A 288358-nucleotide genomic window follows, 5' to 3' on the forward strand; every position below is an offset into this window, starting at 1 on the left:
AGATTAATCAGAAACTATTGTCAGAGGCATACTGGAAATTACATTTGACTGCAGCCTATTCTTTTTTCTGTCTAGCACAAGTTTACTATGTTTATTCTATATTTTAGAATAAGTTTAAAAACTATAAAAGCCCCCTCGCACTCTACCTGAAGCTTGGGACATTGCCCTCCCACCCCCGTTTTTCTCTCTTTCTTTGTGTGTTCTCTCTCATTCACAAGAACACAGAAGCAGTCTCTGTACAGCTCCTAAACCCCCCTCCTCAAGAGACATATCTAGAATATCTCTCCCTCCACGCTCATGCTGTGCATTTATGATGTCATTTTCATGACTTAAGAGGGGATTGAAAGGACACATATATCTTATAAGTATTCTGTCTCTGTTTGTGCTGGGGGAGCTCAAACACAGACACAGTTTGTTTATTCTGCTGATGTTCTGAGACAAGGTCATTTAATCTTGTTAATGAAGTTAGCTGCTTGAGACAATGGAGGTTCGACCCCCCCCCCTCCCACTGCTATGTACCGGTTGAGAGAGATAAGGGAAGCTTTAGCACCTTTAGATTTAGACAATGAAGCACATATGCTGCTCACCCACCCCCCCCTTTCTTGTCCAACCGCCTTTTCTTGTGTTGGTTACCACTGACCCTTGTAAAAAAAAAAAAAAAAAAAGGTATAAAACTGGATGTAAGCTAATAAAGAACAGGCAATCTCTTTGGGACTTCTGTGAATCCTTTCTTCCTAAGGGGACTGCCTCCAGATATCTGAAAGGCGACAGAGTGTGTGCAGGGCGGTTTCGGGACCAAGAAACAGACCCTGTTCGTTTCATGCCCTATCAGAAAAAAAAATCACCACTGCCAGGCTAATCTATAAATATTATTAGTATATATGGTCTCTAAAGATATATCTTCATGGATACTTTCTTTTTTTTATTATTTTTTTTTTTAGTTCAATAATTTTTATTGAGTATTTTGAAAAATACAGGGAGCATTTCAAATACATAAAAACAAAATAAAGCTTTGTGTATAAAGAATCTGCAAATATATATTTAACTGTAGAGGACCATAGCAGTAAGAAAAGCTCCAAGTATTGGAACTGCTTGTGAAGACTATATGAGAAAAAGATGAGGGAGAACAGAAATAGAAATTAAAAGAGAAAGGAAAGAAAGAAGAAAAGAGAAGAAAAAGAAGGGAAGACAGGAGTGTCTATGAAGCAGAGCGTACATAGGAATCCAGGAATGACCAGGGTGATTTTTTGCTCTTGTGAGGTTTGGAGTGTAATTTTATTCTCACATGCATAGGATTCAAATCTATGATACATACACAGAGAGTTCCACCAAAAAGTATAGTCTAGTAGCGAAGATGATTTCCAATTTTTCAGAATGTGCATGAGAGCAGTCATAAACATGGTATTGATGAGCTTAGGAGGACAGTTTGATTGTGTGAAACAGGGATGTTGAGAGCGAAGGATTATAATGTTCATAGAGATCTCTTCCGAGCAGTTAGTGATAGATTGTATGGTGTTCCAAATTTGAGTCCAAAAGGAGCGGACCAAAGTACAATGAAAAAACATATGATCAAGAGTTCCCTCCTCTTTCAAACAGTTCCAGCAAACAGAGTCTTGCTTTAAGTTGGCTTTCCACATGCGAAATGGGGTCCATACTGCATTCCACATAATAAAGAACATTGATTGTGAAACTCTAGAAGATAAAAGCGGGCGGTTTGTTGAAGACCAAAAGAGTTCCCAATCAATGTCAGAAAGCGGAGTGGTGAGTATAATATCCCAGTGTTTCATAGATTGAGGTGAAAAAGTGAAGGAATGATCTCTCAAAATATTATAGAAAAAAGATATAGCCTTGCCTTTTAATAGAGTCAATAAAGACCAATGGCGGATAGTATTTTTGGAAGTCATGAAGTCAAAACGTATATGCACAGAAGACAGCACTCCAATGAGTGAGAGCCACTGTGAATAAACAGAAGGCAGCAGGTATGTGGAGCAAAGTATATCAAAAGGAACTGACGCAGTAAGAGTAGACAATTGATGGGCAAACCATATACCTGCCCACTGCCACCGTTTCCATGAGAGGGATTTGCCATGGTTTTGGATTTTGGGATTATTCCAAAGAGACATGAGTGGGCTAACATTAACTGAGATCTCAGCTAATGTATCTAAAAGATGAAGAGCATGCTGCGTTGAACCCAACAAAGAGTACCTTCTCAAATGTCGGTACTGACACCGTTAGTAAGCAGGAGATGTGTAAAGGCGTGCATAAAAAGCACTCCATTTCAAACCAAGCAGGAGGATCTTGGGGATAGGAGTCAGTAACCCAGTAAGCTCCATATTTAGCTAGTGAAGCAATATAATAATGATAGAAATCCGGGAAGTTAAGACCACCGTTAATCTTAGAGGCTTTCAGCTTGGCGAGAGCAATTCGAGGTTTTTTCTTGTTCCAAATGAATTCAGATAGCTTCCTATTTAGCCAATGAAAAAACGACTTCCGGCATAGAAGAGGAAGCATAGAGAGAGTGTAATTAATTTGAGGTGCTAGGGTCATTTTGATGGATGCTATTCTACCCCACCAAGACAAAAAAAGTGGAGACCATCGAGATGTAGTATTTAGAACTAGATTTTTGACTTTAAATATATTAAGATCTTGAGCAAGAACCGGATCCTTATGTATTAAAATCCCCAAGTATTTCACAGCTTCATGTGACCATGAGAAGGGAAAATGAGCCAGATCTGATTGAAGAATGTTATCATTCAGAGGGAAGATCTCTGATTTCTCCCAATTGACAGAGTATCCGGATAGGAGGGAATATTGTTTGACAATATGTATAAGATGAGGAAGAGAGGATAGAGGGTTCCTAAGAAAAATTAAAACATCATCAGCATAGGCTGCTAATTTGAAGTCTCGATCAGAGGAGGGAATACCGTTAATTAAGGGGCTTTGTCTAATAGCAGAAAGAAGAGGCTCCAACACTAAATTAAATAGCAATAGTGAGAGAGGACAGCCCTGTCGAGTGCCTCTTTGAAGGGAAAATTTATTGGATAAAGAGTTGTTAATCAGAATATGAGCTGTGGGTTGGTGATATAATGCTTCTATCCAATTCGTGAAGAATGAGCCAAAATTATACCATTTCAGGACACGGAAAAGAAAAGGCCACTCCACCCGGTCAAAGGCTTTTTCAGCATCAATAGCTAGGCCTATTATAGGGTCTGACATTTTTTTAGTGTGAGCGTTATTATGGTGAAAGAGACGCAGGTTATCTCCTATATATCTTTGTTTAATGAACCCTGTTTGATCTTTATGTATAAGAGATGAAATCACTTTGGTAAGTCTTAATGCAAGTAATTTTGCCATTATCTTGTAATCTAAGTTAAGGAGAGAGATAGGGCGGAAGTTTTTAACCAAGGTGGCGTCTCTGTCAGGTTTAGGAATTACTACAATGGTGGCTTCAGTGAAATTGAATTGTTTGTCCGGAGTGGAATGGAGGAAATCATAATATGTAAGGAGATAAGGGGCTAAGATGGTGCGAAATTGTTTAAAGAATTCGTTAGTAAAGCCGTCCGGGCCGGGGGCTTTCCCAGCAGGTAGGGAAGATATGGCAGCTTCTATTTCTGATATAGTTATCGGGGAATCTAGTTCCAATTTAACAGAATCCGATATGGTCGGATGAGTTAAGGAGGAAAGAAAGGAGTCTATATCTGATTCAGGAGCAGCAAATTCGGATTGGTATAATGAAGCATAAAAATTTTCGAATTGAGAGGAGATTAAAGATCTGGTTTTGACTAATTGACCTGATGGATCTTGATATGTAGTCTTTTGGATTTAATTTTAAGGTATCTGGCCAAAGGGCGACCCATAAGATTATCTCCCATATAATGACCAGAATTGGAAATGAAGATATCACGCCTGGCTGTACATGAAACTAAAGTATTATATTCATATTTAAGTTTTTGGATACGTTGGAGAGTAGCTAGGTCATGTAGGTGATTAGACATATGTTGTAATTCTAATGTTTTAATAGAATTTTCTAAGTCTTTTTCCTTTATCGTGGACTGTTTCTTTTTCCAAGAGGCAATTTTTATCAATTCACCTCTAAGGGTTGCTTTGTATGCTTCCCAGACAATGGAAGGACAGACTTCAGGATCTTTAGAGTTATTTTCAAAAAATTCCGCTGTGAAATAATTTATTTTTTCAACAGTTTCCTCATCTAGGAGTAAAGTGTTGTTTAGCCGCCAAGAGGGGGATTCTTTGCGTGGAGCCGAGATGGAAATATATAAAGAGACGGCAGCATGATCCGTGAGAGAGATTGGATGTATGATAGTATTGGTAAGATCTTGAATAAGAGAAGAGGATAGGAGAAAGAAATCAATTCTCGAGTAGGTATTATGTGGTGGTGAAAAGTGTGTGTATTCTCTGCCTTTCGGGTGAAGTAAGCGCCAAGGATCCACAAGGGAGAAGGCATCATTTAGAGCATGAAGAGCTGTGAAAGACTTGGATTTGGAGGGTTTGCAAGAAGAAGATCTATCAATATATAAGTCTTGGATTTGATTAAAATTTCCTCCCAATATCAGAGAACAAGAACCAAATTCAACCAGCGCCAGCTGAATCTCTTTGAAAAAATCCGGGTGATCTTTAACCGGGCCATATATATTGAGAAAAACCAAAATTCACTGAGTGCACCGCAGCATGTACCAGACACCATCTTCCCTCCGTGTCTGTTTTAAAAGAACGAATAACGGGAGAAAGTTTATCATTGAGAAATATTGAAACACCATTTTTCTTTTGATGAGTTGCAGGGGAATATAAGTGAGTGGAAAATCCCTTTAGTTGGAATTTCGTGGCAGCAGCGGGTGGGAGGTTGGTTTCTTGCAAGAAAACTACATCAGGGTGTTTGTTGGACACATAATTAGCTATCTTTTTTCTTTTAATGGGATGGTTCAGACCATTCACATTAAAGGAGAAAACATGTAAATCAGCCATAGTATATGATATGCAGTGGTGAAACATAGAGTATATCTCCTCTGTCTAGAAAAGATAACTGATATATTTGTAAGGTCAGGCAGACACTCCTGTCTAAGAAGAAAAATAGAAAGAGCATGAAAATAAGAGAAAAGAAGTCAGTAATATCAGCATAATGTATAGTCAGAAAAGAAATAGATCACATTATCATGCATATTTTAAAACATTTTAAGGATGCTCCTGTGAGCACGGAAGAGTAACACATATGGAACAACTAGCAAAATCCACACCTAATCAATAATAGAAAACATGAGATTAATGTGCTTAACTTAGCAGACTATGCAATATATGTATTTCATTACATAGCATGGTGAGATAAGAGCTTCTTGGCACAATCTGGAGTACCAAGTCTGGAATTGATTTGAGCAAGCAGGGACCTCAAAGGAAACTGCACGGTTGATGTCAAGTAGAATTAAACCGCTGGATCCATCACTGGGGTACCGCTAGCCACTATCACAGGCATAGAGTCTATAAATTGTTGTGCAGCTACACTGTCTGTGAAGGTATGTGGTTTCCCATCACTCCATATGCGTAGAGACGCCGGATACACAAGTACAAACCGCACTCCCCGACGGTGAAGTGTGGAACATAGCGGCACCATCACCTTGCGAAGGGTGGATACATGTAAGGAATAGTCATTGAATAGTAGCATTTTTTGACTTTCATATTCAAGTCGACCAGATTTCCGAAAGGCTTGCATGATGAGCTCTTTGTTTTTCCAGTTTATATATCTAGCAATTGCTGCTCGTGAGCGGTTGTTATCCTCCATACGTTAGCCCAAGCGGTGTGCCCACTCGCAAAGAAATCCAGTCACTGGGGTCACCAGGCCAAGCTGCTTTGGGAGCCAAATCTGAAAAAAGTGGTAGAGATCTTGGTCAGCTCGGAGTTCAGGTAGCCCCGCAACTCGTAGATTATTGCGGCGTTGACGGTTCTCCTGATCATCCAATCGTGTTGTCAATGCTGCCACTTGAGTCTGCAAAGCAATCACATTCTCGTGATCCTGCAGTGCTGCATCCTCATCTTCAGACACCCTCTGCTCCACTGCTGCAATACGGCCAGCATGTGCTTCAAAACGATCATTAATACAGTCTACAGCCGACTGTAATTTAAGAAGTTTATCTTCCAGGGCCGCGGTGACCATTTTCGAAATTTCTTGGGCCCATTCACCCCAGTGCGCAGAGGTTAGAGCGGGAGTCGGCGCCGCCGCCATTTTGAGTGCGGAGCAGGCTGATTTATGTTTAGGCGTTTTCGCCGATCTTACCGGCATTCCTGTCTGATGCGCACTTTTAAACGGCTCCACACATACACAACCGTCGAGAAAGGCCCACAGGTGAGGCAGAAACAGTTCGAATAATTTTATTCGTTAGGCAGGCTAAAGAGCTCAGGGACGCTCATGACCCCAGGCCTCTTACTGCTGAGCAGCGCTGGAGAATTCAGGTCTTTTTTTTTTGCCGATTTCGCCGACGCTTTAAGGATTTGAGGATTCTGGCAGCAAAATATACCTGACTATGTAAAAATAATAAAGTATAAATGCACAGTTTTATTTGAATTTAGGTGTGTGTAAGAGGAGCTGTTACACCATTCGTGTGGTCTCCGTGGCGATCAGGCCACACCCAGAGGTGCTGCTCTTGAAGAAAACTCGGTCCAGCAGGGGAATTTGGGGGCGGAGCAGGGCTCCCACGCTACCCGAAGTCACCGGGCCGAAGAGAGGAGCAGCCCCGAAGGCAGGGAGCTGCTTCTGAGGAGAGCGATGAGAGTCTCTGGGCTTCGGGGCGGAGCAACTCTCCCCAGGAACTCCTGCTGGTGGCTGGAGGGGGTCCGGTAAAGGCTGTGCGCCGTTGGCGCTTTAGATTTTTTAAATTCGGGTCCCCCGCTGATCTGGGAGAGGGGCGGAGTAAGGGCTCCCACACTCAACTCTCCCCAGGAACTCCTGCTGGTGGTTGAAGGGGGTCCGGTAAAGGCTGTGCGCCGTTGGCGCTTTAGATTTTTAAATTCGGGTCCCCCGCTGGTCTGGGAGAGGGGCGGAGTAAGGGCTCCCACGCTCAACTCTCTCCAGGAACTCCTGATGGTGTTTTTAATAATTAAATAATTAAATAGATGAAGAAGTGATGATTAAAAGGAGGGAGCTCAACTGTCAGCCAGCCACCATCCAGCCTCCAAGTTCCGGACTATTTATATATGACTATTTATACTACGTGAGTCAATAAAGAAAATTGCACTATCAATCTCAGCATGTCACTCGTCTGTATAGAAGAAAGTTTGTTTTCATGCAGCCGACACTAATGAGGTTTATAAACTTTAGAAAGTATCCATGAAGATATATCTTTAGAGACCATATATACTAATAATATTTATTGAAACACTGGGTCTCTTGACATACTATTTTGAGTTATTAGGCTAATCTATAGCCATTTGCTGCAATATGAGTAAATATCTTCCTATCAGTGCATGAGTGAGGCTTTGTGCATACATTTGACAGAAAGGGAGATAATAATAATTAAAACCAGGATGGACTCTCTGACTCCTATCCCTTAAACCCACACCACAAAAATGTTCTAGTGATCCAATGGGACCCAAACTCCCAGCAACACATAAGAAGTCTCTGATTACCAATGAACCCCAGAACTCTCACACTAGACTTCAGTCTTTCATGGTCTATGTGATCTTCCCTAACAGTTTGTCTAATAACTCTTATTCCTTTCCAAAAGATGGGAGGCAGGAGCAATACCCATTTTCTCCTATTTCCAGCATAACCATTGTGCAAAATGGAGGGGCTCTGGGAATTTGAGTCTAAGCAGAGATCCACTTGGACCGCCAATGACTGTTATTGTGAGATCAGGAGAAGATCTACTTGGGCCACAAGAGACTACTTTTGTGGGATCAGAGAAGGGGCTCAGAGCCTACTTAGGCTTCCAGGGATTTTGGGTGATCTAAGGCAAAGTGCTACACTTCACTTCAGATCACCCTCTGTTTCCACACTGTATCTTCACACCAGCCTTAACTGGTAAAAAATGGGCAGAGCTACAAGAGAAGTAAAGAAAACTTAGATTTTACACACCTTTTTATATTGGGAACAATTTTTAGCTTTTTGCATGTCCACTCTGCTACCTTTTTTGCTGATTTTCCTGCATGAATATTTCTTATTCCATCTGGAGTATTATTAGCACTGGGATATCAAGAGAAAACTCCTGTGCTAAAAGGTAGGGCACATATATGTGAAAGTTGCAAGACCACTACTTCTACATGAATGTGGAAGTTGCTGAGTTGATGCTGCTATTTTTGCATACTCTTATATATATATTTTACAAAAGGTTTTGCATTTAGCAGAACATTTTGTATAATAAAGGGAGAATTGAGCTCTTCCTGCCTTGGACATCTTTTAATTCCAATTTCAATAGCCTAAGTAAAAAGGGCCTTTATGAGTAACAATAGAAGATGTCAAACATATCAATCACTACTCAAAATATTTAGCAGCCCTTGGAGTACAACAGACAGCTATACTTCCCTCCTGCTTTAATTTGGTGCTTTCTCTGTTTTGACAACTATTAACTAGAAAAGAATCAGGAAGGAAATTCAAAATATGAACCCATATTTTTAGTCAGTATATGAGAGTGTATCACTTTTCTTCTTCTATGTGCTGCTTGTCCCTAACCCCAGAAGCCACCACTGCAAAAAAAACCTCTGGGAAGAAAGTGCGGACAAAGACTGCTGTTTTGGGAATGGGGTTTGCAATGAAAACTTCTTGCTTCTTTCTGCTGACTGTGCACAGAACCTCCTCTGCTACTTCCACTGGATGAACACCATAAGCCAGCTTCCTGAAAAAGACTGTAAATGAAAGGAAACATTTGGATTAAAACATAATACCACCTGTGAGTTCAATAAAATGTAGAATTTCTGCATTATATCAGCTTCTTGCAAATCCACACATTACAGATTCTGTATTATACACACATTCTCAATACTGTCAAATAGCTAGCCCCTGCCTAGACTTGCAAGCGGACCTACCAGTGTTTTCCTCTGACCTGTCGGTATGGCTTCCTCAGGAAAGAGGAAGGCCTTTCAGATATAGCAGCCCTAGGCCCCTGCCTAGTCTGCCCAGGCCACACTGAGGTAATTTGTATAAAGAATGGGAGACACAGTCCAAGAATTGTTAAACTCACAGTTCTAGGCTTTATTTGGTAAGTGGTCTGAGTGCCGTCAGCCACAGTCATGAAATTCATAAATAACACAAAAATAATATGGTTCACACAGTTGTCAGAAATGTCCAAAGTTCAAGTATGGCATACAATATAATTTCCCCTGGACTTTATCTGGTTAAAGACAGTCCTCTTCACCAGGGTTCAGGTAAGTGGAAATGCCATGGAAATAAATCCATACAAGAAAAGAAAACTGCAAAACATGGAAGGCAAACACAGTAGCAAAACATAAGAAATAAAGCCACAGTCACCAGCTTGCCTTGTGAGATATAGGGCTAGATTCACAAAGCAAATCGATCTTGTACCAATCAGTTTGCGGCCAGATTTCCCTCCTGCACTATTCACTAACCTCTCCTGGGATCTGCTTCGAATCCGTGCATGCAAATGAGGAGAAACGTATGCAAAATGGACAGGGATGCGATTCACCAACCAAAATTTTAAACCGACTGGGCTGGCCAATCAATCCAAGAAGCGATTGCTGGGGACCAGTTGAAAATGTCTTTCTGACTCTCCAGCTCCATAAAAGCCCTGCTCTGCCCCGATATGTCTCCTGCCTGCTCTCTCCAAATGCCGCCCTGCTCTACCATGATCTGTCTCCTGCCTGCTTGCTCCGAATGTCAACCTGCTCTGCCCCGATTTGTCTCCTACCTGCTCATCTCGAATGCCGCCCTGCTCTGCCTCGATCTGTCTCCTGCCTGCTCTCCCCGAATGCCGCCCTGCTCTGCCCCAATCTGTCTCCTGCCTGCTATCCCTGAATGTCGCCCTGCTCTGCCCTGCTCTGTCTCCTGCCTGCTCGCCCCGAATGCCGCCCTGCTCTGCCCCGATCTGTCTCCTGCCTGCTCAACCCAAATGCCACCCTGCTCTGCCCCAATCGTCATCCTGCTCTTCCCCATCTCTCCTGCCTGCTCCTGCCCTTTCCTGCATTGCGAGCCCATGGTTCTAACCCGCGGGTTTAAAGCGGGTTAAAACCACGGGCTCACTGGTCTACAAAAGTAAAAAAAAAGTTAATACAAAAAAATTTTAAAAACTCGCGGCTCACAGGGGTCTGTAGCAATCCATATAGGCCAGATGAGGGCATTCCTCCGAGCGCCCTCATTTGAATGTTTTCATGCTGTGAATTTGTCGGGCCTGAGAGGATTGGCCATGGATCACCCAGGAAAAACGGGTTAGTGAATCTAGCCCATAGTGTCCAGCTCTCAGCCCCTGCTCGTTCAGAGCTCCGCTTGTTAACAGGGCTTATCAGCAACAGCTGAGCTTTTCTGTGGACATAGCACTGCAGGGTGCTTCAGACAAGATGCTCTTGTTGCAGAGGCTTTATCACAGAAACTTCACAGGTTTACATTTACAGCTTCTCAGCATACAAAACATCAGAGAAGTCACAGAGAAAATGGAGAAGCTTTTTCCTTCTCTGTTTAATCAGGATCACCTGACCCCTGCTTGCAGAGAGTTATCAAGCACACAGAAATACCAAAAACTCAGTCTTGATATTTGAAAGGCAGGTTCTATCCTTTCCTTAGCTTAGGAACTAACCTCCATTATATCCTGTTCACAGCTGGAATCTGAAGTTAAGTCAAAAATATCCATTGCATCTTCTCCTACCCAGCTCTCAGCAGTGGGTCTTTGGTTAGGCAAGTCCTTTGCCATTTCTATGTCCTCCCTGCTTGGAGGTTGAGGAGAGAGACTCCTCCCCTCACCTTCTGGGTCATGCTCCTGTTGGTGCCTCTGCTTTGCTTCTCCTGCCTCTCCTCTACTGTGATTCAGGGCTCTGTTTTTAAACGTATCATAGTCCCACCCCTCTCTCCTAGGAGGGCGTTTGGGCTGAAATTCCCTAGGAAGTGGAACCTGGTTTCTCCTAGGCCAGGGGTAGGCAATTCCAGTCCTCGAGAGCCGGAGCTAGGTCAGGTTTTCAGGATATCCACAATAAATATGCATGAGATGGAGGCAGTGCATGCAAATCCATCGCATACATATTCATTGTGGATATCCTGAAAACCTGACCTGGCTTCAGCTCTCAAGGACTGGAATTGCCTACCCCAGTCCTAGGCTGTTGATACTGTGAATACCTTAAAGGGCCAGGTCTCCACTTCTTAGTAAAAGTCCTGGCAGGTTTTCTGGTATTTACTCTGGTATGGCACTTTCTGCTGAATATCCTTAGGCTCATACCCTTCCTGTTCTACCTCACTGTCTGAGGGATAATCAGCCATTTCAATTTCATTACTTCTAACCTGGTCAGCTCTCCTGATCAGGGACCGTGTACTGCTTTTATTAATCACAGGGACAAAGATGGCCATGGGTTTGTCACAATACAAATAAATACTGCATCACATTTACCTCAGCACACCAGTCTCCCACATCATATCCATTCTCTTCATAGCATTGTAAAAAAGCAATAGGTTCTTACCTAGATAATATTGTTTCCAGTAGATAGAGTACCCTATTGTTCAGCATACTATCCCTATCTATTCTTGCGAGCACACCGCACAAAGATGTCAATCACAGCTTTTGAACACACCCTCCTTCTCCCCAGTTTCTGCTGCATCCTTCAGTTTGTACCAATGCATGCAACAGCTCTAGAGTAAAAGACAGGAGAAGGAGGGACATGAGAACTCCCCATAACCAAGATTCTGATCTGCCCATAAAAAGTCAATAATGAAACTAATTTATAAATGAATGAAAATTGTTATTAAACACTAAAACACATCAAATATAAACAGCTTGAATAGTAGTCGAGCAAGACATAGCACAGGAGTTAACTGTTTGGGTCCGCTGGGAAACAGTGATCATAACGTGATCGAATTTGAGCTGATACTGGGAGTAACGTCGCAAAAGAAATCTACTGTAGGGGCGTTTACTTTTCGAAAGGACGACTATGATAAATTGAAAATTATCTTTTGGACAGTGCTGTGAACAAGTCTGCCTTGTGAACTTCTAAAAGCTAAGGTACTTAGCATTTCACATTCTGCTCTTTTCACTGTTTTTCAGCATTATATCTGCTTAATTTCTCCTCCTCCCTGTTTCTTACTTAAAAAAAATTTAAAAAACACAAAAAAATAAACCCTTCTCTTTCCTTTGTTAAATCTTATTTCCTCTTCCTCTTCATAGGACTAAGGGTAAGACTTATAGTCTCACCCACTCCAGGGACCTCTGTTCATATATAGAGACCCAAGTAATCAGAACTACTCAAATCAAATCACTTCACAATCAATCAAGATGACTTTATTCTATGCAATCACTGTGGTGCTTTAATTCCAAGACACACTATTTGGAGGCTTAAGGCTTGCCCCATCTGTCTTCAGCTTGCTAGTATTAAGGAGGAGCTCTGCAAACTTAAACAGGAATTGAATACAATTAAAGCAGCTTCCCTCACTCCACAAAATCATACCAACTTACCATCTCTACCTCAAAGAATAAAACAGCCCAGGAATAAATGGGTCACAGAAGCCTCAGGAAGACTGCGACATGTAACACAGAAACATTCACCTTCACAAATATTACCTCTACATAATTCCTTCGCTCCACTAGTGTACTGCAATATTCAAGAAAACAAAAGGGAGGTGGGACTGGAACCAATTAAGGTAACTCAAGAGAACAAGCACACCCTAAGCACAAATAAAAAAGCCAAAAACAGAAAACTATTACTGTTGGGAGATTCCATCATCAGAAGCATTAACCTTGGAACACAAGGCGAGGAGACCAAAATAGTGAAATGTCTTCCAGGATCTTCAGCTACCATGAATTCCAGGAAAATACTGACTATAATTAAGGAAGAAACATGGAGGGGCATAATCGAAAGGGATGTCTAAGTCCGTTTATGTCCATCTCGCAACTTGTCCAAAGTTAAAAAGAGCCTAAGACACATTTTCGAAAGATACATCCAACTTTTCTTTACTTTCAAAAATCGTCTAATTATACGTCCTGCCGATCTGATCGTCCAAGCCGCTAAATCGTCCATCTTTATACCACATTTCCGTCCAACTTTCCGTCCAGGTCCAAAACGCCTAGAACAAGCCCTGTTGGATGTGGGAGGAGTCTGAAAAGTGATGGACTGCACACCCAGACATGCCACCTAAATAGTGGATTACCTTACAGGGCACTGCTGTGAACTTCACAAAAAGGGTGCCATGGCTTCTCCTCACTACAGCTCCCTTATAAGTGATGGTGAGCCCCCAAACGACCTCCAGAATCACCTAGACCCACTTATCTACCACCCTAATAGCCCTTATGGCTGCAGGAGCCACTTATATGCCATTAAAAAAGGGGTTTAGGGGTATATAGGGGAGTGCACATGTTTCAGTATCAATGCAGTGATTACAGGGGCTTATGGGCATGGGTCCTCCTCTCTAACCCACCCCCAAGACGACTTAAGCTGCCTCTGGCTGGACAACTAGGCTTTCCTATACCAGGCGGCCAGGTGTTGATGGTCTGGAAGCTGAAATTTAAAGTTTTAAATAAAATTTTTATGGGGGTGAAGGGGGAGTTGGTGAGCACTGGGGTAGTGTGTGGGGGTCTATGTTATGTGTTTGCAGTGCTTATCTTGTGAGTTTAGGTGGGTGTTTGTGACTTAGATCATGTTTGACATGTTCTAAGTCACAACGTCCAAGTTCCGTCTAGGCTCTATTGTTAAACTTTCGGTTATACATGCTGTACGACTAAGTCTATGCCGGCCCACGTCCCACCCAAATTCCGCCTTCGACACGCCTCCCGAAACGTCCCGTTTAGCTTTGGACATTAAGCAGCACTACGAAGGTCTAGGTCATTTAGAAATACAGTCCAAAACCTGGTTTTATTATCGGTGCTTGGACGTTTTTGAGAAATGTTCGTCCTAGTGCCGACTTAGGCCGGTTTTTGGACGTTTTTCTCTTTCAATTATGAGCCCCTATGGATTTTAACACTGATCTTGTTATCCATCTGGGAACAAATGACCTGGCCAGCAACTCCATACCTGCAGCACAGAAAGCTTTTCAGGAGCTTGGTGAGGGCTTGAAACCTTTTGTAAAGACTTTAGCTTTTTCTGAAATACTGCCTGCATATGGAAAGGGAGAGCACACAGTGAAAAACACAGAGGACTTTAATAGATGGCTCAAAGCCTAGTGTCATCAAGAAGGCTTCAGATACATAGGAGGATGGAGAAATACATGGAAGGACAATGGGCTATATATTACTACAGCAGGAAAAAGAAACCTTGCAGAGAAATTTAGACAATATGTTTCTAGGCATTTAAACTAGAAGGTGGGGGTGGTGTATGTATGAAGGACAATTATAGAGACCACCCCCGGCAAAAGAAAAGATGTGATAGTAGTAAAGATTGCAACATAAACAATATCAGCAACTCATATCTTAGCATTGCAACGGAAAATGAAACAAAACAAAAATCTATATGAAAAAGGAGATTACCGCTGAAAAATAGCTGGAAAGCGATGACCACAAATTCTCGCAGTCTAAGCAACAAAGTTCATGATCTGCAAGCCCTGATATTAGAGGCAGATCTATCACAGAGAAATGGTTCAGTGAATCACATGGATGAGATTCAAACATACCGGGATATAATGTTTTTAGGAAGGACAGAGATGGTCAAAAAGGTGGAGGAGTAGCTCTCTATGTAAAGATCAATATCCAAGCAACCAAAATGCAAGGGACCTGCGGAGAGGAAGAAGTGATATGGATCGCTCTGAAAAGAGAAGATGGAACTTCTATCTATGTGGGTGTAGTCTACAGACCTCCGAATCAATCGCAGCAAATTGATAAGGATCTGATTGTGGCTATCCAAAAGTTTGTAAGGAAAGAGGAGGTGCTGCTGTTGGAATATTTCAACCTGCTGGATGCGGACTGGAAAGTTCCGTCTGCGGAATCGGAAAGAAGTAGGGAGATTGTGGATGCTTTTCAAAAGGGTCTGCTCAGACAAATGGTGATAGAACCCACGAGGGAAAAACCAAAATTGGATCTGGTCCTCACAAATGGAGAGAGTATCTCTAATGTTCGAGTGGGTGCTCACCTGGGAAGTAGTGATTATCAAACGGTTTGCTTTGATATAACAGCTAAAGTGGAGAGCGGCTGCACAATACTTAAAGTCCTAGATTTCAAATGTACGGACTTTATTGCAATGGGAGAGTACCTGAAGAAAGAGCTGTTAGGATGGGAGGACATAAGAGAAGTGGAAAGACAGTGGTCTAAGCTGAAAGGAGCGATACAAATGGCTACGGACCATTATATGAAGAAAATAAATAAAAACAAGAGAAAAAGGAAGCCGATATGGTTCTCCAAACTAGTGGCGGAGAAAATAAAGGCGAAAGAGTTGGCGTTCGTGAAATATAAAAAAAACCAAGAAGAGGAGTGCAGAAAAGTCTACCGGGTGAAACTGAAAGAAGCCAAGAGAGAGAAAGCACAGGCGGAAGAACAAATGGCTAAAAATGTAAAAAAGGGAGACAAAAAATTTTTCAGATATATTAATGAAAGGAGAAAGATGAAAAATGGAATTGCTAAACTAAAAGATGCTGGGAACCGATATGTGGAGAGTGATGAGGAAAAAGCAAATGTGCTATACAAATACTTCTATTCTATGTTCACAGAAGAAAATCCTGGAGAAGGACCGAGATTGTCTGGCAAAGTTACACGAGAAAATGGAGTAGATTCTGCGCCATTCACAGAGGAGAGTGTTTATGAGCAACTTGAAAAACTGAAGGTGGACAAAGCGATGGGACCAGACGAGATCCATCCCAGGATACTAAGGGAGCTCAGATAGGTTCTGGCGAGTCCTATTAAAGACTTGTTCAACAAATCTCTGGAGACGGGAGTGGTTCCTGGGGATTGGAGAAGAGCGGATGTGGTCCCTATTCATAAAAGTGGTCACAGTGATGAAGCAGGAAACTACAGGCCGGTGAGCCTCACTTCAGTTGTTGGAAAAATAATGGAAGTGTTGCTGAAAGAAAGGATAGTGTACTTCCTTGAATCTAATGGGTTATGGGATCCAAGGTAACATGGCTTTACAAAAGATAAATCGTGCCAAACAAACCTGATTGAATTTTTTGATTGGGTGACCAGAGAGCTGGATCGAGGACATATGCTAGATATAATTTACTTAGATTTCAGCAAAGCCTTTGATATGGTTCCTCATAGGAGGCTGTTGAACGAAGGGCTGAAGCTAGGACCCAAATTGGTGAACTGGGTTAAAACTGGCTGTCGGACAGACACCAGAGGGTGGTGGTTAATGGAAATCGCTCGGAGGAAGGAAAGGTGAGTAGTGGAGTCCTTCAGGGTTCGGTGCTGGGGCCAATCCTGTTCAATATGTTTATGAATGACATTGCTGAAGGGTTAGAAGGAAAAGTGTGCCTTTTTGCAGATGATACCAAGATTTGTAACAGAGTAGACACTGAAGAAGGAGTGAAAAATATGAAAAAGGATCTGCAAAAGTTAGAGGAATGGTCTAATGCCTGGCAACTAAAATTCAATGCAAAGAAATGCAAAGCAATGCATTTGGGGAATAATAATCAGAAGGAACCGTATATGCCTGGAGTTGGGAAGCTGATATGCACGGACGGGGAGAGGGACCTTGGGGTGATAGTATCTGAAGATCTAAAGGTGAAAAAACAGTGTGACAAGGTGGTGGCTGCTTCCAGAAGGATGCTGGGCTATATAAAGAGAGGCGTAACCTGTAGAAGGAAGAAAGTGCTGATGCCCCTATATAGGTCATTGGTAAGGCCCCACTTGGAGTATTGTGTTCAGTTTTGGAGACTGTATCTGGCGAAGGACGTAAGAAGACTTGAAGCAGTCCAGAGGAGAGTGACGAAAATGATAGGAGGCTTGCGCCAGAAGACGTATGAGAAGAGACTGGAAGCCCTGAATATTTATACCTTAGAGGAAAGGAGGGACAGGAGAGATATGATTCAGACATTCAAATACTTGAAGGGTATTAACATAGAACAGAATCTTTTCCAGAGAAAGGAAAATGGTAAAACCAGAGGACATAATTTGAGGTTGAGGGGTGGTAGATTCAAGAGCAATGTTAGGAAATTCTACTTTATGGAGAGGATGGTAGATGCCTGGAACACGCTCCTAAGAGAGGTGGTGTAGAGGAAAACGGTGATTGAGTTCAAAGTATCGTGGGATGAACACAGAGGATCTAGAATCAGAAAATAATATTAAAAATTGAACTAAGGCCAGTACTGGGCAGACTTGTACGGTCTGTGTCTGTATATGGCCATTTGGGGGAGGATGGGCTGAAGAGGGCTTCAATGGCTGGGAGGGTTTAGATGGGATGGAGTAGGTTTTAACGGAGATTTCGGCAGTTGGAACTCAAGCACAGTACTGGGTAGAGCTTTGTATTCTTGCCCAGAAGTAGCTAAGAAGAAAAAATTTTAAAGAAATTTAATCAGTTTAGGCAGACTGGATGGACCATTCGGATCTTTATCTGCCGTCATCTACTATGTTACTATGAAGAAAATGGTTAAAAGAAGCTAAAAGGATCGGTTGCAAAGGTTAAGACTGTAAACCAGGCGTGGATGGTATTTAAAAAATACCATTGTGGAATCCCAGACCAGATATATTCCACGTATCAGCAAAGGTGGAAAGAAGAGGAAATGAGAGTCGGCATGGTTAAAAAGTGAAGTGAAAGAGGTTATTAGAGCAAAAAAAAATCCTTTAATGAATGGAAAAAGGATCTGAATGACGAAAATAAGAAGAAACACAAGCACTGGCAAGTTAGAAGCAAAGCATTGATAAAGACAGCTAAGAAAGAATATGAAAATAAACTTGCAAAAGAGCCAAAAACCCATAGCAATCTTTTCAGGTACATCAGAAGCAGAAAACCTGTGAGGGAATTTGTGGGACCATTGGATGACCAAGGAGCGAAAGGGATGCTCAGGGAGGATAAGGCCATAGTGGAAAGACTGAATGAACTCTTTGCTTCGGTCTTTACGGAAGAAGATGTAAGAGACCTACCTGAACTGGAAATGGTTTTCAAGGGTGATGATGCGGAGGAACTGAAATAAATCTTGGTGAATCTAGAAATCAACAAGTTAAAAGGTGATAAATCGCCCGGATCGGATGGTATACAATACATCCTAGGGCAGTGGTCTCAAACACGCGGCCCATGGGCCGCATGTGGCCCCACAGGGACTATTTTGCGGCCCATGATTTGTCCTTGCCTAAAGCAGGGGTCCCTAATCTGCTTCCCTTCCCACTGCCCTCCCCCAAGCCACCACAATCAGGGAACAGGCCAGCGCCCGAGGTCTTAGCTCTCCCTGCATATCTTCCCCAGCTCAAAGCCGACCCGACATCAATTCTAACGTCGGGGAGGAAGTTGCGGGCCAGCCAATCGCTGCCTGGCTGGCCCGGAAGTTCCTTCCCGACATTAGAATTAACGTTGGGTGGCGTGAATTGGTCGGCCCTGCGCTGGGGAAGATAAGCAGGGAGAGTTAAGACCTCGGCGCTGGCCTGTTCCCCGATTGTGGCGGCGGCAGCCTGTTCCCTGATTGCGGCGGTGGCAGCCTGTTACCTGATTGCGGCGGTGGTGGCCTGTTCCCCAATAGTGGTGGCTTGGTGAGGGCAGGGAGAAGTAAAGAAAGAAAGGGGGGAAAGGGAGACAGAAAGAAAGAAGGGAAACGGGACACAGACAGAAAGGGGCATGGATAGAGAAAGACAGAAAGAAAGAAAGGGGGCACGGAGAGAGAGAGAAAGACAGACATATAGAAAGAATGGGGGCATGGATAAAGAGAGAAAGAAAGAAGGGGGCAGGGTGAAAGAAATAAAAAGTTGGGGGAGGGAAGGAGACAGATGCCAGACCAGGGGAAAGGAAGGAAGGAGGGAGGGAGAGAAAGGAATGAAAGAGATGTCAGACCATGGAAATAGGGACAGAAGAAGAGAGAGATAGAAGGGAAGGTAAGACATGGAAACGTATATTTTGAAAAGAAAACAGAAAAATTGAATATTAAGTTAATGCCAAAGATGGATGCAAGGCAGAAAGTGAAGACGGAGAGAAAACCAGTCAAAGGACAAGAAGACCCTGGAAACATAGTTAAATGCACAGAAAAATAAAGTCACCAGACAACAAAGGTAGGGAAAATGATTTTATTTTCAATATAGTGACTGAAATGTGTCAGTTTTGAGAAAGGAAAGATATTAAACTTTAAATGTGAGGGCTGCAGAAAAAATAGGGTACTTGGAGAGCCGCAGAAAAAATTTTGTATAAGGTAAAAATTTTGTATAAGGTAAAATTTTGTATAAGGTAAAAAATTTTGTATAAGGTAAAACTCTTTATAGTTTATAAATCTTTCCTTTAATTGTTAAAGGAAAGATTTATCAACTATAAAGACTTTTACCTCATGCAAAGTTGTCATTTCTTTAATAAGACATTAACTATTTTTTCTGCGGCCCTCCAAGTACCTACAAATCCAAAATGTGGCCCCACTAAGGGTTTGAGTTTGAGACCACTGTCCTAGGGTACTAAAAGAACTCAAACATGAAATTGCTGACCTGCTGTTAGTGATCTGTAATCTGTCACTAAAATCGTCTGTATCTATACAATGGCATAATGACTTCAGGCTTACGGCTAACGAAACTCCTGCGTATGCAACCTATGATTTGCCTTGCCTTGGATGAAGCTTGCTCCACTTGATTGGCAGTCTTCATGTTCTCACTGACCATCACCCCTAAGTCAAGAACTGACTTAGGGGTGATCGTCAGTGAGAACATGAAGACTGCCAATCAAGTGGAGCAAGCTTTATCCAAGGCAAGGCAAATCATAGGTTGCATACTGTAGGGGTGTTTCCGTATTTGCACCTGAAGATTAGGCCTCTCTGACCTAATCAAAGCCTGAACCATTGTCTACAAGAAATCTTTCTGCTGCACAAGAAATCTTTCCAGCATGAATTGCAAGAAGAAAGAAGAAACATCTTTACTGTTTCTGCCTGATGCATTATGGGTGTGTACCAGAATGTTATTCTACTCAAGGACATCCATCTGTGCCTTCATAATGGGACTATGTGATTCTGGGGGGAAGTTATCCTGTTCTTATCTGTCTAACGGCCCTGGGTCTACCAGCCTATATGATACTTTACACAGAAAGGCTATTCATCCAAGTTCTGTTTCTGGATTGGTCCGAGGAAGTCATCTGATGAGATCCAAGTGAGAAGGTGCTAATTAATTAATTAGTCTGTGTTGGGATGGGAGGAAGCTCACATCTTACCACAGGTGTTCTGCACGCGACCTTTTCTTTTAATAATTAGACCTGTGAAGTTACCTCAGGAGACTCTCTGCCTCAGAAAGGGTGATTTGGACTCTTATACAGCTCTGAATTCAGCACTAAAAGGAACTTGTCTGCTGATGAATTATAGCCTTACCCAGGACTGACTAACACGTGTGCCTGTTACAAGGAATTTCTTGCATCTCCTGAAGCCAACAAGAAAGTTTTCCATTTCACCTAATTTGTGCCGGAGGCCTGATCAAGGGTGAGCATATAGAATTTACTGTTTTATCAGCTTGGGGTTAGATAAGGATCCAATTGTAATATGGGACAAGGTTTGTAAAGTTACCTTGGTGATACAGTAATCATTTGCTAATCAGGGATTATTATTATTATAAGGAATTGTGTAGTGTGTGTGTAACAATTAGTTTTACTTAGTTGCTAACAAGTGTAGTGTGATAATTATGTACTGAGTTTCATTTGTGTAATCAGATATTTTGTGAACAATATTTAGATATTGCAGCTGGCTTGTGAATTATATTTTTCTATTTTCATAATAAAAATATTTCTCATTAGCCTGGGTTTTGTGTCATATAAATAGACCAAGAAATTTGGACCTGGATCAGAGTTTATGGTTTTCCCTAGACAACATTATCAGAGATGTAATTTGTTATGTAACTGATTAGTATCTACCATAAATCTTCCTACAATACGCAGGAGTTTCGTCAGCCGTAAGCCTAAAGTCATTATGCCATTGTATAGATCCATGGTGAGGCCCCACCTGGAATACTGTGTGCAATTCTGGAGGCCGCATTACCGTAAGGATGTGCTGAGACTGGAGTCGGTCCAGAGAATGGCCACCCGGATGGTCTCGGGACTCAAGGATCTCCCGTACGAGGAACGGCTGGATAAGTTGCAGCTGTACTCATTCGAGGAATGCAGAGAGAGGGGTGACATGATCAAGACATTCAAGTATCTCACGGGCTGCATCGAGGTGGAAGAAGATATCTTCTTTTTCAAGGGTCCCGCGGCAACAAGAGGACATCCGTGGAAAATCAGGGGTGGGAAACTGCACGGGGACACCAGGAAATTCTTTTTCACTGAAAGGGTGGTTGATCACTGGAATAGTCTTCCACTTCAGGTTATTGAGGCCAGCAGCATGCCTGATTTTAAGGCCAAATGGGATAGACACGTGGGATCTATTCACAGAGAAAGGTAGAGGAGGGTCATTGGGGTGGGCAGACTAGATGGGCCGTGGCCCTTATCTGCCGTCTATTTCTATGTTTCTATGTTTATGTTTCTACCTGAAGATTGGAGGGTGGCCAATGTTACGCCAATTTTTAAAAAGAGCTCCAGGGGAGATCCAGAAAATTACAGACCGGTAAGCCTGACTTCGGTGCCAGGCAAAATGGTAGAAACGATTATAAAAAATAAAATTGTGGAACATGTAGACAAACATAATTTAATGAGACGGAGTCAACATGGGTTCAGCCGAGGGAGATCTTGCCTCACAAATTTGCTTGACTTCTTTGAAGGTGTGAATAAACATGTGGATAAAGGTGAACCAGTTGATATAGTGTATCTAGATTTTCAGAAAGCTTTTCATAAAGTTCCTCACGAGAGGCTCCTGAGAAAATTAAAGAGTCATGGGATAGGTGGCAAAGTTCAGTTGTGGATAAGGAATTAGTTATCGGTTAGAAAACAGAGGGTAGGTTTAAATGGTCATTTTTCTCAATGGAAGAGAGTAAACAGTGGAGTGCCACAGTGGGACCGGTGCTATTTAATTTATTTATAAATGATCTGGAAATTGGAACGACAAGTGTGGTGATTAAATTTGCAAATGACACTAAACTGTTCAAAGTTGTTAAAACGCATGCAGATTGTGAAAAATTACAGGTGGACCTTAGGAAATTGGAAGACTGGGCATCCAAGTGGCAGATGAAATTTAATGTGTACAAATACAAAGTGATGCACATTGGGAAGAATAACCTGAATCACAGTTACCGGATGCTAGGGTCCACCATGGGGGTTAGCGCCCAAGAAAAGGATCTGGTTATCATTGCAGACAATACGATGAAACCTTCTGCCCAATATGTGGCGGAAGCCAAAAAAAGCAAACAGGATACTGGGAATTATTAAAAGAGGGATGGTTAACAAAACTAAGAATTTCATAATGCCCCCATATCGTTCCATGGTGCAACCTCATTTGGAGTATTGCGTTCAATTCTGGTCTCCTTATCTCAAGAAAGATATAGTGGCTATAGAAATGGTTCAAAGAAGAGCGACCAAGATGGTAAAGGAGATGGAACTCCTCTTGTATGAGGAAAGACTAAAATGGTTAGGGCTCTTCAGCTTGGAAAAGAGGCAGCTGAGGGAAGATATGATTGAAGTCTACAAAATCCTGAGTGGAGTAGAACGGGTACAAGTGGATCGATTTTTCGATCCGTCAAAAATTACAAAGTCTAGGGGACCCTAAGATCTTCTAAAAATCTGTTATCTGTTCTATCTCTGATGTTTATCAAGACAATGAGGTCTATTATTTTCTCTGTCAGCGCTTCATCTCTTTGGAATAATATTCCGGTTCACTTACAGGAAGAATCAACATTTCTTTTTCTTGATGTTTTCGAGACCTAAATGCCCTTTTTAGGGCTACATAGTTTTATTCTACTTTTAGACACCCTCCCTTTTGTTCTTTCCCTATATGTTCTCTTTCTTACTTGATAAATTGTAGTTCGACCCTTCTTCCCTTTTTTGTTTCTGTTTGTTTTTGTATTGTTTTTAATAATGATTATTGTTTTAAAGGATGTATAGTTATCCCATATATGTTTTTAACATAATGTTCACCGCCTAGAAGGCCGATTGGGCGGTTTATAAAATTTTTAAATAAACTTGAAACTTGAACCTTGATGAAGTTACACGGAAATACTTTTAAAACCAATAGGAGGGGAAAATTTTTCACTCAGAGAATAGTTAAGCTCTGGAAAGCGCTACCAAAGGATGTGGTAAGAGCAGATAGCATAGCTGGTTTTAAGAAAGGTTTGGACAAGTTCCTGGAGGAAAAGTCCATACTCTGTTATTGAGAAAGACATGGGGGAAGCCACTGCTTGCCCTGTATTGCTAGTATGGAATATTACTACTCCTTGAGTTTTGGCCAGGCACTAGGGACCTGGATTGGCCACCATGAGAACAAGCTACTGGGCCTGATGGACCATTGATCTGACCCAGTAAAGCTATTCTTATGTTCTTATGGAAAAGTAGGTAGATTTTGAGAAGAAAGTAGAAAAACTAGAAGAAAGTTGAATGTTAAAAGTTAATGCCAAAGATAGATGTAGGGAAGCAGAAGAGAAAAGCAGCAAATAGATAGGAAGGCCCTGGAAACATAGTTAAGAGCACAGACTCCAGCGTAATCTGAGAAAGTACAACCACACCTTGGAAATGATGATTAGAAAAATGAAATCGCCAGACAACAAAGATAGGGAAATTTATTTTATTTTCAATTTAGTAATTGAAATGTGTCAGTTTTGAGAATTTATATCTGCTGTCTATATTTTGCACTGTTCAGAAAGAAATTAATTTCTTTCTTTTTCTCTGGTGTTGTACTGCATGAAGAGTCTGGCATCTTAGGGTTTAGTTTGTGGTCCTATATTTGCATAGGGGTTATCTGTGTTCTGCATGTGTGCCCAAGGCCAGGTGTCCTGGTAGAAATGAATGTTGAAAAGCGTGGAGGGGCATAATCAAAAAAAGCGTCTAAGTCCCCTTTTGACCTAAGTCCCTAAACGTTCAACCCAGAAGCAGGAAAAGTGTCCATAACCAAAACAAACGTCCATGTTTTGATTATGGCCTTCCTCTGCCTAAACGCCCAATCTCCACTATATCTAAAGGTACACCCACACCACGTCTATACATTTTAGCAATAATGAAACAAAACAATGTCTAAGCCACAAACGTCCAACAGAAGGGCTTTTAGGCGAAGGAGGAGCCAGTCCTTAGCCTAAAAGCTGGATTCTGTAACCGGTGTCTGTCAAAAAGAATACCGGTTACAGAATCCCATCCCTCCCCACAACCATCCAGGCAGGAGGGTGCCCAAGCCCTCCTGCCATGGCAAACCGCGACCCCCCCTCCCGACAACATCGGGGCAAGATGGATATCAAGCCCTCTTGCCTCAGCCAACCGTGGCACCCCCGACATATCGGGGCAAGAGGGAGCTCAAGCCCTCTTGCCTCGGCCAACCGTGGCACTCCCGACATATCGGGGAAAGAGGGAGCCCAAGCCCTCTTTCCCCGCCGACTCCCCGACACCCCGACTCGATCGGGGCAAGAGGGAGTCCAAGCCCTCTTGCCCTGCTGCAGCCGCGACCCCCCCCCCCGACACGATCGGAGCAAGAGGGAGCCCAAGCCCTCTTGCCCTGCTGCAACTGTGACCCCCCCGACTCGATCGGGCCAGGATGGAGCTCAAGCCCTCCTGGCCAAGGCGACCCCCTACCCCCACCTCCCACTACATTACGGGCAGGAGGGATCCCAGGCCCTCCTGCCCTCAATGAACCCCCTCTCCCCAACGTCCGCCCCCCCAGAACCCCCGACCGCCCCCCCGGCTGACCCACAACCCCCCGGCTGACCTCCATGACCCCCCACCCCCACCACCCTTCCCCGTACCTGGTTTGAAGTTGGCCGGACAAACGGGTGCCCAAACCCGCCTGTCCGGCAGGCAGCCACCAGCAGAATGAGGCCGGATTGGCCCAGCCATCTCAAAGGCCCGCCCACAGGTGGGGCCTAAGGTACCTGGGCCAATCAGAATAGGCCCGGGAGCCTTAGGCCCCTCCTGGGGGCGAAGCATGAGGCACATGGGCCTGTGGGCGGGCCTTTGGGATGGCTGGACCAAACCGGCCTCATTCTGCCGGTGGCTGCCTGCCGGACAGGCAGGTTTGGGCACCCATCTGTCCGGCCAACTTCAAACCAGGTACGGGGAAGGGGGGTGAGGGGGTCGGGGAGTCGGCTGGGGGGAGCGGTTGGGAGTTCTGGGGGGGCGGACGTTGGGGGGGGGGGGTTCGTCGAGGGCAGGAGGGCCTGGGATCCCTCCTGCCCGTAATGTAGTGGGGGGTGGGGGTAGGGGGTCGCCTGAGCCAGGTGGGCTTGGGCTCCCTCCTGGTCCAATCGAGTCGGGGGGGTCACGGTTGCAGCAGGGCAAGAGGGCTTGGGCTCCCTCTTGCCCCGATCATGTTGGGGTGTCAGAGAGTCGGCGGGGCAAGAGGGCTTGGGCTCCCTCTTGCCCTGATATGTCGGGGGTGCCGTGGGTGCCTGGGGCAAGAGGGCTTGGGCTCCCTCTTGCTCCGATGTTGTGTGTGGGGGGTGAGTGATGCATCGCAGCAGGAGAGATGCCTCATCTCCCCTACCGCGATGCCATCACTCCTCTAACCGAACTGCCGCGGGTCGCAGCAGTTCGGGTAGAAGAGTGATGGCATCGTGGTAGGGGAGATGAGGCATCTCTCCTGCCGCGATGGTTAGGTTGCCGGGCCGCTGAACTGATGGCTCAGCTCAGCTCAGTGGCCCCTTTTTTGGCACTTAGACCTGGTTTTCTTTCGTCTGTCATACAGGTCTAAGTGCCGACTAAACTGTTTTGGTTATAGGTGTTGTACACCTAGGTGTAGGTCGGCACACCTCCCGCCCACCGCCCGCCCTTTCCCCTCCTCTAAACACACCGCTTTTCTCTCTGTGCGTTTAGAGGCAGGGGAAAGGCCTAAGCTGTTTTTAGATACGTCTAAAAACCAGGCTTTTTGATCGTCCAAGTAGCCATTTAGGATACTTTTTAGACATTTTTTATTATTATTATTAACCCCATATAGTATAGTTTAATTTTGTGGTTAACCATTATGTATTCTTAATAAGATTATATTGTATGTGTATATATGAAAAATTAATGGAAAAAATGGCATTACATTTAGTACTATTATTATGGAGGTGGGAGGTCTAATACCAAAATCTTTTTTTTGAACTGAAATATAACTGGCAACTAGTGTTCCAGCTGAAAAAAAGGTGTCACATGGTCAAACTTATGGTTGTCCAATAGCAACTTCACAGCAGTATTTTGTACCAGCTGAAGCCTTCGGATCTACTTGTCACACATGCCCTGAGGGGAAATATGATTGAAGTCTACAAAATCCTGAGTGGAGTAGAACAAGTACAAGTAGATCGATTTTTCACTCTGTCAAAAATTACAAAGACTAGGGAACACTCAATGAAATTACAGGGAAATACTTTTAAAACCAATAGGAGGGAATATTTTTTCACTCAGAGAAGAGTTAAGCTCTAGAATCCCTTGCCAGAGGTTGTGGTAAGAGCAGATAGCGTAGCTGGTTTTAAGAAAGGTTTGGAATATTTCCTGGAGGAAATGTCTACAGTCTGTTAGTGAGAAAGACATTGGGGAAGCCACTGCTTGCCCTGGATCGGTAGCATGGAATATTGCTACTCCTTGGGTTTTGGCCAGATACTAGTGACCTGGATTGGCCACCGTGAGAATGGGCTACTGGGCTTGATGGACCATTGATCTGACCCAGAAAGGCTAGTCTTATGTTCTTAGTCCAAATTAGTAATCACTAGAGCATGAATAACAATGCACAATGCACCTGTAGTTACCAGATGTTTAATTGACCTAAGTTATTGTAATTGAAAAAAAATCAGGAAATATGATAGTTTAAATACCTACATGGCAATATATGCGCATGAGGTGAGTCTCTTTTAGTTGAAAGGAAACTCCAGAATGAGAGGGCCTAAGATGAAGTTAAGAGGTATAAATGACACCTAGTGGTTGATTGACAGCCATGCTGAATGAAGTTTAGGAGTTAGATGTCTTTTAAAGAATCAGGCCCTTAATGTCCTAGTGGACTAATCCTTTATTATTACTCCACTATCCCACCCTTTATAGCTTCCCCTTCAGAAGGGCAGACCACTCACATTTTGTGGTCCACACCCAGTTCAAAGTTTGCTGAGAAGGGCTTGCCATCATTGTAAAGGAACACTAATGTCCCATAACAAAGTTATTCATCTAGTTCTAGTAGAACAAACAACTTCTTCAAACATATAAACCATTATAAGTTCAAACCAGTCAGTTCTGCTCAAAAACTGTTTTAGAGATGAAGCTCAACCTAAATAGAATTAGTATCTGTTAATTTATAAATATAAAAAATTAAAGATATAAAAATATTGATTTTTTTTTTTATTTTGCAATATCATCCTCCCCCCCCCAAAAAAAAAAAAATCACAGATGATGCTTCCATCACGCACTATGATTTAGGGGTAGATTCTGTATAGGGTGTTTGACTTGGGTGCCAGGAAAGTGCACCTTAAGCGGAAATTCTATAATGGAAAGTATGTACATACTATTATAGAATACTGACTAAGTCTGCAATTTACACGAGCCCATTTAGGCACCTCCACTTATGCCACCAGAAAGGCTGCTGTAAATGCAGGTGCTAAGTTTGCCATATGCATGCATAAATGCAGGTATTCTGTAACCTATGCCTTCATATTCTGGGCACAGCCTTGACCTGCCCATGCTCTTTCACGTTAACACCCCTTTTGAAGATACACATGCTTGAAATTACACACCCAAGTTATAGAATAGCAACTAAGGGTAATAGAATGTGCATCTGCAAATCGTGCCAATTAACTCTGATTATAGCCAATAATTGGCTAAGTCCAATTAATAGCCAATTTTTATTTTAATATGTACACACATATTACTCTGTTCTACAACTGCGTGTGCAACTTTGGGCACCATGCGTCAATTTGTGTACTCTGTTTTTTAATAGACTACAGGAACTGATGTATAAAATATACAAGGGTAAATCAAAAAGTATAGGCAAAATACATTTAATGGTTCTAAAAGAAGTAACTGTGAGCAACTGAACATATCACTTTTCCACATAGTCCCCATATAAGATGACACATTTGTTGTATCATTCAACTAGCTTCTGCATTCCTGCAGAGAATATGTTTTTTGGCTGCTCCCAAAGCCAGGTGAACTCTGCTTCCTTTACTTTATCATGCTGTCTTTTGCTCATTGGTTACAGTGATACACCCATGTCTCGTCGTCAGTGACAATTCTCTCCAGAATACTCGGATTTCCTTCATACTATTTCAGGAACTAGGTTGCTATCTCCACATGCTGTTGCTTGTGCATATCAGTAAGCTGTTTGGGAACCCATCGTGCACAAATTTTCCTGTATCTCAAGTCATCATGCATTATGGCAAATGCAGATCCATAGCTGGCATCCACCCTGTCAATGTGTGTGATGTTCATGGGCGACAAGAACGACCTTCATCGGTTATACCTGTTCTTCCCGCTTTAAACCTTTTTACCAACTCATAAACCTTTTGTTGATTCATGATGCTATTTCCATACTGAGCCAATATCCAACGGTGAATTTCAACAGGTTTCACTCCCTCTGCTCAAAGAAAGCGCACTACTGCACGTTCTTCAATGGTGCAATTTTGCAATGGAGCGTCCATGTTTCTGACCTCATGGCTGCTACACGACTAAAGGCTGAGCACTATTATTGTGAGTGGATGAACTATCTAACAAGCAATGTATGAGTCCATATGTTGCATTTCACTAGCTTTGTTCCAGTTATTGCGTAATTAAATAATTGCCTTTAATTTTTGATTTGCCCTTGTATTTATAATAGTGGTCTTGAGACTTCACATCTATCTTCAGAGTTTTGAAATCTGTGTGCTTATTTTTCACATTATGGAAGCAGATTGGCATCTCTTGTGAAAGCTTATACACTTACTTTTAGAAATGTGTGTGTTTGTGCTATACAAGTACATATGTGTTTTAAAAAATATGCATGTACGAGGGGTGTTCAATAATTTATCTACCTCAGTGGGAAAGAAAAGTTAAAAAAAAAATGTTTTATTGTTCAATGTAGTCCCCTGATAGCTCCATACATTTCATCCACTTTTCTTACAATGGCTTTAACCCCTTTGAAAATAATTCTTGTGTTTGACCTTCAAATCAGGATGTCAGAGCTTCCTTGACGTCTTCATCATTTGAAAACTGCTTTCCATGGAGAGATTTCTTCAAAACTCCGAGCAGGAAATAATCTGAGGGAACCAGGTCAGGACTTTAGGGTGGATGGTTCAGCTACTGAAATTCTTGAATGGCGGCCTGTGATTGTCTTGACATGTGCACTGGCTCATTGTTATGAAGAAGCAACACTCCTGCTGTGAGTTTCTCATCTTTTCTCCTTGATTGATTCCTGCAAAGTGATCATTATGTTGGCATAACTCTCCCTGGTTATGGTTGTCTTGTGTGGCTTGAACACCAGAATCAAAAGTCCTTCATCATCTCAGAAGACAGTTGCCATAACTTTGCCTGCAGACTTTTTCTGTCTTGACTTTTTTGAGGGTGGGAGATGACTTGTGCTTCTACAGAAATGACTCTGTTTTGGACTCAGGATCTCTGTGATAGACCCAAGTCTCATCTCCAGTCACCAAACAATGAAAAAAAATTCACTTGGTTTTCACGGAGCACCTCCAAGTTCTCCTGACAACACTGGAGCCTTATGGCCTTCTCACATGGTGTCAGAATTCTTTGAACCCATCTTGTACTTACCTTGGACTTGCCCAACTTTTCATGAATTATTTTCCAAACTGTACCGGCCAAGATGCCCATTTCTACAGCTATTCAGGAAACCTTAATTTGTCTATCTGACAAAATTAAATCCTCAACTTTCTTGCACATTTCTGTGGAAGTTGCTTTTATAGGCCATCCAGTGTGAGGGTCATCTTCAATGGACTCTCTACTAGAGAATGACACAGGGAAAAAATTTGGCTCCATCCCCATGAGTTCGGTTCCCATCACATCCCTGTGAGCTCGGTCCCTGTCCCTGTTTCCGCGAGCTCGGTCCTCTCCCATCCGCACAAGCCTTGAATAGTTATGATTTTATATTAACTTACTTTATTAAAGTATAAAAAGAAACAATATTTTGTACAATTGTCATTTTATAAACACAAATAATACAGAACAAGGATCACCAAAACCCCTGTCTCCCCTCCCCTTCACAAATATCCCTTCCACTATCGAGAAAACTGAACAAGCCAAATTACTATAGAATGCTACATAGAAAAATCAAGTTAACAAAATACTTCAGTCACACATGGCAGGAATAGTGTTAGGGGAATGCAACTAGGGCAACTGCCCCTTGGTTAGAGAGAGTCCTAAGCCAGCAGGAAGCTAAAGAAGCATGTCCTGGGGTTTGTAGTCCTCAGTTATGTCTAATGCCAGCTCTAATACATATTTCAAATCTGATATATTCTAATCACAAAATAGAAAATAAAATTATTTTTTCTACCTTTTGTTGTCTCATCATTTTATTTTTCAAATCATGTTGGTCTCAGGCACTAGTCTCTGTTTTCTTTTGTCTTCTCTTAACTCATTTGTCAGGGTTTTCTGACCATTAGACATTTCTTCTTTCTCCATGCTCACCATCCATCTTCTATCTCTGTTTATGCATTGTTTCCCATATTCAGCATCTCCCTTTTCTGTCTCCTAAACATCCCTTTCTAGTATTTCCTTTCTGCCCATTCCTTGCCTTCATCTCACCATCCTATGATCCTCTCCCCCTGTGTACAGTATCACTCCTCTATATCTCTATGTCCACCCCCCCCCCATGTCTAGCCATCTTCTTTCTGTATCCATATACCCTCCCATGTCTAGCATTACCTCTCTGTGCCCATATACCACCCCCATGCAGTATTTCCCTTTTTATCCCGGTTCCTTGCTCCCAGCCATGCTTACCATCTTCCCTCTTTTTGTATATCTCACTATTTTCAGCTTCTCCCCTCTCTTACTCCCTTATACCAATGTGTCTCTCACACTCTCTTTTTCCTCCCTCCCTTTGCTATGTTAAATATTTCACTCACTCTTCGTTCATTCCCTTGATTCAGCTTTTCTCTTTCCCTTCCCTTCTCTCTCCTCCTCCCTGCAGGTCCTGCTCCTCTCTTCCCTCCCTCTACCCCCTTTCCCATGGGTCTAACACCTCTGTCCATTCCCTTCAACACCCAGGTGTGAGTCTGGCACCTCTCCCTTCCCTCCAGCTCTAGCGGCTTCCCCCCAGCACCACATGGGCCCGGCACCTCTTTCCCTTCCCCCAATTCCCAGACCAGATCCAGCACCTATCTCTTTCCCTTTAGCTCTAGCCAGTACAGCAGACCATGCAACCCCCTCCCTCTTTCATTGGGGGTGGCCTAAGGTATCTGGCCAATTGATATCTTAGGCCACTCCCAATGCATCCCAGAATGTACTTTCGAATGGGGCCTAAGATTCTGGTTGGCCCAGGTGCCTATGGACCCTCCTCTGGGAGGGCCATTAAGCGCCTGGGCCAATCAGTGCCTAAGGCCCCTCTCCGGTGCATCCCACAATGCACCAGGAAGGGGAAGACCCGCTATTCACGAAATGGAGGCTGGAAGGATACCACCTGCCAGCTAATGATTTAAGGTGGAGTTCCAGGGGGAGGGCCTGGGGGGTGGACCATGATATTTGGGGGTGGGAGGGTTCCCGGCAGGAGGGACTGCTTTGCCTTCTAGAGCAGTGTTTTTCAACCTTTTTTTTTTTTTTTTTTTTTAGTTCATTAGTTTTTATTGAATATTATAAGAAATTTACAGAAGGCAGTTCAAACACACAAAATCTGAATAAGACACAATGGTGTAGAAAAAGTCCATATCTACAATCATTTACATACAACCAGATTAATAAAAAGAATCTAGGGTATGTGTAACTGCTAATAGAAGATATATGAAAGGCAGAAAAGCAGGGAGAGTGAAATAAGAGAGAGGGAAAGAAAGAGGGAGAAAAAGAAAAAAAGAGAGATAGATAGATAGAGATAGAGAGGCAGAAGTGTCTACTGGTTAGAATGAACAAATGAATCTAAGAATGACCAAGGTGATTTATTTCGCACCATGTTTGTGGAGAGTCGAGAAATCATGTTTTTCTCATATGCATAAGATTCAAATTTGTGATACATGCTCAGAGAGTTCCACCAAAAGGTGTAGTCAAGTAGCGAGGATGATTTCCAATTTTTCAGAATATGCATAAGAGCTGTTACAAACATGGCATCAATGAGTTTAGGTGGGCAGTTTGTTTGTGCGAAACAAGGGTGTTGAGAACGAAGAATTACAATGTCCATGGAAATCTCTTCTGAACACTTAGTAATAGATTTTATAGTGTCCCAAATACGAATCCAGAAGGAGTGAACTATAGTGCAATGAAAAAGCATGTGATCGAGAGTTCCAGATTCTTTCAAACAGTTCCAGCAGGTGGAGTCTTGTTTTAGCTTCGCTTTCCACATGCGATATGGGGTCCATACTGCATTCCACATAACGAAGAACATTGATTGCGAGACTCTGGAAGATAGGAGAGGACGGTTTGTGGAGGACCAGAAAAGTTCCCAATCTATATCAGAAAGCGTAGTCTGTAGAATCGAGTCCCATTGGTTCATTGATTGAGGTGAAAAAGTGAAAGAGTGATCCCTTAGAATACTATAAAAAAGAGATATCGCTCTACCCTTCATTAAGGCCAGAGTAGACCAGTGGTGAACAGTGTGGATTGAGGTCATAAAGTCAGGGCGCATATGTACCTTAGATAGTATTCCAGTAAGCATGAGCCATTGGGAATGTATAGAGGATGGAAGTGAATATGCAGAACAAAAAATATCAAAAGGAACGAATGAGGTGGAGGAGATCAATTGATGAGCAAACTTGACACCCGCCCGTTGCCACCTCTTCCATGAGAGGGATCTACCTTTATTTTGAATTTTAGGGTTATTCCAAAGGGACATGAGCGGGCTTTCACTAATAGAGATCTCAGCTGTTGCATCTAGAAGATGAAAAGCATGCTGCGTTGCACTCAACAAGGAATACTTTCTCAAGTGTCTAGGTACTGACACTGTAAGGAAGCAGGAAACGTGCAGTGGTGCACATAAAAAGTGTTCCATTTCAAACCATGCTGGTTGATCTTGAGGATTAGAATCAACGATCCAATAAGCTCCATATTTGGCTAAAGATGCGATATAATAATAATAAAAATCTGGTAAATTTAGTCCGCCATTAATCTTAGAGGCCTTCAGCTTGGCGAGAGCAATACGGGGTTTTTTCTTGTTCCAAATAAATTCAGAGATTTTCATATTGAGCCAATGAAATAATTTTTTCTGGCATAGGAAAGGAAGCATGGAAAGGGTGTAATTAATTTGCGGGGCTAAAGTCATTTTAATGGAGGCTATTCTACCCCACCATGACAAATAAAGTGGGGACCAGCGAGTTGTAGTGTTTGAAACTAAATTTTTGATTTTGGATATGTTCAGATCCTGGGCGTGTACTGGATCTTTATGAATTAGGACCCCTAAATATTTCACAGATCCCTGTGACCATGAAAAGGGAAATTGAGCCAGATCTGAGGAGGAGATATGGTCATTGAGAGGAAAGATCTCTGATTTCTCCCAATTAACAGAATATCCAGAGAGTTGAGAGTATTGAGAAACAATGTTGATAAGATGGGGCAAGGAGACAAGAGGATCTCTGAGAAAGAGAAGGACATCGTCAGCATAGGCTGCTAATTTAATGTCTCGACTGGACGAGGGGATACCCTTAATTAGGGGACATTGTCGGATAGCTGACAAGAGAGGTTCCAACGCTAAGTCAAATAACAATGGTGAAAGGGAACAGCCTTGACGGGTGCCTCTTTGAAGGGGGAATTTGTTGGAGAGAGAGTTGTTAATCAGAATACGAGCTGTGGGTTGTCTATATAGTGTTTCTATCCAATCTGTGAAGAAAGGACCAAAATTGTACCATTTCAGTACTCGGAATAAGAATGGCCACTCCACTCGGTCAAATGCATTCTCAGCATCAATGGCTAGACCAATCACAGGATCCGACAGTGTTTTGGCGTGAGCATTGATATGGTGAAATAAGCGTAAATTATCTCCTATGTATCTTTGTTTGATGAATCCTGTTTGATCTTTGTGTACAAGGGTTCAACCTTTTTACACCTATGGACCGGCAGAAATAAAATATTCTGTGGACCGGCATCGGTCTGTGGACTGGTGGTTGGAGAACACAAGACTAAGTTGTGGGCCAGACCCCGCCCATTTCTACCCAATCTCCACTCCAGACCCCGCCCCCCATAATAGTATTAATTGCACCTTGCACGTCCCGTGCCTCATCTGGAAGCCTTCCCTCCGACATTGCAATGTCAGAGAGAAGGCTTCCGGTTCAGGCGGATGATGCCCGTAGGAGCCACTGCCCGTGGCTTTGTGCACTGAATCAGTTAGAAAGAGGGAGCTGGCTCAAAGATAACGCCACATCGATCGCACCGTGGACTGGTGATTGAAGAACACTGTTTTGGGCCTGATGCACGTGCTGGCCCTGTGGACCGGCACTGGTTGAAGAACACTGTTCTAGAGTATTCTCCAATGACTAAAGCGCAAGACGATGGCCTGCAGCTCCAGTCTGTTGATAGACTCTTTCCTCCAAGAGGGCAACCATCTGCCATGAATGAGATGACCCTCAAAATGAACCCCCCCCCCAGCCTTAAAGACTGGCATCTTCCACTAGGATAACCCAAGATGATTGATATGTGTAAAGTCAAGTCTTTGGACACCAACTCCGGCTGGAGCCACCAACTCAAACTGTGATGCGCCTCCACCATCCATGTTAGCGGCATTTGGAAAGAATCTGTCTATGGTGACCAGAGGGACACTAGCATGTGCTGGAGAGGACATAGATAAGATTTTGCCTAAAGAAGAATCTCTATAGTTGCTATTATCGACACCAGCACCTACAGATCAGTACCAAGCCATAGGAGCTTACCTTGCCAGGATCTCCAATATCTGGTATCTTAACTTCAGTTTGTGTGGCTCTAGAAGATAAACACAGCCTTCTATCATGTTGAAACAGATCCCCATGAACCCTAGAGATAGTGTCGGCTTCAGATGGGTCATCTGCACTGATGATCCAACCCAGATCCTCTAGCAGTTAGGCAACTGTTGCCACTGCTTTCTCATCATTGGCTTTGGATGAAGTTCTGATCAGCCAATTGTCCTAACATGGATGCAGCTGGAACCCTGCCTTGTGCAGGTATGCTGCTGCAACTACTAGCACCTTGGTAAAAGTGTGAGGTGCCATTGACAGACCGAATGGAAGTGCTGAGAATTGGAGATGCCTCTCCAGCACATGGAATCTTAGTAATTTCCTGTGAACTAGAAATAAAGGAATACGCAAGTAAGCATTTGTTAGATCCATGGGAACTAGAAATTCCCCTAGAACTACTGAAGCTATGATCGAACACATGGCCTCCATCTGGAATAGGAATACTTTCAATGCTGCATTGACTGAGCTCAGAATCAGGTTTGATCTCCAGATGTCTGAGTCTTTCCTGGTCACAATAAAGTATATAGAGTGTCTGCCTATGCGTTGATTCCTTGGTCACTACGGATTCTACAGTTGTATATCCATGAGCCGTTTTATCATTGCTCAGACTTTGGCCGCTTTCTCTGGAGGTCAGGTTAGAGAGTCTACAAATAAGTCCAATAGAGGACAAAAGAATTCAAGATTGAAGCTCTCTTGAATGATGTCTGGTCCCCAGGGGTCTGAGCTAATCCTTGCCTAGGACTCCCAGTGAGCTGACAATCTCTCTCCTATTCGTGGGAGTTCTGAAACCAGGCTGACATAATTGGGACTTCCTGGAGGCTGCTGCTGGGTGGGAACCTGAGGTTTGAGCTTGCTTGGAGCCTTGAAAGCCCTGCCATGAGCTGTGGAACAATCTCTGAGCAAAGGACCTCACTAAGAAGTGACAAAAAAACCATGACTTTCCCCACTGAGGCATGTGGTCTACTGTCTGGCAAAGACTTAGGACGATGAACTGCCATACTGGCCATAAGATAATCCAGCCCTTTGCTAAGCAGCATTTGTCCTTTGGAAGGTAGCCTGCACAACGTAGTTTTGGAAGCAGATCAGAAAGACACCTTCCAACTAGTATGTAGAAGGAAAAAACTGAGAAGCTACAGCACAACCCTTTGAGGCAGGAGGCACAGCTGAGAGAGAGAAAAAATGTAGATAATTCCTTTTATATAACTTGCAAAGAGAGATGAATAACTCACTGGTTTAAGACTCATATGCCTTTTGCACTAGAAAATGCTTAAAAAATATACCACATAGTATTTATTTAAAGAGGGAGAGTAATATCTGCCTGAAATAGCAAAAAAAAGAAGACATACTTATTACACTTCTTTCCCAAAGCAAAACTTTGAACTGGAATGAACTGATTCAAGTTGAGAGATAGTCAACCTCACTAATAATAATGGGCCCAATATTGCACCCTCAGCAGTAAGTAGCTTGTAAGTCACTTAAAGCTGTGGACTAAATTAGCCCAGATATTTAATGCTGGGTTATGTCCAGCCTCTGGCACTGAATATCTGGATTAGTGTGGCAACCTAGAAGTTAACTAGATACCAGCAAATATTGAGATCAGTGCCAGTTATCTTGGCAGTTAAAGTTGCACAGCCATTTAGATGGTTAATTCTTTGGCAGTAAGAGGAGATATTCAGTGACAATCTCCAGTTAAGGGCTGCTGAATATCTGGACATGGCCACCTCAGTGGGGTTTAAACTGGATAGGAGCCTTTCCTGCCTGGTTAACCCCAACAATATCTTACATTTCCAGATAGAGGCTTCCCAGTTTCCAGGTTTTGATTGCAGGCGATAAGATCGAATGAATGTTGGATTCACAATGCTGACAGCAACTTCAAACTCTGCAACTTCAGCTCTCAAGCAATCAAAGAATCCTTGTGTTGCATGCTTCGATGCAGCATCTAAGGAGAAATCAAATAAGAATTATATTCTCTGGTCCTGGAAACTAAACAAAAAATAATCAGTAGCACCAGATATTCCAGAATGATTTGTGGCATAAAATGGAGAAGTAATATCTCCAGGCTAATACAGCAATACAGTTCAAGGTAGTAAACAAAACTAACATCATGCTTACTAGAAATGAATGCAGGGTTTGCAGGGCCTCCACATATGCGTGGATTTCAACACAATGACATCATGCACATGCCGACATATATCCACATGCCGTCAATATCCACGCATGCGCAGAAGTCCTCGAGATGCGGCCCCGAGCTTGGGGGCTTTCCAAAACCTGGACAATCTGCCAACAAATGTCTTCCTACTTGGGGCCATGACACCAATAACACTTTATGACATTCATTCCTACCAGAACACCTGGCCTTGGTCATATGTTCAAAACACAGATAAACCCTATGGGGTTCATAATAAAAAAAAAAGTCTAAGTACCCATAATCAAAGCTGACGTATCTAAAACCAGCCTAGGCCTTTCCCCTGCCTCTAAACACACAGAGAGAAAAGAGGCGTTTTTAGAGGAGGGGAAAGGGCAGGCGGTGGGCGGGAGGTGGGCCGACCTACACCTAGGCGTACAACACGTATAACCAAAACATTTGACAGGTTGCCTAATCGGCACTTCTACGTTTTGACTTAGACCAAGTCAAAACAGGTACAAGTGCCGAAAAAGGGGCCGCTGAGCTGATGGCGGCTGGCGCGATCAGCTCATCGGTCCGGCAACCTACCCACCCTCCACCGCAACCATCAAGGCAGGAGAGATGGGTCATCTCCCCTGCCGCAATAGCGATACCACCAAGTGCCGCCAAATGCGGCACTTGGGATCGCTAAAGCGGCAGGAGAGATAACCCATCTCTCCTGCAGCGATCCACCCCTCCAATCAGGTCAGGAGAGAGCCCAAGCCCTCCTGGCCCCGCCAAGTACTATCGGGGCAAGAGGGAGCCCAAGCCCTCTTGCCCCATGGTACCGCAACCTTCCCCGACTCGATGGGGCAAGAGGAAGTCCAAGCCCTCTTGCCCTGCGATTCCCAACCCCCCCGGGCCGAACCCGTTAGTGCCAGGAGGGAGCCCAAGCCCTCCTGGCCCGGTGATCTCCCCCCGCTCCCCCAACACACGATCCGGCCAGGAGGGAGCCCAAGGCCTCCTGGCCTGCAACCCCCTCTAACCCTGACCCCCTACTAAAATATGGGCAGGAAGGATCCCAGGCCCTCCTGCCCTCGACGCAACCACCCCACAATGACCGACCCCCTGAACCCCCGACTGGCCCCCCTCTGACTCGAGACCCCCCGTCAACCACAACCCCCCCAAGGACCGCCCCCGAACCACTGACCGGCCCCCCGTCGACCCCACGATCCCCTACCCCACCCCCTTCCCCGTACCTCAAAAAATGTTGGCCTGATAGACGGGTGCCTAGCCCGTCCATCCGGCAGGCCAACCAGCGCAGGAATGGGTCAGGATTGGCCCAAGCGGCACAAACCCCGCCCAAAGGTGGGGCCTTAGGTGCCTGGGCCAACCAGAGTAGGCCCAGGAGCTTTAGGCTCCTCCTGTGGGCAGGGCCTTAGGCACATGGACACAACCCGTCCCATGTGCTTAAGGCCCCACCCACAGGAGGAGCCTAAGGCTCCAGGGCCTATTCTGGTTGGCCCAGGTGCTTCAGGCCCCACCTGTGGGTGTAGTTTGAGCCGCATGGGCCAATCCGGCCCCATTCCTGGGCTGGCTGGCCTGCCGGATGGGCAGGCTTGGCACCCGTCCATCCGGCTAACATTTTTTGAGGTACGGGGAAGGGGGGTGGAGGTAGGGGGTTGTGGGGTCGATGGGTGGGCCGGTCAGTGGTTCGGGGTCGGTCTTTGGGGGGGTTGCATCGAGGACAGGAGGGCCTGGGACACCTCTTGCCCATATTTTAGTGGGGGGTGGGGGCTAGAGGGGGTCGCGGGCCAGGAGGGCTTGGGCTCCCTCCTGGCTGGATCATGTGGTGGGGGAGGGGGGAGATCGCCAGGCCAGGAGGGTTTGGGCTCCCTCCTGGCCGGATCGTGTGGTGGGGGAGGGGGAGTAATCGCCAGGCCAGGAGGGCTTTTTCTCCCTGCTGGCCCCCACGTATTTGGCCCGGGGGGGTTGGGGATCACAGGGCAAGAGGGCTTGGGCTCCTTCTTGCCCCATCGAGTCGGGGAAGTTCGGGATGCCACGGGGGAAGAGGGCTTGGGCTCCCTCTTGCCCTGATGTCGTCGGTGGGGGTTGGGGATCGCGGGGCAAGAGGGCTTGGGCTCCCTCTTGCCCCAATGTCATGGGGGGGTGGATTCTGTAACCGGTGTTGTTTTTGACAGACACCGGTTACAGAATCCAGCTTTTAGGCAAAGGACTGGCTCCTCCTTCGCCTAAAAGCCCTTGTTTTGGACGTTTGGGGCTTAGGCTTTTCTTTAGTTTGATTATATGGTATAAGTTTAGACATTGTGGTGGTCTGGGCGTTTAAACAGCTGAACATAGAGGCAGGCCATTATAAAAAAAAACCCTCCTTTTGGATGTTTTTTTTGATAATGGACATTTTCCCTGCTTCTACTTTCAACGTTTAAGGCGTTAGGCCAAAAGGGGACTTAGACTTTTTTTTTATTATGCCCCTCTATGCAAATACAGGACCACAAACTAAAAGTCCTAATATACACAAATGAAACCCTAAGATGCCAGACCAGAAAAATAGAAATAAAAATATTTCTTCCTTAACAGTGCAAAATATAGATAGCAGATATAAATTCTGAAAGCTAACTTTTCAATCACTAAATTGAAAATAAAATCACTTTTACTTATATGATGTGATTTTTGCTAAGTCATATGATCCATTTTTTCTGAAAACTCTTGTAATTTTTTGTGTTCTGAGCTACGAAATAGTGCACATAGTCAGTGGTATTGACCATTACTGAAGCCCTTGGATCAGTGGCGTACCTGGCTTGTGTGACACCCATCATTTTTTGGCACCCCCCCTCCCCATGATTTTTAAACATGATTTTTAGTAACAAGCCACACGTCACACATGAGTACCTAGGAAAAGGCAGCATCTTACATACTGCGGTGAGAAGTACAACATCAATACGCCCATTGTAAAACTAAACAAGCCAGACTAGTACAGATCAATCCTGTAATCAATCCTAACAAAAAACCATGTCTTTCGAACACACAGAACACAGAAAACACCTTCGCCTAGTATGGAATGTCATCAGAAACTTACCCCTCCCCCTTTTATAAAACTGTAGTGTGGATTTTAGCCATGGTGGTAACAGCTCTGATGTTCATAGAATTCTGAGCATCAGAGCTGCTACCACCACGGCTGGTGCTAAAAAACGCTCCACAGTTTTGTAAAAGGGGGGATAAAATAGAAATACATAGACAAAGGTTAAATTGAACCAGCAAGAAGCTGGACTCTGCATACAATGCAATACCACAGAAACAGTGACACGTCTCCTAAAGCAATAAATAAATAGAAAATTTTTGTTCTACCTTTGTCTTCTCTGGTTTCTGCTTTCCTCATCTTCTTGTTACTCTCTTCCTTCCATCCACTGTCTGCCATCTCTCTGCCCCTATATGGCATCTTCTCTCCTTCTATGCCCCTTCCAGAAACAGTATGCCTCCCCCTTCCATCTCTCCTTTTACCCCCATTGGTCTGGTATCTATCTCCTCTCCTTCCCCCCTGCTTTGGCATCTCTCTCTCTCTGCTCCCTTCCTCCTGTTTTTCCCTGGTCTTCCTTCTCAATTTATTTCCTGCCTCTGTCTAAATTCTTTTTTACTATTTAGTCCTCAATTTCCCTTTCACTGTGTCTACCTATAGCTTGCCACCTCTTTCCCTCACCCCTTCCAGTAACTAACTCTATCCTCTTCCCTCAATCCTGCATGTGCCCTTTTTTTCTTTCTCTTCCCCACTTCCTTCCAGCATCTGCTCCCCCTTTCCCTCACACTTCCATTCAGCAGCTGTCCGTCCTCTCCCCCATACTTCCATTCAGTGTCTGTTTCCCTCTCTCTACCCCTTCCATCTACTGTTCACCCTCTATCTCACCCCTTCCATTCACTGCCCTCTGTGCTCTTTCTATCCTGTGTGCACCCTTTCTCTCTCTCTTCCATATGGCATCTTCTCTCTTTCTATGCTCCTTCCATAAACTATTTATCCCGTGCCCCTTCTCTCCTTTGTACATGATTGATTTCAACTCTGTCACCTCTCTGTTTTTCTCTCTCTGTCACCACCCCCTCCCCTATGCTCTGGCATCTCTCTCTTCTCCTTTCTTTCCTTCCCACCTCACGGTCTGGCATCATCCCTTCCCTGATTCCCAGCATTTCTCTCCTTTCCTTTTCTTCCATCTCTCTCTCCCCCTCCATGCTCTGACATCTCCTCCTTCCTTTCCCCTTGATCTGGCATACCTTCCTCTTTCCCTCCATGCCCTGGCGTATCTTCTTCCCTCCAAGCCCTGGCATCTCCTTTCATTCCCTCTAGTTGGGTACAGCCACACTCTCCCCAATTCTCTCCCCAATTCTCTCCTCCCTTTTCTCCTTCTGTCACCCAAGGCCTGATGTCCTGAACTTCATCGGGCAGCAGCAGCATTCAAAATTCACTGCTGTTGCCCGCTTCAGGCCTTCCTCTCTGTCGGGTCCTGTCTTCATGAAAACAGGAAGTAGGCAGGACCCGGCAGAGAGGAAGGCCTGAAGCCGGCAACAGCAATGAATTGTAAAAGCTGCTGCTGCCTGAAGAAGGTAATGGAGCACCGAGGCAGACCGAAGCAGACCGCTTCTCTCCCCTCCCAGCCGAACCCCCGCTGACCCTCCTATCTCTCCCCCCTCAGTGAACCTTTCCGACCCTCCCAGCGACAGCAGAAAACCTCCTTCCAGTAGCGTCGGCTGCTTCGCAGCTTTCTCCTGCCGGTGAAGCGTCACTGATGACGTCATCAGTGACGCGGCAGAGGGAGGAGAAAGCTGCGAAGCAGCCGACGTTACTGGAGGGTGGTTTGCTTCTCTCACTGGGAGGGTGGGAGCGCGATAGGGACCGGGCTGGCTGTGCACCCCCCTAAGGCTGCACCTGGGGCAGACCACCCCCCCTTGGTACGCCACTGCCTTGGATGCATTGGAAGTTTTCTGAAGTAAGTTTGTGAGCATTTTGTTTATGAGCAGTTTTTGTGGGCATTTCTTGTGAGCATGTTGGATCATGTGCATTTTCTTTTAATAACACAGAACAGCCAGCAGCATGGATAAGCTTGATATTTGAGTGGGTGAAATGGGATAACCCTTGTGTCATTACAGATTTTAACAGAGGCCATTCTGACGTACAGCCATCTTTGCTACTTTTGAGCATGGAGGTTGTTGCCACGTGTAAGCATCTCTACACTGGGATAGAGCTTTTGTGATGAGATTTTTTTTGTTGAACTGGAAATTTTTGTTTTTTTGACTCATTCCTGTTTGTTTTGTTTAAAGGTCCTGGGTCCCATGCCCTGACGCAGCTTGGAGTAAAACATGGGCTTGCCTTTGGAAGTGGCAGACCATTGACAAGGCAGAGATCAAGTCAAGAACTTTGAATATAAGGTTCTTTTGAACAGAGGACAACATCAAGATAAGTAATGTTCCCTGGTTTTGCAAATATTAATAAGTTTCAGCAGAATCATTACATTTAAGCATGCAATGAATAACTGACTGAAGAACTGATTTAACGTGGGAACTTTATGAGGTGGTTTTTTTGCCTATGAGGTGATTGCCCTTTCTAGTATTGCCTGCAAAGTTACTCTGTCGGCGGCATACGGGAATCTGAGGCATTTTTCCTCTTGACCACAGTGGTTTCTTTAACAGGTAGGAATTTTCCAAGAGATCATCATGGAAATAGTGAGTTCACTGACCTGGGAACAGGATAGTCCACCAATTTGAATTTTGGCGGGAAAGTCAGTTGGTCAGAAATTTGAATTTCATTGTGAAAGTCCATAGAATGGAAAAGTCTCTGGTAGGTTTAAAGATGTTCTCGCAGGGTTTCCACAGCTGGCATTGTGCTTGTTGCAGGTTTCCGGGTCTCGCAGCTCCATGGGAAGAACATCTTTAAACTTACCAGAGACTTTTCTATTCTATGGACTTTCACAACAAAATTCAAATTTTTGACCAACTGACTTTCCCGCTAAAATTCAAATTGGTGGACTGCCCTTTTCCCAATCACGTGAATTCACTATTTCCAAAGTCATACTGCAGACTTCAGAGCATACCATGAAGAAAGCCACAGCATGATGGCTGAAATGTTGGTTTCTACCTGACACACATGCAGCGAGACCCGGAAACCTGCAACAATCACTTACAGGAGCTCATGAACCTACCAGGGCTGCACCAAAGCATCCAGCCCTAGGTTTCCGCATTGTGTTCTTCGACTGAAAAAGTGCCTGGCCTTTGAGTTATCTGCTGAAACCATCAAGTCCAGCTGAGGCTGTCCTCAGACTGAACAATCAGACTGAATGCCTTCTGCAAGAGGGACCATTCTCCCCGGTCCAGAATCTGTGGGCTGAGGAAATCTGACCAAATGCTGTCGACGCCGGCCACGTGGACCACTGAGAGTGACAGAAGAAGAGCTGCTGCTGAACAAAACAGCATGCAAGCTTCCTGGCCTAAGGGAGCACTTCTCGGGCCCCCTTGATGATTTATGTATGCCACCGACGTGGCGTTGTCGAAGAAGACATGAACTACTTTTCATACTAGAATGGGCTGGAGAACAAGTAACACCAGCCAAATTGTGAGTTCCAGATGATTGATCAACAATGTTTCTGACGAGGAGTCTACTGCCCCTGAATGGAACATGCCCCGCAGTGAGCATCCCAACCCAACAGGCTGGCATCCATCATGAGAGCCATCTTTCAGTAATACTGTTGATACAGTCAAAATAAATTTGTAGTAAATTCAAACAAAACTGTTAATGCACTAACTTCTTTTCTTTCAAATCACAATGCATAATACTATAAGGGAGTTCAGATTTCCACCCGGGTTAATAAACTCAGGGTGGTATGGGTCTTCATCATTCCCAGTACAGCATTTTAGATATTTTGGTTTATTTTTCCTAAGGTTTTATCTGTTTCATTTTTAGAAAACCAATAACTTTTCCTAAAGTTCTCTTCATTTCATTTTTAGAAAACCAGTACAATAAATTGTTTATAAATAAATTGATTAATAAGTTGATAATAAGTTCATAACTTAGCTTTGTATTGAATGATTCCCCGTCCCGACGTGTTTCGCTTGACTTTATCAAGGTCGGGGGAACTTAAACTGAAGCTAAGCTTTTCCCATTCAGAATAGCCTGGCATAACTGAGAAGTCAGCCTACGATGAGGAAACCACGCCCAACCCCTGGCACTATTAGGGCTTTTTAGATGCAGTCACTGCACAGGAACTTTAGGAAGCCTGGAATCAGAACCGTTGGAATGTGGCATAGCCCTGGGAATGTCTCTACAAGGAAAAACCTGAGTATCCCTGACAACACCTGTGGGAGGAACAAAGAGTACTACAACCTCATCCCGACGTCCAGCAAAACATGTTCATAGGGAGAGACTTAAGGTGGCACTCAGCAACACCTGAGTAGAGGTCATCCAGACCTATACCCACAAGAAGTTGGTCCTTGAAAAAAAGACATCCACCTAAGGTGAATCCTTGAGGCAGTGGCCCTAGTCCAAAGACAATCCAAAGAGTCTGGTGCGCTGACACTGCACCAGTTGAAAATATACTAAGAACTCGAATGAGATCATAAAGGGAACCCGACCCCTAATCCACACCAACCATCACCATTGGAGGACAGGCATACATCTCCACGGAGGATGCAGAATGAAAGGCACGTGCCATAAAGGAAGCTACCACTGTCGCTTGGCTACCTGAAGATGCCGCTAGAAAAGAATGTTTTGTAATATAAAGTCCACCCTGCGATCCTGAGAGTTCTTAAACTACACTCCCCCATCACTAGGGAGGGCTGCGTGCTGGATAACAAGCCCCACAGTGGAATCTACCTCAGGCTGTTCAAAACTGCCACAAATCAGGATCCAGGTGATAAAGCATAGTCATAGCTTTAGAAGGTCAGAAAGAGCTTACCGGGGTATCACATTGTTCTGAAACCAGACCAAGGAGCTGTGGACTGAATGGAAAAAAGGGCACAGGAGAACGATCCAGGACCAAAGCCTGAGAAATGAAAGGTGGAGAATCCAAATGGAGCTTTCATTTTTTAAAATTTATTTATAATTTCAACATATTTTATAAGAAAAATAAACATCTTGTTACAGAAATACAGTAGGTATAATGTTATTTCATATATAGAAAGAAAGCAAGAATAATATTTAATCCTTTCTTAGACCACCAAAAATTTAGGGGAGTTTAAACCGAAAAACTGAGAAGATAGTTTAAACAATAAGGCAAACAAATTGAGGAACAAGCATAACACTGAATTCTGCTCATTTACTTTTTCACTCAGTCAATTTGAGGCAATTCTTTTTAGTTCCAAAAAAGCCTTGAGCTGCTCTAGGAGGAAAAACACATATTTAACCTGAGTATATTTTTCTATACACTTACATGGGTAAACAAGTGAAAACAAAGCCCCCAGGGATTTAGTTTCTTGTCTTAATGACAAAAACTGTTTTCTTCTTTCTTGTATGGACTTGGTGATGTCCTGATAGGCCCAAATCCTTTTACCGTTGAATAAATCCTTTGAGGATCAAAAGTATTGCTTCATAAATACCTCTAAGTCTTGCTGGAAGACAAAAGATGCCAGGAGTGTTGTTCTTATAGAGGTGTATGAAATAGACTCTTCCAGGATAGCTGATATATTTTGTAAATCAAGTTGATATATTTGGGCATTCTGTCTTTTCAAAGCTTCTTGGGATTGCTTAGTGTTACATGGTAAATAGTACATTTTGTTTAATGGGGTTATACAGTCTGAGGTATACTTTAGTATTTCAACAACATAAAGTTTAAACATATCATAAGACGATATCCCAGAAGACTTAAAGAAATTAAGAATCCTTACATTTAACCGCCGGTTAAAGTTCTCAGTATTCTCAATTTTCTTGTGCAAGGCTGTATTATCTTTAATTACCATATTCCTGAACCCCTAAAGCAGAGGTACCCAATACGTCAATCGCGATTGACCGGTAGATCGGGAAGGCAATGTGAGTCAATCGTTGAGTCCATCTACCGGCCGATCAGCCTTCCTCTCCCTGACATCCCCCACCACCCTCCCTGTAGAAGCGTCGGACCTACCAGCATTCTGCTCCCCGACGTCAATTCTGACATTGGAGAGGAAGTTCTGGGCCAGCCAATCGCTGCCTGGCTGGCCTGGAATTCCTCTCCAACGTCAGAATTGGCGTTGGGGAGCGGAATGTTGGTCAGCGCGATGCTTCTACAGGGAGAGCTTGGGTTGGCGGTGGCTTGGGGACCTGTTCCCCGATTGCGGTGGTGGCAGCAAACCTAGTGGCTTGAGGGCCTGTTCCCTGATGGCAACGGTGGCAAACCTAGTGGCTTGGGGGAGGGCAGGGAGAAAGAAAGAAAGAAAGGGGGCAGGCAGGGAGATACAAATAAGGGGGGCAAGGAGACAAAGAAAGAAGGAAAACAGAAAGAAAGGGGGAACAGGGAGTCAGAAAGGGGGCATGGAGAGAGAAAGAGAAAGAAAGGGAGGCAGGGAGACCGAAAGAAAGAAGGGGGCAGGGAGAAAGAAAAAGTTGGGGGAGAGAATGAGGTCTGGAGGAGAGGAAGCATACAGGTGGCTGAAAAAGGGAAGAAATATTGGATGCACAGTCAGAAGAAGAAAGTGCAACCAGAGACTCATGAAATCACCAGATAACAAAGGTAGGAAAAATGATTTTATTTTCAATTAGTGATCAAAATATGTTCGTTTTGAGAATTTATATCTGCTGTCTATATTTTGCACTATGGCTTCCTTTTACTAAACCGCAATAGCGGTTTTTAGTGCAGGAAGCCTATGAACGTCAAGAGCAGCTCCCTGCGCTAAAAACTGCTATCGTGGTTTAGTAAAATGGAAGGGGGTATATTTGCCTATTTTTGTATGGTTGTTACTGAGGTGACATTGCATAGAGTCATCTGCCTTGACCTCTTTGAAAAAAACCCGGAATATAAATGATAATTTACATTTTCTCTGCGTACAGTGTGCTTTGTGTTTTTTTATTTTTATTTTATTGTTGGTAGATCATTTTGACTTGGTCATTTTAAAAGTATATCGCAAGCCCAAAAAGTGTGGGCACCCCTGCCCTAAAGGGACTGAACTTATGTTTGTATTGTGGTAATAGAATTTTTCATTTCAATATTAAAGTCTTGGAAATATCGTCAATTTTCCCTCCCAGAGCCTTTACCTCCTTTGATGTTTTCTGGGTCGCGGCATCCAGCCCTTGGAGCACCTTCCAAATTGCCTCTAAAGTCACCTCCCTTCTCAAAAGGGCTTTCAGGTGCAACTTTGGCTGCTTTATTCCCCACTTAAACGGCAGCTGTTTCAGCTGGAAAGAGAGGCGCCGCTGAGATTGGTGGCGATAACGAGATCTCAGGTCAAAGTGAGATTAGCTCTCTCTAGTCATACTTGCAGCAGGACTCATTTCGCCAGCTTGTGAGCAGATTACTGGCAGAAAATGCTGAATCAGGAGCTGTCTCAATGGTTGCGAGGGCATCGAGGAGGCAGGTACCCTGACAATTCCTATCCATTTGTGCGGCATTTCTTCAACGTGGAAAAAAGGGAACCGACAGCCCCAAGAGTGATCTTACAGACAAATGGAGCTCTTTCAGAACATCATCCATAAAGAGGCAGACATAAGCCTGCTTAAAAATTGGTGAAGAAAGGTCAGCACCCAAACCCGGATGCTCAGGACGGCTGAGGAGACCAGTCTCATCAAAGGCATCAGCCGGATCCAAAATAAAGACAGTGGCAAGAGACAGAAGAATCATAAAATCTGCATGGCAACCCCTGAAATCGAGGTCTGGCATTGCCAGACAAGAGGGCTCCTGAACAGGAAGCTTCGCCACAGACGCAACAGACTGAAAAAAACCCTGACGCGCCCGCTGGCTATGTCAAACAAGCGGGGTCTGAGGATATGCTATTCAGAGGAGGTGAAAAAAATCTGGTGAAAAGGCCCACTTGGCAACCATGGCAGGGCTCTGTTGAGGTACATGTGTTGGAGTCCCCAGACTACAGAACGGCCTCTGGGCAATATTTTCTTTGGAAGGCACAGACCTAGGCCAGCTCCCCAGCCCCTCCCCCAGTGCACTATAACACGTGGTACACATTCACTGATCCAGCACCAATCCGGCACAATCAATATCAACATTCAACAGGTTAGGGACTGGGGAGCCCATCCCAAACAATTTTGAGTCAAATTGAGGGGGTTTTGAGGCAGAAATAGAAAAAAAAAGATTTATTTTAAAATCCAAGATGGACACCATCACGAATATGCGCTAAAAATGCGGCAAAAATGAAAAGCCAAAAATAAAAAAATAGTGATTTGGGGTCTGAGGAGGTGGGGGATCTGAACCTTACCCACAGAAACTGTGAAAAATGATTTTTAAATAATTTCACAAGCCACTCTCGAAGTTCCCATAGGAAATAATGGAGGTACTCACAGTTTTGTAGTGCCTTTGCCTGTCAACGTTTTTAAAAGCAGCTGAGTGGAGAAAAAGGACTTTCTGACTTAAAATGGAAGATCTTTGGACTGCCGGCCAGATACCTACAACAACCTCCACCCCCACGGATTCTCTGCCACGTGGTTGGGGGTGGGAAAAAGCCTGTGCCTTGAAACCCAGGTGGGTTTTTATTCAGACACACATAGCCTGCATTAGAAACCTGTGACAGGATCCTCGGCCAGCAGACTCCCACAGGAAGGAATCCTGGGTACTTCAAGAATGTGGCACACAGCAGGCTGGCTCCACAGACCCACCAGAGCTTCTCTGTGATGCTGCAGTGCAGCATCGCAGAACTGCATCCTTTTCTTTGACAGAGGACCACCGGGGAGGGGGTTCAAGGCACTAAAGCCACCAAGAAACAAACTTTAATCATAAAATAAAAACAAGAAGCAGAACTACTGCAAAAGACTTCTGCATGGACTGCTTGCAGAAATTGTAACTGGATTTGTTTACTAGCTGTCAGGCTAAGGGGGTAGAGCATAGGCTCAGAAAAGTTGTGGATTTCTGTAACACCTGGATTACGGGTTGAGGTTGAACACCTAGTGCATGGAATCCGGAAGTGACATGACAGTAGTCCTAATTGCCAGGGTGTCCAAGTGCCAATTTTCAAAACCATCTTTCTGGACAACTTGGGAGACGTCCCTGTGCACCCAGATCTAAAGGGGTATGGGCTGGAGGCATGTTCTGGGCAGGCTTTGGGCGGCCTTAGACTTGGACCTCTTGTGGTAATAATTGAACCTTTCCTAAGAGGTCCACTGGACCCCTTCCCAAACTCCCCCAAACCTTCCAAAGCCACAACACATTGAACCCCTCTCCCCTGCCACATTTGAACCCCTCTAAAATCCCCCTGATCACCCAAGCTCTCCAAATGTGGCCTTGGTGGTTCGGTGGTGGACCTAACCCCCCTGATGCCACCGAACACTATCCCAAATGCTGATAATTCCTCCTGCTGCCAATCCCCAAAAGAAAACCCTGGTGGTCTAATGGGCCTCAGGGCCCCCCTCTTCAAAAAACTCCTTATTTATGTAACCCCCTCCTTCTCAGACTGAGGTAAAAGGTATCCCTCTTGAAATAAGATTTGTTTTGTAGTCGTGCACACCGAGGGTTAAATTGATACCTTTCCCCAGGAGAAGGGGTGAATTACATAAACAAAATAATAATATATAATAATATGGTATAACCTTGAAATAAAAATAGTTATTAAACATATAATAAAATAAATATAAAGAAGCACTAAGGATTCAGAATTTAAATTAGAAATAATATTTAATAAACAAATGCTGTAAATCAAATCTAAACAAAGAGATTCTACTTCCCCTCTGTAAAGTTCTTCTTTTTCCTCAGATTTGGGTATTTGAGGCTTTATGTTCTTGCTATGAAGGGGTACCACGTAGGCGCGCTGTTGCTAGCAGACTCTCTCTTGCTGGAACCAACCTACTACTCTGACTTAAACAAACCAATAAGGGAAAACCCTATCCTAATCTAATAACTCCAAATTGCCTAAATATACTTTCTAAGCTAGGAAAAAAATAGATAATTGATGTTCTCTATACATTTTCCCTCCCCAGAATTTCCTATTTCCAAAATCACTCAAATTTCTTATATCTCAAAACACAAATAAAACCCAAAGTCTCAATAAATTTTACAGAAGATATTAAACTTCCAAAACAGTTTATCGAATTTTCTTCACCAATATTCCCTCACACAGAAATCTCACAGACTATTTCTAACACCCAATAGTCTCACAGATAAAACAATTCTTCACATCCGCCAGAAAGAAATATTTCAACCTTAGAAATTACCAGAATCTATGAATCAAACCAACTTCAACCACAACTTACAATTCTTATTCAAAATTCAATAAAATCAAATATAATTACCTTCACAAGAGCCACACAAGCCAAAACACCTCCTCACAGAACCAAGTCACCCTCCCAACTGTCAAATCTCACAGTTAGAATGTTCAGAAAGCTGATGCTGATCTCTGCATGAGGACAGCAGACCTGTGCAAGAGATCAGCAACAGAAAACCTCAAAACTGCACCAATACAAACAATACACAAACCATACTTCTCAAAATAAAAAAACACAGATATTTCCTTCCAGATTCTTTCTGCTTCATTAAACCCTTTAAAAACTTCTTTAAACCCTGGTTTTTTTTCTCAAGTAGCTATTAAATTTTTAACCCTGGTTACATTTGGTATTTAGGCCCCTCCCAGTGCATCCCAGGATGCACCAGGCAGTTTCAGGGTCACTATTTTGAAGAGGCAGACCCTGAGGCAGGAGGAAGTGGGCATCCCTACTGCTGGTCTTCCATGCAAGGTACTGGTGTCTGGGGATGTCAGGGGGTCGGGGTCCTGGCCTATATGGCCAGGTTGGGGGGGGTAGTTTATGAGTTTTCCTTTCTAAAACTGTCTGAGATACATAGTAGCTAAAGTATCCAGTGGCTGTGTTTTCTTTTGCACTGGTGAATTCCTAATTATTTCTGTGATTTCTCATGTTTTGTGTGAGTTCCAGAAGCTAACTCATCTCTCCAGCTTCCACCCTCTTCTCCCTTCTGGCTACTGCTTTAAGCTGAGCTCCTAGGGACTTTCACAGTAGCCAATACTATCAGCTGTGCTCATGCAGTGGGAGGAGACCAAGCAGTGTATTTTTACTTTCCTGTTGTTATTCAGACATCCACTTGGTACCTTTATTTTTTTTTTTTTACAAAAACTCATGGGGCTTTCAAATCCTGATGAGTGCCATAAATCTTTGATTTCCTTTGTAAACACTCAGTCAATAAAATAATTTCTGTATGAGATCTTCCTTACACCTATGTTTCACAGTCACCTGTTGAGTACCATGATCAAGGTCAGTCACACCAGCCACTTATCTGCAACTATATTCCTGTAATTTTCTCAGAAACTGTGAGATTTGGCACTACAAATATCCATAAAGGGTGACAATGGTTGTTTCATCAATGTGTACAAGGATTCCATCAGCCATTTTCATATTTGTCTGTTAGATCTGTGGGAAAATAAATTATAAACTGGAAGGGTGAGTCTGATCTCCATGGATGTGTACAGGCATGTAATTTTGAAAGGTAGTGGTGTAGTAAGAGGGTGTGGCACGGACTGCCCCGGGTGCTGCCTTTGTGCCTTCGTCAGCAGTGCCTCCTCTCTGCTCCCCAGCATATCTCTTTAAATGTTCACTGATGCGAGCAGCATCTTCCACCTGCTAATCTCACTGGCCTTGGTTCCCTTTTGACATCACTTCCTAGTCGTTGAACCAGGACGTGATATCAGAAGAGAGCCAATGTCAGTGTGACCAGTGGATGGAAGATGCTGCTCATGCCAGCAAACATTTCAAGAGGTATGCGGAGGACCAGTGCTAGAGGGGTGAGGGGGGGTGCTCAAGGGGCAGGGAAGAGTGGGGGCCACAAGGTGCTGCAATGTTGGGTGCCACAGCCCCAGGCACCAATTTCCTTAGCTATGCCATTGAAAGGTAGGCTGCTGTTTGCATTGAAAACCCATAATGTAGATGGGTCAAGAAGACTGTGATTGGAAGTCCACAGGTGGTCTCCATTTTGGAAAAGATACTCTTTATCAGGGATCTTAAAGTCCCTTCTTGAGGGCCGCAATCCAGTCGGGTTTTCAGTATTTCCCCAATGAATATGCATTTAAAGCAGTGCATGCACATAGATCTCATGCATATTCATTGGGAAAATCCTGAAAACCCGACTGGATTGCGGCCCTCAAGGAGGGACTTCGAGACCCCTGCTTTATATGGATGTTCAAGGGGATTGTAATTGGACATCCAATTAAAGCCATATCCCATTTTACACTCTTTGACACCAGTTCCGCACCTACTTGATGATGGCAAGACACAAAGACCTTTTGACCTGAAAGGGCAATTTCACCCAGGGAAATACCAAGCTCCAACTTAATTTGTTTTAGCAGGCCTGGATAGCATTTGAGCACAAACTCTAAGAAGAAATGGGTAGGAATATGCCATTATGTAAATGCTATGCTGCACAATAAAAGAGAAGTGGAAGATCTCAAAAGGAAGTGGAGGCAGCTGTACCGTGCTGCTAAAGTTAAGGCTACTGCCAGGCCATAGCAGGGAAAGGATTAGCTTCCTGAACTAGAGCACATGGTACTACAAATAGTAGCTGTAGAGGACTTTGGAGCCCTGGGTGAGAAGCTGAGGAGGATGGAAGCGCAGGTGGTCTTCTCCTCGATCCTCCCAGTGAGAGGCAAGGGGAGAGCCAGGGAGGATCGTATCCAGAGGACAAACGACTGGCTGCACGGATGGTGCAGGGAGATGAACTTCGGATTCCTGAACCATGGAGAGACACTGCAAGGACTACAGGGACCTGGCGGACTTCACCTGACCAGAAGGGGAAAGAACGTCTTTGGACACCGACTAGCCCGCCTACTTCGTAGGGCTTTAAACTAGGTAAGTTGGGGAAGGGTACCCACTCATGTGCTGGCGCAAGTAACCAACTTGGCGAGGTAAGTTACCAATCCATTTCTGAGTCCGAGGTAAGTACACACTGCATTTCCGAGTAAGAGGTAAGTACACACATTGCAAACAGTATTATAGGAGTCCAATTAGCTCAAGCAGGAATATCTACACAGAGACATAGCAAACATAAGGTATGGAGGGCTATGTACGTTAATGCCCACAGTTTGGGCAATAAGATTCTGGAATTAGAGACAGAAATGAGGAACGCCGACCTAGATATGGTGGCGATATCCGAGACTTGGTTCACGGACTCCCATGGGTGGGAGAAACATAGAAACATAGAAACATAGAAGATGACGGCAGAAAAGGGCTACAGCCCATCGAGTCTGCCCACTCTGCTTACCTACCCCCTGTCTATGCCCTAATGACCCAATTTTCTTATCTTGACCCTCGTAGGGATCCCACATGGGTATCCCATTTATTCTTAAAGTCTGGCACGCTGTCTGCCTCGATCACCTGCACTGGAAGCTTGTTCCAATGATCAACCACTCTCTCTGTGAAGAATTACTTTCTGGTGTCGCCATGAAATTTTCCGCCCCTGAGTTTGAGCAGATGCCCTCTTGTGGCCAAGGGTCCCTTGAGAATGAAAATATCATCTTCCACTTCGACACGTCCCGTGAGGTACTTAAATGTTTCGATCATGTCTCCCCTCTCCCTACGTTCCTCGAGAGTGTAGAGCTGCAATTTGTTCAGTCTCTCTTTGTACGAGAGACCCTTGAGCCCCGAGATCATCCTGGTGGCCGTTCACTGAACCGATTCAATTCTACGCACATCTTTACTGTAATGTGGCCTCCAGAATTGCACACAGTACTCCAGATGAGGTTTCACCATGGCCCTGTACAACGGCATTATGACTTCATGCTTTCGGCTGACGAAACTTCTATTGATACAACCCAATATCTGCCTTGCCTTAGATGAAGCCTTCTCCACTTGATTGGCAGTTTTCATGTCTGCACTGATGATTACTCCTAAATCTCGTTCTGCTGAAGTCCTAGTTAAAGTTCTCCGTTCAAGAAGTACGTCCTGCATGGATTTCTGCTTCCGAGGTGCATGACCTTACATTTCTTAGCATTGAAGCCTAGCTGCCAGGTTGAGGACCAACTTTCCAATGTAAGCAGATCCTGCACCATATAATTCTGTAAACTGCATTCGCTTACTATATTACATAGTTTGGCGTCATCGGCGAATAGTGTTATTTTACCTTGAAGCCCTTGAGTCAGATCCCCTATGAATATGTTGAAAAGGAGTGGACCCAGGACCAAGCCCTGCGGCACTCCACTGGTCACCTCCGATGTTTTAGAGAAGGTACCATTAACCACCACCCTCTGAAGTCTACCACTCAGCCAATCATTGACCCATGCAGTTAGTGTCTCTCCTAACCCCATCGATTCCATCTTGCTTAGCAGCCTGCAGTGTGGGACACTGTCAAAAGCTTTACTGAAGTCCAGGTACACGACATCCAAAGACTCTCCCAAGTCCAACTTTCTTGTTACCCAGTCAAAGAAGCTGATGAGATTGGATTGGCAGGACCTACCCTTGGTGAATCCATGCTGACTGGGATCCCGAAGATTCCCTTCATTCAAGATCATGTCCAATTTGCTTTTAATTAGTGTTTCCATGAGTTTGCACACTATTGATGTGAGACTCACCGGTCTATAATTTGCAGCCTCTGCCCTGCAACCCTTTTTATGCAGAGGAACGACATTAGCTAATTTCCAGTCCAGGGGAACTTTCCCCTTAGGGAGAGATTGAATAGCTCAGCCAACGGTTTCACCAGGACATTGCTCAATTCTCTGAGCACTCTTGGGTGCAAATTGTCTGGTCCCATGGCTTTGTTCATCTTGAGTCTTGCCAGTTCACTGTAAACTTCACCTGGTGTGAACTCAAAATTCTGAAATGGGTCTTCTGTGCTTTGTGTTGCCTTCAACTGTAGACCGTGTCCCGGTGCCTCACAGGTGAAGACTGAGCAGAAGTATTCATTCAGTAGTTCGGCTTTATCGGAATCTGCTTCCACGTAACTTCCGTCCGGTCTTCTAAGGTGTACTATCCCGCCTGTGTTCCTTTTTCTGTCACTAATATACCTGAAGAAGGATTTGTCCCCCTTTTTAATGTTTTTTTGCCAGAATTTCTTCCACTCGAAGTTTTGCCTCCCTAACTGCCATTTTGACTGCTGTAGACCTGGTCCTATATTCTACCTTTGCCTCTCTTTTCTCCGTGCGCTTGTAGGAGAGAAATGCTTTTTTCTTTTCCTTAATGAGGTGCGAGATCTCCGCGGTGAACCATTGGGGTTTATTGTTTCTTTGTCGTTTATTTACTGATTTTATGAAGCGGCTAGTTGCTTCATGTATGGTTGATTTCAGTGTTAACCACTTAGCTTCTACATCATCGGTTTTCGCTTGGTCCTGCAGCGTCAGATGGATGAAATCTCCCATGCGTGCGAAGCCTGTGCCCCGGAAATTGAGTACCTTTGTTTTCGTGTTTGATCTAGGGAAGCCTTTCCTAAGGTTGAACTATACTATGTTGTGGTCGCTGGAGGCTAGCGTATCTCCTACTGAGACCTCTGAGACGCTTTCCCCATTGGTGAGTACCAGGTCGAGGATCACCTGGGCCCTAGTGGGCTCTGTTACCATTTATTTGAGACATGCTCCCTTTATGGAGGTTAAGAGCCTCCTGCTACCGCTGGTTGTCGCTGAAAATGAGTTCCAGTCTGGATCAGGCATATTGAAGTCCCCTAGCACTACAGCTTCTCCTCATAGAGTGATATTCTCTATGTCTTCAATTAATTCTGCGTCCATGTCTTCCAGTTGTCTTGGGGGTCTATATACCACACCTAGATACAGGCATTTTTCTCTGCCTCTTGCCAGGTTTACCCAGAGGGACTCCCCGGTGTACTTGACATCTGTGATCCTGGTGGTTTTGATGTCCTCTTTAATGTATAGAGCTACCCCCCCCTCCTAACATGCCCTCTCTGTCCTGACGAAGTAGATTGTAGCCCGGTATAGCTATATCCCACCCATGTGAGTCCGTGAACCAAGTTTCAGATATTGCCACCACATCTAGGTCGGCATTCCTTATTTCAGCCTCCAATTCTAGAATTTTGTTACCTAAACTGTGTGCATTGACATACATGGCCCTCCATATCTTGTGTTTGCTAAGTCCCTGTGAGGCGTATCCTACCCGAGTTGGTGTGACTCCTAAAGAACTGTTTGCAATGTGCTATACCGGGATACAACTTACTTTGGCGGGACAGAAAGAGCAAAATGGGAGGAGGGTTAGCACTATACACTAAAGAGGACATCAAAGTTATCAAAATCGCAGATGTCAAGTACACAGGGGAATCCCTCTGGGTGAATTTAGCTAGGGGGAAGGACAAATGCCTGAATCTTAGTGTAGTATACAGACCTCCAAGACAACAGGAGGACATGGATATAGAATTAGTCGAAGACATTGAGAATATCACTTTGCGTGGAGACACAGTATTGTTAGGAGACTTCAATATGCCTGATGTGGATTGGAACAATCTTTCCACTATGACCAGCGGCAGCAGGAAGCTATTAACCTCTATAAAGGGAGTGAGACTCAGACAAATGATATTAGAGCCCACTAGGGATCGGGCAATACTAGACCTAATACTCACCAATGGAGAAAGTGTCACAGAGGTCTCGGTAGGCGATACGTTGGCCTCCAGGGACCACAGCATGATATGGTTCAACCTCAGGAAAGGTTTCACTAAGTCAATCACATCAACCAAGATCCTCAACTTTAAGGGCACAAACTTCAAAAGCATGGGAGATTTCATCCATCGGGCACTGCAAAACCATGCCGAAATGGATAATGTAGAGGTAATGTGGTCAACTCTGAAATCAACCTTACACGAAGCAACCAATCGCTACATGAAATCAGTAAGTAAACGGCGAAGAAACAATAGACCACAGTGGTTCTCTGTGGAGATCTCAGACCTCATAAAAAAGAAGAAAAGAACGTTCATCATCTACAAACAATCAGGGAAGCGAGAATCCAAAGAAGACTATCTGGCCAAGTCAAAAGCAGTCAAAACGGCAGTCAGGGAGGCAAACTCCGAATGGAGGAGAACCTTGCGAAGAACATCAAGAAGGACGATAAATCCTTCTTCCGGTATATTAGTGACAGAAAAAGAAACACAGATGGGATAGTACGCCTTAGGAAACCCGACGGGAACTATGTAGAATCGGACTTCGACAAAGCCAAACTTTTAAATGAATACTTCTGTTTGGTCTTCACTTGCGAGGCGCCGGGATCCGGCCCTCAGCTGCCAAGGGAAAACTCGGAAGACACGTTTTGAAATTTCGAGTTTACACCCAGCAGTGTCTACGAGGAGCTATCAAGACTCAAGGTGAACAAAGCTATGGGACCGGACAAACTACACCCCAGGGTGCTCAGGGAGTTGAGTGACATCCTGGCGGAACCGTTATCCGCACTCTTCAATCTTTCCATGAGTTCAGGAAGAGTCCCATTGGATTGGAAAATGGCTAACGTCATTCCATTCCACAAAAAGGGATGCAGGACAGAAGCTGAGAATTATAGACTGGTGAGTCTCACATCGATAGTGAGTAAACTTATGGAAACACTAATCAAACGCCAATTGGATACGATCCTGAATGAGGAGAATCTATGAGATTTTGGTTTTACAAAGGGAAGGTCCTGCCAATCAGATCTGATCAGCTTCTTTGACAGGGTAACAAGAAAGCTGGATATAGGGGAGTCCCTGGATGTCGTGTACTTGGACTTCAGCAAAGCGTTTGATAGCGTCCCACACCGCAGGTTATTGAGCAAGATGGGTTCGATGGGACTGGGTGAAACATTAACCGCATGGGTTAGGGACTGGCTTAGAGGTAGACTTCAGAGGGTAGTGGTAAACGGTACCCTCTCCGATACGACGGAGGTGATCAGTGGAATGCCGCAGGGCTCGGGCTTGGGCCCGATCCTATTTAACATCTTCGTAAGAGACTTGGCTGAGGGGCTTCGAGGTAAAATTACATTATTCGCTGATGACGCCAAACTATGCAACATGGTAGGCAACCTCACAACAGATGAAAGCACAGTGCCCAACAAAAAAATCAATGCCCGACAGTATGACGCAGGACCTACTCCTGCTGGAGCATTGGTCAAAGATTTGGCAACTAAGTTTCAATGCCAAAAAATGCAAGGTCATGCACCTTGGCGGCAAAAATCCATGCAGGACTTACACCCTAAATGTGAGATCCGAGCAAGGACTGTAGCAGAACGTGACTTGGGGGTGATCATTAGCGAAGACATGAAGACTGCCAATCAAGTGGAGAAAGCTTCATCCAGGGCTAGACAAATCATGGGCTGTATCCGTAGAAGTTTCGTCAGCCGTAAGCCCGAGGTCATAATGCCGTTGTACAGATCCGTGGTGAGACCCCATCTGGAATACTGTGTACAATTCTGGAGGCCGCATTATCAAAAAGATGTGCAGAGAGTTGAGTCGGTTCAGCGAATGGCCACCAGGATGGTCTCTGGACTCAGTGATCTCCCGTATGAGGAATGACTGGGTAAGTTGCAGCTGTACTCACTCGAGGAACGCAGAGAGAGGGGAGACATGATCGAGATGTTCAAATATGTCACAGGCCATATTGAGGTGGAAGAGGATCTCTTTTTCCTTAAAGGACCCACGGCAACAAGAGGGCATCTGTTGAAAATCAGGGGTGGGAAATTTCATGGCGACACCAGAAAATATTTCTTTACCGAAAGGATGATTGATCGCTGGAATAATCTTCCACAACAGGTAATTGAGGCCAGCTGCGTGCCAGATTTTGAGAAAAGATGGGATTGGCATGTGGGATCTCTTCATGGAGGTAGTTAGGGGGTGGGCCATTAGTGTGGGCAGACTAGATGGGCCGTGGCCCTTTTCTGCCGTCATATTCTATGTTTCTAATTCATGGTGTGGAAGACCTGGATATCGCAGGCCATGGTGCCTGACTATGGTACACATATATTTCATTAACACTGCAGTTATATAGAAACATAAAACATAGAAATAGACGGCAGATAAGGGCCATGGCCCATCCAGTCTGCCCATCCTAATGACCCTCCCCTACCTTTACCCTGTGAATAGATCCCAAGTGTCGATCCCATTTGGCCTTAAAATCAGGCACGCTGCTGACCTTAATCACCTGAAGTGGAAGACTATTCCAGCGATCAACCACCCTTTCACTGAAAAAGAATTTCCTGGTGTCGCCGTGCAGGCCATCACTACCATTACCAGTGTGACTCCTCTCCCCCACCCCCTCCCCCCACCGCCATACACACACACACACATACACACTCTGAAAATGTCCCTGCTTTGGATGTGGAAAGAAGGTTTTATTAGAGCAGTCACTAAGCAAGGAAGGCTGGAATGTTCAGCCTGGTGGGTGTTTACAGAAAGAGCCAGTCCATGTGGGCTGGGTCAGAAAATAGCACTGAAGGGGAAATCCTGGAAACTAAGGGCTAGATTCACAAACCCCCAATTCCGTGTCTGATCCGTGCCCGATTGCATGCAGGCCAACAAATTCACGAAAGACCTACATGCAAATGAGGACAATTGTTAACACGCCCCCAGCCAACTGCACGGATTGCTAGAGCCCCCATACCTTTAATGGAGCAGGAAGGGTGCAGAAGAACGGGACTCAGTGCAGACATGAAGGCCGCCAAACAAGTAGAAAAGGCCTCATCCAAGGCAAGGCGGATGATGGGATGTATCAATAGAAGCTTCGTCAGCCGTAAACCTGAAGTCATAATGCCACTGTACAGAACCATGGTGAGACCTCATCTGGAGTACTGTGTGCAATTCTAGAGGCCACATTACCGTAAAGATGTACTTCGAGCTGAGTCAGTCCAGCGAATGGCCACTAGGATGGTCTCCGGACTCAAGGGTCTCTCATACGAGGAAAGACTGGGCAAGTTGCAGCTCTACTCTCTAGAGGAGCACAGGGAGAGGGGTGACATGATTGAGACATTTAAGTACGTCACAGGTCGTGTCGAGGTGGAAAACGACATATTCTTTCCTAAGGGACCTTCAGTCACAAGGGGGCACCCACTCAAACTCAGAGGAGGGAGATTTGGTGGTGAGGAAGTATTTCTTTACAGAAAGGGTGGTGGATCACTGGAACAAACTACCAGTGCAGGTGATCAAGGCCACTAGCGTGCTCGACTTTAAGAATAAATGGGACATCCACGTGGGATCTCTACATGGGTCGAGCAGCACTCTGACTTAATGGGGTGGGACAGTAGAGTGGGCAGACTTGATGGGCTATAGCCCTTTTCTGCCGTCATCTTTCTATGTTTCTATGTTTCTAAAGAACTTATAGATTCAGTGTGGCTTTCTGAGGAACATGCTGGTTGGTAACCACTGGACATATTTAAGGTAGAAACTAGAGTACCATTAAGTTATTGATTAGAAACTTTGCACTTATTTGAGTATTGTGAGATTTCTTAAGAACCACAACACAGCAGTCCTGCATATCTTTGAGCACCATACCTTCCTCACTCGGACGAGAGGAGCACTTAGTAACCTGTGCAACGAAAGAATCCACTTTAGATTGAACAGCCTCCTGTGCCATAGGATACAGGCAAGACATGGCTCTCGATACCTTGAGAGACCCCCCAGGAGAATCCCACTGCTCTGTGACTAAAACATTAATGTCCAGATGCCAGGGAAATGCAACAGACTGAACCCTCACTCCATTAAGGGAGGAGGGAGTAGCAGGAACTGGCTGGGAGTCTAAATTTAGTTTATGCAAGACTCAGAGATAAGATCCAGCAGGGCCATGGGCTTAAATAAATGTAGAACCGTGGAATCATCCCCAGAATCCAGTGCCATAATAGGATCCAGAGTGCCAATCTGTAGACCAGCCTCCCCAACATATGAGGCGCATCCATGGACAGTAATGGCACAGAGAGACATTTCATCATCTGTATCTCTTGCAAACAGGTTTCCTAAGGGCTGGGCAGTGTTAGACTGCAAGGCAGAAATCCCCTGAGGGGCTGCGCCCTGACATGCTGAGTCTGAAGCACAGGAGGTCTGCGTTTTGGGAGATTGGTTCTCCTGAGAGACTTTCTACATTAAATTGATAAATTCCAAAGAAAAAAACCAAACCAGGGAGTAGTCAACCTGTGATTACTTTAACTTGTGTTTCTTGGGCTCTGCAATTTCCACACTCCTTCATGCAGGATGGTCGCTGTTTCTGGGACCCGAGAAGAGAAACATCTGCTCCAGTGGGCTAGCCTCCCTTTTCACAAGCCAAGAAAGCCCAGGAGATACTAAGTCAGATGCTCTCCCCTCTCCTTCCCATGCAGCATGACACATGGTGCATGGACACTCCTGAGGCACAGAATTTGCGCAATCCTGGCATGTATTGGTGGTAAAAGAGCCCAAGGATTCCATCCCAATAAGTTTTAAGGCAAAATAAAAAATTGATTTGGAGCTGTAGAGAACTTTTGAAAAAAAGATCACAAAAAATTCAAGATGGCTGCCATCAGATTTTTGCTCCAAAATTCACTAAAAACCCCCCCAAACAAAAGTCAAAAACTGGCAAACAGGATTTTTCAGGATGGGGAGCACATGGTAACATGAAGAAACCATGAAAAATTGGAGTTCACCTCATAGGCTGTGATAGCCTTGCTCACTGTGACCTGAGCTGGAAATGTTCTTTTTGATGCCATAATTTTTATTGGTTGTTATGGTTCTCAAAATAATATATCAAAATAGTATATCATACAAGGTTTTTATAACCTTATGTACTTTTTACATGACTATTCTAGAGGAGCATTTCCTAATTTTTTGAATGTTTTTGGCATTATAGATACATAGGGCTCCTTTTACTAAGATGCGCTAGCGTTTTTAGTGTGCGCTAAAGATTAGCATGCGCTAATCACGTGCTCAATGAAAAATACTAATGCAAGCTCTATGGAAGTGTTAGTGTTTAGTGCAAGTGGTATTGTAGCACGCGCTAAAACCGCTAGCACACCTTAGTAAAAGGAGCCCATAGACTTAGCACTTTTTCCATTTTGGGGGTAAAAATGTTTTATATATACATACAGGGGCAAATTCTATAAATGGTGTCCCGATTGTAGGTGGTCTACTGCTGCCTAACCAGCCAATCGGGATGCCCGTTTTTAAAAAAAACATCACGAGGTTAGGGTATCCATATAAGTGGGATTGCATAAAATACACTGCTATCTTCATGAAGTAATCCATAGCCACTTAGGCCCCCTTTTACTAAGTCATGGGAGCGAGTGCCGAGCAGCAAATGCTTCGATAACCATTCAATCCCTATGGGCACTGGAGCATTTAATGTGTTGGCCCATAGTATCAGGGTTAGTAAAAGAGGGGGTTAATTTCTGAATATCAACTTAACTGGCTATGTGTTCAATGCAAACACCCAAACATGGCTTATCCAGGAATAATGCCGGTAGAAGTCAGCAAAGCGCTCGCTGCCACTAGCTAAATATTTTTCTCATAGTTGTTACATTATCTACCTTTTCCAATAAGCTAGATCCCTCTTTATCTCTGAATAAGACATTCTGCCCTTCACCTTCTAGAATGTTATTCATGGAAGTTATTGCCAAATGACTCTTATTAGGATAAGGAAGATATGACAGACCTTTAAATACTTATGTGGCATAAATGCACAGGAGCCAAGTCTCTTTCAATTGAAAGGAAGCTCTGGAATGAGGGGGCATAGGATGAAAGGTGAAAGGGGATAGATTCAGAAGTAACCTCAGAAAATACTTTCATGGAAAGGGTGGTGAATACTTGGAACAGCCTCCCAGTGGAAATGAAAACTGTATCTGAATTCAAAAAAGCTTGGGACAAGTACATAGAATTTCTAAGGGAGAGGAAGGCATAGTAGATGGCATGTATGGGCAGACTGGATCTTATCTGCCTTCATTTTTCTCTCTTTATATGGTTGTACTACCTGATTACTAATTCAACACTGCCATCAGGTGGCTAAACTGAGAAGTCCAGATGTGGTTTTAAGTGGAATGCAGTAAAAATAAATTGTTTTCATCCAATACTTCCAGATGATCGCAAGGTATACGCACTTTAGATGATGTTATTTCTAATGGTAAGCTGCTTGACTTTTCACAATTATAACACAAATATGGTCTTAATAAATCACAAAATTATAAGTGGTTGCAATTGAAGCAGGCCATTCAGGTAGTTTTCCCTGAATGGAAAAATCTTAGTGATCAGTATAGTTTGCCGTTCTTGTGTTTTCAGGTGGACTTTCTGGGTCGCCAGGCTGCTCAGTGGTACAAATTGATATCTGGATTTATGAATAAAAAACCAAAAACGGATCTTAGGGACATTTGGAGCATTGAGATTAAGCATCAATGGCCACAAATTTGGTCTTGGAGGATGAGATGTACAGTGTCTGCATCTATGAGACAAACTTGTTTTTTTCTGTTACATAGAGCATTTTGGACCCCGGTTTACAGAAGTTAGATAGCTCTAAATCTAATAGATGCTGGCACTGTCATCTTGAAGCTGGGACAATAGATCATTTGTTATTCTATTGTCCATTGATTCTTGCTTTTTGGAAATCAATATGTGGTCAAATAAATTGTATGTTAGAAAATCCAGTGGCATTATCCTATGATACTGTGCTGTTTGCCATTGTGCATCTACATCTGACATGGTAGAGACGCTGATAAAAGACCGTATCATCGATCACCTTGACAGACACAAACTATTGAGGACCAGCCAGCACAGCTTCAGCAAAGGAAGATCTTGCTTGACAAACTTACTGCACTTCTTCAAGGGAATAAATAAGCAGGTAGCAAGGGACACACGGTCGACATCATATATCTAGATTTTCAGAAGACGTTCGACAAGGTCCCGCATGAACATCTACTTCGAAAAATTACTAGAGGGTGATATACTCACATGGATTAAAAACTTGTTCATGGATAGGAAACAGAGAATAGGGATAAATGGATAATACTTGGACTGGAAAAGCATCACGAGTGGAGTGCCGCAGGGTTTGATGCTCGGGCCTGTGCTCTTCAACATATTTATAAACGACCTAGAAATTGGCACGACGAGTGAGGTGATTAAATTTGCAGACGATACAAAGTTGTTCAGAGTAGTAAGGACACAGGATTGCCAAGACCTACAACGAGACATAAACACACTCGAGGAATGTGCAGCGAAATGGCAAATGAGGTTCAATGTGGATAAGTGCAAGGTAATGCATGTCGGTAACAGAAATCATATGAACGAATATAGGATGTCCAGTGCTATATTCGGAGAGAGCCCCCAGGAAAGAGACTTGGGAGTACTTGTAGACAAGTCAATGAAACCGTCTGCACAATACATGGCAGTGGCGAATGCTAGGAATGATTAAGAAGGGGATCACAAACAGATCTGAGAAGGTTATCATGCTGCTGTACCAAGCCATGTTATGCCCCCACCTGGAATACTGCGTCCAACACTAATGGCTGTACATGAAAAAGGACATAGTACTACTTGAAAGGGTCCAGAGAAGAGCGACTAAAATGGTTAAGGGACTGGAGGAGTTGCCATACAATGAGAGGCTAGAGAAACTGGGCCTCTTCTCCCTTGAAAAGAGGAGACTGAGAGGGGACATGATCGAAATATTCAAGATATTGAAGGGAATTGGCTTAGTAGAGAAAGAGAGATTGTTCACCCTCTCTGAGGTGAAGAGAACGAGAGGGCACTCACTAAAGTTAGAAGGGGATGGATTCTGTACAAATGTAAGGAAGTTATTCGTCACCCAGAGAGTGATAGAAATCTGGAATGCTCTTCCAGAGGCTGTTATAGGGGAAAGTACCCTTCAGGGATTCAAGAAAAGAACATAAGAAATGCCGCTGCTGGGTCAGACCAGTGGTCCATCCTGCCCAGCAGTCCGCTCTTGTGGCAGACCCTCAAGTCAAAGACCAGTGCTCTAAATGAGTCCTGCGTATGATCCAGTTTAGCAGGAACTTATCCAACTTTGTCTTGAAACCCTGGAGGGTGTTTTCCCCCATAACAGACTCCGGAAGAGCATTCCAGCTTTCCACCACTCTCTGGGTGAAGAAGAGTTTCCTTACGTTTGTACAGAATCTATCCCCTTTCAACTTTAGAGAGTGCCTTCTCGTTCTCCCTATGTTGGAGAGGTTGAACAGTCTGTCTTTCTCTACTAAGTCTATTCTCCAGTATTTTGAACGTTTCGATCAAGTCCCCTCTCAGTCTCCTCTTTTCAAGGGAGATGAGGCCCAGTTTCTCCAATCTCTCACTGTACGGAAACTCTTCCAGCCCCTTAACCATTTTAGTCACTCTTCTCTGGACCCTTTCAAGGTTGGATAAGTTTCTGCTGGAACAGAACATACGCAGTAAGGCTAGACTCAAATACGGCACTGGTCTTTGATCTAAGGGCCGCCGCGTGAGCGACTGCTGGGCACGATGGACTGCTGGTCTGACCCAGCAGTAGCAATTCTTATGTTCTTATAAAATGGTCTGTGTAAATTATAAGCACCGTGGCCTGCAACCCATATATAGTCTGATTATATCTCTTCTGCTGATTGTTTAATTGTGCTTTTTAGCAGCTTGTAGTAGAGGGTTTATTCCCCTAAAGCTCCCTATTGCTTTTGGGTCTTAGCAAATGCTCTTCAATAAAGTTTCCTTCATGATTGTCATCTGTTCTCTATTTCAGGTTGCAAAATTATCCGCTCTGCTATCACAACACAACTAATATCTCTCTAACAATTGGGGGGAAATTCTATAACCAGTGCCTAAATTTAGGCGTTGGTAGATGCCCTGCAGATGCTTAAGTAATTGAAAAATGCAGTCAGAAACGGAAATGTTGAAGTACCTGCTGATGCCTAAAAAATAAAAGGAGGCTAAAATGGCACCTGGAATTGTGACTAGGTAGCCGCTTTAGGCCGCAGAACACCAAAGTAGGTGTGGACAATGCCAGAAGTGGCGTTAGGTGGGCTAAAGCAGCTACCCAGCCGTGAATCACGCCGATAGGTGGCTGAAATGTAGGCCTGAAAAATCCTGGCCTATATTTCAGCCACCTACCTTTGGCACTAGACCACAGCAGCCAATAGTGACAGGGAAATTCCCCCCCACTCCCCCTTTAGCTGAGCGGCAGGGACTCCCCAAAGTCGCAATTCTATAACCGGCACCCAAGTTGGATTGCCTGTCACTAGGGAGCCAGTCTCAGAATTGCAGCTGTGGGAAGTCTCTGCTGCTCAGCTGATAGGAGAGGGGGGAATTCTCCTGCCGCAATCAGCTGAATGGCCAAGGCAGGGAACGCCTGAACCCTACTACAAATTGGATGGCAGGAAGGATGCCCACTCCATCCCGCCGCCACCCCCTGAACCCCTCACGCTGTCCACGGCAGAAGGGATGCCTACTCCCTCCTGCCATCAACCCCCCTAACATCCCCTGCATGAGGGATGCCCAATCCCTCCTACTGGCATCCCCCAAACACTCCCACACTCCGAAACCCACCCAGATCTTCCTGTACCTTTATCTGGAAGACTGGCCGAAGGGATGCCCATTCCCTCTGGCCGGCAGGCCTGCCTCTTCAGAATGGTGGGCCTTTCCCTTCCCAGTGCATCCTGGAATGCACTGGGGAGGGGCCTAAGGCCCCGATTTGCCCAGGTGCCTAAGGCCCCTCCCATAGGAGGGGTGTTTGGCACCTGGGCCAACCGGAGTATTAGGCCTCATTCCCAGTGCATTCTGGGATGCACTGGGAGTGGCCTAAGACTCTTAATTGGCCAGATCTCTAAGGCAACTCCCATGGGAGGGGATGTTGTGAGGGGTGATGACAGAAGGGAGTGGGCATCCCTACTGCCAGGGATGTTGCGGGGGGGTGATAGCAAGAGGGAGTAGGTGTCCTCCTGCTACGGACAGTATTGGGAGGTTCCGGGTGGCAGCAGGAGAGAGTGGGCTTCCCTCCTGCCTGACGACTTGTGGTGGGGTTCAGGCATTCCCTGCTGCAGCTGCTCAGCTGATTGAGGCATGGGAATTCCCCCCTCCCCCATCAGCTGAGTGGAAGGAACTTCCCAAAGCCATGATTCTGTAACTGGCACCCTAGAATGATTGACAGGCAATGCGACTTGGGCATAGTTACAGAACCATGGCTTTGGGGAGTCCCTGCCAATCAGCTGATAGGGGAATTCCCCTGCCGTGATTGGCTGCTGCGGTCTAATGGCAAAGGTAAGCAGCAGGATTTTCTGGGCCTACATTTCAGCTGCCTATCTTGACTGAATAGGCACATTCTGTAACTGGTGCCTTCGAATGATTGACAAGCAATCAGCAGCCGCTTTTAAGGCAGCCACCGACCTGGGCACCAGTTACAGAATCCGGCCTTTAGGTCTTAAAGCCTCTATCTTTTAACAGGGGGGTAACATTTTTCTGTTCTCTGTTTTATTAAACTGCTTCTGGTAATGACTGTAAACTCCAGTAGCAGTTAGTTGTATTTCCTGGGTCACACTTTTTCTGTTGTCCATCTGTTAGGGTGTTTTAAAAGGATCCATTTTTTTAATTGCTATGTGAGAACTTTTTTGTTCCACACTGGCTACTTGGTTTAACACAGCTTGTGATCACCTATTCTTTCTACAGTCATTATGTGTTATTTGCTACATCATTTCCTTTAAGCCCCTCACCATGACAACAGGACTGCTAAACCCCAAACAGTCACAAGGGCATGTTCAGACATGCCTCTTTTTAAAATATATTTGGAACTAAAAGATATTGAGTGCTGTCACATTTTAGATTTTAAAAGCAAACCGTAGCTGGGTCTGTGTAAATTATAAGCATTGTTCTCCGTTTCAGGTAGCTGTAATATCTGCTCTTTTATCACACCACTGCACTATCACAACCCAACACTATCTCTAACAATTAGGTCTTTAAGCCTCTGACTTTTAACTGAGGTAACATTTTCTGTTCTGTTTTATTAGACTGCTTCTAGTAATAACTGTGTATTCTTGTAGCAGTCACTTGCATTTCTGTGGTTCAGACACCCCTGTTTCTGCTGACATAAACAGAAAGTGCATTTCAAAGGCCAGACACTCCTGTTTCCACGGGCATCAGCAGAAAGTGCATTTCCAGGGTCAGTCACCCAATTTCTGTTGATGTTATCAGGAAGCATCAGTGGTTAGTTCCAGTGACTTATACAGGGGGTATTATTGTGGCGGCAAGCAGAGGGTGGAGCTACCACCATTCATTTCCATGGGGTGTGGGTGGAGTGTTGGCAGGGTCTAAACCAGAAGCAAAATCTGATTGGCTACTCCTTATCTCACCTATCAATCATTTTGAGGATGGTGTATCCATTATACTACTCACCTCTTATTTTCTTAATTAAATAAGTCCCTCTGTGGCCTTAAACACTTCCCACCAAGAGGAGCAGCAGAAGCAAAGAGGAAAGCAAGAGAGTCAGCAGGAGAAAGGGAGAAAAGCAGTTTTAAAGCTGTTTTAAAGCAGAGGAGGGAGACAGAAGAGCAGGAGGCTAGGGGCAGGGCGAGAGTTAGCTCCGCCCACCCCCACCGCGTCGGAGAGTCAGCAACCGAACTCCCCCATAAAAGGGGCGGAGCCAACAGCACGCAGCTGTTAGGCGCGCGGCGAAGGCGAGCGGCAAAGGCGCTCGCCTTAGCGAGAGCACCTTTGCGAAGGGCCTCAAGAAGGGCCAAGTCACTACACCCAAGAGCACAGGGAAGGACTGAAAGGTAAAGAAGCGGCAAGCACAAAAGCACAAAAGGTAAGAATAAGCAGGAGCAGAAGGGACGAAGACATTCAAGCAACAGTAAGGTAAGGAAGAGAAAAGACAGCACACACAAGAAGGCATCAAGGCAAGAAGCAGATATAGAAGGAACAACCACACACAAGCAAAAGTTAGGCAAGGTTGTGCAAAGGCAGCAGGCACAGAAGGAACACGTAAACTTAACTGTTTTCTTAAAGTAGTAACCCCGATGGAAGCAGAAGGTAATCAGAAGATGAGCTTTCCAGTGTTCTGCACGGACTGCCATATGTATGACTACCTCCCCTCTGGGAGACAATCATACGTATGCAGTCGGTGTCAGGAGCTGAAAAGCTTGAGGAAAGAAGTCAAGTGACTTGAGGACAAGATACAGGAGCTAGAAGGAATGTACACCACAGAGGACCCTACCAGGGCATTTGAAGACTTCAAGAGTGAGAGACACATCGAGAAGGAAGTCAGGGAACTCGAGGAATTCATTGAGGAAGCATACAGGAGGAGGGTGGAAGAGAACGAACTCCAGAGGAGAGATGAAGTTACACCAACACCAACTTGGAAGGAGGAGCAAGAAGCAGGTGGCCTCATAGAAGACACCCACAAAAGAATACCGCACGAGGGGGAAGAATTGGTTAGTCGATGCCCAGAAGAAGAGAGAGTGAAGCACGCTGAGGACATTGACCTGAGACCGAAACGAAAATTGAAGAAGGGAAAGTCAACGATCCTGGTGGGAGACTCGATACTGAGGCATGTGGACAGCCACATAGCAGGAGGGAGAGAGGATCGACTGGTGACCTGCCTCCCAGGAGCGAGAACCAAGGACATCGTGGACAAAATTGGGATGATCCTGGATGGAGCGGAGACGGAAGAGACCGCAGTAATGATCCACATCGGGACGAATGATGTCAGCAGGAGAGACTACAGAAGAGGCGCGCTGATAGAACAGTTCAAGATTCTGGGAAGGAAGCTGAAGATGAGGGCCCAGAAGATAGTATTCTCAGAGATCCTACCGGTACCGAGGGCAGATGTGAAAAGGCAGGAAGAACTACAATCAATAAATGCGTGGATGAGGAGATGGTGTGAGGAAGAAGGATTCCTCTTTGTGAGAAACTGGACAACGTTCTGGGGCAAGAGCAAGCTCTACAGGAGAGATGGACTGCACCTGAGCATGGCGGGAACAAGACTTCTAGCAAACAACGTCAAGAGAGGAATAGAACAGGCTTTAAACTAAGAGAAAGGGGAAAGCCGACAGTCGACCTAGCGTCGATGATTTGGAAGAAGGTATCCCGTGAAGATACTGAGGGGAAAAAAGGCAGGGAAGAAACAAGAGACAAATTACAGGAGTCAACTAACCCAGAAGAGGAGGTTAGAAAGATTGTAGCAAAAGAGAAGACACCAAAGACCGAAGCACAGGGAAAAGAAATGAAGACGACAAAATGCCAGGATCTAAACTGCATATATACTAATGCAAGGAGTTTGAGAAACAAAATGGGGGAACTAGAAGCCATGGCCAATGCAGAGGACATAGACATCATTGGAATCTCTGAAACGTGGTGGAATGAGGAAAACAAATGGGATACAGCACTGCCGGGGTACAAGCTCTATCGCCAGGACAGGTCAGGTCAGAAAGGAGGAGGAATAGCCCTATACGTAAAAGAAAGCATACAATCGACAAGAATGGACACAGCGGAGATGATCAACAAACTGGAATCGCTTTGGGTTAAAATACCGGGTAGGAAAGGGCATGAAATAAAGATGGGCCTATACTATCGTCCACCCGGGCAAACCGGAGATAGCGATAAATAAATGGATGCCAAGATGAAGCGAGAATGCAAAAGCGGTTACACAGTTGTTATGGGAGATTTCAACTACCCTGGGATAGACTGGAGTCTTGGAAGCTCAAGATGCGCTAGGGAGACAGAATTCCTGGAGGCTATACAAGATTGCTTTATGGAGCAGCTTGTTAGAGAACCGACGAGAGGAAATGCCACTCTGGATTTAATCCTAAATGGACTAAGGGGACCTGCAAAGGAAGTGGAAGTAGTGGGACCGTTGGGAAACAGCGATCATAATATGATCAAGTTCAAGGTTGAAGTAGGCATACCGAACGGAAAGAGAACCATAGCGACATCTTTCAACTTCAGGAAAGGAAACTATGAAGCAATGAGGGAAATGGTAAGGAAGAAACTTAGGAACACTTCCAAAAAATGGCAAACAGTAGAACATGCCTGGTCTTTTTTCAAAGACACGGTGAGCGAGGCACAAAATCTGCACATCCCCAGATTCAGAAAGGGGTGCAAAAAGGGTCGAACAAAAGACCCAGTATGGATGACTAAAATAGTGAAGGAAGCGATAGGCAATAAGAAAAATTCATTCAGGAAATGGAAAAAGTACAAAACTGAAGGGAACCAGAAGGAGCACAGGAAGTATCAAAAAGAATGTCACCGTGTGGTTCGAAAAGCCAAAAGAGAGTATGAAGAGAGGCTAGGGAGGCACGAAATTTCAAACCGTTCTTCAGATATGTTAAAGGGAAACAGCCAGCTAGGGAGGAGGTGGGACCGCTGGACGAAGGAGACAGGAAGGGAGCGGTGAAGGAGGAGAAAGAATTCGCAGAAAGACTCAACATGTTCTTCTCGTCTGTATTTACAAACGAAGACACAACCAACATACCGGAACCTGAACAAATCTTCAATGGAAATCAAGCAGAAAAATTAACATCCATGGAAGTGAGCCTTGATGATGTACACAGGCAGATAGAAAAACTTAAAACTGACAAATCCCCGGGTCCGGACGGAATCCATCCCAGAGTTCTGAAGGAATTAAAGGAGGAGGTAGCGGAACTACTGCAGCAAATTTGCAAACTATCCTTGAAAACAGGCATGATCCCGGAGGATTGGAAGATAGCCAATGTCACGCCCATCTTTAAAAAGGGATCAAGAGGTGACCCGGGAAACTACAGACCAGTGAGTTTGACCTCGGTTCTGGGGAAACTGGAGGAAGCACTGATTAAAGAACACATCGATGAACATTTGGAAAGGAACGAACTTTTGATAACAACCCAACATGGTTTCTGCAGGGGGAGATCGTGCCTAACGAACTTATTGCACTTCTTCGAAGGAATTAACAAACGGATGGACAGAGGAGACCCCATAGACATCATATACCTTGATTTCCAAAAAGCCTTTGACAAGGTGCCTCACGAACGTCTACTCCGGAAACTGAAGAACCATGGAGTGGATGGAGACGTACATAGATGGATCAGAAACTGGTTGGCGGGTAGGAAACAGAAGGTGGGGGTGAAGGGCCACTACTCGGACTGGATGAGGGTCACGAGTGGTGTTCCGCAGGGCTCGGTGCTCGGGCCGCTGCTATTTAATATATTCATAAATGATCTAGAAATGGGCACGAAGTGTGAGATAATAAAATTTGCGGACGATACAAAACTATTTAGTGGAGCTGGGACTAAAGAGGAATGCGAAGAATTGCAAAGGGACTTGAACAAATTGGGGGAATGGGCGGCGAGATGGCAGATGAAGTTCAACGTTGAGAAATGTAAAGTATTGCATGTTGGAAACAGAGACCTGAGGTACAACTATACGATGGGAGGGATATTATTGAATGAGAGTAACCAAGAAAGGGACTTGGGGGTAATGGTGGACATGACAATGAAGTCGACGGCACAGTGCGCAGCAGCCGCTAAGAAAGCAAATAGAATGCTAGGCATAATCAAGAAGGGTATTACAACAAGGACGAAAGAAGTTATCCTGCCATTGTATCGGGCGATGGTGCGCCCGCATCTGGAATACTGCGTCCAATATTGGTCTCCGTACCTTAGGAAGGATATGGCGTTACTCGAGAGGGTTCAGAGGAGAGCGACACGTTTGATAAATGGGATGGAAAACCTCTCATATGCTGAGAGATTGGAGAAACTGGGTCTCTTTTCCCTGGAGAAGAGGAGACTTAGAGGGGATATGATAGAGACTTATAAGATCATGAAGGGCATAGAGAGAGTAGAGAGGGACGGATTCTTCAAACTTTCGAAAAATAAAAGAACAAGAGGACATTTGGAAAAGTTGAAAGGGGACAGATTTAAAACGAATGCTAGGAAGTTCTTCTTTACCCAACGAGTGGTGGACACCTGGAATGCGCTTCCAGAGGGTGTAATAGGGCAGAGTACAGTACAGGGGTTTAAGAAAGGATTGGACAATTTCCTGCTGGAAAAGGGGATTGAGGGATATAAATAGAGGATTACTGCACAGGTCCTGGACCTGTTGGGCCGCCGCGTGAGCGGACTGCTGGGCATGATGGACCTCAGGTCTGACCCAGCAGAGGCATTGCATATGTTCTTATGTTCTATTTTATTATTTTAAAAGTATTCTATTATTTATTTATTTTAACATTTCTTTCCCACTTAACACCTAAATGGATTACAATAAATAATGCATAATTCATCAACAAACATTTCTGAAAATCCAGATTGGTAAGAAAACTTGTATTACCGTATATACTCGAATACAAGTTGAGACCTCCATTTTCCCCCCAAAAAGGAGAAAAATAGTTGACTCGAATATAAAACGGGGGCTTAATATTCAAGTACCCTGCCCTGCCAGGCTCTGCATCCATCCCCCCTCACTCTCTGCCAGGCTCTATACCCAGCCCCCCTCCTTCCCTCACTACCCTGTACTATCTCCCTCCCTCCCGATGCCTTGCAGGCTTCCACCAGGTCTGCTATGGGACCCGGTAGTCCAGGGGTGTGCTGTGATATGAGGGATCCCCTATCTCCTGTCCCAGTTGAATCCAAAAAACCCCAGTGCAACACCTCCCCCCCCCCATCTCCCCTGCACACACCCTGACACTTCGGCAGCCTCACAGTAGGCAGTACAGGACAAATCCCGCCTGCTGAAATTGACAACCACACCTCCCTCCCACATTCCCCATGTACATTTTGGGTCCCTGGTAGCCAGCCAGTGCACGGAGCAGAAATGATCTTCCTACCCTTCCGCTCCTTTCAAGGCTGCTGGTTGATTTGCTGCTGTAAGTATTCACGAGTCGTGAAGGGATTCCTCCTATCCTGTCCACAGCGAGGCCGCTGAGGAGTAGGGAGGCGCGTAGGGGTGTATGCAGGAGATGCGGGGGGCTTTGGATTTGACCAGGATGGGAGACAGGGGGATCTCTTATGTCCGAGCCCACCACTGGACCACCAGATTTTGCAGCAGCCCCGGGGAGGCCTGCAATAGGTCCGGGAGGGGGGTCAGGTAGATGATGGCCCAAATATAAGATGAGATCCCCATTTGTAGGCCATTTTATGGGCCAAAAATTTTGCCTTATATTCGATTCGTCTCTGGTGGTATTCAAAGCCAGACTAAAAATCCACTTATTTGAAGCTGTTTGTTTAAACGCTGACCCAACCAACCTATCTCTCTGTCAATCCCTTAATAGTCCCCTACCACCTTATAGCCCCCTCTGTGTGTCTGTCATAATTAGATTGTAAGCTTTTCTGAGCAGGGACCATCTCTTGCATGTACAATGTACAGCACTATGTGCGTCTGGTAGCGCTATAAAAATAATAATTATTATTGTTGTTACATAAGATCAGCCATGCTGAGTTAGACAAATGGTCCATCTAGCCCAGTCTCCTGTTTCCAACAGAGGCCAATCCATGTCACAGAACCTAGCAGAAACCCAAATAGTAGTAACATTCCATGCTATCAATCCAGGACAAGAACATCAGAATTGCTGCTGCTGGGTCAGACCAGTGCTCCATCATGCACACGTCCACTCACACGTCCATCATCAGTCCACTCACACGTCGGCCCTTAGTTCAAAGACCAGTGCCCTAACTGAGTCTAGCCTTACATTCTGGTTCAGCAGCAAGTTGTCTAACTTTGTCTTGAATCCCTGGAGGCTGTTTTCCCCTATAACTGCCTCCGGAAGAGCGTTTCAGTTTTCTACCACTCTCTGGGTGAAGAAGAACTTCCTTATGTTTGTACGGAATCTATCCCCTTTTAACTTTAGAGAGTGCTCTCTCATTCTCTCTACCTTGGAGAGGGTGAACAACCTGTCTCTATCTACTAAGACTATTCCTTTCATTATTTTAAATGTTTTGATCATGTCCCCTCTCTGCCTCCTCTTTTCAAGGAATAAGAGGCCCAGTTTCTCTAGCCTCTCACAATGTACGGCAATTCCTCCAGCCCCTTAACCATTTTAGTTGCTCTTCTCTGGACCCTTTCGAGTAGTACGTGTCCTTCATGTACGGCGACCAGTGCTGGACGCAGTATTCCCGGTGGAGGCGTATCCTGGCCCGGTACAGCGGCATGATATCCTTCTCCGATCTGTTCGTGATCCCCTTCTTAATCATTCCTAGCATTCTGTTCGCCCTTTTCGCCGCCACCACACATTGCTCGGACGGCTTCATTGACTTGCCAACCAGTACTCCCAAGTCTCTTTCCTGGGGGGTCTCTCTGAGTACTGCATTGGACATCCTGTTTTCGTGTAGAAGATTTTTGTTACCGACATGCATCACCTTATACTTTTCCATGTTAAACCTTATTTGCCTGTCACGGCCCATTTCTCAAGCGTATTTATGTCACGTTGCAGGTCTTCGCAATCCTTCTGTATCTTTACTACTCTGAATAACTTCATATCATCTGCAAATTTAATCACCTCACTCATCATACCAATTTCCAGGTCATTAATAAATATGTTGAAGAGCACGGGTCCAAGCACCGAACCCTGCGGCACTCCACTCGTGATGCTTTTCCAGTCTGAGTATTGTCCATTTACCCCCACTCTCTGTTTTCTATCCGCCAACCAGTTTTTAATCCATGTGAGTATTTCACCCTCGATTCCATAGCTCTCAATTTTTCAAAGTAGTCGTTCATGCGGGACCTTGTCGAACACCTTCTGAAAATCCAGATATACATGGCGACTGGGTCACCCTTATCTCTCTGCCTGTTTACTCCCCCGAAGAAGTGCAACAAGTTCGTCAAGCAAGATCTTCCTTTGCTGAAGCTGTGCTGGCTGGTCCTCATCAGATTGTGTTCGTCTAGGTCAGTGTTCTTCAACCTTTTTATACCTATGGACCAGAAGAAATAAAATAATTATTTTGTGGACCGGTAGTTGAAGAACACTGGGCTAAGTCGTGGGCCAGACCCTGATCATCTTTATCCAATCTCTGCCCCAGATTCTGCCCCCACAGTACTAATTGTAACACTATTTTTTCCATTCATTTTTAATATATACACACAATATAATCTTATTAACACCACACAATGGTTAACCACAAAATTAAACTACACAAAGCACACTGTATGCTTCTCAACATTCAAAACATAACATTATACTTATAAAACGTGTTACCAGAACAGATTACTCCTATGCAAATACCAAAAACTAAAAGTAAAATATACAAACAAATCCTAAGATTCAAGACTCTGCATGCAGTACAACCCCCAGAGAAAAAGAAAAAAATGCATTTCTTCCTGAATAGTGCAAAATACAGACAGATGTAAATTCTCAAAATTGATACAATTCAATCACTAAATTCAAAACTAAAATCATTCCCCCTACCTTTGTTGTCTCCCTTCCTCCATGCTGTGCCTTACCTTCTTAACTGCTCCCGCCTGGCCATTTTATGCTGCCCCTGGTGTTAGCTTAAGGCCTGCTCCTTCTTCCTCACTGACGCAGTGCAGAAAGCTGCAGGCAGCGGCTCCTTGCACATCCCGTGCCTCATCTGGAAGCCTTCCCTCTGACGTTGCGACATCAGAGAGAAGGCTTCCAGTTCAGGCGCAGAACATACGTAGGAGACGCTGCCCATGGCTTTATGCATTGAGTCATAAAGGAAGAGGGAGCCAGCCCAAAGATAACGCTGCATCAATCGCACCACGAACCGGCGGTTGAAGAACACTGTTTTGGGCCTGATGCACATGCTGGCCCTGTGGACCGGCAGAAAATTTCTGTGGACCGGCATGGTCCATGGGCCGGTGGTTGAAGAACACTGTTCTAGTTGATCAATGATGCCGTTCTTTATCAGCACCTCTACCATCTTTCCCGGTTCCGAGGTCAGACTCACCGGTCTGTAGTTTCCCGGATCTCCCCTCAAACCTTTCTTGAAGATCGGCGTAACATTTGCCACTGTCTAGTCTTTCAGAATCCTTCCCGATTTGATCGACAGATTGGTTATTAGTTGGAACAGTTCAGCTATAGCCCCTTTCAGTTCCTTGATTACCCTTGGATGGATGCCATCTGGTCCCGAGGATTTATCATTTTTAAGCCTATCAATCCGCCTGCATACCTCTTCTAGACTGACCGTCAGCCCTGTCAGTTTCCCGTCTTTGTTTCCTGTGTATAGCCTGTCAGCTTCAGGTATGTTGTGTCTATTCTCTTTGGTAAATACAGATGCAAAAAATGTGTTCAGTTTGTCGGCGATGGCTTTGTCCTCCTTTAGCACTCCCTTTATTACATGGTCATCTAATGGCCCCACCACTTCCTTAACAGGTCGTTTCCCCTTAATATCAAAAGAACGGCTTGAAGTTTTTTGCCTCCTTAGCTATATTCTCTTCATAGTCTCTTTAGGACCCTCTTACCACCTTATGGCACCTGCTTTGATGTTGTTGTTTATTTTTCCAGTTTTCGTCCATTTTTGACCTTTTCCATTCCTTAAACGACTTCTTCTTGTCTCTGATCACTTCCTTCACCGCTACAGTGAGCCACGCCGGTTCTTTGTTCTTTTTCCTCTTGGATCCCTTGTTGATACGCGGTATATGTAGATTTTGCGCCTCAGTGACTTTGTCCTTAAAAAGGGACCATGTTTGCTCTAGTGTTTTTACAGTGCTTATCCTCTTCTTAATCTTCTTCCCCTAGAAGTCATCTGACTATAGAAACATAGAATATGATGGCAGAAAAGGGCCTTCGGCCCAACAAGTCTGCCCACTCAAATAACCCTCCCCTCTAAGTTCTTCTTTGAAGTGAACCCACGTGTTGATCCCATTTATTCTTAAAGTCAGTCACGTTACTGGCCTCAAGTACCTGAAGTGGAAGATCATTCCAACAGTCAACCACCCTTTCGGTGAAGAAGTACTTCCTAGTGTCACTATGAAATTTCCCGTCCCTGAGTTTTAGCGGATGCCCTCTTGTCGTCATAGGGCCTGTAAGGAAAAAGATGTCTTCTTCCACCTCAATACGGTCAGTAACGTATTTGAATGTCTCTATCATGTCACCCCTTTCTCTGCGTTCCTCGACAGAATAAAGCTACAACTTACCTAGATGTTCTTCATATGGGATATCCTTGAGCCCTGAGACCATCTTGCTGGCCAATCATTGAATCGATTCCATTCTTAGCACATCCTTCCAATAGTGTGGCCTCCAGATGTGGTCTCACCATGGACCTATACAATGGCATTACCTTCTCGGGTTTCCTGCTGACAAAGCTTCTCCAGATGCAACCCAGCATTTGTCTAGCCTTGGATGAGGCTTTCTCTACTTGATTGGCTGCCTTCATATCTTCACTAATGATTACTCCAGGTCCCGTTCTGGTTAAGGTCTGGTTAAGGTCTCATCATTCAGAGCGTAGGTTCTGCATGGATTTCTGCTACCAAGGTGCATAACTTTACACTTCTAGGCATTAAAATTCAGCTGCCAAATAATAGACCAGTGCTCCAGAAAAAGTATGTCCTATGTCATAGTGTCGGGCATGGTACCTCCGCCCACTATGTTGCATAATTTAGCATCATCGGCAAATAATGCAATTTTACCCCAAAGTCCCTTAGGCAGATCTTGTATGAAGATATTAAATAGGATTGGACCCAGGACCGAGCCCTGTGGTACTCCACTGTGCACTTCCGACTTTTCAGAGGGAGTACCGTTTACCACCACCCTCTGATGTCTGCCACTGAGCCAGTCCTTAACCCATGCAGTTAATATTTCTCCTAGCCCCAACGAACTCATCTTGTTCAAAAGTCTACGGTATGGGATGCTATCAAAAGCCTCGCTGAAGTCCAGATACACTACATCTAGGGACTCTCCTTTGTCTAGATCTTTTGTTACCCAGTCAAAGAAGCTGATCAGGTTGGATTGGCAGGATCTCCCCTTTGTAAATCTATGCTGGTGGGGATCCCTCAGTCTCTCGTCGTCCATAACCATATCTAATTTGTGCTTAATCAATGTTTCCACTATTGACGTGAGACTTACCGGTCTGTAATTTGCAGTCTCTAACCTGCATCCCTTTTTGTGGAGCGGAATGACGTTAGCTGTTTTCCCGTGCTCAGATAAAGATTGAAGAGCGTGGCTAATGGCTCTGCCAGGACATCTCTCAATTCCCTAAGCACTCTGGGGTGCAATTTATCCGGTCCCATGGCTTTATTCACTTTGAGCCTTGATAATTCTTGGTAGATGCTGCTAGTGGAAAATTCAAAGTTCCTAAATGGGTCTTCTGAGCTCTCCCTTGTTTGCAGCTATGGACCGGATCCTGGTGCCTCAAAGGTAAATACTGAGCAGAAGTATTTGTTCAGTAGTTCGGCTTTATCGGAGTCCGATTCTGCAAAGTTGCTGTCGGGTTTCCTCAGACGCACTATCCCATCTGTATTTCTCTTTCTATCACTAACATACCTGAAGAAGGATTTATCCCCTTTTTTAATATTCCTAGCTAAATCTTCTTCCATCCTGAGTTTGGTGTTTCTGACTGATGTTTTGACAGTTCTAGATTTCTCTAGATAATCTTTGTCTTCTGGTCATTGTGATCATTTGTAGGATACAAATGCTCTTTTCTTCTGTTTTATGAGTTCCGAGATCTCCACGGAGAACCATTGAGGTTTGTTATTTCTCTGCCGTTTACTCATGGTTCTTATAAAGAGGTTGGCTGCTTCCTGTAGGGTAGATTTCAGAGCTGACCACATTACCTCCACATGGCGGTATAGAAGAATAAAGTTATTTTTATTATTATTATTACCATGAGTCTCATCTCTTCGTAATTCCCTTTTCGGAAGTTCAGTGCCTTGGCCGTCGTTCTGGATCGAAGTTTTGCCCCTGTGTCCAGGTTGAAGTGGATCATATTGTGATCACTGCTTTCCAGCGTCCCTTCTACTTCTACACCAGTGTAGTTATAGAATTGCTCTTAAATTGATAAGTCACTAGACTTTCTTAAAAAGTAAACTTTTACCATGAGAAACTGCAAAGGCTTTTTTTTTTTTTTTTGATAGCTGTCTTTTTATGAGTATCTTTACCTCTTATTCATGAGGTGTTTGTTGATTACCTGCTGCCATAAGGAAAAAAAAATACTATTTCAAGACTTGAGAGATTAAATACTCACAGGCTGCACGGAAAGGAACTCCTAATTTGCCCTGAATAGTGTTCACTACCACAATATGTCCAGTTCTTCGTGAAATCATGTTGGGAAGAATAGCTGAAATGAGAGGGCAAAACATGATCAGAAAAAAATGTATCTGTAAATCTTTACTATACCTTATAATAGTAGGAGGCCCTTTTACTAAGCTGTAGTAAGGCATCCCACAGTACATTTCAAATATGTGTGCACTACTCATACTAAAAAATCTTTTTTAATTTTTAGCCATGGGAGAGCCAAATGTCTAGGGCAGAAAGTAGGCATTTCTGCATTAATCAGCGCACCTACATTACCACACACTAACTGGTTAGTGCAGCATTAGCACGTGAGCTTTTACACCTACAAAATAAGTGGCAATAAGGATTCATCCACTATATTTTTTGTTAATAGCCACATGTTAATGGCAACATGGAAAATTGGTCACAGCAAAAGTGACAGCGCATAAGAAACACCCACGTAAGGTCATTTTTTGTCCAGCTTTGTAAAAGGACCTCTAAACCTGGTTTAAAAACAGTATGCTCCTGCAGTATTTTATAGCTTGAAAATTCCCAAGAGTAACTTATAAGTATGAGAAAATGAATGCTGACTTGTTGGGGCATAATGAGATATTCAGATTGGTTTGGGGTCCATTGGCATCTTTTATAGATTTGTTATAGTTGCCCTTTATCTTTATTTTCCATTGTATTGCAGTCACACATCCGGTGGGGGAGGGGGGGTAGCGGGAGGCGGGTATATCTTTTGTTTTGGTATAATTCCTGATGGTAATGATGGGTGGGGGAGGGAATTTTTATCTTTTGTATAGATTCTGATTGTTTATAAGTGCTTATTTGATTAATATTATTTGTATGTATATAACTTTTTTAATTATATAATTTGAGTTTCCAAGTTTATTATATAATTTGATTAATCGCCTATCACAATTTCTAGGCGATGTACAATTTCATAAATAATCAAATATGGGGAACAAATCAGACAAACAATAATCATATCGAATTAAAAATAACAAATACAAACATTTCTATACATAATTTAACTTATACATATAATATCAAAGCAGAGGGAAAATTATTAATGGGTTACACTCAATATTAATTTAATAACGTTTAAGGAAAGAACAATAGGAAGGGCAACAGATAAAATTTATAATAATATATAAAGTAGAAAGTAAAAAGAGACCGAGTCTTTGAGATTTATTCACTAAAAGCATCTATAAAAAGGAAACTCTTAAGTTTGGATTTGAATTTATCTAAGTGCTTTTCCCCTCTAATAAATAGTGGGAGGTCATTCCAAGATTGGGGAGCTGTTATTGAAAAAATGGTGTGACGCCTCGTATTGATAACTTTCAGTGAGGGAATGGCCAATAAGTGTTGATCTTGTGATCTTAACTGTCTTGAAGTAAGATGAGGAATTAAAACTCTAAAAATAAAAGCAGGGGTTTTAAATAATAATGATTTAAAAGTAAGCAGGCATATTTTAAATAAGATACGGTGTGCAACTGGGAGCCAATGTGCCTTTTTAAGTAATGGAGAGACGTGATCAAATTTTTTGGCTTTATAAATAATTTTAACGGAGGCATTCTGAATAATTTGCAGACGTCTGATTTCTTTTTGCGGTAGACCTTTAAATAGTGCACCACAATAATCAATTTTGGAAATTACTAACGAATGAATTAAAACATTCAGAAATTTTGCACATAAAAATTTGGCCACTGAACGAATTTGACGGAGTCTGTAGAAAGTAGATTTGACCACATGGCTTATGTGATCATGATAAGTTAGTTTATTATCGAATAGTACTCCAAGAATCCTAATATTGTGTGCCATCTGCAAAGGAGTGCCTTTAATAGAAATGGGAGAAAGAAGTCTATGGCAATCCTTCCATGGAAAGAGCATAACGTTAGTTTTATTGATATTCAAGGCTAGTCTATTGGTATCTAGCCAGTGATGAATTTGATCCAGCTTTCCATTTATTGCTGTTATTTCTTGTAAATTATTGGGATCAATTGGATGTATCAACTGTATGTCATCTGTGTATGCGAATACTGAGAATCTGATAGACTGGAAAAGAGTCATAAGGGGAGCAAGAAAAATGTTGAACATTAAAGGCGAAAGTATTGATCCTTGAGGGATGCCATATGGAAATGAAAAACTATCAGAAGATGAATTATTGAAAAAGACATTAGATGAACGGTTTTCGAAGTAAGACTTGAACCAGAGCAAAACCTGGTCTGTCACACCAATAGATTGAAGTCTGTTTATTAAAAGGGTATGGTCAATTGTGTCAAATGCAGATGAAAGGTCGAGTGAAATTAATAATACAGAAGTATGATGATCTAAATGATACAGAATGGACGTGGTCATATCAATTAAAGAGTGCTCTGTGGAGTGATTTTGCCTAAATCCTGTCTGATTTGGATGTAAGACATTAGTTTTTTCAATGTATTCTGATATTTGATTGAACACAATTTTTTCAGTAACTTTTGCTAGAAAAGGAATGTTAGCAATTGGTCTGTAATTAGTTTTTTCCTCGGGGCCTATTTTTTGGTCTTTTAAGACTGGTCGAATAGTGGATTTTTTTCCAAGCTAGAGGCATAACTCCCTGTTGTAAGCTCATATTAATTAAGGCAAGTATATGCGGGCCAAATATTGAGAAATATTTCTTGAGGATAAAAGGAGGGATGGATTCTGTAAAGGATCCCTTGGGATTGACTGTTTTGATTATTAATTCAAGATCTTTAAGACTTGGAACATTTAGAGGAAAATGAAGAACTGGTTTTTTGATCTGAAACAAGAGTGGTTTGTGAATTTAATGAAAAATTTTTCCTTATGTTATTAACTTTATCTACAAAGCAATCTGCTAATTCCTGTGCAGTTGGAAGTGTTTTAGCATCTTGAAAGAGGTTTTTAGACTTGTTGGTGATTGATTTTAAGATATTGTGTAACATGAACGTGTTTTTAGCTTGAATAATTTGTTTGGAATAATGTGTTGATTTGGCTTGAATTATTTTTTTTTTTATAAAATATTGCATGTTCTTTATATTTTGATAAATTTGAAGGACTTTTGTCTTTCCTCCAATTTCGTTCTAAGGAACGAAGTTGTTTTTTAATTAAGTTAAGTTCAGCGTTGAACCATGGATTAATGTAAATTGTATTGCACTTTTTGTTGGCATTAAAAACTAAATAAAGTTTAAAAAAATCTGTGCTTGTTAGTGATTTTTAAACTTTCCCTATATTTTCCAAGACTTTTGGATGTTTCAATCTCCAAAAGGGGAGTGGCTACTGCTGATACTTGATCAGTAAACATTTTGATTCAGAAAAACGGAGCCCATTTGAGAGAAAGTAGAGTTTTTTGCGCCCATGAAGCTGAACTGAGGCTTTTTCTCCATTTTCTTTTCTGGTTCTTTTGTGCTCTTTTTCCCTCTGTTTCTGCTTTGAATTTAGTGTGTGGTGTATGATTGTGGTATTGTATTTCCTCTCTCTGTGAGTTATTATTTGGCAGCCCTGAGTGGAATTTTAGGGGGTTATATAGATATATTTGTTTATAGAGTATGAGCTTAGTTACTTGTTGATTTCAATTACCCCAACATTGACTGGTTTAATGTTACATCAGGGAGTGCTAGGGAGGTAAAATCCTTAGAAGTCATAAATGACTGCTTCTTGGAGCAACTGGTCCGGGAACTGACAAGAGGAGGAACTATTTTAGATTTGGTTCTTAGTGGAATGTAAGGCATAGTTGTGTTGGGTCCACTTTTAAACAGTGATCATAATGTGATCAAATTTGAGCTGATATCTGGAGTGACATCACAAATGAAATCTGCTATAGAGGCATTTAATTTTGAAGACCCACGTCTACACCCCGGATGGAAAGAATCCCAAAGACACCACCTAATATACTAAATGGAATCTCACTAAAACTCGCATGCCACTGCAAACTGCTACCACTTTTCTTTGACAACAAATATGCACCCACCTGCAAAGAAAGCTATTTCACTTCCTAGTATATTTACACTGGAAATGCTGAAATTTAAACCACCCTATGTCCACTAAGTCTGTATTTGTAAGTCTGCATGTTATGTCTATATTGTAATTGCTGTAATCTAAACCCCTTGGTCCATGCTGTAAATGCTGAAGAGTCTATGTCTCACTAAAGTTGTCCAACCCATACTATGAATATACTCCTATAACCCATTCTGGGCTTCTTTGGGAGGACGGGCTAAATAAATGACTAAATAAATAAAATAAATAAAAAAGAGAGACTATGATAAAATTAGGAAAATAGTTAAAAAGAAGCTGAAAGGATCAATTGCAAAGGTTAGGACTGTAAATCAGTGTGGTTGTTATTTTAAAATACCATCGTGGAAGCCCACACCAGATATATCCCACGTATTAGCAAAGGTGGAAAGAAGAGAAAATGAGAGCCAGCATGGTTAAAAAGTGAACTGAAAGAAGCTATTAGAGCCAAAAAAAATCCTTTAAAGAATGGAAAAAGGATTCAAATGAAGAAAATAAGAAGAGACACAAGTACTGGCAAGTTAGATGCAAAGCATTGATAAAGAAAGCTAAGAAAGAATATGAAGAGAAACTTGCCAAAGAGGCAGAAACTCATAACAATTTCTTTAGGTACATCAGAAGCAGAAAACCAGAGAGGGAATTCATGGGACCACTGGATGATCAAAGAGCAAAAGGAGCACTCAAGAAGGATAAGGCCATAGCGGAGAGACTGAATGAATTTTTTGCTTTGGTCTTTACAGAAGAAGATGTAAGAGATCTACCAGAACTGGAGATGATATTAAAGGGTGATGATGCAGAGGAACTGAAAGAAATCTCTGTGAATCTGGAAGATGTACGAAACCAAATCGACAAGTTAAAAAGTGATAAATCACCTGGACCGGATGGTATACATCCCAGAGTACTAAAGGAACTCAAACATGAAATTGCTGTCGCTAAAATCATTTGTAGTACCTGAAGATTAGAGGGTGGCCAATGTTACGCCAATTTTTATAAAGGGTTCAAGGGGAGATCTGGAAAATTACAGACTGGTAAGCCTGACTTCAGTACTGGGCAAAATGGTGGAAACAATTATAAAAAATAAAATTGTGGAACACGTAGACAAACATGATTTAATGAGACAGAGTCAGCATGAGTTCAGCCGAGCGAGATCTTGTCTCACCAATTTGCTTAACTTCTTTAAGTTAGGGAATTTTTCAAGTACCTTTCTTATTTCTAATCTTAATGTATATTTTCTGTAAACCGCTTAGAACCTAACGGATGTAGCGGTATATAAGAAATAAATTACATTACATTACATTACATTCTTTGAAGGTTTGAATACAAATATGGATAAAGGTGAGCCAGTTGATACAGTGTATCGAGATTTTCAGAAAATTTTTGACAAAGTTCCTCATGAGAGGCTCTGGAAAAAATTAAAGAGTCATGGGATAGGAGGCAAAGTTCAGTTGTGGATTAGGAATTGGTTATTGGATAGAAAACAGAGGGTAGGGTGAAAATGAGGAAAGCCTCACCACAGTGAATGTGGATTTGGACATGATATACTATCAGATAAACAAACTAAAAAGTGATAAATCCCCTGGACTGGATGGAATTCACTCGAGTGTGCTAAAGGAGCTTAAGTTAGAAATCAGAGAACTGTTACAATCCCTAGCTAACTTGTCAATTAGAACCGGACAAATACCAGACGACTGGAGGATAGCAAATGTCATCCCAATCTTCAAAAAAGGATCAAGGGGAGAACCGGGAAACTACAGACCTGTGAGTCTTATGTCGGTTCCTGGGAAGCTGGTTGAAGCACTAATTAAGGATAGCATAGTGCAACACCTGGAAAATCACGACCTGATGAGAGCTAGTCAACACAGTTTCAGGAAGGGGAAGTCATGTTTGACAAATTTGCTTCAATATTTTAAGAAGGTGAACCAACAAATTGATAGCGGAGAACTGGTGGATATAATATACTTGGACTTCCAAAAAGCGTTCAACAAGGTACCACACACAAGGCTTCTGAGGAAACTACAAAGCCATGGAATAGAAGGGGATATACTAAGTTGGATAGGCGAATGGCTGGAGAACAGATTGCAGAGGGTGGGCATAAATGGGAAGTTCTCAGACTGGGAGAAGGTGACAAGCGGCGTGCCCCAGGGCTCGGTTCTTGGGCCCATCTTATTCAATATCTTCATAAATGACCTAGAAGAGGAAACAACAAGTAACATAATCAAGTTTGTAGATGACACAAAACTATGTCGGGCAGTTGGGTCGAAAATGGACAGAGATGCACTTCAAAGAGATTTGAACCAACTAGAGAAATGGGCGGAAAAGTGGCAGGTGAAATTTAATATAGAAAAATGCAAAGTGATGCACCTGGGCAGGAAAAACAAAGAACAAGAATATAAAATGTTAGGTGTAACATTGGGCAAGAGCGAACAAAAAAGGGACCTGGGGGCACTGATAAAAAGGACCCTGAAGCCGTCGGCTCAATGCGCAGCAGCGGCAAAGAAAGCAAACAGGATGTTGGACATGATAAAGAAGGGCATCACGAGTAGATCGGCGGACGTCATAATGCCGCTTTATAGAGCAATGGTCAGACCACACTTGGAATACTGTGTCCAACACTGGTCTCCCTACCTAAAGAAGGATATAACCCTGCTGGAGAGGGTGAAGAGACGAGCCACAAAGCTAATAAAAGGTGTGGAGAATTTGAGCTACAAAGAACACCTCGAAAAACTGGGATTGTTCACCCTCAAGAAGAGAAGGCTACGAGGGGATATGATAGAGACTTTTAAAATACTAAAAGGTTTCGACAAAATAGAGCAAGAAACTTCGTTATTCACATTGTCAAAAGTGACTCGAACAAGAGGTCATGGACTGAAACTGAGGGGCGGCAGACTCAGGACTAATGTCAGGAAGTTCTGCTTCACACAGCGAATGGTGGATGCTTGGAATGCTCTCCCGGAGTTGGTTGTGACAGAGACCACCGTTCTGAGATTCAAGGGCAAGTTGGATGCACACCTTCTTGCAAATCACATTGAGAGATACGGGTGAACAAGGTGTCCATCAGGGAATACCTAGCTTAGCCTCCGCATGTGCGGGTCGCCGGACAAGATGGACCTAAGGTCTGATCCGGTGAAGGCATTTCTTATGTTCTTATGTTCTCAATGGAGGAGAGTAAAAAGTGGAGTGCTACAGGAATCTGTACTGGGACCGGTGCTATTTAATTTATTTATATGTTCAATATTTTTTTATTGATGAAAATTTGAATAAAATACATTTTATAACAAACAGAGTCTTGACCAATAATGAGTGAACAGATCATACAAATCCATCAAAACATACAAAACAAAACACAACAGATGACAGCCCATATTTCAATTTAACAGTAATATGTGAAGGGTGAGAATTAGGTATACCAGTAGGAAAAGTGAAATGAACCTTAAATGGAAGTATCATTATAAGTCACAAAACTTGGTTAAAGGTAATCATATTCTATCATAAGTATCTATATGACCACATTTTTCAGCATAAGTGAATTCAAATTTAGCAATCGTGCAAACATTACTCCACCACAAGTTGTATGAAAGGTTATAGCTATTTTTCCAATTAGTCAGTATAGTTTTGAGTGTAATAAGTAGAAGATATCTAAGGAGTTTACTTAGGTCTTTATTAATTTCCAGCGTCAATCCATGTTGCCCATATACAACAATGGCCAATGATATGTCTTCCTCAATTCCAGTAATGGATCTGATTGTTGTCCATACTTTTTTCCAATAATCTATTATCAGAGGACATTGAAAGATCATGTGGTCTAGGGTGCCCACTTTGGTTTTACAAGACCAACAACAGTTGGAACTGGCCTCTGGTAACTTGGACAATTTGTAAGGTGTCCAAAACACTCTGTTCAACAAAAAAATATGCTGATTGAGAAACAGTAGCTGAGTGCAAGGAATGTGTTGATTCAATCCAAACTTTTTCCCATTCATTCTCCTCAGTATGTTTTCCAGTGTCTTTTATCCAAATGTCTTTAACTGCAGTGGACCCAGCAAATTTCTCCTTAATGATGAATTTGTACCAAGAGACTGCTTTACCCTTGCATCTAAGTTCGATTTGGTCATAAAATGAGGCCAATGTGGGCTTCATCTCTTGGAGTGAAGAAACATTAAGAAGAGCCTTAGCTGAGTGGCATAATTGCAGCCATTTATACTGTTGCAATTCTGGTAGGCCATATATCTCTTGTAGTTATTTGACCAGAATCCATGTTTTATTATCATACAGTTGATGTAATGACCAAATACATGGAGCCTGCCAGGTAGGCCAATTAATTTGTTTCCCTTGAATTAAAATCTTGGGGTTATTCCATACACAAATATGAGTAGTCTCATTCCAACACACTTCTGTTAATCTGTCCAATTCCTGAATTGCCAGTTTGGTAGAACGGGTAGGCTCTCTGCATTTAGTTGAAGCCTTGCTGCTCATGAAGGCAGTTGAACGCAAATCACAGTTGCCTATAGAAGGCTTCTTGAAAAGTAACCAAGGAGATGATTCCGTAACCATTTGATCAGCAAGCCAGAATGATCCGTGCCTCATGATGAATGCTGTATGATAATCGTAAAAGCTGGGGAACCTTACACCACCATTTGATATATCACCTTTCAGTTTTTTCAGGCTTATACGTGGGGTGGAGTTGTTCCATAGAAACTTAGTTAGTAGCGAGTCCATTTTTTTGTATGCCGAAGGCAGTAAATACACAGGTAACATACTAAGGATATGGTTTACTACTGGAGCCACCATCATTTTAATGGTGCTTAGCTTGCCCCACCATATCAATCTTAGTGGCAACCATCTGGAAGTAAGCTTATTAATTGATTCTAAGACATACTCCATATTGTATACGACAGTTGTAGCAATAGTTGTTCCGAAATAGAGTCCCAAGTATTTTAACCTATCACCTGCCCTTTGAAGGCCAAGATCAGCTATATCACCGTATACCTCAGGGTAGTTCAAAGCCATGACTTCCATCTTGTTCAAGTTAAGTTTGTAACCAGAGATGTCGGAATATTTTGATATCGTAAGCAGAATCGGTTTTATAGAGTCTGGGGTCACGTACAGTAACACATCATCAGCATAGGCAGAGACTCGCAGCTCAGTACCACCACAATTGACTCTGATGATTTGGTGATGAGTTCTTAGCACAACAAGCAGGGGTTCCAGAGTGATATTAAACAATAATGGTGATAATGGGTACCCCTGTCTTGTGCCTCTGGAGGGGTGGAACGAGCTAGAGAAAAGGCCATTAATGTGTATCTGTGTACTGGGCGATGAGTAGAGTACTTTGACCATAGATATAAAATCTTGATGGAATCCAAACCATTTCATTGCCACTCAATGCGGTCGAAGGTTTTTTTTCTGCATCTAAGGCCATGGCCACAATAGGAATATCAGAATGGCTGGCATAGTCAATCACATTTGTGAATGTTCTGGTGTTAACACAGGCTAGTCATCCCATCATAAATCCATTTTGTTCTAGCAAGATGATACTCGGTAAGATCTAATATAATCTATTTGCTAGGACTTTCACATATATTTTCGCGTCAGCGTTGATAAACGACAGAGGCCTATAGTTCAATATCTTCTTTGGGTCTTTGTTAGGCTTCAGTAATATGATGATGGTTGCCTCTGTAAATGTCCCAGATACATTGCCCGAGTCTATAAGGTACTCAAAAAAGGAATCTGAGGGATCAATAAAGCATGGAAGCTGAGGGATCTGAGGGATCAATAAAGCATGGAAGCTGAGGGATCAATAAAGCATGGAAGGCATGATAAAACTCTAGGCCGGGCGCTTTTGCCCTAGCCATTGAGGCTATAGCCAGTTGAAATTCATCTCCTTTGAGAATCAGGGATAATGTATCAAAAAAAGCCAGAAAGCAACTTATGAAAATAACTACAAAAACTGACTTCTTGTTAAGTTAATACCCACAGAGAGTGATCAAGAGGTTTTATAAGTGCTCAGAGATGTGGAACTCTACAAGGTAACCTAATCCAAGTTACCCAGCACAAAGAGTTCACCTTCCAGTCATTGCACCATTTTATGATATTGAACACTCTCTGAGACTTGGTGTTAAAGACAGGTTAAATCCTTTGAGAACTGGAAAAACGCTTCTCTCCTAATGCCAGTATACAAGGTGCAAAGGTCACTGGAATAGTAAAATTGGATTACACTTATCTTAAAGCAATATCTTTGGGGGTCCCAAGATAGTGCAATGACTGGAAGGTGAACTCTGTGCTGGGTAACTTGGATTAGGTTACCCTGTAGAGTTCCACATCTCTGAGCACTTATAAAACCTCTTGATCACTCTCTGTGGGTATTAACTTAACAAGAAGTCAGTTTTTGTGGTTATTTTCATAAGTTGAAATTCATCAGCAGACATATCATTGTTTAAAAATAGATTGTCAGCAGCCATCAAAGTAGAATGCGGCAAATCTAAGAACAGTTTCATATCAGACGTGGCCCCAACTTCTGTGGTGTATAAGTGACTGTAGTAAATCTGAAATTGTTCCAGTATATCCTTATGATCAGTTAAAACAAGGTTAAATTCTGTTTTAATGGCAGAGATACCAATTTTATCTCTCCTGCCTTTTATGTAACTAGCTAAGCCATACCCACATTTATTAGCCTCCATATAATAGTTAGCAGAATGAGTAAAGATCTGCTGGGCTGCTGTATTGCTGAGCATAACATTATATTTATATTTTAGGGCTTGTAATTGTTGTAAGATCTGCATATTAGAAATACAATTGCTATGCTGAGCCTTAATTTCTGTTTCTAGACCCAGCAGCTCAGCTTTAACCTGTTTTTTATTGTGGGCAGCATAAGAAATAATAATGCCCCTTATGATTTAAATGCATCCCACAATACTATCCAAGTAGTGACCCCAGGTTTGTTCAGGTCAAATTAGTCCCTAATGGCTTTAGAAATAAGCGCTATGAAGTCTTCATCTTGTAGAAGGCTATTATTAAATCTCCACTGACTGCAAGTCAAAGGCTTTCCTATATTAGAAAATGTTAGCAGACCAACACACTAATTCCTTTGATAGCAGCAGACCGGACATGTTGCACTAACGGTAGGCTAACCAGAAAATAATCAATCCGGGAGTAGGAATTGTGTGGTGCTGAGTAGAAAGTGTAATCCAAATCATCTTCATCCATAATTCTCCACGGAACTGTGGATTTCCTATCTTTAAGGGGATCCAAAACAAGGTTAAAATCACCCCCTAGGATGCATGTCATATCATTATAGTTGTACATTTGATCAGCAATATCATTATAGAAATTAGCATCATCAACATTTGGACCATAGATATTCATGATCATGATTTTGCAACCTGGTATTTCAAGTACCACCAGTATCCATCGGCCTTGTTTATCAGTCAGCTGGGTCAGAATAGTAGTATCAGGTCTATTCCTAATTATCATCATCACTCCATTTTTCCTATCAACATTAAAGATGAAAAAGATAACATTCATACCCTTAATGGTGATGTTTTAAAGCAAATTTTAGACTATTATAAGGCTTTATATTCTTCTGAGCTTTATTCAGATAAAGAACATGATGGTAGAGAATTTTTATATTCAATAAATGAGCTGAAAATTCCCGAGCATATAAAGGAAAAACTTGAAGCGCCTATATTATCTACAGAACTCCAGGCAGCATTGAAGTGTCACAGGGCTGGATTCGCCCCAGGAAGGGATGGATTCACAGTGGAGTTTTTCAAAATTTACTATTACCTCATCTTTTAAATGTATATCAATCACAACTGACAGAGTTCTATATCAGGTACTATGGTGGAATCATTAACCATTGTTTTGCCAAAACCAAACCGAGATCCCATGTTGGTTTCAAACTACAGGCCTATTTAATTAATGTGGATGGGAAAATCCTGGCTAAGTTATTGGCTTTAAGATTAGCCAAGGCTCTCCCTTATATGATTGGTGTGCACCAAACAAGTTTCGTTGCACAAAGACATTCTTCAAATAATACCAGATTGGCATTTCATATGCTAAATTTAGCAAAAACAATGGATGACCGGTCTTTTCTGTTTCTTTGGATGCAGAGAAGGCCTTTTTATCGTGTAGAATGGACTTTCATATATCAAGCATTGGATTGGTTTGGAATAGGATCTGGATTTATTCAAATGATTCAAACCTTGTGTAGTTCCCCTTCTGCCAGATGATATATTAATAATACATTTTCAGAGCGTTTTTGTCTGAAGAGGGGAGTTAGATAAGGATGTCCCTTATCTCCTTTACTTTTTGATATTGTTTTGGAACCCTTGTTGTTGGCCATTCAACAGGCAAAGGAGATACAGAGAATTCTATATGCAGGTCGATATTATAAGGTTTCGGCCTATGCAGATGATATTTTGCTTCATTTGAAGAATCCTGAATCTACCATACCACATTTACTGGAATTGATTAATCGATTTGGCAAATTTTTTGGTTTCAAAATACATTGGAGCAAATAAGAGGTTCTTCCATTAAATGTGCATTTTGTAAAAGGTTTATTTGACCCATTTCCATTTCTTTGGAAGGAAGAGGGTATAAAATATTTGGGTATCATGATTCAAAGAACATTGGAAGATACAATGACAGTAAATGAAAAATCCTTATTATTGAAAGTCAAAGAAATGTGTGAGCATTGGAAACTATTACATCTTTCATGGTGGGGGAGAGTCCAAACCATCAAAATGATGATTTTGCCTGTATGCTACCAAATGAGTATGTTGCCAGTTTATTTCCAAGGGTCCTTTTATAAAAAACTGAATGGGATTCTTACAAAATGTATTTGGTTGGGTAAAACTGCTAGAATAGCCTTAGTATCTTTGCAAAAATCTCAATCGGCAGGAGGGGGGGGGGTAAATTTTCATAGATATCATCAAGCCTTCATATTGTATCAGGGTATGTATTGGATCCTTCCTGAACTCATGGAGAATCTACCGGACTGGCTGATATTAGAGAGTCATCTCATGTCCTCATTATGTCTTAACCATATTTTGGGTATCAAGCTGCCTAGAATATATAAGGAAAATAGTATTCTTTTTTCCACCTAGAATACATAAAAATGTATTAATAATTTAACACCTACTCCAATATAACAATCCACATGTCAATCTCTATGGTTAAACTCCGAAGATACAAATCGGCGAGTCTAAAATCCTTTGGAAACACTGGTTGCAGGTAGGCATATGAACTTTAGATGATGTGATTCAGAATAGGAAAATGGTAAATTTATTACAGCTGCAACAATCATTTGGCATATCAAAGTTTCAAGGATTTAAATGGTTGCAGTTGAAAAAGACCATTCAGAAAGGGCACAACTTAAAAAAAAAATCAGTATAGCTTGCCGGGCCTATGTTTCTAGACAGATTGGCAAGGACACCAGGCCACCATTTGGTATAAAATAATATTGGAATATTTGAATAAAAAACCTAAAACAAGTCTTAAAGACATTTGGAGCATTGAGACAAAGCAGCATATTTCTGCTACTCAATGGCCACGGATTTGGACTTGGAGAATGAGATGTACAGATTCAGCATCTATGAAACAAACTTGTTTTTTCTGTTATATTGAATTTTTTTGGACCCTTGTTCATTTACAAAAGTTGGATAGTTCAAAGTCTAATAGATGCTGGCACTGTCATCTTGGGACACTAGATCATTTGTTGTTTTATTGTCCCATGATACTCAATTTCTGGAAATTGAAATGGGGAAGATTATTAGGATACTTGGTGTTCCTTTGCCATTGACATACACGATGGTTTTATTTGGAATATTATTAAAACCGAAGAATTCAGTTGACAAACATAAAAGCAGACTTCTTTTAATTATGACAGGGGTTGCTATGCAGATGATAACCAGGAATTGGAAAATTTATGACAGGTTAAACCTTTCCTTTTGGTGGTAAAAGTTGTGCTTATATTATAGGTATGAGAGAGTATATGCGGAACAAATGGGAAATAATAAAAAATTCTAAGAAGTCTGGGATCCATTGGAAACATTTATTAAATTGTAGATTGGTTAATTGAAGCAATCCTTAATTTTTTTATTTTTTTAACTTTTCCACACACATCCAACATCCAGATAGGGGGGAAGGGTAGGGAGGGGGAAGGGTGTAAGGTATTTTGTTTTTTATATTTATGCAATTGTAAGTGCTATTAATTGTTCATATCTGTATGTTAATCTGTATGCACTTTTTCTTCAGCTTGGAAAATTAAAAGATTTAAAGATTAAAAAAAAAAAAAATCCAAAGGCCATTCTGCAACAGTTTCAGGACTTTTATAACAATCTTTATACATCTGAACTGGACTCGACATCGGATTTTGATGACTTTTTAAGTGAGTTATCCTATCCCTTCATCTCTCCATCACAGCAACACTTATTGTCCATGGACCTAACTATGCTGGAAATCATCACTTCCATTAAAAATATGAAGAAGAACAAAGCAGCCAGGCCTGATGGCTTGACTCTTGAATTTTACCTTGCTTTTATGAACATATTGGTTCTATACCTACTTCAATTCTTCAATTACCTAATCAACTCTGGACATATTTGTGGAATGTTCACAGAAGCCACGACCATTGTGTTCTTGAAGCATGGTAAAGATCCTCTGTCAACTCAAAACTACAGGCCATTTTCACTAATAAACACTGATGCAAAAATTTACGCCAGGCTACTTGCTACCAGACTACAATCTGTATTGCCTGCTCTAATTACTACTGACCAGAATGGTTTTATGATAGGCAGACTCGCTAGCGACAATTCACGAGTTCTAACCAATGTGATCACTCAGGCTGCCTCATCCTCTTCTCCAATAGTAGCCATTGCTCTGGACCGCATAAAATAGCCCTATTTTTTTCATGCTGAAGTGGTTTGGACTTCCAGACATATTTATCAATATGACCAAAATACTCTATTCTCATTCATCTACGAGAATATACATCAATGGCCATTTTTAAGTACCTTTTCATCCGAGTAAAGACACTCTACAGGGGTGTCCACTCTCTCCCCTATTCTTCAACTTAATATTGGAATCCCTCTCATGACTTTTCGTTCAAATTCCAAAATTTCAGTAGCAAAATTTGGTCAACTAGAAGTAAAATTATCTGCCTACACAGATGATGTTATGCTATACGCATCTCCTGACTCCATTCCTCACATTTTGCATATCATCACTGCTTTCTCCAAGTGTCAGGGTATAAGTTAAACTCATGCAAGACCGAGGCACTACCTCTGAATTGCCCTGATGCTATAAATACCATTTGCAATCTGGGTCTTAAATGCTCTACAGTAGAGAATGACATGGTGGTTGTTACCCATGGGTAGCCGTGGGTAACCCGCCGAAACAGGAAGAGAAAAAATAGTGGTTGCTACGGGGACAAGGCCATTCACTGCCCCGTGGAGCAGTGAATGATCTTGTTTCTACAGTGCAGTAAGCACGGATTGCGCAGTCCAGCATCCCCACCCAATCGCCGCATCCCTCATACTAGGAAGCAGGGAGTGAAAGGGAAAGAGATGCTGGGCCAAGGGGATAAAGAGGGAGAGAAATAAACCCACAGCAGGAAAGAAAGGGAAGGACAGGCAGGTGAGCCAGATGCTGAAAGCATGGGGGGGGGGGGGGAAGAAAGAGAGAAAGAAGCTAGATGGGGTTGCAGAGAAGAGACACATTGGTGTGGAAGAGGAAGATAAGGGAAATCTTGACACAGGAAGGTAACAGAAACAGAAGGGAAATTATGTGCATGGAGCATAGGGACAGAGACATAAAGGGGAAATACATGGGGATGGTATATGGACACAGGGGGGGGGGGAAATGCCAGATACATAGGGGAGATATTAAAAATGGGTAAAACAGGAACACAGAAGCGAGATGGTTTGTGCAGATGGGATCAGATGGTTTGTGGGGACGGGACACGCCACGAAGGTAAGAGGGAGGGAGATGGTCGGACCGTGCGAGGACGGTAGAAAGGAACAGACACTGAAGGGGGTACCGAGAGGGAAGAGTGGTGGTGGAAAGGAATGAAACAGATGCTGAAGGTGGGTGGAGAGAAACAGATGCTGAAGGGAAATGTGGAAGACAGAGTGGGAAGAAGACGCAGAATGGAAATGGGGAACAAAGAGTGGGGAGAAGACGCTGAAAGAAATGGGGAACAGAGAGTGGGGAGAAGATGCTGGAAGGGAAGAAGACAGAGATGCCAGATTATGGGGGAAGCAGAGGGAAGAAAATGGGTGCCAGACCAATTGGGGGGGGGGGGTGAAGGGAGAGGCACAGTAACAGAGCAAATGGAAGACACAGTGGATGGAAGGAATTGAACAAGAGGATGAGGAAAGCAAAAACCAGACAACACAAGTAGAAAAAAAATTTCTATTTTTTTTGCTTTAGGATAAAGTAGTATATTAGTTATGTTGATAAAAATTTATAAACAAAGCCCTGCCAGCTGAACATCTCTTTCTCTAGTTCAGCAGCCAGAACTTTGATTTATAAGGAAGCTAAGGGCTCCTTTTACAAAGGTGCGCTAGCGTTTTTAGCGCAAGCACCGGATTAGTGCGTGCTATAGCGCGCGCTAGCCAAAAAACTACTGCCTGCTCAAGAGGCAGTAATACACAAATACTGGTCTCAGATATGGGACTTCATCTGCCAAATACTTCATTTAAAAGAAAATCTCTCGCTAGCCATAATCCTATTTGGAGACCTGGCAATGAAATCCCTCCTTATGAAAGATCAAGCATTACTACTGAGAACTCTATTCATGATTACTATCAAATCCATATTAACAAATTGGAAACATCCTGCTAAACTTTCATTTTCATCATGGTGGAATTTAGTTTGCACAATTATGCAATACGAGGGAATAATTATCTTAAAATTCATGTAAATATGGGAACCATTGTACACACATTGTAAGGCTCAATTGCTCGATTCTCTCTTACAAATGGTAAACACCAACTCTATAGGTGGTTCTTATTGATTACTGTTTTACAAGTTCACACTAACAATACAATGTGCTATCTGCTATTGCAGCTAGTTAGATCAATCTCCATTAAATCTTGTTTGCCCCAACCGGATAGAGATATCAGTTCTACCTATATGTACCACAATAACTAATGAATGCAATATACCATGCTACCAACTTAATTACATATGTAATTCTAACTTTGGCCTAATGTGCTATTTATATACCTGTTTCCTGTTTGGCTTTTTTAAGTTGAAATTTTATATTCAAACTGGATTTGAAGATTCCTGATGTTTTATCAACCATTTTTAAGAGTGTAATTTTTTAACAACTGAACTATGTATGTTTGTATAGGTAATATAAGGTATATAAATTTTTAAATAAATAAAATATATTTTCCTAGTTTGTATTCATACTGTAAAACCAATAAAAATATTGAACACACACAAAAAAAAAGAAATGTAAATAAGCCAGTGTTTGAGCATATAAATCTTTATGTGTGAGAACTAGAACTTTAAACAATATCCTATAAGAATATGAAAGCCAATGATATTGAAGGAAAAGCGGAGTAACATGATCAAATCTTTTTTAATTATCCAACAATTTCAAAACATTTTGTAATATGTGTAAGCTTCTAATATTAAACTTAGAAATCCTCATGTAAACAATATTACACACAAGTTCATGAATATCTGGGTATAAGGCACCCGCCAGAAGATATGAAGGTTCTGTTGATATTCAGCGTCAGTACCTGGATAACTATCTGGATATGTAAAGACAGCATAAGGCATTGGCTATAGTCTGGACTTTCCCAGCACCATCCATATACAGTCAGCAAAGTGTTTCAGCATGCCACTGGCTGGCCTTGATTCTCAGCACATAACCAAATAGGAGATACTCCTACTTGTATAAATATCAACCTCATTATTTCCTACCACAGGTAGCTGGGATTATATGACACAAAAGAATAATTTTAAAAAGTACCTTTGGTTACTGTTATGGGTCCAAAATAGTTGGCATCCATTATTTTTTTATCTAGTTCCAAAGTAACACTTTGCACAGGACCTTTGATTTTCATGCTTGCATTGCTGATAAGTACATCCACACATCCATAACAGTCCAGGATTTCTTTGGCTGCATTACGAACATTGCTTATATCACTTATATCCAGTAGAACAAGTTTTGGTGTAAATGTCTGGCAGAGAAAAGCAGAAATCTTTATGCTTTATGTTGTCATTTTTCCAATTTATGATTAACTTTTGATTTGCATTTGCATTATTCAGCATAACTGAAAAGCAAACTGTATTATCTCTGTCCTGGATAATAGTTCATAAACCTCAATGTATATGCCAAGTACAGCATGTATTGTGACAGAGAAGTCCTGTAATAGAATGAGAAGAGGGGAAAGGGGGAAGGGGGACAGGAGAGAAAGCAAGAAAATTCCAGCACTTTTCCCTATCACACAAGAAACAAAGAAATTGTGGATTTTCTCTCACTAATTATCATAGTTCTCGGGGGGGGGGGAGGGAGAAAGAGAGTGAGAGAAAAAAGAAAGAAATGCGGCTGACAATTGCACAAAGCCAGCAGTATATTAAGAGAGCTTGATGCACAGAGGAGTGGCAGCATTCATATTGAAAGGGAAGATTTAGGGAAAAACCAGCCCCAAGAAGAAGTGCTGACTGTCCACTTGAGAACAAGCAAACAAAAACAGACTACTGGACACAACACAAAGCATCCCCAATTTCATTGTCAATGGTAGGAACTTGTAAGAAGTTAACATTACATTTAAATACGAACTTACAACAAATATCTTTAATATCTCCAGTCAACTGATACCTGGCAGACTGCCTTTAGTAGCAAGTACAACCATAATATTATCAGATCAGATAACACTCCTGTTTTCAGATGTTCTCCACAAATCATGAAAGCCACAAAAATATGAAACAAGTAAAAACAATATTTCTTAGCTGATGTCTCTCCTGCTGTGCCAAAAGCCATGAATTCACATACTAGGCACATGCAAGAAAAGACACCAAACTCCAAAGTAAAAGAATAATCTGAAAATAACTAAAAATCACAATTTCAAATCATCACTCTTTTATAAATTTATTTTATATGATAATATATGCATACCAAATGCACTTCATGAGAGCCTGTGCAATATAGCAAAAAAGTAATGCCGTGGAGGGGCATAATCAAAAAAGCGTCTAAGTCCCCTTTTGGCCTAAACTTTGAAAGTAGAAGTAGGGAAAATGTCCATTATCAAAAAAAACATCCAAAAGGATTTTTTGATAATGGCCTGACTCTACGTTCAGCTGTTTAAATGCCCAGACCACCACTACGTCTAAACTTACACCATATAATCAACCTAAAAAAAGTCTAAGTCCCAAATGTCCAAAACAAGGGCTTTTAGGCAAAGGAGGAGCCAGTCCTTCACCTAAAAGCTGGGTTCTGTAACTGATGTCTGTCAAAAAGAACGCTGGTTACAGAATCCACTCCCCTACAACAATCAGGGCAGGAGGGGGCCCAAGCCCTTCTGCCCCGTGGCACCCCGAACCCCCGACAACATTGGGGCAAGAGGGAGCCCAAGCCCTCCTGCCCCGCAGCACCCCGAACCCCTGACTAAGATCGGAGCAAGAGGAAGCCCAAGCCCTCTTGCCCTGGCGACTGCCCGAACCCCCGATGAAGATCAGGGCAAGAGGGAACCCAAGCCCTCTTGCCCTGGCGATTCCCCAATCCCCCTCCCCTCCCATTACGATAGGGCCCAAGCCCTCCTGGCCTGGCGAAACCCCCTACCACCACCCCCACTAAAATATGGGCAGGAGGGATCCCAGGCCCTCCTGCCCTCGACATCCCCCCACCAACCCCTTGATCCCCCCACCTCCAATCCCCCCTCCTATCTTTAAATCATTGGCCAGATGGACGGGTGCCAAGCCTGTCCGTCCGGCAGGCCAGCCATCCATTGAATGGCTGTCCTTAGGGACTGATTGGCCCAGGCAGCTCAAATCCCGCCCACAGGTGGGGCTTGAGGCGCCTGGGCCAACCAGAATTGGCCCAGTAGCCTTAGGCCCCCTCCTCTGGGCGGGGCCTTAGGCACATGGGCCAACCGGAATTGGCCCAGTAGCCTTAGGCCCCTAAGGAGGGGCCTAAGGCTACTGGGCCAATTCTGGTTTGCTCAGGCACCTCAAGCCCCACCTGTGGGCGGGATTTGAGCTGCCTGGGCCAATCAAGCCCTAAGGCCAGCCATTTAATGGATGGCTGCCCTGCTGGATGGACGGGCTTGGCACCCGTCCATCCGGCCAACGATTTAAAGGTAGGAGGGGGGATTGGGGGTGGGGGGATCGAGGGGTCAGCGGGGTGGTGTGTCGAGGGCAGAAAGGCCTTTTAGTGGGGGTGGGGGTAGGGGTTTCACCGGGCCAGGAGGGCTTGGGCTCCCTCCTGGCCCTATCGTAATGGGAGGGGGGTTGGGGAATCATCGGGGCAAGAGGGCTTGGGCTCTTCGTCGGGGGTTCGGGCAGTTGCCGGGGCAAAAGGGCTTGGGCTCCCTCTTGCCCTGATCTTAGTCTGGGGTTTGGGGTGCTTCGGATCAGGAGGGCTTGGTCTCCCTCTTGCCCCGATGTTGTCGGGGGTTTGGTGTGCCGCAGTGCAGGAGGGCTTGGGCTCCCTTCTGTCCGATCATAATTGCTGGGGGAGGGCTAATCGCTGCAGGAGAGATGGTTCATCTCTCCTGCCGGCGATGGTGATCGCCCACCCCCCTCCGAACCACAGCACTTCGAGGGTGAGACATTAACAAGCCTCAGAGTATTTCCCCAAGCTCATATCCACCAGTACCCATCTCCCTGTGGGATCCGCAGACATCAATTTGAATGTAGCTGAACACTTTCCATTAACTAAGATGGCCATCCCAGCTTTTTCCCCACTGCAGGAGCAAAAAAACAATCCATCCACCCTCTAGCTTTTTTGCTTCCATGGCATTTAAATGGGTCTCTTGTATATAGTATCTATTCGCTTTTTTTTTTTTTTAGGAGTTAAGTGCTTTTTCCCTCTTATTCAGATGATTGAGATCATTGACATTTAGAGAAAATATTTTCAGAATCATTATGCTGTATTAAAAAAGAAATGGAACCACAAGACATATTCCTTAGTTACATTTATACCTGACAACACCCTTTGATCAATAGGCCCAGTAGCCTTAGGCCTCGCCCACAGGAGGGGCCTAAGTCTACTGGGCCTATTCTGGTTGACCCAGGCACCTAAGGCCCACCTGTGGGTGGGGTATGAGCCACCTGGACCAATCAGGCCTTAAGGCCAGCCATTCAACGGATGGCTGACCTGCCGGATGGACGGGCTGGGAACCTGTCCTTCCGGATAATGAATCTAAGGTATGGGGAGAGGGATCAGGGGTGGGGGGTTGAGGGGTCGGTGAGGTCTTGCAGGTCGATGGGTGGGGGCCGATCGTAGGTTCGGGGGGAATTAGTGGCAGGGGTGCATCGAGGGCAGAAGGGCCTGGGTTCCCTCCTGCCTGTATCTTAGTGGGGGTGGGGGGTAGGGGTTTCGTCTGGGCAGGAGGGCTTGGGCTCCCTTCTGCCCAATCATAATCAGTAGGGGGGGGAGGTTTGGGGTGCCGTGGGGCAAGAGGGCTTGGGCTCCCTCTTGCCCCAATCTTAGTCGGGGGTTGGGCAGTTGCTGGGCCAGGAGGGCTTGGGCTCCCTCCTGGCCTGATCGGATTGGCCGGGTGGGGTTTCAGTGGGGCAGGAGGGCTTGAGCTCCCTCCTGCCCTGATCGTTGTCGGTGGGGGGAGGGGTGGTTCGCTGCAGGAGAGATGGCTCATCTCTCTTGCTGCGATAGCCATAGCCAAGTGCTGCCATCTCTCCTGCCGTGATCATTGCTGTAGGGGGTAGGCAGGTTGCTGGGGCAGCTGAGCTGCAACAATCAGCTCAGTGGCCCCTTTTTGGCACTTATACCTGTTTTGACTTGGTCTAAGTCAAAACGTATAAGTGCCGACTAGGCAACCTGCCTAAAATTTTGGTTAAACCTGTTGCATGCCTAAGTCTAGGTCGGCCCACCTCCCGCCCACCACCCACCCTTTCCCCTCCTCTAAAAATGCCTCTTTTCGCTCTATCCAAGTACCCATTTAGGCCACTTTTGAGACTTTTTTTTATTATGAGCCCCAAAGAGTCTTTTAATAGTTGTACTAGACATGAAATCAAAACAAACATTTATCAGGACTTCCAGTTCAGCTCAGATCTGAGAAGGCCGCCTAGATAAGTAGCTCTTGTGCTGCTCCTCTGTATTATGTCCTGCATTCTGCTTACAGCAGGTTTTTGTGGATGGCAACAACATAAGTGAGTTCTGTAAGATGTCAAAATCTAAACAAAACAAAATTGATATGGTTTTCCTTTTTGCTGGCAGATCCAAAAGTCCCAAGCAAGACTTGCCAACACCTTTCATAATGGCAACGCTGAGGGAGATTTCTGAACCCCTTAATCCCATCCTATTAGTGTTTTTTAAATGCTGACATTATACCCAGATATTCATTGTTGGGCCATGTATGGTGAAAGGCCAGTATTCTCCCCAGAAATTTTTTCCAGCCGGGTGGCATGAAAAAGTAGCCAGGTGGGGCAGGACAGGGAAATTTGGTGGCAGGGAAAATTATATGTACACTATTTTTATTAGTTAATTATTATTAATTATTTTCCAGTGCTCAATATGACTTCCTTTTTTGACACTTAGGCAGTGTTCCAGTAGCATTTAAGCCACCCTTGAAAAAAAGTAATGCAGATCCTCTTATTCTGAATAACTACTGGCAAGTACCAAGCCTTCCATTTCTTTCAAAACTACCGTACTTGAGAGAATGGTATTCAACCAACTTCAAACTCATGTTGAATCAGTTAATGCTTTGCATCCCCGGCAATCTGTTTTTTGTTTAAGATATAGCACAGAGACAGTAGTTCCTGCCTTAGGGCTCCTTATACAAAGCTGTGATAGCAATTCTGCCACAGCAAATGCACTGAAGTCTATGGGAATTGAATGGACTTTGGTGCATTTGCCATGGGAGAATCGCTACTGTGGCTTTGTAAAAGGGGCCCTTACTGATTGAACTCCATAGTCACCTAGACCAGTGTTTCTCAACTTCTTCAAGCCAAGTACCCCCTAAGTCTAACAAATACCAACCGACCACCCCAGTCCAAACTCCGCTCCTGACCCAACCCCAATTATAATAGTACTAATTGTAATGCAATTTCTTCCATTCATTTTTCATGTACACACTATATAATCTTATGAAGTCATAATGGTAACCACAAAATTTTTAAAAAAACAAAACCACAAAGCACACTGTAAGCAAAGAAAATGTTAATTATCATTTATATTTGTTTTATTTTTCAAAGAGGTCAAGGCAGATGACTTTAAAATATGCAATGTCACCTCAGTAACAACTATAGAAAAACAGATAAATATACCCCCTCTTTTATAAAACTGCGATAGCAGTTTCTAGCGTGGGGAGCCGCTGAATGGCCCGTGCTGCTCCCAACGCTCATAGGAACTCAATGAGCATCGGGAACAACACAGGACATTCAGCGCGGCTCCCCATGCTAGAAACTGCTATCGCAGTTTCGTAAAAGGAGGCCATAGTGCAAAACATAGACAGCAGATTATAAATTCTCAAAACGGACACATTTCAATCACTAAACTGAAAATATAATTTTTCCTACCTTTGTTGTCTGGTGATTTAATTAGTTTCTGGTTGGATTTCCTTCTGACTGTGCATCCAACATTTCTTTCTTTCTGCCCCTGTATGCTTCCTCTCCGCTGGACCTCATTTCCTTCCCCAACCAACATCTCTCTCTGTCCCTCCATAAGTCCAACTTTTCTTCCTCTCTCCTCCACCCCTATTGGTGACATATCTCCCTCTCTCTCTTCCTCCTCTGTTATAATCTTGCATCTCTCTGTTCTTCCTTAGGGTCTCTCCCCCTCTGTCTCTTCTGTCTGCACCTCCCATAGTCCAGCATCTTCCTCCTGTCTTTCCCCTTTGGTCTAGGTCTCTCTCTCTTTCTTCTGCTTACAACCCCCCACCAGCATTTGTTCTCCTTTCTTTCAGGTCTTTCTCTGCCTCTCTGCCTCTCTCATTTGTTCCTCCCTTCCTCCCTTCGTAGTTCAGAATCTTTCCATCTCTCTGCAGTCTCTTTTTCTCTCTTTCCTCTTTATACCCCCAAGCCTAACATCTGCCCCCCTCTTTTTTGCCTCCCCTTTGTTTCAGGTTACTCCCTCTCTCTATCTTCCTTCTGCTAACATTTTGAATCCTCCCACTTTTGTTCCAGGTCTTTCTGTTTCTCATACTCTTTGTCTTCCCCCTCCTCAGGGCCTGGCATCTCTCTCTCTCCTTGGTTCAGGGTGTTTCCCCTCTCTGCAGTCTCTTTCTTTCCCTCTACACCCCATCTAGTCCAGGATCTTCCCTGTCTTCCCCCTCCATTTTGGTTCAAGTCTGCTTTCCTGCCCCTCTTCCAGATCCATTTCTGTTCCCCCCACCCCATATCCAGATCCAGCGTCTCTATGACATCCTCATCCTGCTGGGACCCTCGTGATGGACACAGTCTTACTCCAATGGGTGGGGCCTTACCTCTGCTGCTTCCCATACCCAACGAAAGTGGTTGTCTTCCACACTGTGACCGCCACTTGTCAAGGACCAACTGGCGGGAGCCAAACAGACCCCAAAGCAGGTCCCTTGGTTGTGCTGCAAAGGGAGTGTGGGAGAGACGCCCTGAGGGAAGGGAACGCAGCATAAAAGAAAATGCCATCACAGAACTTTTTTTTGTCAAAATGTTACTTACTCCTGTGGGGGAAGCATGTCATTGGAGGAAGACAGCTGGGAGCTCACCTAAATTAGCCAGGTGGAGCACCTGGCTAAAAGATGCTAAGGAGAACATTGGCAAACACATTGACTATCCAGGATTAATTGTCTTGCTGACAGCCCCCAGAGATTATGCAGATCCTGGTCAATATTCAGCCAGAGCCCAGCCAGCATCACATAAAATTTTAAATCCTTTTTTGAGCCTTCTGAGTCTCCTCCCACCCCTGAAATATGTTCCTCCTTCCATTCCCCCTCCCCTTAACCCGTGACAATAAGTATTTCCCACCCACCTCTGGAAAATCCCCCCCCCCAAGTCCCCTCAGTCTCAATAAGTACTGATAGAGAACTGCTCAGGAGAGGAAAATTTTATTGAAGTAGCTTACATAGTGGAGATTGCATTCAAACTTGGGAAAAGGTAAATTTGGGGTAATTTCATTCCGCCCGATAGTCAGTGCTATTTAATTGGCTAGGAATGGTTCCTGGCTGATTAAATAATTGTTTGGTCGGCTAAGCACTAATATTCAGTAGGAGACAGCCATCAATCTCTGCTGAATATTAGTGCTTTAGTAGCTAAAACTTAGCTATATTGTGTGATAGCCACTGATTTTAAGCACTGACCAAGTTTAGTGGTCAAATTGGCTGCCCCAAATAGCTGATCTATCTTTGGTTGCTATAATTTAACTGGCCAGCACTTAAAATCAACTTAGCCAGCTAAGCCTAAGCTGGCCAAAAATAGAACGGATATTCACCGGAAACGGCCAGACATTGAATATCCAGGCACAGGCTAACTGCGACAGTTAGAAGCCCTCCCTCCCATGGTCTCAAGATTGGCCCCATGTCTTTTTTTAAAATTACTCTGCTTATTTAGCAAAATCAGTTTAGACAATAGTTTCGCCTTTAAAGTTGCTTATTTAAATAGGTCCCAATATTCATCCTATGAAAGGCTGTATCTGGCCACCAGCACTGAATTTCTGGTTTAAAGTTCACTGCTGCAGACTTAACTGGCCAGACCGATAATCAGCGGCTGGCTAAGGCCTAATGGTGAAGGTTAAACCTGCTTCTTAGGTGGGTCTATCTGGTCGCATGCCTTACCTGGCTAGTTACTAAATATCAGCTTGGCTGGCTATGTTGCGAGACATAGCCAGTTACTCGGCTAGCTGGTGATCTAGATATTCAGCAGAAGATATCCAGCTATGTCCTGCTGAATATTGGCAGATAGCCAGTTAAGTTTCACTGAATATCAGCTGGATAGTGTTTTAAAGTCTAATTTAATATTTTAGAACACATGTACCAGTGGAGGAAAGCCAATGTTAATTCCCTCCCTCTCCACACCCCAAGGCTGAGCTTTGATTTATAGGCTCTTCAACTAATTAGAAGGCGGATACTGTAGGTTGAGGTAGACTTGGTTTTGTTTGTTTTTCAAAAAGTGCTGTGCCTGATTTATTTTAAGAAAAGAGTTATTTACATTCTAATTTTATATTGCTGGGATATCCATTGCCCCCACATGGAATATTGCCTCCAACACTGGTCGCCCTACATGAAAAAGGACAAAGTACTACTCAAAAGGGTCCAGAGAAGAGCGACAAAAATGGTTAAGGGACTGGGGGAGTTGCCATACAACGAGAGGCTTGAGAAACTTGGCCTCTTCTCTCTTGAGAAGGGAAGACTGAGAGGGGACATGATTGAAACATTCAAGATATTGAAGGGAATTGACTTAGTAGAGAGACTGCGCCAAAAGACGTATAAGAGACTGGAAGCCCTGAATATGTATACCTTAGAGGAAAGGAGGGATGGGGGAGATATGATTCAGACGTTCAAATACTTGAAAGGTATTAACGTAGAATAAAATCTTTTCCAGAGAAAGGAAAATGGTAAAACCAGAGGACATAATTTGAAGGGTGGGAGACTCAAGAGCAATGTAAGGAAATTCTTTATGGAGAGGGTGGTGGATACCTGGAATGCACTCCCAAGAGAGGTAGTGGAGAGGAAAATGGTGACGGAGTTCAAAAAAGCGTGGGATGAACACAGAGGATCTAGAATCAGAAAATAAAAGTAAATATTGAAGAACTAAGGCCAGTACTGGACAGACTTGCACGGTTTGTGTCTGTATATGGCTGTTTGGGGGAGGATGGGCTGGAGAGGGCTTCAATAGCTGGGAGGGTGTAGATGGAATGGAGTGAGTTTTGATAGAGACTTCAGTAGTTGGAACCTAAGAACAGTACCGGGCAGAGCTTTAGATTCTTGCCCAGAAATAGCTAAGGAGAAGAAGAAAAAAAACAACCCAACAAACTTTTAGATTGAATCAGGTTGGGCAGCCTAGATGGACCATTTGGGTCTTTATCTGCCGTCATCTACTATGTTACATGTTACTATGTTTACCTTCTCCAAGGTGAAGAGAACGAGAGGGCACTCACTGCGCTAAAAACCACTATTGCAGTTTAGTAAAAGGGGACCATATTGTAAAATATAGACAGCAGATATAAATTCAGACACATTTTGATCACTAAATTTAAAATAAAATCATTTTTCCTACCTTGTCTGGTGATTTCATGAGTCTGGTTGCACTTTCTTCTTCTGATTGTGCATCCAATCTTTCTTTCAGCCTGTATGCTTCCTCTCCTCCCAGGGCCGCCATCAGGGCAGTACTACCAGTCCTGCATTCAGGGGCCCGGAGCTGACATGGGGCCCGGGCTCCCCAGTGTTCTTCCCAGCGCTTTTCAGCCGGGTGCAACGCCCAGCAAATTTAGATGCCCGCCCGGCTGTCATCTGCCGAATCCTGCTGCCGCCACTGCTTAATGCACAGCCTGAAGAGCTGCCGAAAAACCCGCCAGCCTTTAAACAAAAAAACCCCCCAGCAAGCGACTCGAACTCGGCTTCCCTCCGAAACCAGAAGTTACGTCGGGGGGGGGGGGGGGGGTAGAGAAGAGAAGCTGGCACGGACCATTAGAGCCCTGGAGCATGCGGGAGATAGGCCAGCCACGGAGTGAAGCTTACTTGCTCTTGCTTACTTCGGGCCTTTCTCGCTGCCGGGTCCTGCCTACTTTCTGTTTCCATGAAGGCATGACCCGGCAATGAGAAAGGCCCGAAGTAAGCAAGAGCAGCAAGTTGTAAACTTCGCTCTGTCGCTGCCCTTTGGGAGATAGGTCAGCAACCAAGGGAAACTTGCAACTTGCCTTTGTCTGTAGCGAATCTGTTGAGTGTGTGAGACGGGGGGAATGGGAGGAGTAATGCTGCTGCACCCAATTAGGGGGGAGGGGGAAGAGAAATGCTGCTTCTGCTGTACCCAATTGGGGGAGGGAAGAGAAATGCTGATGATACTGCTGTACCCAGTGGGGGGAGGGGAAAGAGAAATACTGCTGCACCCATTTGGGGAGAGAGAGGGAAGGAGGGAGAAGGAAGATCAGGAAAAGGAGGAAAGAGATGCAAAGACCATGGGAGGGAGGGAAATGAGATACCATACCATGGAGTGGAAGAGAGAGATGTCAGGGCATATGGGGGGGAAGCAGGGCCAGATTAAAGGATAGGCCCAGTAGGCACAGGCATAGGGCCTGAAATACTCAGGGGGGGCCTGCCAGTGCTGTGCTTTGGGGCCCCACCCTTGCTGGATTTGCTGTTAGCAGCAGCAGCCTCATCATCATCCCGGGCGACCCCCAACCCAATCCGACCCTCCTATCTCTCCCTCCTTCCCTCATCAGTGACGTGCCAGAGGGAATCACAGCAGGAGAAAGCCCTGAAGCAGCCTGCTTAGAGTAGAGCAGTGCTGTTTAGAGTCTCGTGATGGGAGGGAGGGAGAGATAGGAGGGTTGTGGGAGGGGGAGAGTAGCAGTCTGCCCCGGGTGTTCGAGCTGGCGTCATGAACTTCTTCGGCTAGCATCAGCATTTACAATTCACTGCTGTTGCCAGCTTCAGGCCTTCCTCTCTGCCGGGTCCTGCCTACTTCTGTTTCCATGAATGCAGGACCCGACAGAGAAGAAGACCCGAAGCTGGCAACAGCAGCGAATTGTGAATGCTGCTGCCTGAAGAAGTTCATGACGCCAGGTCATGGGTGACAGAAGGAGGAAAGGGAGCAGAGGGGGAGAGACTTGCTGCACCCAACTGGAGGGAGAAAGAAGATGAGGGAGGGAATGAAACGAGATGCCAGGGATTGGAGGGAAGGGAGGGAGGAAGAGATGCCAGGGCATGGAGGGAAGGAGGAAAGTATGCCAGACCAAGGGAAAAGGAAGGAGGAGATGTCAGAGCATGGAGGGGGAGGGAGAGATGGAAGAAAAGGAAAGGAGTGAGATGCTAGAGAATCAGAGAAGGGAAGATACCAGACTGTGGGGTGCGAAGGAAAGAAAGGAGAAGAGAGAGTTGCCAGAGCACAGGGGAAAGGGTGGTGACAGAGAGAGAAAAATGGAGAGGTGGCAGAGCTGAAATCAATCATGTACAAAGGAGAAGAGAAGAGGCACAGGATAGACAGTTTATTTAAGGAGCATAAAAAGAGGGAAGATGCCATATGGAACGGGGAGAGGGCGGACAGTGGATGGAAGGGGCTGATGCTGTATGGAAGACAGAGAGGACAGAAGCTGGCTAGAAAGAAGAGTGAAGACAAGATGATTAAAGCAAAAACGACAAAAAGTAGAAAAAATTGTTTTGTTGCTTTACATAGAATCAAGTAGTATTGTATCTATTGATTAAAGTTTATAAATAGGAAATGGAAATAAGGCAGTTTTTTGGGGATTAAACCCCTTTCCTCAGGTCAGGACAGGATACCATAACAGCAGGGGTGCCCAAATGGTCGAGCGCGATCGACCAGTAGATCGCAAAGGCAATGTGAGTCGATCGCGTTGCCTTGGCAATCTTTTTCTTCCTGCCTCCCTTAGCCAGGCCTGGCGCGTAGATGCGCCGGACTCACAAGACTTCACTTCTGACGTCAATTCTGACGTCAGAGAGGAAGTTCTGGGCCAGCCAATCGCTGCCTGGCTGGCCTGGAACTTCCTCTCCGTCGTTAGAATTGACATCAGAGGTGAAGTCTTGTGAGTCTGGCGCTTGTACATTCCTGGCCTGGCTCGTGGAAGCAGGGAGAAATCGGCATGGTGGCTTAGGGGGTAGGGGAAGTGGAGAAATTGGTGTGATGGCTTGGGGGGCAGGGGGAGAGAGAAAGAGAGACAGAAAGAAAAGGGGAGGGGCAGAAAGAAAAAAATATTGGATTTATAGTCAGAAGAAGGAAGTGCAAACAGAGACTCATGAAATCACCTGACAAAAAGGTAGGAAAAATGATTTTATTTTCAGTTTAGTGATCAAAATGTGTCTGTTTAGAGAATTTATATCTGCAATAGCGGTTTTTAGCGCAGGGAGCCTATGAGAATCGAGAGCAGCACAGGGCATTCAGTGCAGCTCCCTGCTCTAAAAACTGCTATTGCGATTTAGTAAAAAGGGAGGGGTATATTTGTCTATTTTTGTATAGTTGTTCCGGAGGTGACATTGCATAGAATCGTCTGACTTGACCTCTTTGAAAACCTGCGGAATATAAATGATAATTAATATTTTCTCTGCATACAGTGTGCTTTGTGGGTTTTTTTTTAATTTTATTGTTGGTAGATCATTTTGACTTAGTCATTTTAAAAGTAGCTCGCAAGCCCAAAAAGTGTGGGCACCCTTGCTGTAGAGCCATTTCTTGTATGACTGGATGAGCTATATTTATCTTTTTTTTTAGTTGTTTAAATTCATGCAGAAATAAATGGCTAGACTGAACCTAATGACTTCATTAACGCCTGTCCCTTTTTTTAACTTCTATACCATTTGAAAGAGGGCAAATACTTCTTAAATTTAGTAAAAATATTCTGGCACAAGTGTCAAACCTTAAAAAAGGAAGTCATATTGAGCATTGGAAAATAATAATAATAATTAACTAATAAAAATAGGGCTCCTTTTACTAAGTTACGATAGTGGCTTTAGTGTATGCCATGTGCGCTAAATGCTAACGCCAGCATTGAGCTGGTGTTATTTTTCCCATGTAGAGCAGGGGTTTGTGCGCGCTAGACATATGTTAGTTTAGAATAGATAGGTATAGATTAGTTTAGTTTAGGTTAGGTTAGGGCCCTGCTGAAAGAGTCCACCTTGACGTGGTTGCAGGCTTACAAATCTTTTGGTCAAAGAGTGCGGTGACAGAGAAAAGTATGTGTGTATTCGGCCCATGGAAGAAGGGGGGGTTGGGGGGAAGGGGTGCGTGGGGGGCCCAATAGGATTGCTCAGTAAGGGGCCCAAAAATTTCTGATGGCAGCCCTGTCACCTCCACACCTCATTCCCTCTCCCAACTTTTTCTTCCTCTCTCCCTGACCTTTCTTTCTTTCTCTCTTCATGCCACCTTTCTTTTTTTCTGTTTCTCTTCTTTCTTTCTGTCTCCTTGCCTGCCCCCTTTATTTCTTTCTCCCTGCCCTTCTTCAAGCCACTGCCACTGCCACTGCCATCGGGGAACAGGACCCAAACTGCTACCAATGGTAACAGGCCCCAAAGCCAACACCGCCCCATGCTCTCCCTGCTTCGGGCCGACCAGCATTCCTCTCCCCGATGTCAATTCTGCCGTCGGAGAGGAAGTTCCATCCAGCCAGGCAGCGATTGGCTGGCCCGAACTTCCTCTCCGACGGTAGAATTGACGTTGGGGAGAGGAAGACTGATCGGCCCAATAGATCGCCAAGGCAAAGTGAGTCCTGGGTGATCGACTCACTTTGCCTTGGCGAGCTACCCGTCGATCACGATCGACCTATTGGGAACCCTTGCCCTACAGGATATCACTACCATGACTCCATATGCCCTCAAAATGAAGAACCAATATGCAGCCCTGGAAGTGGAGGGTGTGAGAATAGGGTTCCACTGTTCCCGCTAAGCTGCGCTGGGGTGCGCTGGCGCACAAAATATTACCTCGCAGCGCACAAGTTTCTCGTCACAGCGCACACAGTGTAGAGCACAGTTCTTCAACCGCCGGTCCGCAAACAAAATCTTGCCGGTCCGCGAAGGATTCGGTCCCCGCCGCAACGAAAGGCCGGCGTCAGCTGACTTGCAACTTCCTGTTGTAGTCGCTGTGCCGGGACTCCTGCCTTCGCCGGGACTCCTGCCTTCCACCGCGTTTGCCTCCTGCCTTGTCTCCGCACCTCCAGACCAGCAGCTGTGTATGCTTTTAACTTCGGCACAGAGCTGCCCCTAATCAATAGTTTAGCGCGGTTTCATAAGGCAGCCTCGGGGCCTTTGCTAGGCCGGCCCACATCGCATCATCGAAGCGGGCCGGCTATCAAAGGCCCCGAGGCTGCCTCATGAAATCGCGCTAAACTATTGATTAGGGGCAGCTCTGTGCCGAAGTTAAAAGCATACAGAGCTGCCGCTGCTGGTCTGAACTCTTGGGCCGCTGAAGGAGGGCAAAAAGCAGCTGTCCTGGAGGTTTCCCTTCCTCTCGCCTTTACAGGTTCCTTTTTTCCACCTTTTTTTTTTTTCCTTCAAACGGCAACGGGCCCCAGCATCGACATCAATCAAGTAAGTTCCACTGTCAATCAAGCGGTTCTGCTCGGCCAAAGCTTCCCCTGTGACATGAGCCACCCTCAGGGGAAAGAAAGTGACCCACAAAGGTGAGGGGAAGGGGGGCAGATGATGGAAGTTGGGGGGGGGGAGAGAGAGAGAGAAGGGGCAGATGATGGAATGGAGGAGATGAGAGAGAGAGAGAAGGGGACAGATGATGGAAGTGAGAAGAAGGGAGAGAGAGCAGAAGGCAGATGGATGTCAGTTGAGAAGGGAGAGCAGATGCTGAATGGAAGTGGGGAAAGAACACATACTGGATGGAAGGAGGAGATAAATAAAGGGGGAAGAAAATAGTAAGATAATGGAGGGGTGAGGGAAAGGGGTGACAAGCTGTGTGTAGACACAGTGAAAAGAGGGAAACGGGACTAAATAGTAAGAAAGAATTTAATTTAGATGGAGGCAGAAAATAGAGAAGGAAGACCAGAGAAGAAAAGGGAAGAGAGAGCAGAGAATGATCAGATCTGAGTGGAGGAAATGAGAAGAGAGATATGCTAAAAACCACAGGGGGGAGGGAAGGATAGAGATGCAGTTATTTTGAAGCTACACTGTTAAGTTAATATGCTGTTGGTAGAGTTGCAGTGGCATCCTAAACATATTTCTGGCAAGCCAACTGTATATGGTGACATTATTAGAAGATGACTGTGTGAAACTTTAGGGAACTTGGATGCCAATCAGTTTTTGGAAGCCAAAGGAAAACATACATTTTTTGTATGCTATACTGTATGTTTGGCTCGTTTCTACTTCAGTTTTGTTCTTGCCTTTTCGTTTTGTCTTCCTTCCACCATCTCTTATCTGCCTTCCTTATCATCCTTTTCAATGTGATTTGGCAGCTCCTGTCAATCATAGGCTGGCTGTGCAAGATTGCTAATTCTAGATGCCTGGGTGACCTAATGCCTGTGCATGTGATTTTCTGTTTTTGTGTTTAAAACATTTTGCTGAAAGCACAACAGTGCAAAAGAGTAAAACAGATTTTATGCTGTTTATTCTAGGAATAAGCAGTGGGCTTTCCTAAGTCCATCTTAATAATGTCATGCAGATTTTTTAAGGAAATTATCCAAATCTTTTTTTAATTACATGTTGAATGAAAAATATTTTCCCAGGTTTGTTTTAAATCTACTACTTAAAAGCTTTATTGCATGCCCCTTTACTCCTAGTATATATTTATTTTTATTTTTTATTTTTTAGTATATATATATTTATCTTTTGGCATGGCCCATCAGTTATAGCATTTGCTACATGATGGGCCATGCCAAAAGATAAATGTAGCATTTGCTACATGAATTGATTTTTTGTCACGTATGGTTAAGGGGCTGGAGGAGTTGCCGTACAGCGAAAGATTAGAGAAACTGGGCCTCTTCTCCCTTGAGCAGAGGAGATTGAGAGGGGACATGATAGAAACATTCAAGGTACTGAAGGGAATAGACTTAGTAGCTAAGGCAGGGAGAACGAGAGGGCACTCTCTAAAGTTGAAAGGGGATAGATTCCATACAAACGTAAGGAAGTTCTGTGGTAGAAAGCAACATATTTATTTGGCTCATAACTTGCTGGCGCCCGATATTTTTAGCTCACAGTGAAAAAAGTTTGCTCACAACACCCGCCCGCTTAGAGGGAACACTGGTTACCAGACATCTGGATTTCTCCAGACATGTCCTCCTTTTGAGGACATGTCTGCGGGTTCGGTCGGCTTTTCAAAACCTGGCACTTTGTCCGGGGTTTGAAAAGCTTTCTTTCACACAGTAGAGCATCTGCACATGTGCAGATATGACATGATGACGTCGCATGCACGCATGTGTAATGTCATTGCAACACATCCGCACATGCGCAGATGTCCTGCCCAATGATAGCAAGCAGCGGGGACAAGGCTGGGGTGGGATTGAGGGTGGGATCAGGGTAGGGATGGGTGGAACTTGCCAGGTTTGGGGGTGAGTCTAGGGATCTGGATTTTCCAGACGGAAAATCTGGTAACTCTATGTTAGAGCATCCCAGAAGAGGAGGAACCAAAGCTTGAAATCTCACAAGTTGTTGGATCAGTGACCACTAGGAGGCAAAAGGAAGTGGTGATTGGTGATTCCCTTCTGAGGTGCCAAAATTTGAGATGTTTTAGAGATCTTTCCAAGACTCAAGCCTAATGACTATTATCTGATGCTGCTCATCCATGTTGGCACAATTGGTACTTCTGCACATATCAAAAGTGATTTCATGGCTCTAGAAAAGAAGGTGAAGCAGATAGGTGTGCAAATGGTGTTCTCATCAGTTCTCCCTATTGATGATAAATACCAAGGCACAGAAACTCGCTTTCTGGAGATAAATACATAGTGGGGCTGAGTGATCAAAACCCCCGGGAAAGTATAAGCCCTCAGATAAGTGAAGCATTAGATATCTCTATACAAATGGGAAAAAGAAGCACTGCCTGCAAAACGGTATATACCAATGCCCATAGTAAGGGAAATAAAGTTTTAGATCAAGAGACTTTGGGCAAGATTCACTAAGCAAACCAATCGTGTACCAATCAGTTTGCGACCAGATTTCCCTCCGTCCCGATTTACTAACCTGTGTCCCGATCATCCTCCGATCCGCACATGCAAATGAGGTGGAACGGCATTCAAATGATGGCAGGCAGCGATTCACAAGCAAAAACCATGCAACATCGACTGAGCTGGCCGATCACAAATAAACGACTGCTGAGGACCAGTTACTCAGGTCCTTTCCGCCTTCTGCCGCCCTGCTTTCTGCCCTGTTTTTCTACTCTCTGCCCCGAACTCCTGCTTTCAGCCCCAATCTTCTGCCTGCCCTGAACCTCCCACCTGCCCCGATCTCCTGCCTGCCCCGACTCTCCCACCTGCCTCGAACTCCTGGAGCCCCGACTCTCCCTCCTGCCCTGAACTCCTGCCTACTCCGATTCTCTCACCCATCCTCGCAGTGCAAGCCCGTGGTTTTAACCCACTGGCTTAAAGTGGGTTAAAACCACAGGCTCACAAAAAAGTTAAAAACAGTTTTAAAGAATTCTCTGCTGAGCTCGAAGGGCCAGCGCATGCGCAGACCATCTACAGATTGGATCTCTATAGAGCAATCTGGGCAGGCAGTTGGAGCCATAATTCTAAGCATCCTCATTTTCATGAGGGCAATTCGTGAATCAGCCCCCCCGGACACAGATCTGATCCGATCTGTGCCCTTAGTGAATCTAGCCCTAAGATAGAAGAGGTTGATTTCAATTTAATGGCAGTCACAGAGACATAGTTTACAGAGGACCATGTCTGGGATATAATTATACTGAGTTATAATCTGTTCAGGAAAGACAGAAAGGGAGGGTGAGTAGCATTATATGTTTTTTTGTTTTTAATATTATGATTTGTTTTTTGTTTTGTTTTTTACATATTTAGGCTCCTGATACAGGCCTCATGGCTGAAACATGGATCATGTTGAGTCATCTTATTCAATAAATTTATTACATTACATTACATTACATTAGTGATTTTTATTCCGCTTGTACCTTGCGGTTCAAAGCGGATTACATAAGAAGAGAACTGGACATTTCCAGGATGGTACATGACAATAGAGAATACAGTTTGAGGATAGAGACTTAATAACAGAATGATAGTAAAGACTTAATAACATCGGAAGATGTTTTGGACGGCAGTGTTTTGGTTTCTTGGGGGATGGGGTGAGGGAGGTTAGGTAGATTGTATATATTTTTTGAACAGCAGTGTTTTGATTTCTTTACGGAATGTCTTGAGGTCTGATGTTGTGGTTAACAATCTGGTGATGGAAGGTTCGAGTTTTGCAGCATGTGTTGCCAGGAGGCTATCATAAAGCTTTTTGCGGTGAGTACCCTTGAGTGGTGGGTATGTGAATGATGTCAGTGTTCTTCTTGTTCTGGTTGGAAGGTTACGGTTTAGGCGGTCATTTAGGTAGGTGGGTGCAGTACCGTTAATTACTTTGAAGAGTAGACAGTATAGTTTGAATTGAATTCTGGCTCGAATCGGTAGCCAGTGTGAGTCTAGGTAGGCATTGGTGATGTGGTCAAATTTTCCGAGTGAGTAAATTAGTCTAAGGGCTGTGTTCTGAACGGTTTGAAGTTTTTTGATCATGTTTGTGGGGCATGGTAGATAAAGGATATTGCAGTAGTCCACGAGACCTAGTACCAGGGATTGTACAATTATCCTGTAGTGTTCTTTGTCAAAGAATTTCCTTATTTTTCTTAAGTTGCGCATTGTGAAGAATGCTTTTTGGGTAGTTTTGTTGATCTGGGTCTGCATAGTGCAGCTTCTGTCTATCAGCACTCCCAAGATTCTGAGTGAGGTCTGGATTGGGTATTTGGTTGCTTTAATTTCTAGGTCTGTTATGGATGGGTTTTTGTCCGTTTCAAGCATTAGGAATTTGGTTTTGTCCGAGTTTAGTTTCAGTTTGTGGTTTGTCATCCATTTTTCTACTTCATCCAGAATTATTTCCAGGTGTCCTGTTGAGGTGTGATCTTGGATTTCAAAGGGGAGGAGAATAGTTATGTCATCTGCGTAGCTGAATGATGTTACATTTAGGTTGTCTAGAGTGGTGCCGAGGGAGGAGATGAAGAGATTGAATAGAATGGGCGATAGTGGTGACCCCTGCGGGACTCCGCATGGATTTGACCATGAGTTAGATTTCGTGTTGTTTGTCTTAACTCTGTACGTTCTTGTTTTAAGGAATCCTTGGAACCAATTGTAAACCACCCCTGAGATCCCGATTGCATCAAGTATCTGGAGTAATATGGTGTGATCGACTAGATCGAAGGCGGCGGAAAGATCCAGTTGGATAATTAGGATCCTGTGTCCTTTACTGAGGTGTTGTCGGGCTATGTCTAGTAGTGTTGCTAGTAGTGTTTCCGTGCTGTGGTGAGATCTAAATCCTGATTGAGAGGAGTGAAGTATATTATGGTCAAATAGGTAGTTGGTGAGGTATTGAGCCACAAGTCCTTCAATCAGTTTGACATATAATGGGATCGAAGCGATAGGTCTGTAGTTGGTAGGAGCGTCTATAGGGCCTTTTTGATCTTTCAGTAGGGGTGTGATTATGATCTCTCCAAGATCTTGTGGGAATTGACCTTCTATGAGAGTGCTTTGAATCCATTGCATGAGGTTGGTTTTGAATTTAAGGGAGGCATTTGTTAGCAGATACGATGGGCAGTAGTTCAAGTCGCATGAGGCGTGGCTGTATTTTTTGTATAGTCGGTTCAAATCAGACCATTGTAGAGTTGGGAATGTGGTCCATGTTCTGTCTGCAGATATGGCTTCTTCCGTTGTGGGGGTTATTATCTCGTAGAGTTTGGTGGTTGAGTTGTTGAGGGTATTTCTGATTGTAGTGATCTTGTGTTTGAAGTGTTCTGCTAGTTGAGAAGCTGTTGGTGGTTTATTGCCTTGAGTGGCAAGGAATGGGTTTGTGTCCGTAAGTTGTTTTACTAAGTTGAAGAGTGTTTTTGTGTCAGAGGTGTTTGTGCCAATTAGTTTAGAGTAGTATGTTTTGCGCTTTTCTTTTAGTTTGATGTTGTATAGTTTGATTTGGGTTCTCCAAGCGGATTTGGTTTGATCATTTTTCTTTTTTTTCCAAGATCTTTCAAGTTGTCTGCAGTGCCTTTTTTGTAGGAGGAGTTCGGAGTCGAACCACTTGTCTGAGGATCTGCAGGTTCTATGTTTGGTTTTTTCAGGGGCTAGCTCGTTCAAGGTTGTTTCACTTAGGATGCGCCAGTGATTTACGAAGTCAGTTGGGTCGATGGGGGCGATTATAGGGTCAACTTTATCCCAGAATGTGGCAGGCTCAATTTTCTGTCTAGATTTGAAGGTTGTTTTTTGTGGCTTGGGTTTTGTGTTATTTTGAGGCCAGTTGATGGTGAAAGTGTATTTGTGGTGGTCTGACCAAAGAGAGGGATGCCAGGTACCATTGGTGATATGAATTTTTGGGGTGTGGAGGTTATGAGACGTGAATGCTGCTATATCAAGTTGGTGGCCTTTTTCGTGCGTGGGTTCAGGATTGAGGATCTGGTAGGATAGGGCGTCGAGGTATGAGAGTATATCGTCTACTTGTTTGGATGTGTGGTCCTCGAGGTGGAGATTGATGTCTCCTAGGAGCAAATTGTATGTGGAGGTTATAGAGTTCTGGAATATGAATTCTTCGAGTTCAAGTTTTGAGGTGTTCCATTTTCCTGGAGTGATGTAGCATAATAGACAGTTCAGGGTGTCTGTGAGTGTGTTTCAATGCAAATTCTCCACTCTTGTAGTTAGAAAGCTCACTCTCAATGGAAGAAAAAGCCTCACCACTCTCACCAGTATTTAGATACACTATTTTCAGTACCATAGACTGTTTTGTCTCTTTATCTCCTCCGCCGTTGCTGTTATTTACACCTCCAAACCAAGCCACTTAGACACAAACGTGAATTATTGGATACCATTTTAGGTGGTACAGGCACTGCAATGGGTGCCCTTAATACAATTGATACAGAGGTACTCTGCAATAAAATGGGACCAAGATCTCAACACACTTCTGATGGGTTTACCTCACAACATATTATTAATGAGGCTTCCTCCAAACTGTCCAATGTAATTGTAGACACATTTGTTCTTATTTCACCTATTATAGAACAAAAAAAATGTGACATTAGCACATGAAGAATATAGGTCGGGCAAGAATATTTCCTGGGCTATGGTCTGTGATCAAGTACAGATCAAGCTTATTACTCTCTTAAAGTTAGGCTACGGGCCACTATCCCTTATCCAGATAGCTAGTATTAAAGTACCTGAATTTGCTTTAGCTCACCTTGATTGGTGGACAGGTGGAGGAGCAAAATAAAAAAATACATTTAAGTCCATTTTGGGCCTAGAATGCTAGTTGTCCAAAGTTGGAAACGTCCAAAGTCCATTCTCAAAAAGTACATCCAAAATATCTTTTTTTTTTTTTTTTGAGAATCGTCTGATTATACGTCCAGGCGTTTGCCGCTGTCGTCTATCTTTATACCCCATTTTCATCCAAAAATTCTTCCAAGTCCAAAACGTCTAGAACAAGACCTTTTAGGCGAAGGAGGGGCCAGTCCGTCACCTAAAAGCAAGATTCTCTAACCGGCATCTGTTATAAACAACACCAGTTAGAGAATCATGGAACCGGTTCCCCCCCTCCCTACAACAATCGTGGCATGAGAGATGCCCAATCTCTTCTGCTGCCACCCGCCACGACCCCCCTCCCCCCGACACATCATGGCAAGAGAGATGCCCAATCTCTCCTGCCGGAACCCCTATGAACCGACATGCTCTTCACCGGCAGGAGGGACTGGGCATTCCTCCTGCCGGACACCCCCCAAACTAGCACGCTCTTCACCGGCAGGAGGGATGCCCAGTCCCTCCTGCCGGACCTCCCCCCCAAAACCAGAATGTTCTTCACCGGCAGGAGGGATGTCCAGTCCCTCCTGCCGGATCCCCCTCACCCCCCTGCTGGACTGCTCAGCCTACCCCCCGACCCCCCACCCTTACCAGGACCCCCCTAACTCCAACCAATAACACTTGAGATGAGACCCCTTATACATAGAATACTAACACTTCAGAAGAAAGATAAAGTTATTCCCTACCTATTGCATTTTCCTCCTCCCCTCCCTTTTCTTTTATTTTCCATCTCAATGTATTTTTTATTTCCCTGTTTCCCCTTTCCTATTGGATTAAGTCAGTTTATTTTAGTAAATAAACCCCAGCAATTTTACCCGATATTGGGGTTTGTTTTTTTCTTATAGCTGTATTTTACTAAAATATTGTGAACCATTTAATTATTCTTTGATAGACGGTATATCAAGTGACAAATAAACTTGGAAACTTGGAGGGAAATGGTGAGGGCCATAATCAGCTGAACGGCTGTGGCAGGGGACCCCTGACATCGGCAGAAGGGATGCCTACTTCCCTCCTGATGGAATCTCCGAACACCCATTCAAAATCCTACAGCAGGAGGGATGCCCACTTCCTCCTTCTGGAACCCCTAAAGCACCCCACCATCACCACTATGATAGACCAGAGGGATGCACACTCCCTCCTGCCTGCAGGCCCTCTGAACCTATGACCCATCCCAACTGCAGATTCATCCTATCATTATCTTAATTGTACAAATGTTACTATGTACTGTTATGATTTTCTTATGCTGTAAAATGAAACACATGTATATCTCCTTACAATGTATGTCCTACAAAATACCATCAACCATTATCTGGATAATGATGATATTCAGCACATCTCTCCAAATAACTGATCAGACAACTTAGGAAAAAAGTATTTCTGTCTCTTTTTTATCTAGTTATTTATCCAGATAGTGGTATCGAATACTGTCACTATCTGGATATTTTCTGTCCTCACCCTCACTCCACTCACTGGACTTCTCCAGTGCTTTGTAGATGAGGTGGTCTGTAAAAGTGGCATTATCTAGGTTGCAGGCCAACTGTGAAAAAGTTATTAAAATTCTCAGTTTATTGTGCAGTGGCAGTAAAAAAAAAAAAAAGCAATAGAATGTTAGGAATTATTTTTTTAATATCTTTATTCATTTTAAAGCCAAAAATAAGTGCAACATATTATACAGACATTTTACACTTTAACAGCACTTAAATTCTATCAAACTATATTTATGACAAATACATATATCATCCCCCCCTTTATACATATCCAACAATTGCACTCTATTAAAAGTATCTCCCCACCCACCCACCCTAGACGTGTATTATCAAAGGGCAAAATCAACAATCACTCCTTACAAAATTTTGTCAATGGCTCCCAAACATCCATAAATTTCCAATAATGTCCCTGTTGTATGGCCATCATTCGCTCCATTTTAAAAGTGTGGCATAGAGATTCCCACCAAAAGGTGTAATTTAACTGATCCCAAAATAAGTTGTATGGCAACCCCTGTCATTATAAAGAGAAAAGTTTGGCTTTTAGCCCTCATTAATATACCAAATAGCACGATTTGTACATTAATGCCACTGGATTTTCTAATATTTTATTCACTTGATCCCAGATGGATCTCCAAAATTTAAGTATCAAGGGAAAATAGTACAGTAAATGATCCAATGTCCTTACATCGAGATGACAGTGTCAGCATCTATTAGACTTGGAACTATCTAATTTCTGTAATCGAACAGGGGTCCAAAATGCTCTATGTAACAAGAAAAACTATTGAGATGCAGTAATCTGATTCTTTATCTCAATGCTCCAAAATGTCATGAAAACCAGCCTTTGTTTTTTTATTCAAAAATTCAGATATTAATTTATACCAATGGGCAGCCTGATGCCCTAGGAAATCTGTCTGGAAGCATAGGATCGGCAAACTATACTGATTTTTAAGATTTCGCCAATCAGGGAACCCCTTCTGAATGGCTTGCTTCAACTGCAACCACTTATAATTTTGAAACTTATCAATACCAAATGTTTGTTGCAGTCGTTAAAATTCAAGCATCTGTCCATCTGATATTACATCATCCAGAGTATGTATGCCTGCCTTCGTCAAATGCTTCCAGATGATCTTAAACCCGCTAATTTGAATCTTGGAGTTCAGCCAAAGGGACTGACACGTGGATTTATGAATCAGAATAGATGTTAAATTATTGATAAATTTTAATGTTTGCCAAGTGTCTAATAAAATTCTATTGTTGTTATACAACCTAGGTAACTTGATACTCAAAATGTGACACAATCTCAATGGAGACAGGAGTTGCCATTCCAATCATAACCAATCTGGAAGATTTTCCATGAGGTATTATTAAAGAAGGAATAGTGAATATACCAAAGAATACAATAATGCACCTGCTTTGATCTGTTTTGTGACTACACCATGAGTGAATTAGCAGCCACTAATGCAGGACTATGGCACATATGGATTGCAGGTAAAGTCAAACCACTTTATGTACACAAAGAAAAATAGCCAGTCCTGTTTCCTCAAAGGCTTGGTACTCCTAGTAAAGTCTATTCAAGCACACCCACAGTTCTAGTACCCTGTCCTTGACATGGCTTCACACTTCAATATATAATAATGTTCTCAAACATAATCACAGTTCTAACAGCCTGCCCCTGTTCCAGCTACAAAGGAATAATTGATCTACCTTGGCTGGTCAGGTACCTCACACATGTTCCCTTGAAGTGTTTACTTACAGTTGGTTTGTTGTTGTTGTTTTTTTACAAACACAGGGTGCAATCATCTGAGCTAGAGTCACTCCTCTTTCCTAGAACTCCCCTCAAGTTCTACAACCAAACCAGAACACCCTAGGAAAATCCTCTCTTAGGGCTTCCCTTTTACCTTCTGCCAGAGAGCTTTTAACTTCCTGCTCTCTGCTTGAGCCCCATCCTACTCTGAAAGGCTAACATATCTATTCTTAAGGTGTCTCCAGTTCAGTGAGAGTGTGTTCTTAAGGAAACTCTGTCTTGCACCACCATTTCCCTCACACAATCTTTAAAATGACATAACTGATTCCGGAACTTGGAGACCTGTTGAATGGCTGGCTAGCAGTTAAGCTCCCTCCTCTAGACATCATTTAATAGACTCCAACAAGAAAATTGTTTCTTTTATCTGAGTATAAATCCTCTAAAAACAACAATAATAATAATGTCATCAATCAAACAGATGCCCTGCCTCCCTCCTCCAGTGCAGGCCCTCCGTGGATGAGGCCAGTAATGGAATCATTCTATTATGAGCCCTGATGTTTCTGGGAGATTGATTGCGAAGAGCAAAGATGATTCTAAATGGAAGGAGAGGGTTGTGAGAAAAGGAGGTGAGCAGTGCTGTGTTTATGAGAGGAAGCGGCTTAGGTCCGGTTCATTCTGACTGCATTGCCCCTGCTCACTTCCGTCACTATTCCGGTTGTATGGAGGAAGTGTTTAAAGTGATCCTCATGCAGCCGTTCAAGCAGGAGGGCTCTGCATCTACTCTCTCAGAGCCCCTGCTTCCCCCAGCCCACCGGGGATCACCGAAAGCCTTCCTGCCTGTGCAGGTTTTGTTCGGGCAGACTCTGCCCATCTCAACGTCAGATTTGTCTTCAGCCCTTGAGGGCCGCCAAAAGTTTTCCCCCCCCCAGCGACTTCCAAGGCAGAGGAAGGAGGAAGTTTCCACCATCTTGTCCCTCCTTCCTCTGCCCGATGCCGTTCAAGCAGGAGGGCTCTGCATCTACTCTCTCAGAGCCCCTGCTTCCTCCAGCCCACCGGGGATCGCCGAAAGCCTTCCTGCCTGTTTAGGTTTGTTCGGGCTGACTCTACCTGTCTCAACATCAGATTCTTCTTCAGCCCTTAAGGGCCGCCAAAAGTTTTCCCCCCCAGCGACCTACAAGGTAGAGGAAGGAGGAAGCTCTCATCCATCCTGCTCCCTCCTCCCTCCACCTCACATCTCTTAAGCAAGCAGGATAATTCAGTTTTACTCCACGAATCCTGATGCTATACTTGACCTTGTTCAAAGTTTTCTTTTAGGACACTATTCAGTGCTTGACCTGTTCAAAGATTTTTATAGGACACTATCTAGTTGCTAAGTGCTTGTCCTGTTCAAAGTTTTTTACAGGACACTATCTAGTTGCTAAGTGCCTGACCTTGCTCAAAGTTTCTTATAGGACACTATCCAGTTGCTAAGTGCCTGACCTTGTTCACAGCTTCTTATAGGACACCATCCAGTTGCTAAGTGCTTTCAATGTAAAGGGACGAGCGCAATATTTAAGCCCTTTATGCTTAGTTCATCCCGGTATGCTAAGTCTGTCTAGTCCTCTCCCTACTTAGTTGTTTAGATCCTCTTCCTGTTTAGAGGCCAAGTTGCCTAGCTCTTCCCCCGATCGAACTTTCCCAATAAAAAAAAATATATACAACCCAAAGGCTCACCAATTTCTCACCATAAAGCCACCCTCGCGGTTCTTTCTCCTCCTACTTTGCTTTTCCCTCAACACTACCCTCTGCGTAATACCTACCTCTCCCAATCTTCTCGATTCCGCGAGTACCAACAATATCTGCCCTGGCCTCAAAATCCCCATGCTGATTCGCATCAGATCACAACCCCCCCAAAAAAACCCCCGAAGAATCAACCACACTTCTTTAAAGTTTGTTTCCCCCGCCAGTCTCCCCAACCTTGCCTCTGACTCGCTCACCCCAGTCCCAACACTTTATTGCAACGCAAGATCCGCTTGCAACAAGATTCAAATTCTGAAGGACCTACTCGAGGATTCTGACCCTGGTTTCCTATGCTTCACGGAATCATGGATTAAAAAAGATGACCTATTTACACAAAATGAACTCTGCTCCCATGGCTACCAAGGTCTCTTCTCACCCAGATCTAACGATAAAGGAGGTGGCCTGGCAATTCTCTACAATCCTTCTTTGATGTTCAGCTCCTCAAAAGGGGTAGCCACACCTCACTAGAATACATGCTAGCTTCTGTCAACGATGAACTTCACCCTCACCCACTGGGCATCCTGCTTCTATATCGCCCACCTACCCCTTGGAACAATTCCTCCGAACTCGTCCTCGAGACCATAACAAATGCCTTCCTCAAGTTTCAAAGATTACTGATCATTGGAGACATCAATCTCCACCTACACAATATCACCAGCAAGGATACGATTGAACTTACTAGCTTCCTCACCTCCCTTGGCCTCCCCCCACCTGCACCATCCCCAACCCATGAAAAGGGGCACACACTAGACCTCATTAGCTTCCTCGATCTTACCGCTCACAAGACATCAGTTGACGACACTCGCTGGGAACATGTCCCCTGGTCTGACCACTTCTTATGGGCTTTCTGTCTCCCCATCTTCATGTCGCACCTTGGGGTTCTACCCCGCACTTCCAACCCCATTACCTTCCGCAAAAAAATCACAAGCGATCTGTTCTGGTCTAAATTTCTCAATCTATCCTCCTCTGCTCCCAAGCCTGCAGATTCAGGTACTAACTGGCATAACTGGGTCACTCTCTCCGAATCCACCTATCATTCCCTCGCCCCTCTCTCCACTAAATCCATCTCCTACCCCCGCAAGGCCCCTTGGTACCTCCCATATCACAGAGAACTAAAACAGAAATGTCGAGCTCTGGAGCGCATATGGAAAAAATCAAAATGTCCCATAGACAGACAGTCCTGGAGAGTCAATATTAAGCTGTACAATGCAGCGCTAAAAAAAGCAAGGAAGAACTTCTTCGGTGACAAAATCTCCAGATCCATCAATCAGAGTAGTACACTATTCAACATCTGGTACTCCCTAACCTCCAAAAGAGACCCCACCATGCTCCCCTCTCCCTCAGCCGATGTTCTAGCAAAATTCTTCAACGGTAAGGTCTCTTTGACCTTGAGATGCTCCTTCCCTCCTTCAGTCTCCTACAACTCCCTGGTGCCCACCGATTCCATTCCCACCCTAATGGTCTCCAACCCTATCCCAGCTGACAGATCCTGGACTACCTTTGAGCACGTATCTGAATCCCTGGTCCTCAATCTCTGCCTCAAAATGAAATCCTGTAACTGTTCCTTGGACCCATTCCCCTCCTACCTATACGAGAATATTCCCGCACAGGCCATTTCTTCTATCACTAATCTCATAAACTCCGCCCTTCATTCGGGCCTTTTCTCCCCAGAAATGGGTCATATTGCCTTGACCCCACTACTGAAAAAATCTGACCTTGACACTTCCATACCATCCAGCTATCACCCAATTGCAAATATCCCTCTCCTAACCAAGATGCTAGAGTCCATCATTTCTACCCAACTCTCATCATACTTAGAGAGATTCTCTATTCTTCTACCCTATCAATATGGCTTTCGTTCCAACTTCAGCACTGAATCCCTACTGTCCTCCCTGATCTCAAAGGTTCAACAACTTCACTCTCGAAACAAGTTCACCGTCCTCCTACAATTTGACCTTTCCGCTGCTTTCGACGTTGTCCACCATGATATTCTTGTTTACCAATTCTCTGAGATAGGCATTAACTCCACAGTCCTAGACTGGTTCTCAAAATTCCTCTGCTTTCGTTCTTACACTGTCAACATGAATGGCACCTCATTCTCCCCCTGGAAACCGAATTGTGGAGTCCCGCAAGGCTCTCCCCTATCTCCTATCCTTTTCAACATTTATATGTCCTTCCTAAAACTCCTCATCTCTTGAAACAATTTACACTTATGCTGACGACATCCTCATCCTCCTCGAGACCGATTCGAACCTCACCAACCTGTCTAAGAACATATCCTCTTGTATAATGAACCTACAATCCTGGACCCACACTGTGCAAATGAAACTGAACGAGTCCAAAACAAGATTTCTTTGGCTCGGCCCAAAACTAGACCAACTACCCACCTCTATCCCACTACCCTCTGGCTCCACTCTGCAGCTTGAGTTCACGAGCAATGTCTTGGGCGTCATCATTGATTCCACATTGTCCTTCAATGACCACCTCCAATCCTTGGTAAAAAAAAATGCTTTTTCAGCCTTCACATGCTGAGGAAAGTTAGAGCCTGCTTCCATCAAAAACATTTTACCCTCCTTGTCCAATCCATCATCCTTTCCAGATTGGACTATTGCAACTCTATCTACTTAAGCCTAACTAAGAAAAACCTTCACCGACTTCAGCGGATTCAGAATGCCGCGGCCAAGCTCATCTTCGCTAAAAGTAAATTTGACCATGTCTCTCCGCTGCTGTCCAAGCTTCACTGGCTTCAATAATCACCAGGGTCCACTTTAAATGCACCTGTTTAGCTTTCAAAATCCTACACGGTATCCTCCCTCCCTTTATCCCTCTTTCTTGGAATTCTTCAAACCCTAATACCACCAGACCCTCCCACAAATTAAAACTGTCCTTCCCCTCGCTAAAAGGCATTTCCCATACAGGAAAGCTAAGACCTCCCTCCTCTTCAAAATCACTGAGCTCTGGAACAACCTTACCTCCCCTCTTAGGAACTTTAGCTCTCTCCAAGTTTTCTGAAAACATCTGAAAACCTGGCTTTTCTTAAAAATGTAAGCCTCTCTCCAACTTTGGTATCCCAAGTCCTCCAAAAACTCTTCATATCTGGCATCCCAAGTCCTCTAAATATTCTTCATACTTTGACCTCTAACCCTTTGTTGTAGTTCCTTCCTATTTCATCTACTGTAAACCGTGCCAAGCTCTACGAACGTGGAGATGATGCGGTATACAAACCTAAGGATTAGATTAGATTAGCTCGGGTTGGCGGCCGATTTGGTTTGGAATCTTACGCCGCTGAATAGAGTCTTTATTTAACTTGTGTCTTCATTGGGCCGGTAGGAACAAGAGCTGTAATCAGAAGAGACTTAAGGGAGGCTTCAGCAGTGCCTGCTTTTCTACACAGTTTGTGGTTATACGTGGTGGTTCTAACTGCCCTCTCCCTTGCGCCACTGACGCTCAGGTTTGAACGTTTCAATGAAACACTCTCCACCAAGTACTGCAGCTCCCTATTTGTATGGATTACGGCAGAACTAATGTTACAAAAAGCAAGCCGACCAGCTTCTGCATTTCTTCAGTAACTCTGCTTACTCTGTGTCAGTACAGATAATGAGAGTCTAGGGCTGCAGACACTAAGCCCGCTCATATTCTTGCTGATCACATTAAAGCTGGATATAGTTGTGTGCAGTTAATGGCAAATGTATGCTAGCAATGTGCTGTGATCTTTTACAGTGCGGTGGAGAGTGAAAGAAATAAAGTTTACAGGAGTTTTCCTTTTGAAAACTGCACACATGGATTTACTACATCTGTTGGGTTATGTGGGTAGCTGTTCCAGAGACATGTTCATCCACCTGTCTCCCCAAGTAGTATCTCTAAATATATTACAATTCCAGTTGTCATAATTATAAAGAAAGATGAAGATAAATATGAATTGGATGTATTTCTTAGACAATTAATTATTTAATTATTAATGTAATAGATTTTTTTTTAGTCTTCTTATATGAGTACATAAAACTAAAATATTTATAAAATATTATTGTATAAGGGGTGATAATTATATTTCATGAACAGGGATATATAATTTATTTCTTAGACTTATGAATTATTCAGATTAGTTTTTTGTAATACGTACATGAATGTTCAGGTTATGTTACTATAAATTTATATGCCAAATGCACTTTTGAGGTAGAACACATATGCATGTACTCTTTGAAATAAATGCACACTTTTTTCAAATATGTATGTCTATTCATTTTTAAGTGTGCAAACACACTTTTTTCAGGAGTACATGTATATTTTCCAAGAGTCCAAGCACACTTTTTTCAAGAGTGCATGTAGATTGTTTTTATTATTTATAGACAAAGATATGAAATATAAGTTAATACAGTTGTTATAATAATTATAAGGGGATTCTTAATATTTGTATTAAATCATTAATAATTAAGAAATAATTTTATATTATATTACATTACATTAGTGATTTCTATTCCGCCAATACCTTGTGGTTCAAGGTGGATTACATCAAAGTTTTCAGAGATTACATAAAAGTTTACAGGAATAGCATAAGAGATGTCATAAGAGTTACATAAGAATTACCAAAGAGTTGTCGATATCTTAAGGTGGTAAGTGTTGGGTAAATAGAGGCATTTTAGCATTAGTTGGGTAGTTAGAAGCATATTAGAGTATATTAAGGGTATAGAGTGGGTAGGTGGGGTTTAGGTAGGAACTGGTCGTATTAGATAGGTTTTATGTATTTTTTGAAGAGTAGGGTTTTAGTACCTTTCTTGAAGGTTTTGTAGTCTGTGGTCGATGACAACAGAATGGTGATTTGTCTGTCCAGTTTAGCTGCTTTGGTGGCTATTAGGTTGTCATATAGTTTTTTTGTTTGACAAAAACAAACTCAAAGACACCACAATACAAGTGAATGGATCGGATTTCCCCCTAGAACAAACTTTAAAAATTTTGGGAGTCACCTTAGACAAACATCTGTCCTTTGAAAAACACACAGACCTCACAGTTAAGAAAAGCATCTCAGTGCTCTGGAAACTCCGCACCATAAAAAAATACTTCGATGACACCTCCTTTCGTCTGTTAGTTCAGACCTCCATTCTCAGCATCCTGGACTACTGCAACATCATCTACCTGGGCTCCACGAAGAAAACCATCAAGAGACTGAAACTGATCCAGAACACCACAGTCCGCCTTATCTTTGGCTTAAATAAATGGGAACACATCACCCCCTTCTACCACAAATTGCATTGGCTGCCACTTGAATCCAGAATCCTATTCAAGTTTGCATGCTTCTGCTACAAAACAGTATTCAGCATATCACCAAGCTACCTCAACCCTCACTTCAATTTAAATTACAACAACAAGAACTCCCGCAGAATTCACTTGTTCGCCTTCCCCTCTCTAAAATCATGTCACTTCAAAAGGTTCCTTGACAAAACTTTCTCCTTCCAGGCAGCCAAACTTAACCCTTGGCTAGCTCGAATTATACTCGAGGCCCCCACCTACCTCGCCTTCAGAAAACAACTCAAATCACACCTATTCCATGAACAGAACCCTTAACACCTTCCACCACCTCCCCCCCACACCTTGTACTGGAACCCCTACCTACTCCTTCTTCTGTACTCTCCGAACTCCAATGACTTCATTGTTTGTAACTTCTGTTTAACTGACTTCCGGTCAGCTAACTCTGTTTAACTGACTTCTTAACTTCCACGACTTCTTCATTTGTAACTTTGTTTAACTGATGTGAACTGTCTAGAACTCTCTGGGTATGGCGGTATACAAAATAAAAGTTATTATTATTATTTTTGGATGGTAGGTGTGTGAAAAGTGAGTGGGTTCTCCTGTGCCTGGATAAGGAGGATTGAATTAGTCAGTTATTCCAGTAGGTTGGGCTTTCTATGTTAATAGCTTTGAACAGTAGGCAGTAGAATTTGAAGTGTACTCTTGCTTGTATTGGGAGCCAGTGAGAGTCATGGTATGCTTCTGTGATATGATCATATTTTTTCAATGAGTAGATGAGTCTTAGGGCTGTATTTTGGATAGTTTGTAATTGTTTTATCATGGTCGCTGTACATGGGAGGTATAGTATGTTGCAGTAGTCCAAGGATAAGGGATTGTACCAAAAGTAGGAATTTTCCTGTCGAAGATTTTTTGGATTTGTCTTAGATTTCTCATGGTCACAAATGATGCTTTTATTACTTTGTGGTTGCATGGTACAGCCTCTGTCAATTAGTACTCCCAGAAGTTTTAGTGTGGGTTGAATAGGGCATGAGATCGAGTTTATTACTAGATTTGTTAAGGTAGGAGTTTTATTGTTTTCTAGGAGGATGAAGTTTGTTTTGTCAGGGTTAAGTTTTAATATGTGCTCTGTCATCCATGTTGCTACTGTTTCGAGTATTCTGTGTATTGTGCTTGTCATGGTGGGTTATGGGTGGTCAAAGGAAAGGAGAATAGTGATGTCATCTGCATAGCTGTATAAGATTATGCCTGGAATGAATTTTCCAGGAAACTAAATTAATTAATTTATATGATTAATAAAATCTAGTTAATATTTAATCTTCTTACATGAATTGATAAAGCTAAATATTTAAGAAATATTACTATTTAAGGGATGCTTGATTATATTTCATGAATGGGGAAAGTATATCTTTTAGAATTGTGATTTTCTCAATTTAGTAAAATTCAAAAATTGATAAATTGTCATATTAAAGGGGTATAGGTTTTTATAGTTTAGAGGAAATAATGAAGTAAGATGCTAGGGGGGAGGCTAGGGGGCTACCAGTCTGATTTATGTCTTCAAGTTATCATAATATGAATAGGGGGTTATGAGTAGGAATAGGGAACGGTTTTCAGGATCTTATAATTAGGGTATTTAAGAGATCAAGGCGGGAGAGTTGTGAAGGAGGAGTTTGGGAAAAATGGGTATTTTATTTCACATATTAAATTAAGAGAAATGAAATATATACAGAGATATTATAAAAATAGGACATATTTGATGAGATTCATGTATCCTGTAAGTAAAGATCTTAATGGAGCTTAAATTATTTTCATTAAATGTTAATGGCCTCAACCATCCTATAAAAAGAAAGAAAACACTATTGTTTCTAAAACAACAGAATGTAGATATGTTTTATCCAGGAGACTCATCTATCGGCTTTAGAATCCCAAAAACTAGAAGGAGACTGGGTAAAACATTGTTTTTTTTTGTTCCAGCAGTGAGGAAAAAGGCAAATGTTGCAATATTGGTAAATAAAAAATGTAATGCTATCTTTAAGATGATTGCTACTGATCCTTCAGGAAGGTGGGTACCTAATTCGAACCAAATGGGATTTTTAAAATCTCTACAACCATTGTTACTACCACTGGCTGCTTCTAATTTAGTTGTGGCAGGGGATTTTAATGCTGCTATAGATCCTTTAATTGACAAAAAATCTAGCAGAGTTATGAAGTCAATAGGATTAGATAATTTGGTACAGAATTGTGATTTGAAAGATATATGGCGAATATTTCATCTTAATGATCGGGAATTTTCTTTATGCTCCCATGTTCATAAATATTTTTCAAGAATAGATTATATATTTGTTTCAATTCATTAGTTCAAGTAACACAAGCCTCCATAGATCCAATTATTTTGTCTGATCATGGTGGGGTGTGAATTAAATTTAAAATAATTGATTCAAATAATAGTAGATCTCTATGGAGATTTGATAATACACTGCTTGCAGAGCCAAATTTTATTGAGGAAGTTCAATCAAAAATAAATTATTATTTTCAAATTAATAATACGGAAGATATCTCCATTGAGACTATATGGGATGCTTTTAAGGCTACCAAGAAAGGTCAAATTATTTCATTTTCAACATATATTAGGAAGCAAGTTAAAAAACAATTTTCCAGTTTGGAACAAGAAATTAAGCTTTTGGAGTCAAAATTGATTGATAAATGGGAATGCTCTACGTTACAGGCTCTTTTAAAAGCTAAAGGTAAATACAATGAGATTTCTTCTAAACTGATAAGACTTCTTTTCTCAACAAGCTTTGTATTATGGAAATTCAAATAAGGCGGGAAGATTATTGGCAAATTATCTAAAAGCAAAAAAAGGAAAACAAAAATAATAGCAGTAAAGGATGAGAACGGTAATACCTATTCTCAAATTGGACCGATTTTAAAAACAATTTTTAAATTTTTATAAAGGCCTGTATTCTTCTGAGCATTATTTAGATAAAGAAAAAGATGTGTTAGATTTTTTAAAATTAATTAAGGGACCAAAAATTCCTGAACATATACAAGAAAGCTTAGAAAAGCCAATATCTCTAAAAGAGTTGCAAGCAGCGTTGAAGTCCCTTAGAGTTGGATCCGCTCCAGGTGGTGATGGTGTCACAGTAGAGTTTTATAAATCATTTCAAAATACCCTATTACCGTATCTGTTAAATTTATATCAGGTTCAACTAACAAATGGTTACATCATAGGTACTATGGCAGAATCTGTTACTATAGTTTTGCCGAAGCCAAATAAAGATCCCACATTGGTTTCAAATTACAGGCCTATTTCTGTAATTAATGTGGATGGCAAACTTCTAGCTAAAACATTGGCTTTACGCTTGGCCAAGGCTCTCCCTTTTATTATTGGTATGCACCAAACAGGATTTGTTGCTCAGAGACATTCCACACCAGATTGGCTTTTCATATATTAAATTTAACAAAAGCCATGAATGATCCAGCCTTTTCTGTATCCTTGGACGCAGAGAAGGCCTTTGATCAGATAGAATAGGCCTTCATGTATCAAGCAATGGAATGGATTGGTATAGGTTCAGGATTTATACAAATGATCCAAACATTATATAGCTCTCCTGTTGCTAGATTATATATTAATAATAACTTCTCAGAGCATTTTAGTCTGCAGAAGGGGGTTAGACAAGGTTATCTTTTGTCTCCTTTGCTTTTTGATATTATATTAGAACCCTTGTTAGCTATTCAGCAGGTGAAGGAGATACAGGGTATTCATTATTTAGATCAGGAATATAAAGTTTCTGCTTATGCAGATGATATATTGCTTCATTTGAGAAATCTGGAATCAACCATTCCAAGCTTACTAGAATTGATAGAAAAATTTGAAAAATTCTCAGCGTATAAGATAAATTGGAGTAAATCAGAAGTTCTTCCACTTAATGTCCATTATACAAAAAGGTTTATTTGAAACATTCCCCTCTCTATGGTAAGAGGACGGAATAAAATATTTAGGCATTTGGATAAAAACCACGTTGGACGAAACAATGAAAGTGAATGTGTAACAGAAATGTGTGAGCAATGGAATCCTTTACATCTTTCTTGGTGGGGGAGAGTTCAAACTATTAAAACGATGATTTTGCCTATGGTTTGTTATCAAATGAGTATGTTACCAGTTTTTTTTCAGGGGTCTTTTTATAAAAAGTTAAATATTCTCACAAAATTTATTTGGCTGGGCAAAAAGGTTAGAATTGCTTTAGTATCTCTACAAAAAACGATTACAGAGGGAGGGGTAAATTTTCCCAACTTTTATAGGCATCATCAATCCTATATTATGCGCCAGGGTATGTATTGGATCCTCCCAGAGCCTGTTGATAATATCCCAGATTGGTTATGGTTGGAATGGCGCCTCATGTTTCCTCTGCGATTATGCCATGTACTTAGTATCAAAATGCCTAGATTATATAAAGAAAATAGATTATTTATAGACATATGGAAAACAATAAGATATGTGAGTAATTTGTCACCTATTCCAATTCACAATTCAACAAATCAAACTATATGACTGAACTCCAAGATTCAAATTGGCAGATTTAAGGTCATCTGGAAGCATTGGATGATTGCAGGAATACGTGTATTAGAAGATGTTATTTCTAATGGTAAATTGCTTGAGTTTTCACAGTTGCAACATAAATATGGCCTTAATAAATCACAACATTTTAGATGGATGCAATTGAAGCAGGCCATTCAGGTGGGGTTCCCTGAATGGAAAAATCTTAATAATCAATATAGTTTAGAGTTCTTATGCTTTCAGGTGGATTTCCTGGGACACCAGGCCACTCAGTGATATAAATTAATATCTGGATTTATGAATAAAAAAAACAAAGATTGGTCTCCAGGACATTTGGAGCATTGAGATTAAGCATCAAATTACTGTGGCTCAATGGCCATAAATTTGGTCTTGGAGGACGAGACGTACAATGTCTGCATCTATGAGACAAACATGGTTTTTCCTGTTACATAGAGCATTCTGGACCCCTGTTCATTTAAAATATTAGATTATTCTATGTCGGACAGATGTTGGTATTGTCATCTTGAAGCAGGGACTTTAGATCATTTAATGTTCTATTCTCCATTTATTATGGCTTTCTGGAAATCAATTTGAGGCCAAATTAATAGTTTGTTAGAAAATTATGTGGCATTATCGTATGATACAGTATTATTTGGCATGTCTATGAGGGCTAAGAGCCAAATATCTTCCAAAAATAATAAACTCTTACATATTTTAACAGGAGTTGCCATACAACAAATAACATGCAATTGGAAAAATTGGAGTAGATTAAACTATAGTTTTTAGTGGAATTCAATGTGTCATATTTATAAAATGAAAAGAACATTAGCTCTTCAGAAAGGAAATTTTAATAAATTTCAAGATGTGTGTGGGCCATTAACAAATTATTACAATGAATAAATATCATTTCCCTGATTAGTACAAATGAAACAATGGGGAGGGGGTGTAATTTTTTGAATTTTCACTACGTGCTTTGAATGAAAGGAAAGTCTTTATTATATGATATATGTGTTATGATATATTGAAGAGTTGGGAGGGAATGGGATAAAATATATTGAGTATGATTAATTATTAGAGATAGGTCATCTCTCCTGCCGCGGGTCACAGCAGTTTGGGTAGAGGAGTGATGGCATCGCGGTAGAGGAGATGAGGCATCTCTCCTGCCGCGATCATTGCTGTAGGGGGTAGGCAGGTTGCTGGGGCCGCTGAGCTGATCGCAGCAGCTCTGATCAGCTCAGCGGCCCTTTTTTCGGCATTCAGACCTGTTTTGACTTTGTCTAAGTCAAAACGTATAAGTGCCGACTAGGCAACCTGCCTAAGGTTTTGGTTATACTTGCTGCACACCTAGGAGTAGGTCGGCCCACCTCCCACACACCACCCGCCCTTTCCCTTCCTCTAAACACGCCTCTTTTCTTTCTGTGCGTTTAGTGGCAGGGGAAAGGCCTAAGCTGGTTTTAGATATGTCTAAAAACCAGCTTTGGTTATGAGTACTTGGACAATCAGGCTTTTTGATCGTCCAAGTAGCCATTTAGGCCACTTTTTAGATGTTTGTTTTTTTTAAATTATTATGAACCCCATAGGGTATGGGAAAATTCTTGAGGAAAAAGTCCATTCCATAAACATTTTTTAGCTAAAGTAGCTGTGTGGAAAATCACAGTGAGTGAGCAACAAGGAAATAATTTAGTATTTGGGATCTGTTGAGAATGGACTATTGACCTAGCTAGGCCACTGTTAGAAACAGTAAACTGGGCTCAGTGGCCCTTATTCAAACTCAAGATTGCATGTCATAAAATCCTTTCTAAGAAAAAAAACAACAGGATATTGAAATGTCTATCTAAGTAAAGTACTCACAACACTTGGGTCTGCAACACTGATTAAAGCATCATGTAAATCTCTTAACTTCTCCAACGTTCTACCACAAAGTACCAGACGAGATCCTTCAGCATGAAACACTCTGGAACATTCTGAATAAGCAAAAAATAACAGAAAGCATTATCACCACAAGGATAACGTACAAGGATTACGTACAAGATAGCTTTACTAACCTTCAAAACACGATTCTTCAAAGCACCTATATTTTTAAACAGATTTCTCATACCTATGCCGCTTCACGAACACTAAGAACAAATGAGCAACACCTTTTGTCCGTCCCTTCATTGAGAGTTATTAACACACGACACTCTAATATTTTCTCCGTCACAGCCCCACAACTTTGGAACTCCCTACCAGCTTGCCTGAGAGAGTAAACATCCATAGATAGATTTAAAGGAAACCAAACAAATTTGTTATTTAAAGATGCTTTTGAAAGGATTTCTTTGCATTTTTTCTTTCCTAATCTAGATCATCCTAAATATCCCCCCTACTTGTGTTTTCACCTTCCACATTCTTCTGTCCTGTAACTACTGTAGTTCTTTCCCCTTTTTACCTTGATCTGTGTATTTGTCTATGTTGTGTTTTTGTTGTTTAATTATGCTGCATGTATTAGTCCCAATTTTAAGTTATTGTACATCACTTAGATATCTGATAATCGATCAAATCAAATTTTTAATAAACTTGAAACTAAAAAAACTAACATTAAATATGTATCAGGTTTAATTAAAGCAAACACATAAAATACCTTACCCGATGGACCAGGAGAGAAAATATTTACATGTAATAAAAAGAAAGCAACTCGTATTATGCAAAGTGGGATCGGACTTTACCTGAAAGTTCCTGGAAATACCGGAAGGAATGCTGGAAGAACAGAAAAGGGCAGTGCAACAGGTTGTCATCCCTAGGAGTTCATTCAAGGGGCTCAGCCTGCTCTTTGGGCGCATCCTCATGACACAGATACCACTACTGTCAGTGCCAGAAGTGGGCAGAGCTTTATGTTGTGGCAGAGAAGGGCCCTAGTAGCAGCACATGTGTCTACAAAAACCAAAACAAACTCCCCACATAATAGCCTCTATCTATGTAGGTGATCTAAGCTGAAAGGAGCAATAAAAATGGCTACGGACCTTTATGTGAAGAAAATAAATAAAAACAAGAGAAAAAGGAAACCGATATGATTTTCCAAACTAGTAGCAGAGAAAATAAAGGCGAAAGAGTTACCGTTCCTATAATACTAAAAGCCCCCAAGAAGAGGAGTACAGAAAGGACTACCGGGTGAAACTGAATGAAGCCAAGAGAGAGATATGTCTGGCGAAAGCGCAGGCGGAAGCGCAATGGCTAAAAATGTAAAAAAAGGAGACAAAATTTTTTTCTGATACATTAGTGAAAGGAGGAAGATGAAAAATGGAATTTCAAAACTAATAGATGCTATGAACCGATATATGGAGAGTGATGAGGAAAAAGCAAATGAGCTAAACAAATACTTCTGCTCTGTGTTCACGGAAGAAAATCCTGGAGAAGGACCGAGATTGTCTGGCAAAGTTACACAAGAAAATGGAGTAGAATCTGCGCTGTTCACGGAGGAAAGTGTTTATGAACAACTTGAAAAACTGAAGGTGGACAAAGCGATGGTACCGAACAGGATCCATCCCAAGATACTGAGGGAGCTCAGAGAGGTTCTGGCAGGTCCTATTAAAGACTTGTTCAACAAATCTCTGGAGACCGGAATGGTTTCTGGGGATTGGAGAAGAGCGGATGTGGTCCCTATTTGCAAAAGTAGTCGCAGAGATGAAGCGGGAAACCACAGGCTGGTAAAATTATGGAAGTGTTGCTGAAAGAAAGGATAGTGAACTTTCTAAAATCTAATGGGTTACAGGATCTGAGGCAACATGGCTTTATTAAATGTAAATCGTGTCAAACGAACCTGATTTAAATTTTTTATTGGGTGACCAGAGAACTGGATCAAGGACATAAGCTAGATGTATATTACTTAGATTTCAGCAAAGCCTTTGATACGGTTCCTCTTACCCCATTGTTGCGCAGCCGGTACCGGGTCCTGAGGCGAGTACCTGGCTGAGCGCAATCGCTGATTCTAGCGTGCCCTCAAAAGATGAAAGCCCTGCTGGGAAAATAATGTCCTGGGAAAATAATAGTCAGAATGGCAAAAGTTCCCCAAACATAATAAGGCTACAGTACAGCCCCTGTTCAAATAAGGAAGGCTTTATTTGGTAATTAAGCCAATGTTCAAACATGTATCCAAAATAAGGAAAAAAAAATCCAAACAGTTCACCTGTTCCGGCTAGTAGCCCTGCAGTTCTACTGGCTGCCGGGTCAGCACATGGCTGGCCACACCCTTTGCCTCTGGGTAAGTCCAGGAATTACCTTACTGGCTTCTTTCAAGTAAAAAAAAAACATCCAAAATTGGTAAGTAATTCACAGTCCATGAAATCACAAACTTGTCCCTGCAAAGCTCACTGTGCCTGCCTAAATATAGTCAGGCTTCCCCTACCAACCCTAGTAAGTTGGTAGGGGTGGGGAATTGCTGAATCCACTATCAAACAGCCTTATAAGCCCCGCAATCCCAACCCTATGGATTTTGTGTGGATTCTGCCCCACAATCCCCACTATATCAATCAGTGGCTTTAACTTTCAAAAACAAAACAAAAATAAAAACACATTACAAAGTCCTTTCCAGGCAGGGTAGCCTTTTCCTGTAATGGTCTTTTAAATTCCGAAACAGCCAGCAAACATACAGTTCCTTCTTCCAAAAACACAGTGTAGTTGAAAGCTTTTCCAAGCGAAAGAAATAAAAGGAAAAACTTAACTCTCAACTGGTTACAGTGCAATGTCCATAGCTTCCTCTGGCCTCAGGCAGTCTGGCTGGTTTACAGGTAAAGATTCCAACTTCATTATCTTGCCTGGCTTCTGGAGCACCTAGCCATGGGTCTGTTTCCTCTGCTGGCTCAGCCCTGTCTCTTCCTGGTTTGCATGCTCCAACTGCCTTTCTCTGTGGGAGCCATGCCCAAGCCTGTATGGGGGATGGGCAGGCTTCAGCTTTCCCTGGGCTTTCTCCTGATCTGCAATTAGTCTCAGCAGGTGTGTGCCTAAAGGGGCTAGAGCCTGTTTCTTAGGCTGTGTCCTACCAGTGACTGGCCTAGGTTTAAAAGAGTTTTTGTTCTCATCAGTGGCGTACCTAGCATATGTGACACCCGGGACCCATCATTTTTTGGCACCCCCCCCCCCATCTGTGCGAAAAACATGACTTTACAAGCCACATGTCACACATGAGTACCTAGGAAAAGGCAGCATCTTACATACTGCAGTGAGCAGTACAACATCAATACACCCATTGTAAAACTAAACAAGCCAGACTAGTACAGATCAATCCTACACCGTCAATCCTAACAGAAAACCAGTCTTTCCAACACATAGAACACACCTTTGTCTAGTATGGAATATGTCATCACAAACTAACCCCTCCCCCTTTTACAAAACTATAGTGTGGATTTTAGCCACGGTGGTAACAGCTCTGACGCTCATAGAATTCTGAGCATCAGAGCTGCTACCACCACAGCTGGTGCTAAAAAATGCTCCACAGTTTTGTAAAAGGGGGATAAAATAGAAATACATAGACAAAGGTTAAATTGAACCAGCAAGAAGCTGGACTCTGCATACAATGCAACACCACAGAAACAGTGACACATGTCTCCTAAAGCAATAAATAAATAGAAAATTTTTGTTCTACCTTTGTCTTCTCTGATTTTTCCTTTCCTCATCTTCCTGTTACTCTCTTCCTTCCATCCACTGTCTCCCTTCTCTCTGCATCTTCTATTTGCTCTGTTACTGTGCCTCTCCCTTTCTCCCTCCTTCCAAATTGGTCTGGCACCCATCTTCTTCCCTCTGCTCCTCACATAGTCTGGCATCTCTGTCTTCTTCCCTGCCAGTGTCTTCTCCCAACTCTCTCTTCCCCATTTCCCTTCAGCGTCTTCTCCCTATTCTCTCTTCCCCATTTTCCTGCAGCATCTTCTCCCTACTCTCTGTTCCTCATTTCCCTTCAGCATCTTCTCCCCACTCTCTGTTCCCCATTTCCATTCAGCATCTTCTTCCCACTCTGTCTTCCCCATGTGCGTTCAGCATCCTTCTCCCCCCTCTGTTTTACCCTGTTTTCCTCTCCACCCCACCTTTTCTTCCTTTCTCCATCCCTGCCCCTTACCTTCGTGGCGCTTTCTCCCCCCCCAGCCCGGACAACAGGCCCGGTCCAACAAACCTCCCTGCCCTGTGGCCGGCGATGTCTAAACTGCCTTCTTACAGCAGCCAGAGCGTTGTAGTTGCATATGGCTGCTGTAAAGGTCATCTCTGATGCAACTTCCGGTTGAGTCAGAGATGACCTTTACGGCAGAAACACGCAGCTTCAATGCTCTAGCTCAGGGGTGCCCACATTTTTTGGGCTTGCAAGCTACTTTTAAAATGGCCAAGTCAAAATGATTTATCAACAATAAAATTTTTTAAAAAACACAAAGCACACTGTACGCTGAGAAAATGTTAATTATCATTCCTATTCTGGGGTTTTTTCAAAGAGGTCAAGGCAGATGACTCTATGCACTGTCACCTCAGTAACAACCATACAAAAATAGAAAAATACTCCCCCTCCCTTTTTACTAAAGCACAATAGCAGTTTTTATCGCAGGGAGCTGCGTTGAATGCCCAGGGCTTCTCTCGACATTCATAGGCTCCCTGCGCTAAAAACCGCTATTGTGTTTTAGTAAAAGGGGGGCCATAGTGCAAAATATAGACAGCAGATATAAATTCAGACACATTTTGATCACTAAATTTAAAATAAAATCATTTTTCCTACCTTGTCTAGTGATTTCATGAGTCTCTGGTTGCACTTTCTTCTTCTGACTGTGAATCCAATCTTTCTTCCCTTCTTTCAGCCTGTATGCTTCCTCTCCTCCAGACCTCCTTCCCTCTCCCAACTTTTTCTTCCTCTCTCCCTGCCCTTTCTTTCTCCCTGCCTCCCTTTCTTTTTTTCTCTCTTTATGCCCCCTTTCTTTTCCTCTGTTTCCCTTCTTTTCCTCTGTTTCCCTTCTTTCCTTCTGTCTCCCTGCCCCCTATCTTTCTTTCTCCCTGCCCTCCCCCAAGCCATTGCTGCTGCCATCGGGGAACAGCCCCCCAAGTCACCGCGTTGGAGGCTACTCCGTTCTCTAAAGCGTCGGAGAGAGACACTGAAGAGACCGGCTCGGAGGAGGGAGCAGCAGCCTGCGCGGTGCATGAGCCACGGGTGGAGGGGGAAGGGGGCGGAGACAGCAGGCGTCGCACGGCCAATCAATGGACAGAACCGCCCCAAACTACATAATAAAACCGAAGCCTTGAATGAGCAGCTACGCGGGTAGGGGCGGTGCCAGAGGATTGGAGGCGGGGCAGCACGCTGCAAAAGTGCAGCTCATGACAGCGCACACGGATGTTGGCGTGGCGGGTGGAGGCGGAGAGGTAACGAGATGACAGGGCGACGCAGAATTGAAAGGAAGAAGGGGAAAGGAAGGCAGATCGGCCCGGTAGAATTTTCCTGACCTGGCCGGCTGTGTACCGCCCCCCTAAGGCTGCACCCGGGGCGGACCTCCCCCCACGCCCCCCCTTGGTACGCTACTGGTTCTCATAATGTCCCAACTCCTCCCAGGGCTCCTGCTCTTGGGGAAACCTCCCCAGAATCTGAGTCCTACTCCATGCTAGTTGGAGAGCTGCTGCACTGATTAGCTCTTTTCAGCTTCAGGGCTAAGTTCCTATGCTTTCTAGCTGGAACAAGACTAGCTGTAGTACTGGGCTTGTGACACCATGTCCAGTAGTACCCCTTATCCCTTCCCTGCTCACCCTGTCCAGCATCCGCTAGCCTGGGCAGCCTCAGGGCTTTTGCTAGGCCGGCTCGCCTTGCATTATAAAAGTGGGCCGGCTGCTTGATGAAACCAGCTGCTTGATGAAACCACAGCTGCTGCTGTGGCTGCTGCTGGTCCGGGGGTGAGAAGAGGCATCCCGGCAGCGGCAGTGTAGTCAGAAGGCAGAAGTCAGCCGGCGTCGGGGTAGGAAATCAGTTGAGGCAGGCACTGCGCGTTACCATGGAAGCACAGAATTTGAAGTGCGCATGCGCGCTAAGAGTTTTAAAAAAGCATAACATCTTGTACAGTTAGATTGTAATTAGGAACTAGAAGAAAAAATAACACAATAGGAGAGATACTAACATATTCTCCTTACAATTAAGCAATCTGTAGTCCACAATTATTATGATCCAAGACTTCAAAAGAGTAACAATATAACAATCAAGAAAAATCAATTTAATCTTGAAGAAAATCTAAGTGACTGAAGTCGCAGGGAGTAATTAACCATGTGTCTCATCTGTTACTTTCATTATTCCACCTTTCTCAAGACGTTTCAAAGCTACAAACTTTGTTAGGTATGTCAGATCAAAGAAAACATATTTATCTGAACCATAATGAATACATTTACAGGGAAACCTAAGGAAAAATTTTTCCCCCCACTGAAATTACTCCAGATTTTAATAATAAGAACAGCTTTCTCCATTTTTGAGTCTCTTTGGTAACATCTGGAAAGATTTGTACTTTCTGACCCAGAAACTCTTTAGTTCTATTTTTAAAGAACATCTTCATTATCCAGTTCTTATCTGGCGCCAATGCAACAGTCACCAACAATGTTGCTGGTATAGCCAATTCACTTATTGAAGTTTCCAATAGTGTAATAGTTCCTGTTGACCCTCATTAGTCAATTGCTGATCCAATTTTCTAACAGGCAAATAGAATACTTGTGTGAATGGTGGAATTAGTTCCTCTGAAACTGAAAAAATCTCCAAGAAATATTTCTTTAACATTTCCCTGTGGGACATAGAGGGAACCCTAGGGAAATTTAGGAACTACAAATTATTGGCATGTGGCTGTTTCCACCTAATGTTAATACTGTCTTTAATCACAACTTCTTGTACTTGTTTGACCCCTGTTATTTCAGCTTCATTTTTTTGAGACATAGTTTTAACTGAAGTCATTTCGAATTGTAATGCATTCAGTTCTTGTTCCTGTTTATCAATTTTCTTTTCCAGCACTTTAATTTGTGGATTCAAGGAGTTTCCCAGTTTAACAACTAATTCCCAGAGAGACTTCATTGTAATTTCAGTAGGTTTTTCAAAAATGAAAGAAGAAATCTCACCTCCCAAGTTTGTAGTTTGTTGGTCTTGTTGTGCCTCCCTCTTCCTCGATGTTCCAGCCTCAGTATCACTCTCCAGACTCAAAAAGTCTTTTGGTGTGTCCGTCACAAAGCTCCCAGATGAACAAGCCTCCTGGGTTACAGGCACTGTCTCGTTGGATACGCCTGGTTCCCGCGGTGAGCTAGTATGCTGCGGTTGGGGGTGAGTGTCTCATGCTTCAGGGCTCAGCGTAACCTCTAACCCAGGGATTTTTGCGGCTTCACTCTGTGCCGCCGAGTCCTGCGGGTGATTCCCTGAAGTCATCGACTCCCTCTGAAGGCGATTCAGGAGCTGCTCGATAGTAAGAGGAGGAGGATTTTCAGAGCACCTCAAGGCTCCAGCGGCACTTCTCCCTCTCCTTTTAGGCATGGGGAAACACTCAGGCAAAGCTGAGAAAATGCGATAAGGTAAAAATTCCAATTTCTACCAAACACTTGAGAGACGCTTCCCAACATTCAGCCACTCGCGGCCATCTTGGATCTAAATTTGTGCACTAAGGGTTTTATTATAGTGGATGGATATGGTCACCACTGTCTAGATATTGTGCATCTTAATACCATCAGTAATGCCCTAACTCAGTTCCTGTATAATTTGTTATATAGGTTACCGCTAGTGGCGTGGTTGGAGCCCCGACCACGCATGCTTGGATCTAGTTCCCACAGAGTGTCAATGAGGTGTGTAGATTTCAGCAAATAAAGTCTTTTCTTCCTTTTGCACATTCAAAAACAAAAACTTTTATTTTCTTTGACAATTCTTTAAACAGGCTAGTGGCTGCAAAACCTGCTAGCCGGGCTTTCAACACAGTCCATACTTCAATATACAGCCCACTGTACAGATCTCCCACAGTTCAGGAATCCATTACTTTTCCAAATCAAAAACAGCCAATTGGTTTCACTGTTTTTGTCCCTGGGCTGCTGCCTTATCTCAGTCCAAGCAGCCTTGGCAAATCGGCTCACATTGGCTTATCTCAGCCCTGCAAGCCACTCCAAGCAGCGCTCCTGCCTGCACTCAATTCACAGACTGCTACTATTCTCCACAGTCTAATTAAAGCACACACTCTTGTGCCTAGCTCCAAAGAGTTCTCTCACCTTACTGCCCTGACTCTCTAGCTGGGGCCAGTAGGTGTGGGAACAAGCTCCACACAAATATAGATAAATGAACCCTGTACACCTCCCGTGTTCCCAATTAAACAATATCTCTGGACAGGGACAAACTTTGGTAGTTATAACAGCCCTGGTTTTAAATCTGGCTTCAATTGTAACACTGCTGGGCTTTTCTCCCCTACACCAAAGCTCATTCAACCAACACACCTGTCCACACATTCAATCTTTGTTTCCAATCCTTTTCAGTTATAGGATCTTTATTGTACTTTTAACCAGGAAGGCTTCTTGTCTAAATAAGGTTTAGTCATCCCATCCTTGCCTTCCACACACATTCTTTCCTCTGGTTCATAATCAAACTCCATAGGATAATCTACAATATTACTCTCAAACTCTTGTTCATTTACCTCCATAGGAGTTACTTCTCTGCCATGTGGTTCCATTTTTCTCAGCCAGCCTGCTTACAGTTCTCCCCAGGAATATCCCCCTCAAAAGCTAACCTGGCTCTGGGCAAATGATTCCTGCTCTGCCTGGGAGTTACAGACGTCAACCTGGAACAAGGCAAAGGCATTGGAAAGAAAGCACAGTTACTTACCGTAACAGGTGTTATCCAGGGACAGCAGGCAGCTATTCTCATATATGGGTGACATCATCCGACGGAGCCTCGATTCGGACACATCACAAGCAGACTTGCTTGAAGAAACTAGAAGTTTTGAGTTGCCCACACCACGCATGCGCGAGTGCCTTCCCGCCCAGTGCACAGGGCGTGTCTACTCAGTTCAGATAGCTAGCAGAGAAGCCAACCAGGGGAGGTGGTTGGGTTGTGAGAATAGCTGCCTGCTGTCCCTGGATAACACCTGTTATGGTAAGTAACTGTGCTTTATCCCAGGACAAGCAGGTAGGTATTCTCACGTATGGGTGACCTCCAAGTTAACCAGAATGGGATGGTGGGAGTGTTGGCAACTTAGGAGAATAAATTTTGTAATACTGTTTGGCCAAACTGTCCATCCCGTCTGGAGAAAGTATCCAGACAATAATGAGAAGTGAAGGTATGAACCGAGGACCAAGTAGCAGCCTTGCAAATTTCCTCAATAGGTGTCGATCTGAGAAAAACTACAGAAGCTGCCATTGCTTTGACTTTATGGGCTGTGACTTTACTGTGAAGTGGTAATCCAGCCTGGGCATAGCAGAAAGAGATACAAGCCGCCATCCAGTTGGAGATGGTATGTTTAGAAATTGGATGTCCCAACTTATTTGGATCGAAAGAGACAAAAAATTGAGGAGCAGCTCTGTGTGGTTTGGTGCGTTCCAAGTAGAAGGCCAAAGCACGTTTACAGTCCAGAGTATGAAGATCTGATTCTCCAGGGTGAGAATGAGGCTTTGGAAAAAACACTGGAAAGATGATAGATTGGTTAAGATGAAATTCTGAGACCACTTTAGGTAGGAATTTTGGATGAGTACGAAGATGGAACACAGTGAATGGTGGATCAGTAACTAAAGCTTGTAGCTCATTGTCATGATGGAACACAGTGAATGATTGATCAGTAACTAAAGCTTGTAGCTCATTGACTCGTCGAGCAGAAATAAGGGCAATGAGAAACACCACTTTCCATGTGAGATACTTCAGAAGAGCCTTATCAATTGGTTCAAAAGGAGGCTTCATGAGTTGAGAAAGGACAACATTGAAGTCCCAAACCACAAGAGGCGGTTTGAGAGGAGGTTTAACATTGAAAAGTCCTTTCATGAATCTGGAAACTACCGGTTGAGCAGAGAGGGGTTTCCCTTCAATAGGCTGATGAAAAGCTGCAATTGCACTGAGATGGACTCGTATGGATGTAGACTTGAGGCCAGAGTTGGATAGGTGCAAAAGATAATCTAAAACAGAAGATAAGGAGGAATGATGAGGCTCCTTATGATGAGAAAATCTAGTCCATTTTTGGTGATAGCATTGTCGAGTGGTAAGCTTTCTAGAAGCTTCTAAAATGTCTCTTACAGATCGAGAAAACTGAAGAGGTGTTATGTTGAGAGGTACCAAGCTGTCAGGTGCAGAGACTGCAGGTTGGGATGAAGCAGAGATCCTTGACTCTTTGTAAGTAGAGAAGGAAAAACTGGTAGAAGGTATGGCTCCCTGCTGCTGAGTTAAAGTAGACGGGAGTACCATGGTTGTCTCGGCCACCGAGGAGCGATTAGAATCATGATGGCATGATCGTTCTTCAATTTGACTAGAGACTTGAGAATGAGAGGCAATGGAGGAAATGCGTAGAGGAACAGATTCATCCATTCCAGAAGAAAAGCATCTGCCTCAAGGCGATGAGGAGAGTATATACTGGAGCAGAACTGAGGCAGTTTGTAGTTGTGGGGAGCTTTAAAGAGGTCTATCTGAGGTGTTCCCCACTGTGAGAAAATGTGATGAAGAGACGAGGAATGGAGAGTCCATTCATGAGGTTGCAGGAGACGACTCAAGTTGTCCACCAAGCAATTCTGTGCCCCTTGAATGTAGACAGCTTTGAGGAAGGTGTTGTGATGGATCGCCCAGTCCCAAACCTCCAGAGCTTCTTGACAAAGGGAGGCAGATCCTGTCTTTCCCTGTTTGTTGACATAATACATGGCGACTTGGTTGTCCGTGCGGATGAGGACTACTGTGTCGTGAAGGAGATGTTGAAAAGCATGGAGAGCTTTGAGGATCGCTCTGAGTTCCAACTGATTGATATGACACTGACGATCCGTACTGGTCCAGAGGCCTTGAATATGGAGACCATCGAGATGAGCGCCCCAAGCGTAGGTCGACAAGTCTGTCGTGAGGACCTTCTGATGAGGGGGTGTTTGAAAAAGCAAGCCTCTGGAAAGATTGGAAGAGAGCATCCACCAACGGAGAGACTTCTTCAAAGACTGTAATGTGTCAAGAAAAAGGATCGCAAGCCTGCGTCCACTGAGATGCCAGACTCCATTGAGGAATTCTGAGGTGAAGTCTGGCAAAAGGAGTCATGTGTATTGTGGAGGCCATGTGACCCAGAAGCACCATCATGTGTCTCGCTGAGATGGAAGAGCAGGAAGACACAGTGTGACAGAGTTGAAGAAGAGCTGCCAGGCGTTGTTGTGGAAGGATAGCTCTGAGTTGGACAGTGTCCAGAACAGCCCCAATGAACTGTAGTTTCTGAGAGGGCTGAAGTTGATTTCGAATCCCAAACTTTGTAGGAACCAGGTAGTCTGTTGGGTCGCTACAATAACCCCTTGAGATGTGGAATCTTTGATGAGTCAGTCGTCGAGGTAGGGAAATACCTGAAGACCATGATTCCGTAGAGCTGCTGCTACCACTACCAGGCACTTGGTGAACACTCTGGGAGATGAGGCCAGGCCGAAGGGTAGAACTCTGTATTGGTAGTGCAGATTCCCCACCCGAAATCTGAGGTATTGACGGGAGGCCGGAAGGATGGGAATATGAATGTAGGCCTCCTTGAGATCCAGAGAGCATAACCAGTCGTTCTACTCGAGAAGGGGATAAAGGAATGCCAGGGACAACATTCAAAACTTTTCTTTGACTAGAAATTTGTTGAGAGCACTGAGATCCAGAATGGGTCACAGATCGCCCGTCTTCTTCGGAACAAGGAAGTAACGGGAGTAAAATCCCCTGTTCTTCTGGTCCAAAGGAACTGGTTCGATGGCATGGTGACAAAGCAGAGCTTGAGCTTCCTGAAGAAGGGCGGTCTGGGATGGATTGGAAGGATACTCTCTTGGAGGAAGCTCCGGTGGAACCTGAATGAAATGAAGAGAGTATCCTTCTTTGATGATGGTAAGTACCCAGAGGTCTGAGGTAATTAAGTCCATCTGTTGTAAAAATGATGGAGACGACCTCCTATAGGGGAAAAGAGAGACAGAGACAGAACGGTGGAGGTTGTGCTCTGTTTTAAACAGTCAAATAGGCTGAGAAGCCTTAGGTGCAGCAGAAGGTTGGGATTTCTGTTGCTTCTGAGGTGGCTGTTTTTTCAGAGGAGGGCAAATATAAGGAGCTGGCTTTGGAGCAAAACGCCTTTGATAGATAACAGCCGGATGTGCAGGCTTGACAGGTGTTGGCTTCGGTTTAGGTCTCACAATTGAAGCAAATGACTTTTCATGGTCAGATAATTTTTTAGTGGCTGCTTCGATGGACTCATCAAAAAGGTCATTGCCTTGACAAGGGATGTCAGCCAGGCAGTCTTGAAGATTAGAGTCCATGTCAATGGTACAAAGCCATGCAAGACGACGCATAGCCACAGAGCAAGTAGCCGCTCGGGCAGATAACTCAAAGGCATCGTAAGATGATTGCAGGAGATGGAGATGCAACTGAGAAAAAGAAGCAATGACTTCTTGAAAGTCAAAAATTTTGGCAGTAGAGAAAGAAGAAATTCAAAATAAGTAATGAAATAAAAATTATAATTGAGGACTTTAGAGGACATCATAGCATTCTGGTAGATGCGACGTCCAAATTTGTCCTTAGTTTTCCCCTCCCTGCCAGGGGGGACTGTAGCATAGACCTTGGAAGGATGGGATCTTTTCAAGGAAGATTCAACTAGTAGGGATTGATGAGATAACTGTGAGTTGTCAAATCCCTTGTGATGCACCGTTTTATACCTTGAGTCCAATTTTCCAGGAAATGTTGGTATAGAAAATGGAGTCTCCATACATCGAGTAAAAGTCTGGTCCAAAAGCTTGTGAAGTGAAAACTTGAGACTCTCTGCCTGAGGCTGAGGGAGACGCATGACTTCAAGATATTCCTTAGAATATTTGGAGCCAGTATCCAATTTAACATCCAAATCTACAGCCATCTGTCGTAGGAAAGATGAAAAAGACAACTGATCCGGTAATGCCTTGTCTCGAGAGGATGTCGAGGCAGCATGTGTCGAAGAAGAAGCTTCGGCATGGAAAAAAGTCTCATAGGAACCTGGTGACTTGGTCAAGGCAATCGAGGCCGGGATATCCTCGAGGTCCGGCATCGGAAACCTGGAACGAGGAGTCGGTGGTCTGGTCGAGGTCGGTGTAGAACAAGGCTTTGAGGAAGATGGAATATGCTGCGAGAAACGATGCCATGAAGAATGCCTCGATGAAGGTCTCGAGTGATGGTGAGAACTGTGTCTAGAACCAGACCTCGATGATCGAGGAGATTTTGCCTCGGAGACGGAAGCAGCCGATGCCAATGTATGAATAGGACTAGAGGCTGTAGATCGAAGCTCCAGAGGCTTGGAGGAGGAACCTCGATGCACTCGCAAAGACTCTGCTTCTTGCTGAGAGTGTGAGGAATCTTGTTGATGCACTCGCAAAGAATCTACTCCTTGCCTTTCGTGCTTAGGTGGCAGACCAGACACTCACAAAGATTCTGTTCCCTGCAAAGAGTGTGGCTCCAACTGGGGCATAGGAGGCGGCTTGACCTCGTAGGAGGTTGCTGGATGCCCAGGCAGGATAATAGGAAGCAGTTTAGGACCCATAATGGTAAGGTACTGAAGAAACTGCTTCTCTAAAATGGTCTGGAAAGAAGCCGGCAAGGTGGGATCCGCACCTGAAACCGGTCCACCTGCCTTGGCTGGAGGTTCCTTCGAGGGAGTGTGAGTGTGCTTCGACTTAGTAGTCTTAGACACTTTGATCACCACCGGCGGAACCAACTGCTGAGCTATCTGACCTGAGGAAACAGGGGAAGATACAGCAGATGATGTCAAAGCAAGAGCCGCTGCAAACGAGAAAGGCTTGATGAGGCTCGAGGTAGAAGCAGGAGGCGCGGAAGGAGGCTCGATGGAAGTCGAAGCCGAAGACGCCTTCGAAGTCGAGGGATCAGTCGAAGACTCCATCTCGAAGAGCTTGTCTACTTGAATGCAACGACGCTTAAAAGCATGAGGCAGAAGTGTTTGGCAAGGCAGGCATGACGTGGGATGATGTTTAGGCCCCAGACACTTGAGGCAGCGTCTATGAGGGTCCGTGAGAGAGATCATGCGCCAACACTTGCTACACTTCTTAAAGCCTGGAGCAGGCCGGGACATAGGCCTAAAAACAGCCGCTGCAAGGTCGAAGCTTGTGGGCTGCGGCCGAGCGGCCCGTCCCGGAAAACGGACGGAAGACAAAATTTTTTTTTTTTTTTAAACTAGATAAAAACAAATAAAATAAAATAAAACAGCGATTCGTGAATAAAGAACACCAACCGCGATTGAGAGAAGGCAAAAGTGAACTAAGTTGAACGCAGAGAGTCAAAGACGGACTTCTTGGCTCCGCGGAAAACTAAGAACCAAGGAGACGCGCCCTGTGCACTGGGCGGGAAGGCACTCGCGCATGCGCGGTGCGGGCGACCCGAAACTTCTAGTTTCTTCAAGCAAGTCTGTTTGTGAAGCGTCCGCATCGGGGCTCCGTCGGATGACGTCACCCATACGTGAGAATACCTGCCTGCTTGTCCTGGGATAAAAACAGCACACTCCGTGCCTGGGAGACCCCTGCTTCTCCGTTGTTTCACAGGCTGTTCTGGGTCTTCCTGTTCCTGCCACTCCCTCCTCCAGCTCTCAGCTGTGGAAGCTTCATTCTTCCTGGCTCTAGCCCTGCTGGATACAGTCAGCCTTGCTGACTCCACCCCTTTTCTTAACCCTGTGTGTGTCAGCTTGGAAAGCTGCAGGTTTAAAAGGAGTTTTTACTTCTGTAGTTTTGAATAAGGAATAATAGGATTCATTGTAGGTATTCTGAGGTGCTGTTGCACTTTGTCCTATTCTCTGACTCTCTGCCATGTGTGCTGCCTGCCTGTCAGACTTACAGTTTGCTTTCGGGTCCTAGGAATAGGCACAGATTTGTCAGGAATAGAGTTTGTAGCAGTTGGACTATTACATATGTATATTACATACTAATATTACATATTACCGGTTGGACTATTACATATGTACTATAGACTTATATTTACATTTTAATGTTTTTATTGCAAAGAGCCAGTATAATCTATAATTATAGCCTACATGTACAGCTTACTACCGCAGGTATAGACTGCTTGTATAGCTTGTATAGCCTGCATATATAGCCTGTATACCAAGTATAGACTGCATAACATGTATAGACTGCATATATAGCTTGTATAGACTACATGTACAACCTGTTATCACATGTTTAGCCTGCTACCGCATGTTTAGCCTGTATAGACAGTATAACCTGCATATATAGCCTGTACAACTTCTATAGACTGTATGCATAGCTTGTATAGACTGCCCGTATAGCCTGTTTACTGCATGTACAGCCTGCCACCGCATGTTTAGACTGCTACCTCATATATAGCCGGTACTACCCAGTACTGTTACCGCATGCATAGCCTATTACCACATGTATAGCCTGTTCTGCCCACTACTACCTGATAAGTTTCCAAGTTTCCACGTTTATTAAATATTTGATTAATCGCTTATTCCACATTCTAAGTGATGTACAAAATATTAAAATACAACTTACATCCCACTACACCCACACAACATGGCAATTTTTTTAAAAAACACCAACAACTATTAGGGATACTATACCTAATCTGCTCTAGATGCTGGGCCATTGAAGACAAATCTCATCAACCTATTCACAACTATCCCTCCTGGCACAGACCAGCCAAACTATCCAAATCAACAAACTCCCATCAACTACCAAAAATCTATCCAGAGCAAGGCCCACTTCAAATCCCAGTGATAAACACCAGCTGCAAACCCCACAAACCATATAGGAACCAGACCAAAAACAGAAACCTAAAAAAGTTAATATATTCTGACACTCTCACCCCATCCAACTATGAAAACATCACGAGATACTATCTAAATACCCGCTCCGTGAGAAACAAAGCACACATATTAAACGATTGGATATTGCAAACAAAGCCAGATTTCCTTTTCCTAAAAGAAACATGGATGGTCTCTGACACAGACATTATCATGAAAGAAATTCTACCACAGGGATACAAAATACTCCCACTATCAAGAAGCTGGAAAAAAGGAGGCGGCCTAGCGATTATACTAAAAGAACCCTTTAACTACTCTAAGACAGACTCCAAAACATCAGAAAACCTAGAAATACTAACTTGCAAAATCACCAACGCCAAACTAGAAGAATCATTGACTACTACTCTATTTTATTTCCCACCCAAAAAATGGTCAAACGCCAGAGATGAATTCTCCGAATTTCTAACCGTAAATACACTAAAAGGATCATACAATCTACTTCTGGGGGACATAAACATACACCTAGAACAAAAGGGAAAGCCAGAAGTAACCAAAATTGCCAACTTCCTAATGTCACTCAATTTTCCAATTCCAGACACAGAGATAACCCATGAAAAAGGACATAAACTAGACATAATTACTTTCTCTCAAACCCCCCCCCCCTTGATCCAAGAATACAATATTACACAGGGACCTGGAAAAAATGCATCTGGTCAGACCACTATATTGGCAATTTCAACCTACACCGGCAAAAAAAGAGCTCTCAACTGAAATACAAAAGTAAAAACACAAAAACAATAACCTGTCGTGTTACCATAAACCCAACAGAATTCTGGGCTCACTATGAGCTACGTCCCACAACCAACGAAATACAGGAATTCCCAACAAGATGGGAAAAGTTCAGTAAAGACCTCTTAGACCAAATAGCCCCATACCAAACATACAAAAAGAAAGATAGACCACCAAACGAATGGTTCGACTCAGAGCTACTAACCAACAAACAGAAACTAAGAAAATTGGAAAGAATCTGGCAAAAAACAAAGAAATAGACAAGACAAACTGGAAACAAAAAATGAAAATATACAAAAATCTGATCAAAGAAAAACGCACAAAGCACTACGCACAAAAAATTGGTTCAACAAAAATAAACAGTAAAAAATTATTCAAACTAGTAAAAACGTTAACAGACACAACATGAATCCTGAAAAAGGACAATGAGAGCACTCCATCCACTCAAACCCTAGCTAACTTTTTTAAAAATAAAATCACTGACCTAAGAACTACTCTACCCATACCCACAACCAATACACTTCAATACCTTGAACCTCATGATCAGGTTCCCAGAGCAGACATGAATAGGGATCACTTTGAATTCCCAAACTGGCACCAGTTCCTAAGTTTATTCAACAACTACTCCAAATCTAACTGCCTTCTCGATGAATGCTCCCCTAAAATCATGACAGTTGCCCCCCCCCTAACTTCAAAATGGAACTATTCACGTGGTTAACAACTTCCCTTTTAAACGGACCATTAAACAAGGATATGGGACACATACTAATTACTCTGATACCCAAAGGTCAAAAAACCTCAACAGCACTAACAACCAATTACAGACCCACAGCAAGCATTCCCCTTTTTACAAAGCTACAGGAAGGATTGGTCAACCTATAACTAACAGACTACCTAGACAAATTTAACATCCTCAGTGAACACCAATCAGGCTTCAGGAAAGGATACAGCACAGAAACAGTTATAGCTTCCATACTAAACCACCTCTATGATCTTTTCAGCAAAGGCAAAAGCGCATTGATTCTGCAACTTGACCTCAGCAGTGCGTTTGACCTAGTAGACCACGAAATCATGCTACTATGCCTTGATGCAATAGGAATCTCAGGAAAGGTAATGAAATGGTTCCAAGAATTCCTAACAAACAGATCCTACCGAGTAACCAGCAACAGAAATTACTCCAACCCATCAGAGGTGCCACAAGGCTCCCCTCTATCACCCATATTATTCAACATCTACCTCGCATCCTTAGGTCACCTACTACAAAAATTAAACTTAAAACACTATATATACACAGACCATCCTAATCCCCTTAAATGACATCACAAATGAAACTATAGATAACCTCTCACACACAACGATAGAAATTGAAAAATGGACCACCAGCTTCAAACTAAAAATAAACGCAGAGAAAACAAGTCTTTTTGGTAAGCCCCAACAACAAAATAATGAAAACATCGTTAAAAATAAACGGCCATGAATATCCAATCGCCAAAACCATAAAAATATTGGGCCTCACTCTAGATACTCACTTAACCATGACTGACCACACAACCTACTGGTGAAGAAATGCTTTTACATGCTGTGGAAGCTAAGGACTATTAAAAAATACTTTGACACAACATCATTCAGATTACTGGTGCAGTCACTGATCCTATCTACCCTAGATTACTGCAACATCGCCTACCTGGGTATCCCCAAAAAAACAGTACAAAAATTAAGATTAGTGCAAAACACTGCAGTTCGCTTGATCTTCGGACTGATAAAAAAAGACCACATTAGCCCCTATTACAAGAAATTACACTGGCTATCTGTGGAGGCGCGAATACTGTTCAAATTTGCTTATATCTGCTTCAAACAAGTCTGGGGCCTAGCACCTTCCTACCTGTAAACACACTTAACTCTACACAACCCCACTCTACACAAAAATATCTGCATACCCAAAGATCACAGGCTACAAATACAAATCCTTCCTAGAAAGAACCTTCATGTTCCAAGCAGACAGCAATCCTGGCTGGGAAACCACATAAATAAAGCCAGACAGACCTACAACACATTCCGAAAATCAATTAAAACCGTTCTATTTGGCAAATTCCTTGCTTAATCAGATCACCCTCTCAGGTTTTTTTTTCTTCCCCATATAACCCCATTGTATTATGTAACATCTTTCTTCTCTCATGTATTCTTTCCCCATGCTTCTCCAATTCATGATGTAACTTCCTTCTTCTTGCATTTTGTAATTCGCTGATTGTCCAGCCTTCTTTCTATGTGAACCGCCTAGAAGTCAGTTTGACTATGGCGGTATAAAAAAATAAAGTTATTATTATTATTATTATGATCTTTCAGAATATCTATATCCACAGTCTCTGGATTGTTCTCACTGTGGAATATTGGGTCTTTTTTTTGTTTCTTGTTGTGTTGCACTTTGCAGATTGTTCTACTTTCTTGTTATTGCCTTATTCAAAACTTAAGAAAAAATTTTGAACGGAAAAAAAAGTGACCTTAGCATGCCCTTACACAGGTCTTTCCTACACATTAAGGCCATTTTTGACACAGGGTAAAAATGGTCACTTTTCAGATTTTTCCATTAATAGTCATGCACTAATTATCCCATTAGCACCTGGGCATTAGCACCTGTGCCTCTACTGCCACCTATCTTATAGTTGGTAGGGACTCATACACTAAAACAGCGCTAATCGATAACACACAGCATTGACGATATACTAACCAATGTACATAAATGTGTCCACTCTGCCCCAGACACATCCTCTGCGCCAAAAAATAAATTCTTTGTTTAACGTGTAGGTAGCATGCGCACATGGCAAAACTACCATGAGTATGCCTCTGTGTGCCCCAGAGAATGCCATTTTGTGCTGTGGTAACCAGATATTACTGCTTACTGCAACATACTATGAGAGCCCCTTAATGGCTATAAAGGACTGTTTACTGTTTCACATTTGGGCAAGTTTTTAAACATTGCACAATGCCACTATAATATTAAAGCTCATTGGACACAAATATTTTTATTATTACTGTGATTATTTTTTTGGCAATGTATTTTAACTGAGCAATATTCTGTCCCGCTGTATTTTTGTAGGGGAGTTTTCACATGACTACAGTCAGAATAGACTGATTTTGAATCAGCAGATTGTATAGTGGCTGCCTTCTGTTATGTAAAATGGGGTTGATACTTAGACGAGTTCAGACAGGCTACAGCAATAAACCCTGGAACACTGACAACTCCTGACAGTTGCCTATAGAAATGTTTTAGCAGCTAAGCCTAAGATGCCCACAGAGTTTGTGCATGAGTGTAAATGTGTGCTATATTTTCTCAAAGAAAAATTACAAAATGATTTGAATCACACATATATCGTGGCAGAGCAGGTACAGACAGAATTGATTGGCACAAGAGGAGGTCACAGTGGTAAAGGAATGTTGTGGTATTCTGGAGAAAGAAAGAGAATGCACAATGTGTGATCTAGATAATGCCTGAAAGTGCAGATACTTTCAATACTTATGAATGAAATTTATCACTTGAAGAGTAATGAAACCTCTTTTGCCAGACAGATTACACAGTTAAAATACTGTAGAGCTGGAACAGGCATATCAAGTCTCTGGTGAATTGATAGATCATCTTACAATAGTGCAAGAGAATAACTCTGAGCAAATTCTGAAATTAAAAGCTAAGAAAGTGGAGATAGCGACACATTATTTCCAATTAATCAATGAGATAGAATTATGGCATTTCAAAGTCAAACAGTGTGAACTCTAGCCTGGAATGTTAAAACAGGGACTGCAAGTTCATAAGGAAGGGCAGGAATTTGAAAGTTGGAGTAAGACAGCTGAGGAATTTTTCTTTCATCTCATGAATTTTGACCACTCTTTGCTATAAGGGGTGATGTTCCACCAAATCCTTACTTAGCTTTCCAGATCAGAGAAGGAAAAAAGCAGAGTTTTTGATTATAATTAAAATAAATCATTTTCATAAATATTTAGGGGCGGGGAATATTATTTTATTTTATAAGGATCAATTATAAGATATCAGGTGTAATTGTAAGCTTAAATGTTATATGTATTTATTGTACCTAATTTCAGATTTGAAATGAATAAAGTATTTTAAAAAAAAAAAAAAAAGAAAGAAAGAAAAAAGCAGAGTTGTACTGTCTTCAGCAGAATGAGTTCAAATTATAAAATCACTTAAACAGATACTCACTTCATTTGGGGGCAAGGCCTTTACTATCAATTAGAACCTAGCCAAAATAAATCAAGTCTTTAATACTCTGGGCATGTCCCATGAAGAGGACATACTTGAATTGCACCCCTGATCCTTTTCATAATAATGCCAACAATTTATACAAACTATGGCATGTGATACTGGGGATAACCATGAGACATTTGAGCAAGCTTTGCAAAAAAAATTATGTTTTGTATGCTAGTGCTATCTCTGCTCAGCAGGAAAACTGACAATTCCCATACCTTTGCCCAATCCAGAGATGGCATCAGTGATCACCACCACTTTATTTCTCATCACAGATTTAGACATCAATCTGACAATTTCTTTGTAAATATAAACAAGTCCACTGATTCCAAAGAGAATCAAAGGTAATACAAAGAAGGCCAGGACTCCCATCACCTGTAGAAAGAAGATAATCAGATTAATAAATAAAAAATAAAAAAAAATGTGGAGAATTTAACATTGCGTATTAATTAATACATTCTATTGCAAATAAACTATAACTCAAAGAACTTGATTTTGTCTCTAGCAGCTGTGTGCTGTCTGTTTCCTGTGCCAGCTCTTCCTGCAGATAGATAGAAATTTATAAAATGAAAGCCAATCTCCAGGAAAGCATGGGAAACATGACTACTTCTGCTAATCTGTTCACTCTAGAATTGTAATAAGAAACTTTAGGTATAAAAAAGAAGACAAATAGTGTTGAAATTCTGTCTCTTTCCTGCATTTATAAGGACTTTGAGAAAAGCTAAGGAAGTAACACGTTGGCATTTTTCAATATCCTGTTTAAGTATATGGCGAATGTGTTTGAGTTACATTCATAAAAGTATTTTCACTAATAAGTAAGACTGCCTAAATGAAAAAGCTATTACACACAACCAATAGCCCAATACATCCCAGAAAAGGATAAATATAATTTTTAAAAATCACTTACTGTGATACAAATATGAAGAAATGAGGAAACAAAAATGATTTTCCACCAGTGACTTTAAACTGAATGTTGAACTATCAGTATCCCGTGTACACCCACTTTTCTGTGCAATGCCCTTGAGGCTATTAATAGTTCTCAAATGAGTTACATTTTTAAGGCAGCAAATTTAGAATCTACAATCTGATCCATGCAGACACATGGCAGAGCAATTGAATTACGGCAGTGTTGCCTTAGCTGGAAAGTCATAGCTTCTTTGAGCTTGTACAATTTAATGATATTTTATAGAAAGAAAGGAAGAAAAAATAAATTATTGAACAAACTCTTAAAAGTACACATGCATAGTACAGTTTAGAGGTTGGTTCACTAAAGATTACAATCGCTAAGCTTATACAGATAAAGGGTGATTTTATAACAGGCTGCCTATTTGGGGAGGCCATTCACACAGGTCAGGATTAATTCTTTGGTGGGCCCTAGGTACACAAGTACACTGGGCCCCCTAGCCATGGCCCCGTCCACTCCCCACCCTTCTCACAGCCCCATCCAGATAGCACTGTAAATATTGCACTGGGCCCTAAAACACTATTACACCACCTAATGGGGGAAAAAAACCCACATGAGACTGCCACAAGATCTCTACACAGAAACTGCATGTTAGAAGAATACCACATCCTGGTCACACATGCAAAACATAGACCTTCAACAAATATGAAACTAAGGACCACAGATCAGTAATAGCGATATAAAGGCAAGAAACTGAGCTGGAAATCTCAAGAAATCAGACTCTGTACAGCAATACTAGAGAAATAAAAGGTGAAATACAAGGTATCAGAAATGGGCATTTCTAAAAGCTGACATATTCCCTTTAATAAATTCCTTTTTTTCCTACCTTTTTTTGAGCATTTTATTTTCCATTCCAGTGTCTTTCTTCAGCTTTTTGGGGAAGGGGGGTGTTCCTGTCATTGCAGGGCCTCCTGTTCATTTGACATGTCTTCTTTCTTCATGCCCACCCTCCATCTTTCTTCTATGCCCAGTATAGCATATCCCTTCTGTGTCCTTGTTCCTTTTCTCCCAATATTCAGAATCTGTTCTCAGTCTCTATCTCTCCCTCTGTGGTCAGTAAATATTGTCTTTATGCTCTCTCCATGCCCAGAATCTTCTCTGTGACCCTTCTTCTCTCTCTCTTCCCTTCTGCCCTCGCACCCTCACCCAAGGGCTAATATTTTTTCTTCTCTATTCCTTGCTCTCCCCTGCAATCCAGTGTCTCTCCCCTTCTCTTACCCTAATCCAGTCTTTCTTTCTTTCTTTCTCCATTGCCCCTCAATCCAGTCTCTCTCTCTCTCTCTCTCTCTCCTTACAGTTTCAGCAGCATCTTTCCTTCTCCATCCCCAGATTTAGCAGCACCTCTCCCTCTCTCCCCTCCCCCTAGATCCAGCAGCACATCTCCCTTTCCCACTTCAGCAGCACTTATCATTCTGCTCCACAGGTCCAGCATCACCCCTCACTCTTCTCTTCAAATTCTAGCAATACTCCCTCCCTCTTGTCTCCCTACCTCCTTCCCCGGGCCAGCAGCATCCTTCCCTCTCCTGTCCCCAGGGCCAACAATACCTTTCCCTCTCACTTCCCCTCCCATTTCCAGCAGCACCTCTCCCTCTCATCCTCACGGTCAGCTGTACCGCTCCTTCTCCTGTTCCCAGGGCCAGCAGCACAGCATCTCTCCCAATTCAGAAGCACCCTCTGTCTCTTCCCCCCACCAGGACTAGCATCCATCCTTCTTCTATCACCAGGACCAGCAATACCCCTTTATATCCCCTAACTGGCCCTCCTTCCTTCTGCCCCCAAGCTGGTACCACTGCTCCCATTCAGTTCTCTCACTGTCCTAGATTGCTGCAGATAGTAGAAGCCCAGCTATTCCTTTATTCAGACTCATGACCTTTGGATAGGCCTTGCCCTGCCTCCTCAATGCAGCTTCCTATTTCCTCGGAAGCAGGGCATGGCCTAGCCAAAGGTCATGAGTCTGTGTATAGGAATAGCTGGGCTTCCACGATCTGTAGCGATCCAGACAGTGAGAGAGCCGAATGGAAGCAGTGGTTACAACTCAGAGGCAGAAGGACTGAGGGTCGGTTGGGGGATAGAAAGGGTTGTTACTGGCCCTGGGAATAGAAGAGGGATGGATACTGCTGGATCAGAGAGGGTGGCTGCTAGTCCCAGGGGGGAGGGGGGATGAGAGAGATGATGCTGACTCAGGGGAGGAAGAAGAGCTGCTCGGTGCTGCAGTAGATAACGTGATGTCATCGGAGCAGTGCATCATGCTATCCTGACCTTCTTGGGCCCAAAGCACGTGCCTACTGGGCCTACGCTTTAATCTGGCCTTGCATACCACATGCCTAGGGTTACCAAATTTTACTGTGGCCAGAGGGCGTGATAGGACAGAGTACGGTATTAGGGTTTAAGAAGGAATTGGATAATTTTCTGAAGGAAAAGGGGACAGAGGGGTATAGATAAAGGACTACTACACAGGTCCTGGACCTGTTGGGCCACCGCGTGAGCGGACTGCTGGGCACGATGGACCTCTGGTCTGACCCAGCAGAGGCACTTCTTATGTTCTTATGACTGAGTTTAGTGGTAGAACATAATAGAACAGCAATGCAAATAGTAAGATGATGGTATTAATATGGAAAGTCTGTAAGTAGATTTTTAGCCAATCCTATGTTATATTATTCACTTATAAAAAAATATTTACAGGGCAGTAAATCAATGTCATCAGCACTGCAAAATGGCAATAAATGACTGTCATTGCATACTGACAGAAAGCATACAACATAGATGGAATTATATATCTGAGAATGGAAAAGTCTTCATAGCTGGCAAGTTCAGGCTAGTGCTGCCTGATTCAGGGAAAAAATTTCTATTTGATTCGATTCCAATTTGGCCTATTGAATCAATTTTTCAATTTGATTTGTTTTTCCTGCCAAATTAAGCTTGTATTATTTTCAAACATCCTAGTGGGTTTATTTTGTAGCCTTTCCACCCACCCCACTCCCCTTTGCCCTATCCAACTCCATGCCAGCGTTGTGGTGTAAAAAAAATAAACAAAAAAGACTTTTCTCTCTCTGTTAGATCTTAGCTCATGTTCACTGTCTAACAAGAGCTCTGGCAGGATCCATGTTTCAATTCCGACATATTGTAATCAGAAAAAAGAAAATAAAATTATTTTTTTCTACCTTCCACTGCCATATACATTTATTTCTTTCCCACTGTCTACCATATCTCTCTCTCTCTCTATCTCTCCCTGCCTTGTACCCTGAGTCAAACCTCTATATTCCCCTCCATTATCATGTGCAACATGTTTCTCTCTCCCCATGCATCATCTCTCCCTGCCCTCCACCCTATGTCCAATATTTCTCACTCTCTCTTCTCCATGCATATATCTCTCCCCTCCACTATATGCAAGATTTCTCCCTCTTACCTCTTTCTACCTCTTTGTTTCATCTCTCCCTTTCTCTCCTCCACCCCAATTCTTCCTCTCTCCTCTCTAACCCCATGTTCAACATCTTTCCTCCCATCCATCCCCTTGAGCAGCAGCTTTCCTCCCCTCCCATCCATCCCTCCGAATAGCATCTTTCCTTCCCTCCCATCCATCCATTTGTGCAACAGTTTTCCATCCCTCCCAACTATCCCCTGTGCATCAGCTTTGCATTATTCCCTCCCATCCCCATGTGCAGCAGCTTTCCATCCCTCCCTCCCATGCCCCTGTGCAGCAGCACCTTACTGACCATCCTACTGTGAGACATGACATACCTCCAGCTTTTGCAAAGCAGCAGTGGTGGCAGTGGCTGGCCTTGAAGAGACAGTGATGTATACAGGCTGATAGTGGCCTGCCCCACCAGGGTTCCCTGCCACATCATCAGTGACATCATCAGTGACGCAGAAGAGGGAAGAACCCGGCGGGGCATGCCGCGAGCAGTCCATGCAGAGCACTACCTCTGCTGACTGGCCACCACCACCGCTGCTACTGGTGCTTTAGAAGGCCCGGAGGTATGTCAAGTCTCACCGGAGGAGGGGTAGTGGTCGCTGAATCAGTGAGTCTGATTTTTTTCAGACAAAAAAATCGATTCACCAAAGTGGATCGGTGAATCAATTTGAATTGGAGAATTGTGAAGCACTAGTTCAAGCTCCAGCTGAAGCATTTTAGAGAAATGGAGCATCTGCAGAGCCAGAAAAGTAACTGCTGGTTTTGCATAGGAAGTCGATTTTTCTATTAAGATTTTCTTTTGTTGCCTCTGCTCATGTTTTGCTTTTTCTGCCAAGCCTCTCTCTCCTCACCCTTGCTCTCTGATGAGCCTGCCTTTAAGCTGAGGGAAAGAATCACTCCCCCTTGGCTTCTGATGGAGAAGGGCATTCCCTGTGCCGTTTCTCTGAGGGGAAACTATTTGTGAGCTTTCTGCCTTACAGGCATTGGATAATAGAAAGGCAGATTCTTCTTGCCTGGCTTTGGGACTGCTCTAGGTAAGTCAAAGCTTTCCTGTTCTATTTCCATTTCTTCTTCATCACTCACAGGGTAGTCAGCTAACTTATTGTCTTGGGCACTGACCTAGTCAACCCTTCTGCACTGGGGTTTGTATACTTTCCTACATTTCTCTGTGACAAACCTTGAGGATGCAGTAGGTTTATCACAAGTGGTGGCATCAGCACCTTTACAGGGTCCACCATATTTCTTATTTGATGTTGTTTCTCCCCACAGAGAACTCAGACCCAGGTTCTCAAAACTTTAATGCGGTCACTAAACTGGTTTCTGATGGTTTAGCCTGCAGGCATTTTAGCGGCACATTATCAAAACAGCTTATCTCGGTCTTTAGAGAGCTTTCTAGCAGTCTCTGACACTGCCATGCATATGAGCTCTTCAATAATGAAATGAGCACTCCGATGGATTCTTAAAAATCGCTGAGCCATTCTTCAAGAACAGCGTCTGCTTTTGGCAACAAAAATCAGCGACTGGTCCGGGGTGCTGGTACAGTGACAGCATTGTTAAAAGTGCATCTTGTGGCATGTGTTTTGACAATGGCTAATAAAAACAAATAAAAAATTACATGAAGAATCCTAAATTGTAGTTTATTTAATTTTTTCGTAGGAGTAGTAAAAGCATGCTTCTTAAGCGCATGTATTATAGCCCCCTTTGGCAGCGGGAGAGATGCCCAGTCTTTCCCGCTCATCCAACACACCCTAGGCAGCAGGAGAGATGCCCAATATTTCCTGCTGTCAACCAACACCCCCAATCCCCCCTTGGCAGTGGGAGAGTTACCCACGCTCTCCCACCACCAACCAACACACACCACCGGCAGTGGGAGAAAAGCCCAATCTCTCCTGCCACCAACCAATACCCCTCCAACCCCCCTCGGCAATGGGACAGTTGCCTACCCTCTCCCTCCACCATGCAACCCCCAGTGCCTCTGATAACTCCGACCTCTCCCCCTTTATTTTCAGATGGCTGGCCAGAGTAACTAGGGCTCTAACTGGCCCAGATGCATAAGGCACAAAAGCAAAGTTTGAGGGGAATGATAGCCATTTTCTATACTTTTGTGGCATAGACAATTAAGAAATAATACTTATTACTTAGGAACAAAAACAACTACAATTTTGTTCCAAAGTGTTATGTTACTTGTTGCTGCAGTAAAGAAAATTATGCACAATCAAATACAGTATTAATCTATCTTAGACCTTTAAAAATGTGAACTAGGAAGGTGATGTAGCTCAGTGAGTAAAAATGTGAACTAGAGTTTTACATCTCGGTGAACTACATGTCCTAAAATACACTGAACTCTTTAGCTCTGAGCAGAAGAGCTGAGGCAGATTTAGGGCTAGATTCACTAACCCTCCGATCCATGTGTGATCCGTTTCTGTTTGCATGCAGGCCGACGAATTCACTAAAGGCCTGCATGCAAATGGAGATGATCGTTGGCATGCCCCCAGCCAACTGCACGGATCACTAAAGCCCTGACAGTAGTGACAGGAGAAATAGCCTCCTGTCACTGCTGTCAAGGCTTCTGCCGGCTTTTTAAATTTTTATTATTTTTTTAAATAAAATTCAAAAATTTTTTTTTTTTAATAAATCTTTATTGATTTTTAACAATGCAATACAATTATCTGAACATAAATATTTCATAAAACGCATTATTAAACATACAATTTATACTTAGAACAATCATTTTCTCCCCCTAGACAAATTATGTAATTATAATATTAGAATTAAGTATTTAAATAAATAAAATATCTTTCCCTCCCCCCTCCCTCCCTCCCCTGGATGTGTAAGGAATTCTACCAACCTTCAAAAAAAAAAAATAAATAAATAAATACATTACAATTATTATGTTGTTACAAATATAGTCAATGGACTCCACACTCTATTAAATGTACTGCTAACCCCCAAACACTCTGCATTCATTTTTTCATATTTATATGTGGTACAAACATTTGTCCACCAAAACGTGTAATTTAGTCTGTCATACCTCTTCCAATTATGTGTGATCAATTGGATAGCTATTCCCGTCATTAACATAAAAAGTTGACTTTTATATTTATCCAAAGAAGGCTTGATATGTAAAATTGTTTTAAAATGTCTCCAATTTGAGAATGAGTTTCACCCTTCTCTTTTTTTTAATTATCTTTATTCATTTTGAAGCCACACATTTTGAAGTGCAACATATAATACAATCATATTACACTATAAAAGCACTTAAATATAATTAAAATTGTAATCTATGACAAATAGATATATCACACACACACCCATAATTATATTCAAAAAGTACACTCAAATTAAGAAATTAAAAATATGTTCCAACCCACCCTGGATGTGTAGGACCAAAGGGCAAAATCACCAATCACTCTTTGAACAATTTTGTCAATGGCTTTCAAATCTTCAGAAACCTCTTATAAAGTCCCTGTTGTATAGCCATAATACGTTCCATTTTATAAACATGATAGAGAGACTCCCACCAAAAAAGTATAGTTCAATCTATCTCAGTTTTTCCAATTCCTTAAAATAAGCTGTATGGCAACCCCGGTCATAATAAAGAGAAGTTTATTATTGTGAGATGATATTTGTCTTTTAGCTCTTATCATAGTGCCAAATAGCACAGTGTCGTATGTTGGTGCCACTGGATTTTCCATTACTTTGTTTACCTGATCCCAAATGGATCTCCAAAATTGATGTGTCAAGGGACAATAATATAATAAATTATCCAATGTCCCAGGTTCAAGACTTGGAACTATCTAATTTCTGTAATCTAACCGGAGTCCAACACGCTCTATGTAACAAGAAAAAACATGTTTGTCTCATAGAGGCAGACACCGTACATCTCATCCTCCAACTCGAGATTCATGGCCATTGAGACACAGTAATCTGATGCTTTATCTCAATACTCCAAATGTCACGAAGACTAGTTTGTGGTTTCTTATTTAAAAATCCAGATATTAATTTATACCACTGAGCGGCCTAGTGACCCAGGAAATCTACCTGGAAGCACAGGAACAGCAAACTATACTGATTTTTAAGATTTTTCCAGTCAGGGAACTCCTCCTGAATGGCCTGCTTCAACTGCAACCACCTATAACATTGAGTTTTAGCAATACCAAATTTTTGTTGCAGTCATGAAAACTCAAGCAGCTTTCCGTCTGATACTACATCGTCTAAAGCAGTGTTCTTCAACCTTTTTACACCCGTGGACCGGCAGAAATAAAATAATTATTTTGTGGACCGGCAAACTACTAGGACTAAAATTAAAAAACCCCGTTTACGCCCCATCTCTGCGAGCTCAGTCCCCGCAAACCATCTGATCCCATCTGCACAAGCTGCAATTATGATTTTATATTGAACGTATTTTATTAAAGTATAAAAAGAAACAATATTCTGAACAATTGTGATTTTATAAATACAAATATACAGAGCACGGACCAGCAAAATCCCTGTCTCCCCTCCCCTTCACATATATCCCCTCTACTATCAAGAAAACTGAACAAGCCAAGTTATCAAGCCAAGGAAAATCAACTGCTTTTACACCTAAGCAGCAGCAGGACCAGCCACCACTACCAAGAGCCCTTTGCCCCGATCCAGCCAGGCATGTGAGCTCCTCCCTCTGCAGTCCATTGGAGAGATCAATCTACCTGCTTTTAAATATCAGCAACAGTGGGAAATCAACTGCTTTTACACCTCAGCAGCAGCGGAACTATCCACAACTACCAAGAGCCCACAGACCCGATCCAGCCAAGAGTGTGAGCTCCACCTCCCCCTGCAGTCCACTAGGAAGATCAACTGTTTTTTACACCTAAGCAGCAACAGGACCAGCCACCACTACCGAGAGCCCTTTGCCCTGATCCAGCCAGACAAGTAAGCTCTTCCCCCAGCATTCCGTTGGAAAAATCAATATGCTTGCTTTTAAATATCATCAGAAGTAGGAGATCAACAGCTTTTACACCTAAGCAGCACCAAGACCAGCCGCCACTATCGAGAGCTTTTATCCCAATCCAGCCAGACGTATATGCTCTTCACCATACAATTTGTTGGAGAGATCAATCTGCCTGCTTTTAAATATCAGCAGCATTGGGAAAACAACTGCTTTTACACCTAAGCAGCAGCGGGTCCATCCGCAACCACCAAGAACCCACAGACCCGAACCTGCCAGGAATGTGACGCTGAAACCGTGGATTGAAGACAAAGTTTTATTTTATTTTTCTTTCCAGCTTATGATTTATCTTTAATCTTATCTATTGTTTTGCCTTTTGTCTTTGTTTTGTTCTATTTCTATCATTTAAATTTCTCCAGAATTCTACTGTTCAACGGCTCCCCCTTCTGCTTCTATTCCTTTCTCTCCTCTCTTCTACCTTCCAAAGTATTTAGATCAATGCTGTCTTGTTAAAATGTTTATTTTATTTTTATTTTTCCTCTAACTCTACTTTTCACTTCTCTATTACCCTCCAGGTACTTTAGTTAGATTGTGAGCCTTCGGGACAGTAAGGGAATTTTTCAAGTACCTTTCTTATTTCTAATCTTAATGTATATTTTCTGTAAACCGCTTAGAACCTAACGGATGTAGCGGTATATAAGAAATAAATTACATTACATTACATTACATTATTATAGAATGCTACATAGAAATATCATGCTAACAGAATACTGCAGTCCCCAGTTATGTCTCTAGCAGGATATATATTTCAAATCTGATATATTCTAATGACAAAATAGAAATAAAATTATTTTTTTCTACCTTTTGTTGTCTCTGGTTTCTGCTTTCATCTTCTTTTCACTTTTCCTTCCAGCATCTGCCCGTTCCATCCAATGTCTGTCCTCTCCCCCTTCCATATGTATCTGACTTCTTTCTATGCCCCTCTTCCCTGTCCATCCAGCCTGTTCCTCCTCTCTCCTTTTTACATCATTCATTCCAGCTTCACTGCCTTCTTCATTTTTATCTCTCCTACACCAGATCTAGCATCTTTATCCCTCTTTCATTTCTCTGCTGACCCCCTTTCCAGCATCAATGTCTCTCTACTTTCTCATTCCTCTCTCTCCCCTTTCCCTCATCTGATCTCTCCATTCCACCCTGACCCCCTTCCCCTCCTGTAATCTCCCTGCCAGCTGTTTCCTTCCTTTTTTCTTTCTCCCTTCCCTCCTTCCTTTTTTCCCTTCTCCCTTCCCTCCTCCCTCTATCCAACATTAACTCTCTTCCCATCCCTTTCCCTCCTCCCCTCCCAGCAGCATCTCTCCTTCTTCTCCCTTCCCTCCTCCCTCTATCCAACATTAACTCTCTTCTCTTCCCATCCCTTTCCCTCCTCCCCTCCCAGCAGCATCTCTCCTTCTAACTCTCTCCAAGCCCAGTAACAGCTTTCCCTTTATCCAGCAGTTTCCCTGCCTCCTACAGTGGCTGTCTCCCCTTCCAGCAGCTCTCAGTACTTGCCTGCAGGAAGTTGCCGGTAAATCACTGCCCTGGCAAGTAGGAGAGCTGGTGGGAGGGGAGGAAGTCACTGTGAAGGCTCCCCAGGATCTTGCTCGCACACGCTGACCATCTCCCTCCACCTGCACCTGAATCTGCAGCTCTCTCCGTGGCCTTCTTCAGCAACTCAGCAGGGGCGGCGATCAAGACAGGCTGCCACGTCGGGACCTTCACTCTCTGAGTCCCGCCTATTTTGTTTCAACTTCCTGTTTCCGAACAGGTGAGACTCAGAGAGGGAAAGCCCCGACGTCGGCAGCCTATCTTAATCGCCTGAGGCTGGGAGGAACATTAATGAGCAGGAACCGCAGTCGGCAGGAAATTTAACTGCCGACTTGATCTCGCCGGCCCTGTGCGGACTGGCAGAAATTTTCTGCAGACCGGCACCAGTCCACAGACCGGCGGTTGAAGAACTGTGGTCTAAAGTACGTACCTTCATCCAGTACTTTCAGATGACCTTAAACCCGCCAATTTGAATCTTGGGGTTCAACCAAAGGGACTGACAAGTGGATTTATGAATTGGAATATCTGTTAAATTAGTAATAAATTTTAATGTCTTCCAAGTGTCCATTAAAATTCTATTCTCCTTATATAGCCTAGGCATCTTCATACTCAAAACGTGACACAATCTCAATGGAGACAGGAGTTGCCAGTCCAACCATAACCGGTCTGGAAGATTTTCCATGAGCTCAGGGAGGATTCAATACATACCCTGACGCATTATATAGGCTTGATGGTACCTATAAAAATTTGGAAAATTTACCCCACCCTCCACAATTGGCTTTTGTAAGGATGCTAAAGCAATTCTTGCTGCTTTCCCCAGCCAAATAAATTTTGTAAGAATACTATTTAATTTTTTGTAAAAGGACTCCTGAAAAAACACCCATTTGGTAACAAACCACAGGCAAAATCATCATCTTAACTGTTTGTTCTCTCCCCAACCAAGACAAATGTAATGGGTTCCAATGCGCACACATTTCTGTGACCTTTCGTAATAAGGATTTTTCATTTACTTTCATTGTTTCTTCCAGCTTTTTATAAATCCAAATTCCTAAATACTTTATACCCTCTTCCTTCCAAAGAAAATTGAATGAATCAAACAATCCTTTCTGACAATGTACATTAAGTGGAAGAATCTCTGATTTACTCCAATTTATTTTATATTCTGAAATTTTTCCAAATCTTTCAATCAAATCTAGTAAATGTGGAATGGTTGTTTCAGGAATCCTCAAATGAAGCAATATGTCATCTACATAAGCAGAGACCTTGTATTCCCGACCTGCGTAAGGAATACCCTGTATCTCCTTTGCCTGTTGTATAGCCAATAACAAGGGTTCCAAAACAATGGGCTCCTTTTACAAAGGTGCGCTAGGGTTTTTAGCGCACGCCCCAAATTACCGCATGCTATAGCTCGCAGTAGCCAAAAATCTACCACCTCTTAAAAAGGAGGCGGTAGTGGCTAGCGCGCTCGGGAATTTAACGTGCGCTATTGCACGCATTAAGACCCTAGCGCACCTTTGTAAATGGAGCCCAATATCAAACAGCAAAGGAGATAACAGATATCCTTGTCTAACTCCCCTCTCCAGACAGAAACGTTTCAAAAAAGAATTATTTATATATAATCTGGCAGAAGGGGAACTATACAAGGTTTGAATCATTTGTATAAATCCAGAACCAATACCAAGCCAATCCATTGCTTGATACATAAAGGTCCATTCCACCCGATCAAAGGTCTTCTCTGCATCCAAGGATATAGAAAAGGGTGGATCATCCGTGACTTTTGTTAAATTTAACATGTGAAAAGCCAGCCTGGTGTTATTTGAAGAATGTCTTTGAGCAACAAACCCCATTTGGTGCATACCAATAATATAAGGGAGAGCCTTGGCCAAGCGCAAAGCCAATAACTTAGCCAAAAGTTTGCCATCTACATTTATCAAAGAAATAGGCCTGTAATTTGAAACCAACATAGGATCGTTATTTGGCTTTGGCAAAACAATAGTTAATGATTCTGCCATAGTACCTGTAATGCAACCTTTAGTCAGTTGAACCTGATATAAATTTAATAGATGAGGTAATAGGGTACTTTGAAATGATTTGTTAAACTCTACAGTGAACCCATTACCATCTGGAGCAGATCCAACTCTAAGGGACCTCAATGCTGCTTGTAATTCTTTCATTAATATAGGCGCATCAAGAGTTCCTTTTATATGCTCAGGAATTTTAGGCCCCTTAATCAACTCCAAAAACTTTAAACCCTCAAGTTCTTTATTTGAATAAAGCTCGGAAGAACACAAAGCTTTATAATATTTTAAAAATTGTTTTAAGATAATTCCAATTTGAGAATGAGTTTCCCCATTCTCATCTGTGATAGCCACAATTTTTACTTTCCTTTTTTTAGCTTTAAGGTAATTAGCTAATACTCTTCCCGCTTTATTCAAGTTTCCATAATACAGAACCTGCTGAGAAAACAGCTCTTTCCTAGCCATTTGAGTGGAAATCTCATTGTATTTATATTTAGCTTTTAAGAGGGCCTGTAAAGTAGTTTGGTCCCATTTCAAGGCCAATTGTTGCTGCAAATTTGAAAATTCATTATTGACTTGTTTCCTGACGTGTGTCGAATATGAGATTATTTGCCATCTCATAATAGCTTTAAAAGCATCCCATAAGGTTTCTAAAGAAACATTGAGTTGAAAATATTCAGTAATCTTTGATTGAAATTCCTCAATAAAGTTGGAATCTGCAAGCAATGTATTATTGAATCTCCAGACAGGTCTACTGTAATCTTGTTCATTCATTTTCAGTTCAATCCAATTTCCACCATAATCTGAGAAAATGATTGGATTTATGGCGGCCTTTGTAACCTTCTGCATTAAATGATCTGATACAAATATATACTCTATTCTGGAAAATGATTTATGTACCTGGGAGCAGAAAGAAAATTCCCGATCATTAAAATGAAGAATCTGCCATATATCCTTTAAATCACAGGATTGCTCCTGAGCACGGCTGGGACGAGGATGCTGGCACGCAACGTCCAGAGCGGCATAGACTTGGCTTTAAACTGAGGAGAAGGGGAAAGCCGATAGTCGATCTGACCTTGACACATCGGACAAAAGTATCAAACAAAGATACTGAGCCAGGAAATTGTAAAAGAGGGCTCGGGACTGAGTGGGAACTTTTGGAAAAAGGACCCAATCATGCAATGCAGGGGCCCAAGGCACAAATGAAACTAGCAAGCAGGATTAAGAGAGAACAACAGGAGCCAGAGGGGCATCCAAAAATGGGGAAGCAGGCTGAGGATGGGATAGACACACCGCAGGATGAGGATGAACGAAACAAGGCTCGGAGACTGGCAACCCATGAGGGGGTTGGCAGGAGCCCCAAACCATGAGGAAAACCAGCAGGGAAGGCAAACAACCGGGACTTAAATTGCCTATACACTAATGCTAGGAGCCTAAGAGCCAAAATGGGAGAGCTGGAAGTCATAGCCAGCAAGAAGGACCTAGACATAATTGGAGTCATAGAAACATGGTGGTCTGATGACAACAAATGGGATGTGGTCATACCAGGGAATAAACTCTATAGGAGAGACAGGACACACAAGAAGGGTGGAGGAATAGCGATATATATAAAGGACTCCATTCCTTCAACCAGGATGGAAACAACGGTAAGGGCGGATGGCTTGGAATCACAATGGGTTAAGCTTCAAGGAGGACCTGGAGCAGACATAAAATTGGGTCTGTACTATTGCCCACCTGGACAACCGGAAGCAATCGACCAGGACCTGGAGGCTGAGTTGAGGCAGGCATGCAAAAGCGGAAGTGTGGTGGTGATGGGGGACTTCAACTACACTGGGATAGACTGGAGTATTGGACACTCAAACTGCATGAGGGAGACCAAATTCCTGGAGGCTATGAGGGATTGTTTCATGGAATAGCTGGTCACGGAACCAACATGGGGAGATGCCACTCTTGACCTAATCCTCAACAGGCTAGGAGGGCCCGCAAAAGAGGTGGCAGTACTAGCGCCACTAGAAAACAGTGATCATAACATGATCCAGTGCAAGCTAGAAAGTGGATCATCAAAGGTGACAAGAACCACAACGACAGCACTCAATTTTAGAACAGGAAATTACGAGGCCATGAGAAAAATGGTAAGAAAGAAGCTCAGCAATAGCTCAGGTAAGATGGAGACCGTAGAGGAAGCCTGGGCCCTATTCAAGGGCATGGTGCACGAAGCTCAGAACCTGTACGTCCCCAGGTCCAGGAAGGGGTGCAAAAAGAATCGAACCAAAAACCCAGTGTGGATGACAAATGCAGTGAAAAGGGCGATAAGTGACAAGAAGGCATCATTCAAAAAATGGAAAAAGGACCAATCAGAGGACAACCAAAAGGAGCACAAAAAACACCAAAAGGAGTGTCACCGAGTGGTTAGGAAAGCAAAACGAGAATATGAAGAGAGACTGGCGGGGGAAGCAACAACCTTCAAATCATTCTTCAGGTACGTGAAGGGGAAGCAACCGGCCAGGGAGGAAGTGGGACCATTGGACGATGGAGACAAGAAGGGAGTGGTAAAGGAGGAAAAAGAGATAGCTGACAGGTTAAATAAGTTCTTCTCGTCAGTCTTCACGAGAGAGGACACATCCAATATTCCAGAACCTTTGGAGATCATAAATGGGGATCAGGATGAAAAGCTGGTCCAACTAGACGTAAGCCAAGAGGATGTCCTCCGACAGATAGACAGACTAAAGAGCGATAAATCACCGGGTCCGGACGGCATCCACCCAAGGGTACTCAAATAGCTAAGGAACGAAATAGCGGAACCACTTCGCCAAATATGTAATCTAACCTTAAAAACTGGGGGGATCCCGGAGGAGTGGAAAATAGCGAATGTCATGCCCATCTTTAAGAAGGGTTCAAGGGGTGACCCGGGAAACTACAGGCCGGTGTGCCTGACCTCAGTTCCGGGAAAGATGATGGAAGCACTGGTTAAGGACAGCATATGTGATCACATAGAAAACAATGGACTGCTGAAGGCGAGCCAGAACGGCTTCTGCAAGGGAAGGTCGTGTCTCACAAACTTACTGTACTTCTTTGAGGGGTAAATAGCCAGATGGATAAAGGGGAATCCATAGACATCATTTACCTTGACTTCCAAAAAGCCTTCGACAAGGTACCACACGAACGGCTGCTTAAGAAGCTGTGGAACCACGGGGTGCAAGGGGATGTCCACCGATGGATCAAAAACTGGCTGGCAGGCAGGAAACAGAGGGTTGGAGTAAAGGGCCATTACTCAGACTGGCAATGGGTCACGAGCGGAGTTCCGCAGGGGTCAGTGCTGGGACCGCTCCTGTTCAATATACTTATTAACGACCTGGAGGCGGGAACAAAATGTGAGGTTATCAAATTTGCGGATGACACCAAACTCTGCAGCAGGGTTAGAACTGCGGAAGACTGCGAAGACCTGCAAAGGGACCTAACGATACTGGAAGAGTGGGCAAAAAAGTGGCAAACGAGCTTTAACATAGAGAAATGCAAGGTCATGCATGTAGGGAAAAAGAACCCGATGTTCAGCTACAAAATGGGGGGATCACTGTTAGCGGTAAGTAACCTTGAAAGAGACATGGGGGTGATGGTAGACACAACATTGAAGGCATCGGCACAGTGCGCAATGGCCTCAAGGAAAGCAAAAAAAATGTTGGGTATCATTAAGAAGGATATCACGGCCAGGACAAAGGAAGTCATCATGCCACTGTATCGTGCAATGGTGTGCCCACATCTGGAATACTATGTCCAGTAATGGTCGCCGTACCTCAAGATTTGAATTAGGTGCGTAGACATTAACAAGCCTCAGAGTATCTTTGCACAAGCTCATATCCACCAGTACCCATCTCCCTGTGGGATCCGCAGACATCAATTTGAATGTAGCCAAACACTTTCTATTAACTAAGATGGCCACCTCAGCTTTTTTCCCTACCGCAGGAACAAAAAAACAATCCATCTACCCTCCTAGCTTTTTTGCTTCCATGGCATTTAAATGGGTCTCTTATATATAGTATATATCCGCATTTTGTTTTTTTAGGAAGTTAAATGTTTTTTTTCCTCTTAATCGGATGATTGAGACCATTGACATTTAGAGAAAATATTTTCAGAATCATTATGCTGTATTAAAAAAGAAATGGAACCACAAGACATATTCCTTAGTTACATTTATACCTGACAACACCCTTTGATCAATAGGCCCAATAGCCTTAGGCCCCTCCTGTGGTTGGGGTCTGAGGCACATGGGCAGGGTTGGGCCCTTGTGCCTCAGGCCCTGCCCACAGGATGGGCCTAATGCTACTGGGCCTATTCCGGTTGACCCAGATGCCTAAGGCCCCACCTGTGGGCAGGGTTTGAGCCACGTGGGCCAATCAGGCCCTAAGGCCAGCCATTCAATGGATGGCTGACCTGCCAGACGGATGGGCTTGGCACCTGTCTGTCCAGCCAACGAATTTAAGGTATGGGGAGGGGGGTTAGGGGTGGGGGTCGAAGGATTGGCGGGGTCTCGCGGGTCAGCAGGGGAGGCTGATCGTAGGTTCATGGGGGGCATTTGTAGCAGTGGGTGCGTCGAGGGCAGGAGGGCCTGTTATTCCTCCTGTCCATATCTTAGTGAGGGTGGGGGGTAGGGAGTTCATCTTGGCAGGAGGGCTTGGGCTCCCTCCTGCCCAATTGTAATTGGTGGGGGAGTTCGGGGTACCGTGGGGCAAGAAGGCTTGGGCTCCCTCTTGCCCCGATCTTAGTCGGGGGTTGGGCAGTTGCCGGGCCAGGAGGGCTTGGGCTCCCTCCTGGCCCGATCAGATCGGCTGAGTGGGGTTTCAGCGGGGCAGGAGGGCTTGGGCTCCCTCCTGCCCTGATCGTTGTCGGGCAGAGGGGAGGGGTAGATTGCTGCAGAAGAGATGGCTCATCTCTCTTGCCGCTATAGCGATAACCAAGTGCCACCATCTCTCCTGCTATGATCATTGCTGTAGGGGGTAGGCAGGATGCTGGGGCCGCTGAGCTGATCGCAACAGCCACAATCAGCTCAGCGCCCACTTTTCGGCACTCATACCTGTTTTGACTTGGTCTAAGTCAAAACGTATAAGTGCCAACTAGGCAACCTGCCTAAAGTTTTGGTTATATCTGCTGCACGCCTAGGTCTAGGTCGGCCTACCTCCTGCCCTTTCCCCGCCTCTAAAAAAACCTTGAATTCTAGAATGTTGCCTGAGTAAGACCTGGGCTTCAGTGTCTCTCTCTTATATTTTTAAGTTTTTAGTTATATTTGGTTTTCTTTGTTGATTTCTAGTTTATTTTGTTCCTTTCATATACCTTATTCATAGTTTTACAGGGTTCTGCACTTTTTTCTTTTAATTTTCACTCGGGCGAGTCAGAAAACATCCTGGAAAGGAGGAGTTTGACAGTTATAGAATCGCAGCATAACTGTCTACAAACCTAAAGGCCTAGAATGGTGCATTTTCAGCAGAGGCCCTCCTGCGTCCTTCCTTTCTTCCTTCCCTCTCCCCTGATTCAGTAGGGGATAATGGTGAGCACAAGTAGACGCTGGGGCCGTACCGAAAACAGCGGCAGGCAACAGAAGCAGTGGCAGGGACTTATGAGCACAGCTCCGCCCCTCCCCCGATCCAGCAGGGGATAACGGTGAGCACAAGGAGATGTCGGGGCAGTACCAAAACCAGCGGCAGGCAGCAGAATCAGCAGTAGGGTCTAAAGAGCACAACTCCGCCCCTCCCCTGATCCAGCAGGGGATAATGATGAGCATAAGGAGACGCCGGGGCCGCACCGAAAAGAGCGGCAGGCAGCAAAAGCAGCGGCGGGGACTTATGAGCACAGCTCCACCCCTCTCCCGATCCAGCAGGGGCTAACGGATAAGCATGAGGAGACGCTGGGGCTGCATCAAAACCAGCGGCAGACAGCAGAATCAGCAGCAGGGACTTAATGAGCACAGCTCCGCTCCTCCCCCGATCCAGCAGGGGATAACGGTGAGCACAAGGAGACGCCGGGGCCACACCGAAACCAGCGGCAGGCAGCAGAAGCAGTTGCAGAGACTTAAGAGCACAGCTCCGCCCCTCCCCCGATCCAGCAGGGTTCTATACCATACTAGATATCGGATCTGAGAATGGTGGCAGTTGAACGTTTAATGCAGCTGATGCACCGAGATGATAGTGGCGGTTGTCTGGCTGTTGCAGAGGTCATCTGATCCAAATGACATGTCTGCATTTTAGCATTGCACTGACTCTGATCTACATGACTAGCCTGTATTTTGGCACTCATTACTACGTCCTGGGAAACCTCATGGCTGAAATATTGTGTGTTGGTTTGGCTGCATACGTCAGGGCTCAAGGAGCATATCAGCTTTCGCTCCTTGGCTTATCGTCTTTATGAACTTCTAACATCAGATCCTATTGTCTGACTGGAATTTACTTTATTTCATTTACTTTATATTTATTTATTGTTTTCTCAGGTACTTTAGCTAGATTGTGAGCCTTTGGGACAGCTAAGGAAATCCAAAGTACCATTTTTATTTATTTTATTTTAATGTATCTTTAATCTATCTTCATTGTAAACCGCTTTGAACCTCACGGTATAGCGGTATATAAGAAATAAAATCAAATCAAAAATCAAATCAAAACCTCTTTTCGCTCTATGCATTTAGAGGCAGGGGAAAGGCCTAAGCTGGTTTTAGATACGTCTAAAACCAGCTTTGATTATGGGTACTTGGACGATCAGGCTTTTTGATTGTCCAAGTACCCATTTAGGCCACTTTTTAGATGTTTGGGTTTTTTATTAGGAGCCCCATGATATTTATGCTTGATTTTTATGTCTCATGGTTTATGACAACCGTTTTTAATGCTTTTTGATTATACATTCATATATATATGTACTTTGTTCCCTGAAGGTATTCCAGATAGCCAAAACTGGAATCCTAGTCGGGACTTAAACTTTGTTGTCCAGCCACATAAACAGACTAGGATGTTTTTATGCTAATAAATGTGCCTGTTTGTTGCCTTTTGTGGTGTTTTTTTTGTGAAAGCACATAAATGTCTATGTTGCCTTTATAAAATAATATTTAAAAAATAATCCCACACAAAGTCTTGAGCAAGATTCCAAGATCCTTAGATAACATTTAATTATGGAAGACTATCATATAAGAAATAAGCATAAAGAAAGTAGTTTCTTAATACTTTGATATAGATACCTTCTTATAAAATTACCTCTAAACAAAACATAAAAACTCATCCAGACCACATGAGCCACAGCTTGAGGAGAAAAAGGCAACATCCATAACCCATAACACCAGCTCCATAGAGCTGCCAGTGGCAACCCAGACTACTGGTACATCTATTTTAACCATCACTGGCCATTATGATTCATTCCCCATTTCCATCAAGTTGTACACCCTAAAGCTGGTCCTGTGGACGTGGCCAAGTGCTTGACTTAAAAATCCATTAAAAGCTACTTGAGATCACACTGAATGATTCTGTGACCTCATTTGGGATTATGACCCACAATTTGGGAACTACTGATCAACATTACCAGAACTGCACAGCTTTAATTTTCTATTCTAGTGAGTACTGGTATATTGCATTTTTTTGTGGTAATAATTATTGTAATGTAGAAATCTTTAGCACATGCATAATTATCTGGAAAAAAAAGATATGTTTCTGTGCAATTCTTTGTGTGTATTTACCTTCAGGGACAGAAGATAAAACAATGTACTTAGACCAACATTTATTTGCTTTAAAAAGAGTCATCAAATAAAGTTAATTATTATCTGGTTAAAATCGAAAAGATATGATAAGAGAACTCCCTCATTAAAGACAGTTCAATGAAGTCGTTGCTGCTGTAAAAAATCCATGAAAAATCTAGGTATGTAACTTTTGTTTCTTAGAATTCAATATTAAAATTAACATTTGAAATTAGGATGTGTTTACTAGATTGCAATTATTTCCTGTAGTTGACATTCATTATTCCTATTTTTAGATTAGCGCTACACATAATGTGCACTAATCAGCACTTATGTAGTTAGTTTGGGACCACTTAATTGCTTCTAAATAGAAAGTGCTAAGGGTTTCCACATGATCTGCAAATTTAATGTGGCACCTATTAAGACAAATGCTGGGAAGGCCACCAATGGTTGCTGTGTTAAATTTGCAATTATTAGATGACAAAGTATTGCATTAAGCTGTGATAATTGCAAATTTCACCATGACTGAGTTAATGGACCCTTAGGAGCGTAGATTTTGTCCTGACAACTCTCCCACAAGAAAGTCTCCAGTACAGTACAGAGAAAAGAATATATATATATAATTATTTGTGTACAATGTAAATAATAACATAGCAGACAAATTATGCAGGTAATTTTCAAAGTGAACTTACTATATATTGTAACAATCTACAAATGTATTAGATGAATTTAGGATGTAATATTAGAATTGTCTACATAAGTGGATTCAGCCAATTTATGTATGTAAAGTATATGTATATTTTTTCTTCTAAAAATCACTGCTTTTACTATTTATGCTATTTAGGAAGTTAAGATTGAATTTTTGATGAGTGATCTTGCTGAATTATTAATTCTGATTTTATTATGTTAATATTGGGGTTTAGATAGAGATAACTTAAATATTGTATGCGATAAGTATTGTTGTTTGTAAACCACCTTAAGTACATAACTGAAAATCTATCAAGCCCAGTATCCTGTTTCCAACAGTGGCCATCCCAGGTCCCAAGTACTAGCAAGATCCCAAGTAGTAAAACAAATTTTATGCTGCTTATCCTAGGAATAAACAGTGTATGAGGGCTGTTCAAAAAGTATCAGACCTTTATTCATAAAAAATACTCATATTCAGATACAACAATCTTATTCTAATCTCCTTAAAAAATTAAGGTCTGATACTTTTTGAACGTCCCTCATATATCCCCAAACCATCTCAATATTGGCCTATGGACTTCTCTTTTAGGGAATTTTAACCCTGCTAAGCTAACTGATTTCACCAAATTCTCCAGCAACAAATTCCAGAGTTCAATTATATGTTGTGTGAAGAAATATTTTCTCCAGTTTCAAAACTACTACTTAGTAGCTTCATCGCATGTCTCCTAGTCTTAGTATTTTTGGAAAGATTCACATCTACCCTTTCCACTCCACTCAGTAGTTTATAGACCTCTTATATGCACCCTGAGCCATCTCTTTTCCCAGCTGAAGATCCCTAGCCACTTTAGCCTCTCCTCATAGGGAAGTCATTCTATCCCTGTTATCATTTTCATCACCCTTCTCTGTATCTTTTCTAATTCTGCTATATCTTTTTTAAGATACAGTGACCAGAACTGTAGACAATATTCAAATTACAGCCATATCATAGAACAGGGGTGCCCAAAAGGTCGATCACGATCGACCAGTAGATTGCAAAGGCAATGCGAGTCAATCGTGGAGCCCAACCCGGGCTCCGCGATAGACTCGCGTTGCCTTTGTGTTCTGTTTTCCCTGCTTCCCCGACGCCAGGCCAGGCGCTTACAAGAGCTGGGCCCACAGCCTTCCCACCCTGATGTCAATTCTAACATTGGAGAGGAAGTTCCAGGCCAGCCAAATGCTGCCTGGCTGGCCACAAACTTCCTCTCAGACCACAGAATTGACGTTGGGGTGGGAAGGCTGTGGGTCTGGCACTTGTATGTGCCTGGCCTGGCGTCAGAGAAACAGGGAGAAATTGGCGGTGGGGGGGCAAGGAAAGAGAAAGACAGACCAACAGAAAGAAAGAAAGGGGGCAGGGAGAGAGAAAGAAAGACAGAAAGGGAGGGCAGGGAGAGAGAAAAAGAAAGAGAGGGAGGGGGAAATTTTGGGTTGGATAGTATTGCCTTATATTGAAGAGTACCAGTATGACTGTTTATGTTTTGGGGTGGGCATTTGGCTCCTTATACTGAAGAGTACTGGTATGATTGTTTATGTTTTGGGGTGGGGATTTGGCTATCTGGTGTTTTGGTTGTATTGTTTTGTGCTGTATTTGCCATTGTGAAAATTCAATAAAACTTGTTAAAATAAAATAAATTTAAAAAAGAAAGGGGAGGGGAGGGGCAGGGAGAGAGAGAGAGAGAGAGAGAGAGAGAAAGAAAGGGGCAGAGAGAGAGGAAGAAAAAGTTGGACTCATGGAGGGACAGAGAGAGATGGTTGGGGAATGGAATGAGGTCTGGAGGAGAGGAAGCATGCAGGAGGCAGAAAGAAAGAAAGAAATATTGGATTTACAATCAGAAGAAGGAAGTGCAACCAGAGATTCATGAAATCACCAGACAGCAAAGGTAGGAAAAATTATTTTATTTTAAATTTAGTGATCAAAATGTATCCAGATTTATATTTGCTCTCTATATTTTGCACTATGGCCCCCTTTTACTAAACCGCGATAGCAATTTTTAGTGCAGGGAGCCTATGAGCATTGGGAGCAGCGTGGGCCATTCAACGCAGCTCCCTGTGCTAAAATCCACTATCGCGGTTTAGTAAAAGGGGAGGGAGTATATTTGTCTATTTTGTATAGTTGTTACTGAGGCGACATTGCATATTTTGATGTCATCTGCCTTCACCTCTTTAAAAAAAAAAACCCGAATATAAATGATAACATTTTCTCTGCGTATAGTGTGCTGTGTGTTTTTTTAAATTTTATTGTTGATAGATCATTTTGACTTGGTCATTTTAAGAGTAGCTCGCAAGCCAAGAAAGTGTGGGCACCCCTGCCATAGAGCAATATGAGGGATTATAACATTTTAATCTTTGTTTGCCATTCCTTTTTTGATAATTCCTAACATTCTATTTGCTTTCTTAGCTGCCACTGTACACTGAGCCAAGGGTTTCAATATATCCTCAATAATGACACCTAGATCCTTTTCCTGGGCAGTGACCCCTAATACAAAACCCAGCATCACATACCTATAGTTTGGATTCCTCTTTCCCACATGCATCATTTTCCATTTGCTCACATTAATCATTATCTGCTATTTTGACGCCCAGTCTTTTAATCTCACAAGGTCCATTTGCAATTTTTCACAATCCTCTTATGATTTAACAACTTTGAACAACTTTGTGTCATCAACAAATTTAATCATCTCACTAGTTATTCTACCTCTAGACTACTGATAAATATGTTAAAAAGCAGCAGTCCCGGCACAAACCCCTAGGGGACCTCATTATTTACACTTCTCCACTGAGAATATTGACCATTTAAACCTACTCTCTGTTTTCTGTCTTTCAACCAGTTTTTAATCCATAATAGGACATTATCTCCTATCCCATGACTTTCTAATTTCCTCAGAAGTCTTTCATGAGGTACTTTGTCAAATGACTTTTGAAAATTCAAACATACAATATCAACCAGTTCACCTTTATCCACATGTTCATTCACTCCATCAAAGAAATGCAGTAGATTGGTGAGGCAAGATTTCATGTTGGCTTTCTCTCATTAATCCATATTTATATATATATGTTCTGTCATTTTGTTCTTTATAATAGTCTCTACCTTTTTGCCCGGCAATGATGTTAAACTCAGCAGTCTATAATTTCCTAGATTACCTCTGGAACCCTTTCAAAAAATCAGTGTCATGTTGGCCACCCTCCAGTCTTCTGGAACTATGCTAGATTTTAATGAAAAATTACAAATTACTAAGAATAGTTCTACAAGTTCATTTTTTCAATTCTATCAGCACTCTGGGTTGTATACCATCCAGTCTAGGCAATTTGCTACTGTTCAGTTTGTCAAATTGACTCATTACATCATCCAGTGTTACAGAGATTTGTAAGAATTTCTCTGATTCATCAGAATTGAATACCATTTTTAGCACAGTGAAGACCGAAGCAAAGAATTAATTTAATCTGTCTGCTATGGCCTTGTCTTCCCTGAGAGCCCCTTTTATCCCTCAGTCATCTAGTGGCCAAACAATTCTCTTCCTGGCTTCTTGCTTTTAATATACCTAAAAACATTTTGACTGTGTGATTTTGTGGTTGGTTCCAGTTTGCCTCACTTTTTCATCTTCTACATCCTTCTAGTATTTACTAAGTTCAGTGACTTCCCCCATGCCTTTTTGAATAACAGACTATGGATTTTTCCTCCAGGAACTTGTCCAAACCTTTCTTAAAACCAGCTAGGTTATCCGCTCTTACCACAGAAGAAAGAGCTGATTGGATGGTAGGACATAAGCAAAGTAGGAAAACAGTGGTCCAAGTTGAAAAGAGCAATACAAAGGGCTACTGAACTTTATGTGAGGAAAATAAATAAAAATAAGAGAAAAAGGAAACCAATGGGGTTCTCCAAACTAGTGGCAGAAAAAATAAAGGCAAAAGAGTTGACGTTCATGAAATATTTAAAAAAAAAACTCAAGAAGATCAGTACAGAAAGGAATATCAGATGAAACTGAAAGAAGCCAAAAGAGTATACATCTGGCAAAAGTGCAAGGACAAGAGCAAATAGCTAGAAATATAAAAAGGGAGACATTTTTTCAGGATGCTCCCCTGAACCCCACTCCCACCCCCGAACCCCGTACCTTTTGCAGATGTTGGGAGCTGGAGGGGAGCGCAGTCCCTCCAACTCCGAGGCCTGCCCATTGAAAATGATGACTCTTCCCCTCCCCAGTGCACCTTATGTTGCACAGGGAGGAGCCTAAGGTCCTGATTTGCTCAGAAGCCTAAGGCCCCTCCCCTTGGGAAGGCCTTAGGTATCTGAGCCAATCATGGTATTAGGCTCCTCCCTCTGTATCCCATGATGCACACGGAGGGGCCTAAGGTCCTGATTTGGGTGATCAAGGGGAAAAAAATATGGTGAGCCATTTTGTGAATTGGGTTGGTAAAAGTGATCATCACTAAAGCTGTGAAAACAGGTTTAGTGATGATCGCTGACTTTAGTGTATCTAGCAGTAAGACCGGTACTGAGCAGAGCTGGACAGTGTATGTCTCATATATAGTGATTCGGTGTAGAATGGGTTGAGGAGGGCATCAATGAGAACTCCAGTAACTTAGAACATGAGGACATTACTGGCCAGACTTTACAATAGCTATTCTGCAAATAACGAGATAGTTGGATAGGCTGGAGTGAGCTTGGATTGCAACTCCAGCAGTTGGAACCTAGGACAGTACCAGGTGGACTTTATGGTCTATAGCCCAGAAATATCAAATAAAAAAGACATGTTAATTTAATCATGAAATTATAATGTGAATAACTAATGGCCAGACTGGCTATACCATTCAGGTCTTTATCTACCTAGCTGCCGTCATATACTATGTAAACAAAATAAAAAGTAAAGGGATTGATATACAGACTTTCTAAGGTACAACCAAGGCAGTATACATTTATTATAAAATGTTGACAACTTACAAGACAGGTTGTCCAAGTGCTGATAATTGAAACGGATTTTTAGATGTATCCAGAGACTTTTTAAGCCTCTGAATGTTGCTGTGCGCCGAAAGCTCAAAGGGGCATTTTTAGAGTGTGGTTAGGGAGGGAGGTAACCGGGATGTGGGCCGACCTAGACATAGGGCTCCTTTTATGAAGCCACATTAGTGGTTTAACACGTGTAAAAGTGTACCCTAATTTGCCAGCTATGCTAGCCGCTACCGCCTCCTCTTGAGAAGGCGGTAGTTTTTCAGCTAGTGCGGGGGTTAGCGCACACTAAAAAGTTGCATGCGATAAAGCTGCTAACGTGGCTTCATACAAGGAGCCCCTAGTCATCCTGCAAGAATAATCAAAAGTTTAATGAGACTACCTAGACAGAACTTATACGTTGTGACTTAGGAAATCTAAAAAGAGGTCTAAATACCCAAAAGGTATCCAACTTAACCAGATAACCACTGCAGGGACAAAGTATAGACCCCTACACATTCCCCCAGTGATCACTGACCCCCCTTACACCGCCATAAAAATCAGAATAAAAACGTACCCACCTGTCTCCGGAACATCAGCACCTGGCATAGAAAAGAACATAAGAACATAAGAATTACCGCTGCTGGGTCAGACCGGTGGTCCATCGTGCTCAGCAGTCCGCTTACACAGCGGCCCTATGGTCAAAGACCAGTGCCCTAACTGAGACTAGCCCTACCTATGTTCTGATTCAGGATAAACTTATCTAACTTTGTCTTGAATCCCTGGAGGGTGTTTTCCCCTATGACAGACTCCGGAAGAGCGTTCCAGTTTTCTACCACTCTCTGGGTGAAAAAGAACTTCCTTACGTTTGTACTGAATCTATTCCCTTTCAATTTTAGAGAGTGCCTTCTCGTTCTCCATACCTCGGAGAGGGTGAACAACCTGTCCTTATCTACCAAGTCTATTCCCTTTAGTACCTTGAATGTTTCGATCATGTCCCCTTACAATCTCCTCTGTTCGAGGGAGAAGAGGCCCAGTTTCTCTAATCTTTCACTGTACGGCAACTCCTCCAGTCCCTTAATCATCTTAGTCACTCTTCTCTGGACCCTTTCAAGTAGTACTGTGTCCTTCTTCATGTACGGCGACCAGTGCTGGACACAGTACTCTAGGTGAGGGCGCACCATGGCCTGGTACAGTGGCATGATAACCTTCTCCAATCTGTTTGTGATCCCCTTCTTTATCATTCCTAGCACATTGCGCGGACAGCTTCATCGACTTGTCGATCAGAACTCCCAAGTCTCGTTCCTGGGAGGTCTCTCCAAGTACCACCCCGGACATCCTGTATTTGTGCATGAGATTTTTGTTACCTATATGCATCACTTTACACTTATCCACGTTGAACCTCATCTGCCATGAATCTCATCTGCCATGAACTAGGCCAGTTACTGGGCAGACTTGTACGGTCTGTGTCTGTGTATGGCCGTTTGGAGGAGGATGGGCAGGGGAGGGCTTCAATGGCTGGGAGGGTGTAGATGGGCTGGAGTAAGTCTTAACAGAGATTTCGGCAGTTGGAACCCAAGCACAGTACCGGGTAAAGCTTTGGATTCTCGCCCAGAAATAGCTAAGAAGAAAAAAAAAAAAAAAAAAATTTTAAATTGAATCAGGTTGGGCAGACTGGATGGACCATTCGGGTCTTTATCTGCCGTCATCTACTATGTTACTATGTTACTATGTTACTATGTCGATGCCCATTCCTCAAGCCTATTAGAGATGCACAGAGCTGGCTTAAGTAGTCTGGGGGGTGGGCTAGTGAACCATAGAGAGGAGGACCCAGGCCCATAAACCACTCTAACCACTGTATTCATGGTGGAAAATATGAGCTCACCAAAAAAAAAAAAACAACCCTACTGTGCTGCCATGTAGGTGGCACCTGCAGCCATAAGGGCTACTGGGGTTGTAGACAGGTAGGTATAGTGGGTTTTGTGAGGGCTCACCTGTAGCACCCTTTTAATGAAGTTCATAGCCATGCCCTGTAAGGTGCCCCACTACTCCTTTATAACTTAAACAATACCCAAGTGCATACTAAAATATAGTTAGCTGCAGCAGGATCTTCAGAATACCAGCAGAGTAATATAACTTCTGCTGTCTGGATGCCTCATTGATTCTTATGCTGTATTATATCAATTTCATTTTCCAAACATGCTTATTCTTTATTTTATATATGCATATTAAAAAAATATATATATATTTTCCGAATATAATACTTTCTGAACAGGGTCATAATAGTTAATAAATTACTTAGCTTTGCAAGTATTACAACCATGTTCAGAAAGTATTATATTCGGAAAATCCAAAAAAAATTTTAAAATAAAGGATATATAAAATAAAGAAGAATAAGTATGTTTGGAAAATGAAATTGATATAATACAGCATAAGGATCAATAAGGAATCTAGCCAGTGGGAGTTATATTACTCTGCTGGTATTCTGAAGATCCTGCTGCAGCTAACTATATTTTAGTAGGTATTTGGGTATTGTTTAAGTTATTTCATGGTCATTTGCAAGATTGACAAAATAAAGAATTAAAATGGAGTGCCATGTCTGGGTGTCCAGTCCATAGATGACTTGGCAGCAAACGGCTGGACACGTGGAGGAGCATAATCGAAAGGAACGTCTAAGTCTGTTTTCATCTAAGTCGCAAGTCGTTCAAAGTAAAAAAACAGCTTATGACACATTTTTGAAAAATACATTCAAATTTTTTTTTTCATTTTGAAAATCGTCTAAGTATATGTCCTGCTGATCTGATCGCCCATGCTGCTAAATCGTCCATCTTTATACCACACTTTCGTCCAACTTTTCGTCCAGTCAAAAACGCCTAGAACAAGCCCTGATGGACGTGAGAGGGGTCTGCAAAGTGATGGACTGAACACCCAGACATGGCACCTAAATAGTGGGGTACCTTACAGGGCACTGCTGTGAACTTCACAAAAAGGGTGCTATGTCATCATCTCACTACAGCTCCCTTATAGGTCATGGTGAGCCCCCCCCCAAATCACCTCTAGAATCCCCTAGACCCACCTATCTAGTTTCAAGTTTTATTAGGATTTTATATACTGCCTATCAAGGTTATCTAAGCGGTTTTTACAATCAGGTACTCAAGCATTTTCCCTCTCTGTCCCGGTGGGCTCACAATCTATCTAACATACCTGGGGCTATGGAGGATTAAGTGACTTGCCCAGGGTCACAAGGAGCAGTGCGGGGTTTGAACCCACAACCCCAGGGTGCTGAGGCTGTAGATCCTACCACTGCACCACAAACTCCTCCTCCTACCACCCCAATAGCCCTTATGGTTGTAGGAGCCACTTATATGTCAGTAAAAAAGGGTTTTGGGGATGTATAGGAGAGTGCACGTTTCAATATCAATGCAGAGATTACAGGGGCTTATGCGCATGGGTCCTCCTCTCCAAGGGTCCCTAACCCACCCTCCAAGATGGCTTAAGACACTTCTGTGCAGCACAACTAGGCTTTCCTATGCCAGGCTGCCAGGTGATGATGTTCTGGAGGCACAATTTTCAAGTTGTGATTAATATTTTTATGGGGGTGGGGGTCGGTGATCACTGGGATAGTGTGTGGGGGTCTGTATTATGTGTTTGCAGTGCTTATCTGGTCACTTTAGATGGGTTTTTGTGACTTAGACCATGTTTTAAATGGTCTAATTCACAACGTCCAAGTTCCGTCGATCCTGTGCTGTATAACTTTCAGTTATACATGCAGTACGACTAAGTCTAAGCTGGCCCACGTCCCGCCCCACTCCCACCCTTGACACTCCTCCTGACACACCCTGTTTAGCTCTGGTCATTCAGCGGCACTATGAAGGCCTAGGTCATTTATAAATACATCCAAAACCCGGTTTCATTATCGGCACTTGGACGTTTTTGACTGATGATCGTCCAAGTGCCGACTTAGGCCGGTTTTTGGACATTTTTCTCTTTTGATTGTGAGCCCCATAAACACATGATTTTCGTAAAAAAAATATTTTGGACGTTTTTTTGAGAATGAACTTTAGACGCTGGTGACTTTGGGCAACTAGTGCCCTAGGCTCAAAATGGACTTAGATGTTTGTTTTTATTATGCCCCTCTATGTCCTTAGCACTTTTGTAAAAGGGCCTCTAATTTTATGTATTTAAAGCTGCATGCAACCTCTTTTCTTCCTGACTTCAGAACCATTTTTGTAGTATTTAGATAAAAATATGTGTATTGCTGACCAATGTAAGTATTTTTATTTGTGGAAAAGTTGTACAATAATCAAATTCCAATTTTCCCAAATACCATGCTATTTTACCTTTTATTCTTGATATATCTAAGTGAAAAACAATTTATTCATATTTCATCAACAGTTTTTTAGTACAACAAATCATAAGAATGGAAGAGAACTTGAAGAGTGATTCTTCGTCAAGTCCTACATTGACTTGCCATGACAATGATAAAGTTCAGAAGAAATCTTCCTGCTGTGCAGATCTAAAGGTAAAAGGACAACTGATGTTATATATGGACAAATTTAACTTTGTTTTTTCTGTGAAAAAAGTAGTATATACTGCATAACACAGTAACTTAGTAACTGTTGGCAGATAAAACTTGCACAATCCATCTAGTCTACTTGGTTCACAGTCATTCGTGCGTGGGACAAAGCCACGCCAACATTTGAGCCCAGACAATTGGGCACAAGACTGCAGCGCGCTGCCAGAAAAGTTAATTTTAAAAGAGCTCCGATGGATTGTGGGGGGGGAACCCCCCAGTTTATTTAATAGTGTTTGTGCTGCCATTGGGGGGGGGGTTGGAACCCCCCATTACAGGAAAAAGTTAAGTTTTCTGTATAATGGGGGGGTTGCACCCCCCCACACACACACCCATAATGGCAGCACGAACAGTATTAAGTAAAGTGGGGGGTTCCCCCCCATGCCCCCCATCAGAGCTCTTTAAAATTAACTTTTACAGTGGCGCGCTGGAGTTTTGCACTCAATTGTCTGTGCCAAAATGTCGGTGCGGTTTTGACCGGCGCGCTTTTGTCTACTCAACAAGGCAACCAGAGTTCTATCTGGTAGTTTGTGCAGGTTCAACTTCTTTTTAATTAAACACTGGCATACTGAGGGGTTCGTATACCAAGCTGCAGTAAGCACTAGCATGTGCTTACTAAACTTAAAAAAAGGGCTTACCACAGGGTGCACTCCAGAACAGTGGCGTATCTAGCATATGTGACACTCGGAGCACATCATTTTTTGACACCCCCTCATCTATATGAAAAACATGATTTTTAGTAATAATCCACATATCGCACAACAAGAGTGTATCTAGGAAAAGGCAACATCTTACATACTGCAGTGAGCAGTAGATCAATACACCCATTGTAAAACTAAACAAAATAGACAGATTGATCCTGCACAGTCAATGCTAACAGAGAACCATGTCTGTTGTACACACAGAACACACTTTCACCAAGTATGTAATATATAATCATAAACTACTCTCTCCCCCCTTTTTACAAAATCGTAGCGAAGTTTTTAGCATTGGCCACAGCCTAACGCTTTGAAGCTCACAGAATTCTTATGAGTGTCAGAGCTAATATCGCTGCGGATGGTGATACAAAAGCCTGTTTCTGCCCCCTCTCTCCTCCCCACTTTCATAAAGGAAGGGCCATTTTGAGTCCAAAAGGGGTGAAGGAGGGCCAATAAATATGTTCCTATTTTGGGCCATGACATCAATAACATCATTCATTCTTACCAGATCATCTAACCTTGATCATACATGCAGAACATAGATCAACCCTATGTAAATACAGGAACACAAATTAAAAGTCCTAACATACACAAACAAAACCCTAATGCCAGACTCTGCATGCATGTAATACACCACCAGAGAAATAGAAACAAATGTATAGACAGCAGATGCAAATTCTCAAAACCAACATATTTCAATCATTAAGCTGAAAATAAAATCATTTTTCCTACCTTTGTTGTCCATCTCTCTCCTCCCTTTTCTCCCTTTTTGTGGTTTGTATCTCCTCTTTCCTGCTCCTCCTATTGCCTACCAGAGGTCTGGCATCTTTCTTTTTCCCTCTCCATTCCCTTGGTCCAGCATTTCTGTAATGCCCCCCCACCCCATGCCCAATCTGGAACTTTGTAATTAATACCACCACCACCCCCTGCTTTGTACTTTTTTTTATTTTTTTTAACCTCAGTTAGTCCAGGCCCAGCATGTTCTTACTTCTTTCCTATCTGGCCCGATGTCCCTTTACCTTCCATCAAACTGAAAACACTGCTGGCCTTGGCAATGATCAGCGACGTTGACCACGGCTCCCCTTCCTGCTTTCCATTTGCTTCGTTCCACACGGGCAGAAATAGGAAGTTGTGTCATCGGCAGATGCAGAAAGCAGGAGGGGGAGACGAGGGCAACATAGCTGAATCACTGCCAAGGCCGGCAGTGTTTTCAGCTTGACAGAAGGTAAAGGGACATCGGACCGGACAGGAGAGAAGGGCCATGAGAAGGAGAAGTTCCCGGATCATGACTCCAAGGCCAGGAACACCCCCCTCATGCTTGTAACCAGGACGGTCCACCCCTCCTTCCCCGCCCTTAGTACGCCACTGCTCAGGAATCCTGTGGCAAGTTCTAGCGTAGCATGTGCATACCACACATTTTTATTTTTACTGTGGAGGTGTGTGTCTGGGTAATAAGTTAGTGCAGCTACATTGCCATGCTCCAATTAGTATATGATTAGCATGTGAGCTCTTAGGTTCCGATTCTATAAATGGTGCCTAAAACAAGACATCAAGGAATGCAGTGCATAGCACTTGTCAATCTTGAGGTAGGTGCCATTTATAGAATCAGACCCAACAGTTCCTAAATTGGACTTAGGTGCCAGTAGGCATCAAAACCTTAGACTCCACCTATTTTTGCCAAGGTTTTCTTGCCTTAATACTGATACTTAAGTTAGGCACCTACAAGCAAAACACACCCATGATCCACCCTTAACCATGACAAAGGTGGCTTAATTAGTCTGAGGGGGTGGACTAGTGAACCATAGAGAGGAGGGCCCAGGCCCATAAACCACTTTAACCACTGTATTCATGGTGGAAAATATGAGCCCACCAAAACCCCCAAACCCTACTGTACTGACATATAGGTGGCATCTACAGCATAAGGGCTACTGGGGGTTGTAGACGGGTGGGTATAGTACGTTTTGGGAGGGGCTCACCATGACCTGCAAGGGAGTTGTGGTGAGATGTTTATGTGGCACTCTTTTTGTGAAGTTCACAGCTGTGCCCTATAAGGTGCCCCACTACTCCTTTATAACTTAAACAATACTCAAGTGCATAGTAAAATATAGTTAGCTGCAGTAGGATCTTCAGAATACCAGCAGAGTAATATAAGTCCTGCTGGCTGGACTCCTCATTGATCCTTATGCTGTATTATATCAATTTCATTTTCCAAACATGCTTATTCTTTATTTTATATATGCTTATTTTTTTTAAAAAAAATTTGATTTCCCGAATATAATACTTTCTGAACAGGGCAAAGCTAAGTAATTTATTAAGTAGTATAACCAATTCCAGTTGGCCCAGTTGCCTAAGGCCCCTTCTATGGGCGGGCCTTGAGCCCACAATGCACCAGGAAGGGGCAGGCTCGCCATTCTGAGGATGGTGGGCGGCCCGGCCATCATTAAGTTTAGTAGGGGGGTCCGTGGTGGTGGCGGGGATTTGGGGTAGTAGGGGGTTGTTCGGGGGCTGTTCAGGGGTTTGCAGGGGGGCCGTCTTTGGCAGGAGGGCCTGGGTTCCCTCCTGCCAGTATTGTTTGGGGGAGGTTTGCAGGGAAGCATCGTCTTCGGGGGAGGGCCTGGGCTCCCTCCTGCTGGTATTGTCAGGGATGTTGGCAGGAGGGCTTGGGATCCCTCCTGCTGGTTTGTGGCCGCTTGGGGGGGAGGTGGATCTCTCCTGCCATGATCATTGCAGGGGGGGGTGGGCAAGTTTCTGGGGCTGCTGCGATCAGCTCAGCGGTCCCTATTCGTAACTTATACCTGTTTTGTCTTGGTCTAAGTCAAAATGTATAAGTTCCGACTGGGTGATCTTCATAGACTATTGGTTATACTTGCAATACGACTACCGTATTTTCACGTAGATAACGAGCACCCGTGTAAAACGCGCACACTGGTATAGCGTGCGGGAAACCGAAATATATGTAAAAAACATTTTGTATACCGCGCACACCCATATACCGCGCATGCTGCCCCGACTCTCCCGTCGCCGCCCGACTCTCCTTTCGCCCGCCCTGACTCTCCTCTCCCCCTTGAAGTCCTGTCCCCACCCTGTAAGCCTGATGCCCCCCCCAACATCCGATTCACCCCCCCGCAGGACCGCTCACACCCCCACCCCGAAGGACCGCTCGCACGCACCCGTACCCCCACCCCGAAGGACCACTCGCACACACTCCCACCCGCACCCGCACCCCCACCCTGAAGGACCGCTCGCACCCCCACAGCCTCCTGACCACAGCCTCTTGGCAGTCCCGGCCCTTCTGTGAGCCCTGCACCTGTGCTGCTTCCTCTTCCGGCGGGACCGCCAAGAGGAGACCGCAGGGCTCACAGAAGGGCCGGGACCGCCAAGAGGAAGCAGCAGGACACCAGTAGGAGCGTCTACATGACGGGGGGGTCGGGAGGCTGTGGGGGTGCGAGCAGTCCTTCAGGGTGGGGGTGCAGGTGCGGGTGGGAGTGCGTGCGAGCGATCCTTCGGGGTGGGGTGCGGGTGCAGGTGCGTGCGAGCGGTCCTTCGGGGTCAGGATGCGAGCAGTCCTGCGGGGGGGTGAATCGGACGTCGGGGGGGAACTATGTAAAAAAAAATTTGTACAACGCGATCACGCGTAAGGTTATGCACGGTTTGTAAAATCGTGTATAACGCGCGCGTTATATGCGTGAAAATACGGTAAGTCTAAGTCGGCCCACCTTCTGCCCTTTCCCCTCCTCTAAAAATGCTTCTTTTCACTCTAGGCATTCAGAGGCAGGGTATCGGTACTAGGACGATCTATCTTTTTGATCATCCAAGTGCCGATTTAGGCCACTTTTTGAACGTTTTTTAAAAATTATTATGAGCCCCATAGACTAATTAGCAAATTTTAGATTGAATGATATTGTATTAAATGTTAAATTATATTATATATCTGTTGATTATGGTATCTTTGTTTTTATTTGATTTTATTGTGTTTGCTTCTCTGTATCCCTTAAAGAGTTTTAGATAATGTAGGTTATAAATCTTTTTAAATTAAACAAATACATAAATAAAGCAGTGTACAATAAAATTCAGTTAAAAGCAAGATAAAAAGAAGAAAGTGAAGTCATCGGAGCAAATGGCAGCTTAAGCCAGGAACTCCATCTCTAGCTAGTGGATTTCCCCGATTAATACTTGCTATACCAGGCGGTTGAAGCATAATTCCGCAGAAACATTGTTGAAGGAGCTTTCGATGGGTACAAAGAAGAGATTCAACATAGAGCGGGGAGCTCAACACACCAGCGAAAAATCCCCAGACCGCAGACCACATGGTGTGACACTGGGGGAAGATATCAGCAGAAGGCAGATCACTGAAATGGCAGGGTTGTACAACAATAATCCGACAGTAGCAACAATGGAGGACTCGGCAGTGCTTACTAAAGCAGACAGCACAGTTACTTACTGTAACAGTTGTTATCCAGGGACAGCTGGCAGTTATTCTCACATATGGGTGACGTCATCCATGGAGCCTCGATGCAGACAGCCTCGCAAGCAGACTTGCTTGTAGAAACTCAGAAGTTTTGAGTCTGCCGCACTGCGCATGCACGAGTGCCTTCCCGCCCAGCACAGGGCGCGTCTCCTCAGTTCAGATAGCTAGCAGAGAAGCCAACCAGGGGAGGTGGGTGAGTTGTTAGAATAGCTGCCTGCTGTCCCTGGATAACAACTGTTATGGTAAGTAATTTTGCTTTATCCCAGGACAAGCAGGCAGTCTATTCTCACATACGGGTGTCCTCAAAGCTAACCAGATTGGGATGGTCGGAGTGTTGGCAACTTAGGAGAATAAATTTTGTAATACTGCCTGGCCAAAATGGCCATCCCGTCTGGAGAAAACATCCAGACAATAATGAGAGGTGAAAGTATGAACCGAGGACCAGGTGGCATCTTTGCAAATTACCTCAATAGGAGTGGATCTGAGGAAAGCTACTGAAGCTGCTATGGCTCTGACTTTGTGGGCTGTAACTCGACTCTGTAGATGCAGTCCAGCCTGGGCATAGCAGAAAGAGATACAAACAGCCATCCAGTTGGAGATGGTATGCTTAGAAATTGGATGTCCCAACTTGTATGGATGGAAGGAGACAAAAAGTTGAGGAGCAGATCTGTGTGGTTTGCTGCTGTGTGGTTTGCTGTGTGGTTTGCGTTCCAGGTAGAAGGCTAAATCACGTTTACAGTCCAGAGTATGAAGAGCTGATTCTCCAGGGTGAGAATGAGGCCTTGGAAAAACCACAGGAAGTACAATAGATTGGTTGAGATGAAATTCTGAAACCACTTTAGGTAAGAATTTCGGATGGGTACGGAGGACCACTTTGTCATGATGGAAAACTGTGAAAGGTGGATCAGCAACTAAAGCTTGCAGCTCACTGACTCTTCGAGAAGATGTGAGGGCAATAAGAAACACCACTTTCCAAGTAAGATATTTCAGATGAGGTTCAAATGGAGGCTTTATTAACTGAGCAAGAACAACATTGAGATCTCAAACCACTGGAGTCCTTTCATAAATTTGGAAACCACCGGATGAGCAGAGAGGGGTTTCCCTTCAATAGACTGATGGAAAGCTGCAATTACACTAAGATGGACTCAGATAGATGTAGACTTGAGGCCAGAGGTAGATAAGTGCAAAAGATAATCCAGAACAGAAGATAAGGAGGAATCTTGAGGCTCCTTATTCTGAGAGATGCACCACGTAGAAAATTTAGTCCATTTCTGGTGATAGCATTGTTTAGTGGCAGGTTTTCTAGAAGCCTCTAAAATGTCTCGTACAGGTTGAGAAAACTGAAGAGGAGTTATGTTGAAAGGTACCAAGCTGTCAGTTGTAGAGACTGCAGGTTGGGATGAAGTAGAGACCTTTGACTCTGTGTAAGCAGAGACGGAAAAACTGGTAGAAGGTATGGCTCCCTGCTGCTGAGTTGAAGTAGAAGGGAATACCAAGGTTGTCTCGGCCACCGAGGAGCTATCAGAATCATGGTGGCATGATCGTTCTTCAGCTTGACAAGAGTCTTGAGGATGAGAAAGAATGTGGGAATGCATAGAGGAAGAGATTCACCCATTCCAGTAGAAAAGCATCTGCCTCGAGGCGATGAGGAGAATATATCCTGGAGCAGAACTGAGGCAGTTTGTGGTTGTGGGGAAATGCAAAGAAATCTATCTGAGGAGTTCCCCATTGAGAAAAAATGTAATGAAGAGGCGAGGAATTGAGTATCCATTTGTGAGGTTGCAGAAGACGACTCAATTTGTCCACCAAACTGTTTTTCTCTCCTTGAATGTAGACAGGTTTCAGGAAGGTGTTGTGAGGGATTGCCCAATCCCAAACCTTCAGAGCTTCTTAGCAAAGAGGGAGAGATCCCATTCCTCCATGCTTGTTGACATAATACATGGCGACTTGGTTGTCCATCCGAATGAGGACTACCTGGTCGTTAAGAAGATGTTGAAAAGCTTTGAGAGCATTGAAGATTGCTCTGAGTTCCAACAGATTGATATGACACCAACGATCCATGCTGGACCAGTGGCCTTGAGTACAGAGACTGTTGAGGTGAGACCCCCCAAGTGTAGGTCGAGGAATCTGTCATGAGGACCTTCTGATGAGGTGGCATCTAAAACATTAAACCTCTGGAGAGATTGGAAGAGAGTATCCACCAGCAGAGAGACTGTCTCAACGAAGGAGTGACTATAATGTGTCGAGAGAGTGGTTCACAAGCCTGCGTCCATTGAAATGCCAGGGTCCACTGAGGAATTCTGAGGTGAAGTTTGGCAAAAGGAGTCATGTGAACTGTCAAGGCCATGTGACCTAGTAGTACCATCATGTGTCTCACTGAGAGTTGTCACACCCGTGCTCTATGTGGACACCTTGAGCAGCTGGGTAGTGACACGTTGTTTGCTTCTAGCGTGGTCCCTTTAGAATTAGGGTGTCCTTTCAAGTTGGCCGCCACTAGGCAAATGCCTAACCAAGCTTACTCCCAAGGACTTTAAAGGAAAACACGGTTGTCAGAATGGCCTTGGTAGAAAATATAAGCTTTTATTCGGCCATCGGCCGTAGGATCATCATGCAATCCAGGTTTCCCTAGTAGCATGAAAATAATACAAACAAAAAGGAAAGTTTCATTTCATTCACCAAACTCAGCTCTGGGCTTGTTTGACAAATCATATGCAGTCCTCTGTCCCAGAGACCTTTAATTGAGCATACTTCCTGATGCCAGCCCAAAATAGAAAGATGATTATGAAAGATGACGGCAGAAAAGGGCTATAGCCCATCAAGTTTGCCCACTCTACTGTCCCACCCCATTAAGTAAGAGTGCTGCTCGACCCACGTAGAGATCCCACGTGGATGTCCCATTTATTCTTAAAGTCGAGTACGCTAGTGGCCTTGATCACCTGCACCAGTAGTTTGTTCCAGTGATCCACCACCCTTTATGTAAAGAAATACTTCCTGGTGTCACCACCAAATCTCCCTCCTCTGAGTTTGAGCGGGTGCCCCCTTGTGACTAAAGGTCCCTTAGGAAAGAATATGTTGTTTTCCACCTCGACACGACCCGTGACGTACTTAAATGTCTCAATCATGTCACCCCTCTCCCTGCGCTCCTCTAGAGAGTAGAGCTGCAACTTGCCCAGTCTTTCCTCGTATGAGAGACCCTTGAGTCCGGAGACCATCCTAGTGGCCATTCGCTGGACCGACTCAACTCGAAGTACATCTTTACGGTAATGTGGCCTCCAGAATTGCACACAGTACTCCAGATGAGGTCTCACCATGGTTCTGTACAGTGGTATTATGACCTCAGGTTTACGGCTGACGAAGCTTCTATTGATACATCCCATCATCCGCCTTGCCTTGGATGAGGCCTTCTCTACTTGTTTGGCAGCCTTCATGTCTGCACTGATGATTACTCCCAAGTCCCGTTCTTCTGAGGTCGTAGCTAGTGTTTCTCCATTCAAGGTGTATGTTCTGCATGGATTTCTGCTGCCGAGATGCATCACCTTACACTTCTTTGCACTGAAGCCCAGCTGCCATGTTGAGGACCAGTTTTCCAACTTGATCAGATCCTGCGCCATACCATCCGTGAGATCGTTTTCACCTACTATATTACACAGTTTGGCGGCGTCGGCAAACAGCGCTACTTTTCCCTGAAGCCCTCGGGTCAAGTCTCTTATGAATATGTTAAAAAGGGATGGCCCCAGGACTGAGCCCTGCGGCACTCTGCTAGTCACCTCCGATGTCTTAGATAGGGTGCCATTGACCACCACCCTCTGAAGTCTTCCACTCAGCCAATCATTGACCCATGCCGTTAGTTTCTCACCTAACCCCATTGATTTCATCTTGTTTAATAGTCTACGGTGTGGGACACTGTCAAACGCTTTACTGAAATCCAAGTACACTATGTCCAGAGACTCTCCTGAGCCTAGCTCTCCTGTCACCCAGTCAAAGAAGCTGATAAGATTGGATTGGCATGACCTTCCCCTAGTGAATCCATGTTGACAGGGATCCCTCAGATTCTCATCCAATATCGTGTCTAATTTCCCTTTAAGTAGAGTTTCCATGAGTTTACACACTATTGATGTGAGACTTACTGGTCTGTAATTCGCAGCCTCCGCTCTGCAACACTTTTTGTGCAGAGGAACAACATTGGCAGTTTTCCAGTCCAGGGGGGACCCTCCCCGTACTTAGGGAGAGATTGAAGAGCATGGCTAACGGTTCCGCCAAAACATCGCATAGCTCTCTGAGCACTCTTGGGTGCAGATTGTCCGGTCCCATGGCTTTGTTCACCTTGAGTCTTGACAGTTCTTTGTAAACATCAGCTGGTGTGAACTCAAACTTCTGAAATGGGTCATCCATGCTTTGCTTTGCATCCAGCCGAGGCCCGTGCCCTGGTGCCTTGCAGGTAAAGACTGAACAGAAGTAATCATTCAGTAGTTTGGCTTTATCGGAGTCAGTTTCCACATAATTCCCGTCTGGCGTTCTAAGGCGTACTATCCCGTTTGTGTTCTTTTTCCTGTCGCTAATGTATCTGAAGAAGGATTTGTCCCCTTTCTTGATGTTCTTTGCTAGAGTTTCTTCCATACGAAGTTTGGCCTCCCTGACTGCTGTTTTGACCACTGCAGACTTTGTCCTGTATTCAATGTTTGCTTCTTTTCCCCCCATGCGTTTGTATGATAGAAATGCTCTTTTCTTCTCCATGACGAGGTATGATACCTCATCTGTGAACCATTGGGGTTTCCTTTTTCTTTGTTGTTTGGTTACCGTTGTTAAAGGAAAGATTTATAAACTATAAAGTTTTACCTAATGCAAAATTGTCATTTCTTTAATAAGACATTAACTATTTTTTCTGTGGCCCTCCAAGCAGGGCAGGATAACCAATAGGCCAAGTAGACACGTGCCTAGGGCCCGAAATGGTCAGGGGAGCCCGATGAAGGAGGGCATCAACATTGTTTTTTCCAAACAGCAATGGGCCCCTCCAGCATCGATCGGCAATGTGGGCCCCTCCCCCGATTGGCAATGCGGCCCCCCCCCATCGACAGAAAGTAAGACAAGCAAGCAACGGGATAAGAAAGGCAATGGGAACTGTAATTATGCAAGCGGTGCTGCTTGTCCAAAGCTTCCCTATGATGCATCTTCCTGTATCCACCTGGGCGCATGGTGGGGTTGGGCGGGGTAGGGGGCCCAGTGTATTTGTGTGCCTAGGGGCCAGTGACAAATTAATCCTGCCCTGTCTCCAAGTACCTAAAAATCCAAAATGTGGCCCCACAAAGGGTTTGAGTTTGAGACCCCTGGTCTAGCCCTATCTTTTTTTTTCCTTTTAATAAGTTTCTTGTTACAATATCAATCTAAATTTATCTCCACCCTCAATTATTGTGGACTAATATTACATAGAATTGTACTATTGCCTTGTTAAATAGTGCAAGATGTTATTGCACTTGTGGTGAATGTATTTTCTTTTTCTTTATATGTTTGTAATTTTTCTTTTACTTTGACTGATAAGGTTGTCAAATGTTAAAAATTATAAATAAAGAATTTTTTTTAAAAAATCTCCTGGTTTGGTTGTAGATGTAACCCAGGACAACTTTGCTGTCAGTATAGAAGTTGACTGTACTCACTTGACTGTCAAGTTCTTTAAGTACCATCTCTGCTATTTCTACAGCTAGTACTGCTCCACATAATTCTAAACATGGAATGGTATGACTAGGTTGAGGCAACAATTTAGCTTTGCTAAAAATGAATCCTACCTGGAACTCTCCATCTGTATCTGTTGTTTTCAAGTAGGCCACCGCTGCTATGGCCTTTTCAGAAGCATCCAAGAAGATGCAGATTTCTCTGTGACAGACAGTACTCTCCTATTCTTGTATTTCTGGTGGCAATGGAATATCCCCCTCATTAGTGCTTTGAGAAAGCTTTCTTAATAGGGTTCTCCTTTGGATGGTTACTGGAGCCACAAACCCCAGTAGATCATATAGACCAAGGATCTCAAAGTCCCTCCTTGAATCAAATAGAGCGCTGGATAATGGCCTTCAATCTGAAACTCAACACAGAAAAAACCAAATTCTTCCTGGCATCACCCAACGAAAAGATAAAAGAAAATTCAATTCATCTACAGAGCCGAGAATACAAAATTGACCAAACCATAAAGATTCTGGGGGTAACACTTGACAAACACCTAACCCTGGAAAACCAGACAAACCTACTGTTTAAAAAATGTATTTCGGTCCTCTGGAAACTTCGCACTATTAAAAATTTACTAGTTTACTAGTACAATCATCCATCTTAAGTACCCTAGATTATTGTAACATCATATACCTAGGAGCTTATAAAAAGAACCTCAACAAGCTGAGATTAATTCAGAACACCGTGATCCGACTAATCCACGGTTTAAAAAAATGGGAACACATTTCCCCTTATTATCAGAAACTCCACTGGTTACCCGCAGAATCCAGAGTCCTCTTCAAGTTTGCTTGTTTTTGCTACAAAGCTGTCTTTGGGATTCTTCCAGCTTACCTAATCTCCTAGTTCTCCCCCAATGAGTCCAACAAGAGCACTCGCAGAACAAACCTATTTAATTACCCCTCCTTGAAATCTTACCAATACAAAAAGTTTCTAGATAGAATGTTATCATTCCAGGCATCTAGGCTGAACACATGGCTTGGAAAGCCCATACTTGAGGCCACTACATACACGGACTTTAGAAAATCCCTGAAAACTCGACTATTTAACAAATTCTAAATTCCTATACCCAACTCTTCCTCGCCATGACCCTTCCACCTCGCCCCCTAATTCCAAGGCCCGAAACTAATTATACTTTCCACCTTGAATCTCATGTACTGACTAAATGTATCTTTATGGTAACCCACCTGTATCCCTTATACTGACAAAATGCACCTTGATAGTAAACCACTTATATTGTAACCCACTTGCATTCCATGTACTGACAAAATATATCTTTACTGTAACCCATTTGTATCCCATGTACTGACAAAATATATCTTTACTGTAACCCACTTGTATCCCATGTACTGACAAAATGAATTTTTAATGTAAACCACTTGCATCCCATGTACTGACTAAACGTATCTTTATTGTAAACCGTTTCTATCCCATGTACTGTCAAATGTATCTTTATTGTAAACCGCTTCGAACTTCACGGTATAGCGGTATATAAGAAATCAATTATATTATTATTATTATTGAGGGCCACAATCCAGTTGGGTTTTCAGGATTTCCCCAATGAATATGCATTGAAAGCAGTGCATGCACATAGATCTCATGCATATTCATTGAGGAAATCCTGAAAACCTGACTGGATTGCAGCCCTCAAGGAGGGACTTTGAGATCCCTGATATAGACTATTAACTACAGATAAAACACCATGTGTGCATATTGCTTTTCTTGGGTAGACACATGAAATGTGAAAATGTCTTTCTTTAAGTACCAATGTAGACCAAGACTTCTTTGAAGTAGAGGGGTGTTTATTCTGATATCTAGGTATTTTAAATCCTTGTCATAATCCTCTTGAGGAAATGTTGCCATTACTTCTGGACTGTTAGAAGCCATTTTGTGAAATCTGAGATTGGCTTCTGCTAACATTTTTTGTGTTCTTTTTAGCAGATTAATTGCCTCTCTGGCTGTGAGCAAAGATTTCAAGCCGGAAAATTCAGATTTCACGAACAAATAAGCTCAGTAGTTAGAAAATGTTTCTATCATCTCCGTTTGATAAGATCCCTCCCCACATTACTAGATCAATCGTCATTAAGGGCTCCTTTTACAAAGGCATGTTAGGGCCTTAACATGCGGAATAGCACGCGCTAAAATGCTGTGTACGCTAGCCGCTACCGCCTCATCTTGAGCAGGTGGTAGTTTTTCAGCTAGCACGTGCTATAGCGTGCACTAAAAATGCTAGCGCACCTTCATAAAAGGAGCCATAAATATTCTCATTCATTCTTTAGTCATTTCATGTTTGGACTATGGCAATTCATTATACAAAGAAATTACAAAGAAAGAAATGACATCTTCAAATTATTCAAAACACCGCTGTAAAAATTATCTCAAAAGCACATAAATACGATCATGTCACACCCCTTCTGATCAAAGCTCCCCATTGAGTACTGAATCACTTACAAAATAATGTTATTGACCTTTAAAACAAAAATCAGAACCAGAATTCATTAACAAGCTATTAATTCCTCACACTACCCATCGTACTTTAGGTTCCTCAAACCAAAATTTAATATCTATCTCTTCACTAAGATACATCAACACTGTGGGGGTAATCAAAACACAAAAACGTCTAAAAAAGCGCATAAGTCGGGGTTTGGACGTGTTACTCCGCAAAACGTACAAGTAACCATAATCAAAAGTCGGCCAGCTGCATGTCCTATGCCGCAAAACGTCAAATGTAAGTCGTACAACTTGGGGGCATTCCGGGGGCGTTCTGAGGGCGGGTTTAGGCCTCAAACATACAAATATGATAACCAAAGCCACATCAGTTTGCTCTGTGCGTTCAAAGTAGCGTTTTGACTTAGACCTGCTTTCACAACGTCTAAGCTATTCCTGAGTGTGTGTCGTGCAGTGGTCAGGTAAGGGAAGAGTGTGTAATATCGTGTGTGTATACCCCCTCACTCTCACCATCTCTATCTCAACCTCTCCACTTATGTTCTCACTGCTGTGTGTCTCCCCACATTTCATCCACCTCTGCAAACACCCCTCTCTCATCCTACCCCCTATCACAATCACCAGCTCATTCTCATACATCTATTACAGCTTACTCATGCACTGTGGTTTCTATCGTGTGGCATGAGTGTTCTGTTTCACCACCTGGCTCAATCCCTGGAGGGAGGGAGTGTGGTGACTGCTTGGCTGGGGCCTGTCTAGACTGTAATGAGCTCTGCTTTCTTTGCCAGGTGCTTTCTATGTGGCCCATGGAAGGGATCAATGTGGTCATTGCTGTGGAATTCCTTCTGCAGGAGGAGATGGAGAATGACAGGCCCGAGTGAACCGTAGGAGGCAGTTTAGGGGGCACTCCAGTTTCTTAGAGCTCATTGACCAGCAGTGTGTGGAGCAATACCGATTCAACAAGGCCACCATCCAGGATCTCTGCCTCCAATTGCAGCCCCTGTTATAGGCCCCCACTCGCTGTAATTACCCAATGCCAGTGCATCTAAAAGTAACAACAGCCCTCGCTTTCCTGGCAACTGGGAGCTTCCAGTCTGTATTGGCCTCCAGCACTCCTGCCATTTCCAACTGCCTCACCCAATTTCTTAATGCCTTCCTAACCCACACCCGTGACTACATCTCCTTCCCCACTACTCCCCAGGCCCTACAAGACAGTATGAGACGGTTCTACAATGTGGCACAATTCCCCTCCGTCATCGGAGTGGTAGACTGCACTCATATTGCTCTGAGACCCCCTCGGGTGGATGAGGCCAGTTACCGTAATAGGAAAGTGTTCCACTCCATGAATATGCAGGTGGTGTGCAATTCAGAGGGAGAGATCCTGAATGTGTGTGTCCGATACCCTGGTTCCACACATAGCCACAGGTACGTTAGATAGATTGTGAGCCCACCGGGACAGATAGGGAAAATGCTTGAGTACCTGATTGTAAAACCGCTTAGAAAACCTTGATAGGCGGTATATAAAATCCTAATAAACTTAACTTAAACTTAAACTTATGACTCTTATATAGTGCAACATTGTGGCCTCCACAGGAGAGCAACCCAGGGGGAGTTCAATGGGGCTTAGCTTCTTGGTAAGCACCTCAGGGACACAGCTACCTTGTTCCCCCCACCATCCCAACACTCTCCTCCTGCACCTGCAAATCACAGCCACTCATCATTGTTCTCTCTCTCTCTCTCTATGTGTGATAGGTGACAGGGGGTATCCGCAGTGAGTCTGGTTGATGACTCCGATTGTCCACCCTCATACTGCAGCTGAAGAGGAATACAACCGGCGTCACAGAGCCACCAGGAGCATCATTGAAAGAACATTTGGCCAGTTAAAAAACTGCTTCAGATGCCTGGATCGCTCGGGGGGCCAGCTGCTGTACAGGTTTGAGAAGGTGGCTCACATCTTTGTGGCATGCTGCATGTTGCATAACCTTGTAGTACGCAAACAGTAGCCACTGCCGGATCCCCAACAGCAACAACCTGATGCTGATGATGACGAGCCCCCTCCACCCCCACACTGCAGAGCCGAGCAGAGTGCCGTCCATGAAGGGTTCAATGCCAGGCACCGTCTAATACAGATCCACTTCGTGTGACATGGATGGTGTACCCTAGCCACCTGACACTATATCAGTCCAGTGCCATTTAACTGGACTGCAAAACCAAGCCAGCTTCAGTGTACATAAACTGAAGCTGGAAAACAGCACTGACAATAGTCAACTTCAGTGTACATAAACTGAAGCTGGAAAACAGCACTGACAATAGGTTCTTTTCCAAAAACACCTTTATTATCCCACATATTGTGCAAAACACCACCCCTACATACACACATCCTCACCAAACCCACCCCCACCCCATACACAAACAACTGAAGCCCCAACCTACTTCCCCTTCCCTCACCCACATGGTCTCCCATGGCTCCTGACAGCCCTCCCAGCTCCACCTCTAGGTAGAGATGAAGCCTCTGGAACAACTGGTGCCACATCAGTGTCTGAGCTGCCACTCTCACTGCTGGAGGTAGTGTTGTGTTCAAAAGCTGGCCATCTTAAGTGAGCCGAGGAAGGCAAGCGTGGAACAGGCCCCAACACCTGGGGGTGCTTTGTTTTCTGTGTGGCTTTGTGCCCTGTTGGCACTGTGCCAGTGCTGGAGGGTGGTGCAGGCACCTCATCAGTGTGGTGGCTCGTGGAGGGAGTACGGTGTGTAGCTCGCAGTTCACTGTGGAGGCATTCCAGCTTGCCAACGATGGCAGTGTTGGTATGCATAAGCTAGCGCAGAAGGACGTTGGTCTCCTGTTGGGCCTCCACTGCCTGCTGTTTTGCCTCCACAGCCTCTCTCAGCAGCTGGAGCTTCTGCTGGCAATACCCCTCCAGGGTCAGATTGTGGCCCAGGAGCTTCTGGGCCAGTCGAACTAGGTGTCGACGCTGGCAACTGGGTGCCCTCCAGTGGCCAGCCTGGCCTCCCTCACTGCCGTCTTCAGTATCGCCAACCACAGTGCTCAGGTGGTGGGAGAATTGGCAGGTCCTCAGCTCCACTGCCAGGCTCCTGTGTGAGGGTGTGCTGGGACTCCTCAAGCTCCTGCTGGCTGACTGTTGTTGTAGCTGGCTCATCCTGCAGAGTTGCTGTGTCCGTGCCACTACAGCAGGGCTGCTCCTCATCAGAGCTGGCATCTACATAGGGGAAAAGCACATATAGATGTCACCGCATAGCACAGGTGCACTACCTGTGTGTACGTGAGATGAGTTGGCAGTAACATGCATCCCAAAGGTATATTACCACATAGCCAGCAACCATAGGGCGGTGTGTTGGTGACATTATGAAGGGGATGAAAGCAGTGTATGTGCACACACCTTACGTAACCACACCTGCTGATCATAGCAAATGCTCCAATTTGTGAGTATAAGGGTGTTGGATTCTAATGCCATGCTGTGCCATCCGCAGTACCAAACAGGTGTTATGTGAAGGTTTGAACAGCAGGTGTACTCACTGGCCCATTAGAGGGGTAGAGGAAGGCGGATGAAAGAGAGGTCTCTCAGAATATGGGACATAGCTGTGAGACTGGGGATGAAGACAGGTATTTATCAGAAGGCTGTGCAGGTGGGGCAGTTGAGGTGTCCTGGGTGCCCACACCATAGGTGGAAGATACTGACACAAAGGTCAGCACCAGCTGCTCCATGGGGCTGAGGTCTGACATGTCACCATCTGGAGGCCGGATCCCCACCTTTGCTCGCACCTCCCTTTTAATTGCTCGCCATTTCTTCTTGCAATCCTCCACATCCCGCTTATGGCGATGGACTGCATTGAGGCGGTGAGCAATTTCTGTCCAGAGCTTGCTCTTGGAGTATGCCCTGAGTCTTTCTCCCTGGGGCGAGAAGAGGCGCTGGTGGTGAGTGTGGACCTCCTGCACCAGCATTTCAGTCTCAGCCTGGGTGAAGTTAGGCTTTCTCAACATAGTTTTCAGTGCTTTTGGAGCCATGGTGTCAAAGTACCCACACTTTTGATAATATGAGGTTAGACGTATTTATACACAATTAAGCACGTCCAACAAGCCGTACGTTAGACCACTTGACGTAATATGTCCATCTGGTCGGTTATGGACAAATCCGAAAGACATCTAGCCCACGTTCCTTGATATGTTTGAATTCAGAGGGCCGGGATACGTCTACATCACCACGAACTTCCATCTCCTGTCTGTTCGGAGACACCTTCCTATCTACTGATGCAATCCTCACTTGTTTGCTGGATGTTACACATTACATGGGCTGCCTTTTCAAGCCTGTGGCTGTATTCAGGTAAGCAAGTATTCCTGCTTCATCTATGATGTTTGGAATGCTTATAGACATGTCTGGGGCTCACGTTGCTGGTCACCCTCTGGAAAGGCTGTGTGAAACAGCATTTAGAGGAAGAGTGGGGGGGGGAGAGGCACTCTTTATTGGGGAACACACCTCTTCCCTCTCCCCGTCCTCCATTCCTGCCTAGGGGGGGTCCTCTTTATCCCACAATGCAACCTCCTTCCTCCAATGATTGCTTCACCTCACCTCCCTCCCCTCCCCTGGGATACCTGCCTTACACACCCCTGATCCTGGCCACAGGTGTATGTGTGGCCTTGTTGGTGGCTCTGCTGTTACAGCTTTTTGGTGTCATTGGGAGGGGGGAATACCTTCTCAGTTGTCACTGCTCTGCTTCCTAGTGCCTCACCTTGCACATGTGTTGCTCTTATGGCATCTACCTGATTGCATATGATGCCCAGCATTGCACAGCAGTCACCAGCTCTCCTGTACATGACTCCTCAATCATAAGATGTCCCATCAGTCTAGGGTTAGCAGAGGCCTCTAGAAAGAGGGGGAGCTATTCAAGCAGTCAGGTGGTACATCCATTGCAAATCATGGAACCCACAAGTCTACGTCTCTCCCCTCTTTCTAGAACTCTTACTAACACAATCTCTGTCTCAGGTCCTGCATGTGACATGGTCTCATGCACATCTCACTTACAAGATGGGCACCTTCCCACTTTCAGTAGGCTGCCTGCCCTTTTGTTAGGTGCAGGTCAGTGACATGACATCAAGGGATCACACATGACACCCAGTTTAGAGGTAGATATCTGTTATTTATTTTGTTCTTCTTTTTTTAGTCATGATTCAAATATAAATGCATACACCTTTGCTGAGGTAGACATTAATGCTAGAACACGTGGTCACAAAAGACTGTCATAGAACAATCACCATACATATATGTACGCTTTATGAGAAAATACAATATCATACTTATGGTAACAACATGGCACATGCCAGGCTGATTGGCCCAACATGCCTGATACTGCTCCGACCTGTGCAAAGTAAGCGAGCAGTTCTGAGCCTCACATACTTTTTCTTTTGTAAGGGACAGCAAATATCTGTGAGGGCTGTCCTGCTGCAGCAGCCTCTGTCTCCAGAGGTTGTGGCTTCTAATCTCACTGCTGCTCCCTGTACCCATGGCCTGGTTACATCATCAACATCCATTGGCCCACAGGTTAGGCAAGCTATCTGTCACCTCAAACATGCAGCCTACCATTCCCATGTTTTCAGTGTCAATCTTTAGGGCCTCCTCACCACATGCCATCTGATGGCAGGGTCTTTTCATTTCACTGCACACCTGTTTTCCACCGATATGGGGAAGGTACCCTATATTGCGTATACCACTGTTCCACCATATGCATGTCTTCCTACCCTAGGCATGGGATTAAAACACACCTTCAGTGCAACTATTGCATACCTTAACCATCACTGTACAGTTTGCATCTGTACATCACATCTCAACACTTGCAATCATTGGCAGAGAATATGGTGACAGCATTGTAGCCCACAACCAGTAACATCAAGTAGGTTAACATCCAAGTATGTCCAAATGAGATACAGTAGGTAAAGTCTCCTGAATATGCGAAGGAGAGGCCGTGTGATGTCCTTTCAGTCATTGGATTTCTGCCAGCTACTTGTGAGCTGTCAGGGATACTGTTGATAACATGATTGGGGCCTCAATGGTCCATTGGCAGCATGGCCCTCAGGTTTGCCCCTTTGGCTCCTAAACAGGCTCCTGAAAGATGACAACCAGCTGGCGCAGAAGGCTGACGATCTCTGCCAAGGTCTGCATAGTTTCCCTTCTCCCCTCCTGCAGTTTGCTGCGCATTTGTGCAACAACGTTCAGCAGCTGTCCATAAGCCTCAGGAGGGGGAGGAGGTATTGGGGCCGCTGGCTGCAATTCATGGCGTGGGGCCGGGGCTGCTGCCTCCACAACCACCTCTTTATCCCCTTCAAGAGGGGGCATATCCTCATAGAGGTCAGGGACCTCCCATGCACCCTGCTCCTCCACCACATGCTGCTGCTGCTGCTGCTCCACCTCCAACTCCACCTGTGACTCCACCTCCGCCTCTACCACATGGGCCTGGTCCTCCACATCCCAGACCTCCACCACATCCTCAGGTGGCAGACTTTCTTCAGAGGCAGAGTAGCCTTCCACCTCCTGTTCTGCCTGTGCTTCAGCCACTACCTCCCTTGCTGCCTCTTGGCACATGTCCTGCACCACCTCCTGGGCTATGCCCTCAGCAGCATGCTGTGCGCGACCTGTGTGCAGTAAGAATATGAAGTCAGGGTTACCATATCGTGCATTGGTTGCATACTACATACACAATTACCTATAAACCCCTCCCCCATCCAACCCAGTGACACTAAGTGGGAGACAGGTCAGGCCAGTGTGTGAACGCATATGTAAACTACTTTCTGTGTACAGTTACACCGGTATACATCTAAACAAAAGGTGGCCGGCTTATGAAGGTGACATTGAATGGCCTTGATGTATATGTTGACATAGTGGACTGACCAGTATCTCATCACCCACATTTTGGGTAGCAATAGGTTGCATACCAGAACAGCTGCTAAGGAAGAGCACATTGACAAGAAGGTGAGCTTTGAGAGGTAGCAGACATGAGATGACATAGGATAGAGGGTGACAGGTGCAACTATGAAGCACACATGATGCTTAGAATTTGATCATGTCTCTCTGAAGCCCTTCTCTGCAATGAACTGCATTGTCAGGGAGGCATACCTGAACAAGGGATATATGCTTCCACAACAGCAGGCCTGACATTGGTCTGGAGCTATGAGGGTGACCTCCAGACCAACATGTGGCCGGCAGCCTCTTAGGCGTATATCCCTTGTTCAGGTATGCCTCCTTGACAATGCAGATGATTGCAGAGAGGGGATTCAGAGAATGAGCACTCAGTATGCTACCAGCGCCAATATCAACTGGAGAGATATTCATTGATCTGACCATTACCTCCTGTTCCTCCATTATAGCTTTTTAGCATCTGATAGTCACCTACACGTTTCAGGATTTCTGGTATTTCTTACAAGGCAGCTGCCATACCTGTGCTACTGACTTTTTTTTTTTTGGGGGGGGGGCTGCCACTTACGTCCAGCTCGGAGGCGGTGTCTGGTGCACTGGATGAGGGCTGGGTTTTCCCGGTAGACTCTGCACCACCTGCGCCTCAGGGACTCGAGGTCCCGATACACACCATAATGCCTGGAAGAAAGATATGGTGGAGAATAGGGTCAGGTGACAGTCCTTTTCAAACATATGCAGCATTATGAGGGCACTGAGCACATCACATCTGTCATGTATATTCTGATGAGGTAGGGACATATCCAGATATTAAACATCTGCCTGCCAAGATATTGTTATCTTTCATTATCTATCTATGTTTCCTTTATATATATATATATATATATATAAGAACATAAGAAAAGCCCTCACCGGATCAGACCGAAGTCCATCCAGTCCGGTGATCCGCACACGTGGCGGCCCATTTAGGTACTCCTGATTGGAGACCCAGATATACCATAGCCCTCAATACAATTTGCAAGAAGGTGTGCATCCAACTTGCGCTTGAATCCCAGAACAGTAATCTCTGTCACAACATCCTCCGGGAGAGCATTCCAAATTCCCAGCACGCGCTGCGTAAAAAAGAACTTCCTGACATTCGTCCTGAACCTGCTGCCGCTCAATTTCAGACTGTGACCTCTTGTCCGTGTCACATCCGAAAAAGTTAGCAATGCTTCTTCTTGGTCGATTTTATCAAATCCCTTTATTATTTTAAAAGTCTCTATTAAATCCCCTCTCAGTCTTCTCTGCTCGAGGGTAAACAATCCCAATTTCCTAAGGCGCTCTTTGTAGCTAAAATTCTCCAATCCCTTGACAAGTTTCGTGGCTCTCCTCTGTACCCTTTCCAGCAGAATTATATCTTTCTTGAGGTATGGAGACCAGTGTTGGACACAGTATTCCAATTGCAGTCTGACCATTGCTCTATAAAGTGGCATTATTACATCTTCCGATCTACTCGTGATCCCCTTCTTAATCAAGCCCAACATCCTGTTTGCTTTCTTCGCTGCCGCCGCACATTGTGCCGAAGGCTTTAGGGTTCTGTCAATCAGTACCCCCAAATCCCTTTCTTATTCGCATTTTGCTAATGTCACCCCCAACATCTTATATTCGTGTTCTTTGGGTTTTTTCCTAGATGCATCACCTTGCATTTGTTTATGTTAAAATTAATCTGCCACCTTGTTGCCCATGCTTCCAGCTTGTTCAGATCCTTCTGGAGTTCCTCGCAGTACCTTTGAGAGTCAGCAGCCCGACATAGTTTTGTATCGTCTGCAAACTTTATTATATTGCAAGTTGTTTCCTCCTCCACGTCGTTTATAAAAATATTGAACCGAGCCCTGGGGCACTCCGCTAGTCACCCTCTCTCAGTCCAAGAATTTCCCATTTATGCTAACCCTCTGCTTTCTGTTCTCCAACCACTTGCCGATCCATCTGTGCACTTCTCCTCCTACTCCATGGCTTAGTAGTTTCTTCATAAGCCTTGCATGTGGAACCTTGTCAAACGCTTTCTGGAAGTCCAAGTAAACTATGTCCACTGAATCTCCACTATCCACTTGTTTGTTCACTTTCTCAAAGAATTGTAATAAATTTGTCAAACATGACTTCCCTTTCCTGAATCCGTGTTGACTAGCCCTTATTAGGTTGTGATCCTCCAAATGTTGTACAATGTTGTCTTTAATCAGTGTTTCAATTATCTTCCCAGGAACCGAAGTGAGGCTCACAGGTCGATAGTTCCCTGGATCACCTCTTGATCCTTTTTTGAAAATTGGGATAACATTTGCTATCCTCCAGTCTTCTGGTATTTGCCCGGTTCTAATTGACATATTAGCCACAGATTGTAGCAATTCACCAATTTCGACCTTAAGTTCCTTTAATACCCTCAGGTGAATTCCATCCGGTCCAGGGGATTTGTCGCTTTTCAGTTTGTCAATCTGAGAGTATATCATGTCCATTGTCACATATACTGTTGTGAGGCTTTCTTCTATGACTCCGGTGAATATCTTTCCTGTGTCTGGCACTGTTGAAATGTCCTCATTTGTGAAGACAGAGGCAAAGAATGAATTTAACCTATCAGCAACTTGTTTATCCTCCTTAATTGACCCTTTCTTTCCTTGTTCGTCGAGAGGGCCCACTGCCTCTCTTGCTGGTTTCTTACCTTTTATATATCTAAAAAAGGGTTTGAAGTTTTTGGTTTCCTGTGCTATCTTTTCTTCATAGACTTTTTTGGCGTCTCTTACCACTTTATGACACTTTTTCTGATCTCTTTTGTGACAGTTCCAGGCCTCTGATGTTTTTTCTCGTTTCCATTTTTTAAACGAGTTCCTCTTATCCCTCACTGCATCTTTCACCTCTTTTGATAACCACGCTGGTTCTCCTTTGTTCTTCTTTCGCCTTCCTTTAGATATCTTCGGTATGTGAAGATTCTGTGCTTCTGTGATGGTGTTTTTCAGCAGAGACCATGCTTGTTCAACTGTTTGGATTTCTGCTTTGTTCTTCTTAAGCCGTTTTCTAACCATGGATCTCATGCTATCATAATTTCCTTTTTTGAAGTTAAAGGTCGTAGCTTTATTCTTGATTGGTTTCCCCTTTCCGATGCTAATGGTAAAATAGGTCATATTGTGATCGCAAGCAGTTCCTTGAAAGATGGGAGTGGGAGCAATAGGTGACAGGTTTAGAGACTAGGACACACTGGCTACATAGTGATAGGTACTGGGGGGGTTCTCACCTATGCAGGGTGTCCCGTATTCTGGCCCAGGCCCTCATGGTGACGTTGCGGGGTGGTCTCCTGCCATTGTGGCCAAAGACCCGTGCCTCATACTGGAAGCAGAGCTCCACTAGGGACTCAGTCTCCGCTAGGGAGTAGTTAGGGAGTAGTTAGTAGTAGTAGTAGCTGGCAAATTCGGCAGGAACGAACGAAGATAAGACCAAACCCGAGACCAAAACCGCTGTATACAAGAGCATGTCCAAAACATATGCCCCAACGTGGCTCCAGGAGAGGCACACTTAGGGCAAGTATCCCTGTCAGTGAAACCCGCTCGAAAGGCTCGGACTGGTGAAATGAAAGCTCTATGCAACAACTTATATTCCTGCTCCTGATGAATCATACTCCAAGAAACAGCCTCAATGCTGCCAAAACCATGGGAAAGCACATCCGGCGAGATGTCACTCTGCAAGTCCTGGCTCCAGGCGCGTGCCAAGTGACCAGTCTGAGTATCAGGACACAAGGTCAGTAAGGTCGAGATATAATAGCTCAGCTTAGGGGCCACCAGTTCCCATAAAGCCAGACACCGACCCAAGCGATCAGCACTGTGAGCTGTCACCCCCAATGTGTCTAGGCCGGAGATATAATGATGCACCTGAAAGTACCCGAACATATCAACAGTGTCAAGGTCGTATAAGGACTGAAGTTCCGAGGGGGTAAGCAGGCGCCCCTGCTCATGTAGAAGGTCCCCCACTCTTTTAATGCCCCGGGCATACCAAATACTAAAAGTGCGAGTCTCCGAACCCGGAGTAAAGTCCAGATTTCCTACCAAGGGAAGAAACGGTGTCTCACTAAAGTTCAAAGAAAACTTCCTACACAAGAGTTTCCATCCCCAGCGCATATAGGCCCAAACAACATGAGTCCGTATAGGCAGGGGCAAACGGATAGAAGGAGCATGAAGGACATACAACCCCGCCACCGGTCCCAAAAAATCATTTTCTAGTGGATAATTTAGGGCAAACCAACTTTCAAGACACCAATCACGGAGAACCCTCAGCCCACAGGCCAAATTATAAAGTTGAAGATCAAGCAGACCAAATCCACCCATAGAGAGAGGTAACATTAAAACATGAAGTGGTAGGCGAGGCCTTCTGCCACCCCACAAAAAGGTCCGCAACACTTTATACAAAACATCCAAATCCCTACGTTTCAGCCATAAGGGTAAGGTCTGTAGAAGATACAACCATCGAGGCACCAGCATCATATTATACAAATAGATACGCCCGGACAAAGAGAGAGGGAGTGTACCCCAAAGACATAGGAGCTCAACCGTGTTTTTAAGTAAGGGCCCCACATTAGCCTCATACAACTGATTCAGAGCTGAAGGTACATAGACCCCTAAATATTTAACCTGGAGAGGTGTCGCTCTCAGTGGAAAAAGAGGCCACACCGCATCGATATCAAGATGTAAAGCCATAGCCTCCGATTTAGAGATATTAAGCTTCAATCCAGAGAGCTCCCCAAAACTATGAAAGAGATCCAATAAAGGACCTAGAGCCTTCTTCGGGTCCGTAAGGATAACCATAATGTCGTCAGCAAAAGCCATGCAGCGGATCGACGAGCCGCTCACCGCCACCCCTGAGAGATCCGGATGATGCCGAAGCTGGATCAATAAAGGCTCCAAAAACAAGATGTATAAAAGTGGGGACAACGGGCAACCCTGCCTAGTCCCCCTCTCCAGTCGAAATACTGAGGAGGGACAACCATTAACTAGCACCGCTACCGCCGGGTTGGAATACAAGGTTCGTAAGGCCTGCATGAAGAACCCCAAGATCCCATATCTAGCCAATAATGGAAAAAGAAAGGCCCATTCGACCTGATCAAATGCCTTCTCCGAGTCAAAACTAATGACCAGAGAAGGAATTCGATGGTAGTCACAATGTGCCATAGCCAACAAAAGTTTGCGTACATTATGTCCCGCCTGCCTGCCCGACACAAAACCGACCTGATCCTCCTGTATCAAGGTGGGTAAATAAGGAGCCAGGCGGTCCGCTAACAATTTGGCCAGTATTTTTAAGTCCACATTAATAAGGGAAATAGGGCAATAGGACTCGACCAGGCTATGGTCCTTTCCCGGCTTAGGCAGAACTGTAATAAGAGCCTGATTAGCCAGCTCGGGAAAGGAGCCATGTTCAATGGCCTGATTAAAATAGCGACAAAGCGGGTCCACAATGTAGCCACTAAGAAGCCTGAAAAATTCACCACTGAACCCATCGGGTCCCGGAGACTTACCCAGGGGAAGCCTCTTCACAACACCAAGAACCTCTTCCCGAGAAATAGGGAGATTCAAAACCTCACTAACGGCAGCCGACAAGATGGGTAATGTCAGAGAATCAAGGAAGTCCTCAATCAACTGAGCCTTATCCACAACCTCTGCCGTGTATAGTGTTTGATAATATTGAACAAAAAGGGCCTCCAGCTGCGATTGCTGAGTCACAAGCTGTCCCGGAGCAGAGTGCAGGGAAGAGATCAAAGTAGGACCTCTCCAACAATTAGTCAAATTGGCAAGCATTCGGCCAGGCCTATTACCAAACCTATGAAATTTATATTTGGAATGAAATAAAGAATTACGCGCCCGCTCATGCAATAAGGTATTGAAAGCCGTCTGGGCAGTTTAAAAGTCATGCCGATGTTGTGCGGTGGGAGAACGAATAAACAACTGATGGCTGATTTTAACCCTCCGTTCCAAATCCAAAATCTTAGAAGCTAAAATCTTACGCTTACGGGAGCTATATTCTATAATGGCCCCCCGCAACACCGCCTTAGCCGTACTCCAAAAAAGGTCCCCATCCTCCACATGCTCCCCATTGAATGAAACAAAATCTCTCCAGGACTTGATGAGAAAGGAGGAAAAATCGGGGTCATGATAGAGAGCTGCAGGAAATCTCCATCTATATCCACCCCCCCCGAGTCCCCCCCCCCCCCCAGCAGCAGGTCAAGCCATATTGGAGCATGGTCCGAAATAGCCAAGGCCCCAATAGACGCCCCAGAGACACAGTGAAAAGAAGAACGGGAAAGGAGAGTATAGTCAATCCTAGCAGATGTGTGATGTACCTTAGAAATATGAGTGAAATCACGGTCCCCAGGATGTAGAGTACGCCACACATCCACCAGATCCAGGGTCTGTATAAAAGACTGCAGTCCATTATCAGATCTAGGGGAAGTGCGTGAAGACCCCCCAGAACAATCCAGACTGGAGTCAAGTACAGAATTAAAGTCCCCCAAAAGAACCAGAGGAGCAGAGAACTGAGATTGTAAAGGGAGAAGAGTACCCAAAAGCCTTTTGAAATAGGAACGCTGTGCCACATTAGGAGCATAGACAGAGGCTAGGAGTACCCGCTGTTGATGGAGCATACCCTGAACCAACACATAGCGTCCCTCTGGGTCAGAAATGACCTTGGTCATAGTAAAAGGTACAGACTTATGAATAAGAAGAGCCACCCCTGCCTTAGCTTTGGATGAGGAGGCATGATAACACTGACCAACCCACGAACGCTTGAGTTTAGCATGCTCAAGCGAAGAGAGTTTAGTCTCCTGTAAACCAGCAATGTCTGCCTGATGGCGGGCCAGACACTGAAGGATCTTTGCTCGTTTAACTGGGGAGTTTATCCCGGAAACATTCCATGAGACACAGGGAAGTCCCCTCTTAGCTCTCACGGGCCCCTGCGGAAAGGATTAGCAAGCAGAATAAACAAAAACTGCTGCCAGGGCGCCCAGCCCTCACCCCAGCAGACACACCACAAACACTCACTCACCCAAGAATCAAACACATCCACATCCCCCCCACAGACCCGCACCCCCACCCATCCCCCCCTGAGTCAAATCACCATCCACTATGCCAAACAGATCGAGGGTGCCCCCATGCCAATAGCTCCCCCTCCCCCCCACATATGCAAACCCTGGATACTAGGAACCAAATAAACAGAACAATGAAAAAACCAGAAACAGAACAGCAAATGCATAGGGTAACAGTAGGCAGACCTATGTTCCATGCCCAGGAATGCACAGGCTATGAAGATGCCAGTCTTGTGTACCCTACATGTCTCCAGGCCCCCTTATGCCACCCGTGAAACAGAAACTCCCAATCGCTGCCTGGCTGGCCCGGAAGTCCCTCCCCGATATTAGAATTGACGTCGGGTGGTGAGAATTGGCCGGCCCCGCGCTGGGGAAGATAAGCAGGGAGAGTTAAGACCTCGGCGCGGCCTGTTCCCCGATTGCGGCGGTGGCGGCCTGATCCCCGATGGTAGTGGCTTGGGGGAGGGCAGGGATAAGTAAGACCTCGGGCACTGGCTTGTTCCCCGATTGTGGTGGTGGTGGCCTGTTCCCCAATGGTAGTGGCTTGGGGGAGGGCAGGGAGAAGTAAAGAAAGAAAGGTGGGACAGGGAGACAGAAAGAAAGAAGGGAGATGGGACACAAACAGAAAGGGGCATGGAGAGAGAAAGACAGAAAGAAAGGGGGCACAGAGAGAGAGAGAAAGAAAGAAGGGGGCAGGGTGAAAGAAATAAAAAGTTGGGGGAGGGAAGGAGACAGATGCCAGACCAGGGGAAAGGAAGGAAGGAAGGAGGGAGAGAAAGGAAAGAAAGAGATGTCAGACCATGGAAATAGGGACAGAAGAAGAGAGAGACAGAAGGGAAGGTAAGACATGGAAACGTAGATTTTGAAAAGAGAGCAGTTAATGCCAAAGATGGATGCAAGGCAGAAAGTGAAGATGGAGAGTAAACCAGTCAAAGGACAAGAAGACCCTGGAAACATAGTTAAATGCACAGAAAAATAAAGTCACCAGACAACAAAGGTAGGGAAAATGATTTTTTTTCAATATAGTGATTGAAATGTGTCAGTTTTGAGAAAGGAAAGATATTAAACTTTAAATGTGAGGGCTGCAGAAAAAATAGGGTACTTGGAGGGCCGCAGAAAAATAGTTAATGACAATTTTGCTGTGAACAAGGCTGCCCTGTGAACTTCAATAAGATAAGTTGCTTAACATTTCATATTCTGCTCTTTTCACTGGTTTTCAGCATTATATCTGCTTAATTTCTCTTCTCCTCCCTGTTTCTTACTTTAAAAAAAACAAAAAAATAAACCCTTCTCTTTCCTCTGTTAAATCTTATTTCCTCTTCCTCTTCATAGGAAAAAGGGTAAGACTTTGTTAACTCTAATTAAATCCTGGTGCCTGTGGCTCAGGGTGACTAAAGTAGGGAAAATCCTGTTATAAATCCTGTATTTTAGGGTAGTACTGATAGAACCTGCATTTTTGTTTAAAATACTGTGTTTTAGGTGGTATAGAGCCTATATTTCTGTCTTACTAGTATTCAGCCATTGTTTTCTGCTGAGTAGGTGGAGAAGGGAGGGGCTCTGTTTTACTTCTAAGGTTAACTGCATTATCTTTGGGACAGTGCTGTGAACAAGGCTGCCCTGTGAACTTCAATAAGATAAGTTGCTCAACATTTCATATTCTGCTCTTTTCACTGGGTTTCAGCATTATATCTGCTTAATTTCTCTTCTCAATCCTGTTTCTTACTAAAAAATAAATAAATAAATAAAAATAAACCCTTCTCTTTCCTCTGTTAAATCTTATTTCCTCTTTCCCTTCATAGGAATAAGGGTAAGACTTATAGTCCCACCAACCCTAGGGACCACTATTCATATATAGAGACCCATATAATCAGGACTACTCAAATCAAGTCACTTCACAACCAATCAAGATGACCTTTATTCTATGCAATCACTGTGGTGCTTTAATTCCAAGCCATACTATTTGGAGGCTTAAGGCTTGCCCCATCTGTCTTCAACTTGCTAATATTAAGGAGGAGCTCTGCAAACTTAAACAGGAATTGAATACAATTAAAGCAGCTTCCATCACTCCACAAAATCATACCAACTTACCACCTCTACCTCAAAGAATAAAACAGCCCAGGAATAAATAGGTCACAGTAGGCTCAGGAAGACTGCGACATGTAACTCAGAAATATCCACCTTCACTAATATTACCTATACAGAATTCCTTCACTCCACTAGTGCACTGCGATACTCAAGAAAACAGAAGGGAGGTGAGACTGGAACCAATGAAGGTAACTCAAGAGAACAAGCGCACCCTAAGCACTAAAAAAAGCCAAAAACAGAAAACTATTACTGTTGGGGGATTCCATCATCAGAGGCATTAACCTTGGAACACAGGGCGAGGAGACCAAAATAGTGAAATGTCTTCTAGGATCCTCAGCTACCAGGAGTTCCAGGCAAATACTGACTATAATTAAGGAAGAAGCTAAGGATTTTAACACTGATATTATTATCCATCTGGGAACAAATGACCTGGCCAACAACTCCACACATGCAGCACAGAAAGCTTTTCGGGAGCTAGGTGAGGGCGTAAAACCTTTTGTAAAGACGTTAGCTTTTTCTGAAATACTGCATGCATATGGAAAGGGAGAGCAAAGAGTGAAAAACACAGAGTACTTTAATAGATGGCTCAAAGCCTGGTGTCATCAAGAAGGCTTCAGGTACATAGGAGGATGGGGAAATACATGGAAGGACAAGAAGCTATATTGCACTGATGGGCTACATATTACTACAGCAGGAAAAAGAAACCTTGCAGAGAAATTTAGACAATATTTTTCTAGGCATTTAAACTAGAAGGTGGGGTGGTGTATGTACGAAGGACAATTATAGAGACCACCACCGGCAAAAGAAAAGATGTGATAGTAGTAAAGACTGCAACATAAGCAATATCAGCAACTCATTTCTTAGTATTGCAACGGAAAATGAAACGACACAAAAATCCATATGAAAAAGGAAATTATCAATGAAAAATAGCTGGAAAGCGATGACCACAAATGCTCGCAGTCTAAGCAACAAAGTTCATGATCTGCAAGCCCTGATGTTAGAGGCAGATCTAGATATTGTTGCTATCACAGAGACATGGTTCAGTGAATCACATGGATGGGATGCAAACATACTGAGATATAATCTTTTTAGGAAGGACTGAGATGGTCATAAAGGTGGAGGAGTAGCTCTCTATGTAAAGATCAATATCCAAGCGACCGAAATGCAAGGGACCTGGGGAGAGGATATGGATTGCTCTGAAAAGAGAAGATGGAACTTCTATCTATGTGGGTGTAGTCTACAGACCTCCGACTCAATCGCAGCAAATTGATAAGGATCTGATTGTGGATATCCAAAAATTTGGGAAGGAAAGAGGAGGTTCTGCTGTTGGGAGATTTCAACCTGCCGGATGCGGACTGGAATGTTCCATCTGCGGAATTGGAAAGAAGTAGGGAGATAGTGGATGCCTTTCAAGAGGCTCTGCTCAGACAAATGGTGACGGAACCCACAAGGAAAAAAGCGATAGTGGATCTGGTCCTCACAAATGGAGAGAGTATCTCTAATGTTCAAGTGGGTGCTCACCTGGGAAGTAGCGATCATCTAACGGTTTGGTTTGATATAACGGCTAAAGTGGAGAGCAGCCGCACGATACTTAAAGTCCTAGATTTCAAACGTATGGACTTTAATGCTTTGGGAGAGTACCTGAAGAAAGAGCTGTTAAGATGGGAGGACATAAGAGAAGTGGAAAGACAGTGGTCTAAGCTGAAAGGAGCGATAAAAATGGCTACGGACCTTTATGTGAAGAAAATCAATAAAAACAAGAGAAAAAAGGAAGCCGATATGGTTCTCCAACCTAGTGGCTGAGAAAATAAAGGCGAAAGAGTTGGCGTTTGTGAAATATAAAAAAACCAAGAAGAGGAGAGCAGAAAGGACTACAGGGTGAAACTGAAAGAAGCCAAGAGAGAGATACGTCTGGCGAAAGCACAGGCGGAAGAACAAATGGCTAAAAATGTAAAAAAGGGAGACAAAAATTTTTTCAGATATATTAATGAAAGGAGGAAGATGAAAAATGGAATTGCTAGGCTAAAACATGCTGGGAACCAATATGTGGAAAGTGATGAGGAGAAAGCGAATGTGCTAAACAAATACTTCTGTTCTGTGTTCACAGAAGAAAATCCTGGAGAAGGACCGAGATTGTCTGGCAAAGATACACGAGAAAATGGAGTAGATTCTGCGCCGTTCACGGAGGAAGGTGTTTATGAGCAACTTGAAAAACTGAAGGTGGACAAAGCGATGGGACCAGATGGCATCCATCCCAGGATACTAAGGGAGCTCAGAGAGGTTCTGGTGAGTTCTATTAAAGATTTGTTCAACAAATCTCTGGAGACGGGAGTGATTCCTGGGGATTGGAGGAGAGCGGATGTGAGCCCTATTCATAAAAGTGGTCACAGGGATGAAGCAGGAAACTACAGGCCGGTGAGCCTCACTTCAGTTGTTGGAAAAATAATGGAAGTTTTGCTGAAAGAAAGGATAGTGTACTTCCTTGAATCTAATGGGTTACAGGAACCAAGGCAACATGGCTTTACAAAAGGTAAATCGTGTCAAACGAACCTGATTGAATTTTTTGATTGGGTGACCAGAGAGCTGGATCGAGGGCATATGCTAGATGTAATTTACTTGGATTTCAGCAAAGCCTTTGATACAGTTCCTCATAGGAGGCTGTTGAACAAACTTGAAGGGCTGAAGTTAAGACCCAAAGTTGTGAACTGGGTCAGAAACTGGCTGTCGGGCAGACGCCAGAGGGTGGTGGTTAATGGAAGTCGCTCGAAGGAAGGAAAGGTGAGTAGTGGAGTCCCTCAGGGATCAGTGCTGGGGCCAATCCTGTTCAATATGTTTGTGAGTGACATTGCTGAAGGGTTAGAAGGAAAAGTGCGCCTTTTTGCAGATGATACCAAGATTTGTAACAGAGTAGACAACGAAGAAGGAGTGGATAATATGAAAAAGGATCTGCAAAAGTTAGAGGAATGATCTAATGCCTGGCAATTAAAATTCAATGCAAAGAAATGCAGAGTAATGCATTTGGGGATTAATAATAGGAAGGAACCGTATATGCTGGGAGGAGAGAAGCTGATATGCACGGACGGGGAGAGGGACCTTGGGGTGATAGTGTCCGAAGATCTAAAGGTGAAAAAACAGTGTGACAAGGTAGTGGCTGCTGCCAGAAGGATGCTGGGTTGTATAAAGAGAGGCATAATCAGTAGAAGGAAGAAGGTGTTCAAGCCCATGTACAGGTCATTGGTAAGGCCCCACTTGGAGTATTGTGTTCAGTTTTGGAGACTGTATCTGGCGAAGGACGTAAGAAGACTTGAGGCGGTCCAGAGGAGGGCGACGAAAATGATAGGAGGCTTGCGCCAGAAGACGTATGAGGAGAGACTGGAAGCCCTGAATATGTATACCCTAGAGGAAAGGAGAGACAGGGGAGATATGATTCAGACGTTCAAATACTTGAAGGGTATTAACGTAGAACAAAATCTTTTCTAGAGAAAGGAAAATGGTAAAACCAGAGGACATAATTTGAGGTTGAGGGGTGGTAGATTCAGGGGCAATGTTAGGAAATTCTACTTTACTGAGAGGGTAGTGGATGCCTGGAATGCGCTCCCGAGAGAGGTGGTGGAGAGTAAAACTGTGACTGAGTTCAAAGAAGCGTGGGATGAACACAGAAGATTTAGAATCAGAAAATAATATTAAATATTGAACTAAGCCAGTACTGGGCAGACTTGAATGGTCTGTGTCTGTGTATGGCCATTTGGTGGAGGATGGGCTGGGGAGGGCTTCAATGGCTGGGAGGGTGTAGATGAGCTGGAGTAAGTCTTAAAGCACAGTACCGGGTAAAGCTTTGGATTCTTGCCCAGAAATAGCAAAGAAGAAAAAAAAAAATTTAAATTGAATCTGGTTGGGCAGACTGGATGGACCATTTGGGTCTTTATCTGCCGTCATCTACTATGTTAGTAAAACTCTTTATAGTTTATAAATCTTTCCTTTAACTGTTAAAGGAAAGATTTATAAACTATAAAGAGTTTTACCTCATGCAAAGTTGTCATTTCTTTAATAAGACATTAACTATTTTTTTCTGCAGCCCTCCAAGTACTACAAATCCAAAATGTGGTCCCAGTCAGGGTTCGAGTTTGAGACCACTGTTCTAGATGATGATTTATTGGTAAAACTTCTCAATAAAAACATATATAAACATGATAGTCCATGCTCCTAACAGACCCAACATGATCACAGATGACAAATGTAGACTAAAAAACAATATTGCTAGCATTTTTATTGGTGCAGGACTGTTTGCACAATTGTCTCTTCGAGATTTGCTTAAGGATTTGTCATCTGTGATCATAACATCCAACTGGACCCCTGAGGAAGGCGTATTCGCAGAAACATGGACCATGTTTGGATGACTGAATTTAAATTGAAACTTAACTCTGAAAAAAACAAATTCTTTCTAGCGATCCCTACTGACAAAATTAAAGATACGTCGATATCTTTAAATGGTCAGGATTTTCCTACAGATTCTATAAAAATTTTGGGAGTGACATTGGACCAGCATCTCACTTTAGAACATACGGATTTGCTAATCAGAAAATGTTTCTCGGTCTTATGGAAACTCCGAACCATTTAAAAAAATATTTTGGTTTGAAAAAATGGGAACATATTACTCCCTATTATCAAAAATTATATTGGTTACCGATGGAGGCAAGAGTTTGTTTAAATTTTCCTATATCTGTTTTAAATCAATATTTGGTATGGCTCCTGAGTACCTGGTCTCTCATTTTTTTCTAGACCGTTTTAACAGGCCTACATGCAGAATCCATATGTTTGCTCACCAAACAGTAAATGCTTGTCGCTTTAAAAGATTTCTGGATAGAACTCTTGCAATTCAGGCAGGCAAATTGAATGACTGGTTGGGTAATATTATTATCAAGTTTCAAGTTTCAAGTTTAATGGTTTTTTTGATTAATCGCTTAATCATATTTCTAAGCGATGAACAATTTAAAATTACAATAAATGGGAGACAATACAATACAAAACTATATATAATGACATTTGGGATTAAAAGTTTAACTTAACAAACTCAAAAACACAAGGAAAGAGGGGAGGTGAAATACAAAATCAATTTAGAAAAGTAGAACAAAAAGGGAAAAGTACAAAAAGGGAAACAAATAAAAGATATAATATGATACAATAAAAATAATTTAACCTATGGACTGTTTAGTTAATTACCAAAGGCATCTTTGAAGAGAAATGTTTTTAAATTACTTTTGAATTTCTCCAGATTCTGCTCTTCCCTTAAATAAATTGGAAGGGCGTTCCAAGTCTGAGGTGCGGTAACAGAGAAAATAAATTGCCGTCTTGTATTAATGACCTTAAGAGACGGAATTGTTAATAAATTCTGTTCGTTGGATCTCAGAGTTCTATTTGGAGAATAAGGAATTAATAATTTATATATAAATGCTAGAGTTTTATTAAGGAGAGATTTGAAAGTGAGTATGCATAGCTTGTATGTTATCCGGTGGGTAATTGGAAGCCAGTGCGCATTTTTTTAGAAGGGGTGTTACATGATCAAACTTCCTAGTTTTAGTTATAAGCTTAATGGAAGCATTTTGAATGATTTGTAGATGTTTTATTTCATTCAAAGAGATTCCCTTAAAAAGAGCATTACAGTAATCGATTTTAGAGATCACCAAGGAGTGAATAAGAATATTAAGTGATTTTGAACATAGAAATTTTGAAATTGATCGAATTTTTCGTAGTCTATAAAAGGTTGTTTTAATAGGGTTACTAATGTGATCATGAAAATTCAGTTTATGATCAAAGATCACCCCTAAAATTTTTATATATTGCTAACTAATTGCAGGGGGACATTTTTTATAGAAATGGGAGCGACAAGGGAAGAACTGTCTTTCCAGGAGAAAAGCATCACATTAGTTTTTTTAATGTTAAGTGCCAATCTGTTTGAGTCCAGCCAATGGTAAATTTGATCAAGTTTCTCACTGATCACTATGATATCAGAAGTTTTATTAGCGTCCAATGGATGTAAAAGCTGGATATTGTCAACGTAGGCAAAGACTTGGAAACCCACAGATTGGCATAAGGTCATTAGAGGGGCAAGAAAGATATTGAATAATAAAGGGGAAAGAATAGACCCTTGAGGGACACCATTTGTGGTCTGTGAGGATTTAGATATTGAATCTTTAAAAAAAACAGTAGAGGTACGATCTGTAAAATATGATACAAACCAAGAAAGAACTTGTTCTGTAATACCGATGGATTGAAGTCTGTTAAGAAGAAGTTGATGGTCGATCGTATCAAAGGCTGCAGAAAGATCAATAGAGATTAACAGAACTGATTGATGGTGATCTAGAAAGTATTGAATAGAGGTAGTCATACCAATCAAAGAATGTTCTATGCTATGGTGATGTCTAAAACCGGTTTGGTTTGGATATAGAACGTTTGAGTAATGTTTGAGGATAAACGGAGGAATTAGATCAGCTTTAGAGCCCTTAATATTAATGGATTTGAGAATAGACTCAATTTCTTTTAGGCTTGGTATTTTAAATCTTGAACATTTTGAATACAATGACTCTGAAACAGTTTGCTCATGATCAATTGTTACATGTTGATTCACTATAAAAGTATTTCTGATTTTGTTAATTTTTTCAATAAAGTGGTCAGTGAGTTCCTGAGCGGTGGGCGAGGAGCCAACATTTTCTGATTGTTGTTTATTTGGAATTGTTATTGAATTTAGTATGACATAGAGAACTGATGGATTTTTAGCTTTCAAAATTTTGTCAGAATAGAATTTCATTTTTGCTTGGTTTATTTTTAGTTTATAGAGTCTAGATTGCTCATTGAATGTTTGAGAGTTAATTTGAGTTTTTTCTTTTCTCCACTTACGTTCTAATGATCTTAATTGTTTTTTGATGAGGGAAAGTTCGGCTGTGAACCATGGGTTCTGAATTTTGCGAGCGGAAATAACTTTAGATTGTACTGGTGCAAGTGTATCTAATACTGATTTTATGGCTATATTTTATGGCTATATTCCATTGGTTAATTAAGTCATCTAAAGAATGAGTTCTAGATTCAGAGAAATCTAATTTAAATGTAGAACGAATTAATTCTGAAGAAAGGTCATTGAAGTTTCTAAAATTAATTGATTGTTACTTAATGTAAGGTAAGTTATGTGAAATAGTATGTGTTATTGAAATTAAGAAGTGGTCTGACCATGGAACCGGTAGGCAACTATTTACTAAAAAATTGTTTCTTGCAGATGTTGTTATTAGAGCCATATCAATTGTGTGTCCTGCTTGATGGGTTGGCATTGTTAGTAATGGATATAAATCTAATTGTTTTATATAGGAAAGAATAGTTTTAGTATAGTTGTTGTTGGGGTCATCAAAATGAAATCACCCAGAATTAATGGATTTATGTGTGCTCCATCTTATTTTACTTTTAGAAAATTAGTAAAAACACAGTTGTTTGATCAATTTGTAACCTGATTCACTGTTTTTAATTTTTTATCCTTTTATCTTGTATGTATTTCTGATGATTTGTATTGTATTTTTTTCAATGATTGTCCAGTATTTCTCACTGTAAACCACCTCAAACTTATGGCTTTGGCGGTATACAACAATAAATTATTATTATTGTTAGGATCAACACATGTGTACTATCATATGTTTATATATGTTTTTATTGAGGAGTTTTCCCAATAAATCATTATCTAGAACAGTGTTCTTCAAGCTTTATACACCTATGGACCAGCAGAAATAAAATAATTATTTTGTGGACCGGCAGTTGAAGAACACTGGACTAATTTTTGGGCCAGACCCCACCCATCTCTACCCAATCTCCACCCCAGACCCCGCCCCCATAATATTACTAATTGTAACACTATTTTTTCCATTCATTTTTCACAGATACACAATATAATCTTATTAACAACACATAATGGTTAACCACAAAATTAAACTACACAAAGCACACTGACAGCAGATGTAAATTCTCAAAATTGACATAATTCAATCACTAAATAAAAAAATAAAATCATTCCCCCCTACCTTTATTGTCTCCCTCCCTCCATGCTATGCCTTACCTTCTGGCCTGCTCCCGCCTGGCCATTTTATTGGGTGGGATATAGAACAGTGTGATTGTTAGGGAGGAGGCCAATGACTTTGAGGTTAGTGAGTCATTGGCCTCCTCCCTAACAATCACACTGTTCTATATCCCACCCAATAAATGGACTTTAGCCAAGGAGGACTTCGCAGAATGCCTACTAACTAACTCTTTAGCAAGTCCATACAACCTATTATGCGGAGACATCAACATTCACCTAGAGCAAACAGACCAGCCAGATATATCAGACTTCTGGCCACTAATCTCTCAACTAGGCTACTTCAAACCCCCGCCCATCAAAACCCACGAAAGAGGCCACCAACTTGACCTGGTTACATTCTCCACCAAAGAGCAAATTCCTCTGGAACCAAGACAACTGGACTGACTCCCTATGGTCTGACCACAAACTATGCAGCTTTTCCATTCACGGCCAACAAAAAACCACCAAAAAACAGCAAAAAAAGAAACACCAATACTCAAAGCTTAGAAGAATAACAATTTACTTAAAGTTTTTGCTACGCCAGCTTTCTGGTATCTTTACATACAGTGGCGTACCTAGCATATGTAACACCCGGGGCCCATCATTTTTTAGCAACCCCCCCCCCCATCTGTAAGAAAAACATGATTTTTAGTAACAAACCACATGTCACACATGAGTACCTAGGAAAAGGCAGCATCTTACATATTGCAGTGAGCAGTACATCAATACACCCATTGTAAAACTAAACAAGCCAGACCAGCACAGATCAATCTTACACCGTCAATCCTAACAGAAAACCATGTCTTTCGAATACACAGAACACAGAAAACACCTTTGCCTAGTATGGAATATGTCATCACAAACTAACCCCTCCCCCTTTTACAAAACAGTGGTAATAGCTCTGACACTCATAGAATTCTGAGTATCAGAGCTGCTACCACCACGGCTGGTGCTAAAAAACACTCCACAGTTTTGTAAAAGGGGGGATAAAATAGAAATACACAGCTTCAACGCTCTAGCTCAGAGGTGCCCAAACTTTTTGGGCTTGCGAGCTACTTTAAAATGACCAAGACAAAATGATCTACCAACAATAAAATTAAAAAACACAAAGCACACTATACGCTAAGAAAATGTTAATTATCATTCCTATTCTGGGTTTTTTTCAAAGAGGTCAAGGCAGATGACTCTATGCATTGTCACCTCAGTAACAACCATACATAAATAGACAAATATACCCCCCATCCTTTTTATTAAACCACAATAGCAGTTTTTAGCGCAGGGAACTGCGCTAAATGCCCAGCGCTGCTCTTGACACTCATAGGCTCCCTGCGCTAAAAAACACTATTGCGGTTTAGTAAAAGGGGGCCATAGTGCAAAATATAGACAGCATATATAAATTCAGACACATTTTGATCACCAAATTTAAAATAAAATCATTTTTCCTACCTTATCTGGTGATTTCATGAGTCTCTGGTTGCACTTTCATCTTCTGACTGTGCATCCAATCTTTCTTCCCTTCTTTCAGCCTGTATGCTTCCTCTCCTCCAGACCTCATTCCCTACCCTAACTTTTTCTTCCTTTCTCCTTGCCCTTTCTTTCTTTTTTTTCCTCTTGATGCCCGCTTTCTTTTTTTCTGTTTCCCTTCTGTCTCCCTGCCTGCCCCCTTTCTTACTCCCTACCCTCCACAAAGCCACTGCTGCCATCATCAGGGGAAACAGGCCCCAAAGCCACCGCCACAACCATCGGGGGAAACAGGCCCAAAGCCACCACCGCGGCTGCCCAAAGCTCTCTCTGCTTCCCACCGGGCCGACCAGCATTCCCCCGACGTCAATTATGCCGTCGGAGAGGAAGTTCCGCCCAGCCAGGCAGCGATTGGCTAGCCCGAACTTCCTCTCCGACTGCAGCCTTAGGGCGGGTGCACAGCCGGGGCGGACCGCCCCCCCCCCCTTGGTAGGACACTGAAGACGTGGCAGCGGCTCCTCTCACGAATCCCCACCTGCGTCGGAAGTCCGATGCAGTCGGAAATCTTGAAAGGAGCCACTGCTGCATCTTTTAATTTTAAAATAAAGGCTGCCGCCACTGCTGCTTCCTCTCACCTCCTCCCACCCTCGAGTGAGCGACAGAGGAAAGCGTATGAGCGACGCCACTGAAAATAGTGAGCAATCGCTCATGTGCTCACCTTAGAGGGAACACTGACTCTGGGGGAGCCCGGGCCCCCTGTCAGCTCCGGGCCCCTGAATGCAGGACTGGTAGTACTGCCCTGATGGCGGCCCTGGCTGGGAGTGTACCCACATAACTTGTGGAGAATAACACTATGCTCCAGACTTAGTTAAGGAAGTAAGGAAGATGTAGGGTATTATAGGCCAGTAAGTCTGACTTCTGTGGTAAGCAAATTAATGGAAATGCTTTTAAAACAGAATGGTGAAGTTTCTGGAATCCAGTGGCTTACAGGACTGGAGGCAACATGGATTCACTAGAGGTAGGTCTTGTCAGATGAATCTGATCAAGTTCTTTGACTAAGTGAGAAGAGAATTGGATAGAGGGAGTGCGCTAGATGTGGTGTATTTAGATTTTAGCAAAACCTTTGACAGTGTTCCACACAGATGTCTAATAAATAAACTGAGTACCCTTGAGATGGGTCCGAAAATGATGGGCTGGGTCAAGAACTGCTTGAGTGGAAAGTGACAGAGGGTAGTGATCAATGGAGATCGTTTTGAGGAAAAGGATGTTAGCATGGTGTGCCTCAAGGTTCTCTTGGGCCTGTTCTGTCTAACATTTTTATAAACGATATTGCTGAAGGGCTGTTGGGTAAGATTTTCCTCTTTGAGGATGATACCAAAATCTGCAATAGAGTAGACACACAGGATGGTGTGAATAATGAAGTAAGACCTGGCAAAAGCTTGAAGAATGGTCTGGAATTTGGCAGCTAAAATTTAATGCTAAGAAATGTAAGGTCATGCATTTTGACTGCAAAAACCTGAGGGAACGGTACAGTTTAGGGGGTGAAGAACTTATGTGCACAACATAAGAGCAGGACTTGGGTGTAATTATAGGTGATGATCTTAAGGTGGCCATACAGGTTGAAAAGGTGATGGCAAAAGCTAGAAGGATGCTAGTGTGCATAGGGAGAGGTATGGCCAGTAGGAAAAAGGAGGTATTGATGCCCCTGTATAAGACTTTGGTGAGTCCTTATTTAGAATATTGTGTACAATTGTGGAGGCTGCACTTTCAAAAAGATATAAAAAGGAAGGAGTCGGTTCAGAGGAAGGTTACTAAAATGGTATGTGGTCTTCGTCATAAGGCATATTGGGGACATACTTAAAGATCTAAATCTGTATACTTTGGAGGAAAGGTGGGAGAGGAAAGATATGACAGAGACGTTTAAATACCTATGTGATGTAAATGCACATTAGTCGAGTTTCTAATTTGAAAGGAAATTGGCAGCTAACACAGTGAGAATCTGTCAGCAGGTGCCATAAGGCGGTAAAAGGGGCCAAAAGAGACTACGAGGAAAAAAATAAAAATAAAATAATAATAATAACAACAGTTTATATATTGCAGGACCGTGAAGTTCTATGCGGTTTACAATGATTAGAAATGTTACAGATTGAGTGAATAAACAAAGTTACAGATTGAATGAATAAACAAAGTACAGATTTAGCGACAGGTGGTTCTTGCGCTCGGTTGTTAAGGACTAAGATTGAATAGGTTGGTTTCCTAAGTATTTCAGGAATAGATGTGTTTTCAGGTGTTTCATGAATTCTCCATAGGTAGTAGGCACAAGCAATTGTTCAAGGTCTTTTCCCCATAATGCTGCTTGATGTGCGAGAAGATGTTGATGATGACTTTTAAATTTACAACCTCTATCCAGTGGAGAAAAGAAATTCAGGTGTGAGCTTCGCTTGTGTCTGTTGGTTGAGAAAGAGAAAAGGTCTGTTATGTATTTAGGGGCTAAGCCATAAAGTACCTTGAAGCAAAAACAATCAAACTTGAATTTCACACGTGCCTCCATCGGTAGCCAGTGTAAAAGTCAATAGGAAGGTGTCACATGATCAAACTTCTTCACTCCACAAAGTAGTCTAACCACTGTATTTTGAACTAGTTGCAAACGCCGCATGTACTTCTGGGGGAGTGCCAAGTAGGCGATGTTACAATAATCGAGATGACTCAGAATAAGGGATTGTACTAGAATTCGAAATGATGAGGCATCGAAGAAAGCTCTGATGGACCGAAGTTTCCAGAGGGAGTGTTCGATAAACTGCAACTAGTGTTTCAATTGAAAACCTCATTAAAGCTACAACATACAACAATAATATGCTCCAGCAAAAAGAGTAACCAATAACCAAGGAGGCGAAAAACTTCAAGCCGTTCTTTCGATATATCAAGGGGAAATGGCCCGCGAAGGAAGCGATGGGACCGTTGGATGACTATGGAATAAAGGGAGTGCTAAAGGAGGACACAGCCATCGCCGACAAACTGAACACATTTTTTGCATCTGTATTTACCAAAGAGGATATACACAACATACTGGAACCCATCAGGCTATATGCTGGAAATGAAGACGGGAAACTGACAGGGTTGATGGTCAGTCTAGAAGAGGTATGCAGGTAGATTGATAGGCTTAAGAGCGATAAATCCCTGGGACCGGATGGCATCCATCCGAGGGTCATCAAGGAATTAAAAGGACTATAGCTGAACTGCTTCAACTAATAGCCAATCTGTCGATCAAATCGGGAAAGATTCCGGAAGACTGCAAGGTGGCGAATGTTGCGCCAATCTTCAAAAAAGGTTCGAGGGGAGATCCGAGAAACTACAGACCAGTGAGTCTGATCTCGGTACCGGGAAAGATGGTAGAGGCGCTGATAAAGGACCACATTATTGATCACATTGACGGACATGAACTGATGAGGACCAGCCAGCAAGGCTTCAGTATGGGCAGATCCTGTTTGACGAACTTGCACTTCTTCAAGGGAGTAAACAGGCAGATAGATAAGGGTGACCCAGTTGACATTGTATATCTGGATTTTCAGAAGGCGTTCGAAAAGGTTCCACATGAATGACTACTTTGGAAAATTACGAGCCATGGAATTGAGGGTGAAGTACTCACGTGGATTAAAAACTGGCTGGAGGATAGGAAACAGAAAGTGGGGGTAAATGGACAATACTCAGACTGGAAGAGCATCACAAGTGGGGTGCTGCAGGGCTTGGTGCTTGGACCCGTGCTCTTCAACATCTTTATAAACAATCTGGACATTGATACGATGAGTGAGGTGATTAAATTTGCGGACAATATGAAATTATTCAGAGTAGTGAAGACACAGGGGGATTGCGAAGATCTGCAACATGACATAATCAAGCTTGAGAAATGGGCAGCAACATGGCAAATGAGGTTCAACGTGGATAAGTGTAAAGTGATGCATGTCAGTAACAAAAATCTCATGCAGGAATACAGGATGTCCGTAGCGGTACTTGGAGAGATCTCTCAGGAAAGAGACTTAGGAGTTCTGATTGACAAGTTGATGAAGCTGTCCGTGCAATGTGCGGTGGCAGCGAAAAGGGCGAACAGAATGCTAGGAATGATTAAGAAGGGGATCACGAACAGATCGGAGAAGGTTATCATGCCACTGTACCGGACAATGGTGCGCCCTCACGTGGAGTACTGCATCCAGCATTGGTCGCCGTACATGAAGAAGGATATGGTACTAGTCGAAAGGGTCCAGAGGAGAGCAACTAAAATGGGGCTGGAGGGAGTTGCCGTACAGTGAGAGATTGGAGAAACTGGGCCTCTTCTCCCTAGAAAAGAGGAAACTGAGAGGGGACATGATCGAAACATTCAAAATACTGAAGGGAATAGATTTAGTAGATAAAGACCCTCTCCAAGGTAGAGAGAACGAGAGGGCACTCTCTAAAGTTAAATGGGACAGCTTCCGAACAAACGTAAGGAAGTTCTTCTTCACCCAGAGAGTGGTAGAAAACTAGAACACTCTTCCAGAGTCTGTTATAGGAGAAAACACCCTCCAGGGATTCAAGACAAAGTTGGACAAGTTCCTGCTAAACTGGAACGTACGCAGGTAAGCAGGGCAGGATTAATTAATAGGCCCAGTAGGCACGTGCCTAGCGCCCGAAACTGTGAGGGGGGCCCACTGAAGGAGGATGACTCAACTTGCCATTTTTTTAAAACAGCAACGGCCCCCTCCCGGCATCAATGACAATGTGCCCCTTCTCGCATCAACAGCTACAGCTTCCCCCCTGCATCAACGGCTAAGGGCTTCCCCCCCATTGATGGCAATGCAGTTGGCTCTGTTACAGGAAGGTCCCGCAATGACTGCATCTACCGGTCCATCCCCCTCCAACATCACTTAGTTGCTCTGGAAGAAGTGACGTCGGAGGGGGATGGACCGGCAGATGCAGTCATCGCGGCACCTTCCTGTAACAGATCTGGCCACGTTGCCGTTGATGCGGGGGGGGGGGGAGTTGCCATTGATTCGGGGGGGCATTGCCGTATAAGAAAATGGATAAATACCATGGTGGTGGGGCAAGGGGCATGGCAGGGTGGGGCAGGGGGGCCCAGTGTACTTGTGTGCCTAGAGGCCCTCAACAAATTAATCTTGTCCTGCAGGTAAGGCTGGACTCATTTAGAGCACTAGTCTTTGACCAAAGGGCTGCCGCGTGAGCAAACTGCTGGGCACGATGGACCACTGGTCTGACCCAGCAGCAGCAATTCTTATGTTCTTATGATCTTAGCAATCCCTGGCAAATCTGAAGGTTCCCTGCTTTACAGTGAAAACTTGAGAGAAAAAAAACATGTGGAGGGGCAAAATAAAAAAAAAACGTCTAAGTCCCCTTTTGGCCTAAGTCCCTAAACGTTCAACCCAGAAGCAGAGAAAGTGTCCATAACCAAAACATACGTTCATGTTTTGATTATGGCCTTCCTCTGCCTAAACGCCCAATCTCCACTACGTCTAAAAGTACCCCCATAGCACGTCTACACTTTTTAACCATAATGAAAAAAAAAACAAGCCTAAGCCAAAAACGTCCAACAGAAGGGCTTTTAGGCGAAGGAGGAGCTAGTCCTTCGCCTAAAAGTTGGAAAAACAATACCAGTTACAGAATCCTCCCCCCCAACAACGATCCTGGTAGGAGGGTGCCCAAGCCCTCCTGCCATGTCAAACTGCGACCCCCCCCCTCCCGACGATATCGGGGCAAGAGGGAGTCCAAGCCCTCTTGCCCCGTTGAAGCCGCGACCCCCTCGATACCATCGGGGCAAGAGGGAGTCTAAGCCCTTTTGCCCCGTTGAAGCCGCGACCCCCCCCGATAACATCGGGGCAAGAGGGAGTCCAAGCCCTCTTGCCCCGTTGAAGCCGCGACCCCTCCCCCCGATAACATCGGGGCAAGAGGGATCCCAAGCCCTCTTGCCCCAGGCACTCGCGGCACCCCCGACTCGTTTGGGCCAGGAGGGAGCCCAAGCCCTCCTGGCCCAGGCGACCCCCCTAACCCCACCCCCCACTACAGTATGGGCAGGAGGGATCCCAGGCCTTCCTATCCTCAACGCACCCCCTCCCCCCAACATCTGCCCCCCCAAGAGCCCCCACTCGCCCCCCCTAGCTGACCCGCGACCCCCCCTGCCAACCCCACCTTCCCCGTACCTATTTTAGGTTGGCCGGACAGATGGGTGCCAAACCCATCCGTCCGGCATGCAGCTCAATGAATAATGGGGCTGGATTGGCCCAGGGGCACCAAAGCCCCACCTCCTGGTGGGGTCTAAGGTGCCTGGGCCAATCAGAATAGGCCCAGGAGCCTTAGGCCCCTCCTGTGGGTACGGGGAAGGGGGGTGGGGTGGGGGGGTCGTGGGGTCGGCCGGGGGGGGTCACGGGTCAGCTGGGGGGGCCGATCGGGGGTTCTTGGGAGGGCGGACGTTGGGGGGGATCTCTCCTGCCAGTACTGTAGTGGGGGTAGGGTAAGGGGGGTTGCCTGGGCCAGGAGGGCTTGGGCTCCCTCCTGGCCCGAACGAGTCGGGGGTGCTGCGGGTGCCTGGGGCAAGAGGACTTGGGCTCCCTCTTGCCCCGATGTTGTGTTTGGGGGGGAGTGATTCATCGCGGCAGTTCGGGTAGAAGAGTGATGGCATCGCGGTAGGGGAGATGAGGCATCTCTCCTGCCGCGATGGTTAGGTTGCCGGGCCGCTGAACTGATGGCGCCAGCGGCCATCAGCTCAGCGGCCCGTTTTTCGGCACTTAGACCTGGTTTTATTTCATCTAAATGAAAAAGGTCTAAGTGCCGACTAAACTGTATTGGTTATACCTGTTGTACGGCTAGGTGTAGGTCGACCCACCTCCCGCCCACTGCCCGCCCTTTCCCCTCCTCTAAACACAACTCTTTTCTCTCTGTGCGTTTAGAGGCAGGGGAAAGGCCTAAGTTGGTTTTAGATACGTCTAAAAACCAGCTTTGGTTATGGGTACTTGGACATCAGGCTTTTTGATCGTCCAAGTAGCTATTTAGGACACTTTTTAGACTTTTTTTTTTTAAATTATTATGAACCCCCTAATGTTTAATTGTTGCCAAGGACTTGCACAGCTGAATATTTGAAGCAAAGGTCTCCGTGGAGGAATTCGTGAAAACAGATTAATCAGTCTCTCCGTAAAAATCTCAAATGTCTAGTCACCTAGTCAAAAAAATTGATCAGATTTGTCTGACAAGACCTACCTCTAATGAATCCATGTTGCCTCCAGTCCTATAATCCACCGTATTCCAGAAACATCACCATTCTGTTTTAAAAGCATTTCCGGTAATTTGCTTACCACAGAAGTCAGACTTACTGGCCCATAATTTCCTACTTCCAACTTTTGTGTAGAGGGACAACATCCGCCCTTCTCCAGTGCTCTGGTACCACTCCTGACTCTAAAGAAGCATTGAAAAAGTCAGTCAGTGGTACCTCCAGAACTTCCCTAAGTTTCTTCAGCACCCTGGGATGTACACCATCTGGCTCTATCGCTTTGTCTACTTTAATTTAGCTAGCTCCTCATGAACACAACCCTCTGAAAATCAATCAGGGTCTACCACTTCACCATCCCTATTCGCATTTGTCTTCTGTGGTCCCGCTCCTGGATCTTCAGCCATGAACACAGAACAGAAATATTTATTATATAATTCAACCCTTTCTTTATCATCTTCTACATATTCCTCCCCTTCACTTTTGAGTCTCACAATACCACTTTTAATATATCTAAAAAAATGTTTTTGTCTCTCCATTTTACCGTGTATTTTTTCTTCCATGTGCATTTTTGTTTTTATGACTATTCGGCCAGTCTCTCTTAACTTTTCCTTTCTGCGATCTTTTGGAGTTTATGAAAGCTAACCTCATATTCCTTATGTTCTCAGCTACTACTTTTGAGAACCAAAGCAGCCTTCTTTTCCTCTTACTTTTACTTACTTGACTCATAAAAAGGTTTGTTGCCCTTACAATAAGTCCTTTACCCGAACTCTTTACCTTTATCTCTCCTGCTGCGGGTTGCGGCAGTTCAGGTAGAGGGGTGATCGCATCGCGGTAGGGGAGATGAGGCATCTCTCCTGCCGCGATGGTTGTGGTGGGGGGTGGGTAGGTTGCCGGGCCGCTGAACTGATTGCGCCAACTGCCATCAGCTCAGCGGCCCCTTTTTCGGCACTTATACCTGTTTTGACTTGGTCTAAGTCAAAACGTATAAGTGCCGATTAGGCAACCTGTCAAAATCTTTGGTTATATGTGTTGTATGCCTAGGTGTAGGTCGGCCCACCTCCCGCACACTGCCTGCCCTTTCCCCTCCTCTAAAAACGCCTCTTTTCTCTCTGTGCATTTAGAGGCAGGGGAAAGGGCTAAGCTGGTTTTAGATACATCTAAAACCAGCTTTGATTTTGGGTACTTGGACGATCAGGCTTTTTAATCGTCCAAGTACCCATTTATGCCACTTTTTGTTCAAATATATTTTATTGAGCTCATGAAAAACAGCAAACAACGAGACAGATCAAACTGCAGATATGCTCATATTTTGGTATAAACATTCCAAAATCCCCACCACCACCACCAAACCACCCCACCCATCCCCCCTACCCAACTCCCCAACCCCCCCCTCCGATAGGTCCTCCTTCAAAGTATAACAATAGCAAACAGAAAAGAATCAAAGGAAACAGGCATACCAGATACGTTAGAGACGACAAAAACAAAGAGTCAACAATTAACCAAGCGGCTGCGAGCCACAGGAGTCATAGTAGTCCAAAATGGTTCCCAGACACATTGGAAGGTACGGCCTGGGAGAGAGGAAAAGTCCTGCACATCACGCCGCTCCTACATCAAGAGAGTAATCATCCGGCAACGCCAAATGGAGTAGTCTGGTGCATCCCCCTCGAGCCATTTCAGTAAAATACACTTCAGGGCAACAAGGACAGTCCACTTAAGAAAAGCAGCAGCCCCCCTCATATGAGGGCAATAATGAGGGATAGCTCCAAACAGTAATAAAGGCGAGCGTTGAATCGAAATGTTCCAAATACGCTCCACAAATGTAAAGACAGCATGCCAAAAAGCCTGGATGTGAGAACAAGTCCAAAACATATGACCCAGGCCCGCGTCAGGATCCTGGCAGTGGAGACAGGTAGCAGTCTCACGAAAACCCGAGAGATACGCCCTCCTGGGAGAAATGTACAAGCGAAAAATCAACTTATAGTGTTGCTCCCAAAAGGTAGTATATTTTCTAAAGGCAGGTAACCTACAGACTGCCTGGAGAAGCACATCATCAGGCAAGTCAATTGCAAGGTCACGGGCCCAAGCTTCCCGTAAAGTGGTGAAATCAAACATGGGGGACTCATCTTTCAAATGGCGATGATGGAATTTAAGGGGAACAGAAAGTTGGCAACCAATGGTGAATGCCGTGGAGAGCAACTCGTGGCAAGAGGCCTGCAAAAATCTAGAGGGCAAAGAAGAAAGGTAATGATGAACTTGCATATAGGCAAAGTAATCAGTGGGCGGGAGACCAAATTCATCGCTCAGTCGTGCGAAGGACTTAATTTTACCATCATCATCAACCAGGTGAAACACAAAATGAATGCCCCTTGTTTCCCACCGAGCAAAACTCAACCCATCAATCCCAGGTAAAAAGGAGGGATTAAAACGTATAGGCAGAAAAGGAGAGACTGAAGCAGAGAGAGAGTGAAATTTACAGACCCAGCACCAAACCTTCCGCAAGAGATGATGTAGCACCTACGTTGAAAGAGACTCAGGCAAAGGGGAGGGAAGAGAGTGGAGATAAGCACTAAAATGAGTAAAGCAAAAACAATGAAGTTCCAACTGAGTAGCAGTGAAGATAGAAGTCCCTCTGAAAAAATCATTGATGTGGCGCATTCCACAACCAATGGTCAAATAGCGAAGGTTCAATATACCCAGTCCACCCTTGTACCACGGAGCCGCCGCTCGGTTGTAAGGGTGACGGGGCCTCTTCCCGCGCCAAAGAAATCATTGGACTAAACGTTCTAATCGGCGTTCATCCCGAGAAGTCAGATATAGAGGAAGGACCTAGAAAACATAGAGCCAACACGGAACAATGAGCTTATTGTACAGATGCACACGGCCCAAATGCGAAAAGGGTAGGTTTCCCCAGAGCTGCAACTTGTTCTGAAGAGCCTGGAACAAAGGCTCCACGTTCAGTCGATATAAAGTGGATAAATCTGAAGGAAGGAGGACTCCCAAATATTTCAAAGAAGAATCAGCCCAACGAAGGGGGAACACCCCCCTCCAAGTGCGGCGGAGGTCGGGGGAGGAAGGCAAAGCAAAGGACTTATCCAAATTAAGTGAAAGACCAGAGTAAAAACCAAACTCAGAAAGAAGATCTAACGCAGTAGGTAGGGACACCTCAGGTCTAGTGAGGATTAAGAACAAATCATCAGCAAAGGCAAGAGTCTTCAACTCAATCCCCCCAACACGAAGACCCTGAACAGCAGCAAACCCCCTAAGAGTACAAAGCAACGACTCCAAAGCAATCAGAAAAAGTAAGTGGGAAAGGGTGCAGCCCTGCCGAATATCCCGAAAAATAGGAAAAGAATCAGTCCGGGTCCCATTAATCAAAAGAGAAGCCCTCGGGTTACAATAAAGTGATCGAATCGCATCAAGATAAAAGCCACCCAAACCTATATGTTCTAGAGAGCGAAACAAAAAGGACCAGATGACACTATCAAAAGCTTTAGACGCATCCAGACTGACAAAGCCGGAATATTATTGGAACTACAATGGGCGATAGCAAAGAGAACCTTACGAACATTACAAACCGATTGACGGCCCCGGACAAACCCAACCTGGTCTTCATGAATAAGGTTGGGAAGATGAGGAGCTAAGCGATCAGCCAACATATGAGAGAGAAGCTTAAGATCCACGTTGATCAAAGAGATAGGACGATAGGAACCCGGGTCATCGGCTGCCTTACCAGGCTTCAGTAATAAGGTAATAAGAGCCTCGTTAGCATAACGCGGAAACGAACCCTGAGCAATAGTAGCATTGAAATAAGCCAGTAAGGGACCACATGCATGGGAAGAAAGAAGACGATAGAAGTCACCTGAGAAACCATCCGGACCTGGGGCCTTACCCGAGCGAAGAGCTTTAATAGCGGTGTCTAATTCCGCCGCTCGAAATGGTCTATTAAGGGATGACACGACTGCCTCTGGCAAAACCGGAAGGCCTGAGGATTGAAGGTAGTCAGTCAACAAATCTGGAGAAATTGAAGCGGGCTCATCATACAATTGATGAAAAAAATCAAAAAGGACAGCAGAGACATCCGCCTGACTAGTCACCGTAACCCCACCCGGAGCCCTAAAAGACAAAATAGGTTTCTTGCAGGTTGCAGCCTTCACCAAACGTGCCATAAGGCGCCCAGGCTTATTTCCAAAACGTTGGAAGCGATGTGTATAGTAAGCCGCCCATTTTTGAGAGCGAGAATGAAGCAGTGAATTGAGAGCCTCTTGAGTAGACAGATAACGTTCTCTAGTCTCCTTGGAGGGGTGAGATTGAAAAGACCGCTTAGTAACACGTAATGCCCGTTCCAGGACAATGATACCACCGTGAATACGTTTATTGCGGGCGCTCAGAAAGGATATAATATGTCCCTGAAGTACAGTCTTGGCGGCTTCCCAAAATAAAACAGGATCATCCAGATGGGGAGCATTATTAGTAACATAGTCCTCCCATTGGGCCAACAGAAAGGTTTGAAATTCTTTATCGTGAGCGAGGTAGGATGGGAAGCGCCAAAGAGGCGCCCTGGAATACGCAACATCCAGGTAAACATCCACCCAAATAGGAGTGTGATCAGAAATATTCAGGGGACCAATCTCGGCGGAAAGAACCGAAGAAAATAAAGTAGAAGAGAGAGAAAAATATAATCTATCCGAGACCAGGTATTATGGGCCCGAGAAAGGTGAGTATAATCCCTAACTTCAGGATGAAAGAGACACCAAGGGTCAACCACTGAAAAAGTATCACAAAAATCGGAGAGGAGATGACCCTTAGCTCCCAGGGAGGTAGGAGGGGAGCCAGACTTGTCCAAAGCTGGATTCAGTACCAAATTAAAGTCCCCCACTATAAGAAGCGGATCGCCAGAAAAACGGAAACAGAGACAAGTCAACCTTCGTAGAAAGTCAGATTCCGACGAATTAGGGCCATAAACCACAAGTAAGAGGTAGGAGCGATCTCCCAAGGTCAAACGCAAAAGCAAGTATCTACCATCAGCATCTTTGTCAAGAAGCTGCACACCAAGGGGAGAGTATTTACGAATCAACACAGCAATACCGCCATGGCGGCCCGAAGAGCAGGCAAAATGAACCTCCCCCATCCAGGAACGGGCCAACTTAAGATGTTCCGCGTCCGTCAGCCTAGTTTCCTGTAAACAAGCAATATCCGAATGATAACGCTGTAAAGCAGCCAAGATTTTGGATCGCTTAACCGGCGAGGTAATGCCCCCAACATTCCAAGAAACAAGCCTAAAAGGTGTACTCAGGTCAGAAAGTCAGGAAAAAAGAGATGCAAGAAAGAGAAAGAAAAAGTAAGAGACCACCCCGGGAGCCCAGCCCACACACAGAGCAGTGTGATCCAGTATACTGTGTAGCCTGAAACCCCAAACAAAGACAAAACAATTATCCAGAAAACCAAACCCCCATACCAAAGGAGGACCCCCCACCCCCAAACAGACAACCTACCCCCCTATCCCATCAGACCCCATCCCCAACCCCCCAATCCCAATCTCCCCCATCCCACCCACAGTCCCACACTCCATCCCACAAAAGGAAGGAGAAGGAAGGAGAAGGAGTCACTCAAAGATGTGGACAGGGCCCCAAGGCCCCCCAGTCCCAATCCCACCCTCTTCAGAGCCCACCCACCAAAAATCTCAAACTGTACAGAGGATCCCACAAACGTACCACACCAGACCATCCCACGTACACACATCCATCCAGCCACTGGAACATAAACAGCAGAACTCACAAAACCACAGGTGCGAGAGGAACCCAGGCAAATCATCGCCACCAGGCACTCTGAAACAATAAAGATCTCCCCATAACACATAGGAAGAGTGGCTTCGAAGTTCCCAAGCAGACATCCACCTAATCACACACACCCATACAACGGCAACTCACACAAAATCAATTCCCTAGTGGAAAATACTCCCCAGAATCCTAAGAAATAAATAAAGAAACAAAACTCCCCCCCCCCAGGAAGCCATACCCACTAGTGACAGCCACACAAGAACCACAGCCCGATGCAAAATCACCCATCCGTACCCCAAGCACACAAGACATAGAAACATAGAAGATTACGGCAGAAAAGGGCTATAGCCCATCAAGTCTGCCCACCCTACTGACCCATCCTCTTAAGTCTATATCTAGCGACCGATATTCCAGTTCGACCCTCGTAAGGATCTCACATAGGTATCCCATTTATTCTTAAACTCCAGCACGCTGCTGGCCTTGATCACCTGCGCTGGAAGCTCATTCCAACGGTCAACCACTCTTTCTGTGAAGAAATACTTCCTGATGTCGCCATGAAATTTCCCGCCTCTGAGTTTGAGCGGATGCCCTCTAGTGGCAGAGGGTCCCCTGAGAAAGAAGATATCATCTTCCACCTCGATACGTCCTGTGATGTATTTAAATGTCTCAATCATGTCTCCCCTCTCCCTACGTTCTTCTAGAGTGTAGAGCTGTAGTTTGTTTAGTCTCTCCTCGTACGAGAGACCCTTGAGCCCCGAGATCCTCCTGGTGGCCATCCGTTGAACCGACTCGATTCTAAGCACATCTTTACGGTAATGTGGCCTCCAGAATTGTACACAGTATTCCAGATGAGGTCTCACCATGGTTCTGTACAATGGCATTATGACTTCAGGCTTCTTGCTGACAAAGCTTCTACTGATACATTCCATCATCTGCCTTGCTTTAGATGATGCCTTCTCCACTTGATTGGCAGTTTTCATGTCTGCACTGATGATTACTCCTAGGTCTCGTTCCGCCAAAGTACTAGTTAAAGTTTCTTCATTCAAGGTGTAATTTCTGCATGGATTACCACTACCGAGGTGTATAACTTTACATTTCCCAGCGTTAAAGCCCAGCTGCCAGGTCGAGGACCATCTTTCCAATGTAAGCAGGTCCTGTGCCATACTATCCTGTAAATTACATTCACTTACTGTATTGCATAGTTTAGTGTCAAGGAGTGGGCCCAGGACTGAACCCTGTGGTACTCCGCTGGTCACCTCCGATGTTTTAGAGAGGGTACCGTTAACCATTACCCTTTGAAGTCTTCCGCTTAGCCAATCATTGACCCAAGTAGTTAGTGTTTCTCCTAACCCCATCGATTTCATTTTGCTCAACAGCCTGCGGTGTGGGACGCTATCAAATGCTTTACTGAAATCCAGGTATACGATGTCTATAGACTCTCCCAAGTCTAGCTTCCTTGTCACCCAGTCAAAGAAGCTGATGAGATTGGATTGGCAGGACCTACCCTTGGTGAATCCATGTTGATTGGGATCCCATAGATTCCCCTCATACAGGATCGTGTCTAATTTGCGTTTAATTAAAGTTTCCATGAGTTTACACACTATTGATGTGAGACTCACCGGTCTGTAATTCGCAGCCTCTGCCCTGCAACCCTTTTTGTGCAACAATACACCCATACAAAGCAGAACTAGGAAGGTCCATAAGTCCAAAAAGGTCCAATTGTACAAAAGGTCCAGGTATGCAAAAGGCTGCAAGATGACCACAAGTCAGGAACTTCAACACCACAGGTGGACCCCCCGCCAGGCGAAGTCAGCAGCAGCCAGGCCCGGAGCGACACAGTCCCTGGCCACCAGCAAAGCGCCAAGTGTTCAGAAACAGGCAGAGAGGACCAGGCCATCGATGAACACCTCAGGTATCCAACAGCAGCTGGGGCTAGTAGGGCTAGAACCCCGGCCCTGGAACCAAAACTCCAAACTCAGTCAGAACCATCAGGTAGGGCTCCAAAAAAAACCAGAAGGGCCCACAAGATGTAACAGGCAACAAGCCAACAAACAAGCTGCAACAGTGATACATAAACCAAGAGTGAAGGGTGGTACAGTGTCGAGCAGTGGCCCTCAGGTCTGCCAGGATAAGGTTAGAAACAACAGCAGTAGAGTAGCCCAAGCCCCGCATTCATGCAGCGCCAGGTCCAATCACTACAGGAACAGCAATGCCAGCACAGAAATGAGGGCCTCAGGGGGCCGAGGAAGGCCCAGCCACCCCCGGCAGAGAATCCAAGTAGGCCTGAGCATCCTCCGCTGAGGTGTAACTTTTCCACCCCGCAGCAGTCCAGATCCGCAGTTGCGCAGGGTAGAGTAGCTGGAAACGGTGCTGCGGTCAAAGAGCGCAGAGCATACCCTGGAAAAATGCTGCCTGCGCTCCTGCAGCGCCGGACAGTAATCCTGGAAGAGACGAACCTCAAAGGTAAGGAGGTTGCGCTTTTGGCGGTATTGTTTCATTAACTCCACTTTATGTGCGGAGTTATGCACCTTGAAAATGGTGACCCGGGCTCTAGTGTGGTCTTCATTACGCCTCCTAAGGCGGTGGGCTCGGTCCAACCGTAAAGGCCCCATGCCTTCAGGAAGTGGCAAGGCAGTACGGAGCCAGGACTCCAAGGTGGCATGCAGCCGAGACTCAGACACCGTCTCTGGCAGGCCAATAAGGTGGAGATTATCCCGTCTCGAGCGATTCTCGAGATCTTTGATTTTATCCACCTGCCGCGCTAGTTGTTCCTTAAGGGAGGTCAGGTCCGCTGCCGATGCAGAGTGGGCTTCCTCCACGTGCGCCACTCGGGACTCCAATTCCCCGGTCCGCCGAATCATTTCAGTGACCAGAGACTCGAGCGACATTAGCTGGCCCGAAAGTTGTTCAAAGCGAGCATCTAAGGCCCATACGACCGAGGCAGAGAGCGCCGCAATATGTGCCGCAGACAACGGGAGCTCAGAACCCGAGTCCGGCATCCCCGCCGCCATCTTGGGGTCAGGACGCTGCATGCGCGCCTCCCAGTCCTTATTCCCTCGTGTCACTTTGCTGCTCATTACCGGGCTGGCGAGTTGAACAAAGTGGTCCATAAACGAATCAAGTGATAAATGAAGAGATCGGAGCGAAAAGCTACTCTCGGTAAGGCACAGGAGGACCCGGGGCCCCAGAGCTCGAGCAGAGCACGTCTTACTCGGCTCAGCACATCACGTGACTCCTCTATGCCACTTTTTAGGCTTTTTTTTATTATGTCACCGTGTGGTTCGAAAAGCCAAAAGAGAATATGAAGAGAGGCTAGCCAAGGAGTCACAAAATTTTAAACCGTTCTTCAGATATGTTAAAGGAAAACAGCCGGCTAGGGAGGAGGTGGGACCGCTGGACGAGATGGAGACAGGAAGGGAGTAGTGAAGAAGGAGAAAGAAGTCGCGGAAAGACTTAACATGTTCTTTTCGTCTGTATTTACGAACGAAGACACAACCAACATACCAGACCTGAGCAATTCTTCAATGGAAATCAAGCAGAAAAATTAACATCCATGGAAGTGAGCCTTGAAGATGTGCGCAGGCAGATAGAAAAACTAAAAACTGACAAATCCCCGGGTCCGGACGGAATCCATCCAAGGGTTCTGAAAGAATTAAAGGAGGGGATAGAGGAACTACTGCAGCAAATTTGCAACCTATCCCTGAAAACAGAAGTGATTCTGGAGGATTGGAAGATATCCAACATCACACCCATCTTTAAAAAGGGATCAAGAGGTGACCCGTGAAACTACAAACCGGTGAGTCTCACCTCAGTTCCGGGGAAAATGGCAGAAGCACTGATAAAAGAAAACATCGATGAACATTTGGAAAGAAACGAACTTCTGAAAACAAGCCAACATGGTTTCTGCAGGGGGAGATCGTGCCTAACTAACTTATTGCACTTCTTCAAAGGAATTAACAAACAGATGGACAGAGGAGACCCCATAGACATCATATACCTGGATTTCCAAAAAGCCTTTGACAAGGTGCCTCACGAGCGTCTACTCCGGAAACTGAAGAACCATGGGGTGGACGGAGACGTACATAGATGGATCAGAAACTGGTTGGCGGGTAGGAAACAGAGGGTAGGGGTGAAGGGCCACTACTTGGACTGGAGGAGGGTCACGAGTGGTGTTCCGCAGGGCTCGGTGCTCGGGCCGCTGCTATTTAATATATTCATAAATGATCTAGAAACAGGGACGAAGTGTGAGATAATAAAATTTGCGGACGACACCAAACTATTTAGTGGAGCTCAGACTAAAGAGGACCGCGAAGAATTGCAAAGGGACTTGAGCAAACTAGGGGAATGGGCAACGAGATGGCAGATGAAGTTCAAGGTTGAGAAATGTAAAGTACTGCATCTGGGAAGCAGAAACCCGAGGTACAACTATACAATGGGAGGGATGTTAGTGAATGAGAGTACCCAAGAAAGGGACTTGGGGGTAATGGTGGACATGACAATGAAGCCGACGGCACAGTGCACAGCGGCCGCTAAGAGAGCGAATAGAATGCTAGGTATAATCAAGAAGGGTATTACAACCAGGACGAAAGAAGTTATCCTGCCGCTGTATCGGGCGATGGTGCGCCCGCATCTGGAATACTTCGTCCAATATTGGTTGCCGTACCTTAAGAAGGATATGGCGTTACTCGAGAGGGATCAGAGGAGAGCGACACGTCTGATAAAAGGGATGGAAAACCTTTCATACGCTGAGAGATTGGAGAAACTGGGTCTCTTTTCCCTGGAGAAGAGGAGACTTAGAGGGGATATGATAGAGACTTATAAGATCATGAGGGGCATATTTAAACTACTGCACAGTCTTGTATGTCCAAACATTTAAATCTATTGTATATCTTATATGTCTAATTACACTCCATTGTGTATGTTCACTTGTAGACCGTTCTGAGCTACTGGGAGGACGGGATAAAAATCTAAATAAATAAAGAGAGAGTAGAGAGGGACAGATTCTTCAAACTTTCAAAAAATATAAGAACAAGAGGGCATTCGGAAAAACTGAAAGGGGACAGATTCAAAACAAATGCTAGGAAGTTCTTCTTCACCCAGCGTGTGGTGGACACCTGGAATGCGCTTCCAGAGGACGTAATAGGGCAAAGTACGGTATTGGGGTTTGAAGTTAGAGACTTGGCTGCAGACGGTCTATGTTTTCCTTTATTCTTTGATTGATGCAAGTAGCCTTACTCGCCCGACGAGCCAGTTGGCAGCTTTTGCAGCGGTGCAAGTCAGGTGGCAGTGAGTTCCAGATCTTTCCTGATTTCATAAGAAATCAGGAGAGAATGAATACCCTTATATCTAATATGAACAGCTGAAGGGATGCAGAGGTTCAACTGATAGCTTAAATGAAAGCCTCTAAGACAAAGGAAAACACAGAACCAACATTTAAGGCCAAGCTGAAAAGAAGAAAACAGATCAGTTCCTGAAAGATGCAATAAAATCTCTGCTGAGGATATTGATTCCCTACATTGAAAAATGGCCTCAGGCTATGAGTACCATGCTGTTTCCCCAGGATATTCCTACTGTCTTGAATTTACTCACTAGCATGGTGGATGTTATGTGGCACTAGCGGGAGATCAATCTACTGATATAAATTGGTACTCTTGCAGGGCTATGCTGGCTGGCATCTACAACATATCTGAGCTAGTAATGGTTCAAGACTCTCCCCTGACTACAAGGACACCTGGCACTTTTTGGAAAACAGAATTGATAATGCTTTAAAGGTGGGACATGCTGCCAAGCAGGTAAAATCAACAGGGAATGCGCTCGTGCAGGGATTGTTTGGAGCCGCAATTACTCTGAAGAACATGACAGGTTTGAACCAGCGTGGGTTAGAAGTATGGGAATGTCACAGCTTCTGTCTAGAATTCCATGCATCTTCCATTTGGAATGAACCACATAAAGCCCACATCTGTTGGTCCTTTGCTGCAGAGATTTCACCATCTGCTGTCATGACAATACTTTTCTCCTTTTAAGTGTTTAAAGTTATTTCTGACTGTGCATGCACTGTATTGTAAGAACTTGAGTTCATTTGGCTGTTGGGCTTGTGACAATCTTCAGTACAGATTAGCAGCAAATGTCATGTTTTCCAGAGGTTAACATAGTTTGTTTGATTCACTTGATATGAAATTCACGCGTAAGGAAGTAATTGAAAATGCTTGATGTTCAGCTGAGTTTTAAAGATTTAAGTTTTAAAGAAATGCTTTAGATAAATTGGGAATGAATATGTAGATGATTAATATTATTTCAGTAACAACATGTATAAGATTAAATGTTTAAGTATGAATATATTAAATAAACATCAATAAAGATTAGTTTAATTTAGTTGGGTTTTAGTAGCACAGCTAAAGGGGTTTTTTCTTCTTTTCACAGTATCGGGGCTAATTGTAATTTTTGCATATTGAAAAAGAAGTACACTTAGGGGTCCTTTTATCAAGCTGTGGTAGGGGTTTAAAGCGCGATAAACCGCCTGCCGCGCTAGCCACTAATACCTGCATTGAGCAGGTATTAGTTTTTTAGCCGGCCGCGGGGGTTAGCACATGATGAAATGTCCGATGCGCTAACCCTGTTAGCGTGGCTTGATAAAAGGAGCCCCTAGTTTTTATTCATATATTTATTTATTCATTTGGTCATATGCACTTTAAATGATAGTGTTCTATATTAATTATTAATCAAACTCTGTTCTGTTCATAATTAATTAATGTGCTATGGTTTAAGGAGAAGTATAAAGGTATATCATTAGCTGTTTCAGTGTATCCGTTACTTTTTATCTAATGAATTTAAATTAATTGATTCATTTATTATAATAAATACTAGTATTTTAGCCTGTTACATTAACGGGTGCTAGAATATATGTCTGTCTGTCTTTATTTCTGTTGCTCTATCCCGCTGTCTTTCTTTCTGTCTGTCTCTCTCTCTGGCCCACTTTGTCTGTCTGTCTTTCTGTGTCTCTCCCTGTCCCTGTGTCTTTCTTCTTTTCTTTCTGTCTCCCTTCCTCCTGCTGGTGCTAGAATATATGTCTGTCTTTCTTTCTGTTTTTCTCCCTACCCCTGTCTTTTTCTTTCTGTCTCTCTTCCTCCCGCTGTCTATCTTTCTGTCTCTCTCCCTCCCTGGCCCCCTTTGTCTGTCTGTATTTCTGTCTCTCTCCCTGCCCCTGTGTCTTTCTTCCTATCTCCTTCCCTACTTCCCTGTGCAGCAGCCCTAGCATTCCCTCTCCCTCTATTTTCCTGTGCATCAGAATTTTTTCCCTCAGTCTAGCTTCTTCTACCCCTCCTACACTCATTACTTTTACTCACTGGCTATCCACTAAAACTCCCCATAGGCAGGCTCTTAAGTAAATGTCCCAGAAGAACATTTCTGAAATAGGCATCAAAGGGGAGAATACTCACTCCTGAGTGAGGGAGCATCCAATCACTGAGGCAGGCTTTCAGGATTGCCTCTGCTCCCTCAGTCTGCAGTTTCCTTATTGCCAGCTCCTCAATGAGCATGGGTGCTCTTTTCCTTACAGCTGCATCTCCCACCTCATCCCCTTCTCTCTTCCAGCCAGCTGCTCCCCTCCTGTCCGCAGGCAAGACCGCGAGAGAGGAGCCTGCACAGACCGAACAGCCCAAGCCCCGACCAGTTTAACTTTCCGACGGCTCCTCTCACGATCGCCGCCTTCTCCGATGCAGGAGCCCGAGCCCTGACCAGTTTAACTTTCCAGCGGCTCCTCTCATGATCGCCGCTTTCTCTGACGCAGGAGCGGCTCGTGAGAGGAGCCGCTGCAGCGTCTTTTAAGTTAAAAAGAAACTTTGACCGGTAGAGCCGTATTGCGTGAGGTGGAGAGCAGGGAGGTTTGTCTGGCGTGCATGCGCACTCCTACCGCCACAGCCCGACAGATCAGATCTCAGGGAACACGCAGTGAGAGTGCGCATGCGCGCTTAGCATTTTATTATTATAGATATTATGAATCGTTGGGGATGGTAGTACAAATATACAAGGTAATATGATTTATAAGATTTGCTCATAGTATATAGATGATTAAGTGATTAAATGTATTTGGTATAATTTTTAATTAATTTAATTGAATCAATTTTTTATAGTAAATATTATATGAATAGATCGGGTTATAAATATAAATGTGAAATGTAATATGTTAAGAGGTTTGCTTATAGATAAGAGCATGATGAGATGCTGGGGAGGGATTTTTCAATTTACTGGTCTGGATGTGCGTTATCAAGTATTCGCATTACTTATGGGGTAGGTGTATGGGTGGGAGTTTAGGGGTTATATGGGGGAGCATGGATGTGTTATGGGATGATTATTTGGTTAAGGTTAAAAAGTATTTTAGCTCAATTAGTTTGGTCCCTTAAAGATAAAGGAAAGCAATGTATTTGAAATTATATTCATTAAATATCAATGGGATCAATCACCCTATTAAGAGTAAGAAAACATTATCTTTTCTGAAATGGCAGGGGGCGGATATATATTTTATACAAGAGACTCATTTATCCAAAGTAGAAATTAGAAGGGGATTGGGTAAAACAGTGTTTTTATGCCCCTGCTGTGGGGAGAAAAGCTGGAGTTGCTATAATGGTACATAAAAAGTGTTTGGCAACATTTAACATGATATCTGTGGATTCTTTGGGAAGGTGGATTCAAGTGAAAATGAGCTCATGGAAAGATACCTTGCTGCTGTTTAATATATATGCACCTAATTCGAATCAGGCTGAATTTTTTAAGAATCTTCAACAGTTGATTTTACCATCATCTGCCTCCAGTTTAATACTTTTCCTTATGAGATGGCGGGGATGTCACTAGTGAAAACTAGAAGAAGTCAGAAATTGCTTTGATAAATAATATATGAACTGACTTCGCATTCAACACAAACCTGTCTATGAAGTGTAATCAATATGTTTTAAGTTGCTCAGAAATGTGAAACTCAACAAGGGGGGAACGCACCCCCCTAGAATGGGAACAGAGTTTACCTCCCAGTCATTGCAACTGTTTCTGTAGAGATCACACTTCAAGCCAGGATGTTGGTTAATAAAGATTGTTACAGTCCTTAAAATGATATAAAGTATAGGATTTTCTCCTTTCTTCTTATACTTGTTTTATACTTGTCAGAACATCACTTATGCATGATTAATAGAATCATAACTTAGCTCAATGAGGGGTTTGGGGTCAGTTTAATACTGGCAGGGGACTTTAATGCTGTAATAGATCCGGTATTGGATTAAATACCTAGTAAAATATTAAAATCATTAGGTTTGGATAATTTGGTAAATTCTTGTGGTTTAAAAGATATTTGGAGGATTCTTTATTCCAATGATCGGGAATCTTCATTTTGCTCCCATGTTCATAAATCATTTTCAAGAATCGATTATGTGTTTATATCAGATAATTTAGTTTAACAGGTAAAAAAGGCAACCATAGATCCAATTATATTATCGGATCATGGGGGTGTTTGGATTGAATGTGATATAGATGGACAAGAAAATAATAGACCTGTTTGGAGATTCAATAATGCAATGCTGGCAGATTCTAACTTTATAGAGGAATTTCAGTTGAAAATGAATGAATTTTTTAAGATCAATGCTTTGCAAGAAATCTCTATAGAAACATTATGGGATGCCTTTAAGGCCACCATCAAAGGACACATAATTTCGTATTCAGAATATATTAGAAAACAACTAAATAAAGAATTTCTTACTTTGGAAAAAAATATTAAGGATTTGGAGTTACAGTTGAAATCAAATTGGAAACAAAATATTTTTCGGGCCCTTCTAAAAGCAAAATATAGATATAATGAGATTTCTTCCCAGTTGGCCAGGAAAGAGATGGCATCTCATATAGCTTTGTATTATGGGAATTCGAATAAAGTGGGAAGATTACTGGCTAATTATCTTAAAAGAAAAGTAAACATTGTGGTTATTGCAGATGAGAATGGAGTAATTCAATCTCAAATTGGAAATATTTAAAAACAATTTTTGAAATTTTATAAAAGCTTGAATTCTGAGCGTTATTCAACTAAAGAGAAAGAGGGTATAGAGTTTCTACAGCTGATTAAGGGGCCTAAAATTCCCGATCATATGAAAGGAAGTCTCGAGGCACCTATTTCACAAAAAGAATACAGACAGCTTTGAAGTCACAGAAACGTGGTGGACTGATGACAATAAATGGGATGTGGCTTTACCAGAGTTCAAACTCTATAGGAGAGATAGGTCACACAAAAAGGGTAGAGGAATAGCGCTATATATAAAGGATTCCATACCTTCAACCAGGATGGAAACAACAACAAGGGCAGATGACTTGGAATCACTATGGGTTAAGTATCCAGAGGAACTGGAGCAGACATAAAATTGAGTCTGTACTATCGCCCACCAGGACAAGGAAGAAATCGACCAGGATCTGGAGGCTGAACTGGGGCAGGTATGTAAAAGCGGAAGTGTGGTGGTGATGGGGGACTTCAACTACCCAGGAATAGACTGGAGTATAGGGCACTCAAACTGCATGAGGGAGACCAAATTCCTGGAGGTCACGAGGGACTGTTTCATGGAACAGCTGGTCACGGAACCAACACGGGGAGACACCACTCTTGACCTAATCTTCACCGGACTAGGGGGACCCGCTAAAGAGGTAGCGGTACTAGCCCCACTAGGAAACAGCAATCACAACACGATCCAATACAGGCTAGAAATTGGATCATCAAAGGTGAAAAGAACTACAACGACATCACTGAACTTCAAAAAAGGGAATTATGATGACATGAGGAAAATGGTGGGAAAGAAACTCAACGACACCGCAAGGAAGATGGAGTCCGTAAAAAAAGCCTGGACCTTACTCAAGGGCACGGTGCACGAAGCACAAAACCTGTGCGTCCCCAAGTTCAGGAAAGGGTGCAAAAAAAATAAAACAAAAAACCAAGAGTGGATAACAAATGCAGTGAAAAAGGCGATAAGTGACAAGAAGGCATCATTCAAAAAATGGAAAAAGGACCAATCAGAGGACAACCAAAAGGAGCACAAAAAACACCAAAAGGAGTGTCACCGAGTGGTTAGGAAAGCAAAACGAGAATATGAAGAGAGACTGGCGGGGGAAGCAACAACCTTCAAATCATTCTTCAGGTACATCAAGGGGAAGCAACCAGCAAGGGAGGAAGTGGGATCCTTGGATAATGGAGACAGAAAGGGAGTGGTAAAAGAGGAAAAGGAGATAGCTGACAGGCTAAACGAGTTCTTCACTTCAGTTTTCACAAGGGAGGACACAACCAACATTCCGGAACCCGAGGAAATCGTAATAGGAGATCAGGATGAAAATCTGGTCCAACTAGAGGTGAGCAAGGTGGATGTCCTCGGGCAGATAGACAGGCTAAAGAGCGACAAATCGCCAGGTCCGGATGGCATTCACCCAAGGGTACTCAAGGAACTAAGGAACGAAATAGCTGAGCCACTTCAACAAATATGCAACCTATCCTTAAAAACTGGAGAGATTCTGGAAGACTGGAAACTAGCAAATGTCACGCCCATCTTCAAGAAAGGCTCAAGGGGAGACCCAGGAAACTACAGGCCGGTGAGCTTGACCTCGGTCCCGGGAAAGATGATGGAAGCGCTGATTAAAGACAGCATCTGGGAACACATTGAAAACACTGGGCAGCTAAAGCCGAGCCAGCATGGCTTCTGCAAGGGCAGGTCATGCCTCACAAACTTGTTATACTTCTTTGAGGGGGTAAACAGCCAGGTGGATAAAGGGGAATCTATAGACATCATTTACCTTGACTTCCAAAAAGCCTTCGACAAGGTACCACACGAAAGACTGCTAAGGAAGCTATGGAACCACGGGGTGCAAGGGGAGGTCCACCGATGGATCAAAAACTGGCTGGCGGACAGGAAACAGAGGGTTGGAATAAAGGGCCATTACTCAGACTGGCAATGGGTCACGAGCGGAGTTCCGCAGGGGTTGGTGCTGGGACCACTCCTTTTCAATATATTTATTAACGACCTGGAGGCAGGAACAAAATGTGAGGTTATTAAATTTGCGGATGACACCAAACTATACAGCAGGGTTGAAAACACGGAGGACTGCAAAAATCTCCAAAAAGATCTGACAGCGCTGGAAGAGTGGGCCAAAAAGTGGCAAATGAGCTTCAACATAGGGAAATGCAAGGTCATGCATGTAGGGAAAAAGAACCCGATGTTCAGTTACAAAATGGGGGGATCACCGCTAGGGGTGAGTAACCTGGAAAGAGACCTGGGAGTGATGGTAGACACATCATTGAAGGCGTCGGCGCAGTGCGCCACAGCCTCAAGGAAGGCAAACAAAATGTTGGGCATCATTAAGAAGGGTATCACGACCAGGACGAAGGAAGTCATCCTGCCACTGTATCGTGCAATGGTGCGCCCGCACCTGGAGTACTGTGTCCAGTACTGGTCGCCGTACCTCAAGAAGGACATGGCGGTACTTGAGAGAGTCCAGAGAAGAGCAACTAAGCTAATAAAGGGTATGGAGGACCTCTCATATACTGACAGACTGAAAAAGCTGGGGCTTTTCTCCCTGGAAAAGCGGAGACTTAGAGGAGACATGATAGAAACCTTCAAGATCATGAAGGGCATAGAAAGAGTAGACAGGGACAGATTTTTCAAATTATGGGGAACCACAAGTACAAGGGAGCACTCAGAGAAATTGAAAGGGGGAAGGTTTAGAACAAACGCCAAGAAGTTCTTTTTCACCCAGAGGGTGGTGGATACATGGAACGCGCTACCGGAGAATGTGATAAGCAGGAGCACGCTACAGGGCTTCAAAGAAGGTTTGGATAGGTACCTGGAAGAGAAAGGGATTGAGGGGTACAGATAGGAGTAGAGGTAGGTTATAGGGATAGGATTAGAGAATTAGAGGCAGTTACAAAATCAGTCAGGGACACTGTTCAGGCAATTAGGCCTGATGGGCTGCCGCGGGAGCAGACCACTGGGCAACATGGACCTCTGGTCTGCCTCAGTGGAGGCAACTTCTTATGTTCTTATGTTCTTATGTCCTTTAGAATTGGATCCGCTCCAGGTGGTAATGGATACATGATAGAGTTTTACAAATCCTTTCAAATTACCTTGTTACCTCATCTATTAAATTTATATAAGGATCAACTTACTAAAGATTGTATTACAGGTACTATGGCTGAGTCTTTATTGTTTTGCCAAAGCCAAATAAAGATCCCATGTTGGTTTCAAATTACAGGCCTATTTCCTTGATTAATGTGGATGGAAAATTGCTAGCTAAGTTATTGGCTTTATGTCTGGCCAAGGCTCTCCCTTATATTATTGGTATGCACCAAATGGGGTTCGTTGCTCAAAGACATTCTAATAACACAAGATTGGCTTTTCATATGTTAAACTTGACAAAAGGATTGGATGATCCGGCCTTCTCTGTATCTATTGGTGCAGAGAAGGCCTTTGATCGAGTAGAATGGACCTTTATGTGTCAGGCAATGGATTGGTTTGGTACTGGTTCTGGATTTATACAAATGATTCAAATCTTGTATAGTTCCTCCTTCTGCCAGATTATATATAAATAATACTTTCGCAGAGCGGTTTTGTTTGGAGAGGGGAGTTAGACAAGGGTGTCTATTATTTCCTTTGCTATTTGATATTGTTCTGGAACCTTTGTTATTGGCTATTTAGCAGGCAGAGGAGATATGGGGTATTTCTTAAACAGGTCAGGAATATAAAGTCTCTGCATATGCAGATGATATTTTGCTTCATTTGAGGAATCCTGAATTGACCATTCCACATTTACTGGATTTGATAGATAGATTTGGAAAATTCTCTGGTTACAAAATAAACTGGAGTAAATCAGAGGTTCTTCCATTAAATGTACATTGTACAAAAGGATTATTTAGGTATCTGGATAAAAAGTACATTGGAAGAAATGATGAAAGTAAATGAAAAATCTTTATTGCTTAAGGTCACGGAAATGTGTGAGCAATGGAACCCTCTACATCTGTCTTGGTGGGGGAGAGTCCAAACAGTTAAGATGATGATTCTGCCTGTGGTTTGCTACCAAATGGGTATGTTGCCAGTTTATTTTCAAGGGTCCTTTTACAAAAAGTTGCACAGTATTCTGGCAAAATTTATGTGGCTGGGGAAAACTGCGAGAGTTGCTCTAGTATCTTTACAAAGACCAATTGCGGAGGGTGGGATAAATTTTCCCAATTTTTATAGGTACCATCAAGCCTATATAATGCATCAAGGTATGTATTGGATCCTCCCTGAGCTCATGGAAAATCTTCTTGATTGGTTATGGCTGGAATAGCAACTCATGGCTCCATTGAGATTAAGCCATTCAGTATCCAAATAAAATCTTAAACTCCTTTGTTCATTTTTTTAAGGGTTTCAGATATGCCAATGATTAGCCAAATGTTTTCTATGCCTACCAATATAATTGTGGCCATGGCTTCCTCTCTAGCCCCATTATTTGCTTTTTTCCATATTTTTTCTTAATTTTCTTTAAGCCTTTAAAGTGCTCTGTGCTCTATCAATAACTTATCTCATAAAAATTAATAAACTTTAAAACTTATCTCTTATAAAAATTAATAAACTTTAAAACTTATCTTTGTTTCTAAGTATTGTTCTCTTGTTCACATCGGAAAGGGACCTGTCATTTCGACATGTTTTGCCCGTAGGCTGCTTCAAGATAAGTTCCCTAGAACATGAAAGTTAATGGTTATATTAAAATATTAAGGAAATACATCCATAATATCTTTGAACCCCTTCAAAAGAGCAAACTGGTTTAAAGATAAATAATCAAAACCATTACCCTTTTGTATTTTATCTGCACCATCCCGATCTGTATAATGTTTTTTTGAATCAAGATGGCCGCGGCGTTTTTTCAGCTCAATAAATCCTCCCCCTCTCTGACGTCAGAGATATTTGGCAGAGAATCAGGATTTACACCAGCAACATCCATTCTATTCCTTGATTCAAACCTCCCAGTTCCACTGTATTTAAAGGCCCGGATTCTGTATAGGACACCCGTCCCGGGCATCCTATATAGAATCAGAACAAAACCCGCTCAAAGTAAACCCGATTCTATAACCGACGTCCATGTTGTAGACACCGGTTACAGAATCGGGTTTATGGCCCGGATTCTGTATAGGACGTGGCCGCTATACTTTATCGCAGCAAGGGATTTCCCTGCCATGATTAGTATAGCAGCCACAACTATGACCGCCAGTCTCTCCAATCTCCTGACATTTGCAGCAGGAGGGTGCCCAACCCCTCCTGCTGAAAGAACCCACCTCCCCAAAGATCGCCGGCAGGATGGTACGCAACCCCTCCTGCTGGAAACCCCCAACGACCCCCAAAACAAAATGCCCTAACCGCCCTCCCTGGACCCCCCCCAACGACCTCCCAAAAGATCGCCGGCAGGAGGGTGCCCAACCTCTCCTGCTGGATCCCTCACCCAATGAACCCCCCACCTTGGAACCCCCCTCAAGTTTACCGCCAAGTTGGCTGGATGGGTCTTTACATCGTCCAGTCAGCAGGCCTGCCTCTGTCAAATGAGGCGGGCCAGGCCCTACCCTGCCCAACCCACAGGATCCTAAGGCCTGATTGGCCCAAGCACCTAAGGCCCCTCCTACAGCATGAAGGGCCTTAGGCGCTTGGGCCAATCAGGCCCTAGGATCCTGTGGGTTGGGCAGGGGAGAGGCGGGCCCGTCTCATTTGGACAGAGGTGATCCTGCTGGCCGATGGTGCAAAGACCCGTCTGGCCAACTTGGCAGTAAGCTTGAGGGGGGTTTCGGGGTGGGGGGGTTCATTGAGTGGGGGGTCCAGCAGGAGGGGTTGGGCACCCTCCTGACGGTGATCTTCAGGGGGGCGTTGAGGGGTCCGGCAGGAGGGGTTGGGCACCCTCCTGATGGCGATCTTTGGGGAGGCCGTTGGGGGGTCCGTGGAGGGCGGTTAGGGCATTTTGTATGGGGGTCATTGGGGGGTCCGGCAGGAGGGGTTGGGTACTCTCCTGCTGGCGATCTTTGGGGGGGGGTTTAGCAGGAGGGGTTGGGCACCCTCCTGCCACGAACATCAGGGGGGTTGGGGAGACTGGCGGCTATAGCTGCGGCCGCTATACTAATCACGGCAGGGAGATCCCTTGCCGTGATACAGTATAGCAGCCGCGTCTACTTACCATGTAGGCCAGCATTTTGCTAGCCTACATTGTAAGCGTCTCCCACTCTGTTAGGTGAGCTTAGACAGACTTGTGGGCTTCCCTAGGCTCCCGGAAGCACCTTCAATATAGGCAGCCTGCCTGGAGAGCATTTTTTTAGAAAACGTGCCTCCCGATTGGCTAATTAGACAGCTGTAGGATGCCTACAGCTATCTACAATCGGGACGTGCTTTGCAGAATCAGGGCCAAAGTGTATATCCACTTTTGTTCACTAAAATTTAATCTCTGTTTATAGTTTCCTCCCTCCCACCCTTCTTTTATGTGATCTATGACTCACCAACGGATGACTTCTATTGTATGAGAATATTGTACCCAGTGTTGGGTCAATGGGGCTTCTGTAACATCATTTAGGATTCTAGATTTGTGTTCATTTATCCTAATATTTACAGGGCGACTCGTTATCCCCACGTAAATAAGGCCACATGGACAGCCTATGCCATATACTACATTATGGGTCTTACGTGTAGTCTTAGTTTTTCATCCTATAACAATATCTCTTCCCGGAGGCTGCCATTCACTCCCTTCAATTGTATTTTTGCACCATTGGCAATTCTGTGTCCTTTTTTCCCCATTTCCTCATTCATACCCCCAAAGTATCTGTGACAGGCTAATCGTTCCCCTATATTACTGCCTCTACTATATGCTATTGTAGGGAATTTGTCAAAGAGATCTGGAATGATCTGCAGTACATGCCAATGTTTTTTCATATATGCAACAAGATGATTAAAGCCATTATAAAAAGGGAGTACACAGATTAATCTGGTGTTAGTTTGTTGAGATTGAACTGTACTATCTTGAACTTGAGTTATTGTATGTTGGTTCAGCAATAGGTCCCGATTGGCATATTTTGCTCTAAGAAAGGCTCTTCGTACAGATTTCTTTGGATATCCTCTCAGTAATATTCTTGATTCCAGTTCTCTCAATTGATTGAGGAATTCCTCTTCTTCAGAGTAAATCCTCCGTAGTCTAAGAAATTGACCAACCGGTAGATTGAATTTCAACTTATAGGGGTGATGACTGTGGAAGTTAAGTAAAGTGTTCCTCTCAACTGGTTTTCAGAACAGCGTAGTTTTTAGACTCACCTGATCATGAGTGATGGTAAGGTCTAGGAAATCTATTCTCAGGAAATCATAAGTCAAAGTAAATGTTATATATATATGTTATATATATATGTGAATTCAGTTGGTTTAAAATGTACACAAACTCATTCAAAGATTCCTCCGTAACCTTCCAGATAAAAAAAGACATCATCAAGAAACCTTTTCCAGATCATCACTTTTCCAAATTGCTCCAAAGGATATATCATAGTTTCTTCCATCCTTACTAAATATAAAGTTACTACTGATGGGGCTAAAGTTGCTTCCATCGCTACCCCCTGGGTTTGTAGGTAGTATTTTCCTGCAAACCAAAAGTAATTCACCAAAATTACTAGCTCTTTTAGTTGCATTAGAAACTCTGTTTTACTCCTTGATTCACCTTCCCTCTTGTCCAGATAGTATCCAATAGACTCTATCGCTGCTTTCTGGGGTATCATCGTGTAAAATGAAGTTATATCTAGAGATGCAAGGATTGATGTTTGAGATCCTATCTCTAAATTCTGCAATACCGTAATGAAATGGGATGAGTCCTTTATAAAAGATGTGATATCAATAGTAAATGGTTGTAAGAAGTGATCCAAAAATTGAGATAAGGGTTCCAAAACTGATCCCCTAGTGGATACAATAGGTCTTCCAGGAGGTTGCTGGATATTTTTATGTACTTTGGGGACAAAGTAAATCTTCGGGATATTCGGCCATTTCTCCATTAAAAATGAGGCTTCCTTTTCGTTAGCATGCCTCTATGTAATGCCGGTTCCACTACATTCCTAATTCTGTTTAGATGTTCCATAGGGTCCTCTTCTAGCTCTTGGTATGCTTGTACATCAGCCAATTGCCTATAAACTTCCTGGTTGTATTGTTCCCTAGATTGAAGAACCGTAGCTCCCCCTTTGTCCGCTTTCAATATTAGCAATTCTTTCTTCTCCACCAACTCCTTCAGTGCTTCCCTTTGTCTCTTAGTAACATTCCCTGGAACATATCCAGTTGAATTTTTCTGTTCTATTTTCATAAGATCACTTAAAACAAGCTCTTGGAAGGTAATGATTGAAGAGTGAGTGTTACCTGGTGGTAACCATTTGTTAGCTGGTTTTTTGATAGAAATGTCACTGCTGGGTGGATTGTCATGGAAATACATTCTCAGTTGTAGTTTTCGTATTAATTATAAGAAAGCTACCCTAATCCTAAAAGGATCATACAAGTTAGTTGGAATAAAATTTAACCCCAATTGTAACACTTCTTCCTGGGTGTCTGTTAGTTTATATGTTGTTAAATTTATCACAGTTGATTGTTCTGAGTTATCGGGTCCCCTGTTCCCCTTGAGGCTACGTTCCGTCCTCATTTGTTTCCCCGAGTCTTCCCTTGGGTTGTTCCTAAAAAAGCCTTGGTGGCATCAGAATTGGTATTCATATGGGAGTTTTCATTCCCTCCATCGCTTGAGTATTCTGACTCTCCTGTCGAGTTATCAAAAGCCAATTTTTTCTGTTTATTTTGGCGTACATTCTTTTTGTTCCAGGTATATACTCTTTCATTTTGATAATCATATTCATCTCTCCTGAATTTTTTAATTTTAGCTTGTTTTTAAAGAATCCTTAAATGTTGTCAATGTCTGTTGAAACTCATTCATTTTTTTATCATATTCCTCAGTAGAGAATTTAATTCTTAACTCCTGGTCCACATTATTTAGTTTTGTTTTTAACTCCCCTTCCAAGTTAGTTGTTATCTAGACCAGTGTTCTTCAACCACTGGTCCATGGACCAGTGCCGGTCCACAGAAATTTCCTGCCGGTCCACAGGGCCAGCATGTGCATCAGGCCCAAAACAGTGTTCTTCAACCGCCGGTCCACGGTGCAATCGATGCGGCGTTATCTTTGAGCCAGCTCCCTCTTCCTAACTGATTCAGTATACAAAGCCACGGGCAGTGGCTCCTACGGGCATCCTGCGCCTGAACCGGAAGCCTTCTCTCTGACGTTGCAACGTCAGAGGGAAGGCTTCCAGATGAGGCAGGGGACCTGCAAGGTGCAATTAGTACTATTATGGGGGCGGTGTCTGGGGTGGAGATTGGGTAGAGATGGGCAGGGTCTGGCCCACAACTTAGCCCAGTGTTCTTCAACTGCTGGTCCATGGACCGATGCCGGTCCACAGAATAATTCCTTTATTTCTGCCAGTCCATAGGTGTAAAAAGGTTGAAAAACACTGATCTAGACTATTAGAACCATCAAGTCACGGCTGCAATGGTTTAGTATCGCTATCCACTTATCTAAAAAGTTCTTGTCTGTATTAAATAGCCTTGGTTCTTTTAACAACCTTAGTCCTCGTGGTATCATTGTCTTATTTAAATATTGAATGAGGGTGCTACCGTGTAATTCTGCTCTTATTCTTTTTTGTGCATTTTCCCAATCCTCCCATAGATTGTATGATCCCAAATCGCTGCCTTCATCCAGAAGATCAGGTCTTAACAATAACCTCTAGACATGCTCTTTAGTATATCCCATAAACTCTGCCATTTTGGTTAATTCTTTAATTTTCTTCGTGTTACTGTAGACTGTATAGCACACTAAACAGTATATCCCGCAGTCAGTGGTAAGATACTGTTTAATGATCACACATATAAGCCATTCAGTATCCAAACAAAATCTTAAACTCCTTTGTTCATTTTTTCAAAGGCTTCAGATATGCCAATGGCTAGCCAAATGTTTTCTATGGCTACCAATATAATTGTGGCCATGGCTTCCTCTCTAGCCCCATTATTTGCTTTTTTCCGTATTTTTTCTTAATTTTTTTAAGCCTTTAAAGTGCTCTGTGCTCTATCAATAACTTATCTCTTATAAAAATTAATAAACTTTAAAACTTAACTTTGTTTCTATGTATTACCGAATTTTCACCCATATAACGCGCATACGCGTATAACACGCATACGCGTATAGCGCGCGGGTCCAAAGCATTTCAGTAAAAAAAATTTTATATAGCATGCGCACGCACACGCGTATACCGCGCATGCTGCTATAACCTCCTCCCACTCCCGCTTACTCTTTGGCCTGCGAACCGGCATCCTCCCCCCCACTCGCGTCACCTTCCCTCCCCCGCGATCCTACATCCCCCCAAGCACCGCAAAACATCTCTTACCCGATTGGACACCGGCACCAGCACCAATGCACAGGACGTGCCAGTGCTAGTGCCCGAAGATCCTCCCTCGTTGTTGCTGGGCTGTGCTGGGCTGGGCGGTGCAAGGGAGATCCTCCTTCTTCCTCGTGCCGGGCTGGACTGGGCTTTGAGCATTTGCGCATGCTCAAAGCCTTCTGGTCTCACTTTCTCCGAGATTCTGGGGAGAGCGAGACCAGAAGGCTTTGAGGCTTTGAGACCAGAAGGCGCAAATGCTCAAAGCCCAGTTCAGCCCGGCCCGAGGAAGAAGGAGGATCTCCCTCACACCGCCCAGCCCAGCCCAACCCAGCAACAATGAGGGAGGATCTTCGGGCACTGGCACTGGCACATCCTGTGCATTGGTGCTGGTGCCGGTGCCCAATCGGGTAAGAGATGTTTTGCGGTGCTGGGGGGGATGTAGGATTGTGTGTGGGGGGGGGGGTGACGCGAGCGAGGGGGAGGATGCCAGATCGGAATGAAAAAAAAAAATTGTACAACGCGCTCACGCGTATAACGTGCAAGGTTATGCATGGTTTGTAAAAATCATGTATAACGTGCACGTTATATGCGTGAAAATACGGTATTCTCTTGTTCACATCGGGAAGGGACCTGTCATTTTGACATGTTTTGCCCATAGGCTGCTTCAAGAAAAGTCCCCTAGAACATGAAAGTTAATAGTTATATTAAAATATTAAGGAAATACATCCATAATATCTTTGAACCCCTTCATAAAATCAAACTGGTTTAAAGATAATCAAAACCATTACCCCTTTTGGGTTTTATCTGTACCATCCCAATCTGTATAATGTTTTTTGAATTAAGATGGCCGCGGCGTTTTTTCAGCTCAATAAATCCTCCCCCTCTCTGACAACAGAGATATTCAGCAGCAAATCAGGATCTGCACCAGCGACATCCATTCTATTTCTTGATTCAAACCTCCCGGTTCCACTGTATTTAAAGTGTATATCCACTTTTGTTTACTAAAATTTAATCTCTATGAGTGGTCCAGCCAAGAGCAACTGAGGTTGGGTTTTGTGCATTTTTCTGTGCATTTAAAAAAAAAAAAAAATCACGATAATACACTGCTTTGACACTTCTTCCACATGGAACTTTGTCTTTAATGATGATGCCTTCATGATCATAAGCAAAAATCATTTGTTTGACTTTTGATTGAGCTTGTCGAAATTTTTTTGGCTGTGGGGAAGATGGAGCTCTCCACTCGCTATTGAAAGACTACACAAATACGGCTGGGAAGTGTTACCTCATGCTTCCTACAGTCCAGACATTAGTCCACCAGACTTCGACCATTTTCCAAAGTTGAAACAACCTATGCGTGGACATCATTTTGCATCTCTGGAAGAGCTTTATTCCACCAGTACCCGAGCCATTCGGCTAATGAACAAAAAAGGTGTCTTGGATGGAATAATGAAGCTTCCTGGATGTTGGGACTCGGTCACTGCAAAGCAGGGAGACTATATTGAAGTATTGTAAAGAAATACTTGAAAAAAAATAAAAGATGTAAATTAAAAAAAAAAATAGTGTGCATTATTTATGAAATGACCCTTGTATAATATCAGCTCTGCATGTTAACTATTGGTATGAGGTTGGGTATAATATTAGTGACCTTAGGTTATTGGTATTTAAAAGTAATTAAATCTAGTTGGAGAGGTGATCCTGATTTGATTCTTTTATGTGAAGAGCAGAGGCTTATTTTTCAGTTCAACTCATTACACCATATGTTAAAATTATTTTCTTTTCTGCTTTTTTCAGATATTTGTGGCAGCACTTTCATTCTGTTACTTTGCAAAAGCACTATCTGGAAGCTATATGAAAAGTTCAATCACACAGATTGAAAGAAGATTTAATATTCCATCATCTATAGTTGGTGTTATTGATGGGAGCTTTGAAATGGGTAATTGTTTACAACTTATTATTGTGATTGCATGATTAATATGGTTAAACCTCTATTTTTATCTTGCTACTGCTTTTCCATTAATGGCTAAATTTTTTCCCTAAGATGCTAAAAGACAACTTGGTATTTTTTAATAAAGATGAGGGCAATAACGCTAAAACCTTTAACTTTTAAAAATTTTCTGACCAGTGGTGTACCAAGGGGGGGGGCGGTGCGCCCCGGGTGCCAGCCCTAAGGGGGTGCTCCCGGCCTTGCCGTTCAGTCCCCCCCACCCCCGAAGGACCGCTCGCCCCACTGACCTTCCTGCACCACCTGTGAAGCAGCCCGCAGCAGGATCGCGAAGTCAGCGTCAGCGATCCCTGCGCTGCTTAGGCGCTGCTTCCTGCGCCGCGATCCCGCCTCTCCTCTGACGTCAGAGGAGGGGCGGGACCGTGGCGCAGGAAGCAACGCAGGGATCGCTGACGCTGACTTTGCGATCCTGCTGCAGCTGCTTCATAGGTGGTGCGGGGAGGCCAGGGAGGCGAGCGGTCCTTCGGGGTGGGTCGGGGCAACAGGCCTTCAGGGTGGGGCGGGCAGGCAGGCAGGCAGGCTTTCAAGGGGGAGAGGGTGACAGGCAGGCAGGCAAGCCTTCAAGGGGGAACAGGCCTTCGTGGGGGGGGTGCAGACCTTCAAGGGGTGCAGGCCTTCAAGGGGGGGCAGGCAGGCCTTCAGGGGGGGTGCAGGCCTTTGGGGGGGTGCAGACCTTCAAGGGGGTACAGGCCTTCAAAGGGGGGGACAGGCCTTCAAGGGGGGAAAGGCAGGCAGGCCTTCAAGGGGGGGAAAGGCCTACAAGGGGGGGACAGGCCTACAAGGGGGTGGGACAGGCCTTCAAGGGGGGACAGGCCTTCGGGGGGGTGCAGACCTTCAAGGGAGTGCAGGCCTTCAAGGGGGGTGCAGGCTTTCAAGGGGGGGTGCAGGCCTTCAAGGGGGAGACAGGCCTTCAAGGGGGGGAAAGGCAGGCAGGCCTTCAAGGGGGGACAGGCCTACAAGGGGGGGACAGGCCTACAAGGGGGGGACAGGCCTACAAGGGGGTGGGACAGGCCTTCAAGGGGGGGACAGGCCTTAGGGGGGGTGCAGGCCTTCGGGGGGTGCAGACCTTCAAGGGGGGGACAGGCAGGCAGGCCTTCAAGGGGGGGACAGGCCTACAAGGGGATGGGACAGGCCTTCAAGGGGGGACAGGCAGACCTTTAAGGGGGGACAGGCCTTTGGGGGGACCATGATTTAGAAGTACACGGAGGGAAGGGGTGTTCAAAGAGACGTGCATATGCCAAACTTTGGGGGGGGAAGAAATAATGGGTCTGAAAATAGAGGAGAGGGAGAGAGATGATGGACCATGGGATTTAGGGAGGGAAGGAACAGAAAGGGAGAGAAATTGGACACAAGGGATGGTGTGGAGGAGAGATAGAGATACTGGATAGGAGGGTAATTAGGAAAAGAAAGGGAGAGATGGTGGACTCTGGGGTGGTGGGGAAGGAGGGAGAGATGCCGGATGAAAGGGTATTTAAGAAAAGGTGGATCTGTGGAGGGAGATGAAAAAAAGGAAAGATACCAGACTTCCCTTTGGGAAGGGAAGGGAAATGGAAAGGGAGGACAGAGTTGGCAGATGGATGGTTAGCATGCAGAAAGAAGGAGACCCTGGCAAGCAAGTTATCAGAAGAAAACCAGAGCCTTGGACCAACAAGATTTGAAATATAACCAGACAACAAAAGGTAGAAAAATTAATTTTATTTTCTGATTTGTGATTATAATATGTCAGATTTGAAATGTATATCCTGCCAGAGCTGGTGTTGGACTGCAAACGTGAGCTAGGATTTAACAGAGAGAGGAAAAGTCCTTTTTGTTTCTTTATTTTATTTACACCACAGCGCCAGTGTGGTTAGGAGAAGCCAAAGGGGATGAAAAAGCTATAAAACCCACCAGGAGTTTTGAAAAAAATCACCCAACTGGGCAGGAAAATCGAATTGAAAAACCAATTCAATAGGGCTGAATCGAATCAAAAATTTTTTTCCTGTATCTGGCAGCATTAGTTTGCACTACTGTCTTAGACTTTAGGACCTGGGATTGGGGAGAGATGGCATCCTCAGTACTTTATAATGCAAGTGAAATGAGGATTTGGTCAGACTTTTGAAGGGTCTGCAGAAAAAAAATATTGTATAGGCCGGGGACATGAGACAGCAGGAAATGGGAACTTTTCTTCCTTCTATTTTTGTGAATGGAAAGGCTGAGGATGTCAGAGAGTTCAGTTAAAATATGTGCTTTATAAGAAAATATAATAATGTGTTTTATAAAGTTTATAGCATAGCTGGCCTACCCAGTGAGGTGTTCCTAGTGGTGATGGTGGCAGCGTGTCAATGTGTTGAGAGGAAGAGGTGGTCTGGGAAATTCTGCTGAGCAAACTCCGGGCCCATTTCCACCCCCCCAGTTAGTCCACTCCACTCAACTGGTTCACACACTGAGTGGGTCTTTGGGTGTTGTTTTGGGATCTCTTCCAGTGGTTTATCTCCTTCTGGTCCAAGGAAGGAAACTTTGTTATCCTTAGCATTGACCTACAGAATATGTTTGTAACAGCGCTGCTTGTGTGGCATTAGGCTATGTAGTGATCGAAAGAAAAAAACAGACCTTTGCACATTTTTGCACTATATGGTGGATGTATGAGGAGATTCACATTTCCTGCACAGCTAAGTCCATGTGAGATTACCTTGTGCTGTATTTGACATCTAGCAAGGTCTCTGTTTGAAAGGAAAGATCTAAACTTAAAAATGAAGTGGCCAGAAGTTATGGTAAAAGCAGATAGTGTAGCTAGTTTTAAGAAAGATTTGGACAAATTCCTGGAGGAAAAGTCCATAATCTGTTATTAAGACATGGGGAAAGTGTCTGCTTGCCCTGGATCGATAGCATGGAATGTTGCTACTCTTTGGGTTTTGACCAGGTATTAGTGTCCTGGATTGGCTACCATGAGAATGGGCTACTGGGCATGATGGACCATTGGTCTGACCCAGTTAGGCTATTCTTATGTTATGTTCTCATCTGTAGGGGCCTTTGTTTTCACTTCTTATTTTAATGTATTTTTTTTCTGGGAACTTATCAGTGTTTTTTATAATGGGAACAAAAATGGAAGAGAATTAATGTGTGTGGGATGAGGGGGTAACTAATTTCTTCAGCTAAATAATTCAATCCACTTCAAACAGACATAGGAGAACTCACGCACCATTCACACACCCTCCAACCAAAAACGTCAAAAGAAAAAAACTGTTCGACAACCTCCTAGCCATTCGAGCTGCAACACTCGACCCCCAACTCTACAACCAATTGACATCGACCACAGACTGCAAAACCTTCAAAAAGAAATAAAAACCCTTCTATTCAAAAAACACATAAAACCGAACTAACACAATCAGAACTGTCCCAAGCATCACCTGCAACTACTCCATATGTACTTTTGATGTCATGACAATTCAGACATAATTTATGTTATGTTATGTTTGGAATATAAGAAAATTTTCACTGCCTGTTTCTATTCTGACCATTTATTCTGTTTCATGGTCATTACAAAAAATATTTTTTTACATATGGAGGGGGTGTCAAAAAATGATGGGCCCCGGGTGCCACATACCCTAGGTAAGCCACTGGTTCTGACATATTTATATTCTTCTCTGGATCAAAAATAGCTGCAACATTAAAAAAAATTAATTTGACACCTTGTAACAAAATTAGGGAGCAGAAGAACAGTGGACTGTGAACTATGAGGGGGTGCTGAAAAGTTCTTAGCCCAACAATCAACTTCCTAAATGCTGAGCGCTATTTTTGCCACTGTAGCTGAAAAGAGTGTTCTTATTTCATTTCATAACAATTTGCAGAAACAAAATTCTATGTTTTGTTGGGCTGAGAACTTTTCAACACCCCCTCATAGAAGACCCAAGTTTAATTCCCATGGTGGTTCTTTTTGGCCTTGTGCATGTCACTTAATGATCCATGCCTTAGGAGAAGGCAATGGCAAACCACTCCTGAATAATGCCAAGAAAACCACAAGGGGATCCTATATTATGTAGTTTTCAGGAGTCATCTCACTCAAAGGTACATCTGGATTGGACAATGAAGAAAATGTTGACATTTAGGGGAGACGTTATCAATGTGGGCTATCATTAAAATAAGTTATTTTACCACAAACTGTGCTATTTTAGCACAGGGTTTTATTGCATAAAATGGGAACCCATGCTAAAATAGCACATCTTAAATGGTAAAAGAACCCATTTTGATGGTAGCCACATTAATAACTTCTCCCCTTATTGACTTGAAAAGGTTTAAAGAAGTTGAAATCTTAGAAGTCATTTATAACTGTAATAAATCAGATTTTTAGATATAAACATCTTTAAAGATGTGCATTACAATAATTTTTAGTTTTATTCATTTTTTGATCAGTTACCCATTTGGTCTATTTGTAGATTCCAATCATCTGTGTTATTTGTTTCTACTGAAATCAATGAGGCAAGACATTTTGACCTAGATTCTGTAAAGTGTGCCTAACTTTAGGCGTGCTTTAGACGTTCATGTGGTGCAAGTGGCAATCAGCGTTATTTAGGCACTATTTAGGCATCGTATAGATGTCTCTAATGCACTAAGCGTATCTTAGGCGTCTATTAGGCACACGTTCCCAAAACCCCCATATAGATGCCAGATAGACATCTCTACAATGTTATATATAAAAAGATGGTTTTTACTGATTTGTTATCATTATTTCAGGACTGTAAGCATTAACATAATTAACCCAAAGTATACCATCATTAAAAGGATAATAAAAACACGGTATACCATGTTTAAAAGGATATTTATAATATATTAGTTTCAGTGAGAGTTGATCTGGGAACATTAGCATGGAAGGGGTGGAAGCTTCACTCCTATGCTACACAGAAACTTGTACTGTAATGGTATCATTAGCTCCTATAAGAAGTGTAAAGCATAAGACTTTGAGCTCCATATAGGTTTCCAATAGAAGTGGTTTAAGCTCCAGAAAGGCTTTAGCACGATACATACTATTTAGGTCATCCAATCAGCTTTCTCTGGGCATCTCACAGACGTTATTTGAGAGAGGTTTTTTAGAAGTGATTCCTTGCTCTAAATAATACTTTCTTTGTCATGAAACATTGCTACAATCAGCTCATTCCTCAAAGCAAACTTCAATTGGCCAAGCTTCAATTGGCCAAGCTTCAATTGGCCTGAAGTCATAATGCCACTATACAGATCCATGGTGAGACCTCATCTCGAGTATTGTGTTCAATTCTGGAGACCACACTACTGGAAAGATGTGTCAGTTCAGCGAATGGCTACCAGGATGGTCTTGGGGCTCAGGGATCTCACGTATGAAGAAAGGCTAAAAAAACTGCGGATGTACTCACTGGAGGAGCGAAGAGAGAGGGGGGACATGATTGAGACCTTCAAGTATATCATGGGGCGTATAGAGGTGAAAGATGATATCTTCAGTCTTACAGGCCCTCGGTAACCAGAGGACACTCGCTGAAAATCAGGGGAGGGAAATTTCAAGGTGATGCTAGAAAGTACTTCTTCACCGAAAGGTTGGTCGATCATTGGAACGAGCTGCCTCAGCAGGTTATTGAGGCCAACAGCGTGTCAGATTTTAAGAGAAAATGGGATATTCACGTGGGATCTATGGGGAGTAAAAGTCGGGGAGTGGGTCATTGGTATGGGCAGACTCGATGGGCTATGGCCCTTTTCTGCCATCAATTTCTATGTTTCTATGTTTAAGCTTAAAAACAGAATAAAACACAGAACAGACCTGAATATGGTTTCTGGTTCATTGCAAATGGAAGTCTGCAGCTGCACAATGATGACCTCATTGTGACATCATCAAAGTGCACCTGCAAAGTAGACTGCCATAAGTAAATGACAGGCCAGGAGTTGAACTCACAACCTCTGGAAGATCAGGACAGCACTTTTACTCATTGAGTTACAGCACCTTCCACTCCAGTTTCTCTGACTCCCCTGTCATATCAAAGCTTAGTGATCTGCTATGGTAAAATCTGCTTAGCTATCATCTCACAGTTAGCTGAGATAAAAGACTGGTAGCTCAATGGCTTAAAACACTGCTTTCATTGTCCTAAAAGCTAGAATCTCAAGTTGGGTTCAATAAATGTAATATGGGTTCAAATACTGCTGTTTTGTATCAAATGCAAATAACTTTTGGAATAGATTGTTTCTAGTATTGCTAATGTGCTGTTTGAGATGAAAATTAGATGTGATTGGTCTGTAGCTTGTCATTTTTATTAAAATGAGTATTTTGTCAGCTGAAGGACATGAGGGAGTCAAACTCAGACCAGGCTCACACCCCAACCTTCATTCTAACTGCTGTGCTACAGAATCAGCCATAAAATCATAGCAATTCTAATTGGATTATACTGTGCTATTTAGGCATCCTTTGGGCAGTAGCATAAGCGTGCTTGCGGCTCTATAAGAAAGCACCCAAAGTATGCCTAATCAGCTGCAGTTCAGCATATCTCAAGCTGTCAGGGTAGGAAACTGACTGAAAGAAGCCACCAAGTTAAGGCACCTGGTTCATTTTCTCATCTAATCTCATGCTCTCAAATATTATGCTGGTTGCAGGCTGTGAGGCAGGAGACATACCAGCTACCCTCCCCCCCTTTGCAGCCTGGGCCTCATGGAACACTAGATAAGACAAAGGCCAATGTGACCAAGTAGCTGAAGTGGTGTTTTTTAAGGAAACACTAATGCCTGGCTGCAACTCAATATAAATAAGCACAAGGTGAAAAATGGTATAAGATTTTTATTGTACAGTCCAGGAAAGCAGCATGCAAGTGTAATATCAGGCAACTGCAGTTCAATGAAATGGATGACAGGTATGCAGAGCAAGGTACCCGTAAGTCCAAGTTGCTACTGTGGTAGAATTGGTAAGGTCCCAGAATCTGCTCCTGGTAGGAGAAGGCAGGCTGAAGAAAAAGGAAGATAGATTGAGACAAATTAAGAGTTGACTGCTGAGTTTCAGGCTGTTTTTTACAAAGGTGCGCTAAATCCACACATGTGCTAACTACTAATGCTTGCATAGGATAACATGCACGCATTAACCTTTAGCACATGCTAACAGCGCCTAAACAGTGCCACCTCAGCGCACGGTAAAACTTAACATGTGCATGTTATTCTATGCACACGTTAGTAGTTAGAGCATGCGTGAATTTAGCGTATCTTTGTAAAAAACTCACCAATTGACTGTTTTCTCAGAAAATCTTCTATAACTACACCCTTCTGAAGGAAAAAAATATGAAACATGTTAGTATTGTGAAAATGTAGATAATTCATCACAAGGGCAAACAAAGATTTCAGTACATCATTCTCACCTATTCTGTCTGTTTTAGTATTTGAGCTTTGTCCAGGTGCGAGCTGTTGTGCTGAACCCAGTTTGAAAAGATCTGCTATGGCTTCTGGAAAACACAAAGGGATCCTCTTCACACACTAATGGTATATATAAGGGGAGTCATTAGCCACTCTGGGAACCGGAAATCAGGAGAAAAGGGGGAAAAGGTCAAGACATATGTGGCAAAAATAAAATGCAGCACAGTCTCAGAATAATAATAATAATAATAACTTTATTTTTGTATACCGCAATACCACAAAACAGTTCAGAGCGGTTTATAGGAGAAGAGACTGTACATGTACAGCGAAGTTACAGAGTATCAGAAAACAGTTCAGAGTAGTTTACAGGAGATAAGAACTGTATTTATGCAATGAAGATACAGAGAATTAGTTATCAAGTGTATGGTATAAACCAGTGGCCATTACAAAATGATCCAATAACTGTTGCAAGGGGGGGTCCAGAAAGGGGAAAGGAACAATAACCGGGGAAGAGGGGGAGGAAGGGTAGGGAGGGAGGCGAGGTTGAGATTAGTAGTTTGGTTGGTAGGCCGGGAGTTAGAGGAATTTATCAAAGAGATATGATTTGAGAGATTTCCTGATGGATAGATAAGTTGGGGCAAGAGAGATGAGGGTGGTCAAGCAGTCATTCCATTTGCCAGCTTGGAAAGAGAGGGTTTTGTCCAAGAATCTTTTGTAGATGCATCCTTTTGGGGAGGGATAGGCAAACAGGTGGACATTGCGTGTACGGTTAGAGCCTGGGAAGACGAAGTGGCGTGACAGGTATATCGGGGCTGAGCCAGATAGGGTTTTGAAGCAGAGGCAGGCGAATTTGAAGATGACCCTTGCTTCAAACGGTAGCCAATGAAGTTTTCTGTAGAAAGGGCTGATGTGGTCTGACTTTTTAAGCCCATAGATGAGGCGGACGGCAGTGTTCTGGATGAGTCTTAGTCGTTTAATGGTTTTCTTGTAGGAGCCCAGGTATATGATGTTACAGTAATCCAGGGTATTTAGGATTAGGGATTGGACCAGCAAACTGAAGGTGGGGAAATCAAAGTAATGTTTGATAGAACGGAGTTTCCAAAGGGTGGAAAAGTATTTTTTGACCTGGGCATTGGTGTGATCTTCCAAAGTGAGGCATCGGTCCAAGATGACTCTGAGAATTTTTATAGTGGAATTGATTGGATACGTTAAACCATTGAGATGCAGGGTGGTGGTCATTAGTTTGTGGTTGGGACTTGCAAGGAAGAACTTGTTTTTTTCTGGGTTTAGTTTCAGTTTGAAGCGTGTGGTCCAGTTTTCTACCATGGTGAGGACGGTTGAGATGTATTGTTCTGTCTCATGTGACAGTGAGGTGATAGGTATGATAATTGTAATGTCATCTGCGTAGATATAGGATTTCAGGTTACGGTTTGATAACAAGTGTCCCAGTGATGCCATGTAGATGTTGAATAGTGACGGGGATAGGGGGGAGCCTTGGGGAACTCCGCAGGGGTTGCTCCAGGTGTGGGAGAAGGTTCCGTCGTTATGGACTTGGTAGGTTCGGTTTTTTAGGAAGCCTGTGAGCCAGGTTAGTACTTGTCCGGAAATTCCAATGGAGTCGAGGCAACTAATCAGAATGTCATGGTCTACTAGGTCGAAGGCACTGCTGAGGTCAAACTGGAGTAACAGTGCGCTGTTTCCCAGTGAGAATAGTTGGAGGAGGTGATTGGTTAGTGAGGCTAGAACGGTTTCCGTACTGTAGTTAGTGCGGAATCCAGACTGGGAGTCGTGGAGGATGTTAAATTTCTCTAGGTATGACATGAGATTGTAATTGACAAGTCCTTCCATGATTTTAAGGAAAAGAGGAATATTGGCGATGGGTCTGTAGTTGGAGGCTACAGAGGGAGATTCTTTGGGGTTTTTGATTATTGGAGATATGAGGATGTGGCCAAGTTCCCTTGGGAAGTGGCCGGTAGACAGGCAGAGGGTGACCCAGTTGAAGAGTTCAGCTTTGAAGGGGAGGGGGGCAGTTTTCATGATGGATGGAGAGCAGTTAGAATGAACAGAAACCAAAAAACACTTCCTTTTTTATAAGGATACCTAACAATTATGACTCTAAAAAGATTTACCTTTAGCTCTAAGAGAAAAAGCACTGCTATAGGTTCTACATATTCATGTAACTTGCATATCCATTTTGCTGGCACCAAAGTTTCAAACAGCATGGGGTTTTTTTCCGCCAACACTCCTGGAACCAATTATTATCACTAATTCTCAGACCTGCTAATGATCCTGTGGAATGGAGAGAATTGTGGCAGATAGGGGGAGAAAAAGTTAATGGAGAATCACCATAAGCAGAATGGGAGTCCAAAAAAAGAAATCAGTTCTGCCTGAGCTTTTATCTAATAAAAACACCTAAGTAGCTAGCAATATATCATTCTCACCTAGATTTGTTCCTGGAAAGATGAAAAAGGTTAGAAAAATATCAAAATTACAAATTGCTATAGCTGCTAATGGTCCTATGAAATGGAGAGTTGTGGAAGATATGGGAATGAAAAGGTTAAAAGATAATCAAGAAAAGTAAAGTCTCAGAAATAAGCATTAACAGAATAGGTGTCCTAAATAAGAACACCTCACCTTTGAAGAAGAAATCTGCGAGCAGGAGAAGCGACTAGTGGAGCCCAGTACCAACGAGGAGATCGAGGAACTAGAGAGATTTATTGAGAAAGCCCACCAGCAATATGTGGAGGTCCCAGGGCCGGAAAACTGTATCCAAGCAACCCAGGAAGATGGCCTAGATGGGTTTGGAGGAGACACCACTACATCCACAGATGAGACTGAAGCGGAGGTATAGGGCAACCACTCACTGAGAGGAAGATGGAGACTGCATGGGTACTCAACTCAGGAGAGAGAAGAAAAGCCCTACACCATGGATGTGGATCTGTGACCCCCGAGGAACCCCCATACTGAGAAGATGGGGATCATCGTGGGGGACTCCATTATACGACATGTGGACAGCCACAACGCAGGAGGAAGAGAGGATAGGCTTGTCACCTGCCTGCCCGGAGCAAGAGTGAAGGATGTGGCCAACAGAATTACCAGGATCATAGACAACGCAGAAGGAGAGAACACTGCTGTGCTTATCCACTTGGGAACCAACGATGTGAACGGATGGAAGTATGACAGGGAAGAACTGAAGAGCCAGTTCTGCTCACTCGGAAGAAAGCTGAAAGTCAGGGAGGTGAAGGTGGCCTTCTCCAAGATCCTCCCGGTACCGAGAGTGGATGAGAAGAAGCAAGAGGAGCTGCGAGTGACCAACCCCTGGATGAGAAGATGGTGTGAAGAAGGCTTTGACTTCGTGCGCAACTGGACGGCATTCTGGGGAAGAAACAGGTACTACAGAAAAGATGGATTACACCTCACCAAGGAAGGAGCAAGAGTATTGGCAGGCAACATGAGGAGGGCCATTGACAAGGCTTTAAACTAAAGGTCAGGGGAAAGCCGACAGTCAACCACCAGTCAATGGCCCGGGCGACAAATTGCCCCGAAGAAGGATTCACAGACAGCCACCCAGACATAGGGGGGAAGACCACGAAACAAATGAGAGAGACAACATAGGAGCACATATAGATACCGCAAAAGACACATGAGGAGCCATGAAACTTAGACAATCCAAGAAGGGACCACAAAGGGAACTTAAATGTATGTATACGAATGCTAGAAGCTTGAGGAACAAAATGGGAGAGCTGGAGATAATAGCAAGACACAATGAACTAGACATCATTGGCATAACAGAAATAATGGTGGAATGATGAAAGGGATAGAACAGGGCAGAAAGGGGGAGGCATCGCCCTATATGTTCAGGAGGGAATATATTCTGTTAGAGAGGTGAAGACAGAAAGGAAAGAGAAGCTGGAGTCCCTCTGGATCAAGATTCCCAGACACAACGGTTCAGACACAAAAACTGGCCTTTACTATCGCCCCACAGGACCGATGGAGGAGACACTCAGATATGATAGAGGAAATCAAACAAAGATGTAAGACAGGAAATGTAATGATCATGGGAGACTTCAACTTCCCGGGGATTGACTGGAACCTGGGAACCTCAAACTGTGGTAAGGAGACGAAGTTCCTGGATATGATAGGGGACTGCTTCCTAGAACAAATGGTGGGACAGCCGACGAGAGGAGACGCCACCCTGGACTTGGTCCTAAATGGCATCACTGGTCAGACAAAAGAAGTAGAAGTCATGGTCCCACTTGGGATGAGTGATCACAACATGGTCAATTTTAAACTATACATCGAGAAAGGGAAACGTACCAAAACCCTTACCACGACTTTCAACTGTAAAAAAGGAAGATACAACAGCATGAGAGCCATGGTAAAAAAGCGGCTCAAGAAAAGGATGGATAAAATCAGAACGGTTGATCAAGCATGGTCCCTACTGAAAACTACTGTCACGAAAGCACAAACCTCTACATCCCACAGATAACCAAAGGACGGGAAACCAAAGGAAAAGAGAACCAGCATGGCTTTCTAGAGAGGTGAGGGAAGCCATAAAGGGAAAGAAGGACTCCTTTAAAGAATGGAAACTCACGAACGCAACCGAAGCTCGGAACAAACACAAGGATGAGCAGAAGAAATGTCACAAGGCGGTGAGGGACGCCAAAAAGGACTACCAGGAAAAAATAGCGCAAGAGGCCAAGAACTTCAAGCCCTTCTTTAGATACATAAAAGGAAAAAAATCCGCGAAAGAAGCGGTGGGACTGTTGGATGACAAGGGAAGAAAAGGGTACATCAAGGAAGACAAACAAACTGCTGACAGACTAAATTCCTTCTTTGCATCTGTCTATACAAATGAGGACACCACAATAATACCAGAAGTAGTGAAAGTGTTCAAAGGAGTAATAGAGGACAGCCTCACCACAATTGAGGTGGACTTGGACCAGATATACTACCAGATTGACAGACTTAAAGGTGACAAATCCTGATGGACCTGATGGAATTCACCCGAAAGTCTTAAAAGAACTGAAGGTTGAAATCGGGGAGTTATTGCAAAAACTTGCCAACCTGTCAATTAGAACTGGTCAGATACTGAACGATTGGAGGATAACAAACGTCACGCCATTTTTCAAAAAGGGGTCAAGAGGAGAACCGGGCAACTACAGACCTGTGAGTCTTACGTCTGTCCCTGGAAAGATGGTTGAAGCACTGATTAAAGATAGTATAGTCTGGCACTTGGACATACACAGCCTGATGGGATCCAGTCAACACGGCTTAGGGAGGGGAAATCATGTTTGACAAATTTACTCCAATTTTTTGAAACCGTGAACAAACATATTGATAATGGAGAACCAGTGGACATAATATACTTGGACTTCCAAAAAGCGTTCGACAAAGTTGCACATGAAAGAGTTCTCAGGAAACTACAAGGCCTTGGAATAGCGGGGGATGTACTAAGATGGATAGGCAAATGGCTAGAGATCAGGAAACAGAGAGTGGGCATAAATGGGAAGTTCTCGGACTGGGAGAATGTGACTAGCGGTGTGCCCCAGGGCTCGGTACATGGGCCCATCTTGTTTAATATTTTCATAAATGACCTAGAAGAAGGAACATCCAGTGGGATCATCAAGTTTGCCAATGACACAAAGCTAAGCCGGGAAATCAGATCGCAGAAAGACAGCGAGGTGCTCTAGAGTGACTTGTGTCAGTTAGAGAAATGGGCGGAAAAATGGCAGATGAAGTTTAATATGGAAAAGTGCAAAGTAATGCATTTAGGCAGTAAGAATAAGGAATACGAGTATAGAATGACTGGTGCAACTCTGGGCAAGAGTGAACAAGAAAAGGACCTGGGTGTAATGATAGATAGGACCCTGAAACCGTCAGCACAATGCGCGGCAGCGGCAAAGAAAGCAAATAGAATGTTAGGTATGATAAAGAAGGGAATCACGAGTAGGTCGGAGAGAGTTATAATGCTGCTCTATAGGGCAATGGTCAGACCACACTTGGAATACTGCATCCAACATTGGTTTCCCAACCTAAAGAAGGATATAAAAATGCTAGAAAGGGTGCAGAGACGAGCAACAAAGCTAATAACTGGTATGGAGAACTTGGAATACGAGGAACGACTCAAAAAACTGGGACTGTTCTCCCTTGAAAAGAAGAGACTGCGAGGGGACATGACTGAGATTTTAAAAATACTGAAAGGCATCGACAAAATAGAGCAGGAAAATAAATTATTTACCTTGTCAAGTGTGACATGGACAAGAGGATATGGACTGAAGTTGAGGAGGGACAAGACCAGGACAAATGTCAGGAAGTTCTGCTTCACGCAGTGAGTGGTGGACGCCTGGAATGCTCTCCCAGAGGAGGTTATTATTGAATTCACCGTTCTAGGATTCAAAAGCAAATTAGATGCACATCTCCATACGAGAGGCATAGAGGGATACGGGTGACTAAAACTATATCAGGTGTGCAACTGACTGGGCCTCCGTGTGTGTGTATCGCCGGACTCTATGGACCTTGGGTCTGATCCGGTGATGGCAGTTCTTATGTTCTTATGCATTCCACAATTCGCTGATTGTCCAGCTTCATTCCTTGGGTTGCATACATATTTTTCTTTTTATCTATTTCTTGTATAATAAATTGTACCCTCACTTCTTGCATTCTGTAATTTGATGATTGTCCAGCTTTATTCTGTAATTCACTTTATTCTGTAATTCGCTTCATTATGCAATTTGCCTTCTTAACCAGCTTTATTCTGAAATTCGCAGATTGTCCTGCCTTATTCCTTGGGTTGCATACATGAGATCTATATTACATACTTAAGATCTATTTCTTATCTATTTCTTGTGTTAATAAGTTGTACCCTCACTTCTTGCATTCTGTAATTCGCTGATTGTCAGCCTTCTTCGATGTGAACCGCCTAGAAGTCATGTGACTATAGTGGTATAGAAGAATAAAGTTATTATTATTGTATAGGATTGTTATCTGCTTGTTGTATCTTTCCTGCAGCTGCTACTTGAAGTACAGGATGGAATCATCAGTATGGTATCAGCATGCTCCTCTGAAATAAGCTCTAACAGAGATGTTTGGCCAAATGGAACACATCACTGTTTGAAAATGGCTCAGTAGCATTCTTCTACTGATGGCATTCTGATTCTACAAAACCACGCTAGTGGCTGCCACACGGCAACAGCCCCGAAGCCCTTTAAATCTCTATGGGCTTCGGGGTCGTTACCGAGCGGCTTTGCAGAAGAGGGAGAATAAGTATTGTAAAATGCCCACACACCTCTTTAAGGATTTCCTCTCTATATCCTTGGGTGGTGCTGCTGCTGCTAGAGTTGTTAGGAAAATCCCTCACACTCTCTGCTTACCTAACTGTGGATCTAAAAGTATCATTTCCTACCTCTTGTGGCTGCCTATCAGCTATCACAATAGGAACTAACTTATCCAAATCTTACTCAGCTTCTAAGCTTTTAAATTGTTCAGATTCTGGAAATCCCTCACATGGACATTCATCTAATTCATATCTTCCCAAAACTATCCCATCCACTTCTCAGAAGGGTATGCCTATTATTGTCCCACTTCTCAGAAGGGTATTCCTATGATTGTATTCTGCAGTCTTTATATCCTGTCTCCTGCTTCATTTTCCTCCACCCAGAATTGCCTCTGCCTTCTCTTCCTCCCATGTAAAGATGGAAGCAGAAAACTGCTATTTCAAATTTTCACTGGAACCTGCAGCTTCTGATAAATGTCATTATTGTTGCCAGTTATAGCAATGTTTCTGCAATCCAAGTCTTTCAATTATCACCACCAGTGCTATTCATGACCCCAGGTTTCTTTCGACAATCATCTTTCTTTCCTTTTTTCCCCCACCATTCTTATATATCACTCTAGTAAATACATACACAATTTAGAGAAACCATTTCTCTCATCGAATCATATACAGTGGTGCCTCACACAACGAACTTAATTCGTTCCAGGAGCAAGTTTGTTATGCGAAAAGTTCGTTATGTGAAACGCGTTTTCCCATAACAATACATGTAAAAAAAAATAATTCGTTCTGTAGCATAAAATATGCTAAGATGACATAAAAAAAGATAAATTTTTGGTTATTATTTTTATTTAGATACATCTAAAAACATAATTGTTTTTTTAAAACAACACACATTTTTTAAATTTAAAGACAGACTAAGTAGAGTCTAATTTTACAGTGAGAGAGGGCAGAGTCTCAGCGGCAAAAACTGGGACTTAACTGTTCATTTTTTTTTTTTTTTCTACCGTGTTTCCCCGATAAGGCAGGGCCATCAAATAAGACAGCCCCCCCTTTTTAGAAAAAAATGTAAAATAAGGCACCCCCCCGCAAATAAGCCACCCACCGATACCTGCGCTTACCCGAATCGGGTGGTACGGTGGGTGACTCCGTGTGGTCCCTGGCACCCCCGACACGATCGGGGCAAGAGGGAGCTCAAGCCCTCTTGCCCCCCCGACTCCCCGACACGATCGGGGCAAGAGGGAGCTCAAGCCCTCTTGCCCCCCCGACTCCCCTACACGATCGGGGCAAGAGGGAGCCCAAGCCCTCTTGCCCCGCCGATTCCCCAACTCCCCGACAATATCGGGCCAGGAGGGAGCCCAAGTCCTCCTGGCCACGGCGACCCCCTAACCCCACCCTGCACTACATTACGGGCAGGAGGGATCCCAGGCCCTCCTGCCCTCGACGCAAACCCCCCCCCCCCCAACGACCGCCCCCCCCAAGAACCTCCGACCGCCCTCCCAGCCGACCCGCGACCCCCCTGGCCGACCCCCACGACACCCCCAACCCCCTTCCCCGTACCTTTCTGTAGTTGGCCGGACAGACGGGAGCCAAACCCGCCTGTCCGGCAGGCAGCCATCGACGGAATGAGGCCGGATTGGCCCATCCGTCCCAAAGCTCCGCCTACTGGTGGGGCCTAAGGCACCTGGGCCAATCAGAATAGGCCCGGGAGCCTTAGGTCCCTCCTGGGGGCAGGGCCTGAGGCACATGGTCGGGTTGGGCCCATGTGCCTCAGGCCCCGCCCCCAGGAGGGACCTAAGGCTCCCGGGCCTATTCTGATTGGCCCAGGTGCCTTAGGCCCCACCAGTAGGCGGAGCTTTGGGACGGATGGGCCAATCCGGCCTCATTCCGTCGATGGCTGCCTGCCGGACAGGCGGGTTTGGCTCCTGTCTGTCCGGCCAACTACAGAAAGGTACGGGGAAGGGGGTTGGGGGTGTCGTGGGGGTCGGCCAGGGGGGTCGCGGGTCGGCTGGAAGGGCGGTCGGAGGTTCTTGGGGGGGGGGCGGTCGTTGGGGGGAGGGGGGTTTGCGTCGAGGGCAGGAGGGCCTGGGATCCCTCCTGCCCGTAATGTAGTGCAGGGTGGGGTTAGGGGGTCGCCGTGGCCAGGAGGACTTGGGCTCCCTCCTGGCCCGATATTGTCGGGGAGTTGGGGAATCGGCGGGGCAAGAGGGCTTGGGCTCCCTTTTGCCCCGATCGTGTCGGGGAGTCGGGGGGCAAGAGGGCTTGAGCTCCCTCTTGCCCCGATCGTGTCGGGGAGTCGGGGGGGCAAGAGGGAGCCAGGCGGAGAGAGGGCAGTTAAGCGCAGTGCCTGCGCGGAAGGATGCAGCTCGGGCGACTTCGTTGTGTGAAACGAAGTTCGTTGTACGGATCAAGACATAAAGTTCGTTGTGCGCAGCGTTCGCTGTGCGAGGCGTCCGTTATGCGAGGCACCACTGTAATATACAAGAATTTTACTTTTAATATACAACATAGTACACACACTATGAGGCTCATAATCAAAACAAAAAATGTCTAAAAAGTGGCCTAAATGGGTACTTGGACGATCAAAAAGCCTGATTGTCCAAGCACCCATAACCAAAGCTGGCTCACCGTCTCCAACCCTACTCTAACCGAGGCCAACCATATCCCAGCCGACAGATCCTGGACCGCCTTCGAGCTCATTTCCGATTCTCAGGTCTCTAAACCCTGCCTCAAGTTAAAATCCTGCAACTGTACCTTGGATCCTTTCCCCTCCTACTTATACGAGAATATTCCCGCACAAGCCATCTCATCTCTCACCAAACTTATAAATTCCGCCCTACTTTCAGGCCTATTTTCTGCAGAAATGGGACACATTGCCTTATCCCCTCTATTGAAAAAAGCTGATCTAAATCCCTCCACACCATCCAGCTATTGCCCAATAGCTAATATTCCTCTCCTGACCAAGATGCTGGAGTCCATCATAGCCACCCAACTCTCATCCTATCTTGAGAGATTCTCCATTCTCCTACCCTATCAACATGGCTTCAGACCTGAATCCCTTTTGGCCTCATTAATTTCATTAATTTACTCTTGCAACAAGTTCGCTGCCCTTCTTCAATTCGACCTTTCTGCAGCTTTCGACATACTAATCCTCCAACTTTCTGAAATTGGCATAAACTCCACAGTCTTAGATTGGTTCTCAAAATTCTTACGTTCCCGCTCCTACTTCGTTAACATGAATGGCACCTCATCCTCCCCTTGGAAACCGATTTGCGGAGTTCCTCAGGGTTCACCTCCATCCCCGATTCTTTTCAATGTTTATATGTCCTCCCTGAAACTCCTCCAACTATCCCCCTTGGAGACACTTTACACCTACGCCGATGACATCCTTGTCCTCCTCGAGACCGACTCTAACCTCACCAATCTCTCTGATAACATCTCTTCTTGTATAACGAATCTCCAATCCTGGGCTTTCACCGTTCAAATGAAACTAAACGAGACCAAAACAAAACTACTTTGGCTCGGCCCAAAATTAGATCAGCTACCCACCCTCATCCCACTATCCTCTGGCACCAAACTGCAGCTTAAGCACTCAAGCAAAGTTCTGGGAATCATCATTGCCTCTACACTGTCCTTCAATGATCACCTCAACTCCTTGGTAAAAAAAAATGCTTTTTCAATCTTCACATTTTAAGGAAAGTAAGATCCTGCTTTCACCAATAACGCTTTGCTGTCCTCGTTCAATCCATTATTCTATCCAGACTGAATTACTGCAACTCCATCTACTTAAGCCTAACAAAGAAAAGTCTTTTCAGATTTCAGCAGATTCAGAACACTGCGGCTAAACTAATCTTCGCAAAAAGCAAATTCGACCACGTCTCCCCGCTTCTGTCTAAGCTTCATTGGCTCCCAGTATCCTCAGGGTTCACTACAAATGCACCTGTCTAGCCTTCAAATCTCTACATGGCATCCTTCCTCCCCTTTTTCCACTATCTTGGCTCTCTCCGAATCCTAACTCCACCAGATCCACTCAAAAATTCAAACTATCCTTCCCCTCTTTAAAAGGCATATCCCTTACAGGAAAACTTGGGACATCCCTCCTCTTCAGGATCACCGATCTGTGGAACAGCTTTACTGCCCCTCTTCGGAGTTCTAACTCCCTCTAACGCTTCCAAAAACATTTGAAAACTTGGCTTTTCTCTAAAATGTAACTACTCCCTCCCTCTCCATTATACTAAGTCCCCTCTTTCTTTCTTTTTTACTAAGCCCTTCTTCTTTCCATTGGAGTTCCTTTCTATATTAATTCCTGTAAACCGTGTCGAGCTCCACTTCTGTGGAGATGATGCGGTATACAAACTTAAGGTTTAGTTTAGTTTAGACATATCTAAAACTAGCTTAGGCCTTTCCCCTGCCTCTAAACGCATAGAATGACAAGAGGCATTTTTAGAGTAGGGGAAAGGGCAGGAGGTAGGCCGACCTACACTTAGTCGTACAGCACATATAACTAAGGTGACCATACGTCCCGTTTTGAATGGGACTGTCCTGTTTTGAGATCCCCTGTCCCGTTGTCCCTGCACACAGCTTCGGGACGCTGAAATGTCCCATTTTCAGGGACAGTGTCCCGAAGCTGTGCGCAGGGCCAACGGGAAAAGTGATCGCTTCCCCTCTCTCCCTGCCACACAAAGCCAGCCTCCTTCCTTCCCTCCCTCCAGCGCCCGTTTCAACCCCCCCCCCTGGGTCCACAGCTGCTGCTGCTGCTTGCTGGCCTCTCTTACTTCTCTCCAGCCAGATTCAATCCCTCCCTCCTGGTTCACTGCCGCTGCTTGCCACCCAGAAGCCTTCTTCCCCATGTCAATTCAGACGTCAGAGAGGAAGCTCTGGGCCAGCCAATCACTACCTGGCTGGCCAAGAACTTCCTCTCTGACGTCTGAATTGACGTGGGGAAGAAGGCTTCTGGGCAGCAAGCAGCGACGGTGGCGGACCAGGGGGGAGGGGTTGAATTGGTGCTGGAGAGAGGTAAGGAGAGAGGCTGGCAAGCAGTGGCAGCAGACCCAAGGGGGGGTTAAATCGGGCACAGAAGGGAAGGAGAGAGGCTGGCTTTGACGTGGGAGGGAGGTAGGCAGGCAGGCTGGCTTCGGGGGAGGGGGTTGGACAAAGGCTGGAAGGCAGTGGGGGGGACATAGGAAGATGGCACTGGGGCCACTAAGGACATAAGAAGGGACACTTAGGAAATAGAAAGGAGCACTGGGGGGCACTAAGAACATAGGAAGGAAGGAGGGAGAAAATAGAAAGGGACAATTGTTGGGCTTGAGTGCAGAAAGAAAGAAATGAAAGAAAGAATACACAGTCAGAAGGAAACACAACCAGAAACTCATGAAATCACCAGACAGCAAAGGTAGGAAATATGATTTTATTTTCAATTTAGTGATCAAAATGTGTCAGTTTTGAGAATTTATATCTGCTGTTTATATTTTGCACAATATTTGTCTATTTTTCTATAGTTACTGAGGTGACATGTTTTATTAAAATTTAATATACTGCTCCAGCTTTTAATAGTTCTTAGCAGTTGTTATTCAAGTAGAGAGACAGTGGCTATTGAGGTAAAGCCAGTTACTGTGCAGTTTGTACAGACCCACAGAAAGCATATATAGTAGACTCTCACATACCCCCAAATCAATTGGTTTATGCCCTGCCTAACCACATGTCCCAACTGTTTTTTTTTTTTTAGTTTATATTTGATCAAGCTTTTCATTATGGATTCTGTAGGTTCTATACCAATGTTTCCAAAGTTTGTCCTGGAATATTCCCTTGCCAGTCAGATATTCAGGACATCTACAAGGAATATGCATGAAATTGATTTGCATATACTACCTCCATTATATGCAAATGTATTTCATGCATATTCAGTGTGGATACCCTGAAAACCTGACTGGCAAGGAGGTACTCCAGGATAGACTTGGGAAGCATTGGCATAGAGTATACAGAATCAATAATGAAAATCTTGATCACATACAAAGTGAAAAAGCACCAAAAATACAGGGTTTAGGCATGTGGGTAGGCAGGGCATAAACCAATTGATTTGGTGTATGTGAGAGTCCAGGACCAAATTAGGAAACACTGTTCTATACTACCACAGCCTGACTTCTCTGACTCACAAGCTCAATTCCTAGCCCATGTATACTTGAGCCCTGTATATGTTTCTCTCTCTCTCTAATACTGATCATTTTTACCCTTTTTCTCTGAAGCCTATACCTTCCAAATGCAAACTTCTCTCCTTTGAAAGAGAGAAAGGGCAAGAAAATGGTGCTAGTCTCAGATTTATAATGACAATCAGCCATGGGATTAGAAAGACATAGGACAATGAAAGAACATAAGAATTGTCGCTGCTGGGTCAGACCAGTGGTCCATCGTGCCTAGCAATCCGCTCCTGCGGTGGCCCTTAGGTCAAAGACCAGTGCCCTAATTGAGTCTAGCCTTACCTGCGTATGTTCTAGGTCAGCAGGAACTTGTCTAACTTTGTCTTGAATCCCTGGAAGGTGTTTTCCCCTATAACAGCCTCTGGAGGAGCGTTCCAGATTTCTCTGGGTGAAGAGGAACTTCCTTATGTTTGTATGGAATCTATCCCCTTTTAACTTTATTAATAATAATAACTTTATTTTTATATACCGCCATACCATAAACAGTTCTAAGTGGTTTACAAGGGAAGAGACTGTATACAGACAACAACATTACATAGAACTTTCGAAATTACATTGGCATGTTAAGTTTAGTCAGGTTTATCTGTAAGTGTTTTAGAAGTACATCAGGTTGAGGTACATCAGGTTGATGTAGGGTCAGAGAAATTTGTCAAAGAGATAAGTTTTTATTGACTTCCTAAACGTTTGGTACGAAAGTGCATTTGAGATGAAAACATTTGTTCCATTTGCCTGCTTGGAATGATAGTGTTCTATCGAGGTATGTCTTGTAGGTGCAGCCCTTTAGGGATGGAAAAGCGAACAATTAGGTACTGCGTGTAATAGTTGTGCCTGGGAATTCGAATTGGTTAGACAGATAGGATGTGGATGAACCTGTCATGGTTTTGAAGCAAATGCAAGCAAACTTAAAAATGACCCTTGCTTCCACAGGCAGCCAGTGTAGTTTTTTTGTAATATGGGCTTACATGGTCTGATTTCTTGAGGCCATAAATGAGATGGACTGCAACATTTTGGATGACTCTCAGGCGTTTGATGGTTTTCTTGAAAGATCCCAAGTATATAATATTGCAGTAGTCTAAAGTACTTAAGATCAGGGATTGAACCAGCAGTCTAAAGGAAAAGAAAACAAAGTATTATTTAATGGTATGAAGTTTCCATAGAGTGAGAAATAATTTTTTGACTTGAGCATTAGTGTGATCTTCAAACGTATATGTATATGTAACTTCCTCCTCAAAAGAGGCCTCTCGCTGGTATGCGGCTGCGACAGGGCAGAGTAAAACCAAGTAATTCTCTATAGCAACCATATCAAAGGCCATCCTAAGTCTGCCAGCTAGTCCCTTGGACATGGCCCTAAACACTAGATAAAGAAACCTAAAAAGGTGACCTTTTTCTTATAATAGCATCTGGTATTAATTAAGCCATGAGGTTTCAAGCGCGAAACTTAGACAAAGAACGAAAGAACCCTTACAATTTTTACCTTCACTTCTCCTCCATAAATATTTTGCTTATCCACCAATTCACAGAAATACTGAATATTATTATGACTATTCTTACTATTAATTTCTAATGTTTTTTTGGCCTTAGCTGCAATCCATAGTCAAATTTTTATATCTTTGCATCTAACTTTTCATATGCTCTTAATTTGGCGTTAGCCCTATCTACCACAAGTGCATTGCTAACTAGGTAGCCCTGAATCATATGAAAGATAGGTATCTTTATTTATACTTGCATGTATCAAACCAAAATTATCTATCCCAGGATGGCCCACCACACCTTGCTATTTGTTCTGCGCAGTTTGCGCCAGACGGTGAAACTTCTTTACTTTCCAGCTGAACTTCTTCAAAGGGCCATGGGCCCTGCATGCTCCTGACCTGGAAGCCTTCTTTCTGATGTTAGCTCTGACGTAGGAGGGAAGGCATGCTTGGAGCGCTGCACGCTGCTTGGTGAAGGGACGAATGCAGTTGGAGGGCAAGAAAAAGGAGGTGCACAGGTATTGGAGCCCCTCAAGGTGCTTCCAACCCTGCAGGATCAAACAGAATCCCCGTGATCCTAGGGAGGTCCCCTGCGGAATTCCCGCAGCTTCCACAGGATTCCCATCATCCCCGTTCCTGTGCAGCTCTCTAGTTAGAGCTGCTGTCTCAGCACCCTTAGGTCATAAATTTAATCCCATCCTGCTCCCTGTGACTTGGGCAAGTCACTTAACCCTCCATTGCCCCAGCTACCACAATTAGATTGTGAATTTGCCAAGACAGATAGGGAAAACACCCGATTACTATTCAATGTATTGTAAACCACCTTGGGTGAATCCCTTCATGAAAAGGCAGTTAATAAATCCAATAAATAAATAATACCTTTGTATCAATTCATGGTGCAGCCAACCTCAAATGCTGTGTGCAATTCTGATCACTAATCTCATAAAAGATATAGCAGAATTAGAAAAGGTACAGAGAAGGGCAAAAAAAAAATGATAAAGGGGAGGAATGATTTCCTTATGAAAAAAGGTTAAAGTGGCTAAGGTTCTTCCTGGAGAAGAAAAGGCTCAGGGAGATATGATAGAAGTCTATAAAATACTGATTGGAGTTGAACAGGTAGATGTAAATTGCTTGCTTACTCTTTCCAAAAATACTAGGACTAGGGTGCATGCAATGAAGCTACTAAGTAGCAGATTTAAAACAAAGCAGCTAAAATATTTCTTCACTCAATCTGTAATTAAAGTCTGGAATTCAGATGAGCAGGAGAAGCAGAGAGCAGAGGAAGGAGAGAGGCAGCTAGCAGAGGAAGAAGGCAGGTGAAGGAGAGAGGCAGAAGAGGGGGAGTAAGCACAGAGAGAAGCTGAGGACAGAGAGAGAGCTAGGGGAGCAGCGAGAGTTAGCTCCACCCACATCCCAACATCATCCATCGTGATCCGACTCAAAAGGGGAGGAGCCAATGGCAATCTACAGGCTCGGGCAGACGAGCAGGAGAAGCAGAGAGCAGAGGAAGGAGAGAGGCAGCTAGAAGAGGAAGAAAGCAGGCAAAGGAGAGAGGCAGAAGAGGGGGAGTAAGCATAGAGAGAAGCGGAGGACAGAGAGCTAGGGGAGGCGGTGAAAGTTAGCTCCACCCACCCACTGACGTCATCCACCATGATCTGACTCAAAAGAGGAGGAGCCAATGGTGCTCAGCCGTTCAGCACGCGAAGGCAAGCATTAAAGGCGCTCGCCTTAGCGAGAGCGCCTTTGCGAAGGGCCTTAAGAAGGGACAAGCCACCACTAAAGTAGCCACCACTAAAGTAGAAGCGGAAGGAGACCACAGCAGGCGCAGAGGACACATTACCAGGCAGGCACAGAGGACACACAACAAGGTAGGCTAAGCAGGTACAGAGGACACACAACCAAGCAGGCACAGAGAACACACAACCAGGCAGGCACAGCAGGCACAGAGGACACATTACTAGGCAGACACAGGGGACACAGCAGACGTAGAGGATACAGCAGGTGCAGAGGACAGCCAGCAGACGCAGAAGACATCCACAGCAGACTGGAAAGCAGGCAGCAATGGAAACAGCATACAGAAGCAGGATGTTGAGCTACTCAGTTTTTTGCACCGTCTGCCATATGTATGACTACCTCCCCTCTGGGAGGCAGTCTTACGTATGCGCTTGATGCGGAAAACTGGAGATTCTGAAGAAACAAGTCAGACTCCTGGAGGGTAGAATACTGGAACTGGAGGCACTTCAAGCAATGGAGGAGGAACACAGAGATGGAGAGACACAGAGATGCAGAGAACTCCAAGCAGTGGAGGAGGAAGCTAGAGTTGCAGAGACCATCGAGACAGAGAACACCATCAAGGAAGAAGTCCGAGAGCTGGAGAGGTTCATAGAGGAGGCGTACAGGGAGGCCGTGGAATATCACTAGCAACAGTGTAACTGCCGAGATACACCTGCAGAGAGTGTGGACCACATAGAAACATAGAAAATGACAGCAGAAAAGGGCCACGGCCCATCAAGTCTGCCCACTCTAATGACCCACCCCCCTAATTCCCTCCATGAAGAGATCCCACATGCCTATCCCACTTTTTCTTAAAATCTTGAAAGCTGCTGATATTGATTACCTGCAGTGGAAGATCATTCCAATGACCAACCACCCTTTCGGTGAAGAAATACTTCCTGGTGTTGTCATGAAGTTTCCCATTCTTGATTTTCAGTGGATGCCCTCTTGTTGCCATTGGTCCTTCCACCTCGATACAGCCCGTAACATATTTGAATGTCTCAATCATGTTCCCCCTCTCTCTGCGCTCCTCGAGTGGGTATAGCTGCAACTTTCCCAGCCTTTCCTCATACTGAAGATCCTTGAGTCCCGAGACCATCCTGGTGGCCATTCGCTGAACCGACTCAACTCTCAGCACATCTTTTTGGTAGTGTGGCCTCCAGAATTGTACACAATATTCCAGATGAGGTCTCACCATGGATCTGTACAACAGCATTATGACTTCGGGCTTCCGGCTAACGAAACTTGTGCGGATGCAAAACCATCATTTGTCTAGCCTTGGATGAAGCTTTCTCTACTTGATTGGCAGTCTTCATGTCTTCACTAATGATTACCCCCAAGTCTCGTTCCGTTGTAGTCCTTGCTAAGGACTCACCATTTAGGGTGTAAGATCTGCATGGATTTCTGCTGCCAAGGTGCATGACCTTACACTTTTTGGCATTGAAGCTTAGTT

General features: G+C 43.6%; 1 protein-coding gene across 1 annotated transcript; it reads right to left on the bottom strand.

Annotated features, from left to right (window-relative positions):
* Positions 1-6958: 6958 nt before the first annotated feature.
* Positions 6959-158589, bottom strand: DHRS7C (dehydrogenase/reductase 7C). Its single transcript, XM_033959314.1, has 7 exons — positions 158503-158589; positions 157814-157970; positions 136500-136612; positions 98528-98738; positions 80504-80596; positions 37093-37248; positions 6959-8844 (listed from the first exon to the last, which is right to left on the bottom strand). Exons 2-7 carry the CDS (start codon positions 157965-157967, stop codon positions 8636-8638), a joined length of 936 nt encoding a protein of 311 aa, XP_033815205.1. The 5' UTR covers positions 157968-157970; positions 158503-158589; the 3' UTR covers positions 6959-8635.
* Between the last annotated feature and the right edge of the window lie 129769 nt (positions 158590-288358).

Source organism: Geotrypetes seraphini, chromosome 9, assembly GCF_902459505.1.
Source record: "Geotrypetes seraphini chromosome 9, aGeoSer1.1, whole genome shotgun sequence".
In the NCBI taxonomy this organism is placed as follows: Eukaryota; Metazoa; Chordata; class Amphibia; order Gymnophiona; family Dermophiidae; genus Geotrypetes; species Geotrypetes seraphini.

Excerpts from the sequence above, each read along its gene's own strand:
- DHRS7C (XM_033959314.1), bottom strand. The coding sequence starts at position 157,967 with ATGGGAGTCCTGGCCTTCTTTGTATTACCTTTGATTCTCTTTGGAATC. Across the intron at positions 37,249-80,503 it reads AGTTCCTTTCCGTGCAGCCT|ATGCTGCATCGAAGCATGCA; the intron begins GTGAGTATTTAA and ends ATTTCTCCTTAG. Across the intron at positions 8,845-37,092 it reads GGAAGCCTCTATCTGGAAAT|TCTTTTTCAGGAAGCTGGCT; the intron begins GTAAGATATTGT and ends TTTCATTTACAG.